Source organism: Furipterus horrens, unplaced genomic scaffold, assembly GCF_987537825.1.
Source record: "Furipterus horrens unplaced genomic scaffold, mFurHor1.1.pri manual_scaffold_1, whole genome shotgun sequence".
Classification (NCBI taxonomy): domain Eukaryota; kingdom Metazoa; phylum Chordata; class Mammalia; order Chiroptera; family Furipteridae; genus Furipterus; species Furipterus horrens.
In genome coordinates this window covers 208,736,139-209,024,496 of record NW_028327171.1, presented here as the reverse complement: position 1 = coordinate 209,024,496, position 288,358 = coordinate 208,736,139, and the positions used below count along the sequence as shown (strand labels likewise).

Genomic DNA, 288,358 nt, shown 5'->3' with positions numbered 1-288,358 from the left:
ACAAGCGAACTGTGGTGCCGAGCTCAGACAAAGCTGACAGCAAAATTGCCTAAAGTGGTACCTACAGCCCTGGCGTGGCAAATACCACAGGTTGGCTCACTGAGCAACCATGCCAACCACTTTCCCATCCTCTAAAATAGAGGACAGGAAGCCAAGTACTCAAGCCCTCACTTTCAGAGCAAATATATAACTATAAAAGGAAGGGGATAGGCGTATCAATTAACAAGGCTGTCACAGTTGGAAGTCTAAAAGTATATTGAAGTGGTTGACAGTTGAAAAAGAGAGGAAACCATACCCGGGAGGGGCCTGCAACCAAGGTGGTGGTGGTTCTGCACTGAACAAGGAGATAAAACTTAGGCAGAGGGTAAAAGGCAAGCGTGGGGCCTAAACACCTTGCTGGCTATTCTCTGAGATCTGCCTTCTGAACCACTTCACCGGCTGACCCACCTCTGCTTCCCCCACAGGCAGGAAACAAAGGCTGTCATTCTGGTCTTAGGCCCCACAGTGAAGTCCTGGCTTACTGGTCAACACCCCTCTTGCCCACACAGGGGTTGTCGGGAAGTTCCACCCTACTCACTGTTCAAAATCAGCCCACAGACCACAGATCTAGGTACACTGAAGAAAATGGGGCACACACTTTCCACTTAGGCATGGAATCAGGTCTTCATCCTTAAATACAGAAGGACAATGATCAACAACAGATGTAAAAGGAAAACCGGCTACATGAAAGAAAAAGCCCAAGATTAATAAGTAAACTACTGAACCTAAAAATAAAATAGATAAATCAAGGAATAGAATAAATTAATTAGAAAATTATAAATACAAACCCTGCTACTATAATATGAAATTAAATATACATTACATTTGCCTTATAGTATACTTAACATATATTTAACATACTTCACTATATTTAATGTTATATACACATTTTTCTCATGAAAGTTTAAGAACACGGACTCCAACCAGACTGCCTGAGTTTTAAATACAAACTGTATCACTTACTAGGTATTTATAAAACAATACAGTGATTTATAACACTAATCTCATAGAGTTGTTGCAAGGATTAGTGAGTTTATGTATGCATCTATGTCTTTACATCTTAAGTTCTATATAAATCTGGTCTATTATAATATTTATGGCACCTCCCAGGAATGTTAGGAGAGCTGATATTATCAGTTTCCCTGGTTAGGTACCAAAAGCCAGTAGAAAAAAACTATCTAGGTGTTTTGTTTTGTTTTTTTCTTTTTTTAATAAACAGGTAGCCAATGGAAAGCCTGCAAATAATAGAAGTACCAAAAATTGGGAGAAAGAAAGAAAAGTAAATTGATGGGTGGTGAAGCCTCATGTTTCATTTGGAGGAATTGAAAGGCCAAGAAGCTGACATGTAAACACAATGAATGCAGAGTGAGTAACCTCCCAAAAGAACTGAACCAGAAATGGTTAAAGTGAGTTGCCTCTGGTCAGTGGAGTCAGGGAGAGGAAAATGGGGTTGAGAAGCTGGCCTCTTGTTATTAGCTCCTCTATAGTCTGTATTTGTTTTCCTTGTGTGTCTATTATTTGTTATAAAGTGTTATAAATTTGGATAGTAAGTGTGGGTCTTTTTTTTTCCCCTGTAATCTTCTTCCTAATTTTGAAAATGCATCTTTAAGTGACCATTTTCCAGTTTTTCTCCCAATGTTATCATTAAAATAATAAGCAGTTCTGTGGGTAAAGAATAAATTATTCAGAGATGGAGACATTGGAATGAAATGATTACATCACCAGGGGGAAGTTGGGGTTCTAAGTTAGGTGCTATATATGCAAGACTATCCAAGCTTTAAACATCGTATAAATTTTTAGAAGTTATTCATAAATTTTGCTGTATTAATTACAAAGTCTTGTTCTTGATTAGTAATTTTATTTTTACTGTATTTTTCATTTGCATTTTAAATGTAAATGAAGGATTACTGTTTGAGCGGATACAAATAAAATATTCAAAACTACAAAGGAACATGTTTATGTTAAAATAACACCTAGATGCCCGTTTTACTTACCAGGTAACTTCTTGAAAACTTTGATCTCTCTATCCTTGCCATTATTTTTCTCCAGATACCACCCTCCCCTTAATGTTTCTCAGTCCTCCAGTTTCCAGTGAGAGTCTTTGTTTTGTTCTTTACACTCCTGTGGTTGTCAGCCAACATAGAACACAGCTGGCCAGCCCCCAGGCTCTATCCTCCTCCAAAGGCATCCAGCTGATGCAATTCTTTGGCCAGAAGACTCAGGGTGATTCACCTCTATCTTTAACATCCAGATCACCGCTGGACTGACCACACTGAAACCAACACTTCTAGACCTTTCAAGATTTTCAGTTCCTCAAATATATGACTTAGGCTTTTTTCCACCTGGCGACTAGCACAGTCCTGGGTAATAGTTCCATAAGATATGACTTTTTTTAAACAATAATGTTAAATTCTCCAGAGGCCTGACATCCGTACAATTGATCAGGATCACAAGCCTTGCCCAATCCACCAAGCAAATGTGATAACGTCTATTTTTATGTAACTGCTTTCTTTTCTTTCAACTTATTTTATTTTACTTTGTGTAAATTTTCCCCGTAATTTAATATTTTCAAAAACATGATATTTTGTGGTAGATATAATGTATATTGATTATTTTGAAAAACATCAAATGAACCAATATACAAATGCAGTCAAAAACACAAAAATATACATTATTTTATAGTATTCCAAACATTTTTATTTATAATATATATGCTTATCTGATTTTCTAGAGTACATAAGTCAACCTGCCATAAAAGACATGTTTCAAATGATGTTATATAAAATAAAACAGGTTTTGAAAGGCCTTACATTTCAGACCAAATATCTATTTTGTACTCTTTGGCAGTGACAAGCCTTGGTTTTTCTTGCAATAAAAGGATTAATCCTTTTAGGAAAATTGGTTTTTTGGTGTTAAAAGATCTTCATATCTCTACTATATCACAGAGGTTCAGCTTGGGATCTAGACATGAAAAGATTTTACAGTAACTGTTCTCTAATTGTACTATACTCACCCTGCATTTCCCACTGTGTGCTTTAATGATAACTTGGAAAGATTTAGTGATTTTCCAATCAATTTCACTTATTTGAAAAGTCTCATTTTCAGCAATAAAGAGTCAGGACTCTAGCAGCTGTGGGTAGGACTGGTCAAGGAGCTGCTGGGGGAGAGGTGCTGCAAGTCAGAAGGAATAAAATGCTTTTGGCCAACCTCTGTCTCTCTGCGCTTTTCTAGACGTGAATTAGAGCTAGCATATTGTGTTGGGATGAGGAGGAGTACATGGATGAGTAGGAAGCAGTCTTCTCCTTCCTTGGTCAATTGATGCTCTACTCTGCCAAGGTTCCTCAAGTCACTGGTTTCCAATGTTGCCACTATTACATAACGGGTCCCTCTTGTGACCTCTACATTAAAAGAGGTTATTCTAGTTCTAGAGAGCCCTCTTTCATTAACACACCTTACCCCCACCAGAAGGAGTCTATGCACTGCCTCTAAATGATACGTTTTCCTTACCGAGCACTTGATGTCTTGTGTGGGGTAACAGAGTAAGTGCTTAAGTTCAGCATCCACTGGACTTAGAGTGAACTTATGTATTCTTGGAATGTCTCCCCCAAATTTCTACTTTGCAAACTCACCAACCCTTTTCTTCTGCTTTGAGGACACATAGAAAACTCAAGTCCTCTTGCTAAGCAACCAGGACCATCCCTAAATCCAAGTAACTGATGGCTTCATAATGGGATTAAGAGAAGAGGACCGGTTATTGACACTACTGGATATGTTTCCAAATTTTTACTCTAGCTAGGGTGTGGCACAAAGTTAATGGGTGGGGATAGACAAGAGAGAAAGTGAGAGCTGAAAGGCAAGTGGCTTGACCTAAAATGGTGAGGCTTTACAAGAAGAGTTCAATCAAAGTACTAAGAAGTAGCTGTCATTGTGGGAAATGAGAAAGGTATTCATTAAATGGAATATTATGAGCAGATAATTAAGTAGACAAGATGATAAATCATGGTGAGGAGAGCCAAGATTATGGCAGAACCTGAAAGAATGGACTGTCGATATGATTTCAAACCAGAGATGTGAGTGATTTTAAGCTCAGGACATAAGAGTTTCCTCCAGAAACAGAACTGAGGAGTGCATCCAAGCTGGTGGAAAATCCAAAACACAATGTTAACAGGATGAATACCTTTAGGAAATCAGGACATGTCTGTAATACAAAGGCCATAATACTGGACAATAAGGGCTACCTCAGTTAGGAGCCCGTTACACTATTTTGTCTGGGAAATGAACCACATCGAGGATGTGGCTTACCCAAGAAGCACAGAGTGACAACCTGCCATACCTGAGAGGTCCTGACAGCTTGCATGACATCACTCGTTTCCAGGGTCATTAACAGAAACAAGATAAAAATAGGACTCTGTAGAGGGACACCATTATCATTTATAATTACACATTTTAGATGCTTCGAACCATCGATGCATTACAGCAAGGAAATTATGAGGCTGAATTAAGGATTTCTCTTGAGGGGAATGAAGATAATGAAGTCTGTGTTGAATATAAACCAAAACCAATTAGCTCTCCAATACTACTGCACAGATTATAAACTCTACTGATGCTGTTTGAACCAGAAAAAAAAATAAATAAATAACAGTATAAATTTATTTATTAAGATACAAAAAAAAAGCCAATCATAGGACAAATAGTTATATTAACATTTTATGGCACATCAAATAATAAATCTTATTTTATATTTGTGTTCTGTTGATGCAAGAAGCAAACCACTATTAATGGGATCTCCAGTCTCTCTTCCCCTAATATAAGCCTATCACAAAAAGGAACCAGGAGTCTCTAAATTAGTATAAGCGATAATTGTTGAGCTGCTGCCAAACTTAGGAGATGTTTCCTGCTTTGGTAGAACAACTCGCCCCAACTCTTAGTTTGCAAGATTTCTGTGGGGTCCCACTACTGGACACAAAGGCAAAGCTCGTAAACTTGGGTGTGACCATTCAGGATAATCCTTACCAGGAGTTGACTCAAGGATGGGAATGTGACGTAGTATAGCCAGAGAAGGAGGGAAAACTTGGACTTCCATGGGAATTACCCAAAAAGACTGTCCAACTGGAATTCCAGTTGAAGGAGTGAAATTAAGGCAATTGTAGCCTCCCTGTGACCCCTCTGCTAATGGGGCCAATATGGAAAAAGCAGAAGTGAAGATAGAGGGAAACAAGTCCTGAGGGCAAACAGACTCCTGAACTTCTCAGTTACGCAAGTCGATGTGTTTTCCTTTTTGCCTGATTCAGTTTGAATTGTTTTTTCTGTCATTTGTATGTAAAACTATCTTAATTAATAACAGTATTCAATACAAGTGAAGATGCCTGGTAGACATTACCCTCACTTACATCATTTACAGGGTACCTGTTATATGCTGGTCTGGTCCTTGATCATGGGCTCTCAAAGCCCAGTTACTGAAAGGTCACCTGCCATATGGAATGTACAGTAAGTGCCAAATGAAAAACGGCAGCACTGTGGCTGCAGCAGGTGCAGGAACATGCCACGTGCTGCCTGCGACCCACCAGCACGCTGCTGCTGCGGTGAGCAACCAGGCTGTAACGTTTATTCTGTTCGATCCATGCGATTTTTGTGTTTGTTCCATTTGGGGTATAAATAGATCCACCATTAACTCCCACACTATATATGCATAAAAATCTGACAGTCTCGTAAGTTGTCATCTAAATCCTCTCTACCCATCTAAAACTTCTAGAAATAACCTAAAGCCAAAAGAAAGCAAAAGAAATTCCTCTGAAATTTTAACTATTGCAAGTGGGAAAATGATTGCTCGTGGCTTTTCATTCTGAAATAGTCACAGATTCAGAAGAAGTTGCACATGCACACAGAAGTATGTACAGCGAGATCCCATATATCTCGGCTCCGACAATCACCATAACCTTTCCCACTAGAGTACAGTGTGTAAACCAAGGAACTGACATCAGCGTAATCTGCAGAGCTCATTCAGATTTCATCAACATTGCATGGACACACTCGTGTGTGTGTGTGTGTGTGTGTGTACGTGTAACTCTGTGCAACCTCGTGATTTGTGTACAGAAAACGCACAGAGCCGCTCCATCCCCCCTGCTCCTTGCTGATGCTCCTCCACAGCCCCTGCCATGCCTCCTCCTCTCTGGAATCCCTGGCAACCAACAATCTGTTCTCCATTTCCACAGTTTTGTCATGTCAAGAATCCCATACAGATGAATTCACATGGCATATAACCCTCCGAGACTGACTGTTTTCATCCAGCAAAGCTCCCAGAGAGTCATCCAAGCTGTCACATGAGCCATTGGTTCCATCGTCCCCACTGAGCAGTGTTCAATCATTCACCCGTTGAAGGACACCAGGGTTGCTTTCACGTTGGAGCCATTATGAAGAAAGCTGCTATAATAAAACTGTTGTACATATTTTGCATATATTCTTCATGCACATTTTTGTAAGAAAATAAATTTTTATTTTTCTGATATCAAGGATGAGTGCAATGAATGACTTAAAAGATTCAATTTTCAATCACCTCGCACAACCCAAAGACCTCACGTTCCCTGCCTCTGACATTCTTGGGTTCCAAAAGGCAATGCTATTGTTGGTCCTGCTAAAGTTCTACCAGATGCAACATCTAAGCCTTGGCTGAGTGGGCAGCCTGCATCTCTGAGTTTGACTCAGTGTATTGATCATTTTTCGAACTGCTGCATAGAAGTAAGCAGCTGAGAATGGAATGATCAGATCTTTCCTTTTTATCACAGAAGAGCTTCAGGTTTCAGCCTAGCCCACTTTAGTGCCTGGAAGACAGCCAAAAAGTTGTGATTCGTGCTTCACAGGCTAGTAAATAGTCCGTAACATCGCAGGCAGGTAAACGTATTTTTGAGGTCTCTTATCCAGACCACCATCTAATATTTAAATTCCCAATATAATATAAGACAGGTACCTAGGGACCCCAGTTTCTCTTTGCCTTGTGTCACAAGATCTCCAGAAATCATGTTTATGAGCAGAGAAGGGTACGTCATTGACATGTGATTCAGAAACCACTGATGAATTTCCTTTCCATATCAGATCAGTCCTGTTCATTGTCCCACTGAGAGACAAAAATCTCGCTTGTATCCCAGTGGAAACACATTCAATAGGCCAAAGGTAGGGAGGGGATGTATTTCTTGATGTGCATACAGTTTCCACCAACTTTATTGACAAGGCAAAGCCTACCTCTCTCAACCTTGTTTTCCACGCTTGTGTCTGGATGGGAACACATTCACAGTGGGACCCTGGGTAAAGGCTGTTGCGATGAGCCCTGCAAATTCAGGTACAGCTGCCCACCGTCCCAAATCACACAATATACCAGAAAGGCGTGGAGGAAACACAGATTCCATCATTTCTTCCACAAGAAACGAATGAATGCTGACGATGCTCAGGCCCTGTGATAAACGCAGGTGATCCACACTGGTGGCCAGGACCGACGAAAACTGTCCTGCTGCAGATTAGACCGGGTTCGATGGGGAGTTCAGATATACAGAACAGGGGTGCACAGTGCTTCCAGAGTATGGAGAAAGAGCACGGGAGAGGGTGGTGGATTATATCTTCCTGGAGGCCGTGAAGTGGGAGACGAGTGGGAAATGTCCAGGTGAAGGGAGAAAATGGAGGGGCGGGGGTGCATTTCCGGCAGAGGGTGGAGAAGGTACAGCATCTCAATGGAGTGATGTTTTAAGAACTTGCAAGGCATAGTCTGGGGCAGCAGCTGTTGCATAGGGTGTGGGCGGCCTGAGGGAAAGGTGAGAAGAGGACAGGAAGCACACAGAAAGCACAGGCAGCCTGTGAGGCCGAGGAGAAGGGGCTCCTTCATTAGAGGGGTGCTTTTGGTTGGTTTGTTTGTTGTTTGTTTTTTACCATTTTTCTTAAACTTATCTTTAGTGTTTTTTTTTTAAATGAAACATATTTACTGGAAAAAATCTGAACAAGATAAAATATCGTTAGATTGTCAGTTCAAATTAAGAAACCAAAGACTTAAAGGATGGAAAAAAATTCACTGGTCAGATTCACTCAAGGCAAAGTCTCTCAGGACTCTGTGCTCACCCTGAATTCAGCGTGCACTTCCACAGCCCCAAGTACACTTCCTGTCCCGCCCATGTCACATCTTTGCTGTGACCCATGCCACCTCCCGAAGCACCAGGCCCTCCACCCTTCAGGATTAATTGCTCCTTTCTGTGCACTCCCAAAGCATTTTATACTTGTTATTAATTGATATATATATATATATATATATATATAATACAGAGAAGGAAAACTCTGATTCCAAAAAACCTCCGCTGCCTTGCGGCATACCTCTTCTGGGGAAAGGCTAAGGGAGTAAACCCCAACAGAAAATCCGGAGCCGGAGTCCCTAAGGCAGTTTGATGTTGTAGTCAACACCGGCAACTCCTGCGGCGCACCTGAAGCCAAGCTGTATTGACTCCGTCTTTCCCTTGGACCCTTCAGCTGCGAAGAGAGGGGGGGTCTGCTGCATGGGCAACAGCAGACCCTCCATATCACCCTGCCCAGGTTCTGTAGCTTCATTGCAAGATGTCGATTCAACATGGGAGGAGACAGATACCGTGTCACTCCCGAGTCGGACTGCACAGCCATTCTCGGCGGTGCAGATAGACTCTTAAGAAGCTACACCATCGTCTCTCGAGACGGACGGCTGCCGACGACGATATATATAATAGTAATAACAGTAATAACTATTATGACACTAGTATTTATTAATATTGTGATATAATAATTATGTGATTAATAAATTAACAATATTAATATTAGTATTATACACAATATCAGACAGTATTATATAGATTCATCTTGCTATGTCTGCCTTTACCGGTAGGCTGAGCTCTTAAAAAACATTTTGTATTATCAGTTCTAGTTCTCTGTTCAATTATTCATTCATTTATTCATTTAATAAATGTTTATCGGGGGACTTACGGCCAAGATGGAGGCATAGACAGACACACTGTATCTCCCTCCACAACTAAGAAGGAACACAACTACCTCAAAACTAGAAACAACCAGAAGTTCCAGAAAATCAAAGTGCATGGAAGTCCAGCAAACAAAGATATAAAGAAGAAATACTCATCCAGACAGGTAGGAGGGGCGGAGCCGGGGCAGAGAGGACGCGGTGTGGTGGTGGCAGCGGCGGCGGCGGCAACGGCGGCAGCAGCAGCGGTGGCAGAAAGCTCAGTCACACATTTTTAAAAGTCAGGAGGGACACCTGGGGAGCATTCCCAGCTCCTCACTGGACATCGCAGCTCACGGTCCCAGCACGTGGGAAAATCAAGCCTCATTGCTTCTGACTGTGCAGACCAGTGGGGGTTGGGGTGGAGGCAGAAACTGCCAGTCTCTCAGCAGCATCCACTTGTTTAAAGGGCCCCAATGGTCCTAGAACCCTCGAAGACCCACCCACTCTGGGAACAACGACCAGGGCAGCAGCTAGAGGGGTGCCAGTTCAGTGCGGAAGTGAGAGAGGTGCCTAGAAAAGGGGCGAGTGCTGGGCAGGTGGCATTGTTCCCTCTCGTACTTCTCCCCCACATACAGCGCCACAACATGGTGAAATAGGTCGCCCTGCACTGACAAATCCCTAAGGCCCCACCCCTTAAAATGTAACAGGAATGACAGCTCTACCTGGAACCCGAAGGCAAACAAACACAGGAGCCTGTCAGAATGAGGAGACAGAGAAGTATGGCGCAAAAGGGGAAATGGATCAAGGCTCCAGTGGGAGAACTAAGCGACGAGGAGATAGAAAACCTAACATATGCAGAATTCAAAACACTGGTGACAAAGATGCTTCCAGGCTTGACAGATATGCTTGAGTATGGCAAACGCATAAGAGAAGTGAAGGCTATGCTAAGTGAAATGAAGGAAACTCCACACAAAACTAATTGTGAAGGGAAGGAAATTGGGGTTCAAATCAATGATTTGGAACATAAGGAAGAAAAAAAGAGTCAACCAGTGCAGAATGAGGAAGTAAGAATTGAAAAAAATGAGCAAAACTTCCCAAATTTTGTGAAGGAGATGGACATACAGGTCCAGGAAACACGGAGGGTCCTGGGCAAGCTGTACCCAGAGGGGACCACACCAGGACACATCATGACTGAGATGCCAAAGGTGAAAGATAAAGACAGATTCCTGGGGGCAGCAAGAGAGAGGCAGAGAGTTGCCTACAGGGGGATGCCTATAGGACTATCAGCTGATTTCTCAGAGGACACTTTGCACACAGGAAGGGACTGGCAAGCAGTATTCAATGTGATGAAAAGCAAACTACAACCAAGATTACTCTATCCAGCAAAGCTATCATTTGGAATGGAAGGGCAGATGAAGTGCTTCCCAGACAAGGTGAAGCTAAAGGAGTTCATCATCACCAAGTCATTATTATATGAAATGTCAAAGGGACTTACTTAAGAAAAAGATCAAAACTATGAACACTAAAATGATGACAAACTCACAACTATCAACAACTGAATCTAAAAAATAAAAACAAAACCCAACTAAGCAAACCAGAATAGGAACAGAATCATAAGTATGGGAATCATTTGGAGGGTTATCAGCTGGGAGAGTGGAGGGGGAGAAATGGGGAAATGGTGCAGGGATTAAGAAGCATAATTGGTTGGTACAAAATAGACATGGGGAAGTTAAGAATAATATAGGAAAGGTTGAAGGCAAAGAATTTATATGCACAACCCATGCACATGAACTAAGGGGGGTGGGATTGCTGGAGGGAAGGGGAGTACTGGGCAGAGGGGAGCAAAGGGGGGGAAAGTTGGAACTACTGTAACAACATAATCAAAAATATATACTTTAAAAAATATATCCAAAAAATTAAATAAATAAATGTGTTTATTGAGAGCCTATCATGTGCCCAGCAGTGGGCTCCATTCAGGGGCTGTATCAGTGAACGTGTAGTCAACACTCTCTGTCTGCCTTGAATTTCCACTGAAAGAAGCACAAGGTTGGTAGCTGGAGGTCTCAAAAGGTATCTATTTCCTGGAAAGGAGTCAAGAGAGACTCCCAGTTGCCACCACTGCTGAAGGGGCTCTTTGAGGAAGTTTGAGTCTACACACCAGCACTCTGTTCAGTCTAAACAAAGACATTTAAAGCTGATGGGTGCCCTCAAAAGGAAATAGCCAGCTCTCTAGTACCCAGTGAAAACCCTTCCCTGCCCTTCCTGCTCTTCCTCAGTGAGAAATGAGGTCATTGTCTCTAAGGCACGTGTAGAGTATGCTGGATCTGGGGCTAAGCTGGTCAGTGGGAGATAATAACACACCTTTCTCCTCAGCTCTAAAGTGTCCTCTACCCCAAGGAACGATGAGCCTATGCCCCCTCCCCCCACATAGGTCTTGAACACTGCAGGCCAACCAATCCAAGTTCTTTGGATCCCCTTCAGCAGACCTTTTGTGAGTGAGCAAGTCTACTTCCTGGGAGGTGTAGAATAAGAGGAGTTCCAGTGTCCGTTCACTTAAGGCCTTGACATTCTTTCCCAGTCTAGTTTTTAATACAGGGCATGGCCTAGCCCACTGATCTCTCTTTTTACCTGTGTGATAATTTCATTCTATAGGCCTCACTGCTGTTCTCTGCCACTGGGCCTTGTGAAGGGCCCATGGAGTTATCTCAATAAGTTTATCTAAGTTTTAGTTTTCGGTTTAAGAGTTTGGGAGCTAATCCCCTCATGTTCAGCTCCTGAATCCTTATGGAATTTCATCTGACCCCTCCCCAGAACTCCATATTGTACTAGGAAGGGCAGCCTTGCTGGGACCTAAAGCAATGGTTGCCAGCTTCCCTATCCTTACTTAATAAGACAAGTCATCCAAAATATTCCTATTCCAAATAAACATTTTCCAACTTGAATTGCCTTCTGGGTCTTCAGACATGGAAGTGGGTAAAATAATTGTTTTCTTCTTTAAAATCCACATCATCGTACACACTATAAATTTCAACCAGTATTTTCTAAATATATTTTATGATAATGGTCACCTGGAGCACTATAAAACAGATTCCCAGGCCCCTTCTTATTTAGAATATAGATTACTAAGTCTGCTTGGGACCAAAAAAAAAAAAAAAAAAAAAAAAAAACATTATTATCACCCTGTCAATTTGGCAAAACACTGCCTTAACCAATCATATGTTGGGTATTGATTTAAAATTTCTAATGAAAATAAAAATGAAGAATGTTTATATAAAGCACATGCAAGTTTAAAATATTGAAGACTATTCTTTTAAAGACAGTGACTTCATTTCCCTTAGGTGTGTACCCAGAGGTAAGGTTACTGAGTCATATGGTAGGTCTATTTTTATATTTTTGAGGAAACTCTACACTGTTTTCCATAAGAGCTATACAGTGTACATTCCCACCGACAGTGTATAAGTATTCCCTGTTCTCCCCATCCTCACTAATATTTATCCTCTGTCTTTTAACAAGAGTCATGCTTAACAGGAGTGAGGCACATCCCACTGTGGTTTTGATTTGTTTCTCCCTGATGATTAGTGATGTTGAATATTTTCCCATATATTTATTGGCTATTTTAACTATTCTTTTGAGAAATATCTATTCAGGTCCTTTGCCTATTTTTAAATTGAGTTGCTTGTTTTTTGTTATTCAGTTCCTTCTGTGTTTCGGATATTAACCCTTTATCAGCTGTGTGTTTTACAAACTTTTTATCGGCTCTATAGGTTATCTTATCACTCTGATTGTTTCCTTTGCTGTGCAGAAGCTTTTTAGATTCATGCCATCCCATTTATCTGTTGAAGAAAAATTTTGTAAAATATTTATAAATTCTTCCATTTTTGAAGTGGCAGTGCAGCAGAAACGCAGGGGATTTATATTCAGGAAAACACTGATTGTTGTTCTATGACCTGGGCGAAATGTAAACATTTCTCATACTTTTCTGGATAATACTGCATGCCAAATGTGAGCTTCACAGTGCATCAGAGGAGGCAGAAAATAAACAACTATCACTATAAAATGTTCTATGAGCTGGAACGGAAGCATGCAATGGGGTGAGGATGCTCACTGGTAGAAATCAAGAAAGGCTTCTAAAAAGAAGTAATACTTCAACTGATTTACTAGATCTCTTGAGCCTCATTTTACTTATTGTGTAAAATGAAATTCAAAGATTTGCTGCAGAGAATTATTGTGCCAAGGTTTCAGTAGTTGAAAAACGGGTCGCACATGAACTGTCTCCAGAAAATCTGCAACAGCGTGTTGCTTGTTGTGAATCATTGCTTTTGCAACACCTTCAGGCACCATTTTTAGGTCGGCGTGTTACAGGTGCTGAGAAGTGGGTCCTTTACCATAATGTTACATGCTGCCGAACATGGATCAGTCGAGGAGGAAGAAGAGTTCAACCAAAAGGAGGATTTCATCCAAAGAAGATCATGTTGAGTGTATGGTGGGATATGGAAGGAATTGCCCATTATCAACTGTTAGACAACAATCAAACAATTACTGCTAATCTTTACTGTGAACAACTTCGTCACTTGAAAGGAGCTTTGAACCAAAAGCGACCCTCCTTAGTGAACAGAAAGGGTGTCATCTTCCATCACAATAATGCTCGTCCTCACACAGCTCAACTCATCAAAAATTTCTTGAAAGAGCTTGGTTGGGAAATACTGCTTCATCCTCCATCTTCTCCTGACCTTGCTCCTGATTATCACTTGTTTTGGGGACTGCAGAACCATTCTGATGTTCTTAGGTTGACATCAAGAGAAGAGGCTGAAAATGATCTGGATTCATATTTTGCTTCAAAACCTAAAGAAGTTTACAAGTGTGGCATTTATAAGCTAGTTGACAGATGGAATGAGATTCTAGAAAGCAAAGGAGGTTATGTTAACCAATAAAGATTTTTACAATCATGGGCTTTCTCATTTTTGAAATAGACCTCAAGATTGGACATTATTTTTATGACAATCTTGTATTAAACAACCCCCTTATGTATGTATGTATTTATTTAGTTAGTTAGTTAAGGAATCTGAAAAATCACCAAAAAAATAAATAAATAAATACAGAGAACAAGACACGGAGAGAAGTTTTCTAAGTATAATGAGGTATAAAATAATAGTAACTAATGCACCTTAACCTTTCATTCTAAATATAAAATGAAATCTCCCCAGGGGCTGCCTTCTCCATTTGGTTTTCATTTAATCGTACATTATTTCAGAGTCTCCTTGTGTTTTGTGCAGCGTTCTGCCCTGTATCCAATATACATTTAGATGGGACTAAGTAAATTTTTAAAAATTAAATTGACACACACACACATGCATGCAATCTCTATTTTGCAAGTCATGTCATGTATGTATAACCATTAATCCAATCAGGAACACTGTGAAGGGGTTATATTCCTCCCATTTAATTATCCTGGATTTATAATCCTCATTCAAGGAAATCTGGAGATGGACGCCCTCATGTTGGTCTAATCAGTAGCTAATGAAGATTTAAAATGAAGGATTCACTTTCTGGTTTCCTTTCCTTTAACAGAGACACCAGTCCTTTCTTCTAGTTGATGGCTAATCTATTAAGAAAAATAATTTAAAGGACTTAAAAATTTCTGTTGTCCTCTAGCAGACACATGTTACATTTCAGAAGTAGACCCTAGATTGCTTAATATAATAATAATAGATCATCTTAAAAATTATCATCCTAAGTAACAAGAATAGATTTTTTTTTAATTGCACAAAAAATCACTTTAGTACAATAAATAAAAGCGAGTTTCTATACATAATTAGGACGGTTATTTTTAAGCTTTTGAAGTAGCTGAAAATTCAGGAAGTTGGATAGTTTTGGCTTTGTCTGGAATTTTGTCTGGTGTTTCTAGCTTTTACATGATGGTCATATTTGTGAAATATTCTATTGGGGACAAAAGAAGCATGTTTTGTGATATACTTCAATCAAAATTTTGCTGAGCTCATTATAAAATAAATACACCTAGGATAAGGTGGCATATGTAGTATAGACTTGCAATGCATTGAGTACTAATGATTACTGACCTTTAGAGCTGATAGTGACCTACATTCAGACTTCAATCCAGAGATTGCTAAGGGTAACCCAGCGATATATACCCTGCCAATTCAGCGTGCTACAAAACTTGTATTTAGTTTCAAAACTTGAATTTTCAAAATATCACATTTTCAAATCTAGATTTATAGCATGTATTGAAAAATAGGTAGATCTGGCAACACAGCTTCTGTATTTTTCTCAACAATCCCTTTTGGCAGGAGCTGAGTGGCAGCTACCATTTTTAGGAGGGGTATGTGATAGCGCATCAAACACCATCTTCTCTCCCTTCTTTACTTTTCCTTCCTGCCTTGAAGGTAGTCTGAATTCAGGACACCAGCCCCATGCTAACACCCTCATGTTGCAAAGAAGGAAATTCATCCAGAGTAAACAGAGAATATTAGTTCCATGGCCCTGATTATGCTGCACAGTAAAGAACCTCAGAAGCTCAGCGGCATACAACAATAAGCATTTGTTTTGGTCACGTGCCTCGGGGTCAGCTGGGTTCAACTAGTCTAAGCTGGGATCTTCTGGGGTGGCATGGTTCTGCTCCACACTTCCCTCATTCTTCTCTACCATGGCATATTATACGGGCAGCTTCTCCTAACGGCAATGACAAGAACGGAAAGGGCAAAGGAACACACAAGCCCTTTTAATGTTTAGGTTCACACCTAGCGTCTCTTCATGTCTGTCTCTTTTCAAGTGGAAAGAGCAAGTCACGTGGCTGAACTATAGTCAAGGAACGGGGAAATGTACACTGCCCGTTTAGTGGGGGGAGCTTCAAAATCACAGAATAAATTAAATGATTAAAGCCTGTAACCACTGAAGGCTATCCAATCACCCATAGCAAACAGTCTCCACCAAGCCCAACCTTACTCATTCATTCACCCTTCATTTCTGCCCCCTGCTGTCTTACTCGGAGACAGCTGGTCTAATCTTACAATAAAGTCGAGAAGCTTGCTCAGAGCCCTGAGAAGAACCCAGCTCCTAGCCCCGTGTTCTTTACTTCTTAGTTTGATGATGAAGCACTATTCTCTTACCTGTGTGAAATAAAACGATCCTCATCATTTTTGCCAATAGAATTCAGACTTTGAAAGAGCGTCATTAACGCTTGGAAGGCAGTACAGAACAGAACTACAAATCACTCATTAAAATCAGTCCTAAGTTCTCAAAGCAATCTGTTCCTTTGTAATTCTCAGACTCTAATTGCATTTTATATAATAATATAGAAATAGGGCACCAGAGACCTCCATTAGGGAAGCAAGAGCATTCCACCATTTAGGCAGCAGCGGTATTTACTTTAGGTTGGAACATCTCAGCAGGTTTCCACTTATTTTCAAAATTGTATTTTCCTTGTTCTCTGTTCCCAAGACTTGATACTTTTAAAAAAAAATAATTCAAAAGCTTTAAAGTCATTGAAATTATAGCGAATGGAGAAAAGAAAAATAAAGCTTAGTAAATAAATTTCAATATTCTCATCCTCAGATGACCATTGGGATTCCTTAATTCTTTACAAGGGAAGCAAGCTGCAGCCAAGCAAATAGAAGCTCAGTTTTGTCTGTACCCAGAGCTCCCCGCCTGCTTCTCCTCCATCCCCACCCCCACCCCCACCAGCTTCATCCGCTGTGAACGCTTCCTGTTCATTATGACCCTTCCCCAGTGAGACGGAGGTGAATGAAGACACAGAGTTCACCTAACGCCGGGATATTAAAGAATTCTGTCCAGAGTACGTGTCTCCAGCAATTTCTGCATAACCGGCAGGGACAAGAAACAGGATTTACAGATAAAGCGCTTTCTTTTATACTCTCGTGGCTTTAATCTCCGCAAACCTCACAACCATACTTACTAAAAATTTGCATTTGGGTTGGGACAGAGGGTACCTAGAGTTGAGGGAGATGAAGTCACCTTTTCAAACTCACACATTTAGCAAGTAGCAGAACTTCGGGGGCGGGGGCGAGGAGCAAGGGAAGAACTTGGGCCTCTGCATGCCCCTTTGTCCGTAATGATATACTATAATCATACCTCCTTTCAGTTTTCTTTCTGGTGCCTGTAAATATATATAAGAAATAAAATTAAAGCTAATTAAAGTTATTGTCTCCACAAAATGGTTGATGATATCGTTCTAAACTTTTTGTTTCTCTGCAATGCTTTGCGAGCACATTTTAAAAGATATTTGGGAAAAGATTAATGCTGCCAGGCTGTATTTTTCTTCAAGAATTCTTTAGGAAAAATTGGTTGATGCCAAGAAGGATAGGATCCAAGAGCAGGATATGTTTCCAATGTCTTGGTTTGCATAATTCCAGATGTTGTGCCAATGAGTATAAAAGCTACTTTCCTCATCCAGATGTCAGAAAGGTAAACAGAGGGAGGTATCCAGAAGGTGTGAACGCAGGGTACAGAAAATCCTGCCACACAGCACATGCTGTGCTTTAGATTTCCAGGTGTTCTTCAGCCACCAGGTGACCCGGAAACCCACAGCCAAGCTCTCCAAGGCGTGGTGGCAGTAAAACTGATACGTATTTGGGGGAAAAGAATTGAAGATCTGTTCAGCACTTTTTATATGTTCTAAACCACTGTCTATTCTGTGCAGCTTCCCTTACTCATCCCGTATTCCAGGATACTAATTTCATTCTGGTTCAGAGTTTTAATTGGTAATATCAAGAACACGTATAAAAATGATAGAATCAAAGTAGTTTCCCAAGAAATAGAGGTAATTCCTTAGAACTGGAAAGTCGTCTAATATTGGTTTGGCATAGATATTTCAACAAAATTTTCTTTGTTCTTGATACAGTTATTTCAATAGCAAATGGATAAAAAAAATAAAATAAAATTCACTACTGAATACAAAAGGATCAAAGCTTCCCCAGGGGGAAGAGAAACTATGGAGCTTGTCCTTGTGATCACAGGAGTTTGTGGAGACTATAGCTGTTAATTCCAATTTATACATGGCAGCATGATTGGTGATTTCCACTGTTACTTGACTGGCAAAAGAACAACAAGCTGTTAACCTTCCTCCACGTGGAAACAAGGGGAAGACACTTCTTATTAGGGAGTTCAATAAAACCAAAGAAAAATTTGGAAATAATTTGAGAATATATTATCTAATTAAAAAATAAAACCTGCACGTTGGGGCTGCTCGCAGAGCTGTAAAAATAATCCATTGGGAGTCTTCACGCCAAAGATGTCTATATTCTAATCCTTGGGACCCATGAATTTTTACCTTATAAGACAAAAAAGGTTTTTGCAAAGGTAATTACATTAGGGATTCTTGAGATGGGGAGATTATCCTGGGTGACTTGGATGGTCCCTAAACGCTCTCACAGTGTTCTCGTAAGAGAGAGGCAGAAGGAGATTTCAAGAAGACAGGGAGAGAAGAAAGGAGTGGAAAGATAAAGCAGACTGGGATGATTTGCGCTACTGGCTTGGAAGGTGGAAGCAGAGGGGGAAGCATGAACGAAGGAAAGCAAGAAACGCAGCTCTAGAAACTGGGAAAGGCGAGAGTGGAGCTCTGCCCACACCTTGATTTCAGCTGAGTGAATCTGACCTTGAACGTTTAAATTCCTAAACTGAAAACAGATAAATTGGTGTTGTTTTTAGCTAGAACTGGAAACCACATTAAGTCTGTGGTAAAACAGCTACAGGAAACCAATAGAGTTATAAAAATAAAAGTTTCCAAATAAGTTTTTTTTTTTTTTCCTAAAGGCATAGTTTTACTGCCCTTTGAGATTGACAGCACATTACTCTTTAGGATCCCATGAAATGACTTGTACTTTTTCAAAAAAGATCACTAATTCCATGGCTGGCAGAGATGCAAATAATTTCTTCAAAACAAATGTTGCACTCTCAACAAAATTGTAAAAGTAGGCTATCGGTGAGAAAAATCAACCATAGAAGAGAAGAACTAAAAGGTTTGGGGTATATTGTTCTAAAATCTTGAAAATACATCTTCATGTGATAGTGAAATCTGCCTCAAATGGAGTTCAATCAGTCAGAACAGATGATTTCTCCAAAACCCTCATTCCATGTATTCATTCCTGATATTTTTACTTACCAAGGAGATACATGAACTACTGATTTTACATTATTGTTAATTTTTATTTTTACAGCACATAAATTATGCCTTCAACCATTCATTTAATTTTCAAGGGTCATTGTACAGCTATCATTCTTAAAATTATTGAATTTCAAAAGTGAAGACTATGTTCTCCCATGTATCTGTTTTTGTATTTGGATAGCAGCTTCTTTATTTATTCCAAAGGTAATGCCAAATTCTGATTTCTGATCCCACAAGAAACAGAATAAAATATACAGGGCTCCTCCAACTCTATAAGAGACCAATCCAGGTATCTTAACACTTAATAATTCTCCTTGACACTTGACATGATTGGAATTAATAATCAATTGTGTAATTTCTCATATGATATTTTTCTCCCTCAACTAAGGTGAGTTCCAGGAGAGTAGGATAGATATCCATCTTATGTACATTTTATTTCCAGTGCCTAACATTGGCTGGCTCGTAATACACAGTTGTTGACTGAATGGATACAATAAATGTATGAGGTTGTTGTTGTTTATTAAACTCACTAAATTATATATGCCTATTATTTCTGATGTTAATTATACCATAAGTAAGAATGGGAAATCTGAATTTGGTAGAAGCCCCATTTGAATATGCTAATCTTAATAATACATTTTAATACTTTATTTGTATTCCTTAAGTACTATGAGAAGAAAAAAATAGAAATACTTGGAGTATGTATTAAATACAAAACATTACATGACAGATCCCCTGGCTGGTTTGGCTCAGTGGATTGAGCGTCGGCCTGCGAGCTAAGTGTCGCTGGTTCGATCTTCCAGTCAGGGCACATCAGAGAAGGAAAACTCTGATTCCAAAAAACCTCCGCTGCCTTGAGGCATACCTCTTCAGGGGAAAGGCTAAGGGAGTAAACCCCGACAGAAAATCCGGAGTCGGAGTCCCTAAGGCAGTTTGACGTTGTAGTCAACACCGGCCACTCCTGCGGCGCACCTGAAGCCAAGCTGTATTGACTCCGTCTTTCCCTTGGGCCCTTCAGCTGCGAAGAGAGGGGGGGTCTGCTGCATGGGCAACAGCAGACCCTCCATATCACCCTGCCCAGGCTCTGTAGCTTCAACACGGGAGGAGACAGATACCGTGTCACTCCCGAGTCGGACTGCACAGCCATTCTCGGCGGTGCAGATAGACTCTTAAGAAGCTACACCATCGTCTCTCGAGACGGACGGCTGCCGACGACGACGACATGACTGAGAATATAGCGTCAATATCCAGCACTGTTAATATTACATTAAATTAACAATGTACATACCAGATAGGGGTTTTTCTCTCAAAGAACTTACAACCCTATTACATCATGACACATGAGAATGATATGACCTTTTCCTTATATGTATTAAGAGAAGACATTATTTTATCTGCCTTTAAGATACATAAAATAAGCTCCCATTATATAATCCTTCCAGATTGTTGTAGTCCAGTTTCAGTCATTACCATGTGTATTCCATAAGTGCACTTTGGGTGGAAATGATACATAAGGATGCTGCAAAGGGAAATGACATCATTCCTGCCACAAAGAGATGAAAGTTACTCAAGGTGGGAGTGGTTCAGAAAGACAGCCCGAGGGGCACTGTCCATCTGCCCCATACTCCCTCCCAATCTCGCCACACATGTCCTCCCAACCTCTCCCTGCTGCTAAATGAGCAGGATCTGTTAGTCTGGTCAAAGAAGGCAGCGAAGAAAAAGGTGATTTGAGCTGCGGTTTGAATAATAGTTGGAAGTGAGATAAGCAAAGAGGAAATTCCAAGCCCAGGAAATGACTTTGAAACAAACTGCAGAAATAAGAAAAAAATATATATGTAACACACACTGAAGATAAGGAATAGGCTTATTAAGTCATATATCTTAGTAAGAATGTGCAACATCAGCTATTGAGATAATAACTTCTATCCTGTTCTAGTAGCTGCTGAAAGACCTTTTGCCTCTTCCTGCCCCAGGGAGACCATAGATTCTTTTCACCTTTCAGGGCTGGCCTTAATGAACAACCTCACTCATGCTATTGAGGGATTAGGTGCAAATTTGTTCCACAATGAAAAGCTGGTGCTTCGAGTAGAAAGAGCAGAGGTCTGACCCAGAAAGGGAGTGATCACTCTGAGATCGCAAAAATGCCTTGAACTTCTTTAAGGTGTTCTGTGAGGTAAGGAACTCAACAGCCCACTCCCATGGCTCAGCTCTAGCCTGGCCTCTTTCACCTCCTTCTCAACCCTGCAATGTACATACTTCTTTGGTAGCATGGTGGCCCTACTCCTCTTCTTCCACTCTTCTACTGGCTAACCCATCCTTGAAAGCTCTTGTGTCATTTTGTGATTATTTCTTCTTTTAATGTTAGAACTGCCCAGTTAAGTCAATTGGGTCTGGATATTCTTTCAATAATTAACTCAGTTAACTTACCTTAATAATCATAAGACTATTGTGACATTCTATTACTTATTAAATTTCAATAAGCTATATTTTTCCTGAAAATTTTCCATTTTTACTTAAGTTTCCCATTTTACCACCAGTTTACTAATTAACTTTTAAATTTCTGCTAGGTCATTAACTATTTTCTGTTTATTATATCTTTCAATAATCTACTACAGGTTTTTATTTTAACCTTAATGTTGTTCTTTCTATTCTATTCACTTGATCAATTTCACCAGAGGTCTATCAATTGCTTTTTTTTTTTTTTTTTGGTCTATAAAAAACTATTTTTGGCTTTATTAAACCACTCCATTGTATGTTTATATTCTATTTTGTTAATTTGTGCTGTCATTCTTATTATTCTTTACTTTCTAGATTCCTTGGGTTTATTTTCCTATTACTTTTCTAATTTTGTAATTTTTAAATTTTGTAAATTAATATAAGTATCTAAGAATATAAATTTTCCTCAAAGTGCTGAGCTAGTTGCATCTCACAAGATTTTATATATAATATATGTTATAGGTTATGTATAATACCAATAATTTAAGCTTCCACCTTAGGAAACTAGAAAAAGAAAAGCAAATTACATCCAAAGTAAACAGAATAATAAGGATTAAAGGAGCAGAAATCATGGAATTGAAAACGAGAAATCAACAGAGAAAATGAATGAAACCACAGCTGTTTCTTTGAAATAATCAATAAAATTGATAAGCCTCTAGCCAAGATAACTGGGAAAAAAAGAGAGGGCACAAATTACTAATATCAGAAATAGAAAAAGAGACTTTATTACATATCTCAACTATATGCCCCACACATTTGATAAAGTAAGTGAAATAGACAAATTTCCTGAAACACACAATTTGCCAAAATAGATGATTTGAATAGTCCTGTTCCTTACGACATTATAATGTGGAGATGGTTATGTGTCATTATACATTTGTTAATACCCATAGAACACCAAGAATGAACCCTGTTGTATAAACTATGGTCTTTGGGTGCTGATGATATCTTAATGTAAGATTGTCGATTGTAATAAATGTTGCATTGTGGTACAGGTGTTTATAGTTGGGGAGGCTGTGAGTTTGTGGGGATGGGGCATATGGAACTCTCTGTCAATTTGCTCACTCAATTTTGTTGTGAACCTAAAACTCCTCTGAAAAATAAATTCTATTTAGAAAATACATATTTTGAAGTAGGATGCAATGGTCTCTACATGTGTATAGGTCCTTGTTAATTATATTGTTTGAATCTATATCCTCCCTGACTTTTTGTCTCTATATTATAAAATAATGCACACACAGTCACACAGACACATGTTTTACCTCAAATTTTCAGTTATCTTCACTCTCAATTACACGTTCCATCATTATTTGAAGTAACATTTTGTGCCTCAACACTTTTCGTAAGTCTAGTTATTCCCCTTTTTCTTCAAACAAACCTACTCCATGCTGTCAAACTCCCACTTAACCGTTGAGAACCTGTTTTAGTATAATGAATCCTAGGTTGGTTTTCTTTGACTGCCCAGCAGAGGTTGTGATTTCTTCCATGTCACTTTGTGCGTATTATTATCATACCATTAAAATGTATTAATTTCCTCAAGGGCAGACCTTTTCTATACCTAGCACTTAGAACTGTTACATTAAATGTTATATCCTAAATATATGTTTGCAGCCTAAATGGATGATAAATTTTGTTTTGCAAAATTAGAATGAGAAAGTGAGTGGTTTGGCCAGCCTTTCCTTCTCTTGAATTTTTTGAAATAGTTTGAGAAGCAGAGATGTTAGGTCTTCTCGAAATGTTTGGTAAAATTCACCTGTGAAGCCATCTGATCCAAGGCTTTTGTTTGTCGGCAGTTTTTTTAAATTTCTGCTTCAGTTGTACTAGGTGTAATCTGTCTATTCAGATTCTCTGATTCTGCCTGATTTAGTTTTGGAAGGTTGTATGTTTCTAGGAATTCATTCATTTCATCCATGTCATCCAGTTTGCTGGGATATAGTCATTCACAATATTTTCTTATAATTCATTATATTTCTTTGGTGTCAGTTGTGATTTCTCCTCTTTTATTTCTGATTTTATATATTTGGGTCCTCTCTCTTTTTTTCTTGATGAATCTGGTTAAAGGTTTGTCAATCTTGTTTATCTTTTCAAAGAACCAGCTCTTGGAGTCATTGATCTTTTGTGTATCATTTTTGTAGACCCTGTTTTGTTTATTTCTGCTGTGTCTTTATTATTTATTTTCTTCTACTCACTTTGGGTTTATTTGTTGTTCTTTTTCAAGTTCCTTTAAGTGTAAAGTTAGATTATTTACTTGAACATGTTCTTGTTTTTTGTTTTTGTTTTTTTTGTTTTGTTTTGTTTGTTTTTTGAGATAGGCCTGTAATGCTATGAACATCCCTCTTAGGATTGCTCTCCCTGTGTCCCACAGATTTTGGAATGTTGTGTCCTCATTTTCATTTATTTCAAGTTTCTTCTGATTTCTTCCTTGATCTCATTGTTGACCCGTTCATTGTTCAATAGCATATTTCTTAGCTTTGATGTCTTCGTGTGTTTTTTGGTCTTCTTCTTGTGATTGATTTCTAGGTTCATAGCACTGGGTCAGAGAAGATGCTTGATATGATTTTAATCTTCTTAAGTTTATTGAGACTTGTTTTGTGTCCTAAAATGTGGTCTTTCCTAGAAAACATTCCATGTGTACTTGATATGTATATTTTTCTGTTTTGGGATTAAATGCTCTGAAGATATTGAAAGTCCTAGCCACAGCGATCAGACAAGAAGAAGAAATAAAAGGTATCCGAATTGGAAAGGAAGAAGTAAAACTGTCTCACTTCCTGCTGTCACACCAGCCGGAGGGTGGCCGGCACCTTACTACCGCCTTCCAGATCCCACACGAGAGCTTCCTTCTGGCACACTTTGTGCTGTACCCAGAATCCCAGACTCAAGAGAGGATGAAAAGTCTTGATATAGCTTTCCAACCCCACAGGCTCGAAGCAGAGTAAAGTGAGTGACGAGAGAAGTCCAGTATCCATGACCGCGGTCTTCTGACCCGGAATTGAGTCAGTATGACACATTGAAAGGACATAAGATTAGGAGTGTGACAAATGTGGTTTTCTGTCCTGGCTCTGTGGCTCATTAGGCATGTGAACTTGGTCAAACTACTTCTGAACCCTGTCTGAACCTCAGTTTCCCCATTCATAAAAATGGGGATACTCATACCTAATTTAGAAGGTTTTTCCAAGACCTCAATACAGCTTCCATAAACTTCCTGATAAAGCATCGGGCACATAGTAGGTACTCAATAATTGATGACAATTATTATTAATAGAGGAAAGAACAAGTGGGAAAAACTATAACATAGAGAAGATATTATCTGATCACGTGGAAGGACATCTAACCTTGAGAGGGAGAAAAGACATCCTAAAAAAGTGATTTCTTGTCTAAATTTTGAAACAGGAGAAGATCCAGGCAAAAACAATGGTGGGAACAGGAATTATGGATATTGGTGTCTCTCTCTAGCCCCACCCATGACACTACAGGTAGGACCATGACTTCAGTATTTCTGTGCCATATTTCTCAAAGAGTTTATAGAATGGTACTTAATTTAATGTCATTAGCCTCTGATTTTTTTAATCTCATGCTTCTGGCTGTGGGGTATATTGGAATAAACACTGGACTAGGAGTATATCTGGGTAGCAATCTTATTCTTGCACAAAACAGTTTTGTTACTAACTAGCTGATGTGATTTACAACACTTAACTTCTGGATTTTCATTTCCCCTTCTGTAAACAATAATACCAAAGATAAAAAAAAATGCGAAATCAAACAAGCAAGCATGACTTAATTTCCATGACTCATTCCAGCTTTGAGTCTCTGAAATGCCCTGATCCACTTACACCCAGTAGTTTTATCAGCTCACTCAGCATCCATACATCAGTTACTCTATCCCTGCCCAAAAGGTGAATCTGATCAGAAAATACATATCCAACAATGGAACTAAAGCCAATTAAGCAGATTTACATGATAGCCACCAGGTTTGACCTTTATGGGCAAATTTCATTGAAATGATCAATATTAGTTAGATATATTTTGTAGCCAATGAAAGCAGAAAATGATAGTAAAAGCCTTGTACCTTTACAGAATATTTTTATTGAGCTTCAAGAATCATACTCATATGCTTTTAAGCAGTTCCACCCAATCGTTTAACAGAAGACAGGCTACCTAGCAGGTATAAAAAGCCTCTTGTTAATGTGAGCTAGGAGCTTTGTGCACATGGTGATGCTAATGGTACCCTTTAAAAATATACAAAAAGTACTTTGACTCCATTAGAATTTTTTTATAATAGTGGCATAATAACTCTCCTCTTGCTTTTAATATTTCTACAAAAAGGCTACTTTACATCTTTTTCTTCCCTCTAGCAAATAAACAAGGAGAAAGGGGACAATATTAATGACTAGCTTAGAAAAGAAACATTTTAAAGCCTACACATGAGAAATTGCTAGAAGATATAGCTATAAAAATCCAAATCTAATTGTATTGATAAATTCTAATGACTGTGCGGGGGAAGAACAGAAGCCCACTGGCTTTCATTTGAATAGACATCTTTAAGACTTGTCAATGTGTCATTTTTGTTGTGGGTCTCAGAAACACATACACAATTTGCTTTCCTCCCTCTCTCTGCCTTATATCGCTTTTCAAAAACTGAGCTCTGGGCTATGCTGTTCTGTTTGTATTTCACTTCCTTTCACTGCAGCAAGAGCAGAAGCAAGAGGCGTGTAGGCACAGGAAGTGGGTTAGTGCAAATTCAAGTGCACATCAAAACCACACGCTTGAGAAAGCAGCGTGACAATGTGGATAAAGTCTTTAAAAGAAAAATTTCCTGGAAATAAAATAGTTTCTTTACATCAATTAGATCCACCCAAAACACGCTTTCTGCTTCCCTGATCAAGGTGTGGAATTAATGTTTTGAAACACTTTATCAGCACAGACTAAGTATTAATAAGTTTCCTTGTAAGGTGGTCTATTAGGAAAAAAAGACACACCTTCTTTATATTTTATGGAAAATAATCACTTAATATTTGTTAAATAAATAATTGGTGAAACATTCTTGTAACTAGAGGAAGAAAATGGAAGTTATTTCATGACTTCTGGTTTCTATCAGCAATGTGAAATAGTAAAAACGAATTATCGTCGGCAGCCGTCCATCTCGAGAGACGATGGTGTAGCTTCTTAAGAGTCTATCTGCACCGCCGAGAATGGCTGTGCAGTCCGACTCGGGAGTGACATGGTATCTGTCTCCTCCCGTGTTGAATCGACATCTTGTGATGACGCTGAAGCTACAGAGCCTGGGCAGGGTAATATGGAGGGTCTGCTGTTGCCCATGCAGCAGACCCCCCCTCTCTTCGCAGCTGAAGGATCCAAGGGAAAGACGGAGTCAATACAGCTTGGCTTCAGGTGCGCCGCAGGAGTTGCCGGTGTTGACTACAACGTCAAACCGCCTTAGGGACTCCGGCTCCGGATTTTCTGTCGGGGTTTACTCCCTTAGCCTTTCCCCTGAAGAGGTATGCCGCAAGGCAGCGGAGGTTTTTTGGAGTCAGAGTTTTCCTTCTCTGATGTGCCCTGACTGGAAGATCGAACCAGCGACACTTAGCTCGCAGGCCGACGCTCAATCCACTGAGCTAAACCAGCCAGGGCAAAAAACGAATTATATATACATAATATTTGACAAAGGACTCATACAGAGTATATTAATCAGACTTTAAAGTCAATAAGAAAAAAATGACAAACCAATTTTAAAATAGACAAAAAAATTGAGTAGATTTTCCCTTCCTTTTCTTTCATGCAGAGGTTCTCTTTTAGGAAATTGCTTATTTAGTGTGTTTTTCTTGTCAACCAAAACCTTTGTATATTACAGATCTTTACTTCTCTTGTTTATTTTTACTATAATATTTACCCGATTATATAATTTGCCTGTCGGCTTTTTACTATTTTTTGCCATAGTGAAGATTTAAGTTTTATGTGTTTAAATATTACTATTTTTATTCTATAATATATGAGATTCCTGTCTTGACCAAGAGTATCAAACTCTATTAATAAAAATAATGAACAATAACACACAGTCAAACTAATTAAACTAGAAACCAGTTCTTTGAAATGACTAATATGATAGATAATCCCCCTTGAGGACCCAATTAAGGAAAAAAGGAGGAAACGAAAAATTCAACATTAAAAAGGAGAAAAGCTTTTAGATAAAAAGGAACAAATTAAATGTCACTAAGAAGAAACAAAACTTGTGGGACAGCTGACTTAGACTCCTGAACAGATCTATGTCATCACCAAAAATGGGGAAGAAAAGTGGTTTTAGAACAAAGACTGAAGAAATATGACAAGCAAATCAATGTGTCTTCTGCGATTAAATTCTGGATTGATCAGACCAGCTGTAGAAGAAAAGTCATTTGAGAGCTAACTGGAGAAATTTTAATACAAACTGGGCAATAAAAGTTATTCAGAGATTGTTGTTGAGTTTTGCGTGTTAAATGATATTGCAGTTATGTAAGAAAATTTTCTTATATTTTGGAAATAATTACTGAATTATTTAAGAGAGGAAAGGTCATGATTTCTTTTATTTAAAATTATTAAATATATCTAGGGGTTATATGGGTGTTGATTTTATTCTTTTTGATACTGTTAATCCATAGTAAATCTTTATGATAAAGTTAAAAAGAATATATGATAAAGAGAAATATGTAAATTAATGCTGTGTGCAATTCTAAGAAAAATATTTCCAACACCTGAAAAAAAAATAATCATACTCTTAGCAAAAAATAAATTAGTAAGGATTAAAAAAACATGTATAAACCTTGAATATACCATTTCTATAGAAGAGATTTGAAAGTGATTATAGATCTCGCATTAAAAAATGCACCAGAACCAGATGGTTACACAGCTGGAGTCTATTCAACCTTTGGAGAAGAAATGATCTCAATGCGAGTTAGATTATTGTAGGCCATGGGAAGGGACAAAAATATCTCTAGTCCACTTAAGAAAGCATGAAAAAAATCTTTCTGGCAAAATGTAATAAAGTTAGTTCCAGAAAGACAAGTTAACCAATCTTACTCCTGTATAGATGCAAAATTTTCAATAAAATATTAGAAAATTAATTTTAGTTTTATGTTGCTTTCTTTTAAAAATAAAGAAAAAAATTGTATTATGATTTTGCTCTATGTGAGGGTAGATTTCTGAGAATGGTGGATGTCTGAAATCTTCAACACACTGCCTAGAAGAGTAAAGTACGTGCAAGGGTTTAATTATGCAGGTAAGAAATTGGAAAGTTCCCGTTCTGTACGTACAAATCCCTTCCTTAGTCATATCAAGCCAAGCTCTGCCCCTGAGTCATTTTTTCAGATGGAGAAATAATGGTTCTGGACAATCACTCCCTAAGATCAGACTCCAAATTAAATCCAAAGCAGGACAGAGAACCCAGAGACTGGTTTCCAGTGGCAACTGTTCTTGTCACTCACCTGTGTGCCTCTCTTTGAGATCTGTCCCCCACAGGGATTCCTGTGGACTAAGTGTAGTAGATCCACTGCATGTGGATTGTGGACACAATATACAGCCTGGCAAAGTTACCCATTCAAATCAAATTACCTTAAGTGCAGTTTTCTCCCAAGGAGTGTTCTGTCTTCTAATCATAGTAACAAATTCATATCAAATGTAATACTTTTGCCCATAAACAACACGAGGAACTCAGTACTGTCAAATGGCTCTGGCACGGGCAAGGACTAATGGATTCCCATAAATATCACCACTTTCAAACTGTGTTTTTCTTGTCACTCTTTAATACCCCTTTGGCAAGGTGAACAAAAATCTGTCTGATGGGAGACTATTCGGTCAAAAAAGTCACTGGATGTAAATTTAGTTGTTTAATTTTTTCTTAATATTAGAGAATAAATGTGTACAGCAAGAATATTTTCCTTGTACTCAATATTTTTATTTACAATTCTGATATTTTCTTTTTCACGAATAAGATGACTTGTATATTTTTAATTGACAAATAAAATTATTTTAATTTATGCACCCCAGTTAGACTTACTACAGTGTCAAGGCAAGTCACCTGCTTCTGTGGACCTCTTTTCCTATGCCTTCCTTTATTTATTCATAGAAAAATAGTCCTCCTTTTAATTTACATGTTATTAAATTCTCTCTAGCTTTCTCATATGTAAACTGGGGGCAATATTACATGCCCATCTGCCTTTTAGGATGAGTGATATGAAAATCAAATGCTATGATACGTGTGCTTTGTAAAATGTGTAACGCTGGACACACTTGAAATAGTCAAAACTTGAGACACGCTCATGCCCAGGATGAAAACCAGAGTACGCTGGACTTGAAATCACTTAGGAAAGGTGACTAAATGACATGAAATTTGTGCAAGGGGTATCTGTCTTAGTTTCTATGATCTCTGAGTATCAAGACGAGAACTCACATCTCGGTCTTCAGGCTCATGGGTTAATGACTAAATTTGTACACCATTAAACCTTCAGGTGTTTTGGAAAATATATTACAGTTTTCACTCTTACACTTATTATTTTTATGAAAAATTTCCTGAAGCCTTTTTCTTACTCAAAAGACCAATATAATCAGCCCTGGGTAAAGTCATGGAGAAATATGACGGGAGAAGACTACTGACAATTTTGTATGTCCAGTTGTATAGAGCCTTGAACTGTACCAGCGCAGGTAATCATTGTTTACTGCATCTTAAGAAAGCCACTGATGCTTTTGAATACGGAATATGAGTACTTGAGCTTTAAAGAATCGAAAGAAGGAAGGGAGGAAGGTAGGAAGGAAAGAAGGGACTAGAGACTTTCGTGCTGAGACCAATTTCTTTTTATCTTAAAGCCATAAGAATAATCCCTCACCCACTAATGTTTCATCAGTCATTTTTTTCCTATTTGAAACTATCTGGAGGCAGAGACCATTTGCTTAGCCTGCGCCTCCATGGCTGAGGGCGGCACTGCCCACAGCTGATGTTCCATAAATGTCAGCTGAGTGGTGCTATTTCTTTCTGATTGGATGGTGCGGTCCACGCCAACTCAATGAAAGAGGATAATTAGAACTTGATAAAACTTGATTGCAGGCTACACATTCTAAATACTAGGAAACACAGAATAGTAAAAGTTTGACTTTGAGGTCACGGAACAAAATTTGATAACACTGATAGATTCGAAAATGCCTGTTCAGTGGATTTGGGGAGCTTCCTTTATGAGCCATCTAGAATTGTAGACAGTGAGGCATAGAATAAATGGCCTGAACAACCCCAGAACCCTCTCAGGAGCTCAGTATCACAGCTACCTATTGTTATCCTAATTTTTCATATAAGAACACTGAAGCTTAGAGATATTAAATAACTTGCTAAAGAAAGAAGTGACACTGGGATTTGAACCCAAGCCATTGGAGTCCATAGCATGTATTTTCAACCACTATTCTACAACACTAGAGATGATGGAAGATTTGCTTGTTTTATTAATTAGTTGTTCCCTAAGAAATGGGAGCCAGGATGGGCATGTTTCTGTAATGGTATCGCTGAAAATGAAATGGTGCATTTTAAATTTCTTTGTGAATAGGTTATTATGCATGTGATACAAAATTCAATAAGCCCACAATGCATAATAAGACTATGTATACAATATAGAACACATACAGACACTTCTATCCCTCGGCTGTCAAGTTCCCTTTCCCAAAAGCAAATAAAGCAAAAACTGTGATCTGCTTCTTGTGCAACACTCCCTGCAATTAATTTTAGAAAATTTTCATCATCCAAGAAAAAAAAAACTCTGTACTCATTCACTGTTACTTCCCATTCTTCTCAACCCCTAGGCAACCACCAACTTACTTGCTGTTTCAAGATTTGCCTTTTCTCGACATTTCATAAAAAAGGTAACATAAATTTGTGGCTTTTTTGTGACTAGCTTCTTTCATGTAGCAGTGTTTTCAATGTTTATCATGTAGCATATACAAATACTTCATCTTTTATTTTGAAAAATATTCCAGTGTATGAATATGCTATAGCTTGTTCACCCATTTATCAAGTGATGGATATTTGGGTTTTTCCACTTTTAGCTATTATAAATTATGTTGCTATATATATATTCTTATATAACTTTTTACTTGTATAACGTCTTGTGTGAATATCATTTCTGTGGGAGTGGAGTTGCTGGGTCATATGTTGACTTGTTGTTTAATATTCTGAGGAAATGCCAAATCTTTTTCCAAATGGACTGTGCTATTTTGCATTCTTACCACCAATGGGCCAGGCTGCCAGTTCCTCTACATTTCCTCAACACTTGTTATTTTCTATGTCTTTTATTATGACCTTCCTAGTGGGTACGGCATCTCGTTGTACTATCTCATGGCGACTCTGATTTCATTATTGAGCATTGGCTCAGCTGATGACTAATGATGCAGAGCATGAGCATTTGTGTATCTCTTGGGAGAAATGTTGCATTCACACCCTTTACCCATTCTTCTGTTGGGCAATTTGTCTTTTCATTGTTGTTACATTGCTTTTCTTTCTGTTAAAGAAAAGTTTATTTTTAGAGCCGTTTAAATTCAGAGCAAAATAAAGAGGAAAATACCGATATTTCTCCTACCCCCAGACATACATAACCTCCCATCCCCCATTATCAACATCTCCAGCCAGAGTGGTACATTTGTTCCAACTGGTGAACCTACATTGACACATCAAAGTCACCCAAAGTCCATAGTTCATAGTAGGGTCTTCATGATATATTTATATAGATTTGTCTTTACAAAGTATCTCAGCCAAGTATCTCTAGAGACCTGAGAGATGCAACCAGCAGAAAGTCAGAGAGTGCCACATTAGCATACCTGAAGCCATGTTTCTACAGCTAAGAATGTCTGCCTGTGTTGCAGTGGAGAGGCGGGTTGTGTATAATCAAACCATCCTTGACATCCAGAAGAGGCTTAACTGGAACCTACGTGACTGCCAATGGCCGAAGAGAGTCCCAGTGTGCATCCTCATTGAATGCATTGGACAAAAAGGTCACATATTTCACCCTTCTTCTCATTGTGACCCATGGGATGATTACATACAGGGTTTGGGTATGGCAAATAGGCATTGGTTCATCCAATGCTCTCACACCAGTGTTCTGGCGACCTCCTGAAGCTGGCGAAGGTAAAATTCACAGAAATAAAAGAAGTACCAGTGATTTTTCTGTTACCTGGTATGGTTGGAGAATGGGTTATGTGGCTTACTCAGCAACTTGGATGAACCAGTGGGTTGCCATACCTAGGACACGTTACGGAGTATTTTCAATTACTACAACTATCTTTCCAGCACATCTTTCCCTCCTACTTTCTATCTGTCCCTGCCTCATGCGCTCTGAGACTTCTGGCGGCACCAACCCATCAAAACCCTCAGAAAAGTCACCCATAAACAAATATTTATAGAGTGTCCCCTGTGCCAGGTGCTGTTCTGAAACCAAGGACAAGGACTAGACCACCTCCTCTTGAGAAGCTCATTCAAAAGTGCTGAACGGATTATTTCTCGTGAGACAGAATGTACATTTAAAGGGCACACGTATTCGAAGAGGGTGTGCTTGGAAGGAGTTATTTTCACAGAGATCTTTAAATGTCACCACAGAGACAAACCCCTACTTTGTTTACCCTTCAAGGTGACATTGTTCTGTTATTGTGCAGCAGCTTGAAGCAACACAGTGCAAGGCACTGTCCTTTGTTATGAAGGGTATTGTAGAACCCACTGATTTTTCAACAGTACTTCCCAAATCTTCCAGAGAGCCTCTGCTCAACATTATTTCTAGAATGTGCTGAAATAATGCCCTCGTCGTATCTCTGGCTAACTCAATCCCAGATAGCAGAGAACTGACTCAAGTGTAGTTATCAGACACTTAAGAATTATTTATACCCAAGTGTGACCTCGTGTTAAAACTATATACTGCTTGGGAACAATGCCAGAGTCATGGATCTATAAAGAGCTGGGAAGAAAAACCTAGAATACTTGGAGTGGCTCCCGGATCTGTCCAGACTGGTATCTTGGGGTGTCAGGAGACCTACTTAGCCCCACACTGAGCCAGAGAACCACCCTGGGCGTGACTCGGAATGAGAATTCTTAGAAGTCCGTAATCAGATAGCTGAAGACAACATGCAGGGCAGATGGATGTGTGGCCAAAGTGGCAGCAGAAAAAACAACACAAATGTACATCCACTGCTATCCCTGGTCCACATGACCCCGTAACCCCCCAGACCGGTTCTAGCCTCTTCACCCCGTCTAATATCACAGCCCCCACAGAGCCTCTTACACCACATTACCCTGATGTACTGACTTCTAGCTTCTATTAGCAAATCTCCCTTGTTCACTTACTTGTATTCTTTTATTTGTTACCTTGGTCATTTGATGCCCCCTTCCCCCCAGCCACCAAAATATATAAACCCCACACAGCCTTAAGATGGGGCTGGCAAGTTCCCCTTTCTCCACAGTTTTCGAAACAACGTTAACTGACACGTAATAGGCGATTAATGAATACTGGTGGAAGGCATGTATGAATTTGGAACGTCGTTCCAAGACCCTGAGCGGGGGACTGTGGGCAAAGGAGTCTTCGAAGGGCTGGTTTGGGCCAAATCAATAAATGCGGCCAGAGCTCCAGCCCTGTGAGAGCCTCCAAATGGGAGACCAGAGCCGTGGGCAGGCCCCGCCCGAAGCCCTGTCGCCGGCCGTCCCTGGGATGGTGGGGACAGCCCCCTCCAGCCAGCTGAGCCTGGGGGTGGCGCGGGCTGGAACCACCCCACGCGCCTCCTGCGCCCCCTGCTCCAGAGGCGCGCCCGCGGTGCTGGGGCCGCTCTCCGAGTTGGCCGCGTGCGCCAGGAGGAGCGTAGAGTTTGGAAAGTCGTCGAGAAGCTTCTGCGGAGAGAAGGGGGTGAGGGAGTGGGGTTTCAGGAGAGAAAAACCCGCCTCTAGTGAGTAGAGTGAGGAAGAGGGGGGAGAGGCGCCGAGTTCCGCTTCCTGAACGGCTGTGGGTAGAGAAGGTTGGCGCTGGGAAGGCCCACGGCACGCGCGCTCCGGGCCCGCGGGGGATCGGCTCGGCCGGCGATGGCTGTCGAGCGGACCCGCAGGTTCACGCGGAGCCTGCTGAGACCCGGGCAGGCGGCCGAGCTCCGGCACAGCGCCGCGTCCGCCGCCGCGGTGGCCGTCAGCAGCCGGCGGCAGCAGCGGGTGAGTGCGGCGCGTGCTCCGCGCCAACCCGCGCTCCCGGGCGGCCAGGGACACCGAGCCGGGCCTCCCCGAGCGCCCAGCGCTCCCTGCCTCTGTCGCTCCCCTCCCCCGCGTTCCCTCCCCCGCCGCCTCTGCTCCAGCCCCTGGCGCCACCTCCGCGGGAGAGTGCCACCGACGCGTGAGAATCGGGCGCGTTTGGGGACCTGGGACACTCGGAGGAGCAGCTGCGTGGGAGAGGGTGCGAATGCGTTGGAGGCGATGGGGAGGCGGCCGGAATGCTTCGTGGGGCGATGGGTCGTGAGATGCCAGGGACCCGAGAGGTGAAGGGATTTGCTGAACCGAGCCCCTTGGTCCACAGGTCTGCGCGTCCCCCTCAGCCCCGCGACTGGTGCGCAGGGAAGGGAGGTGGTGGCCTGAGGTCCACGCCAGGTGTAAAGCTGGGAGCCCCATGGTAACGCTATCGGGGCAGTAAATGCACTTCGCGTCACCCTCCCTCCATGGGGGAAAAACCCACAGACCACTTTATACTACTCCAGAAAGGGCAAGGGAGCGGGCTGGAGAGACCTGGGTCGCTAAGTACCCGGTGGTTTCTGGTATTTTTCTGAGATGTTCGCGGGGCTCTCCCGCCAAGATCACTTTACTGGTTACTTCCTCATTGAAACGCTTTCTAAGTCTTGGGTGATTTCCGCGGGAAATCCTGGGGCATAAGCCAGCCGTTTTTGTCTGATGCCCAAACCATATCCATCCCTCTTCAGCTGTTCATAAATTCCAGTAGGTGTCACACTGCGGACTGGAAGTGTCAGGGAAAAAAAAAAGCACTCTGGTGGGAAAGGGAATCCAAAGGCAACAGCCTTACAGCAAGGCCAGCGCTGCACAGGCGCACTGCCCTCTTGGCCAGCCTTTGCTGGACCGGAATCCCACGTTGTGGATTTCATTTTCCTTTTTGCCAGGAAATATCATTAGGAATTAAATGGCTTCTTTTGAGAGTGTCAAAGAAAGTGTTACTCTTGCCAGTCACCCATCAGGAGGGAGCCAAGTGCTACCCAGAGCCAGTTCCCACAGCCAGGACTTTTCTCTAAAGCCGGAGGTCAGAAAGTTGAACAGAACGGAAGCTAATTGCCTGGCAGAGAGAGGGGGCGTCAGATGCCTGTGCGCGTGGAGGCGACAGCAGCGTGAAACGACCTGGTGACCAGGATGCCTTCTCTTTCATTTACCACTGGGTGCAGCCTGCAGTTACTCCCAGGTGATTCAACTGTGAGCCAGCCAGCCAGCCCTGTGGTTCCCATATCAGCATGCACACTTTCAGGGCAGGAAGAATAAACTGCCAAAAAAAAAAAAAAAAAAGCATTTGAATAAAAGGTTCCATTAGAGTAAAGGTAAAAATAAGAAAATCTCTAGGCACGCATGGAAAATGGTCTTTACTTCTGAATTATTATTCAGGAGTGTGCCTATGTCATTCGCTGCCATTTGCTTCACTATAGCTTTATTTTGGAATTGATTCTTTTTTGCAAATGTCAGTAATGATCTGGTGGAGAAGTGCAGAGAAATAAGTGGCATTCAGTTGGAATAAACAACTCTAAATGTGTTTTGTTTTTAAGTGGGTTCTTCTAGAGTTCTTGTAGTGCTGGAATTTCTATAAAGAATATATATCCTGCATACCTTTCTACAAAAACACACCCACACATTACTTTCTCCAAATTTATGTCAGATTTGAAATCCTAGGGTATCTTGTCAAAATGAATAAGCTCAACGTCTTAAAATGAATTGATGGGGGGCGATGATTCACTGGCAAAGGTGTTCTGCCTCCCTCCCCTCACTTCAGCACCTTGGCCAACACTCCTGAACTTGCTTTTGCCAAGACATTTCATGGATCTTACACAACTAGTCAGGCGGTATTGGCAGTGATTTCGGCCCCAAGAGGCACGCACTTTGCACTCCATGCTATTCAGTGATGACTTCTCTGAGTTAGCACCCAAACTCAGTGGGATTCTGTATGGCAGAGCATCCTTTTTGAACCTAAAACCTGGACTGTGTGGCGGAGGCTGAGCTTAGCTTAAATTGATCCAATCCTTTAAGACTCTTTATGTTTGTTACTTCAAGTCCTCAAATCCTGGTTGTCAAGGGATAAAATTTTTAAATGGGGGAAGATTATGGTTAGCTCACTTCAGCACAGGCAAGGAGAATTGCTTGACTGGGGCACGCTGTCATTTTAGAGAACTATACAAGCGATGCTAGAAGGTTCTGTTGAGGAAAAACTGTCTCACAGCTAGATTCCTAGAGTGTCCTTCTAGAAATTCCTGTTTGGGGACCAGAATGCTCTAGGATGCTACAGAGAGATTGTTGTAGGTTTAGAACTCCACTTTATCCAATATAAATAGCTGTGATAGTCAAATTAATAGGGTAGTTTTGGACTCTGAGAAAGGGATATATTCTATCTCTAGGTCTGTATCTATATATCTATATCACTGTTATGCACACACGCACACAGAATGGGAAAGCTTCAACATGTGTTTGGATTAGGGAGAGCAGAGACCAAAGGATGCTGAGTGGGGTCATTGGCTGGGGAGCCAACTTTAGGGCAGTTGCTAAAGAAAGTAGAGGGAAGTGCCAAAGCAAACTTGATTTCAAATTTAACCCAAGACACTGCACTAGGCTTCTGTGCAGGCAGACTGCTGGTCGGGACCAACCTAATTTTGCATTCTTCTTAATAACGATCGCAAAGAGATATCTGCACTGTCATGTTCATTGCGGCATTTTTCAAAAATAGTCAAGATATGGAAACAACCTAAATGTTGTGGAGGGATGAATGAATAAAGGAAAGGTGATAAATACGTGTGTGTGTGTGTATGTGTGTGTGTGTGTGTGTGTGTGTTCAATCTTTAGAAGAAGGAAATCCTGCCAGTTACAACAATGTGGATGAACCTGGAGGACATGCTAAATAAAATAAGTCAAACATGGAGAGACAGATACTGCACAATCACACTTATATGTGGAATATACAATGTTTAAACCCAGGGAAGCAAAGAGAAGAATGGTGATTGCTGAGATGGGATGGAGGGGTGGATGGTGAGGGACAAATGAGGAGATACTGGCTAAAACATACAAACTTTCAGTTATGCAAGACGATTGACTTCCGCAGTTCCAACGTACGGCATGGACCATAGTGGACCATAGTTGAATGATGCTTTGTTGTGTATTTGAAATCTTCTAAGAGGATCTGTCTTTAATTAAACCTTCTAAACATGCAGTGCTAACTATGTACAGGTGATGGATAAGTTAGTTAACTTGATTGTGGTGGTCTTTTCACAATGTATACATAGATCAAATCATCAAGTTGTACACTTAAACGTATACAACTTTTATATGTCAAAGATATCTTAATAAAGCTGTTAAAAATAAAAAAAGAAACAACGATAATAATAAAGTACAATTACAAAAGAAAGCCATGCATCCTGAAAAGAGAAATATTTGCTCCTTAGTTATCTGAAACGTTTTTATAGAAAATAAATGAGTCATAACTCATGCAAAGGCCAATGGCAGGATCAAGTGAAGTTTATGTAATGTGCCGTTCATGGTAGTCCCACAAAGCAAGCTTCTCTAGAGTAGAATCTCAGTTTGAAAATAATTAGAAACATTTCTCTCATGTTAGGACTTGAGTATTTATTACTCTGGTTGAATGTACACACTATGTTGGCCTCAAAGTTGTAAAGCTACTAATTAGAGATATTTGGTTTTTGGTAGGAAGCCCTTTTTTCAAAATGTCTTAAGTATGTTTGTACTTTGGCACTCATTTTTTCATTTAGATGGCTTTGTGTATATATATTTGATAGAATTTCAAGAAAATACTTCAAAAAGTATAGACTATTTTTACTACCCTATCAGATCTGTTATTTGAGAGAACTGGAGTTTTATTTACAGAATGTGATTGGTTGAGTTGGAGTAATGGAAGATTTTGAGTAACAGGGAGGGTAAGAGCTAAAAAGGGTCAGATGAAGGCAAAGACAGGTGGGTGCTTCCAAAGACCAAATAATTTCCTAGATCAGAACGTACCACTTTATTTCCAAGCAGTCATTAACACATGTGTGATATTTACTCTGTTGTGATGGCAAACATTCCTCTGCAGCTCATTGTGAATTGTTTCTAACTTTATAAACTTTTTTTAGAAGGAAACATCCTGTCAGAAGTGACCGTCCTTAACCAGCATGTGTTGTCCCTCCCCACCTACCCAGAAAGGGTTAGCGGTCAAGAGAGGACAGTACTGACTTCAGTAATCACAGAAAATCCATACACTTGCTTTGATGTGATGTTTCCCAGAGTCCTCTCTTCACCCATGATACAAGTTTTGATATTTTGGGGAGCTTTGACTAAGCAGCAGAATATTGGACAGACCAAGGCTCTTTGATTGAGAAGTAATGAATATATATACATGTTCTCAGGAGCAGGAGCAATTCCTAGAGGAAAGAATTTCCTTCCCTCTGACCTGTGTGTATTTGAATAATTTAGAGTAGGAGGGATTTTTAAAAAATGGGTGGGAAATGCTAGATGATACAAAAAGTCATTCACTGGGGGTAAGAGTTTGTGAAAAGAGGCAAAAAGTGAACGGAATGAAAATGAAACACTTGTTTTGCTGTCAGTGTCTAGAGTTAAAAACAACATACAAAGTAAAGGCCTGTTTGGTTGGCATTCACAGCACAGTCTTTTGTTGCTTTGTTTCGGGTGGGGGTTTTCGTAACAAGGGTGTTTACACTTTAGCAGAAACCACACACTGTTGCAGAAATCACACGTTTATGTTTTCATATGAGGGAGGTCCCTTGCCTGGTGAAGAAGTCAACACAAACCTAGTTTACAAGGTTATGGTTGAATGTCATTGATTATATCAACTGATGTTTTTGACTTTTCAAGGGCATCACAGAAAAAAACTTTAAAAATAAATGGTAGCAGCAGTGGGATCCAGAAAACATCTAGATGGGTCCAAAGATGGGAAGACTGAGGACACATACAGTTTTTGGCTGTCTTTTTCTTCACCCTTTTCTTTGAGACCCGGCACAGGAAAGGAAAGGTAATAAATGTATTATGATAAGCCATTTGTTGAGCCCCTACAGAGTGGCTGGCATAGTGTGGAAGGGCCTGATGTTTAATCTCTTCTGTAACCTGAGAGTAGTAACTTAGCAGAGGGTTAACCTTTCACTGCTGTAGCTGCTGCCAACAGCATCTCTGAATTGGAAAACACCAGGAGTTGACTTTTGATGATGTGGCCTTCCGATTGGTAGCTCTGCCTAAGGAGCAAGAACTATGTCCTTCCCATTTGAGAGCACCTGTCAGTGTTCACTTTGATGTTCCGCCAAGGTCAGAAACCTGAGCAAAATCTCTTCCAATCCCCCTTAATAATAATAGACATTCTCAAGGCAACTGGGAGCTCAGTTGTCCCATCCTTCAAGTATAAGCTTATTTAGCCATCCCCATGCCATCAGTCTGGCAAAACCGTAAGCAAACTCTGAATGAGGGTGAAGTTAGGTCCACTCCTCTTCCAGGGCTGGCTTCCTCTTCATGCTCAGCTACTTCACCTGCTCCAACACGTGCCTAAAAATCACCAATGCATTCTGTGTCCTTGAGCACGTACTTCCGTTCAGCTGGCTTATGCTGGGCTCCTTTATCCCATACTGTCATATTCAAAGGAGCAATCCTAAGTATTTTTACAAATATAGATGTAAGACAACAACCAAATTATAGTAAGTAAAGGGGTAAATAGCAATGCGAGCAACAAGAACAAAAAGCAATGTGAAGAAAGTTAGATGTAACCAGTAGATCAGTGGAGCAGGATTGGTGGATAAAATGCATAAGCATTATGTCCTATAGTCTTGCTAAAGGTGTTTCCGAGTGGCCAAGTCAAAAAGGAAAAGGTAATCCTCCATGAGATTCAGAGGTTCATGAGATAAAAGAAAATGATTTGCTGTAGACATGTGTAGTGTTAATTTGTACTGAGACTCAAGAGACAAGAGCAATTATTTCTGTGATTTTTCATAAAGGGTAGCATGAGGCAGTGATAGATCCTTGCCACTCAGAGTGCTCTGTGGGTCAGCAGTGTGGACATCACATGGAAGCTTGTTAGAAATGCAGAATCCTAGGCCCCTGTGGACTTACTGGACCAGAAAGGGCCTTTAAACAAGATCCTCTGGTGATTCATAAGAGCATTAAAATTTGAGAAACATGACAGTAATCTATGTTGGCCATATTTTTGCAGTATATTGTCAGGAAAGGCGATTCTCTGAGGAGCCATTGCAATGTGGTTTATTCTTCAATTCTTTGACAGAGTCCCTTGAGGCAAAGGTAACATTTAGACCACCAAAAAATGAAAATGGAATTGATTCATTGAGAAGTAACTTTAGGAAAGTCCTTTTTATTTTGTGTTATATTTTCTCCTTCATCTAGTACCTTAATTGTAGTGCGAACTTAAATTAAGCTTCTAGGTTAAGAAAAAAATTCCATAACTTACATGAAATGGTTGCAATCTGAATCTGTGGAAGGTCTCCCCCTGGGTTACAGCCCTAAAGGTACATTGCAGAGTGCGGCAGGTGTTTACAGGCTTACCAGAGAATGTTAAAGCAGAATCTCTCTAACTCCTGAAGGACATGCAGTGGTGATTCCTTATTGCTTTATAAGATTTACGTTACTATCATATTGAAAATAATTGGTTATATCAGAAAATTGATTTCTGGAATCAAAATATTTTCTCTTATATTCATTGAGTCTCAGAAAAAAAAATGATTTCTCTTATTCACACTTGAAAGTCCTAAGAATGGGATTCCATGGAGTTAAAGACCTTGATTTGTCCATATGCTGTAATGGGGTCCAGAGCCCTTTGATTGGCTGTCCTCCACCCTATCTTAGGGTGCTCTTTCATCTCCTTGACTATCCAAGGTGCGGTGTCCTCATGTACTTTGAACAATTTGGTCATATGGGCACTCAATGAATGGGAGCTGGTGTAGGAAAAAAGAAGCAATGATAATAATAAAGTGCAATTACAAAAAAACCATACATTCCGAAAAGAGCCTATGATCTGGAGAACAGAATTTCATCCTTGGCCTGTGAGGCTTTTAGAAGTCACTTCTCTTTTTGGAGTCTCAGTTCCCTCATCTGTAAAAGTAGGAGATTAGGTGATTGGGTTCTTGCACTGACCATTTCTCTGCCCAGGTTCTCATGGCCTCTCCCTCTCATCCTTCATGTTCTCCAATGTCACCTCCTCTGGAAGGTCATCCTGAACCACCAAAATGAAATATTTTCTTCAGCCTCTCTGCTGCTGCCTGCTCTTTCCCATCCTTCTATTTGATTTTCCTTAGGCCTCTCTTCACCACCTACACTGATCTTCTTACTAATTTAATTTGTTTCTCTTTGCCAACCTTCTTGTCTTCAATGTAAGTGCCATTGGGAACAGGAAACTTGTCTCTTTCACCACTTTGATACTTTATTCACAACATGAAAATGAGGAGGAGAGGTCTCCCTTCTCACTGCAAATGAGGCGCTCAGGAATAGTCAGGAGAGTGGGCTGGATGCACCAACGTCAGTGAGAGATGGAGAAGAATTATGACGAAAATTTCCAAGCTGTCAGTATCTGCTAATGATGCTCCATGACTTATCTTCACCATCTATGTCATAGGTGGTGAACACACTATTACACAGAAAGATATTGAGCATGGCCTATGTGCCAGGTATTTTACTTGTACAATCTCTTTACAGCTTCATGACAACCCTACAGCAAAGGACTTCTATTCCCATTTTAGAGATGAGGAAAGAGATACTTGGAGCTCAGGAACTCGCCGCAGATCAAATGACGAGTGAGTGACAGACCCAGGAGTCCCACGCAGGCCGTCTTTGTTCTCCAGGACCACTCTGTCCTGCTGACGAGTTCCACCAGGCAGGCAGGCCAGTCTCATTAAACATGCAATGAGCATCCACGTGAGAGCGCAGGAGGAGAACAGAAACCTCAGAGTGCTACCCACGGAAGAGGTTTCTCAAAGGAGTTTCTTAATGAGAGAGTAGCTGTGGCTACTTTTGCTCTACTTAACAATTTTTCATGTATGACATCTCAGCAGCGCGGGATATTAAGAGTGGCACCGAATTTGGACACGATGTCCGTGCTCAGTCACTTACCAAGGGCAGGCCTGGCACAGAGTAGGTTCAGCCTTGCAAACAAAGACTCCTTTAAGACCGAAAAGGCAACCTTTGATTATTCTCGTGCTATAGAGATGCATTTCTGGCACTACGAGCATGCAGTAGTTGGGTTGCAGCATAATATCTGCTACATTGTCTTGATTTTAGTGTTCATGTTTACAAATGAGGGTTTTTTTTTCCCACGAAGTGAGATTTGTCTGCCTCTTATCTTTTGCAGAAGTGTCAGTGGGCTGGAAAGAAATGCTTGTGGTTGCTGGACTCCACGTGGTGACCTACATTAAATGGTGTAGAAATAATAACATGTAATGGCTCTGACTGAGTTAGTAGCAGTGGGGAAATACAGTTGCTTTTGAAAATGTTAATATTTTGCAATTAGATTAAAGTGGAAATGTCTGCCTCTGAGACTAGAAGAATTAATGGACCCAAATCATCAAAAGTTCCTATAATTGTACTGCTAAATGTGAAAGTAGTTTTTGTAATTCAATTCCAGCATACCTCCTTTCCTGACATGTAGAATTCGGCAACCTTGGCAGCTTTTTAATTTAAGTGAAATGCCAAAATGGCAGAGTTTGAGAATAGGGTCTGGGGAGGGGCTCTATTTAAAAAGAAGACACCATTTGTGATCAGCACAATGAGCTTTTCTTCATATAATTATTTCAGTGATTACCAATTAAAGTGACTAATTAAGACTGTCAAAATGACCAAGGACTTTTGGCCTTTCAAATCACACATTCTATAAAAAGATCATGGACATGAACCTTTGACTTGGCAAACAAACAAAAGACAAAATTTACTGTTCAATGAAATATGATAATGAACTTTTTTTGAACACTCATCGTTTATTTGCTTAGCTCTTAAGAGTCCTTTGTCATCGTTCTTTCAAATGAGAAAATGGAAATTGACTATAGCTGAATAAATTCACACAAAAAATGAAAGTGATGTTGGAGCTCAATAACATTTTTGAAGGAGAAAATTCAAATGTGGAGAACTAATGTTTAAAGTTATTTATTTTTTATGTTTTTTTACGTTTATTTAAACATCAGACATGTATTCAAAAGAAGATTTTATCTTCAAAGGAAAAGTATTCTAGTTTGCTTTAAAACATATCTATATACATAGGTATAACTTTTTTATGTGTCATTGACAATAATAAAATTTATTGGCATACCAAAATGCACAGATAAGTTTCAGGACCTCTCTGAGTGCTAACAGGGAAGATTCATTCATTAACTTCAGTTTTTCTGAAGTCAAGGCTATTATGTGGCCACTAGTCATCAATTAGAAAAATGTATCTTTTCATCATTAGGAAGAAGTGTTTTCCAGGCTGTGGAACCTTGGTCAAGTCTTGGGGGAAACAGTTGTTTCCTTGTCTTTAAAACAAGAAGGTTGGCCTTGAAAGATGCTTTCGTCCTAACTAGGCAGTTTTATTCTTTTTAAGAAGTTTTCCTAGAAGATTCACCTTTTTTTTTCCATTTTAATATCACCATTATTGATTAAGATATCTGATTTTAGCAACTGAAAGAATTGGTGCAAATGATCTACAACCCTATTTGCATTTCAGGGATGGCAGTGGCCATCTGAGGATGTCATGAAGGGGATGGCTGATTATATACCTAAGGGTGGGACTGGTTGCATGAGAACTGGCCAGAAGACAGCCAACAAGGACAAAGGTGGGCAGGGCAGGTCCTTCCCACCTGGCGCAGGCTCCGAGGCCAGCATGCCGTCTCACTTCCCGCTTCCTCTTCCCAGAGAGAACAGTAAGACCCATCTGCTTTAGAAAGCGAGCTTCCTGGTTCCCAAGCCCAGTCTTGCTAATTGCAGCTCTCTGGCATCATGTCTGTCTGTGCCAAGCACCTCTCAGAAGCCACATGGCCAGAACAGAGGTGAGGGTAGGGAGAGGTTGAACTGTCCTCCGAGCACCATGCCTTCTCCCTGCCGTCACAAAGCAGCAAGAACGCCCCTTTTCTAGTTCTGTGTCCTGTCTCTGTTTTTGGTGTCTACCTCTATCATTTCCTGCTCATACCTGAGAAAGGAAGTATGATCAGCCCCTGCCGTGGTGTGATTTCTGGGGTATTGGAAAGACTACAGTGGAGTCTTCCTTCCCAGATAGGTCTCCTAGCAAGCTGATCCCTAGGAAGGACTAGGGTATTTCATTCAGCAGTTAGATATTCACCTTAAATATACAAGATGGTCATTGACTTCAGTTCCCAGTGAAGTGAATTCCCCAGCAGTATGTCTTGGAAAGAGCGCTGGTCTGGTAGATAGAAGGAAATATTGCAGAAATGAGAGGCTAGTGGTACCAGAGATAACTTTTCCTGGCTTTACTGGTAGCTAGTCTGATCTCCAGCATACTTTACCACAATTTGCATGAGACTTGTCCCTGATGCCTCTGTGGGACCAGAGGCTGAGGTGTGACTTTGCCCTCACATTTACAATACCCCAAGAGACCTTCAAGGAGAGGCACTGTGGCCATTGTTTCCATTCCATATTCCCAAGGCAGAATAATGCCTGGCCCTTAGTAAGTGTTTACCAAAAGCTTATTAAATGCAAGAAAGAGTGTCACTCTTGGAGATGACAGAAGTACAGGTGAGGCAAACGGAAAACTAAGTGCCTGGTTTGCAGTAAGCAAATTGAATTGAAATAAACTGAATGGAATTGAGTTCAAAGGGCCATTCAAAAATAAAATAAAATAAATTAGATGTTGATTGGCATGAATGCCTACTCTTGAATAAATAAGAGTCAGCCAAATAGGTGTTATCATTGTTCCAACCCCAGTTCCTTACCTTGGGGTCTCCTCGGTGACACACACAGGCCTCACTGTCTGGCCAGGGATGTCATTGTTATTCCCACTGATGCTGTTAGCAGTCACGAGGCTGCCACAGAAGAAAGCTCTGAGCGGGGTGCTGAAAATGATTGATTAAAATTCAGGAAGTGTGGGCGACAGAGTTTTGACAACAGTCCATTCCTAGTCCCATGATGGAGAGTGGTTTATATTCTCAAGGAAACCCTTAATAAATCTCCCGAACTATATGATTTTATCAGTGCATGTGAGGGCTATTTTAGTTCTTAAAAACTCAGCTTCTCTCTTGTAGCTCAGGGAGCTTTCCTGACACTGTTTTAGAGCATTGTAATAGCTGCGCTCTGTGCCTTGTTGTGCTTCTTTTTAATTTTGATTTTTGTTCAATAGTGTCCTTTTACATCTGTACTTTTTAAACTTCTGTTCCTCTTATTAAATTAATAACTCAAAATACAGAAAATAATCGAGAAGAACACCAGTGATCACCCATAACCCTACCACCCACCGGTAACAGCTTTTGGTATGTTTATTTGAAACATTTGTCTGTTCGAAAAAATATTCTTTGACACACAGCTAAGCCAATATTGAATATTTAACTTTCTAATGTGTGTTAAGTGACTCAAGCTAAATTTTGCACAGGAATTTTTTCTTCCGGTGCTTATGTGTGCCAACTCTGCAGGAAATATATGTTGTGACTAAGAAAAAATAAATTGTGCTACATTTCTTGGTATCTTATAATCATAAACATTTAGACCTGAAGGAAACTTTGTTCTAAAGGAGATAAGGAAACTGAGTCACAGGGAGGTTTAATGGGATATAGTCAGGGTCCTCAGAACAAAGTCATGGTGATCTTGAGTCCAGTAACTTTTCTCCTTCTGCCCATTGCAGTCATAAGTACAATTTAATATCAGAAAATTAAAGTCTAGAATTGACCTGTTTCTATGAGGCTCTCCAGTAAAAGTGAATAAGCCTTAGACTCAACAGCTACACATACACGTATAAAGCTGGGTGTCTATGCGTGGTTTAATCCTCGGGCTTGCGAGCTCAGTACTGTCTGTTGCTCGCTGCCACTGTGAGCTGTGTTTGGCAGCAGGATGAAATGTGCGCCCTCTGGTCTGTGAGTTCAGGGAAGGGGCAGCTGTGTCCTTGGGCTGTGTCGGTCCGTAAACTGACATGATCCCTTTGTCACCACCTCTCCTGATCGGAATGATGGCATGTGATCTGTCAGTGCCCTGAAAAGTGATCACAACTTGACTAAGTGTGGGCCCCTGTGACTTTGTAGAGATACAAACACAGTCACTTGATTTTTATTTATTAATACAACTGTAGTGGCTTACGCAACACAGTTCTATTAGCTTACCTTAGTTGCAGGGGTGAAGTTCCAAGGGGTCTCACCAGGCTAAGATGAAGATGTTGCAGGAATATGTCCCTTTCTGCAGGCTCCTGGGGAAAAATCTGTCTTTTGCTCATTTGCATTGATAGCGAGAGTTTGTTTCTGGTGACTGGGAGGACCAGGTTTCCCGTTTTCTTGCTAGAAGTATACTGAGGGCCGTTCCCACTTCTAGAAAGCCCCTCATTCCTTACCCTTGGCCCCCTTTCTCCATCCTCAATGCAAGCAATGCTGAGTCAAGTCTGTCATGTGGTGGACTCTCTGACTCATTATTCTGTCTTCTTCTTCCCCTTTTAAGAACTCATGTGATGATATTGAACCCCCTGGATAATTTAGGATAATCTCTCCATCTCAAGTTCTTAATCTTGGTCACATTTGCAAAGTCCCCTTCCCCATAAAAGTTAACATAGGCCCAGTTGTGGGGATTAGGATCTGGACATCTTTGGAGAACCTACCAAAAACACACTTAGAAGAATTATTTACAAAAACAGACCTTCACTGTTTTCTGATCCTGATATGGTGAAGGAAAGTCTTTTGTGGAAGACCAGAATTCAGTCCAAAACCTGACCCTTTTTATTTGTATGGTTTTGATCCAAGTTAAAAAAACCTTAGCTTTTTTTTTTTAATACAATAAGGAGACAAAATTCTCATGAGGCTCCAATGATAACATACCTAACACTTCTTAAAGCTATGGTCATATTTATTGTCATAGTTGTCATCCAGCCAAGAAGAAAGTTTCCCATTTGGTTCTGTGCCCATGTGCCTAAGAATAGGCATTTGGAATGAGCAGCATCGTGACTCAGTAGATGGAAGACTGTCACCAAAGGTGACATAGTGGGATCTGCTTGGGCACTCAAGGGAATGTGAATGCTACATGAAGTCTGTTTAGGGCCTCACCCCTGACCAGGCTTCATAATTTATTTTTTCTTTGAGAATAGCTTTGATCCATGGTTGGTCTCATAACTACCACCCTGAGGTTCCTCTTCCACATTCTCTAGTGCTGTATACTGAGGAGCCTGGTGCACAGGACCAAATACGTGTCAAGTTCAGATAGGTTGTCTACAATTTACATACATAGATTCAATGACCATTTCTCAGAAAGATAGGCTGAAACTTTTGTTACTCATCATGTAACCTAATAGTTAAATGAACCATTAACACAGGCAGTTTTATCCCAAATGGCATTTAAATTTGTCAGTCAGCAGAGACTCGGGACATTTTGGTCATAGAAGAGTGGATCAAGTATTCCTCAATATGTTTTCAGTTCATGGAACACCTTGAGGGAAAATGAGCCACTTCCTATTGGGTTCACCAGAGATCTAGCCTTAGAGTTTCTTCTCTCCACCTTCCCTACGTGATCCATCCTCCTCTACGGAGTCAGCTCCCACAAAGCACTGATGCTTCTAACTCTGTCTCGACTTCGCCCACTGCATCTGAGCTCTGCCCACGGGTGTCTCCATCCTGGAGTCCCTCCGTTACTCCAAAGTCAACAGGATCCATATCTAATACATGTATCACATTTTCTTGCCTCATAAAATCTCCTTTTCTTCTTTCCTGAGTTTTCTATCTGAGTTAATCCAGTTAATCTCACACTGAAACCATGCTTAACTTTTTTTACTCCCTGCCAGTCCACATCAGATCATGCTCCAAATGCTGGCAATTCTACCCTCTGAATATTTCAAACGTCCCCCTGACCTACACGGTCTAGTTAACTTTTTAACTCAATCTGTGTACATACATTGTAGACCATTTATCTGATCTTGGCACATAGAGTATTTGGTCCTGCCCACCAGGTTCCTCAGTGCACGACACTAGAGAATATGGAGAAGGAAGTTCTGGGCTGGGGAAGACCAAACATAAAAACAGATGGCTTATAGGTGCATGCCAGGTGCCCAAAGGTGGCCTCTAGGCCTTTGAACCAGGCAGCAATGTGAGGTTGGGGTTTGGAACTATTCTGCTCTAGTCAGCTCCGGTTAATATTAAAAAAACCATAGACAAGGCTTAAATGACAAACAATTATTTCTCATAGTTCTAGAAGCTGGGAAGTCCAAGATCAAGGCTCAGGCAGATCCAGTGTCTGGTGAGAGCCCTCTTCCCGGTTTGCAGATGGCCGTCTTCTCATTGTATTCTCATAAATCTGAGACACAAGCAAGCTCTCTGGCGTCTCTTACAAGGACCTTAATCCCATCATTAATGTTCTACTTGTTGACCCAATTACCTCCCAGAGGCCCCATCTTCAAATACCACCCCTTGGGGAATTAGAGTTTCAACATATGAAGTGTGGGAGACACACACATTCAGTTCTTAGCAGTTGCTTCTGTAACTAACCAGTAACTTGTGAGAAGATCTTCTGAGACCTCCCTCCTTCTGCTCATAATTTTGCCACTAAATTTAGCATCTGGAGATGATACTTGGCTGAAGCAGTAATAACTGTGAATGCACATGTAGTTGTTTCCATTTTCTTTCATTTTGTTTTTGCTACTGTAAATCCCCTGGTGTGCAAATATAGGGACTTTTCCAGAGCATTCCTCTCTTCGACCTTAGTGATAAAGTAGTCCCCCCTTATCTTAAGTTTTCCTTTCTGTGGTTCCAATTACTCATGGTCAACTAGGTCCAAAAATATTGCATGGAAAATGCCAGAAATAAATGATTCATAAGTTTTAAATTCTGCACCATTCTGAGTAACATAATGAAATTTCGCACTGTCCTGCTCTTTCCTGTCCAGAATGGGAATCATCTCTTTGTCCAACATCTTCAGTGCTGTATGGACTACCCACATGTTATTCACATGTTACTCACTAAGTAGACATCTCAGTCGTCACATCAACAGTCGCAGTATAGCAGTGTTTATTTTACATAATAATGACCCCAAAGCCCAAGGGTAGTGACAGTGGCAATTCAGATATGTCAAAGAGATGCCATAAGATCCTCCCTTTAAGTGAAAAGGTAAAAAGTTCTTGACTTAATAAGGCATTTTCTCATCTCACATGGTCACAAGAAAAAGGGTGAGTTCAATACAATAAGATATTCTGAGAGAGAGACCACATTCTTGTAACTTGTATTACAGCATATTATTATAATTGTTCTATTTTTATTATTATTAATGTTGTTAACTTCTTACTGTGCCTAATTTTTTAATTAAATTTTATCACAGATATGTATGTATAGGAAAAGAGAGTATATGTAGGGTTTGGTACTATCCAAGGTTTCAGGCATCCGCTGAAGGTCTTGGGACATATCCTTCGTGGATAAGGGGGACCACTCTACTGCCAGATTGTTTTCCAAAAACTCACTTTCCACTTTCACAAGCAGTGTAAAAGACTTTCCTTTCTGCCACTTCCTTGATAGCAAATTTATTGTCAGACTTTGAGTTTTGCTTTTTGTTGGGTAACAGATAATATCGATCATATTGCTGTTTTCATTTGTTCTCCTTGTTTGTCTGTAGAGCATCTTTTTATGTGTTTGCTGGCCATTCTTGCTTCCTTTTCATACTGACAATTTGGCCTACATTTGGGATATTTGAGTTCATATCAGCTAGTGTTTCAAAATTAATGGTTGGATGAGCATTAGAAGTTGTGTTATAGGAGGGAGTTGGTTGAATTTAAGTTGCATTTTGAAGTTTTGTTAGCATTTTCTGAAAACTATGTTGGTAAGTAGGAACAATACCCTTCCATCATCAAGTTTATGGATTTCATTACTCACTACATACATGTCCTATATCAAATTCCATAATAACATTCACAACAATAAATACAAGCAGGTGTCTCCATTTTAAAAAATTCTGAGTATTTGCATTTTTGCCCAAATCTAGGGGCAGAAGGGCCATTTGGGCCACAGAGCTTCCTGGCTCAAGCATTTCTAGTACAAATGATTTCATTTAAGTCAAACTGAATTATATACTATAAAATATTTCATACATTCCATTTTGGTTATAGTAAATACTCAACCTGAAAGTAATTTCAAAGTCTCAGACTTTTCCAGGAATATATTCTGATGACAATATATGTTTTATGTTAGAAGATTCTTTTTGACTTTAGGTTACCAGTTAAATTCTGCACTTGTATGAAAATCTGTGGTTGTGCACATGGGTTTGAGAGAGAAGAAGCCTCATTTTTACTGTCACAGGATTGCTGTTGATCAGGACTGTGACTTGGCACTAGGTGTGGGAACCCAACTATATGGATTCTGGCTGCCAAAATTAAACCTTCGTGGAACAGGTGAAAGGACACCTGCCGGAGTGTCCGAGTAGCTCAATTTGGCCCAACAAGAGAAACAAACATAGAGTGGTTAAGTGACTTGCTCAAGATTATACAGTTTTAAATGGTAAGGACAACACTCAAGCTCCAGAACTCACAGTCTTAGCTACTCTAGTGTAAAATACTGTGTGTGTGTGTACATTATAACATTATGCATTTTAGGGTATAATGTAATGAGAAAAATTCATAATTAAGAAAATGCAGTTTGACGTTATTGAGTATAGAATTCAACTTGATTTATGTTCCTTTGTTGGTCACTAAATAGAAAATCAATTTCTATAAAACTTTACCATAAGAGGCTTTATAATAAGTTTTAAATTTACCTATAACTTTGTAGAAGATCCTAAATTATTTAATGTCTGCCTCCCATCTTCATGTTACGTGGTGAACTTCCAGCTGACTCAAGTGTCCCAAAGGAACTGTATCAGCTTTGTTCACTGACATGACTATTTATCTCTAGGAGTGGTCTTAAGAATACTGAAGAACCCGGACGCTCAGTCTGCATGTCTTGGTAAAGAGCTGGGAGAGAAATAAACAAAACGACAACAACAAACCCTGGTGACTCCCTATTCTACCTTCTGTCCCAACTGAATTAGGAAATCAAACTGCAAATTCAAAAAAGTAGAAATCTACCAATAAATGTGATTGTTACAGGAACCTATGCAAGAGCTCGATGTGTGGTTTCTCCATAAAGTGAGATGAAGCTCCCCCCTAAAGGATGCAGGGTCTTCATGGACAAATCCTTCCCTGAGTTTATCTTTTTCTCACGTTTCTCCACTTCCTTAACAGCATGTTTTAAACAAACACAACTGATTAACATAAACAGCAAGGGCAGTTTTGAATGAGGAAATAATTCTAAATGAGCTTCCTGGGATCAGTAGGTAGGGCCGTATGTTGAGGGGAGGAGGCGTGAGTATCGGCTCAGCTTTAGTAGAAACAGAAGATTGATGAAAGAGGGTTTGCGCAGTGTTGAACCAGCTGTCACTTTTGTTCATACTCTCGGGTTCTCTGATGGACAGAGGATACTGTTGGACAAAACACTTACGGTCTGCCACATTCATTGCTCAGCATAAGGCAAAACTCTCCAAATCCCATTGCCTCCAGCAGACACCCTTGATTTTTACTCAACTCCTCACCCCCAAAATGTAGTTCCAGAAATGAAATGCTCATTGTTTTATCTTTGCAGATGTATTTTAAACCAATGAGTATAAAACAATATATTTCCATGTCGCATATGCATTCCATCACATTTATGGAGTTTTTATAGAAGTGCAGGAGGGGTGTTTATCTCTCTGAAACCCACAATTCTTGGGAATCTACATCAATTTCATTTTTCTTACTAGTAGGAAATTCTCTAGTGTATGTCTGAAATTAGATTTCTGAAGGTGGAGATGATCCTAAATGGTAGCAAGTGTTGCTTCATCCCTCCCATGTTGAGACCCTTGCAACACATTTTTATGAAATTACATCATTTCATGAGTGCCATTAAATTGACAAACTCTCTCTTAGAATCTTGTCCTTTTTATTGAATTCTTTTGGGTGACATAGATTTGCAAAACCATACAGGTTTCAAGTGTACAGCTCAACAAAACATCATACGCACACTGCGTCATGTGCCCGTGGCCCTAAGCAAAGTCTCTTTCTATCTCATTCCTCCCCATTAGCCCACCTCCGTCTATTCCTCACCCCCTTTCCTTAGAGTCTTAAAATAGCTACCTCTACTCAGAGGACAGAACACACCCCCCCCAGAATACACCACAGCAATCATTGTCACTTTTGTTCATTCAAATAACATAATAAAGTATGATTTTTGGAGAATAATCATAATAAACAAAATATAGGGAAAAGTTGTTTTTAAAGTATTATAGGTTGATGGGTTAAGTTGTTTGGCAGAAAATTCATCCTTGGCTTCATGATCAGCTCATTGGTCCTCTAGTGCTTCACCAACGTGTTCACCATATTTATGCTGGTCTTTGCTATGACTCATCTGCTCTGTTCTATAGAGTACATTGACAACAGATGAACATAAATTTGTGTCTTATTCTCAAGAAAATGCCTAGACCATACAGTTAAAATAGTTATGGCTGCCCTTGGAAAGCTATTACATACTTCGATATCAATGTTGAGACTATTCACTTATGAATCAGTATTAATGTGAGTGGTCTAGAGTAGGAGAGAAAAATAATATTAAACTCTCGGAAGTTACAAATTATGAAAAGCCATGAAGGTAAGTCTTTGTCTACCTAGACAGATAGGTAAGGATGTGTTGAGTCTCTATGTCTGACTCTGAGCTCGCTTCTTAAGGAACTAAGGCACAAGCACCACATATGGTCGGCAGATATGCCTGTAATTGACACCCGTGCCTTCAGGGCCCCAGCTTGTTGGTTTGGCTTTGTAAATTGGTCACATAGCTCAACAGGAAGCATGGGAACTTGCCTAACTCATATTCAGATTTTGGCTGCTGATCCTGAGCTTAATAATCATGAAATCAGTAGACCATGCTTTGCAGAATGAGCACCGAACATTAAAAATTTTCCATCTTATTGTTCACCCTGACATTCCAGCCCGATACCCAAGCCAGAGCTCAGGGCTGTGTTTGCCGAAGGGGCTCCCAGGGATGAGAGAGTAAACCCTGTGGTTCACAGTGGAAGATCTGGTGCCGGAGAACTGAGAGGCAGGCCACTGTTTGACAGAAAACGGCAGGCATTGAACAGCTGGAACCAAATGGAAGAAGCCAAGAGGGAGTAGATGCCAGGGGTCTCAAAAATGGCTCTGAAGCAGAAAGCCAGGCAGAAGCATGAGACACTAAAGTGGGATTGGCTTGAGGATCTGTATCTTATCCAGGAAAAAAAAAAAAATGAAACCATGCTCTCTTGAGCTTTGAAGTTGCCAATCGCTGAATTCACAGTTGTGTTCTTTTTAGTCAACCATGAGAGTCTGTCTCAGATCTTGGAAACCCAGTCTGTGTTAGTCGGAGAGTGTGGTGTTTCTCCCTATCTGTCCAGGAAACGATCACATCGTGCGGTCAGGCTATGACAGCCTTTTCTCATTGAAAATTTCACACGTAATAGCAGGGGTCCTGGGACGCAGAGGCTGCCCAGCAGAGGACCTGGCAAACAACATGCTAGATCATTGGTCTCTCGGGGGCCCAAACCATAAGGCTGTTTTCTTTCTTACACAGTTACCAAAGTGTTCTTAAACAATTCCCAGAGGAGGGGTCAGAAAAAGTATAACCATTCAAAGATAGATTATTGCTAATTCATAACAGAGCTTTATATACAGCGACATGACTGCTTGGAGGGCCTACAGCTCCCCCAACTTCAGCTGCACAGACGCAGCTTGTAGCCCTTCTGTGGAACCAACTGCTCTGTCTAAGGGGGAGTGAGGGTTACCAAGAGGGTGCACTCTGCTCATTTTATCCCACCTCCTAATTCAGTCCACGCCACACTAGCCCTCGGTTCGGAAGCAGATGAAAAATTGAGTCCCCATGATTGATAGGATATGCAGAATAAATAGAGACCACATGCTTTGTTAAAAATTATGGTTATAAAAATTATTTTTCATGTTCCGTGTTTTTCTTTGAAAGTGTATGAGTCCTGTATTTAGAAAACAAGTTGACATGTTGGTATAATATTCCTTGAAGCTCCCTTTTTGTTGTGGAAAATCAAACATGAGTTGTGGGACAGCTCTAACCTCAGGCCACCAGGACTGTGAAGTCATGTTATTCCAGCTGAGGAACTGGCTGGAAAGGCAGGGAATGGGGGCGAACAACCAGAAGGTGACCTCTGCTCTCTGTTGGGAGGAATCAGGAAGAGCAGATGAAATTAGAAATAGAATTATAGCTCAAACCAGGATTACTTGGATAACTCTGTCAACACGAGGTTTGTTGATTCAGTTTTCTAAATGATGTCATCAGTTATTAACCTAACTTCGTTAGCAGAGATCTAAAAGGAGAGAGCCAGTTGGTCCGAAGGCTGTGGGTTATTGTTAAGCTGATTAAAAGGAGAGAGCCATCTTGAACACGTTCAGCAAGGCCAGCATTTCCTTTTTTGCTATTTTTTATTATTTTTTACTAGTTGGCATGTCTCCAATTATTGACTTCTTTGGCTAGACAGTGGTATTTACATTCTTTCTGATAAAGCAGGAAAAAAAATCACTACGAGGCTGTTTAAAAGTCTGAAAGAAAATGGACAAGCTGTAGAAGTGTTTTTGCTGAATAATTATTTTAGATGTTTTCCTTGAATGGTATAGCAGGTCAAACTGCTGAATCACTCAGTCTCTCTCTCTCTCTCCCTCTATCTCACTGTAATTTAATTTTACTTCTATTTCTCTCCATATAACATTCAATTTTTAGCATGAATAGTGATATTTGTTCCTGTGACTATGTCACCTTACCTAAACCGATCTCTTTGACTGACACTTGACACACAGCCTTTGGAAAGGCATAGGGAAGGCCCAAAGCTGGGCCAAATTCCCTGCTCACTCTTGTCATTTCCTAAAAATGAAAGTATTGAATAATAGATTTAATTAGGAAACCCTTTCAAAAGCTTTTCTTGGTTTACTTTTAGTCATTCTAAGTTGGACTCAAGTGTGGAAAATGAAAAATATAAATAAGAGGATTTTCTATTTGGGAAAGAACGTACATTTAGATAACCCCACCGACTAGATTTTAAGCACAGTATTTGCCTTCTTAATCATATCAAAACATCAATTTCTATTTTTTGTTTAACAGGTTCTAGACAAGTACAAAGTTTATTATTAAAAATGACCCTTGGCATAAGCATAAAACCTAAGAAGTTTTAAATATGTTGTAAAAGTCCAGATAAAACAGAAGATCTTGACGTGTAGACCAACTATTTTACTTTTTGCTTTTACTTGTATATTTTATATAGAAAATGTCATAATAACACATTTAAGAAACAACTTATGTACTAATGACAAACTTGCTAATGAGGCCTGTTAAAGCTCCCTGACTTTCAATGAAGCAAACATGGGGGTAGACTAGATGTATATAAACATGAGTAGTAGCTAATGTTTTATGTCTTTATAGCTTAAAAATAATTTTAAGATAGGATTATTTTTAAATAATCTTGTCTAATGGAAACCTCACCCAGACTCTATGGTGGGGAAACTGAAGCTTAAAAAGTTTAAGTAAAATTGTTGGCCAACATGATCTCATTGTAGCTGATCACTTTTCTTTTTAGTTAGTGACATTTTATTTTATTAATCTGACTTGTCAAGGATTCCCCACCACCTTTCCTATCCTTCTCAAGTATAGAAATAAAAATAATCTTTTAAATAAAAACAGAAATGAAACAGAAACACAACACAGTGAGAGCCACTGGAAACAAGAAATAGTTAGATGGCCCAAACAAGCAAAGACCTGTGAGTAATTACTACCCTATGAGTAATAAGTACTGAACATACTTCATTGAAAGCAGGCATCTGAGAACCGGAAACCGGGCACTGGAACGTGCCCCACTGCCCTTGAACAGGCCTGGAAAAAGCTGCCACCCCTATCTCATTCCTAAGAGCTGCATTCCTAAAATACAGCCTCTCAACCTTGGCTGAGACACCCACTGGCCTGGATGTTGGGTCTCTTCAGTCATCATGTGACAGAGTCACCAGGCTGGGGTGGAAAGCTGGAAAGAGGCCCCATACTCTGACTCAAGATTAGTCTGCAGACTAAGATTTCAGAACATATAAGGCAAACGAATACTAAGAAAAGTGCCCCTTTAAATCAACAATGGAAGGATGGATTTCGTTCTGATTACAAGGAAATAATGGGGCCATCTGGAAAACACTTCTTTGCAAGTGTTACAATAAAATGCTGCCATCCCTGAGAAGCTGTGACCTGTATGCGCTCAGTCACAGACACTGCAAGGCTGCAGTCTTGTGGAAAGAAGGAAGTACATTTTGACTGTCTTACAGCTTCTGCCTGAAAAATAAAAAGATTTGAAAACATATTATTCTAACCAAACACACAATAGCTTAAAAAAAAAAAAAGACAGAAGCCATGATTGATAGATATATCAAAATTAAGATTTTAGACTTTAACCTGAATACATCAGTAATGGATCACAGTAAATATAAGCTGATGAATTTCACCCATTACAAAACAGAAAATACACTTATTGTAGTAACTCTGGAGAGGACACTTCAGCGTCATCGTAAGATGTCGATTCAACACGGGAGGAGACAGACACCGTGTCACTCCCGAGTCGGACTGCACAGCCATTCTCGGCGATGCAGATAGACTCTTAAGAAGCTACACCATCGTCTCTCGAGACAGACGGCTGCCGACAACGATGACGACTAGTACTATAGTACATTACAATACTATAATAGTAATATTATAGTCTTTTTTATATTTTTAAATATCTATTTTTTGTAAAAGATTTAGTTTTACTTAATTAGAAGTTTTCAACAACTAAGCATTTTCTGAATACAGAAGCACCCAAAATATCATTTCAAAGTTTTTCATGTCTCCAAAAGATGTATAGGAAAATCATTTAGTCTATCATGATATCTAGTTACCTTAGGAAGTAGATGATGTCATTTTAAAATCCCCATAAGCAAAATGTCAGTTTAAAATCCACATTTTTATTTGAGAATTTTGATTCTGCATTTTGTTTCCAATGAGATTGTAAGCTGTATAAAGGATATAACCTTTATATCCTGATTTTCGGGAATTTTTTAATGACGTCACCTACTTCTTACAGTTATGAAATGATTCTGTCATATGTCTTTTGGGGACATGGAGAAATTTTTGAAATGATACTTTGGGTGTTCCTGTGTTGAGACCAGCTTAGTTGCTGAAAAATTCCAATTAAGTGCAAGGAAACTCCTTTGCCAAAAATAGAAAAGGATTTTATCATAAATGCTATAAACTAATAACATGAAGAGATGATGACTTAATGGAGTTAAATCCTGCAGCTTAATAGAATATAAATTTAAGGCGGAAAGAATCCCAAGTACAACTAAAATTCTGGAATGATGATGTCTTGGTGGCAGATGTCTTTGAAATCTCAACACCACACAGAATACCCTCACTCACAGAAACAGTTTTATATGGGAATCTAGGAAGTCCTGAAAGAGAAAGGGGCATCTGTTTCCATGAGGAAATCAGGCTGCTATTTGATTTCTGTGCACGCTAGTGAAACTCTGGCAGGAACCCTGTTACCCAAGTGGGCCCCTACCCTGGCTGAGCTGAGCCAAGCTCCCCTGAAGGGTGGATGTGGATCTTGTGTTGGGCGTCGCCCATCTCATCGTGGAGAGCGGGTCACATCCTGGGCTTGCACAATCCGCAGATGAGCAAGGGAGGAGGAGACTGAAGCCCGCAGGAGGGATGAGCCTGGTGGAAAGGGGGGAAGAAAAAAGCACACTGTCCTCAAAAGAGGTACTAGACAGGGATCTCTCCTAAAGATTTTTAACTTTTGGTTGTTGTCTAAGTGGCAGGTTGCTGAAGTATACAGGAAGGAGGAAAAAGAACAATATGTAAGGCTCTTAAGTGCTCTTAGGTACTTAGCTACTTTTTCTTACCTATTATTGTGCCACCTCTCTCTCTCTCTCTCTCTCTCTCTCTCTCTCTCTCTCTCTCTCTCTCTCTCTCTCTCTCTCTCTCTCTCTCTCTCTCTCTCTCTCTCTCTCATACATGCACACACACACACACACACACACATCCCTGCAGCCCATACTGGATTTTCTGTCTCAGTTCTAACATCACTAAAGGTCCTGGGAGCCGGTGATGGAACTGAAAGCAATAACAGCACCTTTCTACGCTTCAGCTTTCTCTTCTGTACAGATGGGGACAATAATCACACCTGCCTTAGAGAGTTTGGGTGGACCTTACATTTTTTAAAGAGCGAGTAATTTTAGCATTGTATCTGTTATACAGTCAACGCTCATAGTGATTAACCGTTATTACTATTAGTTGTGAGCATCGGATGAGATCAATGCCTTGTCAGCTCTTAAGTTTTAGTTTTATTGTTAGTATCTCTTTTTGATTATTTGATGAAAAGCCAACTTTTGATGACCCTGTAATTATTTGAAAACTGAGTTTGAAACTGAGAACACAGATGTTGTTACACAAGCAGATTAAAGGATTTGGGGATTTTCTCCCTCTTTCTTATTTTGAAAGTAAAGTGGAAACAGATGGAATTGAGCATGAAATTATTACTGAAATAAAACAAACTTAGAAGTAGGTTTTGGATGATTTATACATTCCCCCTAGTTGTTATGCATGCCTCCAAATAGTTTCCAAAGCTCCTTGTTTAACAGAGAGCATCTGAGATACGTTAGCCTCTGGTGTGTGTGAGAGGATCATATCTGAGTGCTGTCCCTTATGGTTCCGGTCCAGAGCAGAGTCAAGAAAATTGATGGAGAGGCTTCAGCTTTTACTATAACCTACAACAAATTAAGGACATGTCTGTGCTTCAGGTGGGGGTGGGGGGCTGGAATTAGAGCTGTGGACCCTGAGAAAGAAGACACCTACTAAGAAGGACTCCTGGAGGCTCACTGATATCAAATTAAAAAAAAAAAAACAACGACAGGCTAGCAGCCATTTTTGTACAGGGGCATTCTAACAAGTCAGGGCAGTGCCTTTTCGACCAATCAAACTGCGAGAAGTTGGAGTCCTCATTTGCATGTGGCTGAACCAATTAGGGACCAGAGGTGGGGATTTCTTCTATGTAAGTCGGCTCCCCTCTGGCTCTGAGAGCCCATTTTCCCTTTGCACCCAAACCCGCAGGCCGTATTTCCTCGACTGGCAATGAGACGCGTGGCAATGGATCATCAGAACACGGGAGCAGAACGCAGCAGGGCAGAGCTGATTATCTATCAGGAGGGGCCCAGCCCCAGGACTGCCTGGTCTCAAGGTCACTGGTGCTGTGTCACAGCTGTGCTGCCTCACGATTGAGCTGTTTGCTTCACTGCACCCCAAACTGGGGATTCCCGTTCATGTTGAATTGATGCCAGTGACCTTTGGTTACCAGGGGACGGTTTCACCCTGCCTATTGTGCATTTCAGGTTCACCTCATTTTCAGAAACCTGGAGACGTGTTGTATTCAGTCACAGTCCTTAATAACCAGGACACCCTCAAAGAACTTACGTCACTCAGTGATTGTGTCTATGTGTGAACATCATAGAATGCACTCACACGTGTAGATGGTAAGTCTACAACTGTGATTCTGTGCTGTACTTTTATCAGACTAGCTGCGCAGTAGGTTTGTGTACACCAGCATCCCCACAAAAGCATAACTGCAGTGTAAACCCTAACAATTGGCTTATTTTTTCTTTCTTTTTTTTTTTTTTTTTTTGGTAATACAAGTGACTGACTTAAACTTGGATTGCATCCACCTCAAAGAGGCCTCCACTGCATGGAAGGCTCTGTAGAATAAACACACTGCCAGCCACCCCATTAGATTAAAGAGCCAGGCAGCCTCCCCCACCCTTTGTCTTAGAGATCTTGGTTGATTTTGGTAACTGACCATTTGGGCTACCTTCTGCCAGCTTTACAGTCTGCTTTTATGTTTTAAAAACATCAATAAAGAGTGAACCCGGAAACCCTAGACTCCATCCTAGACCTGGATAAAAGCAGAACCCCAGGCCCACACCCTCTGTGATTCCCTCTCTACTGAAAACCTCGCTGTGTGCCTCGGAGCACCTTGTAAGCTCCGAGGCCTGTAAGTAATAAATGCTTATTTTCTTCCGTTTCCTGATGAGCGTTGCTGGAGGGATTCCTGCAGTGTTATTAAGAACCACGGGGCGGGTGAAGTTGTAACCCTAGTTTCGAAAGGAGAGATGCCTGCGGGAAGCTCAGAGGCCCACGTGAATGCCCCAGGCATTTCTTACCGAGAGCATCACTATTGATAGACCGAGAGAGCATGAAACAGTGATCGATGCCTCGCACTCCGACCTTCTCATGGCGGCCACGTCACAAGACAGCAGGCATGTTTCAGCTCCATTGTCATCATACATGGGGTCCATCACTGACGGAAACGCTGTTCTGCAGCGCAGGACTGTCTAACGTGGACTTGTTACTGATAGGAAAAATAGCAGGTAAAGCCATTTTCAAATCTTCTTTCCCCCTTCATAAGTTTGGGAGGCGGTTTATTTTCCTCCTCCCAGGTGGTACGCAGGAGCTAGCTTTCACTCAGATGCATGTCTGCGGGGGCTTGCTCCCCTAGCTGTTTTCAATGGGGCTCAGCTCAGACCCTGTTGGCTCTGGGTACTGAGGCTGATGCTGGAGCTGAGAGCAGCTGGCGCTTTCTTTCAGAGCCTAATGCTGTAATGATGTGGCCTCTCTCGCCAGATGTCCCAGAAAGCCCCAAAGTCTTCCTTTCCTGCAACTCCACCCAGCTCTGGGCTTGACTGGGCCAAGTTCCTTTGCTAGAGGACAGAGAATTTTCTGTTGGTTTACTCTTTAAAATCGAGCGCAAAATTAATGCATTTCATTTTGAAAACTGGATCATAAACATTTTCTTATATAGGAAATGTAAGCATATCCGGAAGTCATAACTGCAGACCTCTGTTTCTCCTCCCGTTGGCTGGTGACATTGATCTCAGTATTCGACACCCTTTAAGGGCTAAACTCAGTTCATCCGATTTTCATTTGTTCACCAAGTGAAGTTGATTTTCCAACTTCTTCCCTCTCTGGCTAATGAAAGGGAATACCCTTCAGAAGTTGAAACTTCAGGTGTGAGCACCTCTAATGAGTTTGTTTGTAGGGCAGATATAATGCTTTTATTTAATTTTCTTCCCTGAAACAAAGAAAATGTTACCTGTGACTTCTCTACTTTTCATATAAAGTCGTAAGTCTTTTCTGTCAACAACTACAACATCATCTTTCTTTATTTGTTTGTTTTTGTAATAATCTCCATTAACGTGAAGACTTCTGTGTGCCTCATCGTTCGGAAGGACTTCCTTGCTGGGAAAGAACTTGGACTGTACACAGATGCTATTATAGCTGCTGCATCAATATTTGCCATCCCTACGTAACTTCATCAGAACAAAACTTGTCCTTCTGTCAGGCAGAATGAGTCACAGGCAGGCGTGCTTCTGGAAGCTGAACTATTTCACTACGTTTTCCTTCCAAGTATTTCACTTGTCAGCTGAGAACACAGCAGGCCTCTTATTTTTGGCTTGTTTTAGACCAGTAAGGATGAGGGGGTCTCTATGCCATTGAGGTGTTCTGTTACTTATTAGCTGGTCTGTTTAATACAAAGTAAATGCTTTATTGGAAGAAAAGCTTTGCAGGATTTAGTGCTGTGGGAGCTCTGTTTCTAGGCCTGGACTGGTTGATGTCTTTCATATAAAACACTTCTATTTTCTGTATTCATTTTTTTTCAAGGTTGAATTTATATTCCCAAGTCTGTTTCATTTTTTTCAAAAATGTTGAACCCTAAAATGGTATGACTTATCTGAATTGAACCAAAAGGTCAAGTGCCTGAATGGATTTTGGAACAAATAAGTACCCGAAGTTTCTTTTCAGGCCTCACCTGGGTTTTCAATAGTAGTGGTAGTGGCATCACATGTCAGCATCGCCTGGGAATGTGTTAGAAACGCAAAGTAGCAGGCCCCACCCATTACCCTCTAATTCAGAAAGTCTGGGCAGAGAGCCCAACAAGGTGTTTGTGCTTCAACGAGCCCTGCAGGCGATCCTGATGCAAAGTCAAGTTGGTTATACCCTGCCTATCTACCCCCTGTGACTTTCTTGCTTTGCTGGTCCTCTTCCCCTTTCCCAAATTCCACTCTTCACAAGAACCTGCTATCAGGCACGTGTACCAGTGATTGTTTCCCTTGTCTGACATATGTGTCTTAATGTGTCTTTCTTCTAGTTGGACCCTTTAAGATTCTGTCCCTTATCCTGGCAGATTGATGACATTAACCTCCCCAGTTCTTTACCTTGCCCTCTATCCAGGCCCCTCGGGGGTGCTCTTCCACACTGATTTTGGCTTGATGTTATGATTCGTTTTGGCCAATGAGACAGTAACAAACTTAATACGCATACAGAGGCCTATCAAGCTCTTGAGTCCCTCTACTTCCTTTTTTGTTCCTCTGTCTCTGGCTTGAGAAAAGGCCCGGGCTGGCTGTTGGAGGATGACGCTTATGAGAAGAGCGGGCCTGCCAAGGCCCAAGAAATTTGCAGAGCTGCGTGGCTGCCCTGTGACTAATGGCGGACACATGAGTGAATCCCCAGCCAGTAGCAGAAGAACTGCCCCGCCAACCCATAAACTCCTCAGCAGTAAAATTGGTTGCTTTTTTCCTAAGCCACTGAGTTTTGACGGAGTTTGCAACAGTTGACTATACCTGTTAAAGGAATCGAATGCCTCAGCTAAGGGGGCGGGAGGAGGGGGAAGCAATACAAGGCCCTTCTCAGTCTATCAGAAATCATACCCATAGCAGCTTGCGGAAATTGACCACATCATTAAGTGTGGGTAGAACCCAAGCATACTGTTGAGTCAAGATGAAAATTCATAGGCAGGCCTGTGAAGTTGCCAGCTTGAATTAGTTGTTCTTGGAGAGTTTTCATTTTTAAGCAAACAATGAATATAATTTTCCAGTCCTCTTTTCTTAAACCTTTGGGGTTGCCTTTGTCCTTCACATGCTTTCGTCTGTATTTCTTTCTTGCAGACATTCTGCTAACTTGCCAAGAGCCACCCAGATGAAATGAGATTTGCAGGGATTCACCGGGGCAAAGTAAGGACATCTTTATAGGAAGGATGATTGCAAAAGTAATCTCTTACTTGGTTAAAGCAAATAAATGAATACAGTACAGTGGATATTTTGCACTCTTGGTTTTGAGGTCACAAAGTGGGAAATTCCTTAAGTATTTTTCCTAACTTAGAATTCAGTAGAGAGTATTTTATTGTTCAGACAGCTTCCCAGTCTAGAGTTCACTTTATGGAGCTTAATATCAGCTATTTTAAATATTTTGATTCAGTGGTTAGTATTTTATTTTTGATAGACAGAATATTATATCTTAACTAAAAATATAATAATTATTTTAGTTGGAAAGTTTCTATGGAGACATGTAATTTTAACAACCGGACTGTTTAAACCCAGTCACCCTTGACCCCTTTAGGAATAGACATGGTTTTTCAAGTAGTTCTCCCTAGAGGGCGCCATATCCTCACTTCAAGACCATCTTTCCAACACGGGCTGCTGGCCCCTTACTATTATGAGGCTGAAGTCGTTAAGATGACATTGGAATCTTTTATTAAGTCTACCATCCGTGGAGCCTTCATTTTAACATGATAAATGCATCACTTCCTGGATGCACTTTGTTTCTGCATTATGACAAATGAGACGCAGATTATGAGTGGAGGCGCTAGTGTATTTGGTACGGTTGTGGAGGTTCAGTTTGGTTCTAATCCATTCCTGTGTCAACGCTTGCAGTTATTAGGGACAGCTAGTGGAGTCACGGGTAGGATACGAAGGACGGATTCAGTGGACCTGTGCCCTCAGATGGTACTTACCCCATTGGCAGTTTCATTTCCTCATTTGTAAGGTTAGAGAGTTGGTCATGACACTTTTTTTTTAATGATCCACTATTTCTGTAATATGATCTATGCTACATAACGAGAGTTCTGTACAGTTTTGTAGAAGAAGTGATACTAGTGTTCCTAACTGGTAATTCTAGGGAAATTTAGGGAGTTACCCGGTGAAATTTTGGTCAGCCTGTAGAAAATATCTTCAATTTTGAGGAAAATATTACATCTTATTATAGAAAACCATAAGTGCTCATGAATATGTTTTTGTGTATCTTCTTAAAACATGAATATTTTCATAAAATCATCATAAGTTTTTGTTTAAAACCGGCTCAGAAGAAAAAGTGTCACCTGAAGATCTACCACGCATAACAGAGTCTTCACTCAAGAAATAGTTGTTGAGTGAATGGCAAATGGTTTATTCCATTTTTGATACAGCTTTGATTTCTAGAATATTCTTTATTATATTGAGTCAGAATTGATCTTTATGAACTTCCAGCAATGGTTTTAAATCTCCTTTATATTGAGCATGTTTTATTTGCGCGGAGAGTTATTTTTATTTTTCCCATCCCACTGCTAAAATAGTTAGATGGGAATAGAGCTTCTCCAAGCATGGGATACATGTTACTGACCATGCTCATAATTAGGCATAAGTCTCTTACGTGGCCGTTTTTAAGTTTTTTATAACCATTCTCACACCTGATATAGTCTTATTTTTTCAAAGCTAGTCATCATTTCTCAGAACTTCCTTATGCATGTTTTTTAATGTCTTCATTACTCTCTTCTAAATGGACCCTGGTGTGCCTACTTCCTTCCTGCTCTGTCACTAAGAACTGAATAAAATTTTCAACATTTTTATCAATTCCAACAACACCAGGATTATATTGTCTTTATTTTAAGTACTGTTTTCCTGCTGACACAACTAAACATTACATTCTTCACATGTTGGTTTATTTATTCTAATACCTAAGTGTCTTTCATGAATGCACTGTTAAGTCTTATTTTAATATCATCATGATTTTTTTAAAATTTTGAATCAAGATCTTTTAATCATCACTGAAGTACATCTTCTTAGACTCAGCCTGCATGTGGGAGCATTTTGGATTCTGGATATGTCAAGGTACAAATGACTTCTGCTTTTAGTCATCTACAATGATACTGGCTCCGTGACCTAGTCACATGTTTTATTCATGCCTGTGTCTAATGTAATAGAGTCAAGAGAGAGCAGTGATGCTCACTGCTAGAAACCGCCCTCCCAGTTGTCTACAAAAGCATCTCAGAGGTCTTGTCAGATGCCATTGTAATTCACACAATCATCCTGTCTCAGGCCAAAGTAAAAGGACACAGGATGACTGTGACTTGATTTGATGTAAGATCATTACCGACTCTTCACAATTACTTTTTCTAAGAACCAACAAACAATCCTATCCGTGTCCACTCAGAAATTCACTGCAAATAAACATAAAGCAATATGATGGATTGAAGAATCCACCTCGAATTCCTTTTATACATTTTGTAATACAATTGTGCATATCAAGTTTCCTGGCATGTTTGGAGTGAGTTCTCTCAGTACACCACAGTGTAATTCACGGCCTTGAAATTCAAGTCCTTGGGGCTACTAGTACTTTGTTAAAATCAGGGGCTTCACTTCTTCCTTCTCAAAATCCTCTTTACCCTTTTTAAGCACAGATCATTTATGTTGAGAAGGTAGAATCAGTATGAGAAATCGATGTTGATACCCATCAACATTTTTCTTCAGGGCTAAGCAGCAGGCCTATCCCTTCCTTATTGCCTTTCTTTCCCAAACATAAATTAAAATATCAATACAAATAAGAAATACATTCAAATAACTCATGTTGGACAGTGTTTGACGCATATGAAGGGAAACAGAAGGGAATGAGGAAGGGAGAAATCACTTTGGTCACAGGGCCTTGGCAAATGTGCTATTTGGGCTATTCTTTGAAAAATGAGGGGGATTTCGACTGGAAGCCTTGAGATGAACTCTCAGTGCAAAAAGTGGTGGGAGGGAAAGCATCATGGGAGAATGCTTACGTATCTTAAGATATGGCAAAGAAACTATTAGTTTACCTGGTAGAGATGAGTTGGATTAACAAGAGCCTTTCTGGTCACCCCTCATTTGAATCATTTGATGGACTTCAGGTTTTGAAGGTTTTCAACTAAAGTCTTGATATGAGTGAATCTGTGAACTCAGCCTAAAAGAGAGAAAGACTGAAGTTAGAAAAAACATTAGGGGATTTTATAGTAACCCATGCCGCTCAGACTAAGAGTGTGCCTTAAATGGAAGGTATAGAAACTGCTCATAGAGATGGGGAGAAAAGTTAAGATCCCAAATTAATCAGATATCTAAAGGATTCATATATTGTATTTGGTCTCTTTTAGAAAATACCTATCCTCCTCCAAAATATTGGCACTCTTTCCCAAAGTGACAAGAAGTGCAAATCAGTGATCTTCCTCAACATTATTTTTGATAATTTCACATATAGTTCTAGATAACATGGACTCATACTGTGAAAAGGTATTTTCTTTTAAATTCTCTTTTGACGTTCTTGATAAAGCCTCCGTTTAGTGTTAGTTTGTCTTTAGGACCTGATTAACATATTGATATTGTCCTATTCTTTCAAAGAGAGTGTGCATTTGGACTTGAACTTTGGTAGGCAACTGTATTGAACTATAATTGAATGGCAACATCTATTTAATTTTGTCTTTGTATTTTAACATTACCTTCAACTATTCTAATTTTGGCAAGTGATAGTCTATTCTGTTTGTGGTCAACGTATACAGTTTTAATTTAAAATAAAAATTTACGGCAAAAAATTTAAGTTGTTGATTCAAAGGCTTAGACTAAGTTGTATTGGCAGGTAATACAACAATTTGGCAAAAATCAAAATGATAGTATGGGAATAACTAACATTCACTTGACACTGTTCTATTTAAGATCCAACCAGAATTGACAAAATATTATGTGTTTTAAAGATATTTATTTCCTTCCACTGAATTCACCAATTATTGAAATCATTGCTTCACGTTGCTTAGAGCTCATCTGGTGGCCAAAAACAATGGAATTCTGTTTGCTGTTCTCCACCCATGGGGAATCACAGTGGTAGCCTATGCCCCTTGGAGCATAAAATCACTCTTTTGACTACTAGAGACTTGTATTTTTGGGTGTGGGTGTGTGCGCGCGCGTGCGTGTGTGTGTGTGTGTGTGTGAGAGAGAGAGAGAGAGAGACAGGTGTGCTCTGATGTAAGATAATAAAAATTCTATTTCAGCACAAAAAGGGTTTGTCTAAAGATAACATGAGGTCCTATTTCTCAATTCACTTCTAAATTGACTCTAATATATCTAATGACCTCTTTTCTAAAATTAGTTTCATGAAGGGCTTGATTGATTTCAGGCTCTCTATAGATTTAATTTAACATTCACTCTCCACTGTATTATTGCCCAGCACCGGTATTGAAGCTCATATTTATGATCAGAGAAATTAAGGAAGGCCAGGACTGCTCCTTTGGGGGTCAGATGTAGAACTACCTTGTCCCTGAACTGGGACGTTGGGCCACACGTGATCTAATTGCTGATGGACAGACGCTAATGGCTCTTTAACGGAAAACAATTGATTCTGGAGGCAGGAAGCTGCTGGAAGGCGCTACTCTGAAACTTTGCATCACCACACTCCTGACATTCTTTTTTTTTCCCCATAGGACATCAAGTGCTCTCTAAACTGTTAAGCCAGGTCTGTGGCTTTATGCTTAGAGCACAGGTTCTTGAGTCTGAAAGACAGGTTCAAGCTGTGTAGCCTTTAGAAGTGGTTTAACCTCTCTGAGTTTCAGATTTCTCAGCTTTAAAATAGGGATGCATTTGTTTCCTAGGGCTGCTATAACAAATTTCCACAAACCGTGCTTATGGCAATGGATATTTATTCTTTTATAGGCCAGAAATCTTAAATCAAGTAGTAAGCAGATCTGTACTCCCTCTGAAGAGCCTAAGGGTAAATCCTTCCTGACTTTTCCAGTTTCTCATTGCTCCAGGCATTCCTCAGCTAGTGGCTGCATCACTCCAACCTCTAATCCATCTTCACGTTGCCCTCTCCTCCTCTCTAGGTCTTTCCTTCTGTCTTTTACAGACACTTGTCATTGGTTTTAGGGCCCACCCGGATAAGCCAAAATGATCTCATCTTAAAATCCTTACCTTAATTACATCTGCAAAGACCCTTTCCCTAAATAGGGCCACATTTGCCGGTTCCAGGATTAGGATGGGGATATATCTTTAGGGGGGACACCATTCTACCCACTACAGGGTATAATCATACACTTACATCACAGATTAAATGAGAAAATGCTGAGCACGTCAGACATGACCAAGAAATGTTAGTTGTCATTTTTACTATTATTAAATAGCTCTTGGTTTTATCATTATATTTATTTTTAATAGATCTAACAAAGCTTAACACTGAATTCTGTTACCATTAGACCTTGGGAGCAGACATAAGACTCTAGTTGCCTTTGAATATTTTATGTGAGAAAACACAGCTTCTCTCCCCAAAGTGCCTTGGAAGCCATTGGCCTTATATTATCAGAATATAGGCACCTTATATAACTTTAAAAAGACAATACTTATTGTAGCTTTTGCAGATAAGGAAGGCCATTCCAAATCAAGGATGTTAATGAAATACCAACAACTCCACTCCATAAAGTTTGGAACAAGAACTATTATTAGATAAAATTTTTCATTTGAAACTAAAATAAATGAAGTGTAGCTCAGTGCTTTGGATGTGCTCTTTTAAAACAAAAGGTTCATTTGATTAAACATGAAGTCAATGAAATCAGTAAAGGATAGTTTCAGGATTGTGAGTCTTTTCTATGATCCTAACAGAGAACCTGGATCCTAAGATCCATCTTCTGGTGGAATGGCAGGAAAAGGGAGCTCAAACCCTTCTTTGGAGGTTAAATGGGAAGGAATCTTTCCCTCGTCATTTGTAGGTTCTTACCTGTCCACCCCAGGGCAGGCCACACTGTTATGGTTGATACCCATTCTTTGGTGTGTACTGAGCATTGGCCAAAATTCCACACTTTTTCTGGGATCTGTGGGTAATGAGATTCCATCTCCTGGTTTCTGTCCTTCTGCATGTGTGGATGTAGAGGCCTGTCTGCCTGAGCATATGAACAGTGTCATTGTCACGCTGTGATAACTGGCCACTAAAATGCTTTATGGATCTCAGTATACTGTCAGTTCAAGAGAGCTGAGTGGTTGAACCAATCTCAGCCACTAAGGCCAAACAAATTAATGGGAATGATTCTCTTTCTTGTCTGTCAATAAAGGGTTTACTTTTGCATAAACTCACTGAAAAAGACGTGTGTTGTTGTTGTTATTATTACTGTTACAATTCTTGGTCCATGCCTGCTCTTATTTATCATGTCATTTAGCAACCAAAACCTAGAGAAATGATAACTATGATTAAATGGTACTGAGGACGGCAGTTTGGATATTCTTATGGGGCGGTATGGGGAAGAGGATGTGTTTATACTTGAGGCCCCTCCTCACAACAGACGCCAGGGGGCAGCACCTGCATTGAGAGATTTCAGCTTCCAGTAGAGAAGTGGCATCTGCCTCCAATAGTAAGATGCCTTTATGAGGGACGTAGCCTTTCAGGTTGAAACAACATTCCTCACTTTACTCCCCAACTGTCATTTATTCCTCCTTCATGGCGCAGCTTAACTATCTTAGACTCTAAGACGCCATATATAACTCCCTGCGAATTAACTCCCCTTCTCTATCCTTCCGCAATACTTTATTGTAGATGGCAGCCACTCTGACGGTGTGAGGTGGTGTCTTACCGTGGTTTTTGCCTGCATTTCTCTGATGATTAGTGAGGCTGAGCATTTTTCACATGTCTGTTGGCCATCTGTGTGTCCTCTTTGGAGAAGTGTCTGTTCAGGTCTTCTGCCCACTTTTAATGGAGCTGTTTGTTTTTTCTGGTGTTGCGTTGCCTGAGTTCTTTATAAACTGTGGATATTAACCCCGTATTGGGTGTATCATTGGCAAATATCTTCTATTCGGTATGTTGTCTTTCCGTTTTGTTGATGGTATCTCTTGCTTTGCAAAAAGTTGTTAATGTACATTATTGGCTAACCACTGTTGCATCGGAAGCTAATACAGAATAATATTGACTGTAAACTATGATTGAAAAAGAAAACTATATTGTATGAACTCTGCTGTATACTGTTGCATAGCCCTGGTACAGCTCACTGAAGATGTAACCAAAGTGTCCAGCAGCTACTATGGTCTCCTATATACTTGTTGGTAGATACACATACCCTGAAAGATGGCCAAGACTAGTACTCTTTTCAGTGCTGAAGCTAATAACTTTAAAATACTAATAAGCTACCCACTGCCCATAATGATTCTTGGCTGCCCACAGTTTGCACAAAGCAGCACTGGCCCATTGTAGCGGGTTAACTCCTTTGGTGCCAAATTAACACAACAGTTCCTAGTGGTTGATTTTTTTTTTTTTTCAAGTAATAGCTAGAGCACTGTGTGAGGCAGCTTTTCTCTAAAGGGAACTCAGAGAAGCCATGGCCGGTAGACTCCCTTTTGTCTTCCCTGTTGTTGGCAAAGATACCGTCAATACACTGTGGATGTGTGAAAATTTGGGGGGTTTCTAACAGGTTGGCCCTGTTATTCTTCATGAGCTCTGGATAGGACATGCTCAAAACAATACCGTTTCCATGGGAGCTGGGTCGCTCTAAAAATAAAATCTTTTTTTTTTTTAAAGTGGCTGGGAGAGGGCAATGGGGGAGTAGCTAGTCGATGGAGACAGAATTCCAGTTATGCGAGCTGAGTCCTAGAGACCAGCTGTAAAACATAGTGCCTGTAGATAACAGTACTGTATTGTGCACTTTTAACATCTGTTAAAAGGGTAGATCTCAGGTATGTGTTCTAACCACAATCGTCATCGGCAGCCGTCCGTCTCGAGAGACGATGGTGTAGCTTCTTAAGAGTCTATCTGCACCGCCGAGAATGGCTGTGCAGTCCGACTCGGGAGTGACACGGTATCTGTCTCCTCCCGTGTTGAATCGACATCTTGCGATGACGCTGGAGTGTCCTCTCCAGTGAAGCTGAAGCTACAGAGCCTGGGCAGGGTGATATGGAGGGTCTGCTGTTGCCCATGCAGCAGACCCCCCCTCTCTTCGCAGCTGAAGGGTCCAAGGGAAAGACGGAGTCAATACAGCTTGGCTTCAGGTGCGCCGCAGGAGTTGCCGGTGTTGACTACAACGTCAAACCGCCTTAGGGACTCCGGCTCCGGATTTTCTGTCGGGGTTTACTCCCCTAGCCTTTCCCCTGAAGAGGTATGCCGCAAGGCAGCGGAGGTTTTTTGGAATCAGAGTTTTCCTTCTCTGATGTGCCCTGACTGGAAGATCGAACCAGAGACACTTAGCTCGCAGGCCGACGCTCAATCCACTGAGCCAAACCAGCCAGGGTTGCCTGGAAAGTACAACTCCATTAATGAGTGTAATAACCAGAAGACAGATGCTCCTTGACTTAAAATGGGGGTATGTTCCCATTAGCTCATTATACGTTGAAAATATGGAGTTGCAAATGTATTTAATGCACCTAACGTAGCGAGCATCACAGCTTCGCCTAGCCTGCATTAAACACGCTTGGAGCCCTCCCATTAGCCTACAGCTGTGCAGCTGTCTAGCGTGAGGAACACCTGCAGGGCCTTGGTGGTTTACCCTCGTGATGGCACAGCGGACGGGGAGCTGCCCGGCATCGTGAGAGAGTATGTGTGGTGCCACATCTCGTCAGCCCAGGGAGGGCCAAATTTCAGAATTCTAAATATGGCTTCTACATAGCACTTTGGCAGCATCGTAAGGTAAAAAAGTAAAATAAAAAATTCTAAGTCGAAACATTGTAAGTGCACCTGTACTTATTTCCAGACACTAAGAGTTCCCTGAGATCATGATTCTTTCCTTGCGTTTTAGAAACCAGCCGTGCAAACCCTTAGAAACCACAGCATTGCGCACATCTGTGTATGCATATACGTGTCTTGAGTGATCCCTTTGCGTTTTTTGTAAAGGATAGGACATAACTTTTGTGATTTGAGAAAACTCATCATGAATCTGTTCCCTGGGGCCAGCTGCCTGTTTGCCTAAAAGATGTATGAAATGAACAGTCATGTTCTCTTACCCTTAGAAAGGACACAATTTTTGATCTTCAGGTCACTTGCCATTTTAACAACGACTGCTTCAGTGCCTTGTGACATCAAGCAGAATGCATTTAGCAGAACAGTCAGAAGGAACCTGTTACATGACATCTCATGCAATAATGCCTTCATGCCATCGCTGAGCTTTTCTGGGCACTTGGCGTGCAATAAAATAGGTTCTAACATGTACTATTGGGTGCCGTTAGGTGGCAACTATCAGGTTCTTTGGTCTTAATTTTTCTTAGCTGAAATTATAAGTTTTAATCCAAATGACTAAAGAATCCACCAAAAAAAATCTTCATTATGGTGTTTATGGATAATATTTTCTCAAGGGGGAATCATTTTATTTGAGATTTACACCAGAATAGAAGCCCCAAGGGGACAGAGCTCTCATTTCCGTGTTCACGGCTCTGTCCCTTTGGCCTGAGCTGGTTCCTGGCACAGAGGAGCTTTCAGTAAATATTCACTAATTAGAGAAACATTCACTCAGTGGAAACAACTTCCTCCCTCCTTGTCCTTCCCTTCCTTTTCTCCCTCTCTGCTTCTCCCTCCCTCCCTCCCTCCCTCCCTCCTTCCCGCCATCCCTTCCTCCCTCCTTGCCTTTCTCCTGCCTTTTTGTGGCTGGTGCAAGTGGGGCCCTTTCACAAGATCGCAAGGAAAACATTCATGGACCCGTGCATGGCAGGTTGCCGTGTGGCGAGGCTTGTTCAGGCGGAAACAGAAGCTGCCCCCGTGCGCCATCTTCATCCATCCCTCCATGGAAAAGTCCAGCCATGTCCTCAGCAAGGCCAAAGCAAAGGCCAGTGTCCAGAGTTTCTATTTCACAGGGAAGCTTAGTCCTTCTGGAGCCCTCAGGCGGATGCAGAGCGGTCTCTGTCCCCGTCTAGGCAGCTTAGCGTGGTTCCTGGCTGTGCTGCGGGGCCCAGGCTCCCGCCTGGGGCCTGTGTTTGGAGCCCACACAGAGGTGGGTGGCACAGCTGCTAGACCTGCATGGTCATCATGGGGCAAATGCACAAACAAAGGGGGCGAGTGCATGCTCCCGGGGGGGCTGGGGGTGGGGGGAGACAGAGAGAGAGAGAGAGAGAGAGAGAGAGAGAGCTTCTTTTTAAGCTGGGTCATACCATCTTGGGCTTGGGACAGACGAGGTGGTTTTCCAAAATAACGAATCAACTTTCCAATCGCAGACTTCAGATGGGTCCACCGCTTAGCCAATGGATCCCCTTCCCAGGCTAGATTGACAGGCCTCTAAGGTCAAGCACCATTTGGACTTGTCCTGTGCATGTGCCCCCCTCCCCCCCGTGCTTCCCCTGACAGTGCAGTACAGGAGGGGGGAGGGTGTTCGTCCTTGGAAAGACAGTGCCCTGGTGCCCGGCAGTGTGTTAATCTGCAGCTTTCAGGCTAAGCAAGCAGGCTTATGCTCCCTGGTTCGTTAGGCTCAACAATGTCTGACTTCCTTTGATTCCTCCCTTTATTAATAACTAGCTACCCACCTTCGGTAACATTTTCCCCTGAAGACTTTGGGCCTTGTCATCTTACAAGGGGAAAGTGGATGAAAGGCTCATCTTCTGTAGTTGCTTCTTGATGTCAAAGGTCATAATCCTGCCTATCCTCGGGCCCAGAGTTTCTTCCTGTCTGCCAAAGGAGGAAAGGAGCAAAAGGAAGGAGAGATTTTGCAAAGTCCAGGCAGACTGCTGTCCCCGGGAGGCATCATACCCACTGTCTACAGGATGACGATGTGGGACACGGTGACTTCCTGTGGTCGATTCATCTGCAGCAAGGCAGCTTCTAGATGGGACGCATTCTCTTCTTAAAGAGACACTTGAGAAACCTCAGGCCCTTGAGGGGTTGGCGGCCCTAGGTGTGCTCCTGGACTTTCTCTTCAGGAGTCTCCTGGAAATGTTTGGAAGAAAAAGGTTTAATTTGGGACAGGTAGACCCAGCCAGCAAGTCTCTGGAGTCTCCCAGCTGTCGGAGCGCTTAAGAGAAGCTGATAGGGCCCTTTCCACTTGGGAGGAAGAAAAGCTGACATAGTAACTCCTCATGTAAACAAGACTGAGGAAGGTATTTCCAAAAGCAAACCTTTTCTAAGGGAAAAAAGTCCATCAAAAGACTCCAGCCATGCCCTTTTCCCTATAAAAACCAGGTTTCAGGCTGACCGATGACCCTTGGATGGATGGATGGATGGACAGAGCTCAGTGCAGTGAGTGCAGCAGTGGGTTGCCTGGGTTAAGAGTGAATGGGAGGAGAGGAAGGAAAGAAAACATCTTTCGATGATTTTGTCTGGTTGTTTGTCTGTGAGGGAAGGCTGGAGCGTGCTGGAGCCATAAAAATTTCAGGGGTGAAAGAGGTTTTGTTTTTGTCTGTGGGAGATGCTGCTGAGGGGGAGGAGGAAGTAGAGAGGCTAGAAGGATGGATGGAAAAGACCCCAGAAGAGATGCAGCAGAAAGATGCCTGCAAAAGAAGCACATCCCTGGCTTCTGACCCTGGGAGAATGTAGGGAGGAGGTGAGTAAATATTTAAAAAGAACAATACAAATAACACCAAGGTGCCGAGCCAAGAAAAACCGGATGCTTCTGAATCATTTTTGTAAGTTCGTTTGCTACTTACTCACTCATTGGTATTCATCTGCTCATGCTGAGTCACACATCAGCAGTAGGAGAGGCAAAAGGTTAAGAAAATATGTGGAAAGAAAACTTATCATTGACATAACTCTAATTGGAAATCAGAACTAGATTGCCAGTTTTCAAGCCATCTTTGCCCGGCTCTTGAATTGCCATAGATTGAAAGTGATAAGAAGTATGACCAGGAGTAGGGGCACTGGGCAGTTGAAAGTGATAAGAGCTATAACCAGAGTGGGGGGCACTAGGCACCGAAATATGAGAATGTGTTCACAGTCACTAGGAGATCTAAGAGTACAGAGCTTGAAGCTTTTGGACTCTGCGTTGGGGGAAACACAGACGAGAGACAGCTGGGGTGACATGTGTTTGTTACACAGAATGTGTCCATATCTACATGCCTACACACCCACCTCTTGTTCTCTCTATTCTAGAATCCCCCTGGGTCCGTCACTCTCTTTGGACAACAGTCTTCCCTCTGAGACTCTGACTTCACATTTGAAATCTTCTCTGTGGCTTTAGGCCACATTGTAATCTGGCAATGACTCTTCAAATTTTCTACTCTGGTCCTCCTTAGCTTGCTAGTAACTCTGGACTGCAATTCTGTGCATCAGAAGGGGCATGCATGAGCATGGCTTATTAGTGTTGTACATGGAAGGCAGTAAAAAGACAGGCAGCAAAAGTTACCCCAATGTTTGAGAAAAAATGGTGCAGCTATTAGAAGCAGTAGGGCAGTTGCATGGCAGAGCCGATGCAGAAGCGACGCCCAAAGACAATGCTGAATTTGGCGGGGAGCGAAATATCTAGATAAAAATATGGACGTAGGCATTGGGAAGGGGGAGTAGATTTTGAATTGAGAATTGAGGATTCGGGGGTCCCAGGTACAGAGCAAATCAAGTTCTTGGGAGGTCACACAAACACCACGGTGGGCCTCGTCTTCCCTTTGCTTCTGCCCTAATTTGAAGGCAGCAAGGCTAGTGGAGCTTCTCATCAGTTCCTGTCCCTCACTCCAGCTTCTCTGCAGGGCTGCAGCCTCGGCTGACTCCGCTTCTGGTATACCCCATCCATGCTGGAAACCCACCTCCATATCTCCCCGGACGTGTGGGGCCCGCATGTCCTCCTACCCTGAAATGCAATTTCCCTGCAAGCCAACAGAGCTCCGTGCAGAGCCAAGTTCAAAAGCTGTTTCTTCTTGCGTGCTTCAGGCTGGGCCCTTGACTATTAAGGCCTGCTCACGTTGCTAAACTACTGGCGCTCTTATCTCAGATGCCTGGATAAATGATTTTACATGGATGGCCTTGTTTGATTTTTCACAGCAACCATGAGAGTTAGAAATTACCTAGGTGAGCATGCATGAGATTTTCTGTACGTGGCCCCTCTTTATGCCTCTTATCTTAGCGTAATTATTCATGGCCCCCAAGGGTCAGGTATAGGGTCATCCTGTTACTTCACTTACTTTTCTCTGTTTCCAGTTGAGACAGAGAAATTAAGTCCAGCATTCATTGTCACATGGCCATTGGGGGCTGAGCCAGGACTTGGACCCAGGTGTCCCACCCCACATGCCAACAGTTGAACCAGTATGCACAGATTCTTGTTTAGTCCCCTTCAAGTCTCAGTGGAATCCTGGCCTGTTAAGATTTAGTTCTGATATTTTGTGTCACACCAGGTAGCTTATCCTTATTCACCCCCAGTCCCACGCCTGGTGGCCACCATACCCCACTGTCCCTGATTGCAAACACCAGATGCAGAATGACCTCTGACCACATGTGGAGAGGAGACATGTGTGGTGCTTGCACCGATGGGTAGGAAACTTAAGACAAATTTATTTTTAGGGCTGGAACACATGAGCAGTTTGGTACAAAACACCTGAGCAAGAATTTTATTGATGAAGACATAGTTAGGCCAGTTAATGGTCTAGCCATTTATTTTGGACAGTTTACCAGTTGATTCAGACTACCCCATCCTTGATTCCAGTGAGGCAAAGAGCATCAATTATACAAGTGACTAGCATGCCTATGAGCAACCATGCCTCGTACAAATTCACCCTGTGTAAACAGGCTGGGTTTTTGCAGAAATTACATTTTGAAAATCAATAGGGCCCTTTTCAAGTTAAGGCAAGTTGATGGCCAAACGTGTGAGCAATGCATATTTAAAGACCTTCAAACCAATGCAACACCTTTTTTCTAAAAAAAAACAAACAAACAAAAAAAAAAAACGTTAAAATGAAGCAGTGGTCACTTTCCATATCCTGAAAACAATGAATTTGCTGAGATTCACACAGTGAACTGAGCTTTCATTACCAAAGCACTGATCTTCATTCCTTTTGTAACTGCAGTAGCATGCCAACATTCCTGCATAATCCTACACCATCTCCTCCGGAGGGCAGGGCGCAGGGTGCAAGCCAGCCTTTCAATGGAAACGGATAGCGATCTGAAACCACGGCTGGCCTCAATACTAGGTGCGATCTCACCTTGTATCAGTGGAAGTAGCTGGGGGCATATCACATGGGTACTTTTACATGTCTTATCTCATTTAATTCTCCCAACAGTTCTCTGTGGTGGCTGTGAAAGCAGAGAGGGGCTGAGTGACCTGCTGAAGGTTACCAAGCTAGCTAAGAAACATACCTCACTTTCAAGGTGAGGCTGGAGTCTGTCAGGGTCTTCCTTAGCCTGCACAGGTGTTGTCTCTGGTTAAATTGGATTCTCAAGCTTCTATCTCCATTAGCATCTACGAAAGTAATCATAATATAAATTGGTGGATTATTCTCTTAAAAATAAATGTTATATAGTAAGTGAATTAAAAGTGATCTGAATGGTCACTATATTTATAGAGGTGTAGTGATAGACTATGCTTTCAAAGACAAAGTCTGATTGATGATAGGAAATTTCTTTTCTTCACCTTTCTGTTGGCTGGGGATTAGGCCTTTACTAAAATTGCATTAAGCTATTTTGAATTCTATTTGAGGGATCTAATAGAACCAAATCATATCCTGATTGCACATGTATTTCAAAAGACCTAAAGGTGCGTGAGTCAAATTTGGGAAATTTTGAGTAAGACCAGGTTTAAGGACTTTTCAAAGTAGAGGTCACACCCGTGTGGTGACTGGGATCTCAGCCCGCCATGATCCAGCCAGGGCTGGACTTCGTCTTGCCCCCTGGTAACTGGACTGCCTGAGCTGGACAGCTGCGTACTTCCTGTTCCAATAAGGAATATGTAGTCTAGGCTGAGTAGTGAGAAGAAGGCCACAAAGCTGGGCATTTGTAACCTGCCCCTCAGTGCAGGCCAGGGTTCCTGCGTCCTTCTTGGGTGGGCATCAGAATGGACGAGGGGGAAGGAGGAAGCTACTTTCCACAAACAAAATTCAGTTCACTTCTGTTGCAAAGTGTGTGTCTTCCTCCTGCCTGCCCTTCTGCTCTTGAATGGAAAGCAGGATGACAATACTTTGCCTGAAGGGTAAACATGAACATGCTGTATTCTGTCTCGCTTTCTTGTGTTCTAAAATGCTGGGAGCCCAGACATTTCTCCCACTCCAGGAGGCTGTCTGTGTTTCCGTGGCTGCTAGTGCCTGCCGCCCAGCAGTGAAAGGCACCCTTGACTTCACTGGTGTGTGGCTGTCAACTGTGGAGGTCCCTGAGTTGAGTTCATCCACAATAGATCTTCCCTATGTATTGGGTTCTTCCCAAGTCCCAGGCGTGATTCAAGTGCTTTACTTGTATTATCTTACTTACTCATCATAGGAGGTAGGAATACACTCTTATCATCTCCATTTCACCAAAATGGAAATGAAGTTCAAAGGTCATGTGCTGAAGGTCACAAAGCCTGGCAATGACAAACTTAGGTCTGTAGCGCAGAAAAAAGAGCACACCTCCAAAGACAGAGCAACTGAGTCTTATTGTTATTATCCCGTCAACTTGCTTCTGCTCCCTAGGACATTGCTGGTGAAGGGGAACAGAGTTTGCCGCCCCAAATATGCCTCTTTGGGATATTGATTATTTTAAATTGGTTAATTTTTTAAATATGTTTTATTGATTATGCTGTTACAGTTGTCCCAATTTCTTTTCCCTCTGCTCCCCTCTACCCAGTGGCCCCCCTCCCTCCAGTTGTCCCCCCCTTTTAGTCCATGCCCATTGGTTGTGCATATAGTTCTTCTCAACCTCTTCCTGTCCACTCCACTCCCTCCTACTATGCTTCTTAATTCCTGTACCATCTCCCTCCCTCTCCCCCCTTCCCCCTCCCTGCTGACCTCCCCCCAATATGTTCCCCATACCTATAGTTCTTTTTCCAAAACTGGTTATTTTTAAAGAAAGAAAAACTCAGGGGACATTTTTGACCTTCCCCTTAACTGACTAAAAGAATTTAGATAAAAGACCTGCTCCAGGAAGTTATCATCATAGATAACTATAATTTAATATGAATTAGTGTCTGATGGACAAAGGAAACCCTAATAAGACCCCTTTAATGAAAGTCCTTCCTGGTGTCATTGTTAAAGTTGGCCAAGTGAACAGTCATTTACCAAGCATTGCTCTTCTATCTGCATCTAAATTGCCTTCCTTCCTTTTGAAGTCCCAAGCCACAACCCCACTTTGTACGTAGCTTAAGATGGCAGATAACCCCTAACTGCCAGATTTGTCCTCAGACCCCATATTCTTACAGAACCCCCATAGGTACATACAAAATAGATTAGGTTATTTTTCTTTCATTAATCTGTCTCATGTCAATTTGATTATGAGACCAGCCAGAAGAACTCAGAAGGGAGGAAGGAAGGTTATTTTTCCTCCCCAACAATGTATATACTCAGAGCCCTTTAGGAGGGTTATTCTGCGTCTTCGGCTGGCTCAGGGAAGGAAGCAGGCAGGATAAAGTCCTACTGGTTTCTCACTTCACAACGACTTGATCTGCAAGAAAAAGAAATGGGTTTCCAACTCCTTCCTCTTCCCCCTAACTCTACGGAGTGTTTCTACCTTTTTCAGTACTGTTTGTGATGTTCATTGTGCCTGTAAAAAGTATTAATAGGGTGAATGGGGTATATACCAGCAACGACTTTTTCTATCTCCTCTCTCCATGACAAAACCCAAACATGGTTTATTGGTCTTTTCTGAATCTTGTGGTTAGATAGAGTTATTGGACCCTAGACATAGAAGGAACCTGGGGTCATCTGTTCTAATGCTCTGATTTTATGGACAAGCAAATGCTACCAAACAGAAATGGGGTTCTGCTGCCCACTGCCCATAAGCAAAATCCGGAGGCCGAGGTTTGGTGAAAAAGGAAAGAGGTCGTTTATTCAAAAGCTACACAATTTTGGAAGAATAGTGGGCTTCTGCCTCAGGCCCCATTCCCTCTGAAACTCCCAAAGAAAAACACCACCTCTCTTTGCCAGATGAGTTCAAGGCTGTGCCTGGAGTTCATTCTCCCATTCAAAACACGATCCTTGGGGAAACACAGGTGATTGCAGCACGCTGATCTAGGCAGACCGGCATCAGGCGTCTTTCTGGGGTCTGCCTATGCGTGCTAGCACAGCCACATCTCTGCTGCCACTTTCCGCATCCGTGGCCAGGGGCCACTGACAGACCATGTGGTTTCCAGAGCCTGCTGTCAGCAAGCACTCTGGCCCTAGACAGATCGAGCAAGGGAAAAGCCAAGGACTGAGTCTCTACCCTCCCTGCATTTAAAAATCTGGGCCCCAAATTCCGTGAGTTCCAGAAGCATCCAGCTTCCCAGACAATCCATCCTTTCTGCACCTCCCCCTGCTGCCACGTTCCAGAAGTGGGTCGGAGGGTGTGTCCCTCCTTCAGTCCCCTACACCTTCCTAGTGCAATCTCTGTTCAAGGTCTCCCTCTGTCGTCGTGCACTGTGCTAGCTCGGTTGCCAGGGCAACATGACGCTGCTGTGCTGGTTTACCCTTCCCCTGGGGACAGCGAAAATCTATCAGGAGCCTCACTGCGACTTCAGTCCTGACCCTTTAGGTGCTTCCTGTTTCCTGCAACATCTCCCTCACTCCGGCACCTGGGCAGGCACCAGTACCACCACCTTAGATCTGGGGAGAGGTGATAAGACCTGTCTGGAGTTATAATTAGAGTCAGAGACTCCATCCACTGCTTTTCCCACCACATCCTGCTGGAGCACAGGATGCACAAGTCGCCTTCAAGAACTGCTGGGGCTTCACTTGTCGGTAGCAGAAACTGGAGATAACACAACCTTAAAGAATCCACATCCTGCAGGTTAGGGTTTAAAGAGAAACCGAACATTATCTTACCAAGTTAATCTTTGCACGTAGCCCTGCCCCTTCTGCTGACTTTCCTCCTTGCTTTGTTCTCCTTTTCTTTCCAAAACCTGAGCCAGGGACTTTGCACCAATCCTACAATGGTATTTGGGGCTACTCCGAAGTCCTGACAGAGAATGGAAAGTCGAGATATGCCCCTGCTGACACCATCTTTTACATCTTTCAAACTGATTTGGAAAGCACATTTTTAAGTTACTTAAAAGACTGCTGTTTTCCTGTTTGGAAATCAGTTCGTTGTTATTGTAAACTAGGTTTAACTTGGAATAGTTAAGACGTGGGTGGCTAATTTCTGCCACAATTCAGAGGAGAAAAATGTGAGCATAGAAAATAAGACAGAACAAGTACTGAATGTACAGTTAATAGCTCGTTTATCCAGCCTCGGCTGAGAATGTTTTTTTTACATAGCCAACTTTTGAAGATAGTATAATGTAGCCCATTTAATCATAAACTTTAAAAATTTGAAAACAGTCATTGATGGATATTTGTTTAGAATATTTCAGAAGTCTACTGAAACCATGGCCACTGGACATGATTGGACTTCTTTTGAGATATCAACATCATTATTATGATCTCTCATTATTTTACTGGGCAAGGACACTGTGCAATCTATGTCCTTTAAGGTGTTTATGGCTCCCACCGTGAATTAGTCCCAGATATGCTGGATATTGATTCCTTCTATCTCTTTATTCTTGTCAGAATCTATCATCTGTTCCTTCCTTTTGGGGGAGCAGCACGTGGGGATGGAATAGGGGTAGGGAGGGGAGTGCCTTTCAGTTAGTCTGACCAACCATGCACTCTGGGGGCTGAAAAGGACCCAGCAAAACTTCCTGCCTCGCCTCACTCTTGACCTTGACCTTCCATGTTAGTGCCAAGGCTAATTTCTTTTGTTCGTGCTATTTACATGAGACTGTATTAGCTTTGAACCTTGTCTTGCAAGACTGTTACTCCTTTTGGCAATTGTTTAGAATAAATATGATAATAAATATAATAGTTATATTAATAATAGTGGTAAAAGAATGATTAAATCTACCATTTAGGCCGATGTTTCATACATAGTCTAATCACACACTAACCTTGTTTTCTTTAATCTGGCCTTTTATTTTCATTTTTCTTTTGACTCAAACCAGCCTCACGTAGGACCCTGTCTCACCACCTCCCTCTCCCTTGCTGAATTATTAAGCCTCAAGGACAATGAGTCAGCATCCAGCAGGCTTAAGAACAAGATCCTAGGTCTATTGGCTATTGAGACAGAGTTTTCAATCACACTAAGCATAATAACTTGGCCTTAGTAGTGTTTTAGCTCTGGGCGCAGGGAAGTGAAATGATCCCAAAGAACAAATCTTCATGAATTTTAACAGAAAATTCATAGCTGACATCAGGACCAAGTGCTGATCAATTACCCCCTACTCAAGCTCCCACCAATCAGTACAGACCACGACCCTGACTCTTCTACTCAGGATGATTAACGATCATTTTTCTTATATAATCCATCCCCTGGAAGTCATTGGGGAGCCAGGTCTCTGAGCATGAGCTACCTGTGACTCTGGGCATGGGGCCATGTCCTTCATAAATCCATGTTTTCTTGGCCACAGACTCCTGTTGGTGTCTTACTGGGCTTGATGCATGCAGGCATATGGATCCCTTCAGTCCAGTAACAGTAATATCTTCTGTTAAAGTAACTTTGCAAAGGAGGTCATCTTAGTTCCATTGTATGATTGAGGAAAATAAGGCTCAGAGAATTCACACCGAGGTCTCTTCCACACCAAAGATGATGTTCGTTGCTCTGAATCACTTCCTAGGAACTAGGCTAGAATAACGTAGCCTTATTTCTGCCCCAGATACACTTCCCCAAACCCCAGCTAGTGGCTGAGTTTTGGTGCCCGGGCCCACCACAATCTTTTGAAGAAGTTGACAACTATCAGCAGTCCTATATTCTTCAGGGACATTATTCTAATTGTCTGCTCCCTATTCCCACTGGGTCAGGGCAGATAAGAATATAGTGCTTCTGGTCAAAGGCCATTGTGAGCTCAGTTTAGCAGGTTCTTTAGACTCCTGCGTGTGGCGGTAGAAATGGTGAAGGTATGAACATCCCTTCTCTGAGCAGCTCCTGCAAGCCTCACAGATTACTGAATCAGGCGCTGTCCCCTTCTGCTCCACAGAAGTTGTTTCTGTTGCATTCCAGGACTTGGCTGTCATAAGAATATTGAGGTTGCAAATGAGTGGCCACAGGGTCTATGAGGTATTATTATATTATTTCACAGTTGTTTGCAAATGGAAATAGACCAGGGAGCAGTTATGGACCTTGTCTCATGTGACCATGGGGGCTGACCTTGAAGCATAGAGGAAGCATGCCCAGCATCCCATTTCTTCATCACCCAGGGCCCATTTTGTATTTCTAAACAAACAAACAAGCAAAAAAAGTCAGGAAGTAACAAACAAACAAAACAAAACAAATAGCAAACACTTGTGGAGGGGGCCTGAAGAAAGCAAACAATGTCTAAAAGCCCTGTGATCTACTCTTTTCTAGTAATAACTAACAAACATATGTGGGATACGTACCATGGGTCTAGTACTGAGCCAAGCACTGACATGGATGTTAGATCCTCATGAGTACTCATCCATTTAACAGGTAAGGAAACCGAGGCTTTAAAATGTGCTTAATAATAAGTGTCTCAACAGGGATTTAATCCTGGCAATCTTCTTCCTGAGCCTTGCCCAACTGCGGCAATTAAGAGTAAGACACATCTGTTCTGTTCTGAGAAGAGTGCAATCAAACGTAGAAGCTATAATATTAATGGAAAGTGTAAGTTATCCACACGACCTGCAGGAAGCTGCTGAGGAAGAGGCTGCCTTCGAGAGAAATGGAGGAAAACTCTCTGATGCATCTAAATGTGCCAACAAAATGGTAGGTAATCTGCTTTCGAACGGAACCAGTACTAACGGTAGGAAAAGGAGGGAAAGGAAGGGCTTGACAACGGCACCTGGGTTTTTTAAAGGAAAGAACAGTGTGCTGGTTTCCAAAGTGATTAATTGTGGAACTCAGTGGCTGTCAGCAAGTGGGAAGGATGCCTGTAAACAGGAGGAAGCCTGAAAGAAGGGAACTCGTCACATCACAGATGTAGAACCAAGAGGCCATGGGTTATGGTCAAAATAGACTGAAGTCCCTAGGCCTTGAGCAGAAGTTGCACCGCACAAGGCAGAGATGCAAGTTGATGAAGGGCCTCTGCGCCGCAGGGAGGATGATTTCACTGGGTTGTGCTGCCCACGTTTCAGCCAAGAAAACACTGGTTAACTCCCTCCTAGCCATTTAATTGAGTTTATACCTAAGGGGATTTACCCGTCTCAAAATAGACAAGGAAAAAGATTCTCACAAATCCCTGCCCTGGGAAATGGCCAAATCTGTGACCTGGTTTTACTCAACTTGAGGCTAAATCCTGAGTTATCTTTAGGGGTGGGTGAGGGTCTCTCCTTTGAGGTCACTTTCACTTGGAAACAATTGCTGAGCCTCTGGACAACGTACAAAGAAGATCAACGGGATTTAGACATTGATGATGATGACGACGATGACGAAGATGATGATGATGATGGGGGGGAGAAGGAGAAAGAAGAGAGTGAGGAAAAAGAAGAGAAGGAGGAGGCGTAGTTGATTCTTATTCCCTCTTGATCAATTGCTTCATTCCACAAATCATTGAGGGCCCACATCAAGGTCGTCCTGCCGCTTAAAGACTGGATGGAGGTTTCTTCCCTCTGCCTTGGTCTCCAGCTTCTTTCCATCACACAACTGCACAGGATACACTGGCGGTGAAGGCAGGGGCCCCAAAGACTGCAAGGCAGTTGTACCCCACCAACTTGCTAGTCATGCCCATGTTCTCCTGCTTGCAATGTGGCCAGGTTGTCAGCCTCTGATGGACTCGACACCAAGTGGCAGCAAGCTGTCCTAGGACAATGGCCTTATTTTTGTTGGTCTGGAAGTAACCTCTTTTCTGGGGGACATTTCAGCATTAACCAACATCCCCTGTCACTAAGAACCGATGCTGTATCAGAGTTACAGAGGGAGCCAATCACATTTCCGTATTCCTCTTCGATGCTTTACAGCTGGTTTGGATAGGTGCACTCTTCCCATAGTAAACATATTTAAGTTAAAAAAAAAAACTCTCTTATCATCAAATTCATTACAGTTTAAAATGTCTTACATTCCCATCAAAATGCAGTTTATATTATCGCCTGAAACAGTCTGCTGAGAGGGCTAGCTGCCTTCTGAAGCTGTCATCCAAGGAAACATCACAGATTTTCCTGTGAGAGACACACCAGCTCCCAAAGGGGATTTTCCGGGACTGCCTCACTACAGCCACCCAGGTGCTGAAAAATGTTTGGATGTAAAATCCACTTTTGGAGTATACAAGGTTTCCTCGGCACAGACTTTACTGGCTAAATTCAAATTCAGGCTCTGCCACTTAACTAGCTGTGAGTCTTGGAACAAATCACTTCCCTTCTCTGTCCCTCTGTTTTCTCATCTGTAAAATGGGAATGATCAGAGAACTACCTCTGAGAGCGAGGTGTAAATGAATCAATACATAGAACTGTGTGCCTGGCACATAGTGTGTGCTAGGGAAAGGCTTGCTTTATTATTGATATCATTATCGGTATTGTTATTCCTTGGGCACCTCCTACACTGTGGGCACTGGACGTAGAGTGAACCAAGTAAAGACGATCTAAGCTCTATAGGAAGAGGAGGACATCGCTTAAAAATGAAATTCACCAGAAGGTAATTTCAGCTTGTGTCCTAGAAAAGAAATCTACAGGATGTAGTGATGAGGACTGAGGTTCAGGAATGTAAAAGTGAGGCCTCTCAGGGGAGGCTTCTCTTGGGTGGTGTCATGTTGAAACTGAGCCTAGAAGCTGAGAGGGAGGAGACCACACTTCCATTATTACCAGTAGCAGAGGCAGCATCACACACATTCCTTTAATTAATTTGTGGGCCAGATTCTATACTGGTCTTTTAACTTAGTTTCCTCCCACCAATATCTTGACAAGTGTCAAGAATTACCTCCATTTTACAGCAGATACTGTTGAGGATCAGAGAGGTTAAGCAACTTGTTCACAATCACACAGCTTCGATGTGGCAGAGCTGTGAGAGCAGCCTGTGTCCGTCTGAGTCCAGAGCTCATTGTGAGCCTTTCTGCTGCCCTCTGCTGCCTGCCTTCCCACAGACTAGCACTGGGGACACAGATATTCTTAAACTTGGGCCACATGACTCAGTACATGCACTGTCAGTTTCTTTATAGATTACTTCAACTCCAAGCAGGGATCTTCTTATTTGGGGTAGCCAAACTGCTCTGCCTCTGAGTGAGACCCCTCCTTCACTCGACCAGGTTGACAAGTGATTGACATCTCTAGGTTGACAGGTGCCCCAGTCGAGTCTTTATTTCAGAGGGTGAGCCAGGCAGGCAGGCTAGAGACAAGCCCTGCCTCTACCTGCCAATGCCAGAATAATGAGGGCACTTCTCTGAAAGCCTTTGCTCTGCTCCAGAGAGCGGTTGTCAGGTGCTCTCTCATTGTTCTGTGTGTGCCGGGATTGCTCAGGGGGGCAGATGAATGCCTTTTGCATATCCGGTGCCCACCTTCTCCAAGCTTGTGGCCCCTCCAGGGCTCTGTTGAGGAGCAGTGACCTATTCTCTGCTATGTACATTGTTGCTAATCCTTCGTGCTGGGTTATGGATCAATATGATCACATTCACTTTTTGTTTTTCAAAAAAACTTCCCGAAAAGTCTCATCTGCTGAAAAAAGCTCTCCCTGCAATGTTGTAATCAATATATTCCCTCTTCTACTGCATTGCTATCATTTCACTTGGACTTTGGGAAGGGGACAAGGAAACAAATGTACTTCATCTACCCTCTTGAACTAGAAGTCAAAATATCTGGACTCCTCCGCCGTCCGTCGGCAGCCGTCCGTCTCGAGAGACGATGGTGTAGCTTCTTAAGAGTCTATCTGCATCGCCGAGAATGGCTGTGCAGTCCGACTCGGGAGTGACACGGTATCTGTCTCCTCCCGTGTTGAATCGACATCTTGCGATGACGCTGGAGTGTCCTCTCTAGTGAAGCTGAAGCTACAGAGCCTGGGCAGGGTGATATGGAGGGTCTGCTGTTGCCCATGCAGCAGACCCCCCCTCTCTTCGCAGCTGAAGGGTCCAAGGGAAAGACGGAGTCAATACAGCTTGGCTTCAGGTGCGCTGCAGGAGTTGCCGGTGTTGACTACAACGTCAAACCGCCTTAGGGACTCCGGCTCCGGATTTTCTGTCGGGGTTTACTCCCTTAGCCTTTCCCCTGAAGAGGTATGCCGCAAGGCAGCGGAGGTTTTTTGGAGTCAGAGTTTTCCTTCTCTGAATCTGGACTCCTAATATAATGGAAATCATGTTCTTCTGGACCAGGATGTGCAGGTACAGTGAAGAGCCAGTTCCTAGAAGCTCCTGAACCTCTGTGTTTTGGAGGCAGGGAGAAAGAGGGGTTAATTTAATCTGAGGGGTCTGAGAACCTTTCTGTGGGGAGGTGACAATTCAGTTGAGACTTTATTGTTGGGGTATGGTTTTCCCAGGCAAGGTCTTCCACATTCAAAATCTCAGCCACACATGTTTCTTTCATAGATGAGTTCTAATCATGGTCCTCTTAGCCTCTTGCGATAGTAACCAGCAACTCCAGTGTGTCAGGCAATGAGACGAAGCTGGACAGTAGGAAGGACAGCCAAGAAGCAGGGAAGGCTGATCTTGTTACGCGTCATTTCTCAATTCAAGTATTTTCATCTGAGCTCGGGTTTGTTGGGACAAGATGCCATTGTCACCAGCAATAGCTCTCAGGGTACATGCCCTGTGAAGATGGCAGAAAACCTCCCCCCCTCCATGTGGGTCTGTTATGATGATTGAAGAAGCTCAGAGGCCCCAGTATATGTCTTCTGGGTGAGAAAAAACATGGGCATGTCCAAACACGGTCCAATTCAACGCAGCCTACAGCTCAGGATATATTTAGACATAGAGCTCTTACATAATTTAATAAAGCTGGGAAAGTCCGACACTTTTAAGAGGCATTATTTATTTAAATTGAATATGAATTTCCTTCACTCATTGTAAAAAGATCTTTGGATGTATTATTCCAATGGCAGAAGTGTCTAGAAGCAAATCATTCTTAGTCCAAAAAAATAAAAAACAGCTCTAAAAACTAAATTTATTTGCCAGGACTAATGGGAAAGAGATGAGCATGGGGTCAGCAGTCATTTGAGACAGGGGCAAAGGATATTTGGATGATTTTATATCTGTTGTATTCTTCTTCTTTTTTTTTTTTACCCTCCCCCTTCGCATTTCAAAACTGTATACTTTTTCTTTCTATATTTAACTGTCTCCCAGGTATACCTTATCAATAATATCTCTCTTCATTATTTTTTCCATTTCTATCTATACTAAGCCTACTCATGTCTACACAACATGGTCATCTCTGCTTTGAAGCAAGAAAATATTTTCACTGTACATAAATTTAAGATTTCATAACTGCTAAATGAATGAATATATTTAATATCACATATAATGTGCACATATGTGTACATACACACAAATATATACATTTACAAAATTGTGTGTGTACATGCAAATATACATATATGTATATATACATGTATACGTATTTCATTTAATAACTCACAAAGAAATCTAGTTCCCACCACTTTACTGGGAAAATATAGTCTTTTGCATGATAGTGACATTACTTCCTCATCTATGACAATAAATGAGAAATTTTACTTCTAGCCTTTTATATTGACTAAATATCTTAGTGAATTGTGGGATGAGTCCAGTTGGAGGAAGGAGGCAAATGAGGACAAAAGAGATTCTCCAAAAGTTATTGATTAGTAAGGACAGGCACATTTGATGCTTGAAGGCCAAATCAATGATTCATATTGTTAATCCTGCAGATGAAAATAGCAGACACTTGTGAAGAGTTTATTCCTCTTTTTAAAATATTTTCTCTGTATCTACCTGTATGCTATAAGGAAAAGAAGAGCCTTGTGTCTGGGCTGGTGTCTGTCTCCTCCCCCATCACACCGCCACCCCCAGCTTACTTTACTATGGAAAACTCGCAGCTCAAAACCCATTCAGTTTCTTGCAACTTTGCTGCGTGTTTGAAATTTTTCGTAAGAAAAACCTGGACTGTATGTCCAACTGTAATTCCCTGTTTTTCATCCTTTTGGTCTTGTCCACTAGATAACTGTGGTGTATTCAGTTCCCAAGAAAGTAATTCTTGAGGTTCCCTTTCCTTGATGATAGAAGCTGAAAGGGAAACAGAATGCTGAGAGTCCCTCAGCAGTCCATCAATAACGGGGATGAATTCCTCAGAGGCGAAGACGGGATCAATGGAAATACGACTCCAATAGCTAGAAAGCATCTCATTTGTTTCCCCAAAGACTTTGGCACCTGCCAAAACGTCTGACTCCAAAAGCCACCCTAGAGGTTAGCCAGATTTAGAGAGAGGAGGCTGGAAAGGAATTTGGGACGTGAAGTGCATCTTCTCTGCCAAGCCATGGTGCAGGATGGAGGGATCTGGCTTCCCACTCAGTCCTGTTGCCGAGTGGAGTTCCTGGACTATTTAAGCACCTCCAGGCAGTGCCCTGCTGTATGTGAGCTGCTCAGGCATTGACAGAGGACCAGGACCTAAGGAGGCGATTGGAGAGGGCTGTCTCGTGGGCATGGGAGTGGGTGGGTGAGGGTGGGCACAGATGTACAGGCCATCTGAAGGGGCAGTCGTACTTGAAAAGAGGCATTTATAATCGTGGAAGCCCACTCTGTGCTTTGTCTCTGGTGGACACAATTTACAGTGATAGTCAATACACTTAGGCCAGACAGGCTAAATTGTAGCCTCTGTTCAGTAAATGCCCCAGTTGTTCGGAGTAAAAATGGTTTAGATTAGCACCCGGGCACTCTGACAAAGGTCTGCAGGGAGTGAGGGGACTTGCCAGCGCTATTAGCATTTTTTTCTTCTTTTTCCAGCAACACTAAAATATGTTTGCTCGAAACTGAGGGAAATGAGGAACTTTTGGCAGCCAGTACCTCTTGAAGGAAAAAAAAAAAATGTTTTACTTCTCTAGCAAACATACTAATTAAAACGGTGTTGTATTGTGACAGATTACTGAGCAATTAATGCCTAATTGAGCATTAGGCCCGATGCTTCTGTGAAACCACGTTTACTGGGGCCGGAGCGGCCAAGCCTTACAGCAAAACAAACCTTCTCGAAACTTCCTGCGGCACCCTCCGCGCTGAGGAGCCCAGAAACCAAAGAAAACATTTTTACTTGGACTCTCAGAGTTACCCTGGGAGGCTTGACAGAAAGATCCCGACGTTGACAATCCTATTGGGGATTTCATACTTCCCTCATTTATAAGCAAAATCCATTTTCCACGATATATTTTTAGTGCAAGCCGCCCCGGCTGTCCTATTCGGTTACAGTAGGCCATTAGACCTTGAAGCCAGGCCAAGGAGGTCACGTGACTTCTAAGCATCTCTCTCTGGCTGCCTCCTAAGTGACTGGTCTTGCAGGAGTCAGGGAATACGAGACTCTGGGCGACCAAAGTCCTTCCCGAAGACTTGGATCCTTATTGATGGGATGTGAAAATGCTTGACAGCAGCTTTTTTTCTGAGAGGTCAGCCTGAGTGACTCAGCCAGCTGAATGACCTCGGTAACAGACGTTTTTAGCCCTGCAAGCCGTCTGTGTAAATATAAAAATGTATTAGGCTGCAGAGCCGCATGTGTGGGAACAGAACAAACCACACTATTGAAAGGAAGTCGCAGGCTCACATGGGTCTGGGTAATGTGTGCATACTTTTGATAATCCGTTTTGATTCAGTGGGTGCCACATTTCAGACGAGCCGATTTCATTTCTGGAACTTAGGAGCCATGGAAAGTAAAACCCCAATCACTTAGAGAGGTGTCTAGCAAAATTTCCTTCTGGAAGTGTGAAAATTCATTTTCAACTCTTTACATGACACTCATTCGCCTTGGGGGGAAAAAAATGTCAATGCAAAGTCATATTTTCAGTTGCTTCGTTTGAAAAAGTGATTTATTTGACTGTCTGAATGGCTAAGATATATTTATTCAAACATCTGAAACCAGAATCAAACGGAATCGTTGTAATGAACAGGAAATGTGCTCTCAAAATGAACTGAGAAGTACTCCCTGGCCGAAATGCTCTAATATTCCTTAGTGGGTTCGGTTTCAGTGGATCCAATCTTTCCCATCTCTGCATCCAAGCTATTTGGGCGCTGATCAGATGATCAGAGCTCAGGGAAGTGATTGGAGCCCGAGCTGGCTGCAGCTGCCGTGTGGGTTGTTTTCAGGGACAAGGAGCCACTGTTTTGCAAACATAGCATCCACATAGAAGTTACTTTGTAGGCTCCAGGATGCAGCGATGGGCTGCGCTGCCAGCATTGTTCTGCTGCAAGCTTTCCGTGCTGTGGTCCAGAGGAGCTGTCCACACATTTGCAGCCGACACCAGGAGGAGGAACCAGCCCACGAAATTTTGCCTCTGGAAAGTGACGATGATATGAGCAGACCCAGAACCCTCCTGATAATGGTACGGTATCTGTGGCAGAGCAGTCTCGCTGGATGGAAGTGTTATTGCAGAAGGAGGTCCCAGTTTAGGCTTCTGGCGCGTTCAGCTTCAGATAAAGAAATGCGTGACCTAGAGTTTACTACTGTGCTTTGTTGTTTGGGGAAACCCTTTAAGAATGCTATCATTCAAAGAGCTGATTTTCTTTCGCGTAGACCTGTCACAAAAATGTGCAGTTTGTCGGTCTGTTACAGATTCTTTACTGCCTGACATTTTATATGTTGTTACTAACTTTTGTGCAGAAAGATGAAAATTTTGGCGTTGGTTTAATTAAGTTGATTTTATTTTATAATCCTAATTTCAAAGAAGAGCCCCACGCAGATATTTTTACATCCCATATAACCCATCAAGTTGGATAGATGTTGGTAGTTACAGCTCTAACTTCAAGGTGGTTGGAGCTTTTCTTTCTGACCCTGCAACAGAAATGTCTCGCCAACATGCTTCACTTAGGCACACACTCAGAATAAAGTTTCTGAGACTTTTTTGGAATGCATGGTGCTCTCTCAGAAAGCTGTTTCTCTCTGCTTGTCTAACTGCATTTTTATTTATGCCTTACTTATAACACACAATGTTACTCCTGCTTTGTGCATCTGTTTGATCGGCAAGTATAAAATAGAGGATAAAGATTTTCCTTACTTTAGGTTCAGCAAGATATCTGCTTGGTCACTGAAATTCCATGTCAGGATGGAGGCCGTGTGATAAAGTTTCCAAAATTGGGGAGGCATTGAGGTCTGGGTGGTTTCAGTACGATCGACTTTTTTTTTCTCTTAGATTTCAGTGTTCAGATGTCAAGGATGTAGTAAATAATGAATGACGGATACCTGTTACGCCAAAAGTTTTTAAATGAAAGTCATTTGGCTTGGGCTGTGCCTCTGAGTGACAGAATACTAAGCTATAACATTTTTTGCTTACTTCCTTAACAGATCAATATTTGATTTTTGAAAAGCGTTACTGTTCTTGAACTATTTGGCTATGATGATCTCTAAGAGGAAACACTAAGTAGGAATAATTTCTTACTCATTACTCTTACAGGTTTTCACACATTTAATTTAAAAAGATTTGACACCTTTGTTTTCAAGTTGGACTCCTTTTAACATTAACACATTCTATATTTATGCATATGAATTATACGATCTCAATCATTGTCATTTTTCCCCTAATTTTACTAATTAGACTATAAAATTTTGTAGCTACAAATTTGCAAAAAGAAGTTGTGTCTCAGAGTAACCAAGAAATAAAATATAGTTAATTCACCTAATAACTATGCCCTGTTTCTTCAAAGCTTTTTTAGATTTTTACAGTACCTTTATGCACATCACGTGAGGTGATGATGAAGTTACTAATGAAGAAAACAGGGGTTTAGAAAGATTGAGTATCTTGTTTGCATTATACAGGGTCTAAATGCCAGAGCCTCAAGCCATACTTAAAAGAAGGATCCCAAAAGCCAGTATGCTTTCAACTCTGTTCACACCTATTAGGAAATAGTGTTAAAACTGAATTTTCATGAGAAGTCTTACGGAAATCTTAGACCACTGAGTCATGTGCTTGTACAAAGTTATTGTGTGTCTTGAAAGTTTCCTCTGGGTCACTCCAAACTTCACACATTCAACAACTATTTTTTGCGGACCTACTGTGAGCCAACCGCTGTTCTAGGTACTTGCAATCCACCAATGAACAAACCTGTCAAAGATCATGCCATAAGTTGCCAAGTTTTATGGAAATAGTATATTTTGCAAATCCTGTTGTTATGGAAAGACTACCTTAGGGGCTGTGATGCTTAGTGCAAAAAGTCAGTGAAGCTATTTTATAATTTCCAAGTTGGCGGTTGGAGAACTTGAGTTCACTTAGGCATTCTTATTTATATAGATGCTTGGGCCCTTGGCCCCCAAAGCCTGTTCCAAGGTCTGGAGTGAAGCCCAAGAGCCTGCATTTTTAGCAAGTATACCTGTGGGTGATTCTGACAATCTGAGAAGCACGGCTTTGGAAACTGATGACCCAGACCCTCTGCCTCTTATCCTCCTTTAACCCGATACACTGATGTTCTTCTCCCTCTAGCTCTAAGCTTCCGAACAGACTGAATGTTTTCTCACTTTCTCATGGTGCATAATTAGCCACCAAGTTGTGTGTACATGTGTGTGTGCACGTGTGTGTAAGATCACAGTCGCCAGAGTCAGAGACCCTAGGTTGGAATCCTGACCCCATCACTTCTCAGTGATGGGACCTCCCACGTGGTATTTGACATCTGTGCCTCTTTTCCTCATCTGTGAGACAGAAGTAATGGTTCCATCAGCCCAGAGCTGCTGTGTGGGTTTAATGAAGTAAAATGTACATTAAGTGCTTAGAAAAGTATCTAGGTATATTAGTAAGAGGTTCAATGAGGGGGATTAAGAACATCCAAACTGAAAAGTGATATCTGTGGAAAGAGCTGAAGAAGGTGAGGAAGTGACCATGCCATGCCAAGTGGGGAAATGTCTCAGGCTGAGGAACCAGCCAGGGTGAAAGACCCTAATGTGGGAAGAAGCTGCAGTGAGTGATGAACAATGAGGAGGCCACTGTGACTAAGAGCCAAGGAGAAGGTAGTAGAAGGTGAGATCCTTGAGGGAGGGAGGGAAGATCATGCCAGGCTTGGCAGGCTATCAGCAAGCCCTGGGTTTTTTCCAAGAGTGAGAAGAGAAGCCATTGGGGGAGCAGGCACAGAAGTTAGGGGCATGGGCTATGGATCCAGACTGTCAGGATCCGAGTCCCATCTCTGCCACTCGTTAAGTGTCTTCTCATGACAAATGACTTGATCTCCCTGTGCCTTCATTTCTTCATTGATGAAACAGACTAGTGATGCCGACCATATAAAGTTATTTTGAGAATTCAGTGTGTTAACTCTTGCAAAGGGCTTAGACCAGTGCCTAGTGGATAGTAAGTGCTAGATTAACTCCAAGTTCATTAATTTAGAGGGCCTTGAGTAGGGGAGTACTAGGATGTATGGCTGCAGAGGCTCAAGGGTTGAAGCAGGGAGACCATTAACCAGGAAACTATTCCAGTGATTCCAGCAAAAGACCTGGATGGTGGTTGTTGAGGTTGTGAGAAGTGGTGAGATTTGGAGAGATTTCAACAGTAGGACCAGTAGGGTTTGCTTGCAACTTGAACATATGAGTGAAAGAAAGAAAGGAATCAAGGATGAAAGTACAGGCCTTTTTGTTTATTTGTTTGTTCAGTTTTTGGCCCAAACAATTAAAAGACTGAGTTGCCATTCAGACGGGGAAGACTGCAGGAGAAGATTTGGTGAGAAAATCTAAGTTCATGTGTTATGTTTGCAATGCCTGTTGGGTCTATACATAGAGATGTCAGATAGGAAATTACATATGCAAGTCTAAGTTCTGAGGGACAAGATACAATGCCTGGCACAATGCAAATACCGTTTAAATGATTGATGAGTGAATAGATTATCTCTCTTTTTGAATTTTCTATAATACTTACAGTGTATAAATCCCTTTGCAGTTAATCATACTTCGAGCTATTTCATATTTTTGGAACATACATTGTTTACATATGTGTCCTATGTAGACCAGAGAAGATTAGATTTTGGGAACTACTTCAAAGAAAATAAAATGATCTCTCTTCTTACTCTATAATAAATATTCTAATTTAATAAAACTTTATAACCATAGGGATATTTAAATGTTTTTCCCAATTCCAGCTTTTTGAATGGTTGCGTAAGGAAAAAACAGCTAAACATTCTAATCCTGAATTCATGTTCTTATTTCATTTTAGTGAAGTTGGGTTTTGAATATATTAATATAAGATTCCCTTGGGAAGGGAAGCTTGTGTAATAGAGTGTGATTTTTAAGTGGTTGGCCATGGATGGGTGTGATGTGGGGCTAATAGCAGAGAGTGTTTGGCAGTCATTTTTCCATGTGAACTGATTTTGAACTGAATCTCAAAGTCACAAAAAATGGTGAAATGAATTGAGCCTTTTCCTTGGGTATAAGAATTAATTGAATGTGACCAGAAGATTAGTAATTAGCATCACAAATCTTTGACACAAGGTTTACTAACTTTAACTTACATCTAGTAGCACCTCATTCATACCACCTTGCATCTTTCTAGTTCTCCAAATGATAAAAACATAGAAATCATAAGGAACAAAGAAATATATACAAACTCTAAAGGAGAAATGTTTAAAATTTAAAATCACTGCAATAATAAAGAAGCAGAAAAATCAGATAGGCAGAAACTTACACAAAAAACAATGAGCAAATTCAACTATATATAAATATAGATAGATATAAATATACATTAAAAATATATAGAACAATCCTGGCCAGTGTGGCTTAGTTGGCTGGAGCATTGTCCCATAACCAAAAGGTTGCAGGTTTGAGTCCCTGGTAAATATGCTTGAGTGGGAAGCCATAGTGTGAAGATTAAAAAGATTTTATTACCAAGGAGAAATATGTGCTTACATGGCTAGAAAAAAAAGAAAGCTTCAACAAATCAATGGTAATAAAAAATTCCTTAACTTTCAAAAATAGTCCAATACAAAACAAAACAAAACATGGTTGTTCTTGTTTCTGTCTGTCTCTGTGCTCCCTGGAAGAGCAGATTGTAAGGTTTATCCCCAGGTACCAGGATTAAATCGATACAGTTAAATCTTGTGAACACTGAGTAACACAGCTTAGGATAAAATGATTCTTAGCAAACTAAATATGTAGACAGTATTTTTGTCATGCTTTGAGAGATCTCTCTAGATAGTTGTTTTATTTTCTCAGATTTTATTTCCATGGAACTGATTTATTCAAGTGCTAAAGTTTCAGGTTTTTGAAATCAATTTCCCATAATCTACTTGATTCTACTGAAATGTATTTTATTTTTTAAGACCAGGTCTAACAAATTCGATATCTATCAATGAGTGTGTCCAGTTAGATGGTCTAAACATCACAAGTTCAGTAGCCACTGAGGGACAACCGCACCTCGCAATAAGAATGGATGGCAATAGATGGGCAGCTGCTGCCTTGATCTTACGGAGCTTACAATTTGGTGGTAGAGACAGAAAGGACTCAAACAAATGTAACATTGTAACCATGATAAGTGCTTCAAATGAGAGTTGCGCTCTACCTTAAGACTGCGTCCACTGAGCACCCAACCTCATCAGTACAGTTGAGGAAGTCTTCCCTTAAGGAAGTGTCAATGGAGCTGAGACCTGGAGAACAAAAAAGAGAAAACATGCCATGTGCCAGTCTATTGGGGAAGGTCGTCAAGAAGACATGACTGCAGATTTAACCCAAGAGCTGGACCCAGGCAATTGTAGGCTCCCTATCCCTCCCCTGTGCTTGGACAGTGCCCTCTGCTTTAGAAGCTGCCCAAGGACACAGCCTTAGGACAGTAATGTGGTGATGAGACTATCTGTACTAGGTACTTGACTAAACCCAGCGAAGACTCCCTGTGGACATGACTGACCCCAGTTAAGGCCTCTATATAAATCTTCAATATTTGACCAGCAGATGCACAAAATGACATGTGGCCACCCACAACAGGTTCCCTAAGCTCCCTCACTTATTAAACCTGCCACCAACCAATCTGGAGTGGTTTGCCTTTCTCTTCGGTCCCTGCCTGCCCTCCATGATTGGGGCCAATTTCGAACTGCGCTCTGGAAGCTCCCAAGGAAGTGGCGACCTAACACAGTCCTAGTGTTGCTTTTGTTGCCATGGGTTAAGAGCCAGAGTGCATGGGTCTGAATCCCTTGGAAAAACATTTGCTTGCTGTGCGTGTTATCGCTGGATCAATTACTTAATTTCTCTGTGCCTTGGCTTTCCTGTATGTAAAATGGGAATCAAAAGGGTACTTATCTCTGTTAGTTTCCTATTTCTGCTATAACACATTATCACATGCTTAGTAGCTTAAAACAACACGAGTTTATTATCTTACAGTTCTGGAGGTCAGAAATCCAAAACCGGCCTCATTAGATCAAAATTGACAGGGTTGTCTGGATCCCTTCCTGGAGGCTACTGGGGAGAATTTGTTTTTGGGTTTCGTTTGTTGTTTTTTGCTTCTTCTTGTTTGTTTTCTTTTTGCCTCTTTCAGCTTCTGGAGGAGGCCCACATTCCTTGGTTCTTGGCCCTGTTCCATCTTCAAAGCCAACAGCGTAGTATCTTCAAACATGTCTTTGACTCTGACCCCTGACCCTCCCTCCCTCTTTCACTTACAAAGGACCCTTGTGATTACATGGGACCCACCTGGACAATCCAGGATAACACACCCCATCTCAAGGTCAGCTGGTTAGCAACTTTAATTTTATCTGCAGGCTTACTTGCCATGTAAATAACGTACTCACAGGTTCTGGGACTCTGAACGCAGCTATTGTTCGGTTTACCATAGGGTCTCATCAGGCTATTTTAAGAATTCAAAGAGTGAATACAAGTAAGAACTCACTAAATTGTAGCTATTGTGATTTCTTTTATTGTTTTGTTGAAACTAAGACATTTTTACAAATTTAATATACTCTCAAGAGTTACTTTTGGAAAAAGACTCGAACTACTAAAAAGAAACAATTTGTGCTTCGCAGACTGTGAGAAAATGGCGCTTCAGGGTTAGCTTAGCCAGTGGAGCACTGTAGGACTTGCTGAATAGATTGTTCACTCACATGGAGGATTCTCAGGACATGGACGTTGGAGACTCTCTTCTGTGTTACCCACCAATTGTGGCTCTTCTGAAATGTAACTGTTAGTTTCCTCCCTTTTTTTTTTTTTCATTATTTATAAAAGGGTACTGCATCTCTCTAGTTCTTCAAATTATGCCACATTTAGAAATGATAAAAAAAACAAAGAAAAACTAGATAGCATTCTGAAAGAAATGTTTAGAATTTAAAACCACCACAGTCATAAAGAAAAGCAAATGATCAAGTGAGAGAGAGAAAAAAAGAGAAAAAATATGTTTTAAATTTAGTAAGGGACACTTTTTCATCAATTTGGAGATGAAAAGTAACCTATAGCTTAGTATTTGTCATTTTAAATGTATTGCAGTGTTTTCTGATGTATATTTTTATTACAAATTTATAGCAATTAAGAAATTCTTAAATTCAAAATTATGGAATCTAGATTCTTCTAGAAGTAGATACTCAGTAAAAGATTTGATGGATGAATGGATGAATTAATTAATTATTTCCACATTTGATGGGCCATAAATAGGGATCTGTGAGGTAAAAAACAATATTTGGATTCATTTGTTAAATTATGAGAATTCCTGCTATTGGTCTTTCTGTGTTATCAATGCCCTTCTTTGCTCTCATGCCCTTTATGAAAACAGATTTAATATCCCACAGAACACATCCAAATTCAGTTTTCTGTGTCAGAGAAACTGAAGATGGAAATAATGTTCACAAAATAATAGCTATTTAGTGAGCACTTCCAGCTATTTGTCAGGTACTTTGCTAAGAACTTGGCAGTTATCTTTTCTTGTTGCCACAACAACCACTGGAGAAAAATATTTTTATTCCCATGTTACTGAGGGAGATATTAAAGCACATAGAGTAGCTCTTCCTAACTGAAATACAATGTGAGTCATATAATTTTTAATTTTCTAGGATCCACATTTAAAACATTTTAAAAAAACATGAGTTTAATAACATATTTTCAACCCCATATATTCAACCAATTGTTGTTTTGGCAGGTAACCAATACAAAAGTATTAATGAGATTTTGTACATTGTTTTTTCACACTAAATCTTTAAGATCCAGTGTGGATTTATACTTATAACACGTTTCAATTTGGATATTAAATATTTATCACAAATACTATTCAGTATTTAAGTTTCATAAAATTTACCACTTCAGAAATGAAGAAGCTTTGCAACCCTGTGTTGCTTTTAAACATTCAGCCCCCTTCTACCCATATAACCACAGTTAATATTTATAAGTAGGCATGCCATCTAGCTATGTAGTTACATGTGGACACAGCAAAGATATTATACTCATTAGCCTGGTAACCAGAGTTTTCAGTGGAGCCCTGTGTGGATGGGAAAAGCAATCTACTACCTTTACTAGCCACTCAGGATAGAATACGTTATTCAGGAAATTTGTCAGAATAAAACCAGTGAGGACAGAATGTTTGAGGTAGAATTTATATATCTTAGCAGATATTTACTCTCTTACCTTTAGGCAATAAATGTCAATGTGTCATCATTTTATAAAGAGTACCAAATGCTCGGTACCAAATGGATTTCTCAGTGTCAAACGGATTAAAAGAATCGCACTGAAGATCACAAAGGAAGCAGAAAATTGAGCATAGAGGCCTTGTAAGTTGCAAGAGGTGAGGGCTGTTGGATGGAGCTGAGACCCAAGGCCTTACATTTTCATATTTATTTATTCATTCATTCACTCACTCATTCATTTATTTCGTTGAGAGGAAGAGAGAGAGAGAAACATTGATTTGTTATTCCACTCAGTTAAGCATTCATTGGTTGATTCTTACATGTTCTCTGACCAGGGATTGAACCCACAACCTTAGAGTACTGGGATGACACTCTGACCCACTGAGTTACCTAGCCAGGTCCAGGCCTCACATTTTCTATAGCAAATCCAGCAGAGGAGGACTTAACCCCAGAACCGACCCTACCTTGGATGAATATCTTGGGCTTAGATTCGTATACTCGTGGTTTTAACAAATCCAAAGCTTGAACTGTTCTTAGTTCTCAGGTTATTTTCTGGCCTTCTTCTTTAAATACTGCATGAGAATTATTTCAGTCAGTAAAAATTCTTACTCTATCACTTTCTGTTAGTTCTCTCCTTGCCATTTTTTGTTTCATGCATGCTTGATTTCCCAGCAAATGCTCCCTTTCATGTGCATAATCATGGTCATCATTCAGCATAGTTCTACTTGCCTGTGGTTATCTAGCTCCGTGTTCAAAGGTATAGATTTAGATGAATCCATTAGAAATGTAGCCAGTGATTTCTCTTTAGATGTTTCCCCCCAAATTTAATGACTAGGTATTAGAAAATAAATTGCAAAAAGATAAAAACCAAGAAAGAATAGTCTCCTAGTTTCTCTTTTTAATATATGTTTTTAAATTGTAAAATAAGTGTGTACTGTGAAAAGTATAAATCCTGCATATACATGTAAGGTAAAAAATAAAAATGTTTGAGGGACTTTAATCAAACCTATTTCACATATTCTCACATTCCTTTCATGTCTCTACAAATAAACATTATTACCACGTACTTATATGTAGTTTTATTTTTTTTTACAAAATGTGTTTATATGACTTAGTATGTAGCTCATCAAGAGACATTTTTAATCACAAAGTTAGACACTATTATGACCTGAGATGTGTGGAGAGAGCCAGTTTTTGGTTTGATTTCCTACCATAATTTGCTTTAAAAAAAAAGAACAACAACCTTATAGACACTGATACAAACTACTTTCTGTCGTGGTCACCAGATAAAATGGCACATTCAGATACCTGATTATAAAATAATACTTTGGTTATGTCCTACCCAATGCCAAGCCACTGGGCAAACACTGAAATGTTTATTACTATGTAGATCATCAAGCCCTATGTAAGCAAACTTTTTAATATTGCACAAGACTGGAAGATAGATGGATGTCTATCTGTTTGATCCTAATGAGCTGTGCCCGATGAAGAGAGTCATTTCATGAGCTCTTACTTGTTTCAGCACCTACTACTTTAGACTTGAAGGGTATGCAAAGATATGTGTAATTTCTTCCTCTTTCATCACAGATACGATTAATGTGAACCACTATTTTTTTTACCTGAATACCTGTAATTAGGATGAGATATTTAATTTTATTAGCATGAGCTAGCTGGCATTGCAGGATTTATCCTTGTTTGTTCACAACCTCAATAAAAGATAATTGCCCATACAGCCACCAAGGGTTAAGGTCTAGTTCCAGAGAAGCTTGTTATATGGCCCATGATGCGCACCGTCACAGAGCATTTTTCTGCATCTTTTAAATGAAATTTATTCTACTTTGTCTCAGGAATGCTGTGTGGTAACTACTCAGATTTAAAAACCTGTGAAATTAGTTTTATGATTCACATCTCAGAGGCAGCAGTCCTATTGACTTCCAGATGGAGGAAATTAGCACTTACAATTTCTAGAAAATAGGAGTAAAGCAAATATTTCCCTTTTCTTGCTCTGGGAATTGCATTCTGGAACTTATAGTTGCAGAAAAGTAGAAATTCAGTCTTATGTAAAGTAAGAGGCCATGTGGCAGTTCGATTGTATATTCAAAACAGCATGTGTCATATCATGCCCATGCAAAGAAACCACGCTTTCATCAAATAGAGTTATTTTCCATGGTGTACATAAGGCAGACAGCTAGAGCCATCAGAGGGGCAGCACCCTTTCATGATTTGCTAGTGCCCACATCATTTTTAGGTCTCACAAATAAGCAGGCCCTTCAAAAATGTCTTTCAAAAGAATTCGGAGGGAAAGAAAGGACAGGGAATGTATGCTATATGCTGAGCACTTTATGTTCGACCAAATATCTGAAAGCGTCAGACAGTCTGTTGTACCCATTTGTGATTTTCCAGGGTAATGTTAATCAATTAGCTGAACTCTACTATAAATAGTAAGTAATTACATTCACTGGAAGCCACAGCGATGTGATTAATAATACATTTCGCTTTCCAAAGTAACATTTCACTCTGCACTTAAACAAGGCTATTTGAAAACTGCATTTTTTTTTTTTTTTTTGTATACAAGAAACAGGATAGGATTGAAATTTATTTATCTGAAAATAATTCTCTGAGGAGGAAAATATTATCAAGTTTTATACGATGTCGCTGGCACTTTCTGCAGGCAGGAGTCCAATTTGAGTTTCTTGTTTAGGTATTTTCGAGTGAATTCTTAAGACATAGTGTTTTAGACTTCAGATTGTATGAGCTCTATGGAGATTTGAGGGAGGCTGTTAAATCTTAATAATTACGGCGCACGTTCTGGATTAGAGTTCTGAAGCTGAGCTCTCTAAGGGATACAAGGGTAATTAAATAACTAGTTCTTTGTCTAAGAAGATACCACAGTAATCGGGCACTTGGCCTATACTAAGTGCACACAATCTAAAGAGAAATAATTGCCATAAGAGCAGTGTGCAGAAAATGCCCAGAGGTTTCCACAGAGGGGTGCAGAAGATAAGAATCCATCCAAGAAGGCCTGCATTATAGGCTGTTGACAGCATCACACTGGGGGACGAGGGCAGAAAAGGGAATAGAAGACAGTCCTCTCTGAACGTTGACCTTGCTAGAGGAGAGCGCCTGACTATGCTTATCATTGGATGTGCAATCAGCAAACATTTACCTAGTATTTCCTACTAGCCAGGTTCTGTCCCATGTTTTGCAAAATGTGAAATATGGGCCCTTTTGGGATTCTGACCAGACCTCCTTAACTTTTTGCACGCACTGTGAGATTAAAGCCCTTGTTGAATAAGCCATATAGTCCACACACTTAAAAGGTTGAATGATTATATTTTTGGAAAGATCCACATCATCATATCCAGAATATCATTGTTTTAAAAACTCAACTCAACAATTACTAATACTTTTTCAAACAACTAAAAAGTTGATTCATAAGTGGTCTTGTCTTCTACCAAAAGAATTTCTGTTTCATCTGATGTAGTGATAATGAGGTAAACCACAGGGGAAAAGCACTTTTGTTGTAGACATGCACACGAGAAATAACAGCACAAAAGCAGGCAGGCTGTCCTGGGCCTCTCCCCTTAACCATTCTGCATCATTCCTTCTCCTAGTCTTGTGTCCATGAGTTTGCTTTCTTACAACACTGCTGTTTTTCCCTTCCAAAATAGAAGGAAAAAATGAAGGGGAAGGAGTTCTGCTTCTTTTGAGTGTGTGTATTTAAAAGGGAAATTTTTAATTTTAATTTGTTGATGATACTCAAGACTAGTAATCATCTTTTCTTAGCAATATTTAAAAGCCAAGATTTAAACCCATAGAAAACTCATGGTTTTATTCCTGGCCCCTTGGGTCCTATGCTTCTTTATGCCTTCAAGTAGGAATTATTGGTGAGTCAGGTGGCATCCAAAGAGGTTTTGTTTCAAGGTCAAGCTGAATTGAGGAATCATTTTTGTTTAGAAATGAATGATATTAAATTTTTCTGGTTGTCACTTATCGTTTAAAGGCTTTTCCTAATTCACTTTAAATTTTATGGTATATTTTTTGTTATATCCATCTAAACACAGATAGTCTTGTAAATTTTACCAAGGAAAATGCCCACAAGAAACTTAACATGTTCTAGTCCTGTTCATCCTGTGTTGAGATCCTCCTTTCAAATATAAAATTTTAAATAGATATTTGAAAACATATGTAGAAAATGGCTCTTTAGCTATTAGACCAAAATGTAAAAGCATAATGATTCTGGTCCAAATAATCTTTATGTCCCTGAGAGTCATTTAGCTGGATTTCACACTAACCACACACGCATCCCAGGGGCCTCCTTGCCTCCTTGGACTTCTCTGTCCTGTATTACTCTGCTCTGAAATGGATGTTAATATTATATTTCTTCCCCAATGATTTACATATTGAACACTGCTTTCAGGGGTTATGAAACAAGTAAGCTTGGAATAAGGCACGCTAGCTAGAAACCTTCCAAAGATAAACAGTTCTTCCCTGAATTAAATCATAGAGGAGTGAGTTGTGTTTCTGGTGTGTAAGGCTAACCTTATTAAATTTTATAGTAAGAGGATTAAGTCCAAGCCTGGGCAGTTTTTACTTATTCATTATTAATAATATACCAAAATAATTTTGGGAACAGGGGCTTGAACTACCATTAGAAAAGTTCAGAAATTTATTATAACTTTGACTCTCACCCTTCCCGACCCCTCAGATCATTATTTCTGTTATTTTTGAAATAAAAATTTCCCATCCTGTAGTTACACTAAAGCAAAATTTTCCTTGTATTTCACAGTTTAAGTAAAGTCTGGGTCAATACTCCATCCTTACAGACTTTCTTTGTCTTCTTCATGATTCTCCAGATTTTTCATGCTTTTTATTTTTTTCCTTGTAGTGGGAAGTATTTGGTGTACAGTCCACCTTTCTATTGGAATAGTGAGGGCAAGCTATAAACATTTGTCATTTGATACAAAAGATGTCAGCAGAGAAAGCCTTGGCATATTATTTGGATTACCCTGCTAGCACAATTTAAAGCTGTGTGGTTTAGTGTTGAGACAGAGAGGCCAGAAAGGTGTTTGTCTAGGAGACAGTAGGTGCCATGAGGAGTGATTCACCGCCTGACCACAGCCACCTGGCAGGACATCGTGACTGCAGACATGGTGGAATCGCCAAGAAAATGTTTATTGGTGCTTTGGAAGGAGATTGCTGGAATAAATCCATTACTAAATCATCTCCTCTGACATTAGTAGTAGAAATGTCAATATGACCATGTAGTCGCTAAGGACTTGAGGGATGGCAGAATCCTCTCTCAGCCATCTTTCAAAGTGTAAGAAAAAAATGCAACCATAGCATATCTAAAAATAGTATAATGAGATTATTAAATTATTCAAAAGAGTTTTTTATCATGATTTACAGGATTACCAATACAAGGAATCTACAAGTATGTGAAGAAGGAAGAACAGTATTCTCTTCGTTTTCCAAGGGTAGATGTAGAGAAGAAATATAAACATTTGTTCATCTTTTATAGCTATCCTCTCATAATATAATAGGATTTTAGAAATATCATATGTCTTCAAGATTATTTATAATCTGTCATTCTTCTTTCATTGAATGAAGAAAATGGTCAACTCAAGTGCTTGTTTCCTTATCCTGATATGTGATATATTCTAAAAATAGTGATGAGAATCATTTTAAATTTATAGCTAAATAGCATCATAACATCATGATCACCTTTAACATTAAAGCTCTTCTCTTTTTTCATTCTTAATATAAAATTACTACTTGACACAAGGTTTAATTCCTCTTTAAAACAAATATCACTCCTTCGAGGTTTTGCTTAGCATCAGGTTCCCATCATTTACACGAAGAGGCATTGAACTATGCCATTTATTACCACACCGATATCTCACATGAGCTGACTCGTCATCAAAAGAGTTTTTATTCTGAAAAATTGAAAAAAGAAATTCAGTGCACCGTGATGCTTTAGAAATGCACAAAATCTTCTCTTGTCCCCACGTTCAAGGAGGGAGTGTTCCGGTAGGAGTGTTAGAACGGAAACGCATTTTTATTACTACAGTCAAGATATTGGTGTATTAGTCACATTTGGGGAATCGTCAGGAGTAAATTACTGATCTGATATAGACCTAGATTTACTGCAAATATATCAGAATGAGAAGTCTTCAGGCGTGTTGTCTACTGTAGAGGGATCAGGTAAGGCTTAGAGCAGATTCCCAGTTCTAATTGTCTTACTAAGTCAGAAGTTCTAAAGACAATGTAGCATATGGGAGAGATGGGGAGCATAGCAAATAAGAGAAGGCATGGATCATCGTGAGGGTGAAGCTACTGCTCCACTTGGCCAAACTCTTTCCATGTCAGAAGGTGGCATCGGATCTCGAATTTTCCAAGAGATGCTAATAACCAAGGTGTTTATGTAAAATCTTTCTGTTTTTAATGCTGGCAAGTAATTCAAATATTTTAAAACACTATTGGCAGAAAAACACAAATATGGGACCAATTTCAGTTATAGGCTGCCTGGTTGTCATGCTCTTGTAAATTTTTATTAGAGTTTCACTTTAATTCAGGGCTGCAGCTTCAAGGAAGCCAGTGAGAATGTTGCGTAGAATATGTTAGGATATGTTTGAGACCAATATGAGTAGGAAATGGTTTTGATGTTAATATAAGTAAATGTAAGGCTAAAGATGATATTTTGCTTTTAAGAAATGTACCCTCCAGCTCCTGATTCAGAAAAATTTACACAGCTGTAATTGATAAATAACAAATCAGACTGTCATTCCTTGACCTAAAAACAGTAAAAGGGGAATGTGGTAATAAACATCTGACAATTTAATTTCTAGCAACCTAATGCCAGTAGAAGACACGGTCAGTAATGCATCAGAAGCAGCAAATCCTTTTAAAAATCTCTTTACAAACCAGACTAGAGTTACCACCAGCTATTGGAGGCCAGAGGAGGAGGTGGGATGGAAGGAGGGTTCAGATGCCCCATATTTTCAACTTAATCGGGCCATGAATTATTTTCCATGCTTACTACACAGCCATGAAAATCTGTTCCGACCACAGCCTGTCAGGCTGAGATTTCACAGAGGCCAAATCAACCCCAACCCACATACTTAAATAGCTGTTAATTTTTGTTTAATTTAGGGAAGTGTTTTAAGTATGTATTTAAGTTCTGTATTTGCCTAACTGATGTGTGCAAGTGTTCTGGTTATACTGCTTTGAACAGTCACCCCTGGGAGAGATGACAAGGGCAATGTGATCTAGTGACATGGCTGGTGCTGAGTGAGGAGAATGAACAGGGCCAAAATCGGGGAATGAGCAGAGGTCCTACCCTGAAGCCACCAGCCAGCATGCTGTCATCTCCTTGTCTTGGCACCGATGCAACCTGGCACCAGTCCTAATTCAGCCTGCCTTGCTTCCTCACGTAATCTCGTGCAAGTCCTGTCTACCCTGGAGAGGAGGCCACTGTCATCTCCTTTTTCTAAATTACTTTACATTTTGTCTCAGCACATAGGCTGGTTGCAGACACCATTGTCCAGGCCGTGTGACACAGAATAGTAAGTGCTCTGTAAGAAAATGCAGCTGTGCGAAAATCAGGGTGGGAAATATGCTTGGGACACCCTCCTTAAGATACTTACCTTGCCCGTTGGCAGTTTAAAGCCCTGAGGAGTTCTTCAGTGACAAGGGAGACCTGTTCCGCTCTGTTCAAACCACTGCCCTCAAGTTTACTCGACGTTAAATATCTCTTATCTGAAACACTGACCCCCACATGGTGAAGCCCTTAGAGCACAGCTTGGGAAACACTAATATTGACCAGGCTTCCGAGCTGGGGACTAGCATAGTCAGACCTGGCTTTATACAGGGAAAGGGGTGCAGTGAGAAGGATTAAGAGAAACTGTGTAATCATTAGAAGTTAGTGATGTGCTAGTTATGCAGATGAGGGATAAGGGAAGTTGAAAATGACGATCAGGTCCTTGATTTCATCACCCGGTGGATGATAATTTATTAACACGATGATAAAACTATGTGGAATAGTATTGGGAAGAAAAAGCAAGGAGCTTTGGGAGATTTGTTTGTTTTTTAAGGCTTAGAAAGAAATTTGGGGAAAATGAAATTTTTATTTGTTGATGTTTAACACTTTCTGATGCCGTCCTCCCGGAACAGCATTTGCCACATGACCTCCTCTAAACCCTGTAAAGGCAAAGAAGCTACAGAAGTCCCTCTCTACATCGTGGTTCACTTATCGCAGCCTCACTGCATCACGGGATTTTTCAATATATTATATTTCATTATTTATCGCAGATGTTTCACTATATCCTGGGTTTTTGCAGTACTGTATACATATGTTGTTAAAGTTACACAGGTAGAATAAATGTAAGGTTCCTGTTTTGCGCGATAAGTGAGGGAATGCTATATTTTATTTTTCTGACTGTCATAAATGCATAGCATGCTATCTGTACCCACTGACAAAATAAATACACAAATCATTGCAAACAGAAAATGGCCGCAGCTAAATCAAGGTGAATGGAGGGTGAAGGTACCCATCGGACTGAGAGGAGAACCGAACAGCAGGTTTTCGTGAGCACAGAAGAGAGCAGGACCCTTGAACTATATAATGTGCAGGGTTCAGGCCAGCCTTTGGTATAAACCAAGGGGTTCTCTTCCCTTAAGTCATTTGTCTCAAGGTTCAAGTTCAGAGAAAAGTCTTTTCAGCCCAGGTGTCGTTGGGCACTTTTAGATGTTCTGTGGACGGGTAGGGCGTAGAGGGAACAGTTACAGCATCAAGGGAAAAGAGAGTAAGGACCGTCGTCGTCGTCGTCGTCGTCGTCGGCAGCCGTCCGTCTCGAGAGACGATGGCGTAGCTTCCTGAGAGTCTATCTGCACCGCCGAGAATGGCTGTGCAGTCCGATTCGGGAGTGACAATCCCTGCCGCACTTGGTACAGGTGAAGGCAGATGGCTGTTGTTGCTGCTGCTGACGCTGCTTCCGCCTCGATCTTTTCTGGACCGCCTCCTCCTTGCGCGCAGCCTCCGCGCGTGACGTACCTTGTCTGACCGCGAGCCTCCAGGCTAGGCGGTCGTCTGCTTGAACTTCCCATGTGTTGAGATTGATGGAGCATTGTGTCATGTCCTTTTTGCAGATGTCTTTGAACCGCAGTTTTGGGCGCCCTGTCATCCTCTTGCCTTCTGCTAGCTCGCCGTAGAGGAGGTCTTTGGGGATACGGCCTGCATCCATTCTTTTGACATGGCCGAGCCACCTGAGGCGTCTCTCACTAAGAACTGCATGCAAACTGCTCATATTGGCTCGCTTCAGCACCTCGGTGTTGGGGACCTTATCCTGCCAGGCGACATGCAGGACGCGTCGCAGGCACCTCATGTGGAAGCTGTTGAGTTTCCTTTCGTGCCTTGCGTAGGTGGTCCACGTCTCGCTGCCATAGAGGAGAGTGCTGAGTACGCAGGCTTGGTAGATGCGCAGTCTGGTTTTCTCAGTGAGGCTGGAATTGTTCCACGCTCGCCGGTTCAGTCTGGCCATAACTGTGGCTGCCCTGGCGATTCTCCGGTTGACCTCCAAGTCGACTGACAGAGAGCTCGAGATGGTGGACCCGAGGTAAGTGAAGTCGTTGACAACCTCCAGGGTGTATCCGTCGATGGTGATGCATGGGGGAGTCCCCGTGCCTTGAGCCATAACATTCGTCTTCGTCAGGCTGATGGCTAGTCCGAACTCCTTGCATGCGTGGGAAAGGCAAGTGACTAGCTGCTGGAGTCCCTCTTCGGAGTGTGATGTCAAAGCTGCATCGTCGGCGAAGAGCATCTCACGGATGAGCACCTCTTTGACTTTGGTCTTGGCTCGCAGACGGGCCAGGTTGTAGAGCTTGCCATCGGATCTGGTGTGAATGAAGACACCCTCGCTGCAGTCCTTAAAGGCGTATTGGAGGAGCATGGAGAAGAAGATTCCGAACAGCGTAGGCGCGAGGACGCAGCCCTGCTTTACTCCGCTGCTGACTGGGAAGGCCTCAGAGGTTGCGCCGTTGTAGGACACCGTGCTGTGCATGTTGTCGTGAAAGGACATGACCACAGCAAGCAGATGTGGTGGACAGCCAATCTTCCGTAGCAAGCTGAAGAGTCCGCTTCGACTGACCAGATCAAACGCCTTCGTGAGGTCAATAAAGGCGAGGTAGAGTGGTTTATGCTGCTCATGACACTTCTCCTGCAGCTGGCGTAGGGAGAAGATCATGTCCACTGTTGATCGGCCAGCTCTGAAGCCACACTGGGACTCTGGGTAGACGCGGGAAGCAAGGGTCTGCAGGCGGGCAAGAGCGACCCGGGCGAATACTTTGCCGACGACGCTGAGGAGAGAGATGCCCCGGTAGTTGTTGCAGTCGCTGCGGTCTCCTTTGTTCTTGTACATGGTGATAATGTTGGCGTCTCTCATATCCTGGGGGATGTAACCTTCCTTCCAGCAGAGACAGAGTAGATGGTGGAGCGGCTGTAGCAGGACTGGTTTCCCGCTCTTTAGGATTTCTGGAGGGATTCCGTCGCTTCCTGGTGCTTTCCCGCAAGCGAGGCGGTCGATGGCTTTGCTGAGCTCTGCCGCAGTAGGTGGGGTGTCTAGCTCCTCCATGACTGGTAGGTCTGGGATGGCGTTAAGAGCAGTGTCTGTTACGGTGTTCTTCGTTGCGTACAGCTCGAGGTAGTGCTCGGTCCACCGCCGCATTTGCTGTTCCTGGTCAGTGATGACCTCACCTGTCTTGGACTTAAGGGGGGCGATCTTGGAGGGGATTGGGCCTGTTGCCTTCTTGATACCCTCATACATTCCTCGTGCGTTGCCTATATCGGCGGCTTCCTGAATGCTTCTGCACAGGTTTAGCCAATAGGTGTTGGCACAGTGGCGGGCGGTCTTCTGGACTTTGTTCCTGGCAGCCCGTAGAGCTTGAAGTGTACTGGGAGTGGGCGTGACCTTGTAAGCCAGAAGGGCCTTCCTCTTAGCCTCGATCACGGGTTCCATTTCTTCCCAGTGAGCCTCGTACCAGTCAGCGTTCTTCCGCTCTTTCTTCCCGTAAGCAATAATGGCGGAGTTGTATATGGCGTCGCGGAGACGTGGCCAATTGGATTCGATAATGTCATCTGCCGCCACTCCCTCGCCGAGTGCATCTTCCATCTTGTTGATGAATTGCTGGGTCTTAACTGGGTTGCTGGCACAACTGGTGTTGATGCGTGGGCGACCCTTCATCTTGGAGTGGTGCAACCTCTTCGGCATTATGCGCACCTTGCTTACCACGAGGGCATGGTCCGTGTCGCAGTCTGCACTGTGGTAGCTGCGGGTGAGGAGGGTGCTGCCAATATCCGTTCTTCTGGTGATGACGAGGTCAAGCTGGTGCCAATGACGGGAGCGGGGGTGCCTCCATGACACCTGGTGGATCTCTTTGCACTTGAAGAATGTGTTTGTCACGCACAGGCCGTGGTGACACAAAAGCTCAAGCAGTCGCTGACCATTCTCATTGATCTTTCCTCTCCCAAAGTTTCCAAGGCAGGTGGGCCAGGCCATGTGGTCGGCTCCTACTCTTGCGTTGAAGTCTCCAAGGAGATAGAGAGCGTTACTTCTGGGAATCTTGGATAACGCTTCGTCCAGTGCATGGTAGAACTGTTCTTTCTCTTCGGTGGTGGCGCAGAGGGTTGGGGCATATGCGCTAAGAATGCTGACTGGGCCGAAAGTTGTTGACAATCGGAGGGTAAGTAATCTCTCTGTGCCTCCTGTGGGTGGCTCTATGGAGTTAACAAGCGTGTTCTTCACAGCAAACCCAACACCGTGCTGTCTTGGTTGGTCCGGAGACTTCCCTTGCCAGTAGAAGGTGTAGTTGGTTTCTCTGATAGTTCCGTTGTCGGCCAACCGGGTCTCCTGTAGAGCCACAATGTCGATGTTTAGTCGTGCCAGTTCCCTATCGATGACAGCGGTTTTCCTGGCACCCTTGATCCACGGAAGGTCTGCAGTAAGTCCGGGGCACATGGTCCTGATGTTCCAGCTAGCGAGGCGAAGAGCCGGAGGCTTCTTTCTTGTTGTTTGCTTGGAATTAACTGGTGCGGGTGTTTTGTGGCCCACTTTTCGAGAGGCGTCTCTCTGATCCCCACACACCCAGTGGGGCAGGCGAGCCAAGGCTGGGCAGCACACAAACCCAGTGACAAAGAGGAATATGTTGACAATGGAAGAGAAAAAAATCAAATAAAATGAGTTACCTAGAAGTAGCCACAGTAAATGGTGAAAAGGTCAAAGGTAAAATGAGTTGGAACAAAGAAAAGATGGAATGAAGATGTAGTAAAGGAAGCAGTGGAAAGGAACAGGAAGTGCCTTACCAGCGGCTCAAATTAGGCTTTGCGGGTTCAAGTATGATGTCATGTGTAGCTGTCTGAGTCTTAACCACCAAGTTTTCAGTTACTCTATATCCCAAATGGTACTTTTAGGGTAATTTTTATCAAGTAAATTTAAATGTATTATCAACAAAATGCAGGTTTCTGTCTTCTGGTTTCTTAGATTCAGGAAGGATATCATTTGCCAAGTTGGCAGCCTATGCAAACATTGTGCAAACCTATGTAAACATTTGAAAGATTACCTTCTCATGACTTATTGCTTTAGCATATTTCCTTGGTTTTCTGTGCTTTTATATTTGATTACTTCCCTATCATTCTGCATCTCCCAGCTTTGTCAGTTTGGTTCCGCTGTCTCTTGACACAACTACCATTCTCTCTTGCACTGAGACAGAGAATTCACTGCTAATTTTCTCCAGGTTGCTCTCTGTAAACCACATTTCTATTCTCTGTTACTCATTTCTTTCCTCTCCTGAAACCTGCATCCGACCTCTGTGCTTGGAGAAACAACCCTCAAAGGCCAACTTTGTCGTCACCTCCATCATCTTTCCAGTGCATTCGTGATGTTAAAATAGTCTTTAAGAGATCAGCCCTAAAGCCAGGCTGTAGTACAGAGCAAGACTGTGGGGGAGACCGTTTTCTAAAGATGCCCCCACCCCAGGACTTTTCTGGTGGTTTTATCAAACACTAATCTTAGTACGGCTGTGACAGGGCTTTGCAGATGTGAATTGAGGTTACTTATCAGCTGGCCTTCAGATGTAGAAATTATCCTGGATTATCCAGGTAGAACCAATCAAATCACATGAGGCCTTAGCAGCTAAGACTTACCGCTGGCTAAACGTAGATGCAGCATAAGACAGGGTTAGGAGAGACGAGGCAGAAAGAAAAGTCAGGGAGATTTTGAGTGTGAGAAGGATTCAACCTGCGGTTTCTGGCTTAGAAAAGAATCGTGAGCCACAGAATGCAGGCGACCCCTATAGATGCTGACAATGACCTCTGGCTGATAGACAGCAGTGAAATGGGGGGTCTCAGTCCAACAACTGCAAGGAATTGAATTCTATCAACAACACACTTGGATTTCAGCTTCTGAGGCTCCAAACAAAAAAACAATGGGCTGAGCTGAGTTGTACCCAGATTTCTGTCCCATGAAGTCTATGAGCTGATAAGTATGTGTTGATGTAAGCCATTAAATGTGTGGTAATCTGTTACAGCAGCAATAAGGAAGCAACACAGACTGCCAGCACCTTTTCTCAAGTTTGTGACATCTTTGCACTCAAATTCCTATTTCCTTTAAAACATGGTTGAAATTTCACATTTTTAGCTAACTTCCAAATAACAAGACTCTTGATCTCTTGAAAACTGAAAGCTGCAGACTTACCTTCTCTGTCTGGACACCACAGGGACAAGCTTTGCATATATATGTGAATATGTGTGTGTATTTTGTATGTATATGTGTATGCATGTAAAGGTGTGTCTATACATTAATACCTACCTATGTAGACCTAGTAAATACCAATCATATTCAATAAATACTAGTTTACATATATGCATATATAGGAATCTTAACCATTGTGGATACATACACACACAGACACACACACACACACACACACATTTTTCCTCAATGCCAGGTACTAACATGTTTTATTTCACAAACAACCTCATGAGCTATATACTAATTGCTTCATAGTATATATAAGAAACAGGCAGACAGACAGAGGTCAAGTAACTTGCTATAAGCCATTTAAGAGATGGCCGAAGAGGATTCAAATATAGATCTGTCTGGATCCAAGACCGCAAGGTCCCTTGTTTTCATCTTGCTAATCTCTCATACTGAAACTTTTTGGACATTCCCAGGTACATCCATCTCTACCCAGATGCCAAGTACCACCCTCCATAAACTCCCCTCTGCAGTGCACCTGGATGCTGCACTGCTCTGCTCACGTTCCCCTTTATGTCTACGCCTGCTCAATTTTATAAATTCCCTTCCATTTGTTATATGTAAAAGAATTTCAAGACTGCGTTCAAGGAGACCTGACTTTGGGTGGTGAACACACAATACACTATACAGATGATGTAATGTAGAACTATACACCTGAAGCCTGTATAATTTTATTAACCAACGCCACCCCAATAGATTCATATAAAAAGTTTTTTAAAAGATTTTGTTTTAAAGACTATTTTCAATTTTGTGCTCCTCTGTTCTCCAGAAATTCCATTTATTTTTAGACTTTGAATTTTAACTGTTTCAATAATTTTTCAGCTTCATGTCTCCAGGCCTGATTCTTTCCTGAGTTTCAGGCACATGTGTAACAATGGCTCTAGACATGCCCTTTGTCTGTCCTCCTGATCTGATATCCAATATGGCTACATCAGCATCAGTAGGAAAAGAAGTCCTCTCTTCTTACTACCCTGTGTCTCTCGGACATTTTGTTCATCGCGTAAATGGCCACACTTAGAAACCTACTGCCTTCTGTGAACTTCTCTTCTGGTTCAGACCATGAGCTCTGAACCTGGATTGCCCAGGTTTTGATCCCACATGTGCTACTTACTTGCTTTGGGACTTTGGGCCAATGGTGTAACTTCTCAGGACTCAAGTAACTTCCTCTGCGAAACTGGGGTGGTGTTCACAATAATAATAATAATAATAATAATAATATCTAACTCATGGATTGTTGCATGGCTTAAATAAGGTGCTATAAACATTTAGCACCTGATCCCTGCTCAATAAATTTCAGCTGTCATTTTCCATTGAATTGCCAGTTCTTCATGTAAAATCTCCCTGAAATCTATGGTTGTGCTTCTTTTGCCAAGTTTTCTACCCCTACCACTCTATGTTAATACCTGGATTAATGCAAACTGTCTCTGAATCATATTATCCCAAATTGAGCGCACAGACGGCTACCAAATGAATATTCTGAGGCAGTATTTTAATTGTTTTTCTAAAATACTTCAGTGATTTCCCATGGCATTCAGGATACAGTGAAAACTTATTACCTTGGCATTCAAAGCCATCCATGAACTGGCCCCTGGCTTCTATTTTCTAACTGCTTCTACCTCTTCTCTCTTACTCAACCTTTGTCTCTGGACAGGCTGGGCTTCCAGCTTTTTCTTAAACATTCTATTTTGGCTTGCTTTTGTAACAACTAATAGTTATGCTTACTATGTACCAGGCAATTTGCTGAGATTTTTAAGACTGTCATTTTCTTTATCTTCACAATAACTCTGTGAGGTAGTTACCATGCTATCTCTGTTTTACAGATGAGAAAACTGAGGCTTAGCTCAAAGACACACAGTTAGGAAGCGGTGGACCTAAGATGTGAATCCAAATTGACTGCAGATCCCATGATTTTAACCATTCTCTCTTACGTCTTTTCTTTCCTAGTGTATCCTTCACCCTCCTCTCATCCATTTTACTCCCATCTAGCACTCAAAGCCTTCCGTGGGTTCTGACTTTAGTTTGAAGCTTTTTCCAGACTCTTTTAAACTCTAGCAAACTCCTCTGTATCTTGGGGCTGGGAAGGGTATTGTATATTTCTCACAAAGCTCAGCAATACTTTGGGTATAATACTTAATAAATTCTGACTCTTTATTGGTATCCGATTTCTTTTCTAATGAACTTTATAGTAATTTCTTGTGGTGGAGCAATTAATCTCTGGTTTCTCTCTATTGCCCATTCCTGCCCAGTGTCCTACTTAGGTTTTATTTTTTATTTTTTATTTTTTTATTGCCAACATGTTTCTGAACTTAAGCAGAAAGAGAGTTTGTTGGGATGGTGTAGGGTATCACAGAATGCTGGAGAAATAGACTTAGTCTGATATCAAGTAAGGCAAAGGGCCGTTGAGCTCCCGCAGCAGTCCCGTCCCAAGGAGCGCCACTTCCTGCTACTGGGTTTCCCTCTCCTTGGCAGTCACCCCAAATTATGCCTTTCTGGCATTCCCATGTGTTGTCTGGCAATGCCTCCTTTTGCCAATATTTTAGGAAGGCTTGGTTAACAGCTAAGCCAGGAGAGAAATGAGTCATCCTCATATTGCAGAAGTTGAGGAGTAGGAGGGACTCCAGGATAAAGAATTGTGGCACCTAAAGAGGAATAGAGGAGAGACAAGATGCAAATAGCAGAGTAAGAGGAAGTCATTTAAGAGTTGCTCAAGATCCTTAAATTCCTTTTCATAAAATAGTATTCCTTTTAAAACTTATGAATCTTCTAAAACTCTGAGTTAGGGGTTCACAGTACCTTGGGTAAGAGGGTCCAGAGATGGACTTTGGAAATTTGTGACCCTTGACCATGCATGCACATTTTCTGATACTTACACTTTTATGATGAGTTCATAGTTTTTATTAGATTCTCAGGGTCCACAGCCCAAAAAGGTTGTAAAATACTATTTTCAGCAATTAAAATAAAAACATAATCTTACCCCCAGGAAATTAGGTGACTGGAAGCAGATTCTCATGCTATTGTATAACAAAGAAAAATTAAATCTGAAAATTAGACATGTACAATAATACACCTGCTCACCTAACAGATGCCAAAGAACTATTTCGAGGGTGATATCTGTTTAAGGCTAAAGACATACAGTGGAATTTCTAAATATTCAATGACCGTGGGTCAGAAGGGCTTCTGCTTTGTGGAATCCTTGGTTACCTTCTTCAGCCAATGACAGATTAACCGTATAGTTTACCTTCCCACTTGTTATTTTTATAGTATCTTGCTATTTTTCTCATAGTTTTTTGAAAGAGACCTCTCAGTCTCCCTACTTAGACAAGGAATAATCAATATCTCTTCTTACTTGTCTTGCGCAACTCACTGCATGACAGGATGGAAGTGTATGAGCAGCTCGCATCTGATTAAGATGCCTTGGCTAAAGGTAGTTATTATTGGGGAAAAAGGAACAGCAGCCTGTGTCAATAAAAAGTAATTGAAATGAAGGCCATGCTTGTTGAAACTAGCTGGTTAGGTGAGAGCTTCCTTAAGGATCGTTGTCTTTGGTATAGAATTGGACCTGTGTTCTCACATATGGTTTCTAAGGGTGAAATAAGAATGTCATTCCATTTTCTAATGGCCAAAAAAGAAAAAAGCAAGGGAGAGTCATCAGAAGTGTTTAGGAGAGGAGGTTAGTTTTAAACTGACGGTCAGAGAAAGCTTTGTGTGGAAGAGGTGTTTGAGTAAAGACCTGAAGGAGATTAGTGACTATTCACTTCTGGATTAAGTTTGCATCATCTGTGGCTGCCAGTCTGTGGCTGCCAACCTGCATCTCCACCATGAAACATGTTGAACACTAGAAAGAAAAGAAAAGGCTCTGGAACAAAAGCTTCTGCACAAACCACAACGTGCTTACTCATTGCTCCCGCTCTCTTGGTGGCCTCCCCCTTTCCACCTGTGGCTTCAATCCTCCTACCCAGGACATGAACACAATTTGTAGGCTAGGTAGCCGCCTAGTTATTTCTCTTTCTTAAAGTTTGACACTCCCAGAACACTGAGAACCTTTTGCACAGAAATTGTTCTCCTGGTTAAGCTTCTTGCTTTTATCCACAATGCACATCATACAGCGCTCTGTGCCGAGATGCCTTCAAATGACTTTCCCTGTTGTAAGAGCGGGCACAATTCTTAGGATGCTTTCCTCAAGACTCAACTCCTAGGAGAGCTGGTAGGAGTTTCTTGAACCTCAGTAGTGATGGAGGTCAGTCCTCAGTGGAAATATTCCTTCAACCATCTTGATAACCCACATTGTATTTCATGGACAAAGAATGGTTCCTCTAGCACTTACATCACACTGGTGAGCACCACTGTGGAGTAGATGCATCTGCAGATGAAGAAATAAAATCTTAATGAAACTAAAAAGCTGTCGTACACAGCAGTGGGTTTTAGAACCAATCTTTTAATGTTGAATCAATTATGTCCTAGTCCTGTGGCCTCCAAATATTTCATTTCTTATGCACCTACTAGAAAAAATTGACTACACTCCCATATCTTATGTTTATTTGTCAATTATGTAGTTCTTATAAATAACTACTATTTCAAAACACAATATACATATGGGACAAGGTTCATTGTTAAGCACAATAAATGTAAGCCCCTCAATTATTTTTTCATTAGACTTGAACTGAAAGCCTTCTTAATGCCAGACATGGTTCTAATCACTGATGACACATGAATGAAATAGATACAACTCACACTCTCATAGACTCTAGACTCTACTAGAAGACAGACCATAATTTAAATAAGTAAGTAAAATAAAGAGCAGTGTGAAATGCTAGTAAGTGCTACGGAGAAAAATAAAATGGGAAGGAACATTCAGGTGGGTGTGAGGGAAGAGTTGCACTTTTACACAGCCCCAGAGAAAGTGAACAAAAATCTAAAGATTAGGGAATTGAGTCTTTGACTGTTTGTAACCATTTGCCATAGAGAATCAAGGTGTCCATGTCAATTTTCTTTATTTAGATAACCAATATAAGTAGTATTCTGATATTTTCTTCTTGTGCCTTAAGTGATGTTCTTGGGCACCCCTCCAGGATGACCACTAATTTATTCTACATTTTCATGAGCAACTGATTTAAACAGAATTCTTGGACCTAGTGTTTACCCTTGGACTCTAGCCAAACTGATAAAGTTTGGTTGTCTGTTTCAGTGGAAGACATAGAACCTTGCAATAAATTAGCTCTTTGATTCAACCTTGCTTTAATTCCATGGCTGACTTTACATCATCTGGTTTATTTGGCTACGAGCAATTCTCTTACACATCCAAAGTCATGTTGTGCTTCTGTCTTGCTTTAAAGAAGGTGACCAGGGAGAACATTCACACACACAAGCCGATCTGGACAGCTGGTAGTTAGTGACTTACAGGAAGCAGTAACTCGTCGTTTTTTTCTTTCCTTTCTGGTTGAGTTATGTTAGTGTAGCATGAGCATTTCCCTTTTTACCAGAGAAGAAAGAATCGTTAGGCCTGGTGACGCTTCAGAGGGAAGAGGTTTGACAAAATTGATATTTTCAAATATTTTGCGAATCGAATGACAGCAGTACAATGAGCTTCCGAGGAAAGGTTTTCAGACGGGAACCCAGTGAATTTTGGAAGAAGAGACGAACAGTGAGAAGAGTAAATCAAGAAGAAATCCACAAACTTAGTGCTGTAGGTATCTCAATTTTGGTGTTTGTTTTCCAACTTTTTTTCAATACTTAAAAGAAATTAATAAGATTAGCTCTATGGTGGTATCTTAACATAGGCTATGGGTTAAGTTCTAGACACAACAGAATATTCCATTGGGATCATAAATATTCTCTTTTACTTACAGCATTATTTTAAACATATTGATAGAGGATTTAAGGAGCTAAAATATTACTGAACTTTCTGGAATATTAGAATCACTACCATTGTTATTTTAAAACATTGATAGAGAACTAAAACACAGTTAAAGTATTACTAGAATACTGTCTTTTTAAAAAGAAAAGCCTACAGTTGCCCGAAGTAAGAGCCCAATAAATGACTTGTATATGGTTGTGTTTTTAAAAGATATTACTGCTGTTCCTTGTCACGTGCCACTCATTATCTGTTTTATAATTGTTAGAATAATCCAAAAGATGAAAGGAAATTAAATAAGTATTTCATGAAATGAGCCAAGGAAGAGAGTAAAAAGTGATGTTTTAAAGGTTGAAAAAAAAACGTGGTTTACTGTTAAACTCTTTCTGCCTTATTATTGTTTATAAATAAAATGAGAGGTCCGAAAATGTGTACTTATTACAAAGTTCTAGATTTCTGTTTGTTAGAACTATCGGCAGCTAAATATAAGAGCCTATTGTTAGAGCCCTCCAGTGAACCACATGAAATGTGGAAGGCTCATTTTATATGAAAAGCAGTTGCAACAACGTTACTGGGTACTTCTTTTTACAAAAATGTTCGTTCTACAGGGTGTTCACGTTTTGCTTGCTTTCTTCAGAGTAGGGGCTTCTTAACCTCAGAACTACTGTTCCTTGGGGTCTGAAGTTGTCTTGTTGGGCCAGGCTCCCTATGCAGTGTACGATGTTTAGTGACATCTCTGGCCTCTACCCACTAGATGCTAGTGGCAAACTCTCCCCAGTTGTGACCAAAAAAAAATCTCTGATATTTCCAAATATCCCCTGGGGCAGGAAGGGTGATGTCCCAGGTTGAGAGAACCACTAGGGGTAAATATTCATTTTGTTCATATAAACACTTAGAAGCAGGGCAGGTTTTAAAAGAAAATGTGTATAAGATAACGAGTCTTTATGAATATGGATAATCAAATTAATAGTGAGCCTTTAATAGGCCAAAAATAGCCAGAATAACCATCTCTATGGTGATAATGTAACATGGATAGAACTTACCAGCTGTCTAGCTCATAGGATTGGTGTTGCTTGGGTGTTTGACCAGTTCCTAGGTCATTATCTCAGGAGTGCATCTCTTCCACTGGGAAATACAGGCAAGTGAGTGCCTTGACCTTGTTCCCATGGTGTACACCTGGGTCTTTCCACGCAGCATTGCGCAGCGGGAATATTCAGAGTCCTGGACCTAACCTCTTGGTCTCCATCGACCCAAAAATGAGGACCCAGTTGTGTCTTTTCTCCTGGCTCCATAAGAGCCCCATCAGTTGTTTACCACTAGCCTGTTAAAGAAGATACGTGTCTGAAAAACTTGTTTGGTTTGAGATCATTTTAACCTTTAGACCAGTCTGAAAAACATAATTTCCCTGCTACCTTTCTCCCAGTGGAATTTAGAAGTTCTGTGGTTTATGTCACCATGAGATTTACTTCTTCTTGTGTTCCCTAAAAGGGACAACACAGAAAAGGAGAACAGGTCTATCTCACAAAGACCATGCATACAATTTGGCAATAGGACGGTCCCTGGTGTCTCCCTGTATAATGAAGCTAATCACTCTCTGAATTATCTTAATTGAATTTGAAGGTATTGCTACTGAGCACAATGGGAAGAGCAGCCAGTAAGGAGAGAGTGTTTATCCCACAGCATTCAGTAGCAATGCATTCACATTTAATTAAGATCATTTATACAGTGATTAGCTTTCTTCTGTGGAAGGCACTGGGGGCTTTCCTGCTACTGTTGCCTGCTCAGTCTTCATAAGATAGGCATATCTCCTTTCACATGTTGTCTCTTCTGTGGACTAGGGGATTGCTCAATCCATCCTTCAGTATTATCCTGGGATGTGGGTTTCACTTTGAAAAAAAAAGAAAGAAAGAAAATCCAAGAAAGTGAAATGCATAATTAGAGCCCTAGGGGGTCATTCTCTCTCGCCAACAATTATATGACCTTATGCAGATTACTTACATTATTCTGAGCCTCAGTTTCCTCTTCCACAAAATGTTCATAACAGTACCTGCCCTGTCGTAAGATTACTCACTGCAATCGAAGTTGATTTTGTGCATTCTGAACATGATTTGAACACAGTAAAAGTTATGAGTTACCAGTGTTATGTATAAATAAAACTAAGTAAAATATTTCTGTTTCCATGACAAGGGAACAGGGATATACTTGTCATGAGATCTTCTTCTCAATGACTGCAACAAATGAAGTCAATGGAAGGTGATTCTTCCTGGGAGCCTTTTTTGATGTCACAGGGCTGCTCAGTAGACACAATTCTGAATTACATAAAGTTGAGTGCTCAGGGGTTCTAGATTGCTGTGTTGATATGGTTTGCCTTTGAAATGTCATGTTTTGTCCCTCCCCCATCCAAAGCCAATTTGGACCATCCACAGCACAACCACCTAAGCTTTCTAAAAGCTAAATCAACATTCTTAGACTGGCTTCAGACCTGACTTGATAAGTGATAAGGAAAAAAGCAATTCAAGCAACAGAATAACCAACAAATGCAGATGAGACTTAAAGTTCATTTAGAGAATAAAATAATGAATTCTTTTTTATATTGTAGGGAAAGGAAAAATAATGATTCTTGGAAATAATTATTATAGATTATTTGTTTTTATAATGATCATGTGGATTTCAAGCTCAACAAATTATTTTTGCAATAAGCAAATATAGAAATGGTTTCATTTCTTAGTAATCTAGAATGCTTAATCAGATGTCTGTGACTTCCTGAAAGGTATACAACCCAAGCTTCATACTCTTGTCACCCAGATTGAGAATTTCATCTATTCTGTTTTCTTCAAATGCTGTTTGAAAGTGTGTACTTAACTCTGTTGTGAATTTTAATTGTTTTGGAAGTTTCCCTTATCAATCCAATTTTCAAGCATATTGTGTAAGAAATGCCTTTATGTACTTTAACTCACTTATGACAGAGTGCGAGGAAAATGAAATGTGTTAGATCAAGTAGAGCAATGTCCCTTAATTTTTTAACTGTGTGTGGTGTTCTATAGTTGAAGGTGTTTTTTTTTTTTAACTGTCTTATTTTTTAACTCAGATGTTCAGAATAAGCTCTAGTGCATAGGAAGTCAATAAAAAAGATAGTTTCCTTCCTGCATTACAAGTCTTAATTCGTAAAGATTAAGTACACGATTAAGTTGAGTTATTATCAGTCATCTGTATGATTATAAAAATGAAAAATTTATTTAAATAAATGTGAGTTAATATTTATAAGTTCTCAGTGTCTGGTAGGTCTTAAATCTGCCCCATTTCCAAATATTTGGAAGGATATGCATGAAAATTCTTGTTCTCCTCTGTAGTGATAGCCTATTAGCACTTTTATAGAAAATTGAAAACCATAGACAGAGGATCTAATCTGAATGCCTTTAACATACCTCCCACATAGGGCATTGTATAATATATATTGTGTTGTTATCTTTCAAGTCTATGTTTTCTCATTTATTCTTCCATGTTAGTGTGAGCAGCCTCCCTCCCTGGTCATCCGGGGTGTCTTACCATTACTGTTTGTTTTCTAGAAACATCCTCAGTAACCTGTTTAGGTTCTTTTATAACGATCCAGTTAGGTGAGAGGAAGCCCAGGAAAGGGTCCCAGCATGATGGCTGCAGGGAAACAATGAAATGAGGGTGAACCAGTTTGAAACACAGTGGAAACTGGGGACAAATCTACAAATGGACAGGCTGGAGGAAGCCAAGAAGCAGGAGCAATGGGAGGGATCAAATTCAGTCTGGCCTATGGAAGTGGAGAAATGTAAACCGAAACTTGATCTGGCCTGGGGAGCGAGGCCTGTGAGGGGTCTCTGGGTGTGGCGGCAGCAAGAGGGAGGAGCCGGTGCAGGTGCTAGGTAGCTGCAGAGAGGGTGCCTCCAAATGGCCTCAGGAGAAGTTCCTGCAAGTTAACCAAGAATGAACTCGCTTTCCTCAAGACTGACTGCTCAGAGAGGGGAAAGAGCTAAGCCAGGAGAGAAGCAGGTACAAGATAAATTATGGCCACACCAGGCAGAACTCTCTCCATGACAGTGCCCTTCACCTGCTTGCGAAGGGAGTAGACCCTCTGTCAGAGCAGAGGAATGCCACAGTGGACAAGAATTAACACCATGATTCTTTACTTTCCGGATGGTGGCAGTGGTACAAAACTTACTGAATTTGCAGATTCCCTCAACTAGTGGCAATTTCCACTGTGGTTTTTGACACAGACATTATCTAACATTCACTATCTGATTCCTTCATATACTTTTTTCTTTTCTTTTCTTGAACTTCCTTACCCTCTTCTAAATATTTTTTGTTCTCTGTCCTTAGCATCATACCAGCCCCTGGATTTCTCATGTCTTTTCCTGCAGAACCGACAGAGAGAACAGGAATAGTCCTCAAAACTACAGCTCTGTTTCAGAGTCTTCCCAGCAGGAAACACAGACGTTTTTGTGCTATTCCTGAAAGGCCATGACCTTTGCTGGTGGAGAGGAGTGGAGTGAGTGGAGTGGAGTGGAGCAGAGTGGAGTGGAGTAGTGAGGAGTGGAGTAGACCACAGGTGTCTTGCTGAGCCTGCTTGAAATATCAGGTCTTCTCTCAACTTGCTCAGCATGTTCTCAGAACCCAAGTCTCTGCATCTGTAAAACAAAGCAGCGGTGATCTCTTCTTGGCTTGTTATGATACTCAGGGAGAGAAAGTGCTAAATAATTATCGTGGTCCTTACCATTTGATCATTATAGTAGCAGTAGAAAAATAATAACTATTATTAGCATATATGAGGTGAATCATAAAAATGGTAGTTTTCATGGTTAATAATAAATCAATAAATAAATCAATAAATCATCATGTGTAACTGTTATTTCTATAAGCAGACATTCTTAAAAGATGAGTTAGTTTTCATATAACAAAAATAACAAACGTGACTCCTATGATGAAAATGGCAGAATAAAGGAAAAGATGTGGGGCCAGCAATGGATTAGAGATGCCTGGTTTGTCATAGACCCTAGGTGTCTGCTAGCACTTCCAATACAACCGGCCACCTCCTGGGAGAGAAAACCGCAGTATGTGAAATGTTAGCCGTGAAAATACTCTTATATTTTGGCCTCCAGTTATCCTGGTGTCTTAGGTGAGGGATGACTTAAGCTTAGTAGAAACTTAGAGATGAGGACTGCACTGAGTTTACCACCTTGGAAAACGAAGCAGGTACTTAAGGCCCCTGTACCCAGGATGCACGGTGTCTGATGTATGTTTTAGAGAATGAGATGACATTGGAATTCATTAGCGATACATGAATTTACTGAATCTAAATTCCTGAACTTGAAGGAGTCGTTGACCTTGAGAGATCCTCCTTTAAGACCATTCAAATCCAACTAAAGACAAGATGAGACCATAACAGTCCCTTAAAACAGGTGCTGTTCCTTGTATTTTATCTTCTTAGATTTCTTTAGTTGCAAGCAGAAGAAACCTATTCAGGTAAATAAGCATAGTCCAGCAAAGGGAATAGAAGTAAGAATGGAGAGACAAGCTAGGAGAAAATAGGGGTGGATGCAGAGCATCTCAGAGCAGTGGAAAACGGGGTGATCTTGGTGTTGGAACTAGCAAATAGTCGTGTGGGATTTCAGGATCTCTCCACTGAAGATCTAGAGTTCTGGAAGGAAGTGTTGAATGGGCCTCGCTGAGGTCACCTGCCCTTGGCCACAAAAAAAGCAGGGTCCTTTGAATCGTCAGACCCACCAAGACTGCTCCATGTGGCAATGGGGAGAGAATTAAGTCACCAGAAGGAAATTGAAGTGCTAGTACTAAAAACAAATAAATAACAAGGTTACATAGGCTAAAAACAACAAGTGTCTCCTATATACATTCAGTTTCAAGTAGCCAAAAGTAGGAAAGGAAATAAAAGAATGAGCTATCATTAATGGATGATTTATTGAAAACATAGACACATGTTCTCAATAGAACTGTTTACATTTGTGTGTGTGACTTGTATGTTTTTGTGTACACACACACACACATACTCCCTTCACACTTGACCTGTTACTGAAAGTTTATTTGTATGACTGTTGATACTAAAATAGTATCAGAGTTTTAGCCAGTGGCAGTTTTCATCACAGACTTCATACAAATTAATCTAAAATTCTCAGCAGCTTGCTCTAAGGCATAAATTTCCCTGGTGTCAGGCAGACTTGTAATTGGGTGGTGATGTATTTTTAATGATATTTATTATCTTTCAAGTGTTTCTAGAAAACTAAATGAGACACATAATTTAATTTGATTTAGACCTTCTTCTATATTTTCTGCTTCTTCCAGTATTAGATGGTAAAGCACCCAATTTATTTACTTTTTATTATCATCTGTTAAACAATAACACATGCATATCTACATGCTCCTAAGAGATATATATAATCAAATTTACTTAAATAGAAAATAATGCTCCAAAGATGTGATTTCAGTTTGAAAGTACATCTTATTTTATAGGACCTATAGAACTTCTGGGTTTTTTCATTTTCCTTATGGAATTAGGATTAACAAAATAGAATATGCTGATTTTTTCATCATGTTTATATTGAGTATAATGATTTTTTTTTTTTGTATTTTCAAAGGGTTTTATAATTTACCAATTTTAGCCAGGTTCATTTCACTGAAATGGACAAAGACATTTAAAGAGTTACTACAGGTTGATTTCTTCTGAGATCTTTGTCCTTTTTTGTTACCAAGGAAACCACTTCCAAATTCAGCTTAATCTGAGCTTGCCCAGCTGTGTAGTTCCTAACTTTGATGTAGCTAGTGTTTTTCCATTCTCATGAAACTCTGTGGTTCAAAACAAAGAGAAGGTTATAGGGTCACCATAAGATGGCTTATTCTTTACTTAATCATTTCCTTTCCGGTAAGAAAAGCTAGTCTTGTTTTCTGAAGCTCCAACATTTGAGAAGTTGTCCAGTGGAACTCCCTTTGATGAAAGGCTGAATTAAATCTGTCACACGACCACAGGCTGACAGCTGTGACCATGGATCCAGCTGCACGGTCTCTCTCCAATTTTCTCATTTGTTTTAAACTCAAATAGTGTGGAAGTTGGTACTATTCCAGTTGCGTTCAAGCCAAAGGGTCCTGGATTAAATTAAGGTCTAAAGAATCCATGTGTCATTTAGATCTTTTATTTCCTCTAAGAAAATTAATCATTTATCTTGATAATGCAGAAATAAGTTAACAGCTGTGTTGTTTCTGGTTAATTCTAAAGATCTCACAATTGGAGTTCCTTTTAGGATCTCTTTAAAGACCCCTGGATCCTCTCACTCTTAGCTATTTGCTTGTCTGTGTGCCAAGATGGAAGGAAGATGTTTAAATAATTGACACGATAGAGCCTACTGTATTGCTCTGAAAGGAAATATCTATTTTTATTGGTTTGTTTTTCTGGGTCATTAGCCAGGATGCAAAGTTAAGTAAGATGCAGAAAGCATTCAGATACAGGATCAACTGTGTTATGAATCTTCAAATTAGAATAAAGTTTCCGATATCTGGAAATGACAAGAATAATTAAGGAAGTCCAAATTAACGTCACAGAATATACTGCATGTGACAGAAAAAATATATAAAAGTCTTCAAAAGTAAGGCAAAAATCTCTTTTTATAATGTGTTTCTTGAAAAGATCAGATTTTCTAAAAAGGAGAACCAGAGCAACCAATTCAGATGGACAAACTAGAATGAGCTTAATGCTGAGGAACCAAGGTTTGGCTCCTTAATTACATTTAAAATTTAGAACACAAACCTGTGGGCCCCAAACATTATTCTTCACTCCTAGCACATCAACCCGTTTCCCTGATTAGTTCTTAGTGATTCTATTAATTTCTCAGTGCTGACAAGCTACAGAAACAAAGTCTAAGTACCTACAGCTTGATTGTTCTCTAAATATTTACATTTGAAAAACGAATGGATAATATTAAACCAAACCCTAAATGTAATCCTTTTTTAATCTGCAGGTATAAATATGTAAAAATATTTTCTAGGCTGTGTCTCAAGAAAAATGAAAGGTAGAATTTCAAAGTCACTTTCATTTGCTGATGTACAGAATCGGGTGGATTACCTTCCTTCTTCTTATGGGGGATGGAGCAGCCCAACTTGATTCAGGAGATATGTGGAGAAAACACTCCTCCCCCCTTTTTTTTAATTTCAGTGCTTTTCCTTATGTTATTTCCTCTCTTGTCTCCACAGAACCATTAGTTTTTAAAGTTTATTTGTTTGTTTGTGTTTTAAAAGGAAATTTAGATAATAACTACAGAAGCATGGAGCATAGTTCTTGGTACAAGAAGAATTTAGTGTAATTAGTTCAATTGCCTGGTTGATTTAACTTGGTTTTGGTGTATGTTTTGAGGTAAAACAGGTGGAGTAATTTCAATCATTTTCAAATAAAGACAACTCTCCATTTGTCTGGCATTGGGTGGTTCACGTAACACCCTCACATACTCCATCCTTGATCCTTAAAACAACAATACTACAAGTAGGGAGTTGCCTTTTGACTCATTTGAGTCAACCTCCCTAAGTCCCATTTTAACTGACTTGTCCAAATTATGCAGCTGGCAGGAAAAAGACCATGAACTTTCAAATACAGATTCTGACTTGTAATCCTTTGTAACAGTGACCAGTGCAACAGAGGTGTTTAAGGAATTTACCAGATGTTTATGGTACCCTCCAGAACTCAACATACTAAATACATTGCTAATTGTTCTTCCCTTTTCTGCTGACGTTATTTTCCCCAGCCTTCTTTCCCAAGCGTTTATGTATCTTCTTTTTAATTACCCAAATATCTGAGTAGTTGAAATTCCATGTGACATCCCTACTGTGATTTTCCAGGTTCCCTTTCTGGTGGATTTTCAAAGGGTAAACAATGCTAAAGTCAAACTATTCCCCAGTGATTTCATGGAGGCACAATAGTTTGAAAGACCAAGTTCATTTTTTCACCACGATGAAAGCAATCCATGTTCTTCATAGAAAATTTAGAAAATGTGAAAATTCAAAATAGAAAAATCCTAAATTTTATAGTTTCATCTGAATATAATAACTGATAATATTTGGATCTATATCTCATTATTTTTCTTTACAATGCTTAAGTTTTGTTCAGTTATTCTGGTATGCAATATTTATTCCCACTTTTACTTAACAGTAATACATGAGCAATTTTCCTTGTTATTGCAAACTTCAAAAACTCGGTTTTAATGGTCATGTGTTGTGTCTTAAAATAGAGGTGCCTTTGTTTTTCATTGCTTGAAATATTTTTGACCATTCCCTTCTGGCTTGTAGTGTTTCTGTTGAGAAATCGGTCGATAGCCTTATTGGAGCTCCCTTGTATGTTATTTGATGTTTTTCTCTTGCTGCTTTTAGGATTCTCTCTTTGTCTTGGAATGTTGCCATTTTAACTATGATGTGCCTTGGAGTGGGTTTTTGGGGGGTTCCTCTTCATTGGAACTCTCTGTGCTTCCTGAACTTGTTTAACTTTTTCTCTCATCAGGTTGGGAAGATTTTATGTCACTATTTCTCCTATCAATTTTTCTATTCCTTGTTCTTCTGATCCCTCTTTAATTCCAATGATACTGGTATTGTTTTTTCTTATGCTATCTTGTAATTCCCTTACTTCTTCTTCATACTTTTTCAATCTTTTTTCATTTTGCTGTATTGTCTGGGAATTTTTCTCTACATTATCTTCTAACTCACTAATCCGATCCTCTGCTTCATTTAGTCTGCTTTTGACTGATTCTACTGTGTTTTTCGGTTCAGAGATTGAATTCTTCATTTCTTCCTGGTTCTTGTTAATAGTTTCTATGTCTTTTTTTTTTTAATCATTTCTTATCCTTGGTAATTTATAGTTTCCCACCTTTAGTTCGTCATGTCCTTCAGGTCTTACTACCCCTTACAAATCTAGAATTCTAAATTCAACCTCACAATATGTGTGAATCTAGAAAACCAGTGTCAAGATGAACTTGACCTTCTTTTCCTCTGAGGTGATGCCCTTTTATTATCTCTTCCTTTGTAGCAATGCTTGCCATCTTGATCACAGACCCCAACCTCCTCATGTTTTCCCACAAAAGCCACTCATATGCAAAATGTTGTAGGTTAACTAACTGCAATGAAAGACTGAAGAGTTACAAGGAGGAATCGCCACATGTACTCCACAATTATTTACTGATTTGTTCCAATCCCTATCCTATTTTCAATGGCCTGCTCTAAGCCCATTATAGCACTAAGCCTCTCTCCACAACACACAATTCTTTGAAAAATGTAAACCACACTTTTTGAGCAGCAGCTCTGGTGTCTTTACTTTGGTGATATAGCCTGCCTTTCTTACCTCTCTTGGATAAAGGTAAATACAGTTTCCCCATCTTGTTACAAAGACATCTTTGTATAATTCTGGGGTTATATGTGTGATTGTTTTTAAAATAGAGTCCCAGAAAATGAATTTCTAGATGAAATGACATAAACTTATTACCTCGACAAATATTTATTGAGTGCCTACTATTTGTTCTTGGTACACATTAAGTTATAATAAAAGTGCTTTAAATCTATGATTAGTGAAAATTTAAAACTTAGTACTTATGTGATGAATGCGGTGCGTGTGGTACAAATGTGACCTCATAAAATGCATTCCAGAGTGTGTGTTACCCTCTTGGTTGCATCTCAACAGAGAAAGCCTATCTCCACACTCTCCCTTCATTTTGGACTTTCCTAGAGCAAGACTGTATATTTCTGGTCCTTTCTTAGTTAAATCGTACTTCTCTTCTGGAGATGGGTCTAGGTTGATAACTTAGTCATTTAATTTTTCAGTGTGACATACTTTAAATGTTTAGCTCTCCAGTGTCATTTTTTTCCCATTTGATTTTAACTGCAATTATGGAAATAATTCAGATATGATGGAATACTATGTTCTTGAAATTAGAATCTTTAGCTAAGGCATAGACAATCTGCTTGCTGCAAATCAATTAAACAGCTCTTGGCAATCCTAGCTATTACCAAGATGGCAGATTGACCAGCTCTAGGACTTCGATGTTTTGTTGGCATTCCATGAGAAGCTGTGGAGTAAGTAGAAGGGAAGGGAGCATTTGTTTTGTGACAGGATCCCATTCTTCTGTGAAGTTAATTTGGAGGGGAGCTGTGGATTTGGGGTAGTGGAGCAAACAAATCCCTTAATACCATGTAAGAAGAACAGGACGCATTACCCCTATGGTACAACAACATCCCTGCTGCATAATAACAGGTACTGGTGGGTGCCTTTTCCCAGGCCTGGAGTGGTTTTAGAATAGCTAATGAAATTCATTACTCATTTGAGAGCAGGAGAACGAGAGTAAAAAAGCACTATAAAAATCCAGTCCAATTCAGGGCAATCTTGGCGCATGCCTCATCCCAGTTGGTGCATTTCCAAAACGAAGAAGGCACATTAAATTCAGGAGGGACAAACTCTACCGTTGTAAAGCTGTAAATCAATGCTGCTCAGTTCCCAGCTGCACTCAATGTCTCTGCAAGCAGCAATATTGAGAAATTAACTTATCCTACCATTCTTGTATACATCTGTCTCTGACCAAAACACCAAACAGACACCTTTCCTGCTCCATAGAGTACTGCAGGCTTCATAGCCTGGATTCTTCCATCATAGATCGTAACACATTCATGGCCAACACCACCAAATTCCAGGCTTTAGGTGATCTGAAATACATTATAGCTATTTTTATTTTAAAACCTCATGTCTACAGAAGTTTTAAAACATTGAATATCTTGAAAGTTGCGCATTGATTAACAAATTGCCTGGAAAGATTGAACTTAATTAATATTTCCACCCAGGAGTTGACTTAATAAATTATATAAAGCACATCAGCTAGATTTTGCAGCCCCGTGCGCAATTAACTTCAGTGCAACATTTTAAACAGGAAGGGCTTAATAAAGGTCATTAATTGATTGGCTGGTATGTCATAGCCTGAAATGAATAAATAGAAATCGATCCTCCGACAGATACTTGCATCTCTTGTAGGCTATGCCTTTTATTGGACAAACCAAGAAGAGGTTAAGATTTCGTTTTTCTATGGTTTTATTGATAACCCATGCCTTGTGATCTCTGATCTTCCTATTGTCCTAATTTAGGTGGCGTTAACTTTGGGTGGAAGGCACACCCTAGTAAAATGTCTTCTTTGAGGGTCTTCTTGTCTCCAGCTTATTTATTCATGCCGTAGTTCGTAACTAATGGGACTTGAAATTTAAAAGATGGTGCAAACAAGACTAGGGAAGATCTCTTTAAACATCTTGATGTCATTTGCCTTTAAATCTCAAAGCTGCAACACACACACTAAGCCACATTCTCACATGGCGGTGTAAGGAAAAGAAAGAAGAGGGAAAGGCTAGTAGCTCAGTCATGAGCTGTTGACATAGGAAATCAAAAGGCATCAAACCCTTAAGCTGAAAATAAATAGCAAGGGAAAGGGACATCGCCAACCAAATCTGTGGCTGAGGTAACTTTCTGATGGTTTTACAACACATTCTGTCTTATTTGCTAAAAACTATGTTGGAGGGGAAGGGAAGAGATTCCAGAATAAGACAAGTGTTTCCGACTTCAAGGCCTTTTGGAGCAATTGGTAAAATAAATGTGTGATTTTGCAGGGTAAGAGGAAATAGAAAGGGCTACTGAGGTCCGTAGCTGAACTGAAGTGAAATACCAGCACTTTAAGACTCATTCAAAGCCAACTAAAAATAAAATAAATGTTTGCGCCAAACCAAACATCTGGAGCCTGCATGCCTTTTGAACTATTATTTTGTGATCCTTGGAATTAATCCTTTTGCCTGGGGAAATAGGGAATTGGAACTTAAAATAAGTCTAAATGAAATAGTCATATCAAAAGACGTGGATTTTAGGAGGATTTTGTTCTTCATTACTCTCATGATGCCATAGTGAGTCTGCATCTTCTACTTCAAAGTGCTTAAGGTTTCACCGCTCTTTCACTTATTAGGTTATGTTAGGCAACTACATTTCTTCTTCTCTTCGAATATTGCATGGAGTTCTGTGCTTTCATTTGCTAAACCTAGCAATCTTACTTGAAGGACCCTTCCAGGGAAAATATTCACTTTACATTATGCTCGGTTTATTTAAGCATTTGTAAAATGGGTTTGTTTTTCTCTTGTTTTGTTTTAATGCAGAAAATACGTGAAAATCCTTATTACTGCTCCATGGTGTTATATTTTGTTTTGTTTTATTTTTTATATTTGGAAAATCATCAGAATAAACATTGACTGTTACTTTGAGGAGCCTCCTAGAAATGATTAAACTGTCAATAAAAACTTCTGGAGATTTACCAGCAGAGGTCTTCCAGAGAAGGCCTTAGAAATGGCAGCTAGTCCTGTGCTCTGCAGACTGGAGAGGGGTGAAGTTGGTAGGAAACTGTTGGCGTCATTGATGTGAAAAGGGAAACAAAACTTTTTTTCACTTAAGAGATCGTTCCCGCATACAGATTTCATGGTGACCACCTCAGCTTCCAGGAGCCTTAAAATAATCCAGATGACCATTTCTTCTCATTCCGGCTGGCATAAGTGCTTCATCACAGAGCCAAGGGAACTCAGCTTGTGTCCTTGGTTTCCTGTTCTGTGATGTTTAATTCGTGCTTCTAGACTCCGTTGTTGAGAATAAACACATGAACCCTATAATGAAACAATCACACCTTCTCCCACTAACATTTATCTTTTTGGTGCTACGGGCAGTTTCTTTGAGGGAAATGCCTTTCTTCTCGGCTTTGGAACTTTAATGCAGTGTGATTATCTAACTATTTTTCAGACTCTTCTCCACTTTCACCACACTGTGTCCATAATAGTTACGTTGTTCAGTTATGTTAGAACTAGCCAGCTTCTCTCTATCGTGGCCAAGAGGCTCAGAGCCAAGCAATTAATCCTGACACAGGATCCATGCTCCAGTGACAACTGAGACAGCCTGTGATACTTTGATTGCTAGCAGGGAGCCAACACTCTAACACAGACTCGGCAGACCTCACAAGGAAGTATCTAATTCAGCAAAAGTGATGAGCGTCATCATAACACTATAGCAAGTAACAGAAGGCCTTTCTCTCTGCTGACAGAGGTCGTCGGCGGCGGCAGCCGTCCGTCTCGAGAGACGATGGTGTAGCTTCTTAAGAGTCTATCTGCACCACCGAGAATGGCTGTGCAGTCCGACTCGGGAGTGACACGGTATCTGTCTCCTCCCGTGTTAAATCGACATCTTGCGATGATGCTGGAGTGTCCTCTCCAGTGAAGCTGAAGCTACAGAGCCTGGGCAGGGTTATATGGAGGGTCTGCTGTTGCCCATGCAGCAGACCCACCCTCTCTTCGCAGCTGAAGGGTCCAAGGGAAAGATGGAGTCAATACAGCTTGGCTTCAGGTGCGCCGCAGGAGTTGCCGGTGTTGACTACAACGTCAAACCGCCTTAGGGACTCTGGCTCCGGATTTTCTGTCGGGGTTTACTCCCTTAGCCTTTCCCCTGAAGAGGTATGCCGCAAGGCAGCGGAGGTTTTCTGGAATCAGAGTTTTCCTTCTCTGATGTGCCCTGACTGGAAGATCGAACCAGCGACACTTAGCTCGCAGGCCGACGCTCAATCCACTGAGCCAAACCAGCCAGGGGCTGGTAAAGCTTACATAAACCTATAATCTATGGATGTGATGGAGCGGAAGACAGCGAGCTTTCGAGGCTCAGTGTGAACAGGTTGAATAACTGGGAGAGAGGTCAAGCCTTTCAGGATTGCCTCATATTATTTCAGATCTGGATGTAATAGTGATGTGGCTTTGCCCTGATTGCCTGGAGTCTCTGTGAGTCCTTGGGAAGGCTGGCACAATGGCAAAGCAAGCCTTAGTGATACTAAGAAATGAAACCCAATCCGGCATTGAGAGGGTTATACGTGTCAGTGGTTAATATTGTTCTTTCCTTTTCTACAGCAAGAAAAACCCAGGCTTCTTGAGCCTTTGGATTATGAAAGTGTCATTGAAGAACTTGAAAAGACACATCGAAACGACCCCCTTCCGGATCTTCTCTTCTTCCCCAGTGACGACTTTTCAGTAAGTGTGCTCTTTTCCCTCCAGCCAAGCTCAGGGGGGCCCCACAAGGTGTTTCCTTCCCTTGTAAGTAAGGGGGGGTCCAGCCCTTCCTGTGGTTACCCTACCTCACTGCAGTGGGAGTCCACGTCCAGAAATTTAAAAGGCCCAAGCACCTTGTAAATGTGGAAGATTGGGGCTCAGTGACATCGTGGCCACTAGGGATGGGAGCGGTACAGGGTGTTGCCTGGTTCCAGCTAGTATTGTGTCCCTGCCAATGTCCGGGTTTCCAACTACTGTCCCACTTGGCCGCACTTCTTCCCTGTCTGGTTCTAACCAAAAGCTTCCAAGAAACTGTAACAAACCAATGGCAAAGCCGGGATTCCTTGGCACAAAACATTTAGTTTCTAAAAATCACCCTTAATCTTGGGGGTCCTTTAATAAGAAATGATGAGGACTGGGGGCAAAAAAGATGGGCAAGCACATTTTCATGGAGGACATGTGACCTTTAGGGCAATAGTCCCTGGCACACAGACTGCTCTTGGGGAGGTAAAGAGAATGAATAAAAAGGAAATCTGTTTTGGAGAGAAACACAGTCAAGATGTGGATGCTGAGCACCCACATGTCCCAACCATTCCATTTGTGGTCCTTTTAAACATTTAAAAATGGTTAGTAAATATCCACTTACCATCTCAATGGGCGGATGGTAAATTTTCCTAAAGAAATATACTCTCAAACATCACAAACATGAGCATGTTAAAGCAGAGGAGAAGGCAGCTCCAGGGCCATGCTGGGCAATGGCCATTGTCATGGGAACCTTTGCAGAGTTCTGGGCCCTCAGAGCTCACACTTCCCCCAAAGCCCCTAAACTTCCATTCCCTCCCTTCACTTTGGGGCAGATCCACCCCCCAGCTTCTAAATGTTCAGTGTTTCCACCTTCACCCATGGATTAATCAAAAAGAAGGTATGTGGAACTTAACTTTCTTCTCCAAGTACGAAGAAGAGGAGAAACGAGACAGATCTGTAGGTAGGTAGGAGGAAAAACTCTCCCAATCTTTTTTCAGACTTCTGAGTGGCTCTCACTGCAGCATTTGACACACTTGAAGAAAAGCTTATCTTGTGCAGAAATCTCATTTCCGTGATTGGACCAGGCCACTGGGTCCTGACCTGCAAACACAAAGTTAAACCACGTTTTATTGTTTTAATTCCACATCCTCATTTTCTCACAGACTGGAGGCAAACTTAACAAATGGCTTTTTCTGTCAGATGTCAATGCGCATACACATGCACACACACACACACGCACACACACACACACACACACACACACACACACACTCAAAACTTTGGAGAACCTTTCCTTCAAGCTCTGTTGTCCAGAAACATGTCAAAAGCTACTCCAAGTTTCCCCAACTGGAGAAGAGAGTGGAGGCATATAGGTGGGAGGAAACATTTGCACTGAATTTGACTTCATTTTGGAGAACCTTTCCACACTCACTGAAATTAAGGAAGGTCTGATTATGGTATGACCGTTGCCATCCTTAATGGTGTAAACCAAGCACATAATAACATATATTTTTTTATTTTCCCAATGTGAACATTTCAGTAAATGCACTAAATTCTTTTAGCCTTTGCCTGCTTATTGGCCTTCTGCGGCTACCTCCAGTACCATCAAAGTGAAGGGCAACAACATTAGCTTTGCCTGGGCGCTTCTCCGACATCTGATCCCTGTCCATCTCTCAAGAGCATTCTCTCCATCCTCCATCCAGCCTTCACCCCTATCATACATACACAGTCATCCTCACTCCCAACTGGGCTAACATACTGGCACACTTCTGAATAAAACGTTCTGTCACTCCTCAGGCTATGTCCCTCCTTTGTTCATTCAACAAATGTGGAATACTGAATGTTAGGCATGAATCTCAGAATGGGGAAACAGCAAGGATAAGACTGAAATTACCTTATTTTAATGGAGTTTATTTTTCGGTGGAATCGGGCAAAAAATAAATAATAATAAGTAAACAAGTTAATTAACGAGATAAGTTGGATAAAGAACAGTTCTGTGAAGAAAATGAGATGGGGCCATGCAATAGAGACCAACTAGAAGAGGAGCTGGGTGACACTGGATGGTCAAGGACAGCACCTCTAATAAGGTGACATTTGAGCTGAGTTTTGAATTCTGGAGGAATTCATGACCAACCATGCAAACTTGGGGAGGGAAGAAAGGAGTGTTTCAGGCTGAAAGACGCTGCTCGAAAGGCCCTGTAGAGCTCTGAGATTGAAGAGTAGTGTGGGTAGACTGAGGGTGTGGTTAGAGCGAAGGTCAGACAAGGACAAGATAAGGCTTTGCAGCTTATTTGAAATGCAACTGACAAGTCACTGACATGTTTCCAGGGGAACAAGTGACCTGGTGTATGTTATTAGAACATATAACAAGGTAAGGAGGAATCTGGGAGACCAGTTGGGAGAAGAGCTTCCAATGAGCAGGTACTCAAGGGACATCTGATGCCACCAAGTTCCTTTCATCAGAACATGTCATCTCAGACAAACAGCTAAACTTTCATCTGCATTAAGCACCTACTAAATCAAAGGATAATGCCGAATATTATTACCACATACTGTTGCCAGTTTTTTAACAAAATTCAGATGGATAGTTTTTCCTCTTTCCTGCTCTACAAAGAGTTGACAGACTGTGTGGCCCAGGGGAAGCCTGCTGCCTAATTTTGTGTGTCCTGTAAACTGAGGGTGATTTTTATTTTTTTAACACTACCTTGTTGTACTTTCTTCACCAAACTGGTTAATTAGTTGAAGGAAAAGAAAGCCTACTTTGTAACTCAGAAAAATTATATGAAATTCAGATTTTGGTCTCCATAAATGAGGTTTTCCTTGAATACAGCAATGCCCTTGGATTTACCTGTTGTCAATGGTTGTTTTCATGATACAAGTGCAGTAATTGCAGCAGAGATAACAGATCCTAAAAAATTAATTGACCCTTTTCCTCATCGTCCCTGTGGAATAAAGAGCCTTCCTTAAAAGCTCTCTGCCCCTGCCTGCTCCATGCACAGCCCGTGTTGCTTGTCAGGGGTCCCCAACAACCAGCCTCCTATTCACCAGGCTAGATGATCATTTCCCAAGCTCATCCCTGAGCGATAGTGAGGATTCCCTGGTATGTGTGTGGACAGTCCCCACGCACCCGATGGGAAGTGGAAGCAGATGCCACTCCAGTCCTAAGGTATCACAGGTTGGAAGGACAGAGAGCAGCCCCAACTTCGCACCCTCCTTCCAATGGTCCTTGACCCACAATTCACTCACTTACGTGTTTCCATGTTTCCAAGCACCCACACAGAGCAGACATTCTTCATTACTTGGTTTGTTTAATCAATATTTATTCAGCACCCACAAGGCACTGAATATAGAACAGCACTTCCTAGATGAGTGGGACTGACAGGAAAAGCAAAAACCCTGTGATTAAGAAGTGTATGCCCTAATATGGATGCAAAATAAAGTTGTTAAGAATGCTTATAGTTAAGAAATATCAGGAACCCCTACATTATTTCTCTCTATCCACGTTCCTGGCCTAAGCCATCATCATCGGTCTGTTTTTGCCTAGATCCCCAGAAGTGGCCTTTAAAAGGTCTTCCTACCTCTTTTCTGCCTCCACTTCAATTCATTTAAAGAAAGATTTCAGAAATGCGAGTTAGGTCGTGCCAGGCATCTGGTGAAAACACTTCAGTGGTTTCCCATGGTCTTGAGTGTCCAATCGAGCTTGTTCTTGCCATTGTTCCAGTCATCTGGTTCCTGGTGACCTCTGAGCCCTCATGTCCTAGCCCTGCTTCCCTTGCTCGCTACAAGGATACCTACCGTTCTTTATGTTCCCTGACCTTGCCAAGTTCATACGGCCTTTACCCTCTCTGCATGATGGTTCCTGTTTTTCATTCATGGTTGGGTTCAAATGCTACCTCTGCAAAGGCTCATAGCTGACTCCAGCCTGCATTATCCCCCTCCCACATTGTGCTACACTGTCCCAGCCGCCCGCTAACTTCTCTGTGTGGCACTTATCACTAACTAGAAAGCTCTCGGTGTGCTTTTTCCTTCCTCGTGTTTCTCCCCATTAGAGTGTAGCCTCTAGTAAGACAGGGATGTCTTTTGTCGTGATCATTGCAAGACCCCCAGCAAATACAGTGGCACTTGGAATAACACAAGTAGAAAGTGAATATTTATTTCAGAACCATGTAGGTTATTATTTTAGAATATAACTTTAATCCTTTGAATACTTTTAGGAACCAAAAGGCCATTCTGAAATGAAATTTGAGAATAAAGAGAATGAATTACCAGTAATTGGCCTTTCCTGATAAGGAAAATGATCATTAATGTACTTTCCTTCTTGACATCGCTCAATATATCACCTTGAGAAAGCAGAGCTAAGACCACAACCCCCTCCTCCAGAGACTCATTTGACCTAGTACAGTGCCTGGCTAATTTCCTCCCGATAACACTTAGTGAACTTATTCACATGCTTTTTGTTTCTAGGCAAGGGAGAAATCAGTTTATAACTGTATTTCAGGTACTCAACCCAATGTCTGGCTCATGGGCTTTCAGTAAAGATTGCTGAACACTGAATTAAAGTCATCTTCTTCCAGGTTAAGGGACTGAAGTGGAAGCATCTTCCTTTATCCTGGCACCCCAGGAAGAAAATGGGTTCTGAGAGCCGGCATGGTCATCTGTGTGACTTATAATGATTCACCAGAAATAAGCTGCTTAGATGCATTTATGAACCCAGTTCAAAAACATGTACTCCTTCAGTAATTATATTAAATTATATTTGCTATTCTTGTTTTTCTCATCTTTCCTTTTGAAGCCGGTAGCAATAGAAACTTGAGACCAAAAAAATTAAGAACTCAGTCACCACATCGTGTCTTAGTGGAACAGGCAAGGAGAGTGAGAAAGGAAAAGCAAAGCTAAAGGACAGTTTCAGGGACACACTGAATCATACCGTGGAGCAATTCTGTTTCAGGAGAGCCGGATACAAAATGGCAGAACGAAAAGTGAGAAAGCCAGAAATGAGTTTCTTGCTGAGAGAATGATACAGAGAGCCTGAGGTGGAGTCATTTCTGGGAGGTAGAGACCTCAGGTAAGAAAGTGCAGAGGTCTGAAAGCTAGCAGTGCCCCACAACGTGGGAAAGCGTCCTCACCTTTTTCTCAGTCCTGCCCACCCCAGTAAACCTGCTCTATGGCAGCTTGGCCTCATGGGCCACCTTCTGTGAGCTACGTTGTGAATATCACCAATATAAACACGGAGCAGCGCTTCCATTTTACAGGTTGTACTTCCCACATGGGGCAGTGCCATTGTCAAAGTCGAAGGTCTGTGCTGCACGCCTGAAATAGCCTGTTCAGAGAGTTACATGATCTTCTCAAAATTCTTCTTTATATCGGATTCTTTATTTATATCAGAATTATTGTCTTGGGGCTCTTCAGTACATCCTGCGATTCTCCCTGGCTCGCTATTATTGCTGAGTGAATTGTGATTTCTTAGCATACCAATGGCTTGTTCTTTTCATAGTATAAAAAGCAACTGGTATATGGGGATTTCCAGACTCAACCACGTGGGTCATTTGGTGAGAGGAAGCAGAAAGGTCTTAATATTTTTTCAACTGCAAGGCTGAAAGGTCACAAGTTTTTTTTCTTCTTGTTTCTCTTCCTGAGACACAACTTACCCTTTTATAGGAATCTCAACATCTTTTTAATCCTTGTCTTCTGAAGCTTTCAACGGCTCACAGTATTCATGCAAGAACACTGAAACTGTGATTTTAAAGCTACAGAATAGCCTTTGTCAAACTAGGTCATTTCTAAGTTATAATACTCCTCTCATGTACAAGCTAATAAAGCTGAGATGTGACAAAGCTCTTATTCAAGGACAGACAGTCACTGAGAGGATGGACATCAAACGTAAGCACCTTGACTTCGCGATTTGAGTTTCTATCTTAATAACATACGTTGGGTCAGTTGCTTCTTAGAAAAAATAAGGTGCACACTTTGAGAGAAATGTTAACTCTCCAAACCCTACAGTGAGTGGTGTCATTAGATAATTGGTACAACAGTGAAAGGATTGTAAGTGTTTATTTCAATTCAGTAAGAATATGTGGCGATTGCTCTGGACTCCATCGTAGTAGAAAATAGTTGTCCAAATAAAGACCTGCACACTTACAGTCATAGCCAGCGTTCTTCATAATAGCCCCAACGTGGAAACAACCCAAATTTCCGTCAAGTCGTGAGTGGAGAAACAAATCTACCTAAAAAGCAATGAAGTACTGATCTGCGCTACAACATGGATGAAACTTGAAAACATTATGCTAAGGGAAGGAAGCCAGCCACAGAAGGCTGCCTACGGTGCGCTTCCATTTACACGAAGTGTCCAGAGTAGGCAACTCCGTGGAGACAGAAAGCAGATCAGTAATTGTCCGAGGCTGGGGAGCAGGGAGATTGGAAAGTAAGTGCTAATAGATAGGGGTTTCTATGGGGGGTGAGGAAAACGTTCTCAAATGAAATAGTGGTGATGGTGGCACCATCCTGTGAATATACTTAAACCAGTGAATTCTGCACTTCAGAGGGCATGTCAATCTTGTCTCAACAACACTTACTTAAAAAAAAAAAAAAGATTGTTCTAGACATTAAAATAGAGGTGATGTAAGTAGTCACAGATAGAGTACAAAACAATCATAAAAACACTTGTCTGCGTTCAAGTACTTCATTCTTTAAAAGAATTAAACAAAGTATACCAAAGAACCAGTAAACAATGTGGGAAAACATTTTCATTTATTGTTATAATTTATTCCCAAAGCAGACTTAATGTGGCCTGCTAATATACAAGAAAAGAAAAAAAAACACACATGGAAAATGACTGACTAAACTAATCACTAGCAGAACTTTTGATTCTAAAATATGCTCCAGTTAAGCTGCAGACTTCATAATGATACAGGCAAGAAGTCCTGTAGTTCAGAGAAGAGAAAGTGTGTGTTGCATGAATTAGAGATTTTCAAAAGCAGCTGATGCCTGTACTAAACCTGAGATGAGGAAAGAAAGGAGTTTTCTGAGAGGCTGCGGTGGTTGGGCAGGACCGAGGCCACATGGAAGAAGGGATGTGAGCAGCCGTGTGGGGAGGTGCCGTGGCGGGGGGGCCGCGGCAGGTCAGCCCGTGTCATCATGGGGCCGTGTCTGCAGGCCTCACAGCCCAGCGACCTTCTTCACGCTGCCCTTCCTTGGCCAGCGAGTTCAGACCACAGCCTCGATTCCTTGCCAAGGGAAGGGCCTGCAACATGAGGATCTGTATGTTGGAGCATTGGGTTTATTCATGCTCACATTTTTCCATACAGAGAATATTTTGTCCTCACCTCCTTATGACAGATGAAACACATTTTAAAGACTGGAAAATAAATCACACACACACACAAAAAAAGAAGTGGAATGACCTGCTCAGTGGTTTGCCAGTCAAAGAATAAAACTTGAACCAGGTCTGCAGACCTCCCTACTTAGACAGTTATACCCTTCACTGGAGACGTCCCCATGCTCGACTTGGCTGGCTGAGGACGGTGTCCAGTTATGAGTGACTGCTCGCTGTCTGTGCATTCCCATGCAGTTTAACTTCAGCAAAACAAGGACCTTCCCCTTAAAGCACAATGGGGGTATTAGAGGCATATTCTTCTGTAAGCGCTGCTCTCCTGAAGTGAAAGGCACCATCAGTGTTAGTCTGAGAAATCCAGGCGGAGATCACTGTCAAACACGTTCTTAGATTGGAATTGGTCAGGGAGTGTTAGTTCCTAGTCCTTGTTGGGAGGCTTGTTGACTTAAAGCTGGGACTGACTGATGTCTACAACCCCCATCATTTGTGTCCTCTTTTTGGAACAGCTGGGATCTATAATGCTGTCTGTCACAGGAAACTGTGCTCAGCCCTGGGATAAGAAAAGAAACCTCTTTCTTAGACTGTGACCATGGCCTTTGGTCGATTGAAAAATGGCCCCGATGTGCATGAAAGGAAGTCTTCCATGGTCACTTTAGTCAACAGAATGGTGACGGACAAAGCCACCATGACTACCCCCTGCAGGGCAGAAGGAACCAGAAGGTGACAGAGCTGTAGCCTAACACGTCTGAACATTATGGACCTGCAATTCCAAACACGGGCCTGCATGCATTGTTTCATAAATTAAAATGATAGTTTTCATTTCCAAACGCCTGATCTCTGGACAAATGCCCCTTATAAAGCACTACCACCAAACGAGGAGCTCAGCCAATGTCCAGGGCAGTCTCAGATCCATTTCATGCTGTTGAGCTGTGCTAATTGTCAACCAGAGAGTTTATAAAAGAGAACAGGAAGTCTGTTGTGGCCAAGGCAATTTGTAGTGGTCTGAAAGCATCCAATTCTCAGAAAAGAAATTCTCTGTAACCTTAACAAATAGGACTCCATATACTTCTCTTTTTATTTGATCGATTTATTTTTGCTTCAAAGGAGACACATTAAAGAAGTAAAAAATGAGCAGAAGTACCACAGTCTTACAGTTGACACTCTTTGGAGGCTTTCTGCTTTTTCAGGGAAAATCTCCAGTGTTACCACAAAATAGAACTGAGACCAACAGCATGTTATAGGCATTCATTTGACGTGTATCCCTTTTCTTGTATCTTCTGTATTAGATGTGCAATAATGTCATGCATGTTGTAAAATAATGTTTTAGATTTATCTCCCGGCTGCATGAGGGTGATTCAACCCCCCACTGTCATTTCATCACTAGAGGTCACCAGGAATCACTCACAGCTGTTGTACATGTGATGAGTTTTTATGGCCCCAAACCCCAATGAATTCCCAGTCTCATACATTGCATGGGAGCATTCTCTTCCGGGTTGAGGTTCTGTCTTTGCTATATGACATCAGGAATCAAGCAGCCATGTAATTATTATTACAGAAAACCTGGGCTTACGTTCCAGAAACTTACCATTATGGAAACAAAGCTTCCTAAACTAGCTCAGTCTTCACTCTGTCGTATTATACCACAGAGCAGTGATCTTAGTGGAGCAGTAGGTTTATGGTAGAACTGAACAGGAAACTAAGTCATGTTAGTTTACTCTCCACCAGACTGAGAGCATTCAGAACAGCTATTACTTTTTTCAAATGGCAAGAAATCAACAGGAGTGTGTAGGAGTCTATGGTGCATAATGAAAAAGAGGAATTGGTTGCTTTTTATATAAAAATTTTATTATAAAAAGTGGCTGAAGTATAGAAAAATTTTTGAGTTAGAAAAAAAAATAACCCCTAGTCTTGTCAATGGATTACACTATGTAATGTTCTACTGTGTATCTGTGAGTTCTCTGTCCAAACAGGAAGTAAGTTATCCCCAAATAACTGAAATCCAGCCATAATCCCCAAAGCTCGATTAAGTCATGGATTTTAATCTACTTCAAACTTTGAGTTTATTTACTGTTTATCTAACAGAGAAAATAACATAAAAGAAACAAGTTGAAAGAGGAAATTCAAAAGGAATGAAAAAACGTAAATTGTAAATAATAATAAATTTTAAACTGGCCCTGTCATACCTCTCATGGGAAGCGATGACCCCCTGTGTGTGTCCGTGCACTTGGCTTGGATAGATGGCCATGGCCTCTTAGCATTTCCAAACCCTGTTCACACAACTGCAGCTCAGTCCTCGGGGAAATGCGTTGAGGAAGGAGCTCAGTCCAGAGCTGTGTTTCAGGATGAGCACTGATTTGTACTGTATGATGAATCTTGATCATAGTGTTCTCATTATTTTTTAGTCTCTGATCTTATTGCATTCACATGACATCCTTCCTCTTTCCCAGTGTCCAAGCCCCATGCTGCCCAAGCACTGACACACTCACACACCCACATGTACATGCACATGTGCACACACCACACACAGACACACACACACACCCTACTCACCAGATACATACATACTTAGGCACATAGGCACACTCTACACTATACCCAATCACACGTGTTCCCACAGATACACACCACATGTACTCACATGTGCTCACACAGAACACACGTATGTATACTCACACACACTCAACACCTTCAACAAGTATTTAAGCCTTTAAGCCTCCAACCAGGCACTGGGGGTATTCGCCGGCAGCCGTCCGTCTCGAGAGACGATGGTGTAGCTTCTTAAGAGTCTATCTGCACCGCTGAGAATGGTTGTGCAGTCCGACTCGGAGTGACACGGTATCTGTCTCCTCCCGTGTTGAATCGACATCTTGCGATGACGCTGGAGTGTCCTCTCCAGTGAAGCTGAAGCTACAGAGCCTGGGCAGGGTGATATGGAGGGTCTGCTGTTGCCCATGCAGCAGACCCCCCCTCTCTTCGCAGCTGAAGGGTCCAAGGGAAAGACGGAGTCAATACAGCTTGGCTTCAGGTGCGCCGCAGGAGTTGCCGGTGTTGACTACAACGTCAAACCGCCTTAGGGACTAAGGGGGTATTACAGCAAACGAAACAGATCGAATTTCTTGCCCTCAGGGAGCTCACATCAGGAGTGAAAAAGGGGGACTTGAAGAAAATAGGGGTCTAGCACTGGAAGAAAAGTAATGGTGTTGCCCATGGGAGCAGAGCGTACAGCAGCTGTGAACACAGACGACCGAACTCCCCGGACCCCACTGGGTCTCTCTCCTTCCCATCTTTCCCCCAAAGAGGAAGGGGGTTGAGACTTTCATCGATTCCAATAACTAGTCTAGAAAAACTACTCCTTATCTAGGACAGTTCAAATGACCTTTATTTCGTGCTTTAGAAACCCTCATGGATCACTTGTGGGCCTGGGGATGTACACAATAAAAGATCCCAGCTGTTGGGACCATGCATGTGAACAGACTGATCATCTCAGCATCCCTGTGACCAAAAGGAGCACAGCCTGAAGGGAGCGGTGCCTGGGCAAGGAAATGGCCTGTCTTACAACATCCATCCCCCTTGGCTCGCTGGGGCTGAAGGTGTATAAAGAGGAAACACCTGTGAATTCTGTTTTAGATTTTTTTTAAGAGATACTTTATGCTTTTAGTTTATGCATATTCTTTTAATAGAAGAATGTTTGCTTAGCATTGAAAATATTTTCTTTAACAACAACAGAAGGTACCAAAAACATGACTTGTTTTCTTCAAGGTATAGATTCACCGAACAGCCCTTCTTCCCTCCCATCCTAATTATGGCTGTACGCAGACACACACAAACAGCTTCTAAAAAGGGCTAAATTTACCCTGCTGATACTCAAAAGATTATTTATAGTAAGATTAAAATAATGCTGATTTTGTACACTTTCTTCTTTAGTTCATATTTTTTTAGCATTAACAACAACAAAATATAGCAATAGAATTAAGCCAGTCACAATATACAGATGTCCAGATTTATTATTTTTTTTACAGGGAAGGAAACAGTTTAAAATTACACGTTTCACTGATAAAACAATCATTGTAATAATACTAGTCAGTGGTAATCAAAGGAAGGTTTGGATCTTCTCTCCTAGAGAATAAATTGGCAAGAATCATGGCAGTTTCTCTGTCTTATATTGAAATGCTAGGATGGAAGCCCCTTCCCTGCTGTGTTTTTGATACAATGGTCTGCACGATGCTTTTAAATTGGAGGGCTTACTCTCTCTCCCTGTGTCTCTCAGGTCGCCACAGTTTCTTGGGACATCCGAACATCGTACTCAACAGTACCCGAAGATGCGGAGCACAAAGCAGAGAGTTTACTGGTGAAAGAGGTAAATGTGATGCTCCCAATCATTTATTTTATACAGCTTTGCCTTCCCCCACGTTCTTATTACAACTTTATTATTATTGTCTTCCTCGCCTTTTCAACAGAGAATTTTGAATGCTGTGATTAGTTGATGTCTTCCAGCCTTTGTCGCCTGGAGATGTTTTTCATTTTCCTGTTAATCCTTTTTCATTATCTGCTGACTATTCGGGTCGGGTCGGGTCGGCAGCCGTCCGTCTCGAGAGACGATGGTGTAGCTTCTTAAGAGTCTATCTGCACCGCCGAGAATGGCTGTGCAGTCCGACTCGGGAGTGACACGGTATCTGTCTCCTCCCGTGTTGAATCGACATCTTGCGATGACGCTGGAGTGTCCTCTCCAGTGAAGCTGAAGCTACAGAGCCTGGGCAGGGTGATATGGAGGGTCTGCTGTTGCCCATGCAGCAGACCCATCTGCTGACTATTCAAATTTCGGAAATTTGTTTGTTTGTTTTTACTTAACTTAAACCCATGCTATGTGAGAATTTTGGATAATAGCATTTCCATTTTAAGAGATATTTCTTTCAGGTACTGACTGTGGAGCTAGTTAATGGTAAAACCCTGTAGACAGCTTTAAGGGCCCAATAAAAACCTGTTGGCATGTCATCTCCTTGCATTTGATGGGTGTAGAAAAGGCCCACAGAACAGCTGCTTCTCCTAACCTGACTGCAGGCTGCTTCGGGGCAGGGCTTGGCCGGCATGTAACAGCTACTTCGCAGGTGCTTATTGAGTAAACAAATGAAACCAGTCCTTCCTTTACAGAAAATGCAATGATAAAATGATAAAATTTAGCCCCACACAGGTCAAACTGAAAGTAGTCTTCAGTCCTGAAAAGTAGTGTATCCTAATTAGGAATTAATTAAAGCTACATACAGTAGCAAAACCCTTTCTCAGCTCTTAGACATGTTTGTATGAATATAGACTAGCCTATTTGTGTACATGTTAATACCAATGGGATTAATCATTTTATGTTGTATTTGTCTTTTTTACATATATTTATATCTTTGTAAATATTTTATGTTGTGCTACATATCTTTGTGTCGTATTATTCAATCCAGGCCTTTTTTTTTTTGGCATGAATTTACCTGTTTACTTTTTTCCAATTCCATGATTTCATATTTATTTCCCAAAGTTCACATTAAATTGCAGCCTGTTTTAAGGAGGTAGGAAAAAATGCAAAGTTAGATAACATCAGGATATCTGAGCATATTGTTTTCATACTTACTAATAAAAATAATAAGTGTGATGTCAGTACCATAATATTTTGTTTACAGTCACCTTACAGGAAGTTTTAATATCTACTAGGGCATCACTGTTTAAAAATAACAGGAAAGAGTTGGCAAGTTATTTTCTATTCAGGGAAATCAGAATCATAGAGAGTAGGTCTACAGAAGTCCTGTAGTACATACATATGTGTTAATTAGGTAGGATATGAAATTTATATGACATTGAATACCTATTGGAATATTTAACCAGGTCTTCTTTCGTGGTCTTCACCAAAATACTGCATGTTATTTATAAAGATCTTTAACTTTGATGTTAAGTTCACTTTAGTATATTTTAAAGTTTTGCTGCAAATGTGAGTGGAATGTTAAAAATCCATTTTCATTTCTTAGCATTCATTACTGCTATCTTTTAAAAGCTATTAATTTTCAAATATGCACAACTAACTTCCTAACCTCTCTTATCCTAATAGTTCTTAGTCAGCTTTTAGGTGTGTGGTCATGCCATAATATTTGTCTTATTTTATTACCTACTGTCTCTAAAATAGTATTGAATAATAATGCTACTATCGGGCACCTCGTCTTATTTTCCAATTGGTGTTTTATGACACTTTATGGCATAAAAGAAATGTCTAAGAAAGGTCTTTCTTGATCTCTACAGTGCTTAAAAAGACTGGCTACTTATGTTTTGTAATGCATATTCAGTCTATTGATATAACAGCTTTTCTGCTTGAATTTATAAAGCGCTAAATAGAATTAATAAGTTGCTGTCCTGTGGATTCATACTTGTGTTTTGGTATAAATTTTGTGTTCAAATTGTATTATTACCTTCATACTCCACTGCATTAGAATTGCTAATATTTTCTTCAAATTTTTCGCATTGATATTTATAAATAAAATTAGGCTGTAGTTTTCTTATTTTCCCCTTTGGTATTAGAGAAATGCTACCTTTAAAAAGTTAGTTGAGGCAATTTCCAATTTTTTTATATTGTGGAATAAACAAATACCCAGTGAAATGAAACAGAGTATGTAGGAAAAGATCCGAGTATGTATGGTTTCTTAATAAATGGTAAATACAGCACTTGAAATTCTTTGGGGTAAGGTGAGTGATTCAACAAATACCATTTGGTTATCTGTTTGAGATGAATGTAAAGTTAAAGCTCTCTATCTCACATTACATACAAAAATTAACTTCAGATAAATGTTAAAAATCTGAAAAATTAAATCCAGATATGTATAAAAAATTAAAATTGTTAAAACTTTAAGAATGGAAAATGGGCAAACGTAAGTAAATAAAAAATTTTAATTTTTATATGCTAAATGGTACCATAAAGCCAAAAGGAAATACCCACAGAAATTTTTTGCAACTCATATATCTTTTGTCTCACACATAGACACACATGCTCCTAATATTCAAAATCTTATAAATTAATAAGAAAATTATAAATACCCCAGGAAAATATAAACAAAAATATGGACAAACAGTTCAAGAAGAAGATATACAGTTGGCCAAGACACATGGAAAGTTGCCAACCCTCTCTTGTATCATGGAAATACAAAATAAAACAAAAATAACATATAATATCTGAAGGAAGAAAAAATTTAAGATGAATATAATTTAAAGACAGTGTAAATATAGGGAAATAAACACTATCACACAATGTTGATAATGCATTTATATAACCTTAGAGATGTAATGCAAATGTTTCTTTTAAGTTATACACATTAATATGCAATATGAATGTTATAAAAACAAACACTGGGTCATAAAAATATAATTATAAGTGTTGCTGTGCTGGGAAGTTTGTAGTATCAGTTGATAAGGGTTGAGGTGAATCAATGTTGGCACATTTATATTTTATAATATTGTACTATGTAGCTAATAAAACTTATATATTTAAGTGTATTAACTTGGATGCCCATGATGTGTTAAGAGACAAAAGTAAGTTACAGAATATATAGTATGATATTAGTGAAAACATAAAACCTACATGTGTATATGTTAATATGTTTATATAAGCCTAGAAAAAGTATTTTTGAAATGCACATCAAACTCATAGCATTGGTTCCCTCACAAGTTTGGGATTGTAGGGGACAGGGGGAGACAGATTTTCAATATATATTCTCTATTGTTGTGGTGTTACAAATCAATTTTTAAAGTTAAAAAAATATTTCAGAAAAAAACTAGAATGTATCTTAACACACTGCCAGAATTAGAAACAACCAAGTCCACTTCCTAAATTTACTCTCCAAAAGTTAAAACCTTCCTTTATTCTTCATGGCATTACGTAGTCACCTTAGAAACTAGAGACTCCATCAGATCCCTTTATTATTATTATTATTTTAGTTAGATAATAAAAATACCATATGAAACAATCAAAATCCCATATGTGTTTGCTCTTTCTACCTGCTGGGCTTGTCTGTCTGTCACAGAGAACATTAAGTTCATCTGATAAAATCTATTCTTAATCATTTGTCACATGACTACTGTGGATTTATAAAGGTTTCCATGACTTAGGCACTTTTCATTTCATGGGCCTTTCGCCTCTTTCTAGGCATTTGTATGTTTCCGACCATCTCCTTTAGACTGTGGGAAATTGCTGTCACACAGACCAGGGATTCTTAGCTTTCTGCTGTGGGTTTCTAGTAGCTAAGCTTTGAGGCCCTGGCTTTGGTTGCTGACCTGCTTCAGCCCTTGCCTCTTAACACCTGCTCATTTTATTGCCTGGGATGCCTTTGAGGTGGGGCCAGTCAGCTCAGATCCTAAATCCCAGGACTCGTTCAGAAACCCCATCCCCAATCCCTGGATCCAATCAAGGCCCCAGAGATGAAGAGATAGGATGGCCTACAAAGCAGATTAATACAACCATGGAGAGACTTCTAAGGATACTCTAGGGCTCTTTGAGGCCTTTGGTCCCATGGGCTTCTGTACCACAATTTCAAGTGGCCAGATTGATCTCTTTATCTTTATCGTTGTCTGAGAATGTCAGCTTCAGCGGAGAAGAGGTTGACCACAGTTGCCTTTGTCTTGCTATGTATAATGTATATCCTGGGGAGATATTTCTCACCTTTGTTCCTAGTTTAATTCCCTTTCATCTACTTGCATCTTGGAGTTATTCTTTCTTTTGTACTTGCACCTTCAGCTTCTCATTTCTCCTGAACATTGCTCCAAGGAAAAGTCAAGTACATGCCTCTTACCTTAGATTTCAGGTATCTGCCAAACTCCCATGTTGCAATTCTCAGGACAGAGTGTTCAGCTCAGCTACGAGAGAATCTTCTTATTGTGTTTTTTCCAACCGAATGGAACTAAAGTAGAAAGAAGAGTAAGAAGAGGAGGAACCTTTATTCCCTGCTAATGTTTCTGTATCACTAGTAGTTGGAACCTTGTGAAAACTCCCATGGTTTTGCTTCATTCTAAGGTCGGAGATAAGAGTGAAATCTGTGTCTTCTAGGGTAAGAAGGAGAGATGCCCCAGTTACAAATATCATGTGACGAGAATGGAACATGAGTGGTCAAGCCTGGAGACAGTAGATAACATGGCAAAGGCCACCAGAGAGCTGGGTTAACACTGAGAGAGGAACCCAGAGAATTATGTTGGCAAGAAAGCTTGACCCAATAGCTAATAGGAGCCCATCGTTACTGACTGCTTACTTCGTGCCAGACAGGCTCTGAAGCCCTTTTCTTGCAGTAATTGCAAACATATGTTTCATCCTTATCATCATCGCCACTTTTTAATGAAGAGGAAGCTGTCGTGGAAAGATTGAGAAGTGTGCTGAGCATCATACAGCCTGGAATAGACAGATCCAGCGTCCTGAGCCACGATGCTAATGGCCAAATGATGCTTTGCTGTAGCTCTCCTCTGACAGGAACACTTCTCCCAGCCTTCGCCCCAGCAACCCCACTGTAGTTACATCCTGGTAGCTGTGATGTATGTGGTTAGTGGTCCGCAACTTGAGAAATATTGGCCGGATACTTAAAACCAGATTAAGCCTGCCCTGAAATGAATTCCCTGATGTTTGAAGGGTTTTGCAGAAACACATATTTCTCTTACAGCGGCCGTTGCACTGCACTCGACAGCCTTTTTGGCCCACCCTGGGGTAGGTTGCCCCGTGGTTCCCCGTGGAGCGACAAGGAGAAAGGCCGTGGTTGCCAGGCAGTGAACTGGCAAAGCTCAGGCTGAAACACATCCAGCTCAGTGCTGATGTTGAATAACCTCTCACTCCGCTCCCTTTTGACAACGCTCAGCCTCTTGTGAAAAGCAGTGGGTACGCTTTTCTTTCCTCTCGTGGTGAATGACTTCGTATTTTCACAAATGGGAGTTTAAGTGAAATGAGTAGTCTCTCCCATTTTATGTGTTATTAATTCACTTCCCTGTATTTTAAATATAGTGTTAAATATTCTCTACACAAGAGTAGAAGTTTATTTCACATCCACTACGATGCTTCACTGTTATGTAACATTAACACTGAGCCATAGTTGGCCAACATTGTACATACATGTAGTTTTTGAGCACTTCATGTCATAGGTATTATGCCTCATTTCCTAGCCTTAGAAAGACGGTTCTGAATGATTAGCTAATTTGCCCATGTTCACACAGAGTCAAAATTACGGCCCTGACTCTCTGACCCAATGCTTGCTCCATGCCCTTACCTACTTTGCAATCCCTGATTCTTTGAGGAATTTATTTAAACTATGCACTTAATAGACTGACTTGATGAGGATATTTTTACTTTTCACAAGGGAGCATGTATTTCATTTTGATAAACATGTAAGCTTTCTGCCTCAGTTTCCCCATCTTTAAATAAGGATATTAATATAATAATCCCAATACTGTTTCTAAAAATAAATATAGCAATGACATGAAAACATTGGGAAAGTAGCAACCGGGGAACGTTTTTATCTGATCCTCAAAAATGACTTCAAATCAACATCTACAACCATAAAAAAAAACAACAGACACTTCTGCGATAAAACAAGTACCACTCTCTCCCACTCAGGGTTGGCAGAGCAATTAAAAGATCTATAAATAGGATAAAAACTTCCTAAGCTAAACTTCTCAGGCAAAGTTTTCATTTTAATATGCACAAAAGGATCCTATAAAGCCAGAAGCACAGAATACTAATTAAAACTAAGTTCCTGGTTTGGTCTCTCTTCATAAAGAATATGAGCGAGCAGAGAATTGAGGATGATACAGTGGCCCACCAGGGAGCGAGGGTCTAGGGGCCACCTCAGCTGAATGGCCGAGAGAAGGACTGACAAAGTACTAAGGTAGCAATGAACTCTGCCCACAAAACCCTCTGCAATTTCGGGAAATCAACCTGCTAGAGGAGTAATGGTGAGGGAGGAGTGAGTCATGAATCCAAGAACCCAAATCAAGGAATAACATACTCAAGGACTTAAGAGTTGTGCAAACGTTAACAAATAGAATCTGCATCTATATCTACGTTTGTACATACACATGCATCACTATGTACTGCCCTAATCCAGACAGTACTAAGTTACTGGAGAAGGAAAAGTTCCTATTTTAAGCAGAAGTTCTAGACTAGAAATAATGGAATTCTCCAGGGGAAAAAATATATAGTGAAAATGCTACCCACAACTGAATGGGATTTACAAATTCCATTCAAAGCAGACACAGTATATGTTGAAATCTCTGGGCTTTCATAGAAAATTCACACTAAAGCCCAGCAGAACAAATGGCTGAGATCAGAGAAGACACCAATTTAACAAAGGCACAGAATGTTCCGCAGAAAGTCAAGTCTGCAGGACGTTCATAGGTCTCTCTCTCTCTCTCTCTCTCTCTCTCTCTCTCTCTCTCCCCGTCTAACTTTCTGACATCCATTGATACCATCTTAGAAGGGAACGTGACCTAAAATATTGCCCAAATGTATTTGACCTTGGAGAATCTCTGTCCATTTTCCCCCAAGTATCTTGACAAATATCCTTGAGAAATGCTGAGAAAAATCTCATGGAAGGAGATCACTAAGATCTAGGGGCCCCCAAGACAGCCCAAGTAATGCAGAGTCAGCTATTAAGTGAACCTGGACATGCATGTCAGTAAGGCAGATGGTGATGAAGAGAAAGGGTATATTAAAGACCCCGAAAGATCAAAGAAATGGTTTCTCTTTTTTCATGGCCAAACCTTCATTGTTAGTTCTTATGTTTAGTATCAAATATGTCTGCCTTTGTCCAGGGAGTAAACCTCTTGCAATAGGAGGAGACAATCTCAGACACACACCAATGATGAATGTTCTATGAACCTACCCTCATGCAGCGAATTATAATTATAAACTACCTTAATTCCAAAGTTTGAAGTAAATAATAATGATCATGAAGGTCAGAGTAGCACCTTTCCAGCCTTGAAATTTCTCTTCTCAACTCCCTACCTAATTATCAGATTATCTGTTGTTGTTGTCTTTCTTGTTTTAGAGGTAAATGAAAATTCAGTGGCTTAAATAAATGGATCCATTAGACATACACAGAAACTGCTACTCCCAATTTAGTGGGGTGGAGTTAATTACCTTATCTTTAAAAAGGGTGAAATTCTTTTTTTTTTTTTTTTGTCTCCACCCCAACACTCCTAAAAAGGGTGAAATTCTTTACACTGATTTAAAGTATTACTATGAATCACATACAAAGCATGTGCAATAGAGGGCCTTGTCCACTGCATCAGAGATTAGACTGAGTCCATTACTCAGCCACATTTGTCACTTATAGTAAGCTGGTGATACCAAGTGGATGTAGCACAAGCTTTGCCTTCAAGGAGCTCACCATCAGGAAGAAAGTAACAGACCTATGATCATATTTTCTGTAATACAATCTGAAAAGTACTCCTGGAAAATACTGCAAAATAGAGAAACAAAGTCAGGTTCACATGTTAGAGAAAAATAACCAAAGGCAGAACAGATTGTGGATTGGTAGGCTTGGGGGGATGAGTAAAACTGGAAAGAAGTAGGACAGATAGGTCACACTTTATTATAATAGCCCATCTGGATTAAAGACCTATAGTGACATGTGGCATGTGATAATGGTGATAGTAAAAAGTTAGTAACAAGATGCAATTGACAGGAGTTAATGACAGAGAAAAAAGTAAAGAAGAGAAATATGTTGGCAATGACCCCCACATTTCTGGCTTGGGCATTTAGCTAGATAGCTGTGCCAGTCATTTAAGTATGGTGCCCAGAAGAAAGTGAAGGTTGCTTGAACAGGGAGGGATGAAGCAAATAAGATAATATCACTGGCCAACATCAGAGAGGTGTCCAAGAAGGACATAAATACATAAGTCTCAACACAAAAGGAATTGCTGTGCTGTCGCTCTGGATTTGAAAGCTGAAGCCTGAGCTCAGAAGAGCTTGCCCAGGAACGCCACGAGCGCTGGGCTGGAGCTGAGAGGCAGGTCCCTGAGCTACGCTCCCTCTTAAGGGGTTGATAAAGAGGGCCCTGGATAGAAAGTGGGGATGGACTGGACAAGGAGGTGGGTAGAAAACAAGGAGAAACCGATTTCTCAGAATCAAAGAAGAGTCGATAACAAGAGTGAGTCAGTGGTATAAAAGGCAGAGAAAGTGTCAAGATAATGGCTCATTGGTTTGTAATCCAGTCAGTGATACTTCTTGAATGGAGCATTTTCAGAAGCTGTGAGCACGGCCTGATTACAGTAAGTTAAACTCTGAAGAGATGTGTTAGTATCTCTTGTCCCTTTACCTACAAAGTGCTTTGGAAGTAAACCCCCAAATAATGTTAGAACTCTTCAGGCAGAATAACCTGTGCATACCAAAGTTAAAAATAGTTCAGTAAGCTGTTAAATTGTGTATTAAAATATTGCTTAATCTATTACAAAGCAAAATTTTGTAAACATGAAAATCAATATGATATGAGTGTAATATTGAAAATGAAATTTTTTCCCCTTCTTCCTCTTCCACCATTTGGACCCAAACAAATGACATTCAACTAGTTCAAGAAAAAATTCTATATAGTCAAGGTAGAATCTGTATCATGATGAGAAGTAAAACAAATACTAAATAATTTGAGTCATAGACATAGAAAAGAAAATTATGGGGATAGAGGGATTGGCCATGATTTTAACCATATTTCATGGTGATGAAAGAAATATATCTAATTAGAATGAGATGTACTTTGGCTCAAAAAAAGAACATGGAATATCATTTCTTACTTTTACAATTAAAATAACCTTACGTTCTTTATGTTTAATTTTGGATGGCATATTATATACATTGATAAATCATTTTTTTACCAGAATACCTTTGTAATGTATATAAAAAAATTTAAATCTAGTATGTAAAATAATGTGCACTCAAACTTTCCCAGAAATAAAAATGTCTCTCAATAAGTGATTCTGGGTTTTTTTGCATGTATAAATAAATTAAGTCAAAATGAATGCTGTTTTCTGATTCAGAATCACTGGGTGGCAAATGAATGATTCTAAATGTATTCATTAACTTAAGAACAGAGCACAGGACGTGTGGTTCTTCTCACTGTAGAACAAGCGCCTTTCATATGAAACCAGGGCTACACGCACAGATAAAATCACTGGAAGATGCTGGGGGGAAAGCAACTAAAAGTCTCTCCAAAATTTTCTTTGAAAAAAGAATTATGGTCCCATCTTAATAAAATGAGTGAGAATAAAAAGATTTTGACTTTTGAAGAATGGGGCTCTTTCTTAATTCACTGATGAAGGTCTTATGGGGGCTAAGGGACTTTAGATTTTGTGAGTACTTTTTAAAAGTAAATTTATAAGTAAAGCCACTTATATTTTGTGACTTCAATAATTTAATGGAAGATGTTATCAAAATTTGTTATTGTTCTCTATTTGCATTATTTGTGGCATTCAAATAAAATTTATACGGATGAAAACTAAATGGTTTTCTGCTTCACACTAATGACCCTGAAGAAATTCATTTTCTAGTCACCAAAATTCCTGGAATAATAGCCTTGCTTCTAAATGTACAAAACTGTTCCAATTCTAAATTGGCTTCATCTTCACCACAATAAAAATGATCCTGTAATGTTTAGTGGTAAATGAATGAAAACACACAAGTGCACGTCAGAGACTCTGGAGGGCAAGAATAGTAAAGAACCCATTTTAAGTTTGAGCCTGATGTTTCAATTGCATTGAATTACAACCCAGATTTTATGTCTGACATGAAAAGAATGATAAGATCATACTATTACCAAAGTTTTTAGTACCATCCATTATTCATGTCCTGACAAGTTACTTGTGAGATCAAGCTGGGAAATTAGTGCATGGTCGCAGGTCAGACACAGGTGTGATTTACAGAAGTCTAGTTTCACAGTTTGTTTGACTGCCTCAATACAACACATTCTGAAAATGACAAACCAAATATTTTGATTCACTTCCAATTTAGAATCAACAAAGAGAACAAATTAGGCTACTCTATAATTCAAATTAACAAAATAGTTTTAAAAGTTTTTTTTTCTTGTGCTTGGCATTTGATAGGACATTCCATTTTGTATTGTATGTGCATTATTTATATACATATGAACCTATCTAATATTAAATAAGTATTTTAAAAAATCAAACCCAAATCCATTAAATAACATTGTACCATGATATCTGAAACTGAGTCATATCTATATTTACCTCATTTATTCTGTCCAAACCCATTATTTTTACTTCTCTCCCGAGAGTGTAGTATAATTTTTAAAAACTATTAACTTATTTTGATACTGCAGAAATTAATTTTAAAGGAATGAATAATGTTATCCAATGAGAAAAAAGTTTTCAGTGCCCTTTTTTTTCTTTTTCTCTAAAACATCAGTGTATTGGGTACCTACATGTCCTGATTTGCAGAAATACTCTCATGTTCTACCTGTTGGCCTGGTTAATAGCATCTCCTTTCCATTTGAAATGTCTTAATGTGGACAATAAATTATTAAACAACTGTTTCAATACATAATTTGCCTACATTCACCCAATTTCATAATGCTGCATTTTCAACATTTATACAATAGCTATTATTATTCCTAAACTTTATTAATAACATGAATATGAAAATTACCACAATCATTTTACAAATACAGAATTAATCCTTGCGGTGACTAAGGGCCAAAATGAACACCTTTTGTGGTTGTATAAATCTTTTTGGCAAGAAAGTAGCTATGTAATTTAATAAACCTGTATAGCTAGAAAGAAAAACAATTTTGCACCTAAAAAGCCATTTATTACCTGCTTATTACTTTGTAGCCAGAATCTAATAATCAGACCTTTTCAGAGATAGACAAATTACATTGCCAAACCCAAATTGCTACCTGAGGTAGATAACATGATTTGAATTGATTCAGATGATTCTCTAAAAGGAGAGGAGAACATTAAAGGTTTTCGTCACAGTATTCTGCTTCTGTTTGCAATTGCCCAATCTTCCCTAAAATACTTCGATTTTTAGAAATTTTAGTAATTTCTAAAGGAAAAGGGATATAGAAGATTCATTCATTCAACGAATAAACATTGAATATCCACTATAAATAACTGCCATGTTGGAGTGGTTATGTTCCCTGCTCTTTTGAAAAGTTGTGTCTATTTGAGTGAAAGCTGGAGGGTGATCGTAGATACACAGAGTTCACTGTAGGAAGTTAGGACCCTAATACTTTCAGCTCATAGGCAAAGAGCGTGACAGGGACCAAGGGACTTCTCCTTTACAGATTCTGATTCAATGGATGCATGTGGCACCCTGGAACCTGCATTTTAATTAGCAACCTCAAGAAATTCATGAACACAGCACAGTTTAGGGAACACTATCCTAATGGCATAAACGCCCTTAACCATGTTGACTGGGCTCAGCTTTTTTGTGCTGACACATATCAGAGCAGAGGTGGCTAGTGTAAAGGCGGAACAAGCAAGCATGATAAATTAATAAAACGTGAACTGGGTCATTACTATTGGGAAGAATTAACTAGCTCAGCATACTTAACCTTTGAGGTAGATTATGGCAGCCTCCATTTTAAAGGGAACAAAAGAGTCGGTATTTGGGAACTAGAGGGAAATCGATAGGTAGTAAGGGGAGACTGGAGCTATTGCCTTTTGGTAACAAGCAGAGTTGCAGCTCATGACTTTGAATTTGCAACAGGTCTCTTCAGCTTCATTTTTGGACAAAGAGGAGTTGTAGTCATAATTATAATAGTTCTTAATGATCTTCTTAGAGTGACTGTGTGGGCTGGAACAAAGAATAGAGAATAATTTTCTATGCATAACATTTCCCAAATGCCATAACTATGTAAGAGAAACATTTATGTTTTTGTAAAATGCACTGGCTTTCTCAGAATCAGAGAAATCACAGATTTAGAAGGATTCTTAAGGGTCACCTAGTCTAACCCTAATTCTCATCTACCCACTGCCAGATACATGAAATACAGTACATGAAAACATAAAGGGTTTGATTAAAACAAGACTCTTTGATAATCAGAGCTAATATAGCTTTTCAGAATTATGCTTTTATGAATCAAGAAAAACAAGTCATTATCAACCATTGTTAATGTGATTATAGATTGAGTCACACTCTGGAAAAAACTGATTTTTTTAAGCAAGTGTTTGTTAAGTACTTACCCTGTGCTAAGTGCTTTGTATAAATTGTTATTTGATCCTTTTAAATTTGGATTCAGAAATTTAGAGAGATTAAGTTACTTAGTTGAGATCACATGGCTAATACCAAAATTCAAAAGCAGGTCTGTAATTCCAAGACAGAAATGCTACAAAAACATCTGGAATGATGCTCTGGATGTGCTAAAAAAAAAGAAAGGAAGAAAATGTCTGCAATCATCGTACAAATCACAAATGAGCTGAATGGACTTTTAAAGTCAGACAAATCCAACTTGAAATCTTACTTCTCTCACATGTAGGATTTCGGGCAAAGATCTGAGCCTCTCTTTGCCTCTGTGATCTATAAAATGGAACAATAAAATCTCATTGAGTGCTTATTAATATTATATGCAAAGCACCTAGTAGTACAGTATTTGACAAATACTTGCCACTACAAATCAAAACAAAAGAAGTAGTTCTTATTACAGTGCACTAAGATAAGAAAGGACCATATTTATTTTTCTTCAGCAGAACTCAGGATTAGCACATTTCAGATTCACTCCATTATGCTTGTGGCACATTGTGGATATTGTATGTAATTGCACAAATACACGTCTTTCTCATGGTTACCCACAGGTACTATCCATAGCAAGAGAAGACAATGAGTAAGTCAGTGTATCTTTGTTTCATTAACACCTCCAGATCAGAAAATGTAGAGATAGATATTAGGTGGCAGAAATTTCTAACCCATTCCAATATCCTAAATGTTCAATAGCTACTATATCTGAGATCCAAATAAGTAAACTGATTTGACCAAAATCATGTTGGAATGAGTACTAATTTTAGAACAAGTTGGAAGCCCTGTAGCTCCTGGCTCAATGAGGTACCTTCTATTTGCATTTTGCTTATAACGAATATACATAGGTTTGGCAATTTTTTATTTTTATTTTATTTTATTATTTTTTTAATGTGTTTTATTGATTATAATGTTACATTTGACCCAATTTCCCTTCCCTCTTCTCCCCCCCACCCAGTGGCCCGCCTCCCTCCAGTTGTCCCCCCTTTTAGACCATGTCCATTAGTTGTGCATATAGTTCTCAACCTCTCTCTGTCTATTCCATTCCCTCCTACCATGCTCCTTAATTCCTATATCATCTCCCTCCCTCTCCCAGGTTTGGCAATTTTTTAATCAAGAATGTCTAAAATACCTTGAGCATTCCATCCTAAAAAAATAATCCAAAATAGGTGGGACTTGGGGGAGGCTGGGAGGACCATATGCATGAAGGAACACTCTAAAGTATTTTTTTCAATCACGGACAAATTTTAAGTAGCCATGGTAACCACTCATTCTGTTTTCTTCTGTAAGGCTTTGTTCAAGTGACAGATACAATACCCTAACTGACCCTCTTTCCCCAGGTCCATACCTTCCCCCTCTTGTTTACTTTTCATGACTCCATTTGCTAACATATCAAGGAGCATATCAAGGTGCAGTTTCCCTTTATTTCCAGACACATAATCTGTGGAATCAGCTCAGGAATAGGCAAGTTAAGAAATTTAACATTAGCTAAATGTTTAGTCTTGTTCGCATTTTTTCTATCGAGTCATTACGCATCTCCCGAGTTCCCTTTCAGTGTCGTCCACGTCTGTTTGCCTTATTGCTGTTTGGTGTTTCAACTCTTCTCTTCTCTTCTCTGGCAGCTTCTGCCGTCATCCTCCTACTCCTGTCTGTGTCCCAGTCGCACGTGTTGTTTCGCGCTCAGTCCCTGCCTGCACGCTGTGTTTCCCATCATCCTCTCTACACCGTGCCTGGGCCATTCCCTGCCCCTTGCTGTTTCTGCAAAGGCAGTGCCGGGGCTCTCTGTTCTGCAGCCACAGAGAGATCCTGCCTGTTTCCTTCTTGGCCACAGAGACAACCACAGATCTCTATTCTTCACATTGTGTTAAGTTGATTGCTCCTCATACTCCCACTGATGCCAGAGGACAAAGTTTTCCTCTAATCCTAATAGCTGTTTAATCCTGAGAATCATGGAATTTAGAATCAAAAGGAATTTTAAAAGCCATCTAGTGAAATCCCCATTACCTACCCACAGTCAATACAGTGGTTAAGTGCGGAATATGTATTTGAGAAATATTTGCCATCAGTTCATACAGTAAAATCATTCATTATGGACCACTATAAGATCATTATTTTGTGCTGTTAACCAATGTTGTTTTTAAAAAAAAAAATTGTCATCTTTTATTCACATATATTTATAAAATCCATGAACAGTAATGGAGAAGGCCGGGCCTTATGCGATAGTCAGGGGAATGGAAAAATTGACTTTCATTTTTCTTTATATTAAGCAAGGTTGATATAAAGAGAAAAAGGAAAGTTACTGATGCAAAAACAAGAAGAAATGGGCTAAAATTTTGATGAAAGGATTACATGTAAATAATAATATCTTTCACTAGTAAAAATGATTTAATCATGGAAGGGGTTGCCAAGGAAAGCTGAGAAATGATGGCACTCAAGGTTAACAACATGCCCTTGGTGTGATTCAGTGAGTGATTAAACTAGGACTCTCTTGATGGAGCAAAAAATGGAATAAATATGTTAAGTGGTTCCTCCTCCAAGAGTCTGGGAAAGGGTACGTTTTCATTGCACTGGAAAATGTGAAATGATTATAATGAGCAATCCCTTCACCTACCTTAGCATCACTAATGTAGATACTTTAACATGACCCCAGAGATTATGAGAACTATATTCATGGTGCTTTTTCCCAGGACAGTCAAGTTTTTAATGATAATTTTTTTTTTTTTTTTAATTTAAGGCCTGCAAATTTTATAGTTCCCAGTGGTATGTGGTAAACTACAAATATGAACAATATTCTGGAGACATTCGACAGTTACCTCGGTAAGAACCTATTATGAGTATAGCTTTGATTTCCCATATATAGAATATTTCTTGGTTTAAGTTCTGCCATTATTTATGAAACATAAACAACGTTAATCTAGTGTCAAAGAATATTTTTAAAAATTTAAAAATAAGTCATCATACAATATTTTATTAGCAATGTAATGTTTGTATAGTGAAAAAATTGGGAGTGAGTTATAAATATACATTTATTTAATTGTTGAACAAAGTTTTAAAGTATGGTTATATCACTTATTTTGTGAGGTGTCCCCTCCATAGCAGATACAGATGATTAGAAAAGTATAGTTTGTATGAAAATATTTTTCTGACAACATTCAGTGTATAGTGTTCATATTTGCCATTGGCTCCATGTATCTTCATGCTGGGATATCAAAAATCACTAAAATAAACAACCTCCACAGAAGTGATACATGCTTAAGAAAACTATAAGGATAAATAAATACCTAATTTTTTTTCTGGACTCCAGGGAAATAAAGCTATTAGAAGAAGGTGATTTTGTTCTGCTCAAAAGGTCACCTCCATGGAGAAGTAGTCATTGATTCAGTATTTATGTCCCCCACTAAAGTAAGATCCCCCAAAAGGTAGGGACTTTTCCTTTCAGGAGAATGCCTGGCACATAGTAGGTGTGCAATAATTACCTACTGGATAAGGAAACTGAGTGAATGGCAAATTTTAAAATGTAATATTCCTTTATGGGATTAGAGTTGCTCAAATTTAAAGAATTGCAAAAACTGGACTCTCTCAACACATTAGGTCATCAAATGATGCAAGCAGTCCCCAAAAAACACTTCAGACCATCGAAAGACACACTTTTATTAATACCTTCCTCAAATAAAATATTGGTATGATATACATTGCATCTAACTTGTTAATGGATACATAGTTCAGATTTGGGTACTGCTTTCCAAGACTTTGCATGCCCCCCCAAACCGTCTTTTCCAGACTGAGATCCTCGGAAGTGCTGCTCCCAGCTTCTGACTGCAGAATTGGGAGGAAGACTTAGGGAATGGCTCTGAGAAGGTGGCATTTGAGCAGCTCTGAAGGAACAGTTGCTGCCAACACTGTGATCTTGGGAAAAGGTTCCCAGAGGGAACAGCATAGGCAAAGGTCCTGAGGCGGGAACTGGCATGGTCACCTGAGCAGCCTGACAATTAGGGAGGCTGGAGCTGAGTGTGGGAAAGAGAGTAGGGGAAATAAAACTATGGAAACCAAAGCAGGAGACCTTGTGGACCCTTGAAGTTTGCCCTCATGGCAATAGAAGCCCATGGAAGTTGTGACCAGGAGCGTGACATGATCTGGTTCACCTCGTTGCAAAATCACTTTGGTCTTCTCCATGGAACAAGGGATTGAGGTGGTGACAATAAGACAAAGAGAGAGAGAGAGAGAGAAGGAGGCCATTTCTTTTGGAGTCGCATTACTACGAAGAGCCAACATTTCCACCAAAACAGCATATCTTTCCAAACAGTGAACATTAACATTTACCAAATCTCTGAACATTCCATCAGTTCAAGTCACTCTTAATAGATAACCCTCCTCAAGTTCATGTTGGGAAGGTCCCCATCACCAGCTAGGCTTTCATGAGCAATTACTGCACTTGGAATGTCTGGATGTTAGCACACACTTTTTATAGGTGCCATTGAAAAGCAAAGTTTTTTTCTTTTCACATCAAGACTTTCTTTTTCTCAAAATAGTTGGGAGAAGTGGTTACAACTTGGAAGCTGTGTCCAGGCACTTGGAACACTGCATGGGACTTGAGAGTGTAGAAAGCAGCATTTATCTGGCCTTTCAAATAAATGCCTCCCACTCTAGTTAGGGCTATTGAAATTTCTAGTGGCTTAATCCCCAAACACTCTTTTTCTCTTATATTCATGATGCCATAAAGGCAGCTGCAGAGGGGAGTAGGGTCAGGGGTTCGGTGAAAAGGGGTAAAGGCTTAAGAAAAAAAACTCATGGACACAGACAACAGCATGGTGATTACCAGAGAAAAGGGGGAGCAGAGGGAGAAAAAGGGGGTGTAAGTGGAGATGGGAGAAGAGTTGGCTTTGGGTGGTGAACACACAATACAATATACGAGCAATTTTCAACCCGTGTGCCGCAAGAATTTTTAAAACACACAATACCTAACTATTTAGTCAGGGGCACTGACGTCTTTTCCCTTAGATTATCAAATTTTAAAAAATGACAATAGCCAACACAACAGCCATCAGTGTGAATGAATCAAAATTATACCTATTTTTTGTCATACTGGCAAAAAATACATTTTTTGGTGTGCCGCAGAATTTTAGTAATTAGTTTGTGTGTGCTACGAGATGAAAAAGATTGAAAGTTGATGCACTGTACAGATGATGTATTATAGAATTGTACACCTGAAACCTAGATAATTTTGTTAATCAATGGCACCCCCATAAATTCAATAAAAATAAAAATAATAAAGAAAAAAAAGAAGAGATTTGTGGCATTTTTCCTCTATTTAAACAATAGAGAAAGCACCTCTAGGAAGTACATTGTCTTGTTGAATTAGAACTGTCATAGTACACAAGGAAAAAATTCTCGTGAGAAAAAATGCAGTAGTAACCAAAATATTGCTGAGAATGTTTCCCACTGTAACTAAAGGAAGTGGAAGTTGATACTAAGAAGGGGAAGATCAAGACTGCCATAAAATAAGAAACTTTAATGAATATAGTTCATTAGACTATAGAAAGTAGGCTACTATATAACAGCATAGAAAAACTTAACTCAGAATGAATTGAAGACTTGAATGTAAGACCTGAAACCATAAAACTCCTAGAAGAAAACAGAGGCAATATTTTTTTTTTAATATTTGACACCAAAAACAAAGGCAACAAAAGCAAAAATAAACAAGTGGGACTATATCAAACTAAAAAGTTTCTGCACAGCAAAGAAAACTATCAACAAAATGAAGAGGTAATTTTTGAATGGAAGAAAATATTTGCAAACCATATACTTGATAAGGGGTTAATATCCAAAATATATAAAGAACTCATGCAACTCAATAGGAAAAAAAAAAAAAAACCAACAACCAATCTAATTTTAAAATAGAGGCTCTAAATAGACATTTCTCCAAAGAAGACATACAGATGGCCAACAGGTACATGAAAAGATGCTCAACGTCACTAATCAAAAGGGAAAGTAAAATCAAAACCACAATGACCTATCAACTCACACCTGTCAGAATGGCTATCATCAAAGAGACAAGAAAGAACAAGTGTTGACGAGAATGTAGAGAAAGGGGAGCCTTCATCACCTCTTGGTGGGAATGTCACTTGGTGCAGTCACCACGGAAACAAATATGGAGGTTCCTCAAAAATTACAACTAGAACTACCATACCATTCAGCACTTTGACTTCTGGGTATTTATCCAAAGAAAATGAAAAGACCAATTCTAAAATATATATGCACCCCATGTTCATTGCAGCATTATTTACAATAGCCAAGATATAAAACCAATCTACCTGTCTACTGATGGGTAAATGGAATACTGTTCCTTCATTTAAAGAACAAAAGAGGGAAATAATGGGATATGCAATAACGGGATGGCTCTCGAGGGCATTATGCTAAGTGAAGGGAGTCAGAGAAAAACAAATACCATATGATCTCACTTATATGTAGAATTTAAAAACATACAAACAAAAACAAGCTCATAGGTACAGAGAACATAGTGATGATTATCAGAGGCAGGAGGTGGCGAGGGGGGTGGGGCAAAACAGGAGAAAAGGATCAAAAGGCACAAAATTCCAGTTATAAAATAAATGTCTTGGGGATATAAAGTACAGCACAGTGACTATAGTTGATGATACTGTATTTCATATTGGGAAGTTACTAAGAGAGTAGATCTTCAAAATCCTCATCAAGAGGAAAAAGAATCACAAATATGTTTTGTGATGGATGTTAACTAGACTCACTATGGAGATCATTTTGCAGTGTATACAAATTTAGAATCATTATGTTGTATACCTGAAACCAATATATTATCAATTATACCTCAATTTAGAAAATATATATGAAAGAAAAATATATACGATGCCACTGATCTCATTTATCCATGGCGTAAAATACAAAGATATTTGACATATTTAAAAATGTTACTACAGCTGGTTTGCTATAAAAAAAAAATTACAGAGTATATCTTGTGACTGAAGATCAAATAAAATGTAACCAGTTTGAATGGGTCGAATTAGAACAGAATTCTTTTTAACTGAAGAACATTTTCCAAGTGTCAACAGTGAGCAAGAACACGCTAGGTGCTGAATGTGTATTATCTCCTTTAACACACATAAGCCCACCAAGCAGGAACTGCTATCCCTGTTATGTAGAGGGAACCCAGGCACCGAGAGGCTCGTTAATTTGCCCGTAACCTCATGACTGTAACTGATGGGGCACTCAGGCATTTCCACATCCTTCTCTGGGTAATGGAAGTAATTTGTAGAAATGAGACCGCCTAGAAATAATAACTGATGTTGGGTTCTAACACCAGAGGGTAAGGTCCCTGCTGAGCCCTTTGTTTCAGGACCCCAGGGACTCGGAGACCACACAGTGTGGCTGGGGGAAGACCGTTAAAGTCAGCAGCAGAGGTGCTGACTTGTTAGGATCTGTAGAAGTGTGAACAGTCATTGCTCATTGGCCCTGCAGACATGGGACTGAGTGGTGACGAAGGCCACCTAAAGGCAAGGAGGCTATGCCGTGTGGGTCTGTGGGAACAGGACTGCCAGGGAAAGAAAAGTCCTCAGTAGCCCCCCCGGTTCAGCGATGGTCTACATGCTGTCCACCGCCGTGAGCCTTTTCTCAGTGGCTGACCTCACCTCCTGTCGCCCTCTTGCCCTAACTGTGCTCCAGCCCCCAGGCTAGTCCTCCCCAGGACCAACACTATCACCATTCCCTGTGCCCAGAATGACCTTCCCCCAAATCACCGCAGGGCCGGCTTCTCCCGACACTTAACTTAACATGGCCATCTGCGACCACCTTTGCTAAATCTGGCCTCTGCCACTCCTGCCCAGGGCACTCTTCTCTTCTCCCCTCTTTCATTTTCTCCACAGCCATTTTCACGCAGGGAAATAAGCTTGTTTGTTTATGCTTAAATATCTACTCTCTATTTCCTTAGAATGCAAGCGTCCTCAGTTTGGGGATTTATTTTCTGATATACGGTTGATATTATGGTGGGCCTTCTGTGTAACAGGTACTGTCTGGGCACTTGATCATTTAGTGGCAAGGAGAATGACCTCTAAGAATTAAGACAGCTCTCAACTTCCATTGAATTTGATCAAGCAAATGCAGAATCAGGAGAAGTCAGCAATGAAAAGCATTCACTCTCGCCACACCCGCATGATATGCTCTAAACTGATGCTCTCTGGTCTGCACTTTTTTTATGACTATAAGGTCAGCAAGAATATGGTTAGGGACTAGTGGTGTTGGGTGAGTGTTGCTCCCTAGACTACCTTCAACACGAGAGACTATTTGCTGTGGGAATACTGAATGTGCGCTGGGCTTTTTTCTCTCGACAATCAGATTCTGAGGTTGCTTCTACACAGGATGCATCATCTTTAAAAAAAAATACTCCATGCAAATTCTACATGTAAAAATTTCTAACTAGATATCAAGGAATGCCTGATATGGTCTTGTTCAATTTCCATTCAGCCGTGAGGTGTGAGACAGAACGAAGCCTAGAAAGTCGGTTTGTCTTTTACCATCTACAGAACCAGGTGTGTGCTCTCGCTCCTCTGTGCTCATCGGTGATGCTGTAACACAGAGGCCTTTCTGCGCTACCATGGAAATGCACAAAGTAAACACAATGGCCAGTGAGTCACATTGATGCAGACTTTTGGGGTGACCACAGTCAGAAAAGCAGCACAGCCTAGTGGCCAGAGCACAGGCTTGTTTTCTAGAACAGGCTTCTTCAAGTGACCACCCTGCACCCTTGGGCATGTCGTGTAAAAGTGAAACAGGAAGGTAATGAAAAGAGTGCCACTTCATGTTCTACTTAAACATGTGGAAGAAGGAAAGTATAAACCAAGCCTAAAAACTGTCCTGCTCACCTTCATCTCACCCAGTGTGTAAATCTGTATAAATAGTAACCCCATGGATTGAAATAGAGACATATTTAATGGGCAGGTGAAGGTCAATACCTCCGAAGCCAATGGGACCCTCACAAGATTATATTATCTTATTAAAAAACACAATAGTGGTGACCCAAGGAACAGCTGCAAATGAAAGCCATGTCTCAAATGACAAATCAGAACCTTTTTCTTTTGTTTGTTTTAATATCAGAGCAGAATACAAACCAGAGAAACTTCCTTCGCATTCCTTTGAGGTTGACCATGAAGATGCTGATAAGGATGAGGTAAGGAAGCTGTTGTAAGTGTAATGTTTAAAACATGAGGATAATGAGTTCCTCTCTTTCACCCAAGTGTTTCTCATCAAGCTGCAATAACTGTCTGTGTGAGGGCTTGGAGTCAAAATGAGTCTCATTTGTTTCGAAGTTGAATATGATTATTTGAGATGAGTCAGAAGAGAAAAAGGAACTCGTGGTTAAGCGCTGTGAGATGCGGGATTCACAAAAGGTTGCATTCATGCTAAATGATGCCTTTTACACAGGACACCACCTCCCATTCGTCTTCCAAGGGAGGTGGGGGAGCGGGAGGCACTGGAGTTTTCAGGTCTGGCTGGCTCTACAAGGGGAATTTCAACAGCACCGTGAACAATACCATTACTGTTCGGGTAAGGAGACCTCGGGACGCACCTTTGTTTCTGTCACCTTTCTTGATGCCCCCTCCTTCGGTCAGAGCACAGAGGGGGGCCACTCGCATTGAGTTCATGTTTGGTGTCATATTTTATTTATGGGAAAGGAGTGGGCTCTTCTCCCAAATAGGGCCCTACAGAGGTCACACTCTTGAAGGAATTAGGAAAAAATGCTAGTTTCCGTGTGCAACAGCGCACTGCAACCTGAACCGACTCCTTGTGTCTTTTCCTTTATTTAGTCATTCAAAAAGCGCTACTTTCAGCTAACTCAGTTGCCCGATAGCTCCTACATCATGAATTTTTACAAAGATGAAAAAATATCCAAAGAACCGAAAGGCTGCATCTTTTTGGATTCCTGTACAGGTGTGGTGCAGGTGAGTAGGAATCCCTTTTCCCTCTTCATTATTTTTGTCTGTTTGTTTTATTTTAATCAAAGAGTATGTTTATCCAGTTGTCAGTTATTTATTCCAGAAATATTTATGGAGGATCTGATATGAGCCAAGAATTATTCTAGTCCCTAGGGATTTGGTGGAGAACAAGGCAACCTTGATCCCTGCTTTTACAAAACCCACTTTCAGTAAAGAAAGAAAAACAGAAAATAGGCAAAAAAAAAAAAAAAAGAAATAAACAGAATAGATTCAGTTGGTGAAATCTGAAATAAAGAAAATAAACAGGGTTACTGAAGGGACAAATGATGAGATTGGAAAAGAATATCAATTCTTCAGACATGAGAAAAGCATATTTGAAGAGACAGTATTTGATCTAGAGACTAAAGAATCAACAGGGAGAGCAACTGCAAAGGTCCCGAGGCAAGATCAAGTACGATGTGTTCAAGGAGATGAGGAAAATGACCACCTTTGTGGCTGTGGTGTGGAGAACCACTGAGCTTAAGAATTCAATAAGATAGCGTATAAATCATACAGCTCAAAGAATTCCTTTCATAAATGTTACCTTTACTATTAGGTATGAGATAAGGAAATTTACAATGTGCATATACACCCTCTTCCTTCTAAGAGAAAGTTTCCTTCAAAGACAAAGATTGCACTGATTTTTAAGAGTTTAGTTTCAGAAATAGACACAGTGCTTTTAACAGACAATGCTGTTCTGCAGCCTCTTGGTCTTCAAACTATTGTCCTTCGTGTTCAGTTTGGCATGGACCACTGTGACAAAGGGCAGCAGATTCATTCCACAGGCCTCATTTGGACATCTGACTTTCAAGACACTTATTTTTTTCTACTCTGATAAAATAGTTATCCTTATTCCTTGTACATAAAAATTGAAGAAATCAAGTGTTCTACAATTTTCCTTCAAATTTCACGTTAATATACTGGCTTATTGAGTGGCTGAGGGCTCTGTTTCTGGTCACAGGCCACAAAGAGCATCCCCTTCTCTTCCCATGGACATTCACAGAGCTTGCTGTGTAGCTGGGATTACATCTCAGATTCATACCAGGGACACCCGATAGATAATGTGGATGCAAAATGGAGTTCTCTCCGGTCACTTCAGTTTAGCCTATTTCTGGATGGTTCATCTGTTAACATCGAGAACTCCCCCAGAAATAATGCTGAACTTTCAAAAGAAAAAAGTAATCATGTTGCTGCATGATGGAATATTATATTACACTATATGTATTGTACATGTTATTTATTTATTGACACCCCATTACACTAGAATGTAAGTTCAGTGAAGGCAAACACTTTACATGTTTTTTTTTAATGCTGTGCCCCTCACACAGAGAAGGTACTCAGTCAATCTTTTTGAATGAATGAACAAATGAACATACAAAGCATGGAAAGAATTGCATGGATGGTAGCCACCAATGCCGCTAACCTGGAATCGATGTTGTGTGTTTTCTTTTAAAAGTCTCCCTTTTTTTCTGCAAAATTCTGTAAAAGACGCTAGCACCAAAGCTAGTATGATGGAATATGTTATTTGGGTAACTTCCTTGTTTGACGCTCAGCCCTCCATCGGCTTTAGCGGCTTCCTTCGACTTTCTATTTCAGAAGTTTTCTGGATGAACATTGTGAAACAGACCCGTTTGCTACAACTCATTAAACACATCAGATGGCATTAGGACATATTCCCAGTTTCCAATTATATATGAAGCCACGTAGGTGGGCTGTGGCGGGCTTGAATGAGCAAAGCTGTTGCAGTGGACCCAAAGAACACTTCTGTTTCAGGGAAACAGAAGAAAACTGGGAGAGTGAAAAGAATATGATTCCTTTCTGATTATCATTTTAATGACTTTACCATTGCATTTTAAGATTATTAAAATGTCCCACTGACTTTCCATTCCTATCCTTTCTTTTTTGCTAATTTGTTTGTCATTATTTTGCAGAGTGAGATAGAAAACCGCTTAGGTATCTTATTCTTCCCCAATCTAACCTCTACACTGCAAGTACTTCTATTTCACTCCAAATAATTAAAAGATAATTTGGTTTCTGAGCCATTGTAACTAGAATATTTAGGTCATTTAAGATTACCTCATTGTGAGAAACAAGAGCTTATTATACTTCGCTCAAGTTTTTTTTTTATATTTTAATAATATTGTTGAAGTTGGCAAAAAGATTCAATTTATTTGACCTACAGAATACAATTTAGAAAATCAAGATTTCTGTATTTTGTAATGTTTTCTTTCTAAAATTTTATTAGTTGCTTTGCATTGGAAAGCAGGTTGCAGCTTAATCCACTTTTGACTTGGACCCTGTATCAGCATTTTACATAGCTGTGCGTCTCCTAGTTCACATTAGTTACGACATCAGATTAGTGGAAGGGATTCTTTGATTTTGATTTGTTTGTTTTGAAGACAACACTGAGATGGGCTTACATTTGCTATTCTCAAATGTTTAACAATATCCTAGTCAGAGCGAACCCCTGAACTGTGGGCATTTCTAGTCCTTCCCTTCCTGTCTTTTTCTCTTCGTGTGTGTGTGTGTGTGTGTGTGTGTGTGTGTGTGTGTGTGTGTGTTTTCTTTAAAGAAGCCTGTCTCTTTTTTATACTTGCTATCAGCCAACTTGTCTTTGTCCTTAGACACTTGGCATCAGTGAGATCTCAAGCAGTTCACTGGACCACCTTTGGCAGAAGCCCAGGAAGGGTGTGTGAGGGTGTAGGAAGGGAGTCTGCCCCTCCTCCTGGGGAGAGCATGGCTTCTAAGAATTTGCATTATTAAAGAAGCTGCCTAAGTGTTTGTTTTGCACGGGAAGGTGTGGGGCCTCTGCCTTTTCTGGCACCTCCTCACTCTGTTTAATTTTTCAAATGAAAGCTCTGGCCTCTTACTAGTGAAAACCATCCTGTTCTGTGCTCTCTTGGGTTCAACAGCTATATTCTCATATTGCAATGACAATTCTGTTCTCGCACAGAATTTTTAATACCTTGATTGTATACTTCTTCTTCAATATATTCACACAAAGTTTAAGTAGGTACATTTATCTTCCAATTTCACATTTGCATGATGAATTGGTAACGCCTGTCTCCCCTATTCTGCCAGGGCAGAGACTGTGTCTGTTTTTGCCTGGCACAAAATATGAACACAATAGGCACCTTTTGGTGAGTGAATGTTATCACTGCACTGAGCACTGGGGATGGCTCGGCAGCCTCTGCTCTTATCAGGCTCAGAGACTAATAAAAGAGCTGGTCTGTGAGTGAGTCATTACAAGGCAAAGAAATAATTATACTTGACAATATTACAAAAGTATGCACGGGATCAAAGAGCTTGTCCTTGGAAGAGTCTAGCAAGTGGCATTTGAGCTGTGACGTCTTACAGCAAGACTCATAGATAGCCTTTTAGCTAATTCTTTTTCTCCTTTAATTTTTAAATTTTTCATTTTCTTGAGGCATATATGTTGCCCCACTGTCTGTTCTCAGCACTTAGAGAATTTGCTACTTCCCAGGCCATGGATACCCCTTTGGTACATGATTGTGTCAAGGGGGTGTCAAGAGCAGAGAATGGCATTTTCTAAGCATCTCCTTATACCTGGGTCATCTCAGTGTGTGTTAAAATCTAAAAAGGTTATGTTCCTTCCCTGCCACATGCTACCATGTAATCCCAGCACATTTTAATTTACCTCCCCAAGCCTCCATGTCATTGCATGTTAAATGCAATAACAGGATCTGTCTCATAAGGTTGTTGGGAGAATTAAATGAAATAACGACTGTAAAATGTTCAGCACAGTGCCTGGTATACAGATGGCAACTGTTTAGTAAGTGTTGTATTTGTGGTTGTAATCGTGCTGCTGTGGAAGTTGAAAGGGAGAACTTATTTTGGGACAGTCTCTGAAGGCATCCCAAAGAAAGAGGACATGGCCAAGAAGATATTAAAAGTTATTTTTTCTTGCCATGAAGAATAGCAACCCTATTCTCAAAAAAAAAAAAAAAAATTTATACTTTGGTATTTAACCTCCATGTCACATGATAGTTAATTCTCTCATCTTCTGGTTCTCCTATTTTTATTTTACTTATATAAAGTTGAGTTATCTTAAGTATATAGACTTTGCTTTATTATAGTGTGGGGGCTCTACAGACTTTAAAATATTGTGAATAAGAGATAAATACCTGTATAAGAATTACAAAATGATTCATAACCATGTAAACGTGTGTCCTGTTTCAGATTTCTTTATGTTACCAACCTGTACGGAAAAACTTGAGAACCACCAAGACCCCATAAGATATGTCTCTTACTCTATAAGACTTATTTCTCTGGTGTTTTTTTCTTTCCTTTTGTACCAAAGAATAACAGACTAAGAAAATATGCCTTTGAATTGAAAATGAATGACCTGACCTATTTTGTGCTGGCTGCTGAAACAGAGTCTGATATGGATGAATGGATCCACACCCTCAACCGCATTCTGCAGATCAGCCCTGAGGGGCTCCTTCAGGGTCGGCGGAGCACAGAGCTCACTGATCTGGGGCTGGGTGAGAACAGCATGTACCCATCTCCCTTCCTCAGCCAAGGGCGACCTGTGCATTTGGTTCATTTCAATGCTAGAAGTTGGATTACCTGTCAGGTCTAGCTCCTCCATCCCTAAGCAGATTGCTCCAGGAACTTACCCTAAATTTTTTCTTTTACTGGCTGGTGAGTGTCACCACGCACAGGCATGATTTTGAGTTGACTGACAATGAATTGAGGTTGACACCCAGGAAATGGTTTTGGGAATCATTTGTCAGCAATATCATAATGTACGCACCCAGGTCTGATGGGATATAACCATAGAGGGGATGTTTTGTGTTTTACAAACGTTCATTAAATTTAATTAATTAACATTATACTCTGTAAAGACAGATATGTATTAGTTCCTTTTAATTGAAAGGAATGTCATGAATGCTTTTTGATCATATTGAGATCAACTTATGTATATGTGAAAGTTTCATAAATTTTACACAGATTAAAGATTTTTATAAGAAAAAATTTTATTCAGACCATCCTAATTCCCTCAGATGGTTCTAATTCACTCTAAGCAAAGAGAGGGAGCAAGAGAGAGGAAAGAAAGGGTGAAAAGAAAAGTAGAAAAATAAGTGTATAGCTATGTGGAAGACAAGTTCACCTTCAAAGTCAGTCAGTCCTAAAGGAAAACTATTTTAAGACATCTTGCACAACATCATGGTACCTTAGAACCCAAAGTGTCTTTAAGTTCTAGTAGTCTAAGTATCATATGCATTAAAGTGAACAAGTCATGGGATAATGAGAAAGAAAATTATTGTTGATTCTAACACAACTACTATGTATCATAGTAGGTATTTTACATTCATGATTTATTTAATAATATTCAACTAGAGTATTAATATTTACAGAGTCTTAGAGAGATCAAATTACAGAAGCTAGAATGTGGGTTTTTAATTGATGGCCTCAGAGTCAGAATTATCAAAAATATACACACATATAAGAAAACTTTAGTATGAATGGATGAAATAAGTCAAGACAGCCCCACGTATAAATGTTCTATTGCAAGCATTCATAGTTCTTACGGGCACAGGGTGGTACATGGAAAGAATCCCAAAAAGATCATCAGGAGGTCTGATTTCCCAGCCAAGACCTTCTAGCAATATGGAGTACTGGAAGCAGGATACAGTAAAGGCATCTGCTCACCAACAGTCGTCTTTCATCGCTCTTGGGTCTACCTCAGTTTTGATATTTGACAGGCTAGAGAAGTGTGTGATTCACAAGAATTATTTAATAACCTGTCTTCGTGTATCTTTTCAAGATTCGCTGGATCCTTCTGTCACAGGTGAATGCACACCAGAGGAAACAGATTCTCCGGAGAACAGCCTACATCCAGACTTCGCAAAAGTAATAAAGCTGACACAATTTTATGCAAACATATTTGCATTGCTTATTAATTAATGCTTTCATGTAAAAACTGGAAATGCTTTTTTTAAGATTTAGATGAAGAAACACAAAACTCGAAATTAAAAGCATGTTTACGGGTAATATTAAAACCGTGATAATACTAAGGGGCTACTTCTTGCCACATGGATGGGGCTTGTCTGTAAGTACGTGGGTATTTAGACACCAAGAGCTAACACAGGGTTCTCTGTAGTACCTCACAGAAACAGAAGAGACGGTCAGAGCAACTCGGAGCCTGGAGAGGCTAAACCTGTTCTCCATGGATCCAGATATAGATGTAAGTTGGAATTCTTTCTAAGCCGACATGAACGTGATCCATACAATTGTGATTTAGAATTTAGAATTTCTTTCTTTGTATGTGATGGATGTTTTTTGAGTAAAACTGTCAAATTTTTTCTAGACCTTGAAACTTCAGAAAAAGGATCTTTTTGAACCTGAGTCTGTTATCAAACCATTTGAAGAAAAAGCTGCCAAGAGAATCATGGTCATTTGTAAAGCGCTCAACTTCAATCTTCAGGGATGTGTTACGGAGAACGAAAATGATCCGATAACGAATGTAAGTTGCTCTTCTTCACTTCCTATATTAATCAGACAACAGCACACCACCCTAGTCAAAGTCTTTTCTCTTCCTGATAATTCCAAGCACAGAGTTAACACCGTCTAGTATACCAGGGAGCATGACTAACAGCATTTTTCCACATTACAAATGTGCAAAAGTTTTGAAATGGAATTGTCAATATACTGCCATAAAAATTTTCTGTTAACTTAAAGAAAAAGCATCAAAGGGACCGTGTTCTAAGAGCCTTTCCATTAAATTAGCATAGTGGTTCAGAGTTTCCTAAGATACTGTTTGTATCTCCTTGGTAGTCCTAGAGATAGCTTTTAAATCAGCATTTTTGTTTTAAATGTATATGTTTATTTTAATGTGTACAGAACATAATCATACCCTGGCAGTGTGGCTCACCTGGTTGGAGCATTGTCCAATAGATGGAAGAGTCACAGGTTCAATTCCTAGTCAGGGCACATATGTTTCTCTCGCCTTCTCTTTCTCTATCAAAGCAATTAAAAAAAAGAAAAGACTAAACAAATCAGTCCTGTGATTTCATAGTCATTACTGTTTAAGCTAAAGCTAAATAGTGAAATCTAGCAAAATTATATCAGATAAATATTAAATAAATAAAAATACAGATGACATATGTAAATGGCAGGGGAGATAAAAGGTGTTCAATGGCATTTGGAAAATACTGCACTGCTCATTAAATCAATACAAGATTCATTCCTTTTTCTATTAAGTAGACCCTATTGAGAGTTCTCAGTATTCTAGAAGACAATTCTATACTAACTGTAAATGTATGTGTGGGAAGGTTGCATATTTTGAGCATAAACATTATTAAACATTTCTATAAAAAAGAAAGTAAAAATCACTCATAATCCTACCATCAATTAAAATGTCACTATATTGGCATGTTCTCTTTCATTATTTTTTCATGCAGTCTGTTCTGATTTGTAATAAATCATCTCTCAATTGTCATCTTTCACCTCAAAGTCAAAAACTTATTTCCAGATCCATGATTCAGGCCACATTTGCTTTTAGTTTTCTCTACAAATTGTGCACACACAGTTTTACACATATGCATCTCTTTTAGATGGAGTCTTGTTAGTGTGATGCTGATTAGCTGGCAGGAAGGATGAACTCTTTCAGAAAACTTAACCCCTATTGCCCTTGGGTCTTTAGGCACGTTGGTGATTCCCAGAACCTCCTTCTCTCTGGTGTAGGACCCAAAAAACAGTACATGCTATAGACTTAAGGTTCAATAAGGAGAATCAAGTACGTGCCTCTCCTGGACCAGAATGCCTGACTTTTCCACTTACCCACTGTCTCCTCTTCTGCAAATGGGGATAATAATAACAGTAACTATTTCAAATTGTTGTTGTGAAGATTAAACAAGGTAATATGTGGAAAGTACTTAGAGAGTGCTTGATGCATAGTGAGCGTTCATTGAATAGTAACTGTTATTGTAATACGGAAATAGCTTTGAAATTTGTAAATACTACACATGCAAGTTATTGATATTTTCAGTGTCACATGTGAGAATTTTGTTGACAGGAAGCTAAAATTGAAATTTGCTGCAAGTAAGAATTTTCCTCAGATGAAGCTTCCTCATATTTTGTAACTGTAACTGTGCACTGGGTATATGAGTAAGAGAGAAAGTAGTCGAAGCCAAGTTTACTCATCCTCCAGCAAATATTTACTCAATGCATTACTAAGAGCCAGATTTATTGTAGATACTGCGGAAACAGCAGGGAACAAAATAGGCATGCTCCCTGGCCTGTAGAAGATTAGATTTAAAAACAGAAAAAACAAAATAACTTAAACAAATAAATTAACAAGGTAATTGCATACTGTGCAAAGTTCTTTAATATAAACCAATAGAGAGAAATGTAATGCTGAGGAACTGGGGAATGGGTTACTTTAGAGGGGGTGGTCATGGGAGGCCCTCCTAAGAGGTGACTTTTGAACAGAGACCTGAAGGTTGAGAGAGATAAAGTTAGGTCAGGAGAAAACACTCCAGGCAGAAGAAAGAGCAAAGGTGAATGCCCGGAGATAGGTGAGTCTTGGCAAGTTCTAGGACCTGAAATTTCTTAGGAGGACAAGACTGCAGTAAGAGCAGACTTAGGGGGAAAGATGTAAAAAATGTCACTGTGGACATGTGAAACCTGCTAGGCCTGTCTGAGAGCCAAATTGAGATGTCCGTTGAGCAGATTCAAATACAAGTTTGGATCTCAGGGGACTGGCCGTGGACGAGATAGAAACTTGGAAGCCTGGTCAAGGCAGTAAGCCGGAGGGAATTATCTAGGAACTTCTATGTCCATAGAGAAGAGGCCATGAACCAAACATTTAAACTGTGGATAAACAGAAGCACAACCACAGACTGAGAAGGAATGACCGTGGAAGTAGTGATAAATCACAAATAGAGAAAGGGTCCGCGCTTCTGAGAGGCTGAGTGACGTGGAGCCAAGGAGGAGCCCAGACGCTGTAGGAACATAAAGAACGTCAGTGCCTATGGCAGGAGAAACCTACGTGGAGCAGAAGTGTTAGGAGGAGCAATCAGAACATACTTTTTTATTCAGGATTAAAAAAAAAAAAAAAAAAAACAGAAACTTGTTTTTTGAAACTACTATTTGGAAATATCGGGAAAATATAACCCAAATTGTAATGTCATGTAATCATCTCATTAAATAAATGCTTTTTTTTTTTTCCCCCTGACCAGGCACATCCTTTAAGTTCAATCAAAGAGTTGAATTTAGAAACCGAAGTGCAGAGATAATGGGTTTTTCTTTCCAATGCCAGGGGCATGTGACTCTTTCCACGTGGATCCCTTTCTTTGTACAACAACCCATATTCAGAAGCTAAATGTTTGTATCGGGGCCAATCTCCCCAGCAAGAGAACAGTTCTGGCTTGACTGCCTCTCTCACATCTGTCAGGGAGAGGGAGAAGTTGAAATGAAGTGCTTTGTATGTCTATAGAGGTTAAATTTATTTTCCAGTTGACACAAATTTAAAAAACAAAGAAACTGCTTTTTAAAAAATAATCTCATTGTGTTTATAAGCAATGATATAAAAAAATGAATAAAGCAGTCTTACTGTAACTGAACAGCAGTGGTTATGTAATGGTATTAATTTTTTAAATCCTTGCATTGCATATTTTTCAATGACACTCTTATTAACGTAGCTACTTTTAAACTTATTGTATTCAAGTCAATGAACATGTTTTTAAATTAACTGAAATATTTCTTTAAGTTGCTAAAGAGCCAAATACTATACTTAATGAATGAGCTTCTGAAAAAGAAAACACCCTAAAATAACTTTTTATGATGAGAAAACTATTTAACAGCATGTGATTTATTTATTTATTTATTTTTTTTTTTTTAGTGCATCACTGGAAACCAAATTCAGTTGATGGTTTTATAAGATAAAATATTTCTTTGAAAATACAAATTGATGCCAAAACCTTGAACTCATAAAGCTGCTTCACAGCAGAGTGACATTTAAAATGTCAAGTTCTTGAATTTTTTTTAAGAAAAGTACAAAATTCTAAACATAAGAAACCTGTGACTTCATTTGTGAGGCTTTTCAGGTGCTTTATTAAACAAATCCTTATTGTAAAGCTAGTGATTCAAAGAGTAAGATTTGACATTTAAGTCTAAAAGATCGGTTGGGAGAAATAACTGAATCACCATATGAGATTTAATTTCTGATGAATTATCAATGTTAGGTCATTTATTTCCATTCACTAAGCAGAAATGAAAATCAACATGCAGCAATTTATGAAAAATAATAATGATTTTTTTTCTTTTGACCTTCAGTGTGTTTTGAGTTCCTGCCTGAATTATTTTTGTGTAATTTTTTAGTTTTTCAATCAGCAGACTACCGCTACCACAAATCAGGAGTTTTTTTATGAAATAAATTGTACTAGTAAAATACAAAACTCGTATTTTTTAATTGTCTTATCTTAAAAGATAGATCATTGAATTTTATTTTATATCTGGTGTTTTGTTTCTAACAGTAAAGCATCTGATAAGTGTTGCTAATATTAAGGAATTAATCTAAAACCCTTGTTAAAGCTAGCCACATTACTGCATCTGAAAGAACACCAAGTAGCTATTAAACATTCAGCCAAATCCACAGCATGAGTGCATCTGTACAATGAAGAACGCTGTCGTAATTTGTTTTTTTGTGTATAACCTGCTTGACCACAGAATAGAGGCAGACGACAGGCTTCAAACTAAAATCAAGTAGCATAAGCAAAATAAAGATATTTTTGTAGGCACATTCCAGCATTAGAAGCTTGTAGTTAGTTACATATGTAATTATCATTATACATGTATGGAATTACATATACAAAGATTTGTTGATTTCAGTCCTTTTTCTAGTTAAAAATCCATTCTTCCTGAATCTTTCTTTTTTTACTTTCTGTGATGCTCTGGCAACATTTTACAAAACTTCAGCAGTTTCTGGTTTTGAGGGGATTTTTTTTTATTTGTTTGTTTGGTTGGTTTTTGTCCAGCCCATGAGTTTTCTCTTTTTCTTGCAGATTGAGCCTTTTTTTGTGAGTGTGGCACTTTATGACCTCAGAGACAGCAGGAAGATTTCTGCCGATTTTCACGCGGATCTCAACCACACGGCTGTCAGGCAGATGCTGGCAGGGGTTCCCGTGGCATTGGAAAACGGAAACATCGACACACTCACTCCGCGACAATTAGAAGAGCCTCACGTCAAGGGATTTCCGGAGGAATGGCTGAAGTTTCCAAAGCAGGTGGTTCTTTGGTCTACTCGTGATGGGACTGAAAATGGTGTCCCATTGTTGTTACCTCTACTGTACATAAGACAAGCAATTGCTCAAACAAAATTTTCCTTAAAGCTGCTCTTTAAAAAGAAGTGGATTCTTGTAAATGTCTTCAGTGCAGTTTCCTAGATGCTTCTTAGCGTACTATTTCTAACTTCTCTTTTGTACACAGGCTATATTCTCTGTAAGCAACCCACATTCTGAAATTGTTTTGGTGGCCAAAATCGAGAAAGTACTAACGGGAAATATTGCAAGTGGTGCTGAACCTTACATTAAGAATCCAGACTCCAACAAGGTAATGCATAATCTTCTTCACACAGAATTTCAATTGATTTCAAAAAATGAAATCACGTTGCCTGATGAATTATAAAGTTTGATCAATGAAGGTCTCAAAATTTCCACTTATTAGTAAATGAATATTCATCAGAAACATTTTAAAGTATATATTCTTGGTTTATGCTTTGTGACCCAGCAGTTTTTGACTTTTGATCATCTATTAGTAGATATAAATTTAAATGTGAATAAAGCTTTAACTCCAAGAATCAAAGTGTTAATAATAATGAAACATTAAGATTAAGCTGACTAGAAACAAGTTAATACAGTTTACTAAGACATCACTAATGCTGATGGGAAAGTACATAAAGAAAGAAAATAGGCAATTGCAGATCAAGTTATAACAGCACTTAAGTGCAGAAAGGAAAAACAAAGGAAATACTGAAAGTTCTTTGAATGGTGGGACTATGGGACATTTTTTTTCTTTAATAATTGAATGTTACTGTTTAATAGAAAATAAGTATAAAAAGTCTATATTTTCCACACAAATAAATATATTGAGAAAATAATGTGTAACAAGTGAATTTGAGCATATGTGACAGTTTAGGGCAGAGCTTAACATATTTATCAGATTTAAGGTTCGGCAGACTAAGATGTGTGGGTAGATCCAGCCTGCCAGCTGTTTTTGTAAGTAAAGTTTTATTGAAACGTAGTCACATTTATTCACTTATAGATCATCTCTGGCTGTTTTCCTGTTCCAGCTGCAGAGTTGAGAAGTTGTGACAGAGACCATCTGGCCAGTGTATTTACTGTGTGACCCCTTACAGAACAGTTTTGCAGACTTCTGCCATAATAAATAAAAGAATATACAGGACAGACTCTGGATATGAATTTAATTAACACTTTGCTCTCAATATTATAAGATTTTTGAAGTCAGAAGAAAGGGAAAAAGCTGGTATTCCAAGACAAAGTTATATTCTTTATTTGAAATTTCCAAATGAAAAATAAGAAAAATGTGATACAGTAGTTTGAACACAGAGACTACCATTTGGCTCTGTAAGGGGTGCGTCTGTGGCCAGGGAGGCAGAATTGCACTGAGTTTCAATGTAAGATAACACAGGAAAGAGTTTATTAGAATTTTACATGGGCAATTTGTAAAGTGATGTTCTAAACAATATATTATGTTTTTCCTCAGTGTGCACAGAAGATACTCAAATCCAACAGGCAGTTCTGCAGCAAACTGGGGAAATACCGCATGCCATTTGCTTGGGCAGTCAGGTACGTTGGCAATTGCAACCAACAGAATAGAAACGCATTTATAGTCTGCGTTGAAATCTTCAGTCCTGAACACCTCTGTGTTACCTGTTATTTTTGATATGCCAACACCCAGAATAATGCTCATGTGTTCATCCTTATAAACATCTTGAGCTCCCCAGAAACATGCTTTATAAGACAACTGAGCGACACAACTCATACTAGACTGGGACTATGACATATGTCTATTGTGGGCATAACCAGGTATGCTATGCATTCTTGGTAGGATCAGATCAAAGTGATAAAGCATTTATTATATATATTTGTTTTATCAAACACTTGACACTGTATCATCCTTGAGACTTTGGTGTGCTTAAAATTCAGATGAGCATACTATGATTTCTTAGGCCTCTGCATGTTTTTATCCATGTGTAAAGCACAGGTCTGTACATGGATGTCTGGATGAAACCATCAGAATGATCATTTAGACTCTCTTTGATCTGGGTACTGACGAGTATAGCAAAATTTATCAGTACCAATCGACTCTGATAGAAATGCTGAGTTACGTGGACATTGATGGGGGACTCATCTTCCTGGAAAGATAACCTCTGCGTAAAGAACAAAAATTGCTTTTTGGATCTACTCAAACATCCATTATTATTGTCCTCCTCAAATCTCTTTGCATCTTTCTTGGTATTAGAATGTCTTAAAGGAGGAAGAGTCAGGCATAGACATAAGGAAAAAATGGTCATCAGTGAACCAATCGAATGAACTAAAAATGCTACAAAACGAGACTGTACCAAGTAGTCATTTGAATGTTGATAATGTCATCCTCATGGAAATAACTTTAAAATCCAGAAGGAAGAGAGAAGTTGTTACTTATGCCATGTTTTAGTCTCAGACTTCCCAGTGATGAGCATCACCAGAGTAAACTCACCGATATTTGTTACAGTTTTGAGGAAGTTACTTAACGCTGGGACAGGTGAGCGCAGGGAAGAGAAATGTGGAAGCCTGGGCAGCAGTAAGCCAATAGAGACTCACTAGTCTCCAGGAATTAGTTTGCTCTAAAGCAGTGTTGTAGTAACGGAGAAGGAAACCAGGCCCAGGACTGGCAGAGAGGGAGTAGATCAGGCCACTACTTACAGATTGTAACTTTGGAAAGTTTCCTTTCCTATCCTCAGGGTCCCCCATCTATAGAATGAAGCTGACAATACCTGCCTCATGAGCAATAAAGTATAATCTCAGATGCAAAAGCACATGGCATAAGCAGGTCATAAATATCACTTTATCTCCCTTTTCTCTCGCTCCCTACAGGGACAGTTATGCTAGGGTATTCTGCATGAAAGAGGTGTTAGTGCAATACTGAACCCTCTTTGATAATGGTTTATATTTCTCATCAGCTTCAAAAGAAAGGGTAACTTGTAATTGGCTGTGCAAACTTTTTTTATATTGATAAATTTTCTCAGCAGTTCCCACAAGAAAACCTATTAGGGCAAATAAAAGCAAGATATCTCTTGGCGAAAGTCAAATATTTCAATATAGCAAAACGACAATAGTGACCATATTTTCTCTTTCAGAACCCAGTGTTGTTCTGAGGTTTTAGAAGCAGGCATTTTAGAACCAGAGCGGGGTTTGAAATCTCAATTCTGTTTACTAGACAAGTGAACTTAGGCAACTACCTGTGGTCTATCTTTACCTCGTATTTTTTTAAATGTATAACAAAGGAATGATAATACCTAATTTACTACTGCATGGGTTAATGAGCACTGATGCATACCCAATAAAAGATGGCCATTATTAGAAGTCATTATTTCCATATGATTATTATGAATTCTCTTGTGGAGATCATATGCACCTCAACAAGTCTCCCTATCTAGTAAATTCAGGGCAGTGAAGAACAGTGTGAGAAAAACAAGTAAAAGAATTATCCATCATAGAGCAGTAAGGAGAGGTAACCATCCTATTTTGAAGATGTCTCATGAAATACGTTGGATGAAAGACAGACGAAGTTTCTAAGGAAGCTGGGTGTATTATCCACAATGAAAGTAATCACCGGTATGTCTAGGACAGGAAAGCCAACAAAACCACAAACTCACGCTACACGAATGCCTGATTGGTGGTTTGGTTGTTGGTTAGGAAACAGTAGACACCACCAATTTGTGTATATAAATTTATGCTTTCAATTTACATAAACATCTCCAGCAACTGAGGAAAATGCTTTGCAGTACAGTTCTAAAGATTTTAGGTTTGACCACCCACATTACCTAACCACAAATATAAGATGCAATCAAAGAACATTTTAATTTTCCCTTTATTATGTGGAACCTGCTTCAAATAAATGTCACCGAATCAGAGGAGAGCTTGTTGTTATTCATGGCATTTTGGCATAAGCTAGATTCCTGACATATTTCAATACCCTATTGATAATGTTCATTCTCTGGCTACTTTTCCTTTCTAGTCTATTGCCTAGTTTGCCATTTGTTTTCACAATATATCTTTGAGTGTACCTTAAAACACTTGTGGCCTTAAAACCAGCTGTCATTAAAAAGCATAGAATTGACAGTTTAACTTATGACCATATTTTCACCCAGATCGAATCATCCCACCCACCATGTCCCACAGATGCTCAGTGCTATGAACATTTTATCTGAAATTAATGCGATGCATGTTCTTATCTTTGACACCAGCTATGGTGCCATTTTACAGAAGAAAATGTTTATTCTGGGGATAAGTAGAGAATACATTCAGATGACTACATAGGGCATTTTCCACTCACTGATTCCAGAGAAAAATTAACCCTTACAAACACATTGTGTTGTGAAATGGGACATTCTCCCTACATTTCACCCCCAGAATCATATGGGCCTAAATCTATGCCAAGACTCTGATTTCTTCTACTCTGTGTCATGCAACATTCTAAACGGACCAATGTACAACACTGGATTTTCTTTAAACTTAAATGAAACTAGAATAAAAATGTTATTCTTATATCTATACACTTAAAGATTTCAGGTATGAAGTGCAACAATGTCCCCAACACATGGCTATTCAATTCCTGTTTGAATCTTTCCAGTGACAAGTCAGTTGCATCTCGTTGTGGTTCCTCCTGTCTTTCTGTAGCTCTACTGATTAGAAAGTCATTTTGTAAAAAAAATATTTTTAAACTGCCCAATAATCACTTTTATATTTTGTCTTCCATGGCCACAAAAAAATATGCCAGATTCTTTCTCTGCATCGTGGCTGTTCCTGCTGCTTATGACGGAAGCTCTCAGGGATACCTAAGTTTCTCTTCCTTGAGACTAAATACCGCATTTCCCTCAATCATACCCCAAACGTCATGATTCTGAGACCCTCACCATATACTGATTATCACTCAGCTGTGGCAACTGGAATGAGATGGTGTCCCGAGCATCTTCAAACCATCTGTGTAAATGAGTCAGTTCTGTGTTCTCTTGCCAGTTAACACATTGATCAAACAAGGACAGTGTGTCTGGTAACTGGGAGCAGTACTTTCTGGTGCTGTGCTCCTCACTCTCTTTACAATGTCTCCAATGTAAGTGAGCTATTTCCAAGATAGAGCTGAGGATAAGAGGAAAAATGAGTTATATAACTCAGGTCTATCAATATATATATATGCAGCGGCTGGTTAATTTTATTTTTAATCCTATTTAAGTTCAGTTAACTTCCTCCCATGTTGGGAAATACATCGTATTTATTTCAACACATTATGCATTCAAATTAAAGCCCTGTATTATATTTAAATTTAAAAATCTTCAAGTTAAATATTTTCATTCTGCTTCCTCAGTGTTATCTGATAGCGGACCTTTTTTCCTTTACTTAGTACTTAACCAGAGAAAACTGAGAAGAAAGATTGAAGGAGTCTAAAAATATTCAGATAAATTCCTGGCATGTTTTCTGTATTATTTGACATTAAAACTCTATGATAAGATATCCATTTAAATGGCCATTTCAGCCTGAGCACTGAAATCTTTGGTTATTTTAAAGAGTAATAAAATAGTCTAGTTAAGTTCCTTAGGTTAGGAGAAATCAAAATTCAGCATTTCTCTAACACTAAAGAAAAATCAATTACACATGCATCTACTTTTCCTTAGTAGGCCAAGTATGATGAATTATGAGGAAGAAAATCTGACATCAGATATGCTGTGTACACTAGCTTGTCAGAAAGTGTTGCCTTACATTACTATATTGTTTGGACAAAATCAATGTATGTATTTTAACTGAATCTATATAGTTGCAATGAGATGGATCAAGGAAGGAAATAAATGGCTAAGATTCATGGCAGTCTCATTATTTAATGCAAAATTCTGACTCAAGTATTCTTCATTTCACATTTGTCTCTGTCCTAATATTTAGGACTCAACACACTTATCTTCATGAGAATGTTTTAAGAATCAGGCCCTCCATGCACAATCTTATCCCTTCTCTATACATGTAAAACCTAATGGTACCACTCAACTGAAGTGGCCCTGGCTTGCTCAGGAAATAATGACAGGGAAATAGCATGTTCTTCCTTTTCAACTTCACGAATACTCCAAGGTTTCGATGTTACTAAAACATGAATAAACATAGCAGTAATATGGGCTGCTGTCACTTTCGATACTGAGTTGAACATAAAAATTTAAGTATAAATATAGTGTGTAAATGAAGCTTTTGTCTAAGAAGTTTTCTTGTATTTTCAGTTTATAGGTATTTTATAATGGAAGTTTATTCTATTATAAATGGGAAACTTAATCATTTTAATCACCTTCAAAACACAACTCTGTCAACGATATCCAAATACCAACCTAAATAAGTATTATTTTCTTTCAGATCAGTATTTAAGGACAACCAGGGAAATGTGGACAGAGACTCAAGATTTTCACCATTATATAGACAAGAAAGTAGCAAGATTTCAACTGAAGACCTACTTAAACTAGTTTCAGATTATAGAAGGTAGGATTTTTTGGGTACTCTTAAAACTAACAAAAATCCACCCTACCGCTACTACTGATTTATAAGGGCTTAAACAATACTTGATTACCTTATTCTCAAATATCCATATTCCTCCAGAATGCAGATGACTTCACATATGCCCAAATGGCACTCACAAGAATATACTAGCCCGAATTATATGGAAGCAGTGTGAAACATTAAACTGTGTTGGTTACCTATTGCTATGTAACAAATCACCCCAAAACTTAGCAACTTACAAAAACAGCATCACTTGTTTTGCTCCTGACTCCATAATTTGAGCACAGCAAGACAAGGGGCATCAGCTGGGCAAGGTCTGCTGGAGCCAGAAGATCGTCTTTTAAGATGGCTCGCTTAATGAATGCCAGGTTGGGGCTGGATCTTGGCTGAGAGTTCAGTGGAGCTGAAGTCTAGAGACTTTAGTCGCATCCATGGACCCTCTCCATGAGCTACCAGGGTATCCTTATGGCTGGGTTCTGAGAGTAACTGCCCCAAAGGATAGAAAACAATTACTGCCAGTTTCTGAAGACGGGGGTTGAGAAAGCTCCACAGTGGCAGTGCTGCCATAATATAATACCAAGTTGTCCCAGAGCCTAGATTCAGACAAAGGGAACATAGGCGCCACTAAAGAGGAGGAGAGTTAAGGAATTTTAGAACTCTTATTTTGAAACTTCACACCGTGATTAATTGCTGTGGATACAATAATGTATAATATTTCTGTCATTCAAATGCTTTTGGAGAAAATGATGACAGCTAATGTTATAAAAGGAAAAATACAAAATCCACATTTTTAAAATGAATCAACATACATTCAATATCTTATGACAGTATGATCTTTCATGACGAACAACTTACCTTAAATTGGTAGTCCCCAAATACACACAGGGTTCTTATACTCTTGGCCCCTTTCCCAAATGTTCACTCTCTGCTTCTCCTGTCTAAGAGCCAGCAACCTGCCGTCAATTAATTTTGTTTATCCAAAACAAAAACAATACATCACATCTAAACAAACATGATTAATATTTTCTGTAACTTCAATAATGGATGTGTTTCTATTTCACTGTAAGCAAATTTTTCCCAATGTTTCTATTGTTGTTCTGGAAAGTAATTAACCCTTGCTTAGAAAATAAAATAAAGATGAGAAGTAAAATCCAGGGGGGGGGGGGTCCCTGACCCAATATGCCTTTGTTGTGGTGCTTCTTACACAAGGAGACCCCCAAACCTTGACTCCCAGACAAAATCCCTACATTGGCCTTCCCACAACTACTACGTGGAAATTAAGAGCACCTTATCGCTTTGCTTGCTTGCCAGTGTGCTAAGACATGAAAAATTATACTGCTGAGAAGGGAATGGTCACATTTTATCTGTCTATAGCAAAGAAACTTTTCACTGTGGCAGGTAGAGGGCATCTGGAAGAGCAAGTACCATTCTAGTGAGACAGTAAGTTATTTTGTAGACACATAATCCCTATGGCATTTAGTCTCAGTATGATGCTGATAAATGTTTATCAACTGATTTATACTGATGACCATTTCTACGGTGTAAATTCTCCTCCCATCGCTGATTTCAGGCTACCATTAGGGTTCCACCAAATGCAGGGCTGGGAAGCAAAGTACACACCATTATGTAACGTTTCCACCTTACAGACAGAGGTAAATAACCTCAAGATTATGGATAACCTTATCATGCAGTAAAATAATTAGCGAGTGATGAATTTTATTACCTTGGGATTTAATATCATTTGTTTAATGGTAAGTTCATATCATTTTATGTTTAATAATGGCCATGCTTAACAATTGGCAGGCAAAATAAGTGAAAATTTAACAATCGGCTCTCACAAGCTGGGAAGAGTTGGCTCTGACCTACCGCTGTAATTATCCTACCTGTCAAAGCAGATTTCCCAAAAAAGGAGAACACTTGAAGTGGTTAGCAGCCACTCTCACTTTACTGTAGAGAAAGAGGGACAAGAAGGTTTTGCTAGGGAGAGAGAGGGAAAGAAATGCAAGGACTCCAGAGTGAGGATTCGGGATTCAGGATGAGTGAATGGGAAGCAGGGATCAACAGGAAGGAAGCATCGGCTCACATGTGCAGGGTGAGAGAAGACAGAAGAAGAACCAAGATCAGGAAAGGGTCCTCCTTCCCCGGGACTGTCTGTGAAAGGGAAGAAAGCAGACTTCGCACTTCACACTTGTGCAAAGACCAAAGCTGCTCTCTGGGTCTCTCCAGACTCCTTATGAAAGTAAATCACTGACATCAGTTTCAATATGAGGCTTTTTCATTAGTAAGACTTATCTATTCACTGTGATACTTGTTTGGCCATTTATGTAAATGATATCAGGAGTAGGTACAAATACATGTCAACCATTCTTCAGAATATCTGTAACTTAACCCCTGCCTGATTTTTATTTTTATTGGCAATATCACATAAATTTTGGTTTTTGAAATCAAACTAGCTATATAAAGCCCTTGACAAGATTGGTTAGGGTCTTCCTGATTACAGTTAACAAAGTTCAGAGTTACAGTTGACTGTTTTCTTTCCTTGACAACTAGAATAATTCAGTGTGTGTGTGTGTGTGTGTGCGTGTGTGCGTGCGTGTGTGTCCGTGTCTGTGTTTCTATGCTGGCATACTTTCACAGAGCTGACAGAACAAGCAAAATGCAGACCATCCCCGGAAGCCTGGATATTGCTGTTGACAACATTCCTTTGGAGCATCCAAGTATGATGATGATGTCATAGTTTGCTTGTAGAGTTTTGAATATTTAGTGTTATTTTAGTTAGTTGATTAGATGGTTGAGTACAAAGTTTTCTTTGGGTATTCTTTTTCTCAAAGTTTGAGATAAATGGAATTTGTTATTTTATAGAAATTTGGGGCTTCTTATTTCTTTATTAAGACTATAAGAATAGTAAGACAGGAACTATATTCAGGTAACTTAATAATTATCTGGTATACATCATATACCAAGCAAGGTATTAAATTATATTATTTAATCCTCAAAACTCTGAAGGGTTGCCAATGTGGAAACTCAGGTTTAGAGAGATTGATAAACTAGTAACCCTTAATGGGAAGATCTATACTCTTTCCAATTTCTTAGACTCAAAATACACAGCTGGTTCTGCCAGAATTACTGTGAATACCACGCGTAGCCACCCCAGTAACCATGCAGTGATTAGAGCTAGGATATCTTTAGACTCTGTTATCACACAGAAAGCTGCTATCTTTTTTCAGACTCGTGGTCAAAAGTCCTATTTATGTCAGTGGAAATTTGAAATTCAGGAAGAGCTTTTAATAACTTACAAATAAGGGTTTCAGAATTTATTCCTTAAGTGGTGAGATCGGTTTTTGTTTTGTTATTTCTGGTTATGCCATTTAGTGACATTCTCACTGATGCAAAGAATGAATACAGGCCTCCCAAAGTTAACGACAGACAGGGATAGGGTGATTGCCACGGGATATTTGAAGCACCAGTAACACTCTTTTCTATTCTTATCATTTTTCCACAAATCATTTTAATAGGAAATAAAATGAGCATTCTAACTTAAGCCATGTTCCAAATCACTTTTATATTGATTGTTGTGAAAAAAAACAGAGGACAAACTAAGCCATTTCCCCTCCCTGGTATGGGGGATGCGGCTTTTATTACCTATGGAAAAGAAAAATAATGAAAGAGAAAGCTCAATTATTCTCTTTGTAAAGGCTGCAGGGCATTAGAGAAAGTCAAACAAATAATAAGAATATTGTAATTGATTTTTGAACAAAAAGCCTGTAATCTGATTACCAAGCATATTTAATCATTGTGTTATTTGAACACAGGAAGATTCCAGATGAAATAAAGAAAGGTTGAAGACCTCGCTATCTGTTAGTACCACAACTTCAGCCTCCAAATTATTTAGTGACAGAGGTTTCGATTTATAATTCCCTCATGGTCTTATTTTTTTTCTTAGCTGTTCTTACACGGTTATATTTTAAAAGATTGTAAAAACTAAAGAGAAAAATATATTTTATCTAATAATGCCAGAGGGATTTCAGACCTATGTTGTGAAATCACTCTGTAGGGAAAAAATAACTGTTAATCCATTTGGCACTATCAGTGATAGAGCCACTGAACAAAGTTTTGTTCTAACATGTATCCATATCTGTATTACTTTTATAGCATTATGCTTAAGGTCAGTGGGTTAATTCTTATCTTATAATACCTGGTGGGTGTGCTCAAAGGACCAGTAGCTAAAATTTACTTTTTATACCAAGCTTACTGAAAAAAGAAAATAACTATAAACCCATCCAAAAGATTTGCCAGTTTTTAAGATATCAGTTTTGGTACTAAATATATAGTTTGATTGTCTATCATGCCTACTTCCTACAAATTTTTCATGCTAGCATAATTTAACATACATTGGGATAAAAAAAATGGACTTCTTATTTTGAGTGAATTAATTTTAAAATATGTCAAGTATTTTACTTAAAACATCATATTAAATAACAAACTCTTATTTTCTGATTTTTAAAGACTGTGTAACATCGTCCTTTATCCCTGTCAAGCCTTTCGATGTGACGGCTCAACCAGAACCCACGGTGGAGGTAGAAGAGTTGGTTTACGACTCAACAAAGTATTGTCGTCCTTATAGAGTATACAAAAATCAAATTTACATTTATCCCAAGCACCTCAAGTATGATAGCCAGAAATGTTTCAATAAGGTATGATATGTTTCTGAAATATCATCTTCTCTCCACTATTTTTAGACCATGTTAAGATGGTTTCTTGAAAGTTCAAATACAAATTACTGTAGTTCCTCACTTTGGAAATGAAAATGATTAATAAAGGGCAATGATGAATTTACCATTAAAAGGGCTAAGGATGCAGTTTTGTAATATATTAATAACCTTTCTAAGCCAGCCCTAAATAATGTTCTAGATTTCTTTTTAGTTTCTTAAGATACTCTGAAAATAGCTTACCTGTTCCTTTTTGATATGAGGCTCTTTCTTCCTTTTTAAAAAGCTCTCCAAATTCTTCTGCTATTCCTGAGTACTATGGATGTCACGAGAAAGTATTGGGTATTCTACATTTGGGGGGGTTTAATTAGAAACTGCTTATTTTGGGCACTTAGATTGTTTTCTGGTGTTATATTACAGGCCGTTACAATTTCCATTTTCCCTCTCTGTGATTCCAGGCACGAAATATAACCATGTGCATTGAATTCAAAAATTCCGATGAAGAAGGTGCCAAGCCCGTGAAGGTAGGCCTAGTCCACCAGGGGACACGGCATTCAAGGGGGCGGGCCGCTGCATAGGTTCTCTCTGCCACTGAGGGGCTTTTTATTTGAGAGTGGTTGAAGGAGAAACAATTCAACACATTTATTTTAAATTTCCTAAAAGGTACCTGATGTAATAGCCATCGTTAACTAAATCTACTGAAAGTACCAGGCTTGTGGCTCTGCTTAGCTGTTCATGATTTGGATAAAAAGAAAACCGTTCTAGTGTGAAATAAGTGCAAAGCTTCCTCTCTGGAAGACCTTGTCTTTTTCAAAGATTAGCTTGCCTCTCAGTTCAGCATGCTTTATTTAAAATGCCACATTCCAGCTGGCCTTTGGGTGGCCTGTCTGGACTGGTACACACTGGCCTGATGGCTAATACAGTGGGCCTGTAACACACTCACATTTATGGAAGGTGGCCTGAGGAGCCAGGAAATAGCTCTGGGATGTCAGTCCAGCTTGTTGGTCACATGATTTAATAAAATCAATAAAACTAGGATGTTTGCATGATCTGTGTTGCCTTACCCTATTAACCTGCAGCTGGGTGGCATTTTTCAGAGTTCATATTTGATATACTGTTTTTATTTTAGGGGCTTCAAACATAAAATAACCTACAAAAATAGAGAGGAAAATTGTTTCTACTTGGCCGGTGGCCACATCTTCCCAGTTTCTGTGAATCAGGGGAATGAGATAGTCAAGGACAAAATGAATTGCTAACTAACCTCCAGAATTATCTGAGGTCATCTCTTAAAACCTTCTGTCAGGTACCAGTTGTATTCTCTGTGTTAAGAAGGCTTGTAGCATTATTCAGAAAAATAATCAATTTGAGCGATTGACTAAATCATGCCGCGGAGAGACTTCCTTAAAATAGCCTTGAGTACTCTCTGCATCCGTAGGTCCCAAGGTCCACAATAGCATCAGCACCAGGAGAGAAAAACAGAAAATGAAGTGGAGTTGCCGAGCAAGCAAACGCAGGGACCAGATGGCAGACACACAGGCCTGTTAGAGCAGTGTTCCTGCAGAAAATTCTAGGAAAGAGGAGCATTCGCAGGTGTGAGGGTCCCCTGTGTCATTGCATTCGAAAGCATTGCATAGATATAGCAGGTGCCAGAAGAAGCACCCTGAGCCCCGCACTAAGGATGCTTGCAAACTGCATGACTGGAAAGTGCCATGTCACATGCCCTGGACCTGACTAGAGTCATTCAATGTGGTGGAGCCTGGACCCAGCTCTATCCTTCCTGCTCAGCATTCTTGGATGGGGGTTGGCATGTCAAGGGCTGGGGTCCAACCAAGCCTTGTGGTCACCCAACTGATTGCCTCAAAATCTGGGCCAGTGCTGGATACCACGAGCCCCTCCAAGCAGCCATCCTACAGAAATCAGAATGGAACAAAGGAGATCTTGGCTCGTAGTAACCAAAAATTAGGTAATGAGCTGATTTGAATGTTCAGTGTCCATGTGATACCTAAGTGATGAATTAAAGCTTTCAAATCTTTCTTCAACAACGCCTCATTGTATAATTAATACAAGGTAGCAGATCAAAGGACTTCAAAGTTAATTAGATGTCCTCTAAACCTGGCAAGTTATCACAAAATTCATTTCCATCCCAGGATTGGTAGCTGAAGAGTAGTGGCCTTTTCTGTGCTCAGGGTTAATTTCAGACACTCATAATTGTTCAACTCATCATTTCTTAAACAGTGTATTTATGGAAAACCTGGAGGGCCCCTCTTCACCTCAGCCGCCTACACAGCAGTTCTACACCATTCCCAGAATCCGGATTTCTCAGACGAGGTAAGGGCCAGGCCTCCACTGCCCCCAACAGCTCCTAAAAAGATGGGTGAGTGGACTAGATAATGGATATTGATAAACACTCACTGTAGACCACACCTCAGACTGAGGACATGCCTCAGCAGACATTTAATCAAGATTTAGAAATTACATTAATTGACTGTCGCTCCAAAAATATGTTGCAGATTCTATTAGTTCAGCCCAAAATTGTCTTTAAAATATGATTTCTTTGGATTCCTTTCAAATGAGACTAATTTAGTTTCTTTTATTTTTCTGATCAGTATAATAAAAATTGTGTCAGATAGCGTTTACCAATCAATTTCATGTCATAGTGAAAAGAACGAAGGAATAGATAAGGTATGAGCCCACACTATTGCTTACAACCTGTGTGAATCTGAGTGGCCTTGGACCCCCTCAAGTCTAAATGTGGCATGGAACAAGACCCACCCCAGACAACTCTCAAGACTCTCTTATCACATGGGTAAAAAGAGAAATGTTCATTCTATTGTATTATTAATCATTGTATATTTTGAACTGTATATTGGCTTTTTTTTAAACCAAGTTAGCATGTTGGTATATAAAGAATATGTAAGCTTGCAAACCATGACAACTCAGGACTTCTCAAATTTTATCATGCATTGGAATCACCTGGAAAGCTTGTAAAAGCACAGATTACTGGAAGCCACCCCAGATTTTTGGATTCCATATGTCTGGAACAGGGCCTGAGAATATGCATTCCTAACAAGTTTCCAGGTGATGTTGATGGCTACTAGTAATTCCAGGGACAACACTTTGATAATAGGTGTATTAAATTCTTTCCTGAATAACGTGAACTAGATAGACATACAGATAGATAGGTGGATAGATGGATGGATGGATGGATGGGTAGAGGCACAGAGAGTCTAATGAATAAGCTAGCAGATAATTTGCATGGCTCTCTATCACCTTATTGCTTGATTTCACTATTCTGGAGACTACTTACTTGCTGCTGTTGAATGGAATGCGGCTTACCTGCACAGGATCCTAGGATTCCAGTGCAACGTGGTGAGCAGAAGACAAGGGTCCATGTCCTGAAAGAGCCTATTACTAACGAGGCTGTAATCTCAGTGATGCAAAGCCTGCTAGCATATCTTTCCTTGGTTCCTACCTGTCTATCATCCCACTCCCAAGGCTGTTGGACGGTTTAAATGTAGAGAGTTTCAAAGCACATCTTTCCCGGAACATGGAGTGTGCTCCTCATTAAGTATATTCTTAACCTACACCAATTTTGTTTTGTTTATTCAGAAGCATTATAGTTACAGCATGACCTCTTCATAAAATGGCTCTTTACTTAGTTATCACAATATATTTTTTTATACAATATGCTACATATATTTTTTTGTTATTTTTTTAAATGCATAAGTTACATCATTTATTACTGTCACATCTCTCAGCAATGTGCCTATGATTGCCTGGGGATTTATTAAAATCCAGATTCTGACCCCATATGTCTGGGGTAGACTCTGCATTTCTAATGAGCTTTCAAGTGATGCTCATACAACTGGTTCATGCACACCCTCTGGGAGGCAAAGAATTACCATTCTCTCATTTTGTGCCCCTTGATGATAGGTCCTCAGTCTGTGCCTTCTTTACATTCTACATTTATGTCTGTGTGTGTGTGCATGTGTCCATGTTTAATCCAGATACTATAGGAGCATATCTTATCTGAAGAGACATACTACATATTCTAAAGTATCATCATCCACCACAATAAAGAAGTAAAAATATCAACATCTTAACACATTACTGCTAGCAGCATGGGTATTTATTGAGAGTGAAATCAGTACTTCTAACACTATTAAACACAGACCTAGATTTCAGTTAAAGAACTTTTAAAAGAATTTTGTCTTGCCCTAACCCTGGACAAATGATTCTAATCTCAGGCCAACTATTATCGCTTTCATTGCAGGTGAAAATTGAGCTACCAACACAACTCCATGAGAAACACCACATTTTGTTTTCTTTTTATCACATCACGTGTGACATAAACGCAAAAGCTAATGCCAAAAAGAAGGAGGCTCTGGAAACATCAGGTACTGACAGGGAGCCATCTGAGACCACTTTACATGTCATCTGTTGGACCTGAATTGGACAGTGTTTGAAAAGCTCTGATCTCTTCAGTTTTTTAGTGAAGTTTTGTATTCATGAATGATACATAACTTTAGTTCTCCTCCTCACCCTGGAGGTTTGTGCTCAAAGTTTTCTCTTTGTCATTCCTCTGCCCAGTTGGATACGCGTGGTTTCCTCTGATGAAACATGATCGGTTAGCTTCTCAAGAGTACAATATCCCAGTAGCTACGAGTCTGCCTCCTAATTACCTAAGCTTTCAAGATTCTGCAAGTGGAAAGGTATTGAGTGATGTATAATTTAAGAGGGAAAATGAGCTAAATGGCATGAGGTTATCTTCTCTCTGCTATTTGAATTAACCCAACCATATATCCATTTGTAATTATGAATCAAGTGCACCTATAATATTTTGACTATCTTGTTTACTTTATGGCCAGTAGAAATGATCTATTACCACATTGGTCTCATTCACCAATATGGCCAAATGTATTTGCATCTTTTATGTTCTATCTGTGTAGCAATGTAAGTTAATGGATCAAGATGGTAAATACAGTATTCCCTCACTTATCGCGGGTATTACGTTCTAGACACACACACCCTGCGATAGGTGAAAATCCATGAAGTAGGAACCTTACATTTATTTCAGTATTTATATATATTTTAAGTCCTTATAAACCCTTCCCACACACTTATAAACCGTTCCCAGCCCCTTATTAACCTTTCCTACTCCCTTATTAACCTTTCCCACACTTTTATAAACGCTAGTTATGTTCTTAAACATATTCTACACTCTTAAACTTACGTCACTTTAACAACATACGTATACAGTACCGCAAAATCCCACAATATAGCGAAAAATCCGCGATAAATAATTAAATATAATATTTTTAAAAATCCCACGATACAGTGAGGCCGCGATAAGCGAACCACGATATAGAGAGAGACTCCTGTAACATACACTAAATAACCTGTTTATCTGTTTTCTCTCAAGTTGCCACAGTGACGGTAACGAATACTTCTTTTGCAGCATGGTGGGAGTGACGTGAAATGGGTTGATGGTGGCAAACCTCTTTTCAAAGTATCAACATTTGTTGTGTCAACAGTGAATACTCAGGTGAGCATGATGTCTGGAATGTCAGCATCTTCTCCAACATGTGGAATCCCAAGGTGTCTCTTATATTTATGGGAGGAGACTCATCATTTTACAAGTTGTCAGAAGAGCTGGCAATTAAAAAGGAAGGCTGTTTGTGGCATAATTATATGCCTGTCCCAGGGGAGATAGAATGTCCTAATCCATAAGAATATTGGCACCCAGAATACCAGACATGTGTTTATCAAGATGACACTTTCCTTGGAAGGTGGTTTGCTTTCACTGACAGCACCCAACTGTTAAAAATGTGAAATGTTAAAAATAAAGACTTTGGACCTTTATCTCAAAAGTAAGTCTGATTCTCAATGCCCAGCCAAGACTCCCCAATCCTATACCCCTAACTCTCTAAACCCATCTTTCCTCTGATGCCATCAGCTCTGGTAAAGTCCCACAGAAGCTCGTTCTCTGCCCAGTCATGCCTTTATGCATCTCAGAGTGCACCAACCGAGTTTTTTTTTCTTGTTTCCAGCTGCCTTCCCAGGTCCCTCTGTAACTCAACACAACTCATCTTTCTCTGCATCCACTTCCTCTCCCCGCGCACTCCTGTCCCGGGGGGACACATTTGTCTTTTCTTTATCGTATTATTTGCCTCAGTTTTCCGACACCCAAGGCCCTCGGTACCACTGGGCCTGGCATCTGCTTAGGTTGGCCTTTTACCACTCAGCCTTCCCTCAGCCCAGAAGGCAATCTCTCCCTCACTGTGTCCCCGCTGCTCCCCTCCCCTCCCTCCTTGGCCTGGCCAGCTCCTACCCATCCTTCCCATCTTGACTCAAATGTCACTTCCCTGTTCCCTGAACTTGCAGACATGGTGGGCCTTTTTGTCTTCCACCCACATGGCACCCTGCTTCTATTGAGCACTTATCTGATTATGACCAAATAGGTATGTGTGGAAGTTGTGAGGTGCTATCTGTCTCCCTGACATAATGGGAAGATCACAGAGGGAGGGAGAGGGTTTCCTTGCCCTGCATTCAGTCCGCCGTGCCTGCCAAGGGCCTGGAGCAGAGTCAGCTTTCAGTAAATAATAATCAAATAAAGGAATACATGAAATAACACTGAAAAATAACACACACACACACACACACACACACACACACATGACCTTAGGGGAACCCAAACCACAGATGCCCTTCTAGAATTGACAAATAGCAGCAAAATACCCAGAGAGTATGTCTTTACCCAATTCTGTATCTCACTTCCTGATTGCATACCTCTGACCCCTCAGCACAGAATTTAGAGAATTTCCAAGGTGCCACTCTCTTCAGGAAATAGCGTTAAAGGGTGTAGTAGTTTGCTGGGGGCTGACGTAACAAAATACCACAAGCTGAAGGGCTTGAACGGCAGACATTTATTTTCTCACAGTTCTGAGATCAAGGCATTGGTAGAACTGGTTTCTTCTGAGGCCCCCTCCTTGGCCTTCTTTCTGTCTTCACGTGGTTGTTCCTCTGTGTGTGCATGTGTCTGGTGTCCAAATTTACTCTATTACAAGGATATCGGATATTGGATTAGAGCCACCCTATCTGCCTCATTTTAACTTAATTACCTCCAAACACTCATGTCCTATGCTACTGGGAGTTAGAACATCAACCTGTGGATTTGGGGGGGACACACTTCAGCCCACGACAAAGGGCAAGAGCCAGTGTTACTGCATGATGTTAGTGCAAACTCCCTCATTTCTTTTTATCAGATTGGGCATTAAAGTCTGAAAAGATCCCTCTGCCTATTAAAAAATTCCTATGTGTTTCTCATGTGTGTTAAGAAATATGTAAAACAAAAAAAAAAAAAAATGGTAGAAGTCTGTGGAAGAAGCAGGAGAAGGAGAAGGAAGGCAACTTTTTTTAAAAAGCAAGAGAAATCATTTTCCGGCCATCATCATCATATGGCCAAGGAGGAAAACAAATCTATGAGAGTGAAATACAGAAGGGAGTGGGCTTGGTAATTTATTTCAGTTCAAGCCTCCCACGTGCCAGTGTATGTGGTGAAAATGAAAGCCCTGTCACTGACCCCTTCGTCAGGCACTGCACATTGCGGCATTGACCCTACAGAAGCGCTCGCCTGCCACCACCGTGGATGTTATGGTTCACGTGTCATCAGAAATACAGGGAAAAAAATATGTATGGACATGGACAACCGTGTGGTTTTTGCGGGGGCAGGTGGTGTAGAAGGGAACTAAAGGATAATGGGAAAATGCAATTAAAAAAAAGAAACATTTTTCTTTTTGCTGTTTCAGGATCCATATGTGAACGCATTTTTCCGACAGTGCCAAAAAAGAGAGAAAGATATGTCTCAATCACCTACCTCAAAGTTTGTGCGGTCTTGTCAGGTAACACGCAAAGCGTTTCGGTGGTCTTCAGGGAAGAGATGGGCAAAGAGACCCTTGTAATTTTCATTGAATGGTAAACTAAAAGGTAGTTATCACTGAACAATTTTAAATGCCTTATCAAATCAGAGAATAAATTATTTTATTTCACAATTCCTTAATAGCGTTTGTTGATTAAAAAACAAGCGGAGATCAGTGTTTCAAAACAAAAATGACTGAAGATTAAAACGAATTAAGTTTAAATTAAAATGTCTTAAGTTATCACCCTTGCCACATTGCCCCCATGCCTGGACACCACGTTAAATGCAGTGAAAACTAAAGCCAGATAAAGGGGACCTACAGTATTCATGTTCAAGTTCTGGAAAACATCAGCAGAATGAGCTTTAAATTTAATCAGTGCCCTTTTGTTTCCTGTCAATTTCCTACAGAACTTATTGAATGTGGAAAAGATTCATGCAATCATGAGTTTTCTGCCTATAATCTTGAATCAACTCTTCAAAGTTTTGGTTCAGAATGAGGAAGATGAAATATGTACAACTGTGACCAGGTATCGGTAACATGGACTTAGGAGAAGGGATTTTATCACCTGTAATTACACAGAACTGATATTATAACTGAACGGCCACCTGTGTATCCTTGCATTTCGTTTGAACGCATTGGTCAGGTTTAAGTGTTTTCTCACTCTTGACTTTTTACCTTCTAATCATCTCTTGTTATCATTGGCATAAAATATTAGACCTTGGTTTGAACATTTTCTTTGTGATTTTGAAACTTTTTATTTGGAGATAATTATAGATTTGCATGTGGTTGTAAGAAATAATGCAGAGAGATCCCATGTTACTTTTACCCAATGTCCCCCAAAGGCGACATCTTGAAACACTGTCGTACAATAGCACTACCAGAATATTGGCCTTGATAGAATCTGGATACAGAACATGCCATCACCACAGGGACCCTTATGCTGCTCTTTTATAGTCACAACTACTTCTCTCTGATCCCACCCCAACTCCTTAACCCTGGTAACTACTAATCTGACTCCATCTCTAATATTTTATTTTAAGAATTATGTATGTACACAATCCTTCGTCTCCATAGCTATAGCTATCCTTGTCTCTATTTATCTAGATAGATAGATAAAGATACATGGAGTCATACCGTGTAATAGGATGTAACCTTTTAGGACTGGTTTTCTTCTTCACTCAGAATAATTGTCTGGAGAGACATCCCGGTTGCTGCATCCATCGACAGTTTCTTTCTTTTTATTTCTGAGTTGTATTCCATATCACAGTTCACATCTTTAACAATTCACCTGTTGAATGAATCTGGGTTGTGTCCAGTTTGGGGTAGATTTGGGGTTAACCTAAGTTCTCATTTATCTGAAAGAAATGCCCAGCATAATTGCTTGTTGGTATGAGAGTTGCATGTGTAGTTTTTAAGAAAATGCTGAATTGTTTTCCACAATGGCTATACCATTTCACATTCCTAACAGATCTTTCTCTTTAAAAAAAAAATTCAATTTTTCTTCAACTATTCTGACTTTATGCTACACATTCTTTCAACATTACTAATCTGTCTGGTGACTACGCAATCACAACTTCTTCTTTACAGAGATCATGTTTTGAATTAATTATTGAATCATATATCCCTAATGTTCACTTTAAAAAAATAAGTCACAGGATTTCAGAAAAAAAAAATTACTCTTAGCATTGAAATGTTTCCAGTACCTTCTGAACTCACAGGCATGTTATTAGCCTTTTTCAGAACGAGATCTTTAGCCTTATTTTTTTAAGTAGAGCGCTGAAGCTCTGGAAAGTAAAAGTGGCTTCAACAGTCCCACAACCAGCCATTTCTAGACCCAGATTAAATGTCCCCAGCTGTGTCTCCAATGGATGCTCTTTCAACATGAGTATATGGGTCTGTGTTGACAAGTTTCCTAAATATTTCAGCAGATATATTTGTTGAAATTCTGAGATACTCCTAAACACTAGCCACGGAGTAACTGGAAGTGTTCATGTGAAAATATCTAGCCATGCCACCATGCTATAGAAACCCTATCATCCCAGTTAAGGAAGAAAAAAAAAATCCTGCGTCTTAACCTAATTACTTTTTCCAAAAGCATATACATACAGTGCCTCTAGGTTGGAAGGGAATCCCTGTTAAAAAAGGAATATGATCATTAATTCAAGGTTAAAGATCTTAAACTTTAATCAGGTACTAGAAATTATCCTTTTTCCAAGAAAACAATGTCAGCAAACATGCAGACCATAATAGCACATTCAACTCAAGCAAAAATGTCTCCAATGTGAGACACTGCAGCCATGAGACATTACTTATATTTAGTATTTAGAGATTTCAAGGTTGGCATGGCTAACAGGTAATACAGATATTAAAAGTTTGGTATTAGTGGAGTGGGAGGACAAGGGAGAATCTTGAATTGGTTCATTCATTTATTCAGAAACTATTAAGTACCCAGTTCTCAATGGTATTTTCCTGCCTGCCTCAGAGAGGCCACTAAACAGCTTTGTTTTTTCAGGGTTCTGACTGACATCGTGGCCAAGTGCCACGAGGAGCAGCTGGACCACTCCGTCCAGTCATACATTAAGGTATGAAATCCCCACCTGGGTGTTGGTCATGCGCCCTTGTGCTGTGTGGCTTGTCTCATTTCCTGTCTACAATAAGTGGGAAGTTCTTCTCTTTAGCTGGATGATGTCCACTACAGTAATATCAAGCACTCCTCCCAACCACTTAGAATTCCTTCTCTTTTCATCAATGGGCCAGATGTATTGTTTGAATGTATAAATGTATAAATAACATGTACATGTGCAAATGAATATTTATATGAGGAGAAAAACCAAAGAAAGAGCTAGAAGAGAAAATTAAAGTATTGTCCTTTAGACATCAACATTACAATGAATGAAATTCTTATGTAAATTTAAGAAAGATTTTTCCTGTTGGTTTGTTGAATGCTCTGTGTATCTTCTGTAATGTTTTCTTAGCTTTTCTTATTGTTTTCTCAGGCATTATTTCATTTTCCCAGTTACTGTATATTTGTACCTGCTTCTGGTATGTTAAGCCCTTTATCCTCTGGCATGACCCACTAGACCATTCCATCATCTGTGCACTGCTTCTTCCAGTGTCCTTTGTCAAGTTGATGGTCTCATTTCCGGTTGGCCTGTGAATTAATGCCCGTGAACTTGTGATGATGTTTGCACATTGTAGTTTCTGCATCTTCTTGAATGAAAAGAAAGAACCCATGCAGAGATAAATAAGAATGGCTTCATTCCCTTTATTTATGATACATAGAGGACCTAAATTTCTATTTTTTCTATGCATAGATGAACTTTTTAAAGACATAGACCTTTTTAATTAAAAGAATATATTACCCTAATACAATATGGATAGACATGTACCCATACATTGTACATGTCTAGAAATGTGACTAGAAAATAATTTTGAGTCTTTTGTGCTAGGAACTTAGGTTTTAAATAATTTTATGGGAAACTTTTCATTACAGTTTTATATCTATATATTTCCTACCTGCCAGAAATGTTAGATGTTTTTCCAAATACCTAAGTATAAGTGTGTGCCCTTTCTTAATATAGCCCAAATGCCAAAAATAGTCAGTAACTTCAAAATCATTTCCCTCTGGTCTAATTTTACCCAATATGATCTATATTTCATTTGCAGAAAGCCAGACTTACCTGTAAATGCCCTTTTAGTTTGCTCTCTGTTTAAGATATTCACTTACTTTTATAGGGTATTGATGAATTTATATTCAACAAAACCATCTGCACAACTTTTACTCTCTCAGTGCTTACTTCAGTTTTCCATTGCACTATCCAAAGGGGCTGAGACAAAAAAAAAAGTTCTCCAGTTCACATTACACAAAGTCTTCTCCATTTCAGCCTGAGTATTATGTACCTTTCTCCAGTGGACTCCCTGAAAATTACATTTAGAACCCACTGGTGTTGTGACACTTTGTGACGGTCAAGTCTAGATCTTACAAGAACCTCGAAATCAGCTCTCAGACTCCATCTGTGACACACTTGGAGAAGTATATTGGAAATACATACTGGGGTGGTCTTAATTTTTACCCAGGATGTTTGAGATATCCTGACGAGATTATTTGGTTTTGTAATATAGGAGACTGCTTATTTAGTTTGCTCTGAAGGGATTCAAATCCAAAAATACACCTATGTGAAATGTCAAGCTGATCACAATTTCTAAACATGTTTTATAACACATTTTCATAAATCGAAAACCAATGCAACCTCACAAAGAGAGCCAACTGGAATTTTACTCTAGAAAGAGCACTGAACTAGCAAGTGGGAAACTAGATTCTAGTCAAGGTTAACAGTTACCTTGAGCAGTCTCTCTGAACCTCACTTTTCTCCCCTGTGGAGTGAGATGGGTTGGACCAGATAAACATCCAGCTCTATGATTCTATGACCGAACTCCTGCTGTAGTATTGTACATGGTTGACAGCATGACCTTGACCAAGGAATCTGATTTTTTTACCCTTGATAGGAAAAGTTAGTATTTAACAGATAGATAGATATTAAGCTCCACAGCTAGGAGTATAATGGAAACTGATGGGCTAGTACCTATACATGCTTTGATGTCCTTGAGAGATGTGATATTCAATGCAATTAATATTTATTCAGAAACAAACTAAACACCATTTCAAGTTCAGTGGTGCTAAATGCTGCTAACTCACCCATCTACAATATCCAAAATATACACATACACCATGTCTTTTTCAAAAATGTATAATCAAAGTTAATCTAATGAAATGCCATGGTTTACAGAAATTCATGGCCCTGACCTGTTATAGCCAAAGTTTTAAAATAAGAATGTTTCAAAGCTAGTTGCAATACCCTTGGGGCTAAATAACTGTGCATGGTACTAGGCAGTTATGACATTACCCTCACATGAGTCATAACCCATGAGGGGGGAGAATTGTATTACTCTTGATTTTTAGCGAGTTTCACGCATCTCTTAGCTTTCTTTGTCTTTCTCCTCTGGGATGAACTTGGAGAAGGCAGCCCTCATCAGGATGACTTAACTGTCCATGAGCTATGAAGTTCAAACAAATAATTACAGATTCAAATGTGAATGTGCCTTTGCTTTGAGTTTCTTGCCTGCCTTCATTCTTGATTATAATGAAGCCTGGATTGTGAATATTTTGAAGAAATGAATTCCCTTAAGGCAAACCCAAGTCATAAGTAAAATATTATAACTCAGTAATCATCAAATTGATGCTGATATTCTTAAAACAGATGAATCAATACTGCAAACTAAAACTGTTACATGCACTCAGTGGTGCATACCCAAACCACTCTTTGGAGAAATAAAAAAGTGAGCAGCATGTGTTATCTTACTGATGACCAGTGTTCATGACCCTTTGAAAGCTGTGCCAAAGTTTGAGATGGTAGGCCCTGGGCATGTGGGGAGCTCACCTACTGGCCTCTGGAAGGTACCTGCTTCCCCACTTGGCTATTTGAGTGGGTGCTCTACCCTTTCAGGATGAAGAAATGCTACCATGCCACCTGTTACCAGTGGAAGGAAGGAGAAGGGGAAATGTGTCCTAAGTAGGTGGGTCAAAGCCCTCCATGTTTCCTTCAACCTGCTGAATTGCTCTCTGACTCTTTCTTTTGATTTCCGCAAAAAGAGTTCCAAGGAGAGCACAGGTGAGCCAGGCCCTACCTGTGCAAAGCCCTAATTAGGGACAGGTGTGTATTACTCTTATCGTTGGGCCTTCATTTATTTCATGACAAAATCTGGCATGAGCAGATAATTTTGAGTTATGAGTTATTCGTGGAACATAATTTTTGAAGCTTTGTTTTCTTAAAGCATTTGACTTATTTCTCTTTTGGATTTTCTTTAGTTCGTGTTCAAGACCAGGACATGCAAGGAGAGAACAATACATGAGGAACTGGCTAAAAATGTGACTGGCCTTTTGAAATCAAATGACTCAACAACAGTTAAGCATGTCCTGAAGGTAAGGAATTTAAAAATGACTCTTTCATTGTCCCCATGAAAGAATCTTACCCCTAGAAGGTAATAGGACCCATTGATTTTCAGATTATTTTTCTTACAGTTTCTAGCATAAGATTCATATTGAAAATGTAGCATAGAGACATATTAAGTAAGACAAATCTATGTCAACAGAACAGATCACCTTCAGAAGCAGAACGGACCCAAGTTAAGTCCTTCAGCCTAAAAACAGAATAAATCTCTATGAAGAGTTATCTAAAACACTAAAACAATTCCAAGTGTAGAAGAAATAAAGTCTGATGGGCTTATTAGGCACCATAAGAGGAAATATACCAACAAAAGGATTGATGAGATCTTAATGAATATATGGACAACAGAGAGGGAGCCAAGACACAGCTACTCTTTGACCCCCAAAAGGTGAAACACATAATGAAGGGATGTTGAAAGTTTATGAAAAGACATAAATATATAACATGTAGTATACAGTAATATATACAGAAGAGCAAACTTAGTCCCCAGCATAATTAATTATCTATCATGACTTGACAGATAGATAATTGATTAGTAAAGTAGCTAGAAAGAGAAAGCAGGATCAATAAGCGTCAACATGAGTTCACTAAAATCAAATTACCGTGAGTCAAACCATTTGTTTAAATTAGGCTTCTGAGTATATTCGTTTAGTTAATTCAACAAACTCATTTTTAGTGCCCCCCCCCCTCCCATGCAATGGGCACCATCCCTGGCACTTCTCACTCAGCAGAGAATATAATAAAAAGCTTTGCTTGCCTTCTACTGGGGAATAAAAACAGTAAACTCCAGGCACAATACCAAAGGTAATTAACTTGTGTGTTAGGAGGTGAGCAGTAGTGAGGGGAAAGAAATGTCAGGCAGAGAAGGGGGATGGGGAGCACTGAGTTCAGGGCGAGGGTTGCAGTTTTCAATAGGACGGTCAGGATAAAGCTCCCAGGTGGTGGTACTTGAGCAAAGAAAGAAAATGTGGAAGCGGTGAGGGAGCGCACATGGATGCCGAGAGTAGAACACCGAGGTGGAAGGGAGGCCCGCGTAAAGCCCTAAGGCAGGAGCCTACATGGGAGTCCCTGAAGGATAAAAGGGGTGGCAGGGGGGCTGGAGCCATGTGAGCAAAGGGGGGAGGAGGCCAGATGAAGGCAGGGAAGCAGCGGGAGGCTTGGCAGGTGGTAGAAGGCCGTGTGGGCCCTGGCAAGGGCTTTGGCTGCCACTCAGAGTGAAACAGGGACCCATTTAGAGGGAACTGAGCAGAAGAGTGCCTTGAGCTGACCTTGGTGTAAAAGATCACTCTGATGGCTGCGTAGAGACTAGACGGAGTTGGGCTGAGGAAGGACACAGGGCACCACTGGAGAAGTAGCTTGCCCAGAAGTAGGGTCTTCTGGGCAGGTTCAGCATTCAGGTAAAAGATCAGGTGAAGGGACTGTTTGGAGGAGAATTTACATCTTCAGCAGATTTTGCTGATGGTGTACCGTGTGTTCTAAAGCACATGGCAGGCAGGTTCCAGGAGGTGGAAGCCACGGGATAGGTGGGTACAAAAGGGAAGACACAAATATACGGAGATTAGAGGGCAGGAGAGGGGGCAGGGCTTGTCTCATTATCAGATGTGGACAGAGACAAAAGCCTTCGTTTGATTAATTCTGAGGGACTCAAGGTGAAGAGGGGAGGCCGCCAGCGTGCTGAGGATGGAGAGTGGTGTCGGCTGAATTAAGAGGCAAATGTTAGAGCACTGACTTGATGGTTAATAATACCATTTGGGACAAGATGGGGGAAAGGGGCTTTTATGTGTTCCTTGTATTAATTAAATATGTGCAACATTTCCAATATTGCTTATTAAGAAGTTACCCTTTTATTAAGTCAGAGCTGCCTCTTTGGAACTTAAGCCTCATCTCAGTCAGTCTTCTCGAGTCAGGACTATGTACTCAAAAGTTCCTAGCAGCATGGTTTGTATCAGCCTAAAATTGGATATATTTCAAATGCCCATCAACAGTAGAGCAGTTAAGTAAACCACGCTTAGATACATGACACCGTAACCGTACGGGATGCTCAGCTTCATGATTCAACATAAAAGAACCTCCAAACAGAATCTGTTGAATGAAAAAAGGAGTCAAAGGGAATACATACAGGATGATTTCATTTATATGAAATTCAGTGGCAAACAAATCTAAATATATTGCTTCAATGTATAATAATATCAGTAGCAAAATTATGAAGTTAAGCAAGACTAGCCCAACATTGAGAACTGTTTGTTGTGGAGAAGAGGAGAAAGAGAGGATGGGCGGGGTGCATTCTTTAAACTGTATACAGGCAAAATGTACTTTTTGTACCTGGGATAAGTATCACCCTTTCACCCTAGACCCAAGAAACAGGGGCCTGCCTCCTGGCATGTGCTTTGGTCTTCTCTACCCGTACCCCTCCGCAGAGGAAAAGGTACAAGAGTAGCCAAGAGAAATGGTCCCTGGGAGGCCCTCCCACCCCTTCTGAATCTTTGGGTATTCTTGGAGCTCCCACTTCATGGCCCTACAGGCTTACTCCTGGACCTACTTAGGCTTCATTCCTAAGACCAGCCTTCACAGGGAAAATCTTGATGCCAGAGTGCAACCCTGGAACTAAGTGGAGAGCAATTCACAATGGAAGAGAGGGACTAGTTTGTGGACAACCCTTGGGAGTGCGGTCTGGACAGTCACACGTGTACCAGGCCCCTCAAGGTGCAAGACCGAGCCTTTGGAGACAAGAGGGAGTAGGCCAGGGTGCTTCTCTTGCCAGATCCCCACATTCTTGTATAGGATTCCAAGTTGCCATGGAGTTGTACTTATCCAGGTAGGATGATCAAACATATTTTATTTAACACTTTGTTAGCATGACTTTGAACTCTTAGATAGTTAGACTTGAAGCTTCCATTTTTAATCTTGTCTCTAGCCCTGGAAATGTTAGGGCTGAGTCTTCTATGATATAGGATAATATAAAAAGTTTTTAGTTTTGTTCAAATGAGTGAACAAATAGACCCCCATGAATAAAGTTTTCGTAGGACTACTCTCTAATTAGTCCTGTCAAGTAAACTGGCATCTTGTTTTAGTTTAAACATTCTTTGAGATTACAGAGAAACTGGAGTGTCTGCCACTTACTTTTACCATTAGAACTTTGATAAAGATCATTCTAACACAGTGGAGAAAATGGTATTGCTCTGATGCATTTACTTTCAAAGAATACATTTTAAGACAAAGATTTCATAATATTACAAGTTGTAAAGGACAGAATTACCATAGGATAGCAAATGTCTTACTGTCCTCTTTTCCTAACAGCATTCCTGGTTCTTCTTTGCAATTATCCTAAAATCAATGGCACAGCACTTGATTGACACAAATAAAATTCAGGTAAGATCACAGGCAATGCAATACTACCCAACAAGTATGCTAATGAATATGCTGTCAATAGTTCTATTTTTATTTACTTTGTAAACCTGAGCAATGTATGCTCATTGCTTTTTAAGTGGGAGAAATGGTTGCGTGTGTCCCTTACCCTTCATGGTTTTTATTCCTGCAGCATGCAAGACCGGGCACTCAGAATTTTACAAATGTACAGCTCAGTCTAACAGTGGTTCTTGTGTTTCTATCGATAGTAAAAATGTGAGTCTAAGTTTAAAGCCAGCTTGTGGCGCTGAGTGAATTTTACCCATCTCATGCAAAGAGGCTGTGTAAGTTCACAAAGTAGAGACTAAGATGGGAAATCGCAGCTGCCTGGAACTCTCCGCTCACATGCAGGAGTGCAGACAAGATGAGAGGATTCCTGGACCCATGGGTGATCTTTAGAGACCCATGAAGTTTTATTCCATGAGCCATATGTAATCTCACAGCCAAGCCCTTTTATATGTAGTGGCAAAAATCTCTTGACTCTGAGCTCCCACTGGTGCTCCTGTGGCAGTGCTGGGCCCACGGAGTTGGGACTGGCTGGTACGAGCTTGCAGCTATGAGTTAGGTCTGAGGATCTAACATGAAAAACATGGTCGTTATAGTTGATAAGGAAATTTGCTAAGAGAGAATAACAAATGTTCTCACAAAAAAGGTAAATATATGAGGTGAGTGATGGATGTGTTAAGTAACTAGAGGAAAATTCTTTTACACTGAACATGTATCAAAATATCAAGATGTACACTTTAAGTATCTTACAATTTCATGTCAATAAAGCTGAAGTGAAATAAAATTTTTAAAAAGACTAGCTGGAACTCACTACTTATTAGAGGACATTTTAAACCAACATTTGTACTCATTCAGTTATTCATTTATTGATTTCTTATAGTTGTTTATTGGGGAATTTCTAGTTTAAAATATCAAAGTAATTGATTTTTAATTAAATAGAGAAATATGTGTCAAAGAAAATCTAGAATAACATTCATTAAATCATTAATAGTATTTACTTCCTGAAAGGGAAGTGAGGGCAATTAAGATGTGAGAGGTAATATAGTTAATATTATAATAACTATGTATGGTCCCAGAGTATTAGACTTACAGGGGGATCATCTAGTAAGTTATATAAATGTCGGACCACTGTGCTGTACGTCTGAAACTAATACAATATTATATGTAAACTGTGATTGAAAAAAAGACATTGGTAGTCATAGAAAATGTTACTTTGTTATAATAGTTTGCAATTAATATGTATTAACTTACTTTTTCATGAAAACATAAAAACTTTACTGGCTAAAATAGAAGGAAACATTAACTGAAAGTGATAGAAGTCATGACCTTGAAATTAATAGGGCTTTTATTTTATTATCACATTCAAGTTTTCAAAAGGACTCTTTGTTTGACGCTATATAAAATGAATTAAGTCTTTCAGTTTTTTTTTTCCCCAGGCTTAGTAGTTCCAAGGCCATGTTATTAAGAAATGATCCATTCTTTCCTTAGCTTCCTCGGGCTCAAAGATTTCCTGAATCTTACCAAAATGAATTGGACAATCTTGTAATGATCCTGTCTGATCATGTGATTTGGAAATACAGAGATGCTGTTGAAGAAACAAGAAGGGCCAACAACAGTGTTGCCAGGTTTCTTAAGGTACAGTTACATGAGATCACAGTGCCATTCAAGCCCCTATGCTAATGGACATGAGATATTCGCAATGTTAATGGGTTCACATGTTCATGTATGATGGAGAGCCTGGTCGTGTATGATGATACACCTGCTGGACACATGCATAGTGTAGAAGACTCGAAAGCCCCTCTTCCCCTCCCTGTCTCCCCTTGTGATGCTTCATCATCTGAGCCTGTGGTGACCCTCTGGTGTCTGTCTCTCCCTCTGTTCTGGGAAATGAGAGGAGTCATTGAAAGAACTTAAATTTGTATAAAAAAGTAAGCTATGCATGAGGCAATATACTATTATGGAATAAATATATACATTAAAAACACTTCAAAGGATAAAGACAAAAATAGAAAGGAAAAACAAAACAAAAATACAAATGACCTAACAAATGGAAGGACGTTACTTGAGAAACTAGCTCTTGCTTATGCATAGGCGTAGTTCAGTGGGAGACTTTCCACTCTGTAGACTACATATAGCAAGATTTTATTCCCTGTCCTTTCTGACCAAAGAGATTTTTGTGAGTAGAACTGAGGAGAGATCCAAGAAATGCAAAACCATTGCACTGGACCATCCTAGACTCTTTCAGACATGAAAGAAGCATCCATACTGAGTGGTGCAGCAGTGGGAAGTGTTCCCAAGTAGTTCTACACACGTGAATGGGCAGAATGACACACACACAGTAATGACTACCCTAGCGTGATCTGCTATAATGTCTCAAGACACTCATCGGTAAATGCAGGGTGGAGCAAAAGCAGGTTTATAGTTTTGAATATGCGAAACACAAACTTTATTCTTGCATTATTATTTATGAACTATTGCGTTATTTTCCAGACGGACAACTGTAGACCTACTTTTGCCCGACCCTGTATGCTCCATGCCTCCGACTGCATACGTTTCCACTGCAGTCCTCGGCCGTTGTTGCTTGGTTACTGCTCGCATGGCCTTCCGTGCTTTGGAGAAAGAGTGGTGCTGTGCCAGCTTGGAATGCTTGCCTGTCTCCTCCGAAACTACCTACTGTTGAACACACTCGTTATTAAGATATTTTGACAGAGAATAGGAGAGACAAGGAGCAGCTTCCTGATAGAAATCTCAGGCTCTCTTACCTTTGCTCTTTAAATTCAAGCTGTCTTTGCCAAAAAAAAAAAAAAAAACATTCTGCTTTATTGAAGGAGGCCAGTGCAATTTAAAAGGTTTTACTGACCCATGCCTGCCACCTCCGTTCCTCCCCAGAGCAGTATGGTGCAGAAATCAAATTACTAGAAACAATAATAAAATGTACCTGTTTGAAAAGTAAAGACAAGTAAAAGCTAAAACTTTCTGCACAAAGAGGAAAAGGCTCTAATATTTAACTGCAAAATTCCAAGTGATGTTATATGAAATTGATTAGTATGGGTTTGTAACTCTCTGATGTGTGTACTATGCCTAACATTTTCACTAGTTGTCATATGTGGACAAATGCTTTAACAGATTTTAGAGATTTGTAAAACATAATACAACACATTTAATTTAATGTTTGTTATTTTATGTGAATAAATTTCATTCTTTTCTCAAATCTTTAATGATCCTTAAAGTAAAAATGTTTGTATTTAAAATTTTGCCATTTTTAGCGCTGCTTCACGTTTATGGACCGGGGCTTTGTGTTTAAGATGGTTAACAATTACATCAGCATGTTCTCCTCCGGTGATCTCAAGGTAAGAGCCAAGCACGGGAATGACTGCTTTCTCAGCTCTGGCATGATAAGTAAATGAATTGGTCTCTATCTCTGCCAAGAACATTAACTTATCCATTTTCTGCACCAGAAAAAATTAAGTCTATACCAATGGGAGACAGTCTTTGAAATGGTTCATCGGCTCAGTAAGTCTCCCAAGCCCTTCCTTAATGGGGAACAGAGAAGGGTGGAATGAGTGTTTACATTTCACTTCTATTTCCTGCCCGTGGTGAAAGAGTAGTTCTTTCCAGTTGCAGTTCTTACAGAACACTTTGCTCAGGACTATCTCCGTTTTAGCACTGAAACTCCCACTCCCCAGAAACCCTTCAGTCTTGGGAAAAATGAGCACCTGGTCCCCCTTCCGACACAGGGGCTCCGTGTTGGGAGACAGGCAGGGAACTGTCCTCTCTAGAGAGGAGGGGTTCTCAAAGTGAGGTTCCTAGACCGGTGTGTTAGCACCACCTCAGCGCTGAATCTGTGTTGTCTGAAGACTCGCAGGTGGCTCCTATGCACACTCAGGTGTGAGAACCACGGAGCTCCAGCATGGTGTATGCTGAAGAGAAATACGCCTGGCCATGGGCCCTGTCTTGAAAGTTGTATCAGTGAAGGTTCTTTGGGTTGCAAGCAATAGAAACTTATTCCAATTTGACTAAAAGGAAATGTATGGGAAGGATATTGGGAGTGAATAACATCAATGAAGAGAGCTAGAGACTAGACTTAGAAAAGGGCTAGCGTCCAAGAATAATTGCCAAGGAGGAACCACTTGGCCAAGGTCAGCTGCTGCTTAAATGATAAGACTCTGCTTAAGATTGGCATTCCAGAAGGGCAGTGTGTATTCAGCCTGCGTTGGGCCACATGCCTGCTTCTTAAGGAGGAAAGACAGGGCACGTGAATTAATAGTTCCTCATTAACCTTTACCTACTGAGAAGAAGGTAAGTCACAAAGAGGAAATTATCTAGGTATTGGAAAATAATAACCAATGTAGAAAGAACTAAAGTAAATAATGATCATCTTATAGACTTATAGACTTTCATATCAAGCTTAGAGCCTGAACATTATTTTCTTTTGGCAGTTTTGATCAAGAGAGTTACATAATTATATATCATTTGGTTTTGAGTATCCAATTCTCTCTATAAATAATTTTTGGAAGGACATTCTTCATTGGTACCCCAGTTAAGCATGAAATTTGCAGAATATCCATTTAAATATAATTCCAGTAGACCTAAATTATATAGTTTTCAAATACTAAACAGAAGGTTCTCGATGAAGAATAATTAACATATAATTTAATTATGATCTTCTTCACTTTGATGTATAAAAGATTAAGTCAGGTACAATTGTTTATAAATTGCAGTAGTTCAAATTATTGACTAAAGTTGCCATAATTCTAAAATATCTAAGCAAGCACAATATATTTTATTTGTTAGCTAATATAGCAAATATATTGAACACCATCTGAGCCTTAAAAAAGTGATTTCTTATCATGCATGTGAGTGAAAATGCAATAGTTATGAGCATGCTGATTGTTCCTACTTATGTGGTTATTCTTAGCTCATGTATTACAGTTGTCTTAGACCATGTCTGGGCTCCATTTATCACTGTGCTATTCAGAATACTATTGGAAAGACAGAGCTGTTTGCAGGAGCAGGGGAGAGGTAGAATTAATAATGCATTGCATTCTGAGAACACATGGCAACGGGAGAGATTCACTTTCATTTTTGATTGTCTGCATCATTGTCCTCCTTACGTCCTGGGATCATAGGAGTTGATTGTAGCGATCTGTTTTACGATCTGAGTGTAGTTTAAGGGCTCTGTACATTTGATGAGGCACTATTTTTCTCTAAATAAACATGCTATGATATAAGCTAAAAGAAGCAAAAAAAAAGAAAATGAATCAGTAAGGTAGGTTACAAATGAGATTGCTTCCTGCAGAAGCCTCACCAACCGCTTGAAATAGGGAGGCTGGCTCCATTTACCATTTGGGAGGGGACAACCTTCTTTAACAATTAGCCAGTGGTCGCACAAAAGAACCTACATCTTCTTTTTAGGTATAAGACTCGAGTACAGGTTTTTTTGTTCGTATTAACTTTCTTGGTGTGTAAATAATAGTCATTCAGCTTGTCTCTTTTTCAGACCTTGAGCCAGTATAAATTTGATTTTCTTCAAGAAGTATGTCAGCATGAGCACTTCATTCCTTTGTGTCTCCCCATAAGATCAGCAAACATTCCAGGTAATAATTCCAAGTTTTCATCAGCTCCTACCAAGTGAACACTTCTGTTTGGTCATTACTTTCCTGTTTCTTCAGTCTTGACTTTGTCTCAAGATATCACATGGTCATTAGACCCAGATAATCAGATTTTAAAATGCAAAAGAAATTGTTGGCCTGTAGTAATGAATACAGCTCTATAATTCTCAATTTTTGTCTATGTTTCCTCTCCTATTAAAGAGAAGGCTCATGCCCTGGCTAGTGTAGCTCAGTAGATTGAGTGCTGGACTATGAATTAAAGGGTCGCCAGTTTGATTCCCAGTCAGGGCACATGCCTGGGTGGCAGTCCAGGTCCCCAGTGGAAATGAGAAAGGCAACCACACAATGATGCTTCTCTCCCTCTCTTTGTCCCACCCTTCCCCTCTCTCTAGAAATAAATAAATAAAATCTTTTAAAAATATATAAAATAAAGAAGAGAAGGCCAAGAATATTATAGAATTGGTGATTGTAGATCAAAGAATGTTAAACTAGAGTCATATTATCTTTCACCACACTGGCTCCAAAAACAACTTTCCTTTGATTTTGAGAGATAAAATTACACAGAGAAAAGTTATACTTTGTGAGTACAAATTCATTTAATTGATCAGTTAATGTGTGTAATTATGTTAGAATGCAATTCCTCTAAATGAGTTTAAGACAAAGAAACCAATACCTGGGAAGGAAGGAAGGAAGGCAGGTCGGTGGACAATATTATAAACTGTTGATATCTCTGGGTCAGAAGGGCACAGAGATGGGTGTACAGGTAAGAACTGGGCTCCATGTTTTGTTCCCTATGCTTATTATGGCATAAATGGCCTATAAAATCTATTTTCATTTATTGCATTTGGTACATATATATGGCTCATGCTCTACCATAATCATATACTAGCATGACCATGGTAGAGAATGATCATCACCCTCCTAAATATCAGACACTCATCAAACATCAAGATGCAAAGAAAATACTAAAGTGATTTAGGAACATTTTTAATTTTATTAAACTTATTGGGGTGACATTGGTTAATAAAATTAACCAGTTTTATTTGTATAATTCAGCACCCAAAGTCAAATCTCCTTCCAGCATCATACAAGGTGGGTCAAAAGTAAGTTTGCAGTTGTGAGTACATGAAACACAGTTTATTCTTATATTATCACTTATTAATTATTGCATTATTTTCTGTATGAACAACTGTAAATCTGCTCTTCCTCACCCTGTATAGTTGACCTCCTTTAACCTAAAATACCTTATTTCTAAGCAGTGTGTAAATTATTCACAGGATGAAATTTCAATGTTCATAGAAAGCACAGACTAGGATGATAAAGAGCCTCCTTATATCCATTATAGCTTGCACTAATATTTGGGGCGGGGGAGGGAAGAGAGTAAAATACATTATCCAGCCTCTAAAGGTTTTCTCATTTTTATCTTACATATAAGCTACATACACTATTCCATTCTTTTTCTAATTTATTAAGCACATTTAATCTAAATGGCTTCATAGAAAAAAGAAGATAGAAATGTCATTTTGGATAATAAAATTCTTATATTTTATTTTTATAAACTAGTGCCAAGTTATTTTTGGGTAAGCCAAGCTGGTAAAGAGCCTCAAGAGAATCCAACCTCTTTTGTGCCATTTTGATTCCTGTTGTTTACTATTGGTCAGTAGCTCAGAAAAAGGCCTTATCATCTCTTTATAGATCTGATATTATCAACAATGAACATAAAAATATATGTTTCATAGCAAGCATATTTCTGATGGAAAAGTAGGTGCTCAAAAAGAAGGCTAAGAATTAAAATGATTCTGTTCATGGCATTCTTTTTAATGAAACAAACAAGCTAAGGCATTTATCTTGAAAAACAAAGTTTTATTGAAGTGACTCACATTTTAGAATAATGTATTTTAATCTTTCAGTATACATTATACATAGTTAGTGAACATAGTGTGTATCTAATTGTAGATATATCTGAACTTTTTATTTATTTATATTAAATCCAGATCCTTTGACACCTTCAGAATCAACTCAAGAGTTACATGCATCAGGTAAATAATGGAATTGTATGTGATATTACCTCAGCTTCATAGTCCAGTAACACTGATGAGTTTAGTTACTATAAATTTCCAGTTTCCAGATGCTAATAAACATATTTAATACCATATAGTCAAAATAAGCAAAAATTCGTCTGAACTTTTCTCTAGTCACAGATAATTAAATGATTCCTCAACTTGAATTCTTTCATATTTTATTCTCAAGAGTTTACTTTTTTTAACTTCCCGAAGTACCTGAAATTTCTTTAGAGTGTATCATAAATAAAATTCCCAGCTATATATAATAGCATTCTTGTTCAATATAACTAACTTTATATTTTCTTTTTCAATAAACTACAACCTGGTTTGGGCCACTTTTTTCAAGATTGAGATTATTAATATCATATAAATTGAATATAACCGGAATGTTCCAATGATGCATTATACTAATCAGAATGACCTTACCTGTTGTCCTGAAAATTAAATAAGACAATGTTTGAAAAGTGCTTAGCCTGATTTTGGCACACAGTACATGTTCTATAAGTGGGTGCTAGCCCTGTTATTAATAGTTACATTTAGAAAGCCCGTTGGACAATGCTGCGTAAATGTGTTATTCCTGGAAATTTTACACTCTTTTCTTGGTAATTCAGGTTCAACATTTTGGAGCCTCCCTTGGTTTTCTTCTCTCCTGGCTCCTTCACATCCTTCAGACAACTTGTCCTGTTGATGTTATTCTGCTACTTCAGCCTACTAACCCAAACCCTCTAATTTCTCCCCTCGCTCCATTTTGCTACAACCTCTTGTATTATATCCCTTACCTCATGTCCCCCTACAGTCTAATTTATTTACATCCAGCCCCCAGCCATCGTATTAGTTAATCAATAAAGCATAGCTCTGATTGGGCCACTGATTTCAAAGCCTTTAGAGACTTATCATCTCCTACAGAAATGCAAATAGAATTTCTACAGCTGCCCAAATAGCAGAGAAACCAAAATGCCAGCTAAGGAATTTGTACTTAAGTTTCTCATCATCTCACCCCAATCTGTGGGTCAAATCCAAATTCTCATCACTCCTCTTACTGTGCCCCAACCCTGTGTTCCCCACATCCCTGCCATTGACAGCCTGCATCTTGTCCTCCCAATGACATCATCTTCCCCCACTGCCTCCAGTCATTCCCACAGCTCTGCACCTCCAATTCTTAAGCATCCTCAATGGCCCATTTCAACAGGTTACTCTTCCTGTTGAGCACTTCCTGACTCCCTTAAACAGATTTTTCTCTTCTCTTCTCAGCTCTAATACTGTAGCCACACCACTTCCATGGAACTCAGTATTTGACATCATGCATTCTTTGTATTAGCAAGCACACAATAGCCCCCTAGCTTCCTGAGTGTTCCTCTCTCCCATTTCTCACCTCTGTGGCAAAATTGTATCACCAAATCCTCTTGGTAGAGAAAGCAGTTGATAGTTGTTTGATAAATCTGTCTTGATTATAAAGTGATCGTTTGGTTTTCAATAACGTAACCTCTTTGCTTGCCTCACAAAGACATGCCTGAGTATTCGGTCACGAATGAATTCTGCCGCAAGCACTTCTTAATCGGGATTCTGCTCCGAGAAGTTGGCTTTGCTCTGCAGGAAGACCAAGATATCAGGCACTTGGCTTTAGCTGTCCTAAAAAATCTAATGGCTAAGCATTCCTTTGATGATCGATACAGAGAACCAGTAAGTGGTCTTCCTTTCTTCCTTCCCTAAACGCCACTTAATGGCACGCTGCATTAAATGTGTAATCAAACCTAGGAGTCTATTGATTTTCATGTGAATCATTTCCTCTGGCCCCCTCTTCACGCAGAGAAAGCAGGCTCAGATAGCAGGTTTATACATGCCCCTCTATGGCATGCTTCTGGACAACATGCCGAGGATTTACCTGAAGGACCTGTATCCATTTACTGCCAATACATCGAACCAGGCAAGTTTGCATACTGTTTCCAATGTCTGTGTGAATAAAAAGTTGGCCTTCTTTATATTGTTGCCCTGAATACCCCTTCCTTCCAAACGCGAGCAACTAAGGATTAAACAGCAATTCTTGCAAGATATTTCTGAAGCATTCCTATCAGTGTCACTAGATCGGTCCCTGAAGTGTCAGTAGATTGGCCACTGAAGCCTTCTGTGTGGCCCATCCCGCCAGAATTTTGTTTTCATTTTCCTCCGTTCTCTGCATCCTTTGCCAGGACCCTCCAGCTCTTACCCAGTTTCTCTGGTGTACCCATGTCCCCGTCCTCTGTGTACGCCTTTCCCACCACCTGTCTGTGTCAGCGTTATGACCACCTGGTTGTCATATAGCCAAGTGCCTTCATTCGAGTCACAGCCCAGAAGTAATCTGTTTGTCACTCTTCATCCACTGAGCCATCGTAGTGACTCGACGACAGCCCTCTTGGGAATCTGTTCCCTGTGTTCACCCAGATGAATTCATGCGCTGCTGACACCAGCAACTATACAAGATAGGACCATCTATAAGTTACGTGCCGTGCCTTAGGAATTTGGGGGGACCTTGTTCAAATCCCAGTAGTATCAGTTACTATCTGTGTGATAATAGGCACATTTATCCAACCTCTTTAAGCACTTAATTTCTTATTTATAAAATGAGATAACAATCCAGTACCTCCATCATAGGTTTCTTATGAGGGTTAAATTGTGTCATAGGAAATACTTATCATTGAAACTAGTACATAGTAAGTATTTAAAATCCAGTTTCTAGTAATAGTAATACATATAACCTATGGTAATAATGATATATAGTCTATAATATAATCCATGAATATTACCATTTCAGCCATTTAGTCTATACCCAAAAAATAGTTCAAACTACATTGTAAAAAATGTTTAAATCACATACAAAATCAAACTGTGACCAAAAGTTTGATTTTGGCTACCTTCCTTTTCACTGCACGCTTTGGCAGAAGACCTTTGCTGGAATATAAAAGATCAAGTTAAATATCATCTAGTTGGAAGCATAATGAAGAAGGCATTTGTGGGTTTACAATGTTGAAATGCAGTGATTCCTATTCATTTCTTCTCTGCTTTGAATACAGGGGTCTAGAGATGACCTCAGCCCCAACGGAGGACTTCACTGCCAGTCAGCTATGAAGCATGCAAACTCTGTGGATACATCATTTTCTAAAGATGTTTTAAATTCCATAGCAGGTACCTGAGACCTCCTGAGGACACTTGTGTTTAACAATCACCGCGTTTACATTGTGTATCATTATGTTTTTCACCCTCCCCATAACCATTACACATCATTTATATGCCAAGGCATACTGCATTTACATAGCTGAAGAGTCTTTTTACATATTCCTTGGAATGCCATCCAGCGACTTCCCCTTCTACTTAGCTTTCATTTTCACTTGGCTCAAGGAGTAATCTACTCAGATGTTATCAAATTGTGCTTCAATCTGGGAACAGTATTTAAGTTTTCATTGCACACAGCCTTTTAAGATATAATAACCCTTCAACTTCAAAGAGTATTTTAAGAACTGTTTTGGAAATGTCATCTTGGTTTCTTAAAAACTGTTAAAAACTGAAAGCTTCTTCTCCAAAAGTATCCTTGTGAACTTTTATTAAAGCCTTTTTAAAACAGAAACTTTTTAAAGAAGCTTTTGAAGACATCAAAGGAACATGCTTTCCTATATTTTCATTTATCATGGTCTAAATTTTTCTAAATCCTTAATGCTGGCATGGCCATTGTAATGACACTTAAAATGCTGCCTCAGTGATCAACCTCTTTTTGGTTCATCGTTTTAGCTTTTGTTGTGTGTGTGCCCATCCATCTCATTGCCATCTGTGTGCTGTGGCTTGTGTTTACAGCATTTTCATCAATAGCTATTTCTACAGTAAACCATGCCGATTCCAGAGCATCCTTAGCAAGTCTCGACTCCAACCCAAGTACCAACGAGAAGAGCAGTGAGAAGACTGACAACTGTGAAAAGGTAGGACCTCCCTCCCAGTCTTACTCGGCATGTTAGGGTTCAGAAATCTCCTCCTCTTACTCAGTCCTTATTGGTTCTTTGATTCCTAGATCCCAAGACCCTTGTCTTTGATAGGCTCAACGCTTCGATTTGACAAGTTAGATCAAGCGGAAACCAGGAGTCTTCTTATGTGCTTTCTTCACATTATGAAGAATATTTCAGAGGGTAAAGAGAGCTCTTTAAAATTAAAACTTTTTTAAAAGAATAACACTTTGAATTTTAAAGTCTCATGCTACATGGTGTTTCCTTTCAGAGACTCTGATTGCCTACTGGCAAAGAGCACCCAGTCCAGAGGTATCTGACTTCTTCAGCATCTTGGAGTAAGTTACAGTGTTGATCAGTTAACACTTTCTTTTTCTGGAACTTTCTGAACAGTTCATTATGCCATTCTGTATTTTAAGTACCTATATGCTGAATTATCTATCAGTAATAATGCACAACATATTGAAAGAAAATTTAATGTTTTTCTTTTAATGTATTTAAATGAACAAGTTGCATAAATAAAAAGGCAAATAATTTGAATGTGACTTTTTCTTTCCTTTCTAGAGTTTGTCTCCAAAATTTCAGGTACCTAGGAAAACGCAATATAGTAAGGTAATAATTTTAAGTTCCAATAGGTTAGCTTGGTTTTTCAGAAAGAATTATGATGTACCTTACACTTACAAATATATGTTAGAAATATTATACTGCAGATAAGGATTACAAGGGTGATCTAATAACAGGATTTCAACGGTTGCCCTGTCTCCATAGCATAAAGCTATAGAAGGACAGAAACACAAATTACAGTTCTAAAGGGAAACCACCTTTTATGGATCTTTGAACAAATGGATCTACCTATATAGGGATAAAACTTGAAAGCTACCAATTTAAGAAAATATTTCAAATAAAAAATAATGAATCTGGAATAACTTTGTGCTGCCACTCTCTTCTCATGAGCTACAACAAAGCTCCCAGCCCCTTCACCGAACCCCCAATTCTCCATTTCCAGAAGGAAATGTGATTTTATTTGTCATAGGACATGAAATTGTCAGTTGCCATTATTTATATATAAATTACAAATACTGAGCGATGATTAAAACTTTCGCTTTTCTTGCAGAAAAATTGCTGCTGCATTTAAATTTGTGCAGTCCACCCAGAACAACGGAACTCTCAAAGGATCGAATCCTTCCTGCCAGACATCTGGCCTCTTGTCACAATGGTAATGTCACACTTGCTTGATATTTAAAGTTATACATTGTGTATGTGTTTGTGTATGTATATGCATGTAGCTGTGGGGTGTGGATACACATGAATCTGGATGCACACAAGTGTGTGTATGTGTATGTATGTGTGTGTGTGTGTATATATACATATACACATTTCAAACTAAATGCAAAATTCAACTGTGCTTCTCTGAAGAAATCTCTTAGGACTTCCCTATCGCCCCACGAGTTGTAAAAACTTAAGAGGCAAATATTATCACTTATTTATCTAGAGCGCAATGTCTTGCATAGAATAAGGGTTAATGACTCTCTTAATTTGATTGAACTTGAGAAGGCATAATTCCACATATCCCCATTAATTTTAGTAATTTTAGTGTTTTAGCAGTGTCCTTAGAGTTGAAGTTGTTTTTTAAGGGGTAACAGGCAGTGAGGAAGAATGGATGGCCCCATAAGCTCACTTTCAATTTCCTGGTCATTAGACAGATTCCACTAGCAGCTAGGACCTGGAGCCATCCTTCATTAACCTATTCTCTGGGAAACATCTGGTCTGAAAGCCTACCTTAAAGCTCCTCTGGGTCTACTAAATAAGAAGCCTTTGCTAAAGTTTTTTCCAGTTTGATTTTTTTCTTCCCAAAGGTATCAGAATAATATATAATATTTTCAAATGTCTTTATTTTAGAAAGAGTTTTAGAAAGAAATATAAAAGTGGCATATAGCCAACAAATTTTGCCTGTCTGTCTATGGGGATCCCTTGGAATTGCCTTTTTGTGAGAAACTAACTGAAAAAATGTAATGCTCATGTTTTGAGAATAGTAATAAAATAGAGGACTATAAACAATTATTTTTTTGCATTTAATGACAATCGTAACCCACCTGAGGTCACTGCAATTTCATAGATGTTAGGTGGGTCCTTCCTGAAACATCTGGACAGATACTGACCATTTCTGCCCCTCCCGTCTTGGAAACCAGGGCTTGTTCTCCAGAAGTTCAAGACTAAAGTATGCTCAAAACCTGGAAATAAGCCAGTCCCAGAGGTCCAGGTCCCTACATCCCAGTTCCCATTATTCCTTTTAGTTTCAGGAATCACCCACACTACTCTGGCCACTGAAAGCCAAAGCCAGATCTCCTGGGACCCTGATTCATCTAGAGTATTTGAGGAGTATTACAAAGAGAAAACCATGGCCCCTTTCTCAGGCCTGACCCTTTAGGGTACCTCCTGTTGTCTGCTCTCCTCAATGGAATAGTCTATTACCTTGGCCAAAGGAGAGTCCAAATGACAGTCAAGAATGAGAAGTATTCCTTCCACTACAGTAACACTGCCTCATTCCCTAGCTGCAGGTGCCAAGGAGGCATTGAATGAGAGCCACTTCAAGTCACGGTCATTGCCCTGGAAAAGGAGGCACCCAGAGGCCGCTCAGCTCTCTCTGCCTCACAAGGATCATGTGTCAGGCCCCTGTGGACATGCCACAAATGGAAAAAACAAAACAGGAAGCATTTACAAATATGAACATCTAGGAAAACAAGAGTTGTTTTAGACTAGATTTTACTTTTTTACGTTTTGCTTCCTAAAAATAATTTCACACAATTGAACTACCTGGCATTGCAATACATTCATAATGTCTGCCGCTCTGCCTTCCTGATTGACCAATAGCCAACTTAACATCCATGGAGTCCCATGATTCATTAAATACTAATTAATATGTTTATATAGACTTAAATTTGCTATTATTCTGAACCTTTCCTTTGACTTACATAAAACTTCTTCAGAAGCATTTTTGAAGTCCTTTTTATCATGTCCCCTTTAATTAATACTTTTTAATAAAAGGTCTCAATTTAAAAAATTGTTTTATATTTGGCTCAACCTAGAATATTTGAATGAACATTTGAATATCACATCCCTATTCGTTTAACCATTTTTTTCTCATTTAATTTTCAGGATGAACACCAGTGCCAGTCATGAAGGACATAAGCAGCACAGATCACAAACTTTACCTATAATTCGAGGCAAAAATGCACTTTCTAACCCCAAACTCTTACAGATGCTAGACAATACCATGACGAGTAAGTAAATCAGAAATAATAAGGACAGATGATTATCAGTTTTTCTCTAGATATCTGTAGGACATGAAATGCATGATAATGTTTCAGGAATAGAAAGGTCACTGATGCTCTGCTAAACCACTGTGTTTCAGGCTTGCTGCAGCCTGGGGTGTCTTCTTACAGGAGGGACTCACAATGACATGCTTAAAAATTTGTAGTGTTCTTACGAGGAACAAAGGGGAACGGCGAAACTCTTGGTATCACATGCTTAGTGAAGCACCTCTGAAAAAAGGCTTTTGGCATTATGAGGGTTACGCAGTCCTCTCTCAATCAGATTATCTTTTGTCTTCTCTGTGGGAAGGGAAAAGGGTTGTCCGTGACCTAGAAATAGTAAGCATGACATCTTGAATCCAGTGGTGTATGCATTTGCTTGTTGAATGAGGAAAAAACAGAGCCGGTGTTTTGTATCATGTAAATGTTAGTGACTGTGGACATGTGACCACAGTGTGCTGTGTGAAGGTATGTGTCTTATCCCATAAATATATTTAATGCCTTTCTGAGGAAACCATGAATGCAGACAGTCCTCTGAGACTGTACATTTGGTCTCTTCGCTTGGGAGCCTAAAGTTTGACCCAGACTAATTATGGAAGAAATATGAATCTCTCAATGACTGAATTAGTGGAAAAGATGTAAGAAGTAATGGAAATAGACCACTTTGGGCTTTGACATCTCTACAGCTAACATAGTGAAAGGGAACACACACTGTCTTTGTTCAAGCTGCTACAAGATACCATAGAATGGGGACTTGAACATTTATTTCTCACAGTTCTGGAGGCTAGAAGGTCCAAGGTTAAGGTGCCAGTAGATTTAATGTCTGGTGAGAACTTGCCTCTGGTTTGCAGATGGTTGGGCTACCTTCTTACTGTGTCCTCACTTAATGGAAAGAAAGGGATGACATTTCTGGTGTCTCTTCTTATAAGGAACTAACCCCTTTCATGGGGGCTTCACTCCCATAACCTAATTACCTCTCAAAGACCTCACCTCCAAATATCATCACATTGAAATTCACACCAACATATAAATTTGGGGAGACACAAACACTTAGTCTAGAGAATCCACTAAAGACTCTGCCTAGTGTTTTTGATTTGGCCAATAAGGAAGTTGAATAAACAAAGCACTTTAATAAATTACTCATTAAAACACCAATAAACACAGAACACGTAATACCCGAAGAAAGTCCTTTATAGGGTACAAAGAGTCGCCTTAGATGTTTACATGCATGTTCTACTTTGCATTTTTAGGCAACTCCAATGAAATAGACATCGTGCATCATGTGGACACAGAGGCCAATATAGCTACAGAGGTTTGCCTGACTATTCTAGACCTGCTGTCTCTCTTCACTCAGATTCACCTGGTGAGTGTGATCATAACCTCTTCTGCCACATGATAAAATACAAGATATAAAAGTTATGTGATGTCAAGAACATGCATTGAAATATTTTATGAAATCATTTAGCCTTACATAAATCAACCTAAATGTTAATGGAACACGTGTTAAAGATGAGATTCAGATTTTATCAAAAGTTGACTATTTCTCAATTAATATATCTTTAGTGAAATCATACCACTGAATACTATTAGAATGACTAAGGTTAAAAAGACTGACCATACCAAGTTTTGGCAAAAATATGGAGAAACTGGAACTCTCATTCACTAATAGGAGGAATGCAAAATGGTACGAACACTTTGGAAAATAGTATGTCAGTATAAAAAGTTAAACATACATCAGCCATGTGACCCACCATTCCTATACCAGGAATTTACCCAGAAGAAATAAAACCAGTTTTCCACCCAACCCTTTGTGCACAAATACTCATGGAAACTCTATTTTTAGTAACTAAATGCTGAAAACAACCTAAATGTACACCAACAGGCGAATGGCTTAAAAAATGACATTATAGTCACATAATCAATACAGTTAAGTCATGCTCAGTGAAAGCAACCAAACAAAAAAAAGGTATATACTGTATAATTCCATTTATATAAAGTTTTATAAAATGCTAACTATAGAAATTGTGTGTTAATTAAGTCTCAGTAAAGCTGTTAAAGACATTAGCTGCACCTAATGAGTTCACAGATGTTAAGATTTGAACTATGAAAAGTTGGATGTGTTGAATAAAGTCTTCACCAAATAGAATGAATACATCAAGAAAGACCTCCATGTGAAAGGTCAGCATGGTGGTAGAAAAAGCAATAACCATATATTAATTTTTTATTGCTCATTGGAAATATCACTCAAATCTCATACATCTTACAGGCTTTACAAATGCCTGTGATGACTTGCCTGTCTGTGATCATACCTGCTACCTCTCTCATGACCCCAGCCCACTCACCGTGCTCAGGCTACTCTCATCTTTTTTCTCAACCTTGAAATCACAAGCTCCTTTCCAACACATGTTCCTGACTCAAGTCTCCCTCTTTGGACAGCCCTCCTGGACCCGCCCACAGCACATTCTTTAGCTCATATGTCAATTCGTCCATTAGAGACGGCTGACCTAACCACCCTATCTAAAGTATAATCCTACCCCAAAGCAATTACTTTCTGTCAAAACATATCATTCTATTCTATTTCCTTATTTAGTAATTTTTCTCCATCACTGTTTGTCAGTTTCACCAGGAACATTGATCTGCTCTTCTTATTTAGTACTTTATTTCCAGTACCCAGAATTGTGCCCACCACCATGTAGGTTCATAACAAATATCTTTTGAAAGAATTCAGGTGTTCTTTCCCTCCTCCTAAATAACTTCTGTGTTAAATTTCCAGAGACAACTCCAACAATCTGAATGTCAAAATTCGCTAATGAAACGAGTCTTCGATACCTACATGCTCTTTTTCCAAGTCAACCAGTCAGCCACAGCACTGAAGCACGTGTTTGCCTCCTTGAGACTGTTTGTATGCAAGGTGAGGGTGCCCAGCTGCAACGAAATGATGATAACAAATGCGTGTTAATCCTCACACCTCCTGGTATGCAGGGAAGGCATGTTATCTTTTATTTCGGTATATTAGCTTTTAGTAGACTATTTATTTGATATTATTAAGCTCTTTGATTCATGGTCTCAAGATAACCTCACAGTCTTGACAGCCTGTTTGGGCAACAGAAGGGAATGAAATTAACATCCAGAGACCAATTCTTTGAGTTCTCAGTACTTGGGGTAGAATTGGGGAAAATGCACACCATGAACTGTGATGTCCGTTCATGCCAAGTTAAAGGTTCCACATTAACATAGCTATAGCCATGACCTTGGAGGGTACCTGTGGTTTTACAACATGGGGCGAATAGAAAATATCCTGAAGCTCTCACTCAGTTATTTTGGGTTATCATTACACATGGGATACTTAAAACATAGAGAATGATTGTTTCTAGAAAAATGAAGGAATACAGTGATCTCTCACTTATTGCAGCTATTACGTTCTAGACGCCCCCGCGATAGGTGAAAATCCGCGAAGTAGGAACCTTACATTTATTTTAGTATTTACTGTACAGTACTGCAAAATCACATGATATCGTGAAAAATCTGCAATAAATAATTAAATATAATATTTTTTTAAAATCCTGCAATACAGTGAGGCCGCGATAAGTGAACCACGATATAGAGAAGGACGACTGTACCAACATAGATTTTAACAAGTAATAGTCTTTCCTCTTCCACTTGCACATAGAAGAAAAGACTGGGTTCAAAGAAAAGAAAGGATTTCATTCTATGAAATTGTAAAGTACCAGAGTGAACAGAGCACAGGGAAGCAGTGGGGCTGACCTCACCAGTGTTTCCGTTTCCATAGTTTCCTTCAGCCTTCTTTCAAGGGCCTGCCGACCTGTGTGGGTCATTCTGCTATGAAGTCCTGAAGTGCTGTAACCACAGGTCACGGTCAACTCAGACAGAAGCATCAGCGCTTCTCTACTTTTTCATGAGGAAGAATTTTGAATTTAACAAGCAAAAGTCAATTGTCCGATCCCACTTACAAGTAAGTGCTGCTAATTGTCATTAATGCTGTTTGTTGTTCAAGGAACTCCTCTGTTTCAGCATCGATAAAAATCAGCTCTTCTGCCAGAGTCCACCCTTAAAGGTGCCTGTCACACTAAGTCCTGATTCATGGGGAGAAGGCAGCCAGGCAGAAATCAGCAAAGCCCAAAACTTCACTTGGACTTTTCCACGTAGGGAACCTTGGCTATCTCCAAGATACCAAACCCCAATGGATCCTAAATATATAAATTTCTTTCTTCAAGGCATCCTAAGATTCTTTCAACCTTCCTTAACTATTTAAGTTGATGAGAAAAGCCCAGTATTATGTGGCCTTCTAAAGATTTAATACATAGAGATGGCATTCATTGGGCCTACAGGGAGAAATTAATGATACATTCATGCAATCCAATGGATGTCTTTATAACTCCTATTTCTGAGTTACTTACTTTTTGGTTCCATTTTTCTTTTCTCTTTTAGCTCATCAAAGCTGTAAGTCAGTTAATAGCTGATGCTGGGATTGGAGGCTCTCGGTTTCAACATTCCCTTGCAATTACCAATAATTTTGCTAATGGAGACAAACAAATGAAAGTAAGAAATGCCTTGTGGGCTTTTTAAATAATTGGGAGTAAACTCAACTGGATTATTTTTGTGCGATATCTAAATCATTAAAAAAAATACAAATTTTGTATGTTGAGATTCTGAGTCCTTACATTAAGTTTGCTTGTTTGAACTGATAATCGGGTCTAACACTTTCAAAATATAATCTATTAAGTGGAATTTCCAAGATGTGTGGTCCAATAGTGTGTAGCGAGGAAACTTACCCCAGATAACCAGAAACCCAGTGATTCTCTCATAATTCCATTCATGGCCAAATTTACCTTATCTTTTTTCCAGAACTTTCTGAAGACTTCTCCTTTAGTCAAGATACTGAAAAGTCCAGGGGTAGACCCTGGCTTTAGCCATGGCTAAACTCAGGGATCAAAATGTTTTCAGATGCCCCCCTCCTACTTTCTCTATTTTTGCCCATCTCCCCTACCTCTCAATTCGACTTTCCTGTTTGTTTATTCCATTTACAGGTAGGCTCTCCCCATGAATTCATTCTTCCAGAAATTGTAAGGACACTAGTATTCCTTCAGTAGAAAAAGCACCCCATCCCACTGTACCAATTGAAGTCCCAGAACTGAATTTCTTTCATCCAACCCTGTGTCACATGCCCATCCCTAAAACATTCACTGTGGCCTGGGGGAAATCAAAGAATATGATTGGCCAGGCCAGAATTGTGTGCTACCCCTGTTGCCTGGGAATGAGGTAGACCCCTTCAAATCACAGGAATGTGAGCCAGAGAGGAGAGCTTCTCAAAGAGCAATCGGGATACTATTATGCGAGGAAGGTGGGCTAGAAGACAAAAAAATGGAGCATACTATAATTCTTATCTTCGAATGTGTATAACCACAATCACAATGCATAGGATGCATGTATAAAGCATGCACATGTTTATGTACAATATATATGATGCACCACACTGTGACACCAAGCCATAATTAAGAGCCTAACTTCTGAATGCTAAGCAGATAATGACTCAGGCTGTCTCTGTTCCAAAGAACAGCAATTTCCCAGCGGAGGTGAAAGATCTGACTAAACGGATCAGGACTGTTCTGATGGCCACAGCTCAGATGAAGGAGCATGAGAAGGACCCAGAGATGCTGGTGGATCTCCAGTACAGCCTGGCGAACTCGTATGCGAGCACCCCCGAGCTGCGGAGGACCTGGCTGGAGAGCATGGCCAAGATTCACGCGAGAAATGGAGACTTGTCCGAGGTGATTGCCCAAGGCTGTCATCCTTCATCGGCATTGTCCCTTGTATCAGGGCAACTGGATTTTCATTTACAGCAGAAATATAAAGCATTCTCATATTTTCCCACTAATCTAGATATGACCTAATTATACATTACGTGCATTAAATGTGCTGCCTGACCCTATGCAAATGAAATCAATTAAAGGAGAGTCTGTAGAGACAATTATAGGCTATGCAATGCAGAACTGAATTCGACAAACCTGAGGCAAAGGAGGATGGCTGTCAGGGTGTCTGGAAATTAGGACTTATGTAAGTTAATGGTCTGTGTTTTCAAAGTTCCTCCCTGTAATTGGAGTTGGATGGGGAAGCTCGCTGCTTTGGTGAGCAGACTCAGGCTGGGCTAATACGTCCTCATTTGCAGCCAGTCTGAACTGGAGATGGAGAAATCCACACTCCTGAGAGCCATGTGAGTAAAGAGAGTCCACCAAGAGAAGGTTATAAATCAGTAGCTAACGTTTTTATGTCAGTTTAAACACTGGGTGGATTTCTAAGTAGCAATTCACAGCTCTCAGGTGGCGTCCAGATACCAAATGGGCCAGTTCTGCCTTATTTCCAGAAATATGTCCCCTTTGGGAAGAGATGAACTTCTCTAGGGTAGTCCTAAAGCTCTTGTAAACACTTGTGAAGGACTCTGGGGTGGAAACAGAGCCTCGCTCAGTGGCCATTTGATGAGGACAAGAACACAAAATTGCATCCTCTTGAACTGTCCTGAAAATGGAAAGATTCCTCCATAAAACTTCAAAGGGAAAAGCCAGTCATTTGGACTCTTCAGCAGGTCAAGTTCTAGTATGTGTTCAGCAATATCTAAGGCTTTATGGGAAATATTGGAGAACAATAAAATGTTGCCCATGTCATCTGGTGGAGGGGAGCACACACAATACACTAGGTCACACTATTTAACCAAAGGCCACTTTGTGAGGCAACCATTTTAAAGGCAATTCATATTCGAGTGAGGACTGTTACTGGAGATCGAAAAAGTGAGAAGGCAGCTTTTGCTACTTCCGTTTAGATCCAGATGCTGTAATTTATAGTTTTCACAAGAAAACTTGGATTCAAGTATATAGACTTATAATCATATAAATATATGTTTTTATATATGGGCGAGCAAAAGTAAGTTTACAGTAGTGAGTATGCAAAACAGTTTATTGAGCTATTGTAATAATCATAACCCACATGTTTTTTCTATATGAACACCTGCAAACCTACTTTTGCACACCCTTGTATATACTTAGACAAACAGAGAGAGAAACTTAGATATTAAGGAAGGAAAATGATTCTATGAGAAAATTTTTCAGGCCAGCCTATTGATCCACCTGAAAACTACATCAAGAAAAACACACCAAAAGGATCCCAAATATGCATTCCATCCCTTTTTTAATTGTATCCTTCCATGACCATCTATCCTTCATGTACCCCTCCCACCACACTGTCGTCCACGTCCATGAGTCCTTTTCCCTTTTTGCTCGGTCCCTCCACCCCTAACTCCCCACCCAGAGCTGTCAGCTTGCTATCTATGAATCTGTCTCTCTATTTTGTTCTCAATTGTGAGATTTTTGGAAATCTAATCGATTCTTATTTTTAATTGTTAGTGAAAGGATTCTTCCACATACGCTGACATGGAAGACTACTCACCCGAGATTAGTCCTAGTTAGACAAAAGGCTAGATGTATGGTGTGCCTTCTTCTTGACACTTTCTATTCTATTACAGGCTGCTATGTGCTACATCCATATAGCCGCCCTCATTGCAGAGTACCTGAAAAGAAAGGGTAAGATGCCCGGGAGAGGGAGACAAAGTCCAGAAACCAGCACGTCGAAACCTAACTTAAAATTTATTTATTAATTTTAGATTTTATTCATCTTCGTTATGTTTGATTAAGCAACATTAATTCTCACAAATATTTCTAATGATATTGTTTATAACTCTGAAGTTTTAACTCTGTCTCTCATGCCATTGAACATGTTTATTTTATGTACTGGCTAACTGGTCAGCTTCTTAGTTCGAATGAGAGGGCTTCATCGGTTAACGATTTGTAGTTTTGTAAGCTTGAATTAACACAGACATGCAGCCGTGTCCTAACCTCGTCTTGCACTACCATAGGTTACTGGAAAGCAGAAAAGATTTGCACACCGTCCCCGCTCTCGGAGGATCTCCACCCCTGTGATAGCAACCCGTTACTAACCAGTCCCGGTGGCGGAAGTGAGTGGTCTAACTGAGCTCCTTTACCCCACGGACCAGTGCTGAGGAAATTAAGCTGCAGCTTAAATTTTCCTTCAGAGAAGCCCTTAACTGTATTCCTGGAAGCAAAACCTATGTCAGACCTACGTAACTTGCTCTGTGTAATCCCAAAGGTCTTAGCATTCAGAAATCCCAGCCATTCAAATCTTAGGAAGTTTAGGTTACTGAAATGTTTTTAGCAAAAAGAACTTCCTCTTATCCCATATTATCACGAGTTATGGCCATATTTTGCTACCAATTTGCCTGTTAGACTGTCTTTGGGATTTTATTCTGAAATCAATGAGTTACTTAAAGTTGCAAGAGAAATCCATTTTAATTTTGAAATGTAATAAAACTATTCAAAAAAGGGATGCAAAAATGAAAACATATAAATATAGTGCATATACAAGACTGTACTTATAATTGGCATGTTTCATTTACTTTTTTAAAGCATAAGTAATTCTGACAATTTATAACATAATAATTTACAATACTGATTTCCTTTAATTAAAAATATTCTATCTTCAATATTAGATAACAAAGATTTTGTAATGATAACTAAGTAATTGCTCTTTGTAAAAGATTTGACAATATAATTAGCACATTTAATCTGTTTTCTTTTGCAAAAGTTTGTTCAAATCCAAAGTTGATGAATTGCAATCTATTTCATAACTTCAAAAAGCTGTGGAAAACTTAGTGTATAAAAAATTGAAACAAATCTTTAGATATAAAGATCAAAATACCTAAACAAAAGGTAAATGGACTTTAATTAGAGTATTTTGGAAATATAATTGGTCCCTTATTCTTTTAAATATGTATGTATTTTCTAAGGAATCTCAGTGTATTTTGCCAAGAAGACATTTGAACCAAATAACCAACCTAAACTATGGGACAGTGAGGTCATTTGTTTGGGGACCTCGGAGAACAAACCAAGCCTACACTAAAAGTCAGGGCTCTACTTCCTCAGTTCCAGATTTCCTATTGAGCCTAACTTTTATATACAAATTACCAAAATCATAATAGTTTTATTTAACATGCCCTTCTTTCCCATCTATTTTTTATCATTATCAGATACTATACAGTTCCACCAAGACTATTTCAAATTCTAGCTAAAAAACAAAAGTGGAAAAACCTGATAAAACTAGGTGTAAATTTGAGAAGTTGTGGAAACTTATATCCCAAAGTGCTCTGTGAACCTTGAATATTCAAAAAATTTATAAATACCCACTTTTGGACCTGAAATAATATTAGATTATATTGTACACTCAGAGAAAAGTATGTACTTGTTTAGTAAACTTTAAGGAATGTGATTGCTCATGAGGCACTAAGCATAGGTACATATCCATATATTTGAAGTCCTCAATATACTGTTGGTTACAATGTGTCTAAGTCAGAGGAGTAAACTATCCCTTCATACGATGTGTAAATAATAGTAATGTAGGTAAATATAGGCGACTCCAAAAAATGCAGCTCTAATAATGACCATCATCCTGTGAGAAGTATATGCAGTGACATTTCCTGCTACAATCAAGTCTCATGTATTTTAATATATGTTTAATTACAGAAGGAATATTATTATAGAGACATAGGAATGTAGAACATTTAATGCAAGGATTACATTGCAATAATTATTATAATTATAATTTTTAGCACATTTTGGGGTGATGATTAAGTTACATGGCCAACAGGCTATTAAAAATGGAGACATCCCACGGAAGCATTAGCTATAACTTCAAAAGCGCATGCTCACGTCCAGCACTGTACTGGGCTCTATACTGACAGTATCTCAGTTAGTTACCAATAACAAGTCTAGGAGCTGTTGTCACCTCCTGATTACAAATGCAAAATCCGAGAGAAGATAAGCGTCCTGCCCCAGAGCTTGTGGTTAGTTTGTGGTGGCCAAAGTTCAGGCCTGGTCAATAATCCAGGCTGTGTTCCTAACCACTCGTATTCCCCAGCATTCAGAGCCAATCAATCCCTCCTCTGGGAACATACCCATTATTGACTGTTTTCATATATAGCTGCAGAACCAGCCCTTCTTTTTTTTTTTTTTTTTTAATCTTCATAGTAAAGATGCTAAAAAAAAAAAAAAAAGTAGTTTTCTAGATAATGCCAAGGAGTAAAAGTTAGTGAGTATTGGGCATTGTCCTTATAATATACTGACTATCAAGGTGTTTTCTCAAATATTAGTCCTCTCAACCATCCTTGGAGCTAGATATTAATGTCTTCAGTTTAACAAATGGGAGAAACAGGTTCAAAGAGTTTAACTAAACCAAAACATAGGAGCTAGATCCAGTTTCAAATCATGTTTTCTGCCCAAAATCCTGCACCAACTTCTTATAGAAAATGTGTCACCTGAAAATAATACAAAATTTCAAAAAGGTGACATTGGCTACCTGGCAGAGAGTATTTACTAAGAGTCATGGTTTAACCATCTTGCCAACTGTGTGAGCTTTGTACTACCACCTGTAACATCATGGAGAAGGGCATTGTCTAATCCAAGCAATATTGGCTCAAATAATAGTGTTGCATTTTGCTTATTCTTCTCAAGGTATGTTCTCTATGGGCTGGCCGGCTTTTCTGAGCATTACTCCAAATATTAAAGAAGAAGGAGCAATGAAAGAAGATTCAGGGATGCAAGACACACCGTACAATGAGGTGAGACCAAAATAGCTGAGTGTCCAGTAATTTAGTAAAAAGATGCTTTGACGTGTAACATTAAACTAAACAGGGGAGGGAAATCTTATTCAGCAGTCAAATAAAGTTACTCTATAATATGACTGAGGCTAAATGAAATGCAGGCTAAAATTAAGCTAAGATTAGTCAGTATCAGATTTCATTGATAAAGCATAGTTTTCAATGAAAATATAAAGCATAATTTTCAATGAAAATTTAAGCTGAACTACAATGAACTACTTCTCTACAATGAACCCAAATATATATGATCAGCTCTTCTATAAGACATATATGCTCTCTAGTCCTTTCATAAATGTAGTAAGGGATGCTGAAATTTTTGTGAGCTGGTGGTAACTTTTTTTTAATACATTAGAAAGTTTATTTACAAATATATTTGAACAGAGAGGCTCACTAGGTTCTGCAGAAAACCTCCTGGTATGCAAACTTTGGTTATTTTTCACTAATAAAAATAAGCTTCTATTGGGAATAACTTAACAACAATTCTAATGAAGAAAATAACACCCCCTCATCAAGTGAGTAAAATAGTACATAAGTTAATTTTTTTAAGTTATTAAAATTCTTTATTTCAGTATAAAGTGGTAAGTTCTAAATGCCTATAGTACATATCTTCAAAAGAAATTTAACTGTTATTATGAAACAGATTGATACTATTCTGTAATATTTAGAGATCAGTATTATAGATTTTAACACTTTTATATTTATAAAATTGAAAAATTTACAGCATTTTGGATATTTTAGCATTAAAAATGTATTTAAACACCTATTTGATGTGATAAAGAATGGTGCATTGAACCAAAGTAATTTTCAAGCTTTTAAACATAACTAATACCAAATATAATTCATCCAAGAGACTAAAAATTATAAAGTGGTCCTTTTTTTGAAATTACAAAGATTTTTATGCAATGTGTGTTTGCAGGCATATGTACATGTGCCAAATAAGTTAATTTTTTTAATCATAATATTACATAGATTGAAGATAAAAATACAGAAAGCAAATTTGGGGGTGGATTTTAAGGAAATTTTACATATAGTTCTACATTAATTTAATATAAATTGCCAATAGACAGTGACTGCAACTATATATTTATGTTAACTATTTCAAATAATGTTTAAGAATCTTTTCTTAAAAGACGTTGTTGGAAATCAATGATATTATGCACTTGCTTTAGAAAGTATATCATTTGATTTAGTTTAACATTTATTAAACCACTAGTATATGTGAGGTATTAAGTTAAAGATGGGGGACACAGATGAATCAGACATAATTCTGGCTCTCAAAGAGTTTAGAACCTTAAGAAAGACAAACTTTCTTCAGGGTAGGTAGTACCCAGTCTGACACCCGTTGGCTATAAATCTAGGCATCGTATATGGCTGCAATTAAAAGGGAGCATTTTTCACGCCAAAGTGGTTAGGCTGGAAACAGGTGAGACATAAATAAAAGTTCTCCAGACTTGGAGGCTGGGTGTTAACATTAATAGGCCCTGGAGGTGTCAGAAGATAAAGTTCTAACAGGCGCAGCAACAAACAAAACGGGCGGAAGTGTGAAGGTGAGAAAGTGCCCGAACAGTGGTGCAGACGGTCTGACAGGGCCGAAGTGCCAGACTGGGGGGCTGGGTGCTAGAGAGCCTCTGCGGGGCAGGCTGGTGCCTCACCCGGAGCTCCTCGAATGCCCCGTGGGAGAGTGCGGACAGCCCACGGAGGGAGTTCCCGCGGAGGTGCAGGGCAGTGGGGCTCTCAGGATCTGATTCCTGTTTCAGAAAGGGTTCCTGCAGAGCATCACGCAGGACCCGTGGGCGCGAGAGGGCAGATTCTCTAGAAGACTCCCGCGGGTGTGTGGAAAGTGAACAGGCGTTTGCTGCGAGTCAGTGACAGTGAGCCTGGAAAGAGCCGGACAGAACTGAAGGGGTGTCATAGGTTTAAATGAGCAGGTTTGGGGGATAATCGGGGGCTGGTAGTGAGGGAAAGGGCATAATCCAGAGGACATCATGAGCCCTTGCTGAGATTAGGGAACACAGAAATCCCAAGGATGAAAAGAAATTGACAGTGCAGCCGTTTTGAAAGTAAGTTTCAGGGCTGAGCCACAGTACTGACCGTGTAAGACCTTGCTGTGCTTGCGGGACTGCAGATTGTCCTAGTGGAGCAGCTGTACATGTGCGTGGAGTTCCTCTGGAAGTCCGAGAGATACGAACTCATCGCGGATGTCAACAAGCCCATCATTGCCGTCTTCGAGAAGCAGAGAGACTTCAAAGTAAGGTTCCAGACTTTAGTGGCAATACCCTACTTTAAATCATGTCGATCGCTTACTATTTTCAAAAGTAGAAGCTCCCTACTTTTTTATGGCAGCGTCATCGTCATGAAACCCTTTGATGTCTGGTTTCAGAAACTATCGGATCTCTACTACGACATTCACCGGTCGTATCTGAAAGTTGCAGAGGTGGTGAATTCGGAGAAGCGGCTGTTTGGTCGGTACTACCGGGTGGCGTTTTACGGGCAGGTAAGTTCGCTAGAAGCGGCATGACCCGTAAATTCTGTTGATCGATTGAATGCTATCTTTAATTCTTTGTGAGACATCTAACTCCATGTGCCGAAGTATTGAGGGGCTGTGGGTGTGGGTGTGTCTGGATCTAGTTGAGTGGTTCTCTGGGTGCAAGTCTATGTTTGTCCACAGGAAGAAACTAAGCAGATAACCCCAATGGGTCTTAATACAGATCAAGTTAAAGCAGTGATTTCTAACGTCTTGGAGAAGAAAGTCATTTATTTTTTGGCATCTTCTTCTCATTTCACCCCAAAAGATCTGATTATAGGTTTGTGTCATGTATCAAAGTGAAATTAAATCTACCATATTTTAAGAAATGAAATTCATAGCATTCTAAGAAATAAAGAACTCCTAGGGGCTCCACCATATCCAAGCCCAAACTTTTGAGCTTATCATTACGCATTTTCTTCTCTCCTACTTTCAAACTATCATTGCTGCTAGGCCGAACACCTTGTGGTTGTTTTGTTTCTTGTATTGCAGGTCAATATAATTTTAAAGTTACAGTTCTCAGTTTACTCCATACACAATGAACAAGGATCGAAAATATCAGCTAGCCACAGTACCGGTCTGAAAGTGAAGTGACTGTATTACATATTAATTATGAATGTCTCTGACTAGTGTTGTCAGTGCGACGGGCCTGGCACCATCCTGTTCTTTTCAGGGAGGCCTATAACTATTACGTTTCAGCAGACATATTTTAGACTATGCTTCATATGGATAAACATTCCATTCTTGTTGTTTCACAGCTGGAATGACTCAGCCTTCTCATTTCCTTTTGATTGCCCCTCCAATCCCTTATGTAAGGCACTATTGCACATAGCTCTTGTTCCCCTTAAAAACTTAAAAGCATGGTCGTTGTAGATCATTTCCCAATCGTTTTTGAAAAATTTATATTTTCCTCTAATCACCAAAGGCAGCTTGAAAACTAACTTCTGAATTAATCAAGAGAGCTGCTCTCTACCTGGAAAGGAAATGTCACTGAGTAGCCACTTCCATAAATGAACTGATTCAGCCCAGATAGCCCCACTGTACAGCAGCATCAGAGAAAGCCAGTGGTGTGAGGAACAGATGTGGGAGATGGTCTACAGAAAGAAGCTAAATTTAGACCTTTGGGGTGTTCCTGGAAAAGAAGCTGAACTGTTGGGGGCAGAGAAATGTAGAAATCTGCAGAAGAGGAAGAGAGAGAAATGGAAGTGATATCTTGAAAGTCAACAAGAAGAAAAAAATAAACATTTTTTGACCTTGCTGAAATATTAAAAAAGAAATAAAAACCCATGAAGAAGGGAATGTGGGAGTTGAGGAACTGTAGGGGAAGGAGGGCCTCCAGGGAACGGCAGCACAGTAGTGCCACACAGGTGTGCGCTCAGCCAACCTGCATTTGCAGTGATGACCCTGCAGGCGATCTTTCCAATGACAAAGTGATCAACTGCCATTAATACTGTGGTTGTAAAAACCAGCTTGCCTACCTGGTGGCTTCTCCAATCAACACCTTAGCCACTGGCTACTGAACAGGTGGAAATGAATCTGGATGCTTTCCCAAGAGATTTTAATGCCCATGTTTACTCTTTTCTTCTTTTGGTCTTGATTGTCCCAGGCTGTGGTAAGTTCTCTCTCTCTCTCTTCATTTGCATGCTCTAAAAATTCTCACACTCCCCTCTCTATGGTTTTACTGAACCTTAACTTTTTTTGTGCCAGTCAGCGTTTGGTCCAAAGGTGAGATAATCCTGCTTGCCTTCATTTGGAGTCCTCCTGCATTTCTTGAACTAAACTGTGTTTACTCCAGTTACCTGAATTACAAAAATGTATCCATTATTGTTCCTATATATTATCTTTCTGCACAATGGTAGGTGTAGTCTGAAAACCTACATACCTGCACACACACACACTCACACAGATAAACATGGGTACCATGTGTTTGAATATACGGATAGTAGGCTCAGTATTATAGATTGCCAGCTCAACTCAGGCCACTATGTTGTGATTGATTAGGAAGAGCACGAGGGTGCTCAGAATTTCAAAAGGTGAAGTGGTCGCCATTTATGGGCACCCTCCCAGGTTCCGCAAAGGACCCTGCCCTTTTCCAAATGAGTATTGTGGAGAAATCGGATTCTCTAGTGTGGTGGCTCTGAGCCTTCTCAAAGGTGATGGTGATAATCCCTGATACACAAGCTGAACAATGGACTAAATCTTTACCTAGGAGGTCAGGTTAAGTCTCCTGAGATGCAAAAAGAAGCCATGTAAGAAATTGGGAGAACAAGATTTATCTGGATCTCTGGGACACAGAATTTTCTTTGTGTTATTTTGAACCATATGAAATTGCCTATATTTAACCATTATTTTACTGGCAAAAATGGCAACCTCATGTGGTTCAACATAATTATTGTTGATTAAAGTGGAAAGACCAATTCTTTTGCTATCTTCATGTTGTCCACATTCAACTCTGCTTGTCTGTCCAGCACATACTTTTTTGTAATTCTTTAAGTCCTTCCCCACATCCATACCACTGTGGTATTTTCTACCTTCACTTATAAATTTGGGGTCATGGGTCCTTAACTCACCTACTAAAAGAATACTTGAAAACCCCTGTACTAAATAAACTGAGGGGGCAATTGGGAAGGATTGGGGAGAGCTTCTTTCAAATGTCCTAACTTTGTTCTTTTTGCAGATTCCTCAGTAAAGTGTGCTGATTGTACACCTGTTTTATTATTATTATTATTTGTTTTGTTTTTAATGCTGCTATTATTCATGATTATCTTTTATTGATTCCAATTTAAGCTTAAAAGGCAAAGGGCTCTGTTAAATCTGCAGACCCAAATACATGGCTAAGCATGGTCCTCTATAACGTCCAACCCAACCACCTCTGACCAAGGAGACTAACAGCAGTTAGATAAGCAGCAGTTTAGAGTCTTGGTCATCATTGTTCAAATGATATTCAGATACCCGTCCCAAGACACCAAATGGAGACAGGAACTATGATATTGAGCAGGAGCAAACAGCGCACTGCACTTCACACATGATGATAAAGAAATACCAAATAGACTTGAACATTCTCACAAACGTGTGCAGAATGAAGGTTTCAAAGATCTAAGATAAAGTCTCGATTACTTAATTAGCATCATCCCCATGGTCAAAAATAATTCCTTTTTCATCAGGGTACCTCATGTCCATGTAAAATTCACCTTTTAATATCCAGATCGGCATGTCTTGCAATCATGTTTCAAAGATTATGCAAAGCATATTCAATAGGCTCTTTGCCTCCACAAAGACCTTTGAGTAAATCTTTTAGGTCCCAGGTGGACTAGTGCTTTCATTTTGCAGAATTGGCTAGAGTAATCCATATGTCTGCAATGAGCCAGAAACTAGGAAACAAGTTGGAACTTTAAAAACAAGTTTTGCATAGTGTGTTTTCTAATGCAATACCTGGTATCATTGCCTATGGAAATTTTACACAGAGCAGCTTACATAAAGCATCCCCAAAGTGTCCCTGAAGTGTTTATTTCAAGAGTAATGAGCATCAGTAGTAATCAGACATCAACTATAATCAATAAAATCCTTAGACTCTGATATTTAGCATTAAAGCAAGCAAGTATGTGCCTGTTGCATAATTTAAAATATCAGGTGCCCCTGGAATGAGTTAAGTGAAAGGCCTGGGGGAATTTTATTCCATTCACCAAAGGATATGGATTCCTTGATTCTCAGCCACGCCTACGTGGGTGTAGATGCGGCTCAGAATCTTGATAGACGAGGGATTGGGCGAGGAGGGTTGGTGCATGTGTAGTTTGTAAAACCACCATCTCCATTTGGCTGATGTGATTCAGCCTTCTGGCTCCCCACTTATATGAAAGTCACTAATATAGACTATCTATATGTATAATTGAGCTCATGTTTACACGGAACCATATCTCTGCATTCTTGTAGCTTTCCTTCTCTTAGCGTTTAGCCTATTATTAATATTTTCTGACCCAGCTTTCATTCACTAGATTCCTCTTTCTGTGCATTCCATTATTTATGACCTTGGAATCAATCGACTATAACAGCAGGAGCATTTATATGTGACATCCCAATAATGATTCGGGGTATTGCAAAATTCTGAATTACCTTCAAAAACATGGGAAGAGTCAGTGATTTTAGCTGTCATTTACTGAAGTAACATTTTTATCACCATCTATCGAATTTTATAATGCATGCATGTTATCTCCACTGACTCAAAGTCCTTGTCTAACTAGAATATGTGGTGTTTCTTAACTAACATCAGGGTGTTTATTACATTGTGAAATGACATTTTAGAAAATCAATCTAGAAAGAGAAATGCAGCGATCACAATTCCCGTCGCCTTGAAGCGCTGTCTACTCATGACCTGGTGGTGAACACAGAAGAGAAGCTGCCCCTGGGTTTTCATAACCTTGTGTCCCTACTTATAAATCATTTATTTCATGGACAGAGCTGAAATTGAAACCTTCTTTAAGATAGTGTCTTGTGGTTCAGTAGGTTTGGCTTTGATGGTTCCCTTGGGTAAAAGGTAAGCACACATTGCCAGCGTCTCCAGAACTGCTATTTCTCTGGCTCCAAAAATACTTACACTGTCCTGGGCAAACAGCAGATTAAATCCTTTATTCTATTACTCCAGCTCCATTATATTGGTTTTATAAAATAGTCTCAACAAGTTTATATCTCCATGATAGATAGATAGATAGATAGATAGATAGATAGATAGATAGATAGATAGATAAATAACAGATAGGTAGATAGATTTTAATCAACATTTCTTTCTGATCAGTCACATACCAAAATATTGAAATGAGCATCAGTAGACTTCTCTAATAGGAAGAATATAGTTTCTATGTGCGAGAAGGTGAAGGCATGTATTTTAAGTGCCCAAAACTCAGTTAAGCTATTTCCTTGCATATGAGCTGAAACTCAAATTGCTTTACTGACACAGATGTGTTTTCTTTATTCTTGTCAACATCTGCATCCTGCTCATCATATGTCACATTCACCAAGGGTCTGGTGGGTGTCAGGCACTGTCCTTAGAACCTCCCAATAGAGTCCTGAGTCTACTGTTTCCAGACCAAGGAATGGGGATGAAAGAAAGTCACAGGTCAAGGCCATAACGGTTATAGTAATGGCAATAAATTCTTGCTTCCCACATTCCTTTTCTTCTAAGGCTGGATTCAGACATTTGTTGGGGGCAAGAATTCACAGTGAAAATGTGTCTTTGTTCTGATTTTCACACTATGATGAGAAAATCTTTTCCTGGGACTTGGAGACATTTTTCTTACTGAAATGGAAGTGGTAAATGTTGCTTCAGCTATTACCCTAGGGGGATTCTGGTTGAAGACCTCAGAAGTCTTATTTCTGAATGCATCTGTCTATGAATTTTAGCCACTAACTTCTGACCTTGAATCAGACAAAATCCCACAAAGAGAGAGAAAACAGAGCAGATCGGAAGTCGTGTGGGAATGGGGCCAGACCTCACTACCCACACGAAGTCTAGAGGAACAGCAGGGAGTTGTTTTTCATGCTCTCAACATCATATGTCACTTTTTTTTTTAGTTGTTAAGATTCAAGATACTCATAGTCATCTGTGTTTGGTCTTCAATATTTCTCAAAGAAATTGTTCAGCTAAAAACTGTTATTAAAAGCAATAGAAATTTTTCCATTTATACCTGGTGCAAATAGACCATTTTAAGATATATGCCTACCATAACTATTTCATTTATTTGTTTATCCATTTAACAAATGTAGAGTAATGTTCTCTAAAGACCAAGCACTGTGCTAAATACAAGACATACCATGTTGAACAAGACACTTTCCAGGCATTAAAAAGTCCAAGGTCATTTCTGGAAATGTACAAGGAAAGAGGCAATTAATTTTGTGCTTGACAAGAACTGTGCTTGGCTTCTGCAAATATACTGTAACATCCCACTTCTGACACCAAGTACACTGTTCATGATGGTCAAGTGTACATGAGTGAAAATGCCTTCAAATATAAAGGCACCATACAGATGTGAGTTTAAGTATTATTCTCAGACCACCTCACATTAGCTATGAAAAATCCAACATGGGAACATACAATCAATTTTGCTTATATATAATGACTATTTTCTTAATTGTCGAAAAGAACCATTTTTTTTAGTACAGCTAAGATTCTTCGTGACCTCGGTGTCTTTACCAGGCTCTCAAAAGGCATTCCCTTGAGGTAGATGTGAGTCAGAAAAACCAGATGCACTTGGATTCTTAGTCCAGACCTAATCTAGTGCTCTAAGGCCATGTATCCCACAGGAAAAATGCCGTGTCTCTTCTAAGAGAGTAAATGATAAAGATTATCTGACTTAGTTATCCACAGGCAATAGAATCTTCTCTTCCCCCTGTTTCAAACCAGACAGACAAATTAATAGAGGCTAAGACCTTCTTGCTCCTATAACATAAAATGAAGGCACTGTTACTTTACTATTTTCAACCCTATACAGGTCTAGCTTTGCAAAAATGTAAAAGATCTAATAGGAAATCAAATGGGGTGATGAAATTGCATATAGCCCAGTTGTATCAGGCCCCTAATGATAATGTAAAATTAATTTTAAAATAACAGTACCTGAGCACATACCACATGTAATTTCTGTGATAACAATACAAGTAATGAGGCTCTTTAAGATGATGTGGGTGCACATCCACTCATTTTGATACCTTTATGTGCTCTCTTCAATGACTTTGAGAAGACCTTTTTAAAAATGATACTTCTCTTTGAAAAATGCCAAAAATTATTCCAGACTCTGTGTTCTATCCCAGGCTGCCACATGAGGGCATCCTTCCCCCAAAATATATGCAGCAGGTAATACCATTGACTTCTACAGAGAAAATATCTGTAAGCTATTCCATGAGGTTCCTTGGCTTGGCTAGGGAGTGTTTCCATTAATGACTGACCCTAGCAGAATATTTTGTTTTCTTTGCTTGATTTTTCTCTGATTTTGATTTTATAGGGTGCTAGCTTGTGGTTTGGATGAGAACCCAAAGACTGGATGTATTGTCCAAGAAAATGGCTTTTGTTTGGCTTGTGATAATGTGCAACTGGAGTTTTCTAATCAAATTGGTGGTTCATTATGTGTCTTCCATAGGGTTTCTTTGAAGAAGAGGAAGGTAAAGAGTATATTTATAAAGAGCCTAAGCTGACAGGTCTGTCCGAGATTTCCCAAAGACTGCTAAAGCTGTATGCAGATAAATTCGGAGCAGAAAATGTGAAGATAATCCAGGATTCCAACAAGGTAGAGGAAAATCAATATTTGTGCAAATGTGAAGACTTGACTGAACTTTAATTTCTTTTAAACTACAGTTACTAAAATTTTAATTTGGGGCCTTACTCTGCAAAGTAAACTACCTAAAGTATTTTGGGTGTTCTGCCTGTTTGTTTATTGGTCAGTTTTGACAAAAACATCGCATGTGTTTATTTGAGTTACCTCTAAATTCCCTACATTCCCCATAGGTTATTTGCACTTGTACAGCAACCAAAGAGTTAAAGTGATTGGGCCTAGTGGTGGACTTGAAGGAAAAGCAAAAATGTATTCCTTCTGTCATGGAGGTCTTCCTGGGTCATGCCAATTTGACCTGTATTCTCTGTGATAGACGCAGACTTACCGGTTACATTATATTACCCTGTGAATATCTAATTAACGTCCTCACAGCTCCAGAAAGTCAATGCTGATATTGTCTTAATCCGATTATTCGGAATCTTCTAATAAGCTTTCATTCCTTTAGCCAATCTCTATTAAGCACCTACTTCCTGCATCCCCAGAACTAAGAGCTGGAGCACAGGGAAGCTTTCTCCCTGAGCTCCCAGTTCACTTGGGGCTAAGAAGACAAAGATGTGTGCAAACAGCCAATTAAATAAAGTGCAATGAAGTACCACAGAAGACGTGGTGCAAGTCAAACCCGGAAGCTCGGGGCAGGGGTTTCCTGACCAGCTCATTTCTTGGCTGGGCAGTGCGTCCCAGGGGAGGTGATCTTTGAGCTGGAAATTGCAAGGTGATCACGTCTTTGCTGACATCAAAGGGCTTTCTGAGCAGCCCAGCACGTGGAATAACAGGGAAGAATGAAAAGGGGAGGTAAGCTTACAGAATGGCAAGTCTTTGAAACATAGGCTGGATAGAGAAGTGTTTCAGAAGGTGGGGCCGGGTCACAAAAGATAGATCTTTTTTTTCCCCTGTCCTCTTTTCACAAAGCTGGTATCTAGCAGAGCCTGGGCATGAGATTGCTTGTTGTGGGAAAAAGTTGTTACAAATATGTTCATCATTCTCATCCTTATTTATCGTGAAAGGTACGGTCGTCTTCCCCACAAACGTGGGCAGAGCCACAGTGACTCTTAAAGAGAAGTGTAGACAGAGTTTCTAATGGGATGAGGAAAGTGCCAGATTTGGAGTCAGAACACCTGGAGTGGCCATCATGCCACGTCACCATCTCAAAGAAATTAGGCGGCCACGTGGGTTCTTCATTCTTTTATCTGTGAAACGGTTATGATTACACTCCTCTTACAAAGTAATTATTAGGAGTATTACAAATAAGTTCCTGAGCTTCCTGAAAGCTCTGGAATTAAGAAGCAGATGAGTAAATAGATGGGGAAATGGGATAAGTTTGAAGATTCTTCAAGGAATCATTAGAAAAGAGACAGAGAATCATCTCTTTCAGCCTCGAAGGAAAGAAAGAATAATTCCCTGGCTTTTCTTAGGACCCTAGCTTGATATTTGTCCAGCCTTGTCCCCAAAGCAGAGGTAGTAAAGAAAGTATGCAGAATGATTTATTGCAGATAAGAGAAGGAATTAGAGAAATTGAAAATAAAAATGTTTGTAATCACGTGACAGGATAATAAGTTGATCTGCTAAACAAAGAACCTCCTTCCATGTTATAAGCCCAGAGCAATGGCCCCAGTCTGGATACATGGCTGAGAAGTAGAGGGACAAAGAGATATATTTCTGCTCTCAAGAAGCCTGTATCCCAGACAAAGGTGAGGACATTCATTACAGAAAAACAAGAAAATAAAGGATTAAATAACAGGGCACAGCCAGGAACTTACGTTTCGAAGACCCTCAGCTACTTGGTGAGCTGGCCCCAATCCTACGGCCACCACCATCCAGCTGTTTAACCACAGTCCAGGCAGTTACTTTTTCTGCACTGATATGATCGCCCGTTATTCTCCCGGGGACACAGGTAGGCCCTCAGGATGCCACTGAGGGAGCTCATAGCTTCCTGCCTTTCCTGCAGGAGTCCCTTAGGGCTCACCCCTCTTTCACCATAATGTGTTCACACAGGTAAACCCCAAGGATTTGGACCCCAAATACGCCTACATCCAAGTGACCTATGTCACACCGTTCTTTGAAGAAAAGGAAATCGAGGAGCGGAAGACGGATTTTGAAATGCATCACAACATCAGCCGCTTTGTGTTTGAGACACCCTTCACGCTGTCGGGCAGGAAGCACGGTGGCGTGGAGGAGCAGTGCAAGCGCAGGACCGTCCTGACAAGTAGGTACCAGCCTGCAGCACAGCCGCGAGCTCTGGCTCCAGTGCAGGCCCCTTCCTTGGGCTTGATTAGCTAAAATCAACACGTTCTGGCCTTGCAGACAAGTACCCTAAATGTGCCAGCACGGAAACATTTGCCGGGAAGAGCAGATTTCCCCTGATTTATAATCTGTCAAGAGGCACACCCTTGAGAAGTCAACCAGAAGTGAAGTTGTCATCAGTTACTTTACACACCTCCTTCCTTTAGATTCTACAGTCGTGAAGGTCATGGTGTCAATGTCCGGGGAAGGGCGTTCTCAACTTGCCTCTCCTGTCTCCCTGGATCTACCCTCAGCGCTTTCAGGATTAGCAGGTCTCAGAATGGTGTGCTTTGGGGCAAGATCTTAACTCACTCTGGAACTCAGGCTCCTCGTGCGTAAAATGAATGCAGAGGATGGGCAGCATCCCTTCCGGCACCATCTAGAGCTATTCTGTGAGCTAGTCTCCTTTCATGTAGTCAGCAAACAGTTGACAAGTGCCTGCTAGGTGGTGGGCACTGTCCTGACAACTTAAATAAATAAAACGGGTTCTTGCCCTTGAGATGCTCACAGTCTGGTAGGAGAAAGAGCAGAATGAAGCAAGAATTGCAGGTGAGCACGCGCGAGAAAAGAAATGGGGTTGGAGGAGAGGGGCTTCTAAGGCGGACCGAGGGGAAAGGTGGGCAGAGGCGCTCTGGAAATATGCCTCAGCTTTTTGAGAGATGACAGTCCTGGATTATGCGATAGATAGATAAATAGCAGTGACATCAAACTAGGGCAGATGTCCACCTTCAGTAAAGTCTTCCAGAATTTTTGTAATTAAAAAAAAAAAAAAACTAAACCAAAGCCATTATAACGTGTTATCCAGTATATACTTAAGCATTCTGTACTGTGGTTTAGCGTAGTTTTTATTTGAATTACAAGTTGCGGTGGAAGCTATAATCTTTTCACTGTGGAGTGACTCCAAATCAAGGTCTCACATCAGCCCTGAGGACGAGGACGTGACCAACAAGGCGTGGGAGAGGGTGGCGGGTGAAGGAGGCTGGGGCAGAAGCGGAGAGGAGCAAGGCTGCAGGCGCACAAGACAGAAGATTCCTCACCTGCAGAAACAAGCAGGACGGGGCACGCCGTGTGCGGAGGAAACGCGCAGGGGAGCCTGGACTCCGCACTCGCCCTCAGCCTCTCTGTTCTCTCCTGTTGCCCTCGCGCAGCCAGTCACATGTTTCCCTACGTGAAGAAGAGAATCCAGGTCATAAGCCAGTCAAGCACGGAGCTCAATCCTATTGAAGTGGCGATTGACGAGATGTCCAAGAAAGTCTCCGAGCTTAACCAGCTCTGCACCATGGAAGAGGTGGACATGATCCGACTGCAGCTCAAACTCCAAGGCAGTGTCAGCGTGAAGGTAGGCGTGGCCTGGGGCTGACATGCACGTGGCCCGTGGACCCTGCTGTCACACGCCCTTGACAATGCTTTTTTTACAAAAGGCATATGAGAGGTTTTTCTGTTTGTGACACCATCTAACACCTCTGTCTGGGTCTTTAAAATGTTGTTTCGTTGCAAGTCACATCAATGGTGCCAAACACCTGGAGATAAGCCTTTCTTAAGTTTAGCTGAAATAAAATTTCTTCTTCCTCACCTTCCTTTCCCATCTCCTCTGGATAAAGTAGGTTCTGTATTCTAAATTCTAATGCCACGAAGAGCCTGATACAACTTTTCAAAACAAATATTTTTAGAATGTATATTAGTTCATAAAATGTACACCAATATTTATTTGACTGCCAAGGTCCTGATAGGAAGCAGATGGCCTGCTCACAGTGAATGATTAAAGAAAATATAATATTTGCAAACTACAAGCAGTATTTAGGAAAACCAACAGGGACAGGCACAGGGGCTAGCAAGGTGGAGGGACTGCCACCCTTCCTAGATCTGAAAGCTGAGGAGAAAGAAGAATCACTGGAAGCAGAGAGAGAGCTGACAGAGCCTGCTGGTGACAGACAGAGAGACAGACAGACAGACATAGTGCCTGCTAGAGGACTTCAAGGAGGAATCCCTAAGGTTTACTCAATACCCTACCCAGTCTGAAACCAGGGTAAGACAAATGAGGCCCTCACCTTGGGCATAAAATTTAAGGCGAGGCACATCAAAAAACTTGGTAACCATGATAAAATAATATTTTAATGCACTACTTTTTAAAATGAAAAATAATGTCAAAAATTCATAATAAATAACATATTAACACTTTAAATAAAGGCAGGCCAGTAACAGTATTACCTGGCGCTCTATTGGAGCCAGAGGCAAAAGAAAAAATCAATAACATTGATCTTGGCACTGGCCTGGCTGCCCTCTCCCCTGCCAACCTCTTGTCAGTATTTCCCATGGCCGACTCAATAACGATAATAATAAATTTTCAAAAGTTAGAAGCAAGGCAGCCATTGCCTCCAAAAGGGAATCCAGCCTCCCTCAGCACACGGCTGGGCCGAGGAAAGCTTTGCTCATTCTCCCCCTCTGGCAATGCCTGGAGGTCACAGTCACCCAGGGTTGGCTCAGATACAGCACTGGCTTCCTTCTCCTTCCCCTTCCCGCTCCCTCGCTCCACCAGCCCGTTAAAAGATCGTAAGCACTAAGGAACGTGGACGCCTTCACTCCCGTGAGCCTACTCTTGTGTGTAAGTGTGAACGACCTGGCACTGAGACTTCATTCAGCAAATCTGATGAAGGCCGTGTGGTGGCTGAACCTGAGCCAGCCTGCCAAGGGGAACACAGAAGAACAGTAACTCCCAGGGTGGTGTGTACACCTCTACCTCCCCGGGGTGTCTTTTATTCGGTTACGTGTTTATTTTACTGCCGACAGGAAAAAATACTAGCATTTCAGACACTGGATTTCACAGATGTTTAACTTAAATACATTTGTTTAAGTAAACGAAGGGAATCTAGTTTTCAGAGATATTAAGAAAATAATAGTTCGAGAAGATAAAGAAGGATGGTGAACACACAATACAATATACAGATGATGTATTACAAGACTGTACCCCTGAAACCTATGTAATTTTATTAACCAATGCCATCCCAATAAATTCAATAAAAAAAGAAAATAGTTCAGGCCATATTTGGATAATGCAGAGATGTGAAATGGTGGGCAAGTGGCTGCAGTTTGGGAAGATGGCAGTGAAGTGTTGAAGTCAGATGTGCTCTGTAGTGGCTGATTACAAGTTGGGGGACAGCTGTTGAGACAGATAACAAATTTGTGGACTTCACGACAATGTGAGGGAATTGGGGTCCCACATGATTGGTGCACAAGTGGCTACTCCTTCCAGCCGTGGAGGGGGCTCCTCCATGGAGGAAGTTGGGTCATCCTCAGCCAATTCTTTTCTCCCCAATAGGTTAATGCCGGGCCAATGGCCTATGCACGAGCTTTTCTTGAGGAAACCAATGCAAAGAAATACCCTGACAACCAAGTAAAGCTTTTGAAGGAAATCTTCAGGTAAGTTTTTCTCTGTGGGAATGTTCTTCATTGGAGTCAAGAATTCTTCAGGAAGCCACCTGACCAAGCCCCCTTCAGCGTGGCAGAGTGTATCAGCAGCCTGCCTTTGAGCTGCCTCTTTCTGTGGCTGGTTGTTAATTTGCTCCTTGTTGTCACTAAAGGCAATTTGCAGATGCGTGTGGGCAGGCCCTCGATGTGAATGAGCGCCTCATCAAGGAAGACCAGCTGGAATACCAGGAGGAACTGAGATCCCATTATAAGGACATGCTCAGCGAACTCTCTGCAATCATGAATGAGCAGGTGAGGCTTTCCTTGGGGAGGCCCGAGCCATCCATTCATAGAAAGTGCCCATATTAGCCTCAATGCCAGAAGCACTGGGAAGAGCCTCTTTTCTTGCTGCTAAAATCACTGCACCTCACACAAACAGTATGGTGCTGACTTGTCTTCACCATGCACAACATCCCTTGCCTCAAAGCAAAGATCAGTTTAGAGGGAAAAAGACGAGGACCCAGATACTTTCCACAGTTTTCAGAGCTGTTTATCCAGACCATATGAGCTGTTGCTTTTCTAGGACATATAGGCCCTATTAGACACCAGGAAACACTGGGTAGCGTTCCTAGTAGGGTTAGCTTACCACTCCCTTCACCCCTGATTTAGGACCTCACACCCCATAGGCTGTGATGTGGAGTTCCATAGCTCTGCCACTAGGGGTCTCTGCACCATACTCAAGAAGAACATCCGGACTAAGGAAGGTATACATGGCTTTTGAAGGTCAAGATTGCCTCCTTAAAATTGCAGAATTGGGATAAAACTCAATCCCCCACCCTACAAACAAGTTAATCGTGACTTCTGGCATGTGTCCAGCATGTTTTATAAGGCCGTGCACAAAATATGGACATACAATATTGTAGTACTTTTTAAGGTGCTGAGAATCAAGTGGATGAAAGGCAAGTGCTGCCCTTTGGGCTTCCCAGCATCCATAGGCCTCCCACTATCCCTGACTTCTCATCACCCGTGGTCCCTTCCAGGAGTTAGAGATGAATAATAACCTCATGCATAGTAGCCACTCAGTAAACATTAGTCCCCTTCCTTTACTTAAATGGACTAGCACTATCAACATTATTCAGGAAACATGAAATGTACCCTACAAACATTTTATTCTAATTGCTTTTTCCATATATGCTTCTTTTTTCTTATTTTCCACCTCTTTGTACCCACATTTTAAACCATCCATCAAAGCTGGAGAAAGAAATGGTTAATTGATATATGTTAGGGAGAATTAATCTCTGTGGATAGGATTCCTAGAGAAGGAGTGTTGGTTTGGGATTATTAAGAAGCTGATGGGAATTAAATGCTTAGGAGAGATGCCTTGATAGCATGGGAAACTTATAAATCTGAGAGTGAAACAGAAAGAACAAACAATGGATCTGAAAGTTGAAAACGATGATAAAGAAATGGTTGTTTCAAATTGTGAATTGCTTCTGACCTTGAAACTTTGGGCAAAAATGCTTTTCTCTTTTTTTCCTGGCAGCTCTGTTGCAGTCCGTGTTTATACAACTTCTGTTCCTCTGTGTCTAGTATTTCCCTCAGTACTGTAAGCAAAAGTGGTATGTTTTTCTTTCCTATGTCTGCACTGTCTTTTGTGGCCTTCTGGTCTACCTATCTCTTCTGGCCATTTTCCCCAGACACCTCCATAGTGGCTAGTGTTCTCTGTGTTTTCATTTAATTAAAACAGCTTGATTCCCATTTCAAGTAGGTCGTTATGGGAGGAAAAGCCTACTGATTCAAGCTAAAGTTAACAACTTAGCTTTTAAAAAGAAAATTCATACTTTACCAACTTTCAAAAAGATTTGACTTCATTTGTACCCAAAACAAAAATTCACTATACTCCAAAGTGCTAAAACAAAAATACAAAGACAAGGACCAGGTGATTAAGGGGAGAAAAAATAATTGATTTTCCAGAGAACATTAGCTAAGAGAAGCAAAATTTGACTCTGCACTTTCTGCAAACTGATGCAAAGAAAAGAAACTGACAGATTAAACAGGTCTTGTTATTCAAAATCAAAATAGATCCATCAACAGGAAATATAAACTTTCTCTTGGTCCTAAGCTTTATGGGGATTTGTCCATAGGTCTTTATCTATGGGACAATTACCACAATATACATGATATCTTCAGAGTGTTCCTTAAAAATGATTTATTCTATTATATGGCTTTTTCACATGTCCACTTTAGATTAAAATGAAGACAAAATATTAACTTCTAATTCTGTAGAGGAGGGACTATTTAATTAATAATTATCAATCATAAGTATAAGTTATCCATAGAAAAACTATGTTATTTATAGCAAAATAAGGTATTTTCATGATAACCATGTGCTTTGAGTTGGTTGTAAGGAACAATTTCTTGAAATCAGAAATAACTGACAAAAGATAGGAGTTGGTAAAGTCCATAGCATTAAAAATGGATATTTGTTTTAGTTTACGCTTATAACAAAAAAAATTATTTTTCTTAGTTTGTTTTCAGTGAAAATGCATTGGACCATAATGTTTGGGTTTGAACTCTAATGCAGGGAAGGGTTGGCAAATCTTAGTATAATCCTGTAATGCAGGAATGAACCATAATTTATATTGCATGGGTACCTTCATGTACCTATATATTCATGCAGATATTCTGGAAATTAAATATATATAATTACAATGAAGAGAGAAATTCTACCATTGAATTTTGAAAAATATAAACATAGTTAGAATAGGTAAACATACATAGAAATACAAAAATAGAAATAGAATTAATTATGCAATTCACTCCAAGACTGTCCAGCAAAGTGATAGCTAAAAGGGCAGCCTAGAGTCATTGACTCAGTGAAAGAACCTATAGTACAAGGAGAGCGATGGAATGAGATAAAGTGGATGCCAGTGTGCAAAACGGATATGTTGAGGTGAAGTGATTTGAGTTATTAAAGTGATAGGCAGGCAATAATTACTTTTATAGGTAGCCAAAATACCACAATATTTTACAAATATCCCAAAAGCACAAAAGCCTCTTGATCTCCAAAGTAATACATATAAGTATCTGAATGAAATATAAATATAAGATGGTCATCTGGAATCTGTTTTAACATTTGGGAGGATGAAAGCATAGTGAAGTCCACTTTGGTAATGGATAGCAAACATAAAATACAGAGAAAGGAACAGATTTACTCTGTTATGGTGCCAAGCAAGCAAGACACAAAGGCATATTGCTCTTAGGGTTTTACATACTCTTTAGAAACATTATCTGCCAATTATTTAAGCAGGAGTTGTGACATTGATAGGAGCATGAATTAGCCATAGAGAATGCTGGGTGCCCTGGGGGGAGAGTAGTGGCTGTTCTGTCTTGGAAGAGCAGAGCTAGAACATAATAATGTGTGGAGTTAGTTGGAAACTCTCCATGACCAGAAATTTAAAGTATTTATTGTCTCTTCTGTACAGAGATACATTTTAGAGGTGCCTGGGTGTTTTGTCGTTGTTTATTGTGTTTACATATCATTTGAATAGATCTTACAGGAAAGTATTAGATTGGCATATTAGCATAATTTTCAAAAGTATATATATTTTTTCTCATATCTCCATTAATGCAAACAGTTCAATGAGGTTTCAGCTGTCCCCTCTTTTTGGTAGGTGTTGACAATATAAATTATAAAGTTTTAGAATAAAATAAAATTCTGGAATTATGCAGATATATTCATAAAGTTTATTTAAACATTTATAAACTTATATCCAATAGTTGCAGAGTATTGAGAGAATACTTCAAATCTTGCCAAAATGGCTACAGCATGGGCTTGAAAAAAAAAGTCTTCAGGTCTACGTTGATAAGTGCATTTTCAAAATTTGAAGTTTTCCTATGAGAAATTTTTTTAAATCACTTTTCTGGGTTTTAATCTTGGGTTTGCAGATATTCACCTGAACCTATCTATTGTATTCTTTTGTCATACCGTTTTGTCCTTTCTTAAGATTATGTGCCGGGACGAGCCATCAAAGCGAGGGGTGGAGCGAACCTGCTCTCGAATAATTAGCAAGGGGACCCTGTCGCTGCCCACAGTGTCCGTCTCACCCAGCGCGGAACTTTGAGCAAAGATCTGTGGCATCAGACGCACTCGAAGAGAACTTTCTGATCTTGCAGCTAATCTCGGGGAAGAGAGGATAGATTTAATTTATTTGAACTTTTTAATGTTAATTTTTTTTTTTTTACCTCGCTAGCTTGAGAATTTTGCCAGTCTCTGGATTTGCACATTTCTTAAGATTTTTTTTTCTTCGAGCAGCGTTAAACAAGCCAAGTTGAATATTTGCCATGAAATTCCAATGAATGTGCAGCTCAAAAGCAAACCATAGTTTGCCGTCGGTTACAGTACATTCAATACCAAGTCCTCATACACATATTTTAAAGGTCAAAGTGAATGTTTTGTAACATTTAAGCATATTTCAAATGTAAATAGGAGATTGTAAAATATACGGTTTTTACCAAATTTAAAAGAACCTTTTTAGTTGATACTTAGGGCATCCTAAAATTATATGAATAACATTTCAGATATCATTATATTAAAATATTTGTGTATGTGTACAAAAGTGTTGATAAATACTAATCTTTAAAGTTTGTGGAGTTTCTTTATTTGTAATATATGTGCTCTTAAAAGCAACAGGCTGTGAAATTATGGAGGTATTTTGTTGTTTATAGAAATAAAAATACAGTTACTTTGCATTTAGTTCCTTCCTGAAGAGTGGGAGGGTTGCTACTACAAGTACTTCATTAGACTGGGCACTTGCTGAATGCAGTCTTATAATCAATACTTCCAATGCCAAACCAAGACGTTGGGATGAGGACTCGAACTTCAGCTGGGCTGTTCTTCCAAAGAGATCAATGAGACAGGCCAGGGGTTTCCAAACCTAAAATATTAATAGACTACTGTGGAGACGATATAATGAAAGAGAATCTCGAGGGTTGTGGTAATCATTAAGGCTATTCACAAATATTCCATCTCTACATTCTGAAAACTCATGGTAGGACTTCACTTTCCTGCCTGTTTTAAAGTTACACTTGACCATGTGACTTGGCTTTACCCTTTGAAATGTGAGCAGAAATGGCATGTGTCCCTCTCAGGCAGATTCTTAGAAGCTAGGAAGTGGTTCTGCCCAATCTCTTCCATGGTGCAGTCATCACTGAAGCACATGGATTTGGATCCTCAGTGAGCAAATGCACACACACACACACACACACACACACACACACACAGCAGTCCCTGCTGGCCTTGTTGAACATGGAGTCTGAGTAAGAAATAACATTTTGTCATGTTAAGGTGCCTGAGATTCAGGGGTTGTTTGTTACTGAAGCGTTATGAGCTTATTCTGGCTGATCTGTACTTTTCTCAAAACTGTGACTGACGTTCAGCCAGGTTTAGGAACCGCTAACACATTCCACCTCCCTTTCCCAGCCACCTGCTGGCAGCGGTGCAACTGAACAAAGCTGCCTCCAGATGCAGAAGGTAAGCTTGGGAGCATCTTTATTATATTCACCTCAGCAGCTGTTGCAAACACCCAGCTTCAAATTAGAACACCTTAGCTGAGTTCATCTTTATGCTCCCTAAGTTTAGAGGATAGCATTTAAGTATTGTATACACTGAAGTGATTAAAAGATATTATTCAGATGAGAATTCTGATCCCTCAAGACACACATATCTGTGATGAACTGACCTCTGGATCAAAGCATCACTCCAGGCTTCATTCTAGCTCCTGCCCTCTTGGTTTCTTACCACTTGGGTCAGCATCTTGGCTCCTCTCTTCCCATTTTCCCATTTGGATTTTTAGGGTGCCCCAGGCATGATTACTGTCCCAGGAACCCAGGAAAACTCTGCCTCTGCTATTGTCTCTCACCCAATTCTTACCTCCAGGCTCCAGTCCTCGGGCCCATCCCAACCCACCCATTACCCCTCCCCCATGGGCTCTGTCAGCAGTGGGTTGCCTGTCCAAATCTGAAAATAAAAACAGATGTGTGGGTACTTTGCAAAGTGGTGCACATATATGGAAGGTGTAAGTTTAACAATATGAGCAACTCACTGTGCCTTTCCACGTCAGTCTAAAGCAGTCAGGATCTGATCTTCAGACAACATTCAAAGTCTGATGGCTACTGAAAGAGCCTCGTGTGCATAAGGCCAATAAAACAAGTTTGAAAACATAAGAAAATTTGCATGGGATCCTGAATTGTCTAAGAGGGTGAAAGGGGGTTCAAGGAGTGGTAAGAGTTGACATCTGGGATCACCCTTGGCATATCCTCTACAGTGCCACCCTCTTATGTCTTGAGATTTAATGGGAAGATGCATGTTCCGGTTAGAGAACACAGTCCTGTCCTGACTAGGAGTTCATTTGCCTGAGATGGAACATGATAAGTATTGACTTAACTTACGTGCCCGCGAGAGGAGCTGCTATGAAGAGAGGACAGATAAGAAGAAAAGCATGTTTGAATTCAGAACATGGATAATTAAAAAGTTCCAGGTGAATTATGAAGATTGGGAGATGTCAGCAAAAGAAAGAAATTCCCATGAAAGCTCTGACCTCCTTTGTCTTCTCCTTGTCTCTTGATATTCCCTGTAGCGGATGCATGTGGTTGAAGATGGAAGGCAAGAGAAGACTAATTTGATGGAGAGTCTGTAAATCATGAGTCTCATGAGAGACACTACAGTAAGCACATAAGGTTGATCTTAGAGGGATGCAGAGTGAGAGATAGATCAAAACATGCCCAAGTGGGGTTCATGAAGGTCATTTGAAGAAAGTAATGGTAATTGAGCCTGAGTAATTGAGCAGAGGTTTACAAAGAACAGCTTTAAATAACACGAATGCCAAGGGTTCTCCAGAGGAATCTCCTTGCAATTTTCTTACATCATTAATATTAATACCCCACTATAAAGTCATTGTTTCTTGGATATATTCTCAATGTATAAAAGCTACTTACTTTCAAAGCTGATGACTTTTCTTGTATTTCATCAACAGCAATATAACTATAACTACTAAATCCAGGATAGGGAGACTTTTTTAAGTTATAAATAAGATCATAGTATTTGCAGGATATTTTATGGGACAGAATGGCCCATTGACTGAGGAAGTTTGTTTCAAGATACTTACAGGGAGCTTAACTTTGGACTTTTAAGGGACTTATCTTCTGCAATATTATTTTTCCTTTGAGCGAACAATTTTTTTTAATAAGGAATAATAGTTAAGTTCTAGAAATAAATTTAACCAAAAAATGGAATTTTTACTTTATAACAAAAGTCAGGTAAAAGGGAAATCTGGCCTGAAGGCTCTGAGTATTCTATAAAAATATTTACAAGCAGACAACCATGGCCAGGGTAGAGGCCATTCACCGCCTCCATTCAAAAACACTCCTCTGGACTCCTGAAGTCCATCATGTTCTATCCAGTGGTTTCCAATTTTCAGTCTGTCCCTCCTGAACAGCTGGGAAAAAAATATATTGAGTCCCCTGGGTTTGTTTAACTGGTTATTCTTTCCTAAGCTAAGGGACTTGGGAAATGTATGGCCCCTTACTTTGCCTGTCACATTTAGAAGGGTTGAACATAGGAGTCCCTTCCAGAACAAAATGGTTTCCATTAGGATTTTAAACCCAAAAATTGCAAGTGATGATGAAAACCAATATTTATTCTTTTTTTAGGGGACCCAGGTACAGATACTGTGGGTATTTATAGTGACTACTGGGAAAACTGAGAACAAACAATACCAGCGTCTTTAGAGCCAACATTTACTGCCTCCTACAGTGTAACTTGTGTGTGTGACAGTCAGAGATTCTGTTAAAAGGAGAGGTTCCTGTCCTGTCTGACTGTCGGTCCTACTTGAAATGAGTCAGAGACCCAAGAGTGGATGAATAACTGCCACACCAAGAAGTGGGGATTTCCAAACATCATACATTTGGCAAGAATGAAATGGGATGTTTAAAAAATTCATGAAACACAAATGAATCTAGCCCAGCAAAGAAAGCCAACAGTTCCCTGACTCCCAGGCACATCACTGGCCCTGGGGAGTCTGAGGTTTCCCTTTTACAAAAGCTCCCATACAATGAGACATCTGTTTATTTCTGGAGGATGTCATGGCAACATCATTTTCCACATCTGAAAATCACTTCCATTTGGCTCTATTTATAGGTACATCATTAAAGGCTGGATTTCCAACTCGAGTTGTCAATAAGATGACAAGATACTGTAAACTTAAATAACAGGTTTCAATATTTGAGCCACTGTTGATCTTTTCACTCATCAATATGCAGCTTTTCTAATACTTCTTTCAAGAGAAACAGAGAAAGAGTAACTTCATTGGAATTAGCAACATCTTGGCTTATCTATTTATCAAATTGCTGATATGCCCTTTGAAGCCTAAATGTTGGCATATTCTCTTTTTAAAAAATTATGAAGTAACATGTTCCTTGTCTAAATTCCCCACTTAAGTTCTATACTGTGATAGCTTCACATTTCAATATGTAATTAAGTCAGATCTGAAAGACTTCTATAGCAGTTCATTGCCAAGAGTCAGCAACAACACCTTCTCCTGGTCTCACACAGCTAAGATGTTACCGGGTTCAAGAGTATGAAATGAGAGATTCATAGAGGCAGACAGAAAATAAACAGTTGAATCTAAGCATGTAACTACTTCAAAGCAAGGACTACAGTGTGTGTGTGTGTGTGTGTGTGTGTGTGTGTGTGTGTGTGTGTGTGCCTTTGTATTCCAGAGTTTAGCAAACTGGCTGGCATAGAAGAGGGTCTCCATCAACACCCGCTGGATATATGGGTGACTGAACAAGTAAGTAAACCAAAGAAGTTATCAAGGTTAGACTTCCTTGATCAATTTCATACTAACTAATGACTCTATTTTTCCTACTCATGTCGTAAAGGTGAAAACTATCAAATCAGAATGACCTTGTGGCCTTCAGCATGGGCTCTGGGGAATATTTAGAACACCAGCTCCACCACTAACTGCCTGTGTGATGTTTAGTGGGAATCTTCACTGAGTTTCATCATCTGTAAAATGACAATAATAAATACACTGATTCATGGGGGTTGTTAAAAAGATTAAATGAAATAAAGAACAGAAAGTACTTAGCATATGGCCTGGCAAAAAGAAGCATTCAGTATCTGTGAGTTATAACCACCAACAGCATATCAAAAAGAACTTAAGTGAGAAGTTGGGTTTACTATTTTAAGTTATTTTTAATACTATTTATTAAAAGAATGATTAAAGTAAATGAAAATTAATGAATGCATAAACTCAGAAATTGGTAATTATTCTATGGTCACTAACGGACAGAGTACCAGTGGGAGGCCCCAGCAGCTTCCCTTCCTCAAAGACTGCTGGTACTCAGAAAACATTCTTAAAGTACATAAATGCTACTTATTTTTTTAATATGCTTTATTGATTATACTATTACAGTTGTCCCAATTTCTTTTCCCTTGTTCCCCTCCACACAGTGACCCTCCCCCTCCATTAATCCCCCCCCTTAGTCCATGCCCATTGGTTGTGCATATAGTTCTTCTCGATGTCTTCCTGTCTACTCCACTCCCTCCTACTATGCTTCTTAATTTTTGTACCATCTCCTGCCCTTACCCCCCTTACCCCTCCCAGCTGACCTGCCCCCATAACATTCCCCATGCCTATAATTCTTTTCCTACTCCCGTTGCCTACTTAGTTTGCCTTTGTTTTGGTTCCCTAGCTTCTGTTGTTGGTTGTTGTGATACAGTTTTCATTTTTATGTTCATAGTTTTGATCCTCTTTCTCATAAACAAGTCCCTTTAACATTTCATGTAACAGTGGTTTGGATCTGATGAACTCCTTCAGTTTTACTTTGTCCTGGAAGCATTTTCTCTGCCCTTCTATTCTGAATGACAGCTTCGCTGGATAGAGTAATCGTGGTTGTAGGTTTTTGCTTTTCATTACTTTGAATATTTCTTGCCAGTCCCTTCTTGCCTACAGAGTTTCTTTCAAGAAATCAGCTGAGAGTCTTATTGGGATCCCTTTGTATGTAATTCTCTTCTTCTCTCTTGCTGCTTTTAAGATTCTCTTTTTATCCTTAATTTTTTACATTTTGATTATAATGTGTCTTGGTGTGGTTCTCCCTGGGTCCAGTGTTTTTGGAACTCTCTGTGCTTCCTGGACCTGTAAGTCTATTTCCTTCCCCAAGTTAGGGAAGTTCTGCTTCATTATTTTTTCACATAATTTTTCAATTTCTAGTTCTTCTTCTTCACTTTCTGGCAACCTATGATTTGGATGTTGGCCCACTTACAGCTGTCCCATAGGTTTCTGAGCCTCTCCTCACTTTCCTCACTTTTCATTTCCTCTTTCTGGACTGACTGACTATTTATTCCTTCCCTATGTTCTGATTTGTTGATTTGATCCCTGGTTTTCTTGCCCTCACCACTAGTTTCATATGTGTTTTCATTCATTTTAACAGGACTAGCCTTCATTCCTTCCCCATCTTGTTTAAGTTCTGCTGTTAGGTCTGTAAGCATTTTTATAACCAAAGCTCTGAACTGTGCCTCAGAAAGATTTCCTATCTGCTGCTTTGTTAGATTAGATATTTGCTGTCTGGTCAGCTGCATCACTGGGATCTCTATCATGATCTGTGCCATCCTGACAGTTTTGTGTTTACCTTTGCTTCCTGGGTGACCTTTGCTTCCTGGGTGGGTATGTCACACCTCCTATGCTATAGGGGGTGGAGCCCCATGCACTTATCACAACTAGGCGACCCTTCTCACCACATTGTGGTGTTTTCTGTGGGGTGGGGTTCCAAGATGGATTCCTGCTGTTCACTCTCCACTGAGAGACTGGGAGCCTCTTCCTCCAACCCCACCCCCTCTGGGCCTCACAGTCCAAGGCAATGGAGGTCTGCCTTTCCCGGCTTTGGAATCGCAAGCTGACGGGTCTGGTCTGCAGCTGGGGATGCTCCTCAGGTGCTTCTCGCCTCCCTTTAAATATGGGTGTCTATGCTTACCACCATCCCACTGCCGTTGCCACTGCTACTGCCATCAGCACAGCTTGATCTCTTCTCCCCGGCTTCACCCCTCCTACCTATCTGGACGAGCACCACCTCTTTATAACCTCATACATTGGACTTCCATTTATTTTCTGGAACTTCTGGTTATTTCTGGTTTTGCAGTAGTTGTATTCCTTCTTAGTTGTGGAGGGAGACAGAGCATGTCAGTCTAGGCCTCCATCTTTGCTGGAAGTCTCCTGTGTGTGTTTGCCTCTGTGTCTTAGGTAGAGCTGTCACACCTGTTACATTGTAAGGGGCAGAGGCTTAGGGTTCGTCAGTACAGGGCGACCTGTTTCGCCATGTTGTAACACTGTATGTGGGGGAGGGGTCTGAGAAGGAAAAGTGCCACTTGCCCAGCGCTCGCTCCTTTTCCAGGCACTTCTCCCACTTTCATATGGGACTGGTGCCTCTCTAGCTATTTCACTGGCTGTCGTTCCTAGAGTGGATGGGTCTGCGGACTTTCTAGGACTGTGGGAGCCCTTTAAACAAGTGGACTCTGCTGAGAGACTGGCAGTCTCTACCTCCACCCCAACCCCCACTGGTTTGCACAGTCAAAAGCAATGAGGTTTGATTTTCCCCAGTGCTGGGACCATGAGCTGTGCAGTCTGGTGAGGAGCTGGGAATGCTCCCCAGGTGTCCCTCCTGACTTTTTAAAATGTGTATCTGTGCTTTCTGCCAATCTGCCACTGCCACTGCTGCTGCCACCACCACACCATGTCCTCTCTGCTCCAGCTCCGCCCCTCCTACCGGTCTGGATGAGTATTTCTTCTTTATATCTTTGCTTGCTGGACTTCCATGCAGTTTGATTTTCTGGAACTTCTGGTTGTTTCTAGTTCTGAGGTAGTTGTATTCCTTCTTCCATAAATGCTACTTATTATTTGCATGTATCCCTTAAAAAGATGGTACCCATTGGCTTGGCTTTGGATAAACCCTCTGAAAATTACCCATAAAAGATGAAAGTGAAATTAATCAGTGTTGGGGAAAATGAGTACAGAAAAGGCATGCTCTCTAAAGTCCAGCTAAATGAAACAGTTATTAGCTCAAAGATGTTTCTTTTTTAATTAGTGCTGTCAAAAATAACTTAGCATAGAATTTGCCTTCTCTGTTAGAGAACTTGATCTTTCTTCGTGACAGGAAAAGAGTAGGAAGATGTGAGGTTTGATAGTATTAAAAACTCCTAGAAGCTATGGAAAATCAAGGAGACTGATGTGAAACCTTGACCTGCTGGCTGTCTCAGAAGTTGAGAATGATAACTCATTGAATAGATTAACATTCTCAGGAATCATTTACTATAATTAACATCAAAAGACTTACTCAAAATATGGCAATTAATTAAATTGATAGCTTTGTAGAGCAATGCTGTGAGATAATTAAGTAGACATACGTATAAGTGGACATATCATTGTGAAAGAAATGTAAAACTCAATTCAAATGGAGCAGGTCAGGACCCAGGTGAATAAGAGTCAGGGAAACTTCAACTGCTCATTTTCTAGTTCATTCTGAAAACCAACATGTGCATGTCCACACACCAATGCATACTCATACACATGCACGCACACACACACGAGGAATAGTATAATTTTCCTTGGAGAGCCAGAACTAAGGCAAATAACAATGAATGAAAAAATAGAAGAAAGAAATGAATATTAAAATGACAGACTGCTCAAACCTCACTCAAAATCTATACTTTAGATTTTAGATTAAACAAATCAGGGTAAATAAATCGATGCCCATGCACAATCTGTTCAGAAGAACGGCAGGACTTCCAGCCAGGCCTTCGACCATGCTGCAGAGCAATTCAGGAGCCACCACCCCTGAGAACCCAGAGAGCTGCATGGAATCTATACAATCACAAGGCTGAAGTTTAAGCTGTGCCTCCTGGTGGCGATTTAGGAGATTTTTTAATGTCTTTCAGAGAATACTGGAGCAAGAAAGGAAAAGAAGACAGGGTGAAGCGGAGAGCCAAAGATAGACATGGGGGTTGAATTCATTGAGTACCCACTATTTGTACATTACTAAGCAATTTCACCTGCATGGTCTCATGAATCCTCTCAGCACCACTGTGAATAGGTATCCTTATCATAATTGCATAGATGAAGAAATGCAGGTCCAAGGGAGTAAAGAAATTGGTTCAACAGCGCAATACAATATGATAAGAAATGGAACTAGATTGTGGTCAGATCTGTGTACCTGTTGTTCATTTACACTTGAATTTGGTTGAACCTAATCTAAAACCCTGGTCAACAGGAGCCCAGCCGCACTGGCCATAGTTAACCATTGTCCGCCATGTCATCGAATGTCTTTTCTGAGGGTATTCTCATCCCTGGAGTACGAGAGTTCTTGATACTATGTGAGGTTGCCTACCCCTCTCACTCTAGGGAAATTTCCATAATGATGATTTTTAACCGAAAGGTTGCCAGTTTTTACAATAAGAAATATCTTCTGAGTAAACTCTAATATCCACATTGCCTTTACTATATATCCTTGCGAGGGGAGGAAGGCTGCTCTGAAGGGTAAAATATACCACCTAATGAATGTGGCGTCAAGTATACCAGAAATAAATATCTTGTAAGATATTTAATTTAAGCTGATTCCGACATACCCTATTGAAAAAACAATTTGATTTGTTTTATTTTTTAAAGTTCTCCCTCTCAGTGGTCTACTTTTCTATGAACTGAACCATTCACCTTTATTTCTCTTCCAAGGGCTGTGTGCATTACACCTTAAGAAAAGATACTTTTTACCAGCCCCCTTTTTCCTAGAGTTCTAATGACCATTCTTATTTCCATTTCCAACCCATCTCTCCTTGCATTTCATGTTTCCATTCTCCTTTGAGATGGGTTCCCGTTCAATTTCTATAGCCATTTCAGTGTGTCTCCTGTTGACCTTCGGTATTGTTTATTTCCGTCAAAGATGTTTCATTCTTGTTTACTCCTGAAATTTGCATTTGTGGCAGCAATGATCAGTAGCACTTCCAAGTTCTGTCCTTCTTCCTCAATGACGCAACCATGATTTTATGCAGAGGATGAACGTGCTGAGCCAAAACACTCTATTTCCCAGCCACCCTTGCTGTGCCTATGTGATTAAGGTCTGACCGATGACATGTAAGTATAAGTTGTCCTGTGACACATCTAGAAAAGCTCCTTTAAAAAGCCACAGACGGCTGGCCAGGACCCTTTTGGTTCTTCCTCACTTCCTCCCTGGTGCCTGGGGCCCGAGCCTGAGTTCTGGCAGCAATCTTCAACCTGAGGAGAGACAGGTAGTTGCACATTAAAGATGGCACAGAAGAAAATTACAAAGATACTGGCTCCAAGATGATGGTGGAGTGCCATGCCCGTCTTAACCTGCTTATTTCCAGAGAAATAAAAAATCTTCAAAATTCATCTTCTTTGAGCCAGCATTATTATATTAGCATCATTACGCAATTTCTAACAAATGCATCCTGCTGAAGCAGTGGGGTCCTCTTTTGGTCACCTATGGCACTTAACTTTTTTCTAACCTAACTTCTATATAACATTTTGAGATATGACCAAGTAAATGTTATAGGGAATTGAAAGTCTTTGATTACAGACAAATCATATTGCAGTAAATTTAACTGCATTCATTTATTTAGAATACCACTGTACTAAATCACTTAGAATGCTAGGCTAGTAAAAAATATGGCAAATAAACATTTCCATATACACTGTAAGTATAGTATTTACTGGAATTCCCATTGTCTCAAGGATTAAGGAAATTTATAAACAGAAAGATAGCTAAGGTCTTAAGGACTTTGAGTTGGAAGAACTAGCTTAAGAAAAACGCAAGTATTGATTTACCTAAAACAAAGGTTCCGTAGTAGAACTGATTCCTAATATGGCTGCATCTTTAGGATTTGCTCTGTCTTCAGTTTTTAGCTCTGATTTGTTGTTGTTGTGTTGTGTTGTTCTTGACTTTCTTTTGAGGCAATCTTTTTCAATATGGCTGCAAAGTCAGCAACTAGCAGATTCAAGACTACACTTTACCAGCTTAAAAATCCAGCTGAAAGAAAGCACTTTTTCCCAGATATTGGATATTATGTTATCATTCAATCAATATTTATTATCTCCCCTTCAGCTTTTATGGGAGCTTCTGATATTGGTATTGCTCACATGGTTTGCTTTGGCCAGTGGAGGATGGAATATTAGTAGGTACAACTGACACGGGGCGAAGCTTTAATAAGCTTGCACAGTGGGACCTGCTCTCTTGCATTTTGCCTTCCGTTATTGAAGTTCTATGTTCTGAGTTGAGTAGCCAGTGGACCAGGGAGAATGAAAGACACATGGAGCAGAGCTAGACTGAACCTCCACTTGGATCCAAGGCTGGGCACACCCAAACTCAGTCAAATACCCACCAGTCATCACATAGCTAAAAGAGATATAAATATTTATTGTTCTATGCAGCTAAGATTTGGAGTAGTGCTTCACACAGCATTTATGAGGCATCAGCTAACTGATACATGGGGCATTCCCACAAAATTTCCAGGCTTTAATCTCATCATCTCAGACCAGTGGTTCTCAAGGCATTGTCATCAGCACCTCTTTCTTAGGAGCACATCAGCATCACCCGGGAACTTGTTCAGCATGTTTACTGATGTTAATTCTTCCTATCCATAAACACAGTATGTGTTGTGTTTGTATCTTCTTCAATTTCTTTGTTCACTGTCTTATAATTTTCTGAGTACAGGTCTTTCACATCCTTGGTTAGGTTTATTCCCAGGTATTTTATTCTTTTTGAAGCAATTTTGAATGGGATTGTTTTCTTAATTTCTCCTTCTGTTAGATTTTTATTGGCATATAAAAATGCAACTGACTTCTGGATATTAACTTAGTATCGTGTTACTTTGCTGAATTCATTTATGAGTTATAGTAGTTTCCTGGTGAAATTGTTGGGGTCCTCTATATATAGAATCATGTCATCTGCAAATAAAGAGTTTTACCTCTTTCTTTCCAATTTGGATGCCTTTTATTTCTTCTTCTTGTCTGATTGCTGTGGCTAGGACTTGCAGTACTAGATTGAATAAGAGAGGTGAAAGCAAACGTCCTTGTCTTGTTCCCATCTTAAGAGAAATGCCTGTGGATTTTGCCCATTGAGAATAAAAAGAATGCTTAGTTAGGTCCCACCCCTGACTTAGAGAATCATGAACTTTGAGGGAGGGGGCCAGCACATTGTGTTTTCACAAGCCATCCAAGTGATTCAGATTCACCATAAAGTTTGAAAACCACTGACCCAGATCATATGTCCATTTTCAGGCCCATCACAGTGCATAAGTAATCAGGCCTGGAACTGCAGGATGGGTCAGCAACACTGAAATCATTTAACCCAATTGGGCAGGGCTTGAGAATGTCCATTCCTAACAAGTTCCTAGATAATGATGATGATGTTGGTCTGGGGAACACACTTGGTAGGTGAGGACTGCAAAACAGGAATGGCTAATTGGAAAATCAATATTCTGTTGACAGAAGAAGGAAACAAATGAAGAAGGAGCAAATGTCAACCCCGGCTGCCTGGAAGAGATGAGACAACCACCAATATTCTCCAACGGCTCTGCAGGAACAGGAGAATCTGGAGCCAAAGAGAATTCTCATCTGTCTTTTAGTTTATAAAATTGGTTGAGACATGAACTGATTTTTCTGTCCCTTCATTTTGCTGAAATTCAATACAGATTTAAGGAATCCAATCAAAAACAATAGCTTTTTGCCACAGAGAGCCGTGTATCATTTCAAATGTGATCTGAGTTGTCACACAAATTGTTCCTAGGACAATTCACTGAAGGTAAGCACCGTGCTTAAGGAGACAGTGTCTATCTATCAAATAATTAAGTCATTTTGATCCATTCTAGTGAAACCAAGACAACAGCCTCCAGTTTTGAGTGATCCGAGATACATAATAGAATCAGAGACTCTGGTTATTGCCACCGTTTTTAACCTCTTCTTGCAATCTGGAAATCAAAAAATTTCAGACCTCAAAGAACCTGAGAGATCATCCAACACAGACTGCACAACACCATCAATGCTCCACATTCTCCCCAGAAATGTGTTTCATTTGTCCTGCACAACAGTGTTTCTTTCCATTAAAATGACTGACATCTTTAAAGTAGTCAGCTTTGCTCAATAAGTTTAAAGATCTAGCAACACATGACATGGACAGAAGTCTAGGCTCTCTCGTGGCACGGGAGGTCAGAGCTAAGTGCTGGCTTCCTGCTCATGATGGACGGTGTCACCCAGCTCCCTGGGTTGCTCCACAACCAGCCTGCTTCACTCACTTCCTGCAGGTATAGAGCTGCGCTACCTCTAATCTGAACAAACTCCTCTGTGTTAGCAAGGAGAACACCGAGGTGCATGGTGATGACCAGCTTTAATTCCCGTTATCTCTTTAGTGAAAGACCAAGTCTGCATTGTCAGTTTTTCACAATTTTAGGAAGTAATTTCTCTCACAGACATGTATTCACCATGGAAAACGGGATTATAAAAGTTCACCATCCAAGTTCTGCTCTGTCCATACAGAGGTAAGTGGCTCATTTGAATATGTGGCTAATTTCAGAGCTCTGAAGAAAGACAAAGCCATGAGCAACATAAGAAATAATAAGCCACAATAAGCTTAATGTGACATAAATCTTATTTGGATCTTGTACCCTCAATATTTTTAACTCCTTTGGCAAGAAAGTTAATTTTCAATTAAAAACTTTATTTTCTGCTTAGCACCCATTAGAATGACTGCTATTTAAAAAAATAATAACAAGCTCTATCACAATGCGGAAAAAGTAGAATCCTTGTACGCTGTTGGTGGGCATGTAAAATGGTGCAGCAATCAGAGAGAAAACTGTGGCAGTTCCTCCGAAAATTAAAAGGAGAATTATTGTATGATCTGGCAATTTCACTTCCAGGTATATATCTAAAATAAATAAAAGCAGGATTGCAGTGAGATATTTGCTCACTCGTATTCATAACTGCATTCTTCAAAATAGCCAAGTGGTAGCCCAACCAAACAGTGGTTGACATATGAATACATTTTTTAAGTGGTGTTTACATAATACTGGAATATTATCCAGCCTTAAGAAATTCTGCTATAATATGAGTGACCCTTGAGGACACAATGCTAATTGAACTAACCAGTCACAAAGAGACAAATACTGTAGGATTCCACTTATACAGTATGTAAAGTACTCCAATCATGGGAACAGAAAGGAGAACCGTTGTTGGCAGGAAATGGGGGAGGGAGAGATGGGGAGTTATTGTTTCATAGGGACAGAGTTTCAGTTTTGCAAGAAGAGTTCTGAAGCTCAGCAGCACAGCAATGTGGATATACTTAACGCTACTGAAATGTACTCTTTAAAAATGGTTAAGAAGGTAAACTTCATGTGATGTGTTTTTATCACAATAAAAAAATAATTTTTGAAAAAGAAATTTCTTAGTCAAATCTGCTAGGTTGTTTGGGGATCTGGTATAATTATTTCAAAGGTCAGAGTGGCGGGATCCAAAGATGAAATATAAAGACGATCTATCTCATCCTGCAGAGGCTGACTGAGAGTTCTAGACACCTGATAGAGAGGAGAGCTCCATTCATATCAGTATGACTAAGGAAGTTCAAGGACAAAATCAAAATTGGGCTCTAAAAGAAATCTTTTGAATAATGAATAAATGAAGGCTCTCTAGAGCTGCAACTGATAAATTTTTAGACTTATAATTTTATCTCATTCTCAAAACTATAACAAAAATTTTGCATTTAATGTTTCAGATTTACTCCAAAAACATGTCATAAAGTGAGAAATTTGTAATTGTGATGAATAAAAGTCAAATAAAGAGAGAGTAGAAAATATATTTTGTGATATTTAACCCATTGGGATTAATTATCTACTTTGGGTTTGTAATACTCTTCTTGATATAGATTAATTACTCCTATTCACTAATCCTAGAGGTCATTGTTCCTGGAATTACCAGCAAGAGCTCTTATTAGATACTCATAGCATAATAGTTCTGTCTCCATTGCATGATCAATGACTGAGGAAAGGCAAGATTAGTTTTCAGAGTCCCAAAAGGCAGTCCTGAAGCAAGCCACCCTCAGGTGATCTTGCAATTGTTGGTCCATTTTTGTCTGCTGAACAAGGGTATCTAACCTGCAGGTGTGCTTCTCATTTTGTCCCAACCCCTTCCCACCTGTCTTAGTGTCTCTAAAGACTGCCAAGGAAAGACCACTCTGCCAAGTGCTCCAAATGGAACCCAATGGGCTGAGTGTTGTTCCCTGGAGGTATTTCACTAGGCTCCTCTCTTACAGCCTCTCTTCTCTGTGGATACTGTTGAGCTGTAAGTAGTAAATGTTCAGTCCTATGAAATGGAAACTGGAATCTATCCAGGAAACAGATTAGTCTAGTTCTGTAGGGCTAGGCCATCCTTAAAATACAAACTACACACTACTCTGGAAGTTACAGAGGAGTCACAGTGGGTATATGTGTCTTGAAACATTATTATGATGTGACAGTACGCTTGTGAATTCTGTGACTGTTGGAGAAGGAACATTAGGAAAAAGAAACAAAAAACAATGAGACTAGTCTTTCCTCTCAAGAAGTTTATGTCTTAGTCAAGGAGATAAATGCTATTTCTATGATTCCAGGAAATGCATGACAGTGTATAGTCAAGTGTCAAAAAATTATGGTCTGCCTCATTTATCAAAAGAATTCAGAGAAAGAAAATAAACAAGGTGACATAGAATGTTGAGGAGGGTTTTATTCATTTATATGGTTCCAGGCAGACCTTGAAAGAAAAATGGAGGTTGACGTGCAAAAGTGGTTAGAGAGCAGACCACCCATATGCTCTCACTTTGATTCTACAATAATATTTCCTATATGTACCATTCATTTATCCATCTGTTCATTCCAATAAGAATCCATTGATCCATCTCATTTTTTTAAAATGTATTTTAGGGTAAATTGCTAACATCAGTAAATCTCACCCCCAAAGACTTCTGCATAAATATAATTACTAGAGTTTAATAATTACTGATAGTTTGGTAGGATCAAATTTACATGCAGTGAAATGCTCAAATCTTAATGTACTCTTTGATCTTTTTTGACAAATGCTTGGTCCTGAGTAATACAGCTCCCCTGTTAAGATATATCAAGTTACCATCACTCCAGAGATTTCCCTCATGCCCCTTCCCTGTCTAACTCCTTTGAGGTAAACACTGTTCAAAAATTATTTATCCACAAATTAGTTTTGCATTTAATAAAACAACTTGTAAATGGAACTACGCACAGTTCTTTCACATATGACTTCTTTTCAGCATAATCTTTTTGAGATTAATTAAAGTTTACGCATTAATCAGTAGTTCATTTTTTGTAGGGCTTTGTAGTATTACTCTGTATAAATATACCATAATTTGTTTTTCTATTTTTCCTTTAATGATCATCTGAGCTAAGCACATTTGGGGGCTTCTTTGTTTTCATTCTTAACCTTGAGCAAGTTTTGCGTAGCCAACACCTCCCCTGCGACTTCAAGCAACACACCTGGACTTCACTAGCCCGTTGCGCTCCCAGCTCTTCCACCCTGGACTGAGCAGGCAGCTGTACCCCTGTTGGTTTTGTTCTCTCTTTTAAATAAATAAATAAATAAATAAATAAACAAACAAACAAATAAATAAATAAATAAACTATTAGTACCTAGAAACGTAGTCAGATCTTGCAACTCCCACCAAAGTCTTCCAGTAGCTGCATGTACACTTAGAGTAGAACTGGGGTCCATGACTCCCTCTGTGCCCTCCCCACCTGCCATGTCCCTTAGGTTCACTCCGCTGCACCACACTAGCCTCTGGTCCACCCACATGGCAAACTCATTGCTAACTTAAGGCTTCTCACATACCATCCCAACCGCTGGGAACGACTGTCCCCAGACAGCTGCCATTCTTGCTCCCTCGCTCTATTCAGGTCCCTGTTCATATGTTACCTCCTCAAATGGGACTTCTCTGAACTTCATGGCTGAAGTTGAATTCAAAGCAGCATTCCTCCCCTTGCTTCCGGTCATGCCCGACTTCCTATCTTGTTTCTTGTTTCCCCTTAGTATTTATCACTGGTTCATATGACACAATAAATGAGTTATTTGTTGCTATGTTAGTTATTTATATGTGAATTAGTTTACTTGATTTTATGCTCCAGGAGAGTTAGTGTGTTAGGGCATTCAGAAATGCTATAACAAAACTACTATAAACTGGGTAACTTATAAACAACACTTTTTTTTTCAAAATTCTGGAGGCTATGAAGTCCAGGGTCAGGGTGTCAGCAGATTTAGTGCCTGCTTCTTCATCAAGGATGCCTTCCTGCTGTGTCCTCACACAGTGGAAGGTACTCTCAGGTCTCTTTTACAAAGGCAATAGACCCAATCGTGAGCGCTACACCCTTGTGAACGAATCACCTTCCAAAGGCCACACCTCCTAATACCATTATCTTGGGGGTTAGGATTTCAACACATGAAATCTGGGGGAACATAAACAATCAGCTGTTATGTTCAATTATTTTACTTAAGTTACCTTGTGAACCTCAAACAATAGCTAGCCCAAAGTTGGACCTTAATAAATTTTTCATAAATGAATATCAACACTCGGGGTCTGGATAAGATCAATATATGTGCATAAAAAATCACATTGTAAATGAAAAATGCCCTATTTAAGTATTTTATTACTATTATGCTACTCTAAGAAAACGTATAACTTCATCTACAGATATAATTATTTTTACATAGAATGTATTTGATGTCAATAGTATTATAATATTAATTTGTCTTCCAATATTTATTGCATTTATTAAATAAATAAAATGATGTAGAAAATTGCATGCAATATGCTTCCTGTAGATAAAAATTAGTAATTTAGGTGATCAGTTAATAAATGTTGGCAAAATCTGCAAATAATTAAAACTTTCATGTGATTGTCTTCATAATTTTTTTAATATGTAATTTTACTTTATTTTTTTATTTTAAATAATTTATTTATTTGTTTAATTAATTTATTTGTTTTTTTAGAGAGAGGGGAAAGGAGAAAGAGAGGAAGAGAAAGATCACTGTGTGGTTGCCTCTCACTCGCACCCCTAACAGGGGACCTGACATGCAACCTAGTCATGTGCCCTGACAGGGAATCGAACCAGCGACACTTGGCTCGCAGGCCGATGCTCAATCCACTGAGCCACAGCAGCCAGGGCAAAGTCTTCATAATTTTAATATTAGCTAAAAGTAATCCATCTTCCAAATTAAAGAATTTGAAATTTTATGCCTCTCTATTAAGTTGCTCCTTCTTTTAGGCATTTCAAAAATTCTGTTTATTAATGACATTGAGCTGAATGTCAAGTTCCTCCCAACGTTTTTACTGACCCCTTAACACAAATAATACTTAGTAGAAAAAGAAAGCTGAGTTGAATTGTGTTTATTTCCATTCTATGACTTCAACTTGTTCAAGGTCTATACTTCCATTATGCCCTTGATAGGTCATATGGCCTCTGAGCTCCAGGAATAAACATCCCAAAACAAACCTCATTAGCCATATAAGCAGAATTCTAATGTGTAAAACCAGGAATTAATAGAGACCTTTCCCCTGTCATTGAATATTTATAATCATTACTGCCATACTCCTCTTCCATAAGCACACACAGCTGAACACTACATGGTATAAACATCAGGATCCGTAAGAGTAATAATTACTTCCATCATTTGAAAACATACTGTGTACCCTGCATTGTTCTGAGCACTCACTGACACTTCACAGTCACCCTCTAGTAGGAATTGTTCTTGTGAGCTTTTTATGACAGGAGAAACTGAGCCAGGAAAGGTAAACATCACACACCTCGTAACAAAGGTGTAAACTCCAGCACTCAACTCTGGGTGGACATGCTTGTCCACAACTTTTTCTGCCTCAGGAGGGTTTCAATGACCTAGTTTTCTGTCAGAGCAAAGATGAATAGGATGTGATCAAAGGGAAGATACTGCGTAATTGATGCGACAGAAACTGATTTCAATGTAGGAAAAAGGTTACTTCAAATCCAGTTTTAATATTTAGGGGAAGGGAGGCAAATTCATGAAGCTAGTGGGTACCTAGAAATCTACAACTATATGTTTGTAGATTAGTTTTAAGTAAATGTTTTCATACAGTTGGTGCTCTCTTGTTTAAATGACAGGTCCTTTTTTCATTTATTTAACTAAATTCCATGATGGTTATGTACATTAGAATTCTCATGAGATAAAATTCACCAAGAATAAATCTTGAACACCCAATGCTAATTGAAACAAAAGACCACAGCCATTTATATAAGATGTACAGAATGTGAAAATTCAGAGACAATAAGTAGATTAATGATGGCCACAGGGAGGGAAGGAGTGAGGAGGGCATGTGGAGTGACTGCCATGTTTCTTTTTGGAGTGAGGAAAATTTCTAGAATTAGATAATGATAATGATATTGGCTGCACCCGCTTGTGAATGATAAAGTTTTGAACGCATCTAAGATAGGAACCAAAGGGTCATTGGCTGTCCTTTGTTGGGGGATAATGCAACCCCTCATATCTTAAGCCCTTTATGGAAAACCTATCCGGCAGCCATCCGTCTCGAGAGACGATGGTGTAGCTTCTTAAGTGTCTATCTGCACCGCCGAGAATGGCTGTGCAGTCCGACTCGGGAGTGACACGGTATCTGTCTCCTCCCGTGTTGAATCGACATCTTGCGATGACGCTGGAGTGTCCTCTCCAGTGAAGCTGAAGCTACAGAGCCTGGGCAGGGTGATATGGAGGGTCTGCTGTTGCCCATGCAGCAGACCCCCCCTCTCTTCGCAGCTGAAGGGTCCAAGGGAAAGACGGAGTCAATACAGCTTGGCTTCAGGTGCGCCGCAGGAGTTGCCGGTGTTGACTACAACGTCAAACCGCCTTAGGGACTCCGGCTCCGGATTTTCTGTCGGGGTTTACTCCCTTAGCCTTTCCCCTGAAGAGGTATGCCGCAAGGCAGCGGAGGTTTTTTGGGGTCAGAGTTTTCCTTCTCTGATGTGCCCTGACTGGAAGATTGAACCAGCGACACTTAGCTCGCAGGCCGACGCTCAATCCACTGAGCCAAACCAGCCAGGGTAATACAATAATTCATACAATAATTGCATGAACAGAAGAACAGAAAGGAAAGAGAGTGCTAGGCAGACATGATGGTGTCTTTTCAATAATGAAGTACAGCAGAGAAAATCTTAATGGTAGAAAATAACACATTTTCCAAGTGCTCATATCTGTGAACTATTTCTATTTGCAATTATAGCTAAATATGTCTTGGTACTTAATCGCTGTCTGCATTTAGTTTTAAAAGAAAGCCTGAAGAAATAACTAAGAGCACAACAACATTCCCTATTTCTGGGTCACTTTGTCATCAGCCAATAACTGCAAACTATTGCCTTTTAGTTTAATCATTTTACTTGAGTTACATAAAAGAAGCAAGACTAAAATCTCAGGATAATACATCCCTGCCAAGAAATTATTTTAAGAAAAGAAAGAAGAGAGGACCACAAAGGTCAACTACAAAAAATAATTTGATCGACTATTCAGCTGAAAATAAATAGGGAAAAAATTGGTAATGGCAACATAGACACAGAATCTTTAATGGACACAAACAATCATCTGTTGGCTTCCTTTAGTTCTTCTGACACTTTTTAATCCCACTTTCTGTTACATTGCTATTTTCTACATAGCAACATATCAAAAATCACAAATGAGGGCCACGACTCTGAACAAAGTAATACATTTTCCTGCTTTAATCACAAAAGCCTAGAGCTGGAGACCTCCTCAACACCGCTTCAGTAGATGAATGGCTTTCTTAAAAAAATAAAAAAAAAGATGGTCATTTGTTTAATTTATAAGCATCTCCAGAGGCCAATAATTTGAATTGAACAAAAAACAAGAACACATTCGAATATTTGATAGAAAATATTTTTTAGCAAAATCACAAATGCAATCAAAGATGGTATACTTTCATTGTCTAGTAACTTCAACCCAGATATTACTGCATTCATGGAACCAAATCTAACGCGTAACCCACTGGACCAAAGTTAACATGTATCTCATATAAAATGTAGACCAGAAGGAAATCACAGCCCAACCACATTTTCATTGAGTTGTAATCCTGGCAAGGTCAGAAAGAGAACTCCGCCCCTCCACAGCATTCTAGGTAACGACCTCATAGGCAAATGATGCTTCTGTCCTGTGAACCCATTCCCATGGCTGATTTGTTGTTGTGAAGAGCCCACCATGATAGCAGTGAAGGTGAGAATTGGAAGAGGTCATGGGAACCCTGTTTCAAGACCCCCAGCCTAGCCAGACTGCATAAAACCACATGCCAATGACTTCATAGAGGTTCCATTCAGAGTCAACTGGTCTCATCATTTGCATTTTTTACGTCTACAGAAGAACCAGCCACAGGGCCAATTTGTAAGGACATTAGCTAACCATTCTTGGAAGAACTAACTGAACAGGCATTCCTCGTTCTCCTTCTGCTGGCAGAGTACCTTCTATTTATTTTTTAAATATATCCACAGAAAATTACTATTCATTCCTTCCTTTGCCAAACCTGTCCTATTAGTATGAGGCACAAAGAAGCTTCTTTGTTCTAATATAATGGCACTAGTCAAAATAGCACAGTTTATTTTGAACAGTCTCTAGTATAAAGTAATAAGAAAACAAAAAGTAATAGTTCATTTATTCTCCTCTTAGGAATAAGACGTTCCCATCACCACACAAATCACAAACTTCACTGAGACATTTCATCCTCAGATATATCCAAGAATGTCTTGCCAGACACAGTAAATAATTTTTCTTGAAAATAAAATTGTTTTTGCTACCATAAGCAATGCAGTCACCTGAAAAGCAGGACCCTTCCAGACAAGTTGTCAAGCTTGTGATGGAAAACTAGCTACTAAAATACCACCAGTAGGAGGAAGTGTCTTATGTGACATTAAATAGTAATGGATTACGAAAATGTTTTCTCATAAATTTTCCTGCCTCTTCACATTCATTACCCATTTCTTACTCTCTGTTTTAATCCATTCTCTACCCAAATCCCAAGAGATTTCTTTTAACTTAAAGATTTAAAATAAAAGGCAAACTTCTATGTGCAATCTAGCTGGGTTTTTGCGGGGCCCTGACCTTCTCATCCTTTATATATTTATTTGGTTGTCTCCCAAATAGGGCATGAAACCTGTCTGTTGCCAGTGTTCAGTATAGTATATTAGACAGATAGATGTTTAATAAGCAATTTGATGAGTATATAAGTGAATGAACAAATGAATGAATTGCTTCAATCTCTCAAAGAGAATAGCACAAATGCATACACACAGAGGGCTTCAGCTTGTGGTAAGAAAACTTTTCAAACTATGGCTCCACTGAGTTAAGAACTTCAAATACATGATTTACTTTATGCAAAGCTACTAGGTACCCCATGAACCTGAATTTAAAAACATTGGATGAGCAGGGTAAGTGACGTCACCCCTTTGGAAAGAGAACAGACTCAGCAGGGGCAGAAGCATCAGTAGTATTTACTGGCACTTGTGATATGTCTTCACTGAATCCCTCCGTTTGACCAGTGAGGAAGAGAAGGAGGGAAGAGGGATGGGGGCAGGGGGGAGGGAGAGGAAGAGGAAGAGAGGGATATTGCATCTCCATGGATAGCACCATCAACTGACAATATTTATAGATCTTTCTGTTTCAGCTAGTAAATGCTTCATAAACCAGAGAAAATTAATGAAGAATTATAAGCCTGTCTTGCTAATAAATAGTTCTAACAGTGTCCCTGTTGGGTGGGTAGATGCTCCCTTAATCCTCTGTTTTCAGGGTGACGTTCACTCTTTCAACTTCATGTGCCCAGTTCATAGTCCTTTTTGTTCATCATCTTCAGAAAATAAATTTCCTCCATTTTTATATTAATACTTGTGTAGTCAACTGGATAAATGAGGTGTGCATGGCCGGGGGAGGTAAGGTGTGGCAGGGCAGGTTTCTTGGACAGCGAAGGGCTCTCTAAGGAGTGGGTACGTGAACAGAGCACTGAACGAAGTGCCGGGCGCTCTGTGACCTGGAGGTCCTGAGCTCCATGGCACCGATGCGGCTCAGATGTCCAACAGTGAGTTCACGATCCTCGTCTTAGCATGGGCTAATAACAAACAGCACAGGTTTGTGGCTTGAACAATAGCAATTTATTTTCTAACAGTTCTGGAGGCTGGGAGTTCATGATCAAGGTGGCGGCAAATTCAGTGTCTTGCGAAAGCTCATTTTCTCCGTGTGTCCCCAAATAGCCTTTCCTCTGTGTGTGCATGGAGGTGCAGAGAGAGCAAGCTTTCTAGTGTCTCTTCGTATAAGGACGTTAATCCTAACAGATCAGGGTCTACCCTAAGGCTTATTTAACACTAATCACTTCCTTAGAGGCCATATATCCCAATACAGCCACACTGGGGGGTTACAGCTTCAACATACAAATTTTGAAGAAACACAGAGATTCTATCCATACATAACAGTTTTACATCTAGAAAGTACCAGAGATGGAAGTGTAAGCCAGGGCCACTTAATTGCACAGGACAAGGTTGATCTTAGGACAGAGTGGGACAATAAATGAGAAAATGATTTGCAATTATGAATGGCATAAATGTAAAATCTCATTAGTATTACCTTAAGAATATTGCTGTTTCTTATCATATAAACATCACTTAAGGCCCTGGACTTTCATTTCAATGTGACCTAATGGTGTGGTGAGTACATATCAAGAAATAAGAGCTAAAGAATCAAAATGATAACTAGATAGAGCCCTAGGGTCCAAACACAGACACTCTGATATAATTTATTAGATTTTTTTAAACTTCAGAATGCTTCCCTGACCGCTGTGGATCACTTGGTTGGGCATCATTCTGCAAAGTGAAAGGTTACCAGTTTGATTTCTGGTCATGACACACGCCTGTGTTGCAGGTTTGAATCCCAGTTGTGGTACATATGAGAGGCAATCAATCAATGTTTCTATCTCACATAGATGTTTCTCTCCCTCTCTTCCTCTCCCTCTGCTCCTCTCTCTCCAAAAATAAGTAAATAAATAAATAAATATATATATAAATAAATAAAGATTTTAAATGATTATTTTAAAAAATTCAGATGCTGTCTGTCAACCAGAAATTGTTACACTGTTGGCTCCTTCCTTTTCTGTTTAGTTTTTCTCCTTTGTTTCAAATATAGTTCTCTATATTCCTAATCAAGGGGCAGACCAAGGAGAAGCAAAATGATAATACTCAGAGGCTACTGATCTCATCTCAATATTCTCGATAATATCAGCAGAGACCTTTTTTCTAAAGAAGCTCACACTCAGAGCCCAGGGACTGAAACACAGACAGATCACTTTGGGAGAAACCATTTAACCCACTGCAGACAGCACCCTGGCCTGGTAGCCACGAAGGACCCACTCAAGGGAACATGTGTGGAGAACATTGCTGCCTGGCAGCCCAGCAGAGCTGCCACTCCTCCAGATCTGTGCAAACATGCCCTGACGCCACTTCCCTGAACTGTTTGTGGGTGCTAAGCCCGCAGGGCTACTGGTGCTGGAGATTTCTGCCCATTGCAGGCTTTCTCTAAGGAGCAGCTTCTGCTGGGGATGCCACATTGGCCTGGCCATGTTGGCTGCAGTATGATGCTCCCCCTTAGCCAGCCCTTCTTCCCTTCTCTCCCTTCATCTCTCTGCTGTAGCATTCAGAACCATTTCACAGTCTTGTAATCGATAGATGACGTTTAAAAGAGAAATCAATGATATACAATGGTGACTGGGAATTTTTAGGAGCACTTATAGATATTACAGAATTCTATATCCAGCTACACCCTCGATCATAAGTGAGGACAAAATAAAAGCGTATCTAGCTATACAAGCATAGTTTAAATTCCCACCAACCCACATTAAAAGAACTGGTTTTTTAAAAAAAATGCACTAAAGCAAGAAGAAAGATGAACCCAGAGGAAAACAAGGGTAATTAGAGAAAGAGTCAAAGATTATTTATAAATTTAATAATCTGATGACTGCAAAAAATAAATCCTATTTTTCAAAACCAAATTCTACATAACAATAACAAATAGAAAATATTTAAAGGAAAATTAAATAACATTAGGTTTTTGCAGTGGTCAAGAGGAACAAAAGATATTGAATAAGTTTCCACATTTTTGAAAAATACGTACATTTAAAAATTAACAGTATAGTTAGAATAGAGATAAAACCAATGTGTTGATTCTGAACCAGCAAAATAACAGCAAAGAAGCTTTGAATACTGTTTGAAGTACCTGACAGCATCCCCATGAGGGAAATGCTCCTCTGCACCATTTCTAACAGATAGGAGTCCAGGGCACAGAGACATTAAGTCCCTGATCCCCGGTCGCATAACTAAGAAGCCGTGGAGCCCAAACTCAAACCCAGAGAGCGCTTTCACAGGCAGCCTGTGGTCTTGGCCACCAGGGTTATCTAAAGGGAATGTTCTTAAGCCCTCTGATAATAAGCGCGGAGGAAGAAAAGGAAGCAAAGACAAAAGAATTGCAAAAAGAGAACACAATAGAAATAAATCCAAATCTATCAATAACAATCAATGGAAATGGGTTTGAAAAAGTTCCTGACTTGGAAAAGCAAGCCAGAGTTGGCCCAGCAGCCTACGGAACCCACAGGATCAGGCTCCGGTTTCCTCGCTGACTCTTCTATTGTTTTCTCCATTTCACATTTCATTCAAATCACCTTAGACTCCTTGAAGTCCACAAACGTAACCAGAGTACATTTCCATCAGTGCCTTTGTTCTTTCTGTCACAATGCCTGAAACACTGTCTTCCCACGAGTTTCCTCCTCCCTCCCCTCGGGTCACTTTCACAATGACATCTTTCCAATTGTTCTATTTAAAATTGAACTCTCTCTGCCCTCACTTGGCATCATGTGCTCCTTTTCCCTGCTTTATATTTCTCTATACGCCTTATCCCTTCCAACATGCTTTACATTTTGTTTATCGGTGGTGTTTCTTTGCTGTCTTATGACTATTATATATATTTCATAAAGGTAGAGATCTCTGCCTTTGATCACTAGTAAATGTCTAGTGCTTTGGACAGAGCTTGGCACATGGTAAGAAGTAAATAAGTATTGAATGAATAAATGAGATGATAACAAAAGAAATGTTAAGATATTTAGAGCTAAAGGGTAATGAAAGTATCACACAAAATAACTGGAGGATTTCTATGGATAAAACTATAGAGCGTTATTGAAATACTTAAAAGTAGATCTGAGTAATTGTCATAATAAAGATGCAATATAGTAAAGATATCACTTCTTCCCAACAGGCCCATAAATTTCAAGGTGGAGTTCATGAAACTATAAATATTGGGGCTCAGCAGAGAGGAATAACTTGCTTACAGTAACACACTGTGAAGTGCCAACACTTGAATCAGACAACACGACAGCTCTGCTCCCCTGCCACCTACGTCTTTCTGCCCATCCTCCCTCTTCACCTCCTAAGCCCTCTCCCTGCATGACTAATGCTAGATAACAAATAAAACAATCAACCAGCAATCTTTAATTCTAAAACTCAATGTTATTAAACTAATATTTTTTGAAAACTTACTAAGTTCAAAGCACTGAGGTGCATTTGTCAGTATAAATTCATTTCATTTTCACACCCTGGCTGGTGTGGCTCAATGGATTGAGCTCTGCCCTGAGAACCAAAGGGCTGCCGGTTCAATTCCCAGTCAAGGCACAAGCTTGGGTTGCAGGTCAGGTCCCCAATTGGGGGCATGCTAGAGGCAACCACACATTGATGTTTCTCTCCCTCCCTTTCCCTCTCTAAAAATAAAAATTTTTAAATCTTTTTTTAAAAAACTTTTTTTCACAATTTTCTGTGGAGATAACTGTCCTGTTCCCTTTAGAGATGAAGATTCAGACTCAGAAAAAAAAATGATTTCATCTTGCACCTGGAAGTTCAGAGAGCCAGATCCGTACAGTATATCTTGCCCAGAGGCCTAAACTTGGCCCTCAGTAAATGCTCATTAAGGGAAGTTGGTTTTGGAAAGTTGTATTACTGTTCTGGTCCTTAGCTTCTCAGCGGGGGAGCGGGGAGGGGAGAGACTGTCACCAAGGGACTTAGTCCATCCACTCTAACGTGTTTTGTTGGATCTACACAGTGTATTTGAAAGTTTCAATTAGTTACCCATCTATAAAACTGCGGAGATCTCATAAAATCTGGACTCTCAATGTCTTTTGGAAAGTCTAAGGAACTGGAAACACCAGCGCTACGTTCCGTCACACCAAGTGGCTGGAGCTGAGTAGTTGCTGAACTTAGCATCTTCATTCTTTTTTTTTTTTTTTTACCTGCCTCTCTGTGAGACATTTAATATATAACTTCTTCAATGCCCATATTCTTATGAGTAAGCTTTAATGCATTAGTGACAGAGCAAAAGTTGGAACCATAGGACCCAGGATCTTCCTGTCCATTACATCAGTTCAAACTTTCCGCGCACAGGCCAAGTCTCAAGAAGTCCTTAAAATTCTTATTCCCATTAGGAAACTCACCTCAGGACAGTGCTGGTCTTTCAGGTGGTGGACATTCCTTTCCAAACATGTCTCCATGAGAGTCTTTTCTTCCACACAAAGCTAGCCAAGCCAAGGTCACCTCACATGTGGCTGTAGAGGGAAACGACTAATTTCTTTGACATAAGTTGGCCCAGGGCATCTTTAAATATCTCTCTCAGGGTCTGCCCAGCATTTCATGGATGCTGTTCCCATCAAAAATTTCTCTCTTTTCCTTTCTTTCCACATGATTGCTCTGCCATTGTGTGGTACTCAAATGTCAAAACAATGTCGAATTTGCCCCTGGGTCTGGGTTCATTGCAACACCAGATGCTTCTGGTCATCTGAGAAATAACTCTGACCATAGCCACGTATCAAGTTCAAGGTCAAAGTGAATTCTAAGCAAATGCTGCAAAAATCTAGAAGTTTTCAGCAGTTGTTTAAATAATTTATAACAGCAGGATGTGCGCCTACTTGAAAAGTGAGACTTAAGATTTCACATAAGTGACATTTTTCTATTATGTCTTAGAGGGTAAGGAATTGGATATCTCTACCCAGAAGGACGCGTGGTCAGGTGATGACGAAGCAGTCAAAATCTCTGAGTTCTAATCTCACCTTGCTCATCTCTGTCACTGACCAAAACTGTAGGTTCTGACAGATAAGGAAGCCTCATTCAATCCTACACACCATATTCCTGCCAGACATGATTTTATGTGCAAAAGGATGTGCTATGTAGTTACTGATTTGAGGAGGATCAAAGGAAAGCACTAGGTGCCAACTCTCTGTTGTCTGAGAACCAGACATGCTCATGCAATCTCCTGTTTTAAAAGTTAGCTCTCAGATTTGGGAAGAGCCAGAGACCTACTCTGTCCCCAGAGTGCCAACTCCTGCTGGAGGCTGGAAGCATGGGGTTTACTACCTAGCTGATGTAGAAGATGAAGGAATTGGAATCGGACATCAGAGGCAAACAACCTCAATCACAGGGACATCTGGAACCAGGGCCCTAAAGCAAGACTGTGCCTGGAGTGTTTACAGAATCACGGAGACTGGTGTGGCTGGAGCAGAGCGAATTGGTGGAGCAAGGGAGGGGTAGCAGATAAAATCGGAGCAGAACCAAAGACAAGAGCACGTAAGACCTTGCCGGTCTCTGTGTCCACTGCCTGTTACTCCCACTGAGCCGGAGGGTCACTAGAGGCTGCTGTGCGGAGGACTGACTAATACCCAAGTGCATTTAAGTACGCTTGCAACCACTGGGCATGCAATTCCACTTTTCCAAGTGTCAATTTCATGAAATCTAAATACAGATCAAGTATTTCCAGTGAAAACTGAGTGCCTCAATTGTGATGGGCTCTAAGTGTAAAATGCACAGTGGATCGTAAAAACTTAGCATGAGAAAAACTATGTAGAATATCTCGTTTGCAATTTTTATGCTTACTTGCATGTTGAAATGGCAACATTGTGGATGTACTATGTTAAATAAAACCCATTAACATTAATTTAATATGTTTCTTTTACTCTTTTGTTTTTTTAATATTTTATTTATTTTTAGAGAGAGGGGAAGGGAGGGAGAAAGAGAGGGAGAGAAGCATCAATGTGTGGTTGCCTCTCATGCATCCCCCTACTGGGGACCTGGCCTGCAACCCAGGCATGTGCCCTGACTGGGAATCAAACCAACGACCTTTTGGTTAGCAGGCCAGCTGGCGCTCAATCCAGACCCACACCAGCCAGGGTTGTTTCTTTTACTTTTTAATGAGGCTACTAGGAAATTCATACTTGCATATGTGGCTTACAATATACTTCTGTACTGCTCTAGAATAATTGTTGTAAAACTTTAGTATGCAAAAGAAGAACCCAGGGAGCTTCTTACCATGTAACTTACCAATTTACTGCAAGAGGGTCCACAATAGGTCTAGAGTTGTGCCTAAGATCTGCATTTTAGGCAAGCACTCCCAGTTGACGCTGAAGGTCCGAAGACCCTCTGTTCTAGAAAAAGAGCCCACAGTCTTGATTTTGCTAGTTCAAGATAAAGGCTTAAGGGTCCATCAGAGAGTCATGCCGGCAATAGCCACAGCTCTCTACAAGCCAACAACTACCTGCTCTGGTATCCTTTGGGCTACATCCCCAAACCAGTTTCTTGCCTGAATTATTACCCGTCAGCTATTGCCATGAACTTCAAACACTGTAACTACTTGCCAGGCTGGACTTCCAAGATTACGCCACTGGAATTTTTCTCCATGAACCTCAGTCACCACTGCTCCTTCCTTCTCATCCCACCCAGTACAACTGTCTACTCCACTGAGCAGGTCAGTTGCCAAAGCACAGTTCTGTGAGCCCAGCCTGTTCCATTGCATAAGACATTCACATCCTTGAAAATATTTTACAAATAATTATAGGACTAGCAATCCTAGCATTCATATAAAAATTTACTAATTCTAAGCAGTTTTCATTCATACATCAAGTTTTAAAATTATTATGACAACTATTAAGACTAAAACTAGTTTGGTAAGAAAATTCCAGTTCTTACTGGCCATTTGACATAATCAAAAGTCAAAAAGGATCTTTAGCCCATCGTTTATTCAGTAAATGGTGTTGGGAAAGTTAGACAGATATGTGCAGAAAAAAATGAAACCATACCACTTTCTTACACCACACACAAGAATAAACTCAAAATGGATTGAAGACATAAATGTTAGACCTGAAACCATAAAAATCATGGAAGAAGACAGATGACAAAATCTTGGAGATTGCTCATAGCAATTTTTTATCTCCCCAGGCAATGGAAACAAAAGAAAAAATAAGCAAATGGGACTACATCAAACTAAAAAGTTTTTGCACAGCAAGGGAAGTCATCAACAAAATAAAAATACAACCCACAGAATGGGAGAACAAATTGACCAATACATCTGATAAGGGATTAATATCCAAAATTTATAAAGAAGTTAGAAAACTCAACATAAAAAAAAATTTTTTTAATGGGCAAATGACCTAATAGACACTTCCCCAAAGAGTACCTAGAGATGGCCAACAGACATACAAAAATATGCTCAATGTCACTAATCATCAGAGAAATGCAAATTAAAACCACAAGGAAATATCATTTCACACCTGTCAGAGTGACTAACATCAATAAATCAACAAACTACAAGTGCTGGAGAGGATGTGGAGAAAGGGGAACCCTTTTCCACTATTGATGGGGATGCAGACTGGTGCAGCGACTGTGGAAAACAGCAACGATACCTCAAAAACTAAAAACGAATCTGTCTTTTGACCCAATGATCCCACTTCTGGGAATATATCTGGAGGAACCCAAGACACAAATTTGAAATAACATAAGCACCCCTGTGTTCACTGCAGCATTATTTACAGTCACCAAGATATGGAAACAGCCCAAGTGTCCATCAGTCGATGAATGGACAAAACAACTATGAGACATTTAGACAACAGAGTACTACATAGCTGTAAAAAAAGAAGAAAAGTTTACCCTTTGTGGACAGTATGGATGGACTGGGAGAACATTATGCTAAGTGACATAAGCCAGGCAAAGAAAGACAAATACCATCTGACTTCACTCATATGTGGGATCTAATTAACAAATTAGACTAACAAGGAAAATGGGGACTCAAATGGAGAGCAGATGACAGCCAAGGAGGGTAGAATGGGGGTGGAGGGATGAGAAAAAGGAAAAAGGACTCATGGGCAACAGTGTGGTGATCACAGGAGGGAGGAAGTATAAGGGGACTAAATGATAATGAAAAAATACAATAAAAAATTATTAAATTTAAAAAAAGGCAAAATCCCAAGAAAATATAATGTCAGTTCATTTTAATAAATTTATTTTACATCAATATTATTTTCATTATTTAATTTTCCCATTATGAAAGACTTTTGTGTAACTATAAAATTTTAAAATTCAGATAGAATACAGAAGTAAATAAAAATTTTCTGATATCTTACCACACAGAGATAGAACTTGTATTCCTTTGGGTGTGTTTCTTTCTAATTCCTTTTGCATGGTCCTGACTTTATTCCATATGCAGTTGGACATACTAACTTTCCATTCAACATTTTTAAGTTTATAAAACTATTCTATTTCTTTAAAATATACAGTTCTCTCAGAAGGAGCAAAGATTTTGTTTTCTTAAGTTTCCTATATTAGTAAAATGCTACATATTCTTAATTATAAACCTTAAAAAATTAAAGAAAATAATCTCTGAGTTTTTTTCCTTTGGGGGGACCTACTGTCAGTGGAATATTTTTCAGTTATTTTTTTCTATGTAGTTATTAATAATATTTTGGAAAACTACTGATTTTTAAGTGTTTATTTTTTAACATAGGGTAGATTACAAAATGACATTTTTGATTCATGTTCTTGGGCTTTCTAGATATATAATAAAATTGTCTATAAATAATGGTATTTTGCTATTTCCAACAGTTATACAAGCCATTTATATTTCTTGCTTTGTTGACTGAACAGAATTCCAAGAATGATCTCTACTGCCCACTGTTAGGGGATATTTCCCACAAAACACTTTACGCAAGGTATGGCAGTATACTCTGGGCTAGTTGGATACCTTCAAGACAACGCATTTAGACCTGGATAGCCTAGTTCAAGAAGCCTATTGACAAATGAAAACATATTCCAATGAGAGGGGTCATGATGAACTCAAAGTTCTTGAACTCACATTATATCATGAACAGTTTAATTGGGGATGTTTATTCTGGAGAGTAGATATTCATTAGAACATGATGAAATAAGAATTCTCATTAAAACAGGAATTAGACATATGCTTCTTCTCTCCAAGGAGATGTATTAGGAACAAACTACATGGATGCCAATTCTTGGCCCATGTAAATCATTTTAATCAAAAAGTAAGTGGAATACCTCGGTAGGAAGGACATTCTCCTATATGAGAACTATTCAAATATGAGATCAATAGTCCATTACAGAGATGATGTGAAAAGTATTTGAACATCTGATAAGTAGTTAGACTGGATGGTCTTTACTATTCATCTTACTCCATATTCCATATTTTCATAACTACTTTGTTTACTGAAATTCATTTAAATACAAATAGAAGTTGTAGACTTGACCCTTGAAGAATGTGGAAGTTAGGGGCATCAACACACACACAGGTGAAAATCCATGTATAACATTTGACTCCCCAGAACTTAAGTGGTCCCTCAGTGTCCATGGGAGACTGGCTCCAGGAATCCCTGTGGACACTCAAGTCTGCAGATGCTCAAGGAAAATGGGCTAGATCAATGCACAAGTTGGCCCTTGCACCCATGGTTAGAATGCAATACAGGCATTTATGAGAAAAAATCTACATATAAGTCAACTCATACAATTCAAACCAGTATCATTCAAGGGTCAGCTGTATATCAAAAAACCTCATTATTTTTAGACTGACTTTTTTAGTTGGCACATCCTAAAATTTAAATATATAAACTTGTATGACTAAAAATGGAATAATATTTTCTCCAATCATTTCTTCCATCTGCAACCCTAATCAATCAACAA

General features: G+C 39.9%; 1 protein-coding gene across 5 annotated transcripts; it reads left to right on the top strand.

Moving 5' to 3' along the window:
• Positions 1–120,064: 120,064 nt before the first annotated feature.
• DOCK10 (dedicator of cytokinesis 10) lies at positions 120,065–255,479 on the top strand. 5 transcript variants are annotated; one of them, XM_090284759.1, is made up of 57 exons: positions 120,065–120,300; positions 135,430–135,549; positions 147,189–147,278; positions 162,892–162,974; positions 169,278–169,350; positions 169,605–169,727; positions 169,988–170,122; positions 174,477–174,660; positions 175,947–176,032; positions 176,283–176,366; positions 176,490–176,645; positions 181,186–181,407; positions 181,610–181,732; positions 182,906–182,988; positions 187,795–187,917; positions 190,573–190,652; positions 192,442–192,629; positions 193,103–193,168; positions 194,880–194,972; positions 196,918–197,041; positions 197,235–197,356; positions 198,103–198,189; positions 200,453–200,545; positions 200,971–201,089; positions 203,076–203,145; positions 206,430–206,543; positions 209,866–209,937; positions 211,468–211,614; positions 213,246–213,329; positions 215,480–215,576; positions 217,586–217,630; positions 219,159–219,334; positions 219,462–219,578; positions 220,702–220,813; positions 221,477–221,598; positions 221,688–221,802; positions 221,891–221,957; positions 222,184–222,231; positions 222,734–222,835; positions 224,776–224,900; positions 226,181–226,293; positions 227,704–227,841; positions 228,721–228,903; positions 229,380–229,490; positions 230,504–230,719; positions 232,465–232,522; positions 232,855–232,953; positions 235,523–235,629; positions 237,794–237,916; positions 238,049–238,162; positions 245,317–245,463; positions 247,501–247,711; positions 248,937–249,127; positions 251,105–251,205; positions 251,367–251,505; positions 252,737–252,812; positions 255,201–255,479. In XM_090284759.1, the coding sequence occupies exons 1-57, from the start codon at positions 120,196–120,198 to the stop codon at positions 255,260–255,262; spliced, it is 6,564 nt and encodes a 2,187-aa protein (XP_090140885.1). In that variant the 5' UTR covers positions 120,065–120,195; the 3' UTR covers positions 255,263–255,479. The 5 variants fall into 5 exon arrangements, with proteins under 5 accessions (XP_090140885.1, XP_090140867.1, XP_090140858.1 ...); XM_090284741.1 differs by lacking the exon at positions 252,737–252,812; XM_090284732.1 differs by lacking the exon at positions 255,201–255,479 and having other exon boundaries at positions 221,504–221,598; positions 252,737–252,934.
• Positions 255,480–288,358: the final 32,879 nt, after the last annotated feature.

Coding starts and splice junctions, on each gene's coding strand:
- DOCK10 (XM_090284721.1), top strand. CDS start 120,196: ATGAGCTTCCGAGGAAAGGTTTTCAGACGGGAACCCAGTGAATTTTGG. Junction 169,728..169,987: donor ACAATACCATTACTGTTCGG/GTAAGGAGACCT, acceptor TCCTTTATTTAG/TCATTCAAAAAGCGCTACTT. Junction 176,646..181,185: donor AAAATGATCCGATAACGAAT/GTAAGTTGCTCT, acceptor TTTTTCTTGCAG/ATTGAGCCTTTTTTTGTGAG.